A 243793-nucleotide genomic window follows, 5' to 3' on the forward strand; every position below is an offset into this window, starting at 1 on the left:
GTAGTGTGTACACACTTTCGAAGTGAAAACGCAAGCCAAACGGCCATATTCATAACTTCGTTTTAGTTATGGATCGTGTTTAAATACTAGCTTCATTTCATTGTGCCAAGCTCCATTCTTTGTAAAATAGGCTTAACTTGACCTTTCCTTAAAAATGAATATTAGAGGAGAATTAGTGGATGGTGCTAAATACGAGCGTTTATGTAAGGCAGCTGCGCTTTATTTATTTATTTGTTTATTTTTCATATTGCGTATTTATCTAGTTATTAAGCATTTCTATATTCCCTCTGCCTTTTTTATTACTGAAGTAAAGACGGAATCATTCATCATGGCTTTTCTCTTTTTTTAACAACGTTTCTTCCGCTAAAATTTCTCTTTACTTCTATGCACTTACGAGAACAGAATTGTACATAAACTTAGAACTATTAATGACCGCATTATTCTGCAGTCCGACGAGTTCTCTTTCTCTAAGCGGCTTAAGGAGCGGCACCAAGACAAAAAGTAGTTAAGCTCTCCCAAGTGACGAATGATCTGATAAAGAAACGACAGTGCATGGAAGTGTCTACCTCAAGAGATCAGACAGAATTCGTGGAACTATTAAAGCTAATAAACAAGAATAAAGTAAGCGATATTCGATATTATAATATAGGAAAGATTGAAGAAGCAGTAAAAATGGGAGTAGCGTGAAAGCTGCGAGAAGGAAACATGGCAAAGGAAAGAGCAAGATTTTTGCGGTCGAAGATAAGCACGGTAATGCCATCCGCAATTATGGCGACATGGTAAAGGCATTAGGGGTATTCTATACTGGCCTGTACCGTATCCAGAGCAGCGACTCAGCCTTCGTTGGCAGTAGTCACGAACAGGATACATCAGCTCCACGTGTAACTAGTGATGACATGCCCAGAAATGGCGGGGATATTATACGTGAATAGCTGGTGACCCTATAAACCCAATACTTCACGGCTTTAAGAGTACCAGAGTTGAAAAAATGCCAACATTGTACTAATCCATAAAAGGGGAGACCTTAAGAAATTCAATAAATATAGGCCAAATAGCTTTCTTTCTTCATTGTATAAGATATTCACCAAGGTAATCTTCAGCAGACTCAGGGAAACGCTTGACTTCAATCAATCAAGAGAACAGGCTGGCTTTAGGAAGAGGGAATCTATGTATCAAGTCCATGTCATCAATTATGTAAGTGAGAAATCTGCGGAGTACATAAAACCAACCTCTCTATATGACTTTCGTATAGATTACGAAAAGGGCATTTGAATCAGTACGGATGCCAGCAGTCATTGAGATATTGCGTAACCAGGGACTACATGAAGCATAATTGAACATTTTAGCGAATGTCTATGAAAGCTCCTCACCTTCATAAATTCTCCACACACACAAAAAAAAAAGCTGAAAAACACCCAACAAGAGAGGGGTCGGGCAAGGAGGCACAATCTCTCCAATCGTATTCACTGCATGCTTAGAAGAAGTGTATTCGAGCTATTTGAGTGAGAAGGCTTACGAATGAAGATCGACGATTACCTCAGCCACCTGCGGTTTGCAGAAGATATGGTACTATTAAGCAATGTTGGGAACGTATTGCATTAAATGAGTGAGAAAGTGCAAGAGTAGGGTTGAAAGGGCAGAGTAGGAAGAAGACAAAATGCAGAATAGAAAAGTAATGTTCGATACCTTGGAAAGTGAACAAGAATTTATGATTGGCAGTCACACTCTAGAATGTATGCAAGAGTAGGCTTACATAGGTCAATTACTCACAGGAGTCTTTGATCATGACAATAAAATTTACAGAAGAATAAATATGGGTTGAAGCGCACGCGACAAACATTGCCAAATCATGACCAGCAGCTTATTGCTATCCTTGTGACAAAAAATTTATAATCATTGGATTCTACTGGTACTAACATGTGCGCTAGAAACTGGAGGCTAACGAAGAAACTCGAGAGCAAGTTAAGTACCACGCATAGAGCGATGGCACGAAAAATGTTAGGCGTAACGCTAAGAGCAAGGAAGAGAGCGGTGTGGATCAGAGAGAAAACTGGGATAGCCGATACTCTAATTGACATTAGGAGATAAAAATGGAGCTGGGCAATTAAGGTAATGCGTAGCGCGGATAACTGGTGGACCCTTAGAGTTACAGAATGCATGAAAGGAAAGCGCAGTTGAACACGGTAGAACATTAGGCGACATGATGAAATTAGGAAATTTGCAGTCGGAAGTTGGCATCAGCTAGCGCAAGACAGGGTAATTAGAGATCGCTGGTCGATGCCTTCGTCCGGCAGGGGATGCAAAAATAAGTCGATGCTGATAAATTAGTGGTGAATGGCCACAAAGACCAAAATTATGACTTTCACAAAACGCTAAGTATTTTCATTTTCTTATTTTATGGATGGGTGTTTCCTTGTGTAAGGTGGTCGAGATCAGTGCCGTAGCCTTTTGCACAACCATAAGTTTTTCAGCTCGCACTGAACATCTTACAATGCGGAGCTGCGCTCTCTTGGTTCTGTTTACAGACTAGCAAGACAATTTGATTCTCCATCGCCTTACCTCAATTTGTGCCGAGTGATCTGTGTTCCTGTACTTGAAAACGTGTCGGCTTTCTGGAACGCCATCTGACTGTATTGACGATAATCACGCAAATGTCGAGGTCCGTCGCTGCTATGAAACCTGGTCAGTACAAACTCTCTTATTTACGGTCCTCTGTACTTAATCATCTTAGACCGCCGTCGGCTGAAACACGCGGTATTTACCAGTTGAATGTTATTTTTTTAGTATCTTGTGCCTTTATATCAGCAGTAATATCGCGAAGCAGTATAGATAAGAAAAGTTCGAAATATTTCTTAATCTCTTTCGTAAGTGTATTTCTGTTATGAAACACACCCTAGAAACACACCTCCTAGTGTTAAATTAAATGCATACAGAACCCTCATTACACCCGCTTTAGAGTATGCTGACGCTATTTGGGCCCCGCACCAGAAGTATTTAATCGACAAACTAGAACGCATACAGAAATTAGCATTGAGATTAATATATTCGCGATATTTGCGTTATACGAGCATTACGAACCTGCGCGTCAAGGCTAACGTTCAGCCACCAGCTCAACGTAGAATGATTTCCAGATTAAAATTTTCATACTTAATTTATCACGGCTCCTATCGAATACCACAAGCAACATACGTTCAAGCGCCATTCAGACTTTCTGCCCGAACGAATCATAATAAATCAATACGGCACTATCCCAGCCATAGTAACACTTACAAGTACTCCTTATTCCCACAGGCCATTTCCCATTGGAGCATGCTACCTACCCACTGGTGCTGTAAACTGCTCATCTGTCAATGCATTTATTGACAGGATTCAGAATCTGGAATTCTAGTGGTATAATGAAGTGACTGATGTTATCTGTATTTCATATGCAGCCTCTTGTCGCTGCATACTTATCGTAAACGTCGCTTTTCCTGCTTGTACTAACCGGTCATTTAAGCAGAGTGTATGTATTTATTGAATATGTTATTTTCTGTGTACTAATCTTCTTTGTTTGGATACAGTGGTTTAACTTATTTTCTTTTCTTCTTTTTGTACTCTATTCTATGTTGTAACCACTCCTTCATGGGCCTGAGGAGGGCCTGCAGTATTGTAAAATACATAACAAATATAAAGAAGCGTTGCGGTTTAATAGCGCTTACCCCTCCATGCAACTGCTGTCTTTTCTGTTACGAAAGTTTCATATTTACTATGCATCTTGCCTATGTCAACGAAATGCTGCATTTGACATTGGGAATCTTGGGAATAGAAAATTATTCGTTCGGCGACTACCTGTTAGAGAAATTGCCCGCTTATACACTCCGCTGCTTCCTCTTTCGATACTTCTGTCTCTAGCAAATATTAAACCACTGCATACAGCCTGTCTTCTGCAGCCTCCGATTTATTAAAGTAAAATAAATTTCAGCCTGCCGTCTGCAGCATCGAACTTATCCGACTGCAAAGTGTGATTGCGAGACAATGAAATGGAACGACACAATTTTCTTTATGAAGCGATTCTGACTGGCCGAAAATCTTCCAGCGTCCACGGGTGCCGGAAAGCATTATTAAAGTTACCGAGTCTTATAATATATGGTTTGCGTAAATAATGTGGAGCTGCATTTGACGCGTTCCAGCGCAGAAGAGCTCTGTTTTAAAGAAAAAATAGAAGAAAGTGCACGTCAGATCGACTACTGATAAAAAAAAAGACATCATTCTCTTTCTTTCTTTTTTTTTTGCCTCTTCATCTTGCGCAATCTAAGCAGTTGCTGGAAGCCATATGCTTCTTTCCAGCAGAGTTTTAACAGGAGACTACCGATGTACTGCGGCTTGCGTCTGATGATATCAGCTTCAGGGAATCGAGACACAGGGCACATTTTGAGCTTGCACTTGGAATGTTAACAATATAAACACACGCAATATGGCAAATATTTAAAATCGCAGCCCTATTTTAATGCGATTAGCATTCTTTTGGAACTGCACGCAGTTTAAGGGGACTATGTTTCTGCCTGTTTCGATCTGGAGGGGTCTCTAACCGGTTTCCCACAAACTTGGGACGCTGGGTAGTTTTTTATTATTATTTTTTTGATATGATATAAGGAGATGTTGACGCACAATTTAAGGCGCCGGCTACTCCTTATCTCTTGAATGGTTCCATCATACAACATACACGGTTCAAGACTACATATGAAATAATCTTTTCACAGAAGCACCAGGACTTATCACGCAACGTTTTCACAGAAAGACTATGACGTAAGAAACACATGGTGCATACAATATACAAGGTAAATGTCTCCACAGTTATGTAGATAAAAGTCTCAAAAACACAAACGATACTGTCGCCTAATGACGCAGTCTGTAGTCAGCGGGTGGTACATTCATTTTGTAAATGCATTATCACGTATAGTCCCAACAAAACAGTCAACATAACATAATTCACAAATACATGCATATATACAGCGACAATGAAATGAAAGGGGGGGAGAGGGAGAGAAGGGAAGACGGAAAGGCAGGGAGATTAACCAGACTGAGTCCAGTTTGTTACCCTACACGTGGGGAGGGGAATGGGGAGTGAAAGAGAGAAATGAAAGGAACAATAAAAGCGTTTATAACGTCCAACAATGCCGCTGTCTTCAAGAAAAGTCTTTAGTGCTCTTAAGGCGTTCTTCTGCAAAGATGTTGTTGGCCAAGGACCCGAAAGTTTCTTTAAACTGACAGGTCCGAGGTCTAATTTAATTAGGGTTGACTTAAGTCGGCATCTTAGTGTGTCGTGACGTGCACAATCTAGAAGGAGGTGATATATAATCTTCGTCTACAAATCCACGATCACATTCGGGGGTTTCCGCACGGCCAATTCTGTGTAAGTCAATGGTAGAACGAGCACAGCATGCGGACGACGCGTAAAGACGCTTTAGGGCCAGTGGCCACATATCGCATCCTCAAGTATAACAGTTTTTTTTTTCTGACTTTAGATGTGTACCTAACGAACGTAACTCGTTATCATCAGCTATTGACACGTGTAGCGGAAACCTAATCGCGTTGACAAAAACTTCGCTGCCCGCGCATATCCGTGGCCGTAAAATTTCGGGTAGTGCGAATCGCCTTAGCATGTACCATTGTGGTCGGAAAACGCATAGAGGAGGCGGAGTTCTTGCCATTTCCAGAAATATCCCTTCTTCATGCGTTCATAATGACACCGAATTCGAATTGGTCGTAGCCACAGTAGCCGTCGGCTTACAGAAGATTGTATTAAGTTTAGGTTGTCGCTGCCCCTCTCCATCTTCAACATTTGTCAGTGAAGTGCACGACAAGGTTATTATAATTGGTAGGTGATTTACTTTCCTCATATTGTTTGTAGTCGAATATTTTAATTTTTCTACTATAATGTTGAATGCAAATCTACCTTGTTTGTAACCATTTTCGTCACAGTATGTAATAATTTTCTTAGCTTACTTGTGTTCAGTCTGCTCGCCGAGTCAATTATCAAAGCAACCGATCAGGATATCCTTTAACAGTGCTAGCATTCTCTACCTAGTACTAACCACTCGACCGGACTTCGTTTCCGCTATCACCTATTCACCATGAATTTTTAGACTCCCTTTTCTTCAATGCACCAGATCCTAATCCAACTATAAGAAAGAAAACAATACGAGGATACAGGAAAGCTAGCTTTGGCATGTTTAATAGTAAACTAGCTGAATATTTTACACATTTTCTTGCGTAAGTTGGGTGACCATTCCGTGCAGTCCAACTGGGCCATGTTGGCAGGTGAAGTCGAACCACTCACGAATAAATATATGCTTAGCCGCTCCACCACATCAAACTCGCGTGCGGTCTGGCACAATGCCCATATCAAATGGCTAGAGTATAACAGAAAAAAAAAACAGTGTCTATGTCGCTATTGCCCAGCCAGACATTTGCGCACAAACCTCCTTTGGTCCAGAGGAGGCGTACAAACCTCCTCTGGACCATCTACATATCCACATTAAAAAAACGCTCAAAAATAATTTTCTTTCTAGTGTTCTGACGTCTATGTTAAAAACCAACGAAACAAAATTTTGGTGAGTCATTAACCCATCGCTTGACATTCACGTTCCTTTGATTGACTCTTCCGGTGACCAAATGAGTGAAACCTACTGTGCTACGTACTACTTTGAATGACACTTTTGTAAAAACAAAACAAAATAATTTCTTTAGATATTCATTGTCAATGACATATTACGCTTTCGTACAATTATTTACCCGTGTCACCTGTGATTGATGAAACGCCTGACGTTGTACGACTAATCGTAACACTTAAGAATTATTCTACGCCTGGTTACGATGGTCTTACTACCTTATTTTTATTACCAGTGCCTACAATTTCAATAAATTAGCTAGAATGTTTAAGCAACCACCGGGCGCTTCTGCGTTTTCTAGTCAATGCAAAATTGGTAAAATTGTTCCACCGTGTAAAACAAGCAATGAGAACTGCCCAGCCAATTACCTCCCTATTTTTTTAACGGGTATTTGTTGCAGACTGCTTCAGCGTATATTATTTGCTAACTTTAGTAGACAACATTTTTCAGTCGAATTCATTTGCCAAGTAGGCTCAGCATAGTTTCCGGAAAACACCTCATGTGAAATTCAGTTAATACATTTTACTAACAATTGCCATCATATTCTTGATCAATCATCTCTTGCTGGCTGCACCTTTTTGACCTTTCAAAAGCATTTGATAAGGTTCGCTACATAATATTATTTTACAAACTACACCAACTAAATCTCCACCGTAACATCTTAAAATGAAAGGAGACTTTTCTTGCTAATAAGTCGTTGCTGTAGACTGCCATAATTCTCCTTTTTGCCAAGTTCACTTCTGCATTTCACAAGGCTCCGTCTTAGGCCATCTATTGTTCCTTATTACTATTAATGTGCTCACATCAGTAATCTCTTCTAACATTAATCTCTTTAACGATGACTGTTTTATTTTTCGAGAACTAATTAATGATAACGACATCAACGTATTGTAAATCGGACCAAGCTATATTTAACTGGTGCAAGACGTGGGTAATTAACCTAAACATTAAAATCTGCGAAGTTACTCGTGTGACGAGGGGGAAGAGGGGGGGGGGTATTCTGTAAGTGTCCACCTAGTGGGCTGTCCATTTCGGCCGCAACTGGTTGGATGCAGCTGTACGAGCGAGAAGGAGACGAGCGGCCCCGGCCAATCAGCAGCGACCCAAACGGACAGTCCAGTAGGTGGATTACTACAGGGTATGCAACCACAGAACGACTGACAGCCCAGCTCCGTACTATCTTAATAAGATTATATTGGAATGTGTAATTGGAATTCGACATCTCGCCAGCTCTGATTGGTCCAGAGAGCTACTACAGCCTCTCCGATTGGCTCAAACTGCCGCCATTACAGAATTTGACAATATGGAGGAATTCGTCGATGCCTAGAATGGCAGCCAAGTCTTGCGAATGGGCGGCTTTGATGTCAAGTAACAATTCAGGCTATACGTATTGATATACAACAATGGCGGCGACTGTGCAGCCTGCCTGGAAGCTCGGCGGCAGGTTTGTCTGCGCGCAACAAAACATAGTCAAGCTTTCTTTTGCACTCAAAGTCAGCCACGTTGTATATTTCCAGGATTCGCGTGCACAGCGCTTAACTATGGTTGTTATTATTTGTTTTATCAGCGCTTTTGCGGACCTTAGTAGGCGCTGTCATGTCACTTCGACGCGTTCAATATGCCTTCGATATCTAAACTGCCTTAGCGGTCAAAGGACGTAGACAGGCTCCTCTATGCCGACCAGAAAAAGAACACACTATATCCTTAGGCGATGTCTTCGTCATTTCCTGTTGCGTCCTTTGTTTTCGTTTATTTAGGCCCGGTGGATTCATTTCAGTTTTTTCACCGCTTCAGTACGTTCTTTCCCAACTCAAGCTTCTGTTCATTCCTACTTCAGCGCTTCGTGTCCCACGTTCCAACGCTCCAGACGAATCACTGCCCTGTGTCCCGGCTGATTTCAGTCATTTCTTCATTCTCTCCCCACCGTGACCCCGCTCGCCCTTCCCTAATCCTCTGCACTCATTACCAACAAGCACCAGATGTTGAACGTGCACGAAAAGAACACAGGAGAGACAAACGACACGATGGTAGACTCGGCCGAAGAACTCATAACTCGGAGTTAAAGCGCCTGCGAACCCTCGCTCGTTGTTCGTTTCGATTTTCGGGAGCTATTAATAATGGTTTCCCTGAGAAACGAAGCACGCAACTCGAGCTCTGAAGCGCTTGTTTCGCACTCGCTTTGCCGTCCCCCTCATTTGAGCAGTGTTTTGTGTCTTCCTTCCACTGATTTCGTCTCCGTATGTTGCTAATTCTTTGTCTTGAGGGGATGGGGGGAGGGGGGCTTTCTTTTTCTTTTCCTTCGGCCTTTTTCTGTGCGACATTATGTTACCGTTCTATCTAGACAAGCGCTGAGAGCGTTCGTGTTGACTTGGTTGCAAGGAAGAACGGGAATGGACACGTGGCGCTAACGACATTTCTCTCGGCATCGAATATGTGTAAAAATCGCGTATGTGACTCCGAGGAACAAAGAGAAAACAAAGAGGGGAGCACTTTCGCCCAAAATTTAGGAGCATGAATGACAGTAGGCAAAGCGAATCGAGGGTGTACCGGTTCAATGCCTTCGGCTCTTATTTTATGTGTGATAGGCAGACCTACGTGTTTCGCAATGCCGATGTTTCTCTTTCTCTCCTTTATTTGACTTTACATCCCTTAACCCCTTTACCCCTGCGTAGGGTAGTCAACCTGTCGCCCGCCTGGTTGGCTTCCCTGGCTTTACTTTCTCTGTTCCCTCCTCCTCGATCAGCGCTTTCTTTTTCTCTGCCCTTCATTTCGTGTCCTGAGAGGCATTTGTTCCTCTTCTTGTTCATCGTAATCGTCCCGAATATTCGTGGAGCATGTTGAAATGGCGCGTCCTGCCGGCGATTTGCTCTCGGTCTTCCGTTAAATTTATCGCACCGCTTCAATTTTCCGATCCCGCTCGGTTGATCGGAACTTATTCACCACGCGACAGGATGAATGTACGATCGGGAGCGTTTCTTTATCGACACGCGTCAGCTGTAGCAAGTCTGGTATCTCTCACTGTCGCTGCATTCCTGCCCAAAATCAACTCGCAGTGGAGCAAAAGCTAGGTACGGGGTGCGTGAGCCTGCGTGAGTCACTCAGAAGAGCCAATGTGCAGATTATGCAAGTCAGCGACGTATCACTCCGCGCCTGTGCCGTTTTCTTGGAGGAGAGCGAAGCAGACGACGCCATGTAGATGACGCAGCAAGCAAGCGGTGCGCCTGACAGTCCGCGCTATCGCGTATCATGACGGCCGCGCACGCATAATTATCTCATAAGGCGGCGGCGTTCACCGACGCTACGGGTATATAATGCCGGCGGAGGGGGTTTCTGGTAATCAATTATGCAGGTCACATTTACTGTGAGAATTGATGAAAGCGCTCGCTTTCGCGTCCACTGCCAGAGTGGGACTATACACTGAATCAGTAAACCACCCTGCGTACAATGCTACCCTACATCGTAACCAATGCAGCATTGAACCCGTCAGTCGCCGCAAAAAAAAAAAAGAAAACAGCTTTAACAACACGTTCATGGTACATTTGCAAAGCACATCGCTGCAACAGAAGCGACAGTACCACGGAGGTAGTAGCGCTGACTGGGCTCATCTGAAAGGAACCCGTAAAGAAGGTCGGCGCCTCACAGTGCGTTAACACCCCATACTCCCTTGCCAACGTTCGGACATGGAATAAGAGCATGACTGTTCCGCCTTTTTGTGCAGTTTCATTTTTTTTCGTCAAGTTTCGTTGGCATTGCAACTCGAATTAAAAAATTAAATAAACAATAATAAGCTTTTTTTTTCTTCAGGTTGAATTTTCTGTTTGGCTGCTGCTTGATCCGGACGCCATGGGACCCCTATATGCAGCCGACGATAGGATTACGAGCTCCGCCCCACCGGCTCCACGCCAGTTCTCCTTTTTTTTCCCTTTCTCTTCTCTTTCTTTCTTTTCTCTTTCTTTCTTTTCTTTATTTTTATTTGTAGACGATCGGCTTTGGAGCGGAAAGGTCGTGATAACCACAGCGCTACATCCCGTCCTAGCAAATTTAGTGAACTGACTCATTTCTACACTGACCACGGGTTATTAATCAACCGGACCCTTTCCCTTGAATAATATTACTGCTCATTCGAAAAAAATTAATGCGCATATTATAAACGTAGTCGGCAATCAGCTGTAGGTTCGTGAAAGACTATGTTGATGTCGGCTGCCACGCCTAGGTACCTCCATGTCATTTTTCTAGAAAGGAAGCAGGATTGTAAGCACCTACTTAGGAGGCTAGAAACTATACAGACATTTCGTAATACTTGACAATACAAAACCTATGTATCTGTAATATGACCGATGCGGAAGCACGGAAATATATTCTAATGCGTACTAAGTAGCGCACGCGAGCAGATGGCGCTGCCATTGTGCCCCTCGAATGTTTAGCTGCACTGCAACTTCGTTTTAAGCAGAAATATAGTTTCGCTATGGGACAAAGATCACGTATTTGTGCTGTGAGTTCACTCCGTCTAGTGATTGTTGTTGTTGTTGCTTTTCTTCTTCTTCTTCTTCTTCTTCTTCTTCTTCTCCTTGCACAGTTAGAGTATATAACGTGGCCTCCTGCATTACATCCGGTCAGCTTCACACATCAGACAGACAGCGTCGCTCAACAGCTATACATGTCAAAGAACAAAAAAAAAGAAGCGTTATCCGCGAGCGCCTATAACCACGTGTCAGGACCTTTGTAACAAGAATGCCACAGCGAATATCAGCAACCATGCCGCAACCAGAAAGCAAGAGAGGGTAACACTACGATGTGTGCCTCTGTTAAGTTGTACTTCCCAATGGAAAGTCAAAAGTTATCCTACCTCGCTCATTAAAAGCATGCAGTTTATTTACAAGGGTGTCAGAGTGGGCCAGTTAGTATTATGTTATGTTACGAGGGCTTATTGCGCGAAATAGGTACAACCGGATGACATGGACGAGCGCTAATTTCCAACTAAGGCTTCTTGTGAAAAAACTGTGTCTTATATAGATTACCAGCAAGCAGTAGAGCAAAAAGGTAAAAAAAAACTGAAACAGAAAAGTGCACGAGATCGTAGACAAAGCAAGAAAAGAAAGAAAAGGAAGAAAAATTATACAGGCAACCCACAAGAACAATATATCCAAAATCATCTCGATCTCTGTTGCTATCGCATGTACACTTGTAACGTGATATAATTTACGGTGTATTCGTTTCCCATTGCGAAGACGCTTACGTGCTTGCGTACACAGACCGGCCAAGGCATGGTGAGTTCAGCAACGTGTGCTCAGAGTGGCTTGAACATCCGCCCGCGATATTTTCTGAGCCGTCCTCGGCCTGTTCCTTTTCATCAAAATGGACGTCCGAATTTTACCATAAAGATGGCACAGCGGGACAGTTTTTCCTTTACTGTCTGTAGCTAATTACGGCGAGGTCATTCCTGGAAAACTTATCGACTGTCTCTCACATCAGTGGTCACGTGCTCATGTGCAGTCTAGGGAATTTCCTACGAAAACGACAGTTGACTAATGACGTGCCTAAATAGACGAAGAGAGAGAGAGAGGAGGTGGAATAAACTTTATTTTAGGACAGCAGATTTGAGACCTAGGCCTTTCTACCTAGATGACGGCCTCGAGCCGTTGGGCCCGGGTGACATCTTCGGCCTGCTGGATTGCCTTAAGTTGGTCTTCCGGTGCGCAGCTGAGCAACGTGGTCTCCCACTGCTCCCTGGTCTTGCGTATTTTATTATGTGTGGGTTGTTACGGTTGGCATCTGGCACCACGTGCAGAAAGGAATTTCACCCGACCTTCTTTCACCTTGCCTCGTCGAAATGAAGCGTGACTTCCTAATTCGCCATGACCATTTCGAGTGTCTGCCGGTCTGGCGGAAGCGCGCAGTGTTTACAGGCCTCTTTTGTGTGTGTGTGTGTGTGTGTGTGTGTGTGTGTGTGTGTGTGTGTGTGTGTGTGTGTGCGTGTGCGTGTGCGTGCGTGTGCGTGTGCGTGTGTGTGTGCGTGCGCGCGTGTGTGTGTGTTTGCGTGTGTGTGTGCGCGCGTGCGCGTGCGACTTTAGAGGGACCCTTTCCTCGAACGGCCAAAGTCTACAGGAGAACTTCCACGAACCAGCAACACGCAAAAGAGGTGGACAAGCGTCTACAATTCCATGAGGCGGGACAGCCTCCTCCTTGCAGCAGGCATTCTTTGCCGGTCACTTGATGTCGACGGAAGCAATATTCTTCCCAAGATTGCAGAGAGCCTATTTAAGGGGCTCCGAAATGGACTTTTGATCAGTTCATGCTCTTCTCATCTTCTTTCACCAACCTTTGAGTAAACCGTGCAAGTTTCGCACTAGAAATCGTCTCGCCCTTGCTTGGTCGCCATGGTCTACCGGATGCCTGCAGCCCGCCGACAACGCCACGCTAACCAATAGTAACGTCGATCGAGCTTCGATAGGCAGGCGCCGCTACAACTCGGCAGCAGTACGATACGCTACCCTGGAGTACACAACAAACTGTGTCCGAGGAAAAGCCCAAACCATATGTTGCAGGTCCGCCCTTTCTTGACAGAATCTACATCTATCCGTGTAAACGTCCAGGTACTAGTGGTGGTAAGCCACTGGGTTCGGATATGTAACTGTTTGTAAGAGGCGCCATGCCGTCCCTTGCCGTGTACTTAGCGGGGAGTGTGCCGTTGATTACATTAACAACCAACCCGCTAATCGGTGGGCAATATTCTGCGATTCGAAGGCGGCCTTACAATGTCTTCTGTCATCTCTTCGTTGCGGGTCGTGTGAACAACTAGTGTCGGAGATACGACAAATGCACCATCGTATGATAGCGAAAGGACACGACGTCATGTTTCAGTGGCTGCCTGGCCCATTGCGGTATCTCCGGCAACGACCTCGCTGACGAAGCTGCTAGGAAAGCACACGAAGGAGCAACCCTTGTTTCTGTACCTTTATCGCGGACCGACGCAGCCCAACACCTAAGCAAGGTAGCACACCGTATGACATTAGAGAGAGAGAGAGAGAGAAGAGCGTTCAGGAAAGGCAGGGATGTTAACCAGTCAATAGTCTGGTTGGCTACCCTACACTGGGGGATGGGAGAAGGGGAAGAGAAAGAAGGGAGAGAGAAGGTGTAGGTACGTGTATGGACAGCACTTCAGTTAGAGTCGCTCGAGCAAACCAGAAGTTCTGAGAAAACACAAAAGTGCCTTCACTGCCTTCTGAGCCGATGATCGGTCGGGACGGTGCTCTAATATGGTCTGTTCACTCAGAGGACGATTATCGAGTGTCCTCAATGTGTTGGACAAAGACTGTCTTTGTGCTTGAAATTGAGGACAATGGCACAATAAGTGGTCAATGTTCTCCTCGCATCCGCAAACATCACATGCAGGAGTATTAGTCATTCCAATTAGTGCTGAGTAGGCATTCGTGAAGGCAACTCCAAGCCATAACCGGCACAGAAGAGACGCTTCACGTCGGTGTAGACCCGCTGGAGGTTTGAGTTGAAGTGACGGGTTTAGTCTTTGCAGTCTTGTGCGCCTTGTATGTGCGGTGTTCCACTCTGCCAAGGAGATCGTGCGTGCTAGAATGCCTAGTTGCCTCGCGGCGTCGGTCCTTGAGAGAGGAATGGGGACGCAGCGGTCTTCTTGGTTTGACGTCCGAGCTGCCTTATCGGCGTCATCATTTCCAATGATACCGCAATGACCTGGTATCCACTGAAAAGAGATATCATGGCCTTTTTCTATTAAGTGATGAACAAGTTCCACGATTTCGCACGTGAGCTGATCGTGAGTTCCATGTCGGAGAAACGACTGCACACATTGCAAGGCCGGCCTTGAATCGCAGAAGACCGCCCATTTTCTAGGACTTTCAGCATTTATTACTTGAAGCGCGTCGCGGAGAGCCGCGAGCTCTGCAGCTGTAGACGTAGTGACATGGGAAGTCTTGAACCGCTTGGGTATTCTCATTGCTGGTATAACTAGAGCGCCGCCGGAACTGGTTGATGTAGTTGATCCATCAGTGTAGACGTGTGTGCAGTCGCTGTATTTCTCGTACAAGAGAAGTAAAGTTAGTTGCTTGAGCGCTGATGATGGCAAGTCCGACTTTTTTTGAAGGCCTGGGATTGTAAGGTTCACTTGAGTACGGCGCATACACCATGGAGGACTGGAAGGCCTTGCCGCAGGTGTGTAACCTGACCTAAAAGAGGCACGGTGCGCGAAGACAGTCGCACTGAATGTCGTGTGAGGCCTATCTACTGGGAGACTTGCTAGGTGGTGGGTAGGGGTCCGGGCAACGTGTCGTATGTGCACACGCATTGTTTCAATGATAATGTGCGTTTTAATAGTGAAATCTTGAGCGACTGCAATAACCTCAGTCGTTGACGCACTCCGCGGTAGACCGAGACAGATCTTGAGGGCTTGGGCTTGGATGCTTTGAATTATATTCAGGTAAGTTCTGCAGGTGTTGGACATGACCGGTAGGCTGTACCGTAGGAATCCAATAAAGAGGACCCTGTACAGTTGCAGCATAGAGTGTATTGGTACTCCCCAGGTCTTTCCTGCAAGGAACTTAAACATATGACAAATTCCTGTCAGGCGCTTTTTCACATAATTCACATGAGGGGTCCAGGAGAGATTTTTATCAAGGACCACTCCCAAAAATCTGTGACTCGTGCTGTACGAGATCATGTGTCTGTCGACGGATATCACGTATGGAGACATTGATTTCCTGGTAAATGCCACCGCTGCGCACTTTTCGTATGATATACGAAGTCCTTGTTCTCTAAGGTAGGAGGACGTTAAAGTGGCTGACTTTTGAAGCCGCGCGCGAAGCTGCAGTCGCGTCACAGCCGACGTCCAAATGCAAATGTCGTCGGCGTAGATGGATAGCCTAACGGTGCCTGGCAGGATGTCGGTGAGTCCAATGAGTGTTAGACTGAAGAGCGTTGGGCTGAGTACTCCGCCCTGAGGCACCCCACGGTTACTGTAATGCTGCGAGGTCGGGCCATCCTCGGTAAGTACGAAAAAGGATCTCTTATGTAGATAGCTACTTATCCAGAGATAGACTTTGCCGCCAAGTCCTACTGCCTCTAACGCGCTGAAAATCGCTTCGTGCGTTACGTTATCGTACGCTCCTTTAACATCCAGAAACAGGGCAGCAGATAATCTTTTGCAGGACTTCTGGTGCTCGACGTACGTCACTAAGTCGATAACGTTGTCTATGGAAGAACGGCCACGCCTGAAGCCGGCCACTGCATCTGGATATACCTGGTAATGTTCGAGGTACCATTCTAGCCGTGCTAGAACCATCCTCTCCATTAGTTTTCCGATGCAACTGGCAAGCGCAATTGGTCGGTATGATGCAATGTCTACAGGCGACTTGCCAGGCTTGAGTAGTGTAATTAGGCGACTGGTCTTCCATTCCTGGGGAACCGTACCTGTCTGCCAGGAGCTGTTGAACAAGAGCAGGAGCACTTTTCGAGCCTCTTCGCCAAGATTACATAGGGCACGGTAGGTTATACCGTCGGGTCCTGGTGAAGATGAACGCTTGCACAAGGCCAGTGCAGCTTCGAGCTCGTCCATGGAGAAAGGACTATCCATGCGGGGGTCGCGTGAAACCGGTGAGTGGTGGAGCGGCGATGTTCCAGCGGAACTAGTTTCGCCAGCAATCCTCCTGCAGAAAGCTTCCGCTACGTCAATCTCGCTGCATTGTTGGTGAAGGGCCAAAGACTTAATAGGGTGGCGCTGCTGTGGGGTTCCACGGAGACCACGAACAGTTCTCCATATGTGAGACAAAGGTTTTCGTGGATCCAAAGATTCGCAGAATGATTTCCATCTTTGCGATGCGAGTTTGTCCATGCGACGCTGAATCTTCTTTTGAGTTCTTCTGGCCAACCTCAAGTCATGTACAGACTTCGTGCGCCTGTATCTTCGCTCTGCACGACGACGAATTGCACGAAGCTTCTCTAGCTCGATGTCGTATTCGGTGCGTGTATACGTTCTCAGAAGCGAATTTTTCGCAACCTCTAGGGCACCTTTTATGATGTCCTCTAGGCTAGAGGATAAGTCATCACGACAGCCGTCTTCGACAATTGACTTGAACATTGGCCAGTCGATACATTGTGTGACGCCGGCTAACCTGGAGTCCGTCAACCCTTCAACCCTAAGATAAGTGGGTAGGTGGTCACTTCCCCGCGTTTCAATATCCGGAAACCACCTGACCTTTCTAGTGAAAGAGCGTGAAACAAAGGTCAGGTCCAGGCAGCTACAGTAGGCAGTTCCACGCAGGAAGGTGGGGCTTCCATCATTTAACAAGCACAGTTCTTGTTCGGAGGCAAATGACACTAATTTTCTGCCTCTCGAGTTTATCTTAGAACTTCCCCAGATATGGTGGTGGGCATTAAAATCTCCAGTAATCACCAAAGGCTGCGGAGTCGCCGTCGTGATTCGCCGTAATCTCTCGCAGTCCAGCCGACTTGAGGGCGATATGTAGGCTCCAATTAATGTGAAAGTGAGCTTGCCTTTCTTTACTGTCAGACATACGTATTGGTTTTCTTGGTCAGGCGACACTGGGTGATGGACATACGTAAGATCACGTCGCATAAATACGATGATCTTGCTGCATTCTCCGTGGGTGGCGGACATGAAACACTCATACCCGGACAGTCTGATGTTATCTGATAAGGGCTCGCAGATGACGATGATTGGGAACTTATTCGTGAACACAAACTGTCGAAAGTCCGACATGCGTGACTTCAGTCCTCTAGCGTTCCACTGAAATATCGACGCGTTTCGGACTTCGTCACGAAACTACGGGTTCTGGAGAGCCATGATGTTAACCAAGAGCTGCGAGTACTGGACTCAAAGTGTCCAGCACCTGTAGTGCGCTTTGCGCAGACGTAGACTTCATGTTGGTAAGTATAACGCGAATGGCATTCATGAGCGACCGCAGAATGTTGATGACCTGGAGATCATCAGTCAGCGTCGCTTCAACAGGTGCAGAAGCCGTCGAAGTCGGTGCGTTTTGAGGTAACTTAGCAGGGAGTTGTGCGCTCGGTAGCTCAGGCCATTCTTCAGGACGGGCGAGCCTCCCCGCTTTGTTTGCTTTCCTTGTATCTGTCTTGGTGGCGCAGTGCGGTGATGCGGCAGTCCGTCTGACGGTAGCTGGCGTGTACCTATCTGCAGTTTCGGAATTTCGCGAACGTTTTCGGTGGCGATGCCGACGTCGCCGAACAGCGGTAGCAGCCTCTCGATGCGTCGAATTGTCCCGCACCATTCGTTTTAGAATGGTGAATTCCGTCCGCATCCGCGGGCAATCCTTTGATGAGGCCTTGTGAGGACCACTGCAGTTAGGGCATTTTAGAACATGTGCGTTGCAGGCGTCTTCTGAATGAGACTCAGAGCACCGCGGGCACACGACGTTGTTCACACAGACACCCTTCACGTGGCCAATCTTGTAACACTTGAAACACTGGAGGGGCTTCGGTACGAATGGTCGTACTGGATGGCGGACATGTCCTACTTTGACGTGGGAAGGAAGGCTGTCTCCTTGAAACAAAATCTTCACACAGCGTGTGTTTCCCAATCTGGAAATCCTTGTAATGAAATTGCCTTCTGTCGTTGGCTTTATCAGCGTTGGCAAGTCGTCATTAGAAATGGCAACGTCGACGTCATAAATGACGCCCGCAGTACCATCGCCGCCTGTGGGGATCATTGATCGCACCTTTACATTGTCGATATCAGTTATATTACGTAGGTATTGTAGGGCGCTGCGATGTAAAACATCAACTGCCAGGACATTCTTCCGCGAGTTTATTCGCACGTCTTTAATCTCATTTGGTGCGATTCTCTCAAGTAAGCAAGAGAGGACCTGCCTGTTGAGGAGCCGCAAATTGGTTGCCGGGTCCACGGGCATGAAGAGCACAGTGTGCGGCCAGCGCAGCGGTGCACTCTTCACGGTAGAAGCACTGGGCGATGAAGATGCCTGCAGTAGTCTTCTTTTCGCTGATCTACTCATCACGACCTGGAAGTCATCGTCCGATGAGTCGTAGCTGTCCGAACATATCTCAGTGGCCTCGCTGTCTGTGTCGCCTGACGCACTTCCACGTTTCCTGGACGCTACCCGACCTGACGGCTGCACATCAGGAAAGTCCTCGGAGATTTCTTCATCCATTGCCGCAAGGAGGGAGCGGCAGCTCCCAGAAATGCAGGAAAACAAAGCGAAAAAGCGGAGACAAACGTAGAAGCGTTCTATCAAAGAATCACTTCCATGACATTAGAGAAGTGGCACACACCTGAATTCACCCAAGAACGATTGCATTCCCTCGACCCCTCTATGCACCTGCCGCTGTTACCAGGGCTTCTGCGAAATGAGGAAACAATGCTGTGCCGCTGACGCTTGGGCGTCGCATTCACCAATGCATATACGTTTTTGATTGGAATGACTGATAACGCCGACTGTAATGCCTGCGGTGCCGAGGAAACTATAGAACATCTACTGTGCTACTGCCCATCTTTTCAAAACGAAAGACATGACCTCTGCACAGCTCTCAATCAGCTAGATAGAACACCGTTCACCTTGAAGAATATCTTGGGACCATGGCCTCGCATATCGCAGCTACAAAAGGCCACAAAAGCTCTGCTGCGATATTCGAAGGCTACTGGGTTTAATCAGCGTCTGTGATCTGGTCTGAGTGACCGAACGATATAACCAGTAGACTTTCTTTTCTTCTTTTAATCTTTCCGTCCCCTTTTTCCTTTCCCCAGTGTAGGGTAGCCAACCGGGCTCAGTTCTGGTTAACCTCCCTATCTTTCCTTTATCATTTGCTCTCTCTCTCTCTCTCCCAATTTATAGTGTTTGGGGATCTCGTTAAAGCAGGTCATCCGGTCTCTCTCCGTTCCTAGTATTTGCATCTCACCTGCTCGGCCCGTCAGTTCTCGAGCCAGGTTGTGCGCTATTTCGTTCTCAGAAAGGGAGGAGCGTGCGGGTGCCCATATAATGTGAACTACTCGATCTTCACGACAGTTGGTTAAAATTCTCAGCGCTTCCGCCGAGATTCTTCCTTTGGCATAGTTCTTGGCGACTGTCTTGAAGTCGCTGACTACGACGTTAGCCTCCGTGGAGGCTATTGCCAGTGCTAAGGCAGCCTCCCCCGCCACCTGCGCCTTTCCTGTTTTTACGGTGCCACTAACTCTGGAGTCACCTTATAGAGTCGTACCAACAATGGACAAACGTTGTCGATTTGCGTACTCCGCTGTATCCACATACCACGTCCCTGGCACTACAGAATCTTTTATGGAGAGATCCCGTTCTTGCGATTCTTCTATCTTGGTGAAACTCCGGGTGCATGTTTCTGGGGGTCGGGGGTATTGAGATATGTTCCCTTATTTTCTTTGGCATGTCTCTCCGTTGTCCATGCTGTGCTTCGTAGATTATTCTGGCGTCGATTAAAATGTGTCTCCCCATCAAACTCTGTGTATTTCATACTGCGCTACTCTCTGGGCCTCAATAAGTTCGTCTAGTGTGTTGTTCACGCCGAGCGCCAGGAATTGCTCGTTTGACGTATTTGTCGGAAGTCCCAAGGCCTGCTTATACGCCGTTCTAATAATGCATTCTATCTTGGCTTTCTCCGCACCATAGAGCTTGAGGTAAGGGACCAGATATACAGTACGACTGATTGCGAACGTTTCTATCAATCGGATGAGATTGGGCTCTTTCATGCCATAGCGCCTGTCGGATATCCGCTTTATTAGTCTGATTGTTTGTTGAACACTATTGTCCAGTAGTCGAATGGCTTCTCCATTATGGCCGTTTTCGGATATGTGGAGTCCCAATATTCTCAGGCTCCCCACTATCGGTATCCTGGTGCCTTCTACTGTGACCACAATGCCCGGCCTTTCCTTAATGTTTTTCTAGCTACCACTGCATGTGGGTCTACAGAGCAGAAGTTCTGATTTTTGCGAGGAACATCTCAGTCTCTTGTCTTTGATGCAGTCTTCGACCGTGTTTACTGCTGTTTGAAGGATCTTTTCCACGTGCCCAGCGCTTCCAGCCGCCACCCAGAGGGTGGTGTCGTCCACGCATAGGCTGTGTCCGAGTCCTTCTATCTTTTCGACTCTCGCAGGAAGACCGTTCATTGCCACGTTGAATAGAAGAGGAGATAGGACTGAACCCTCCGGGATTCTAGTTTATCTAGTTTGAGCGCCTTCGATTTGGATTCTCCAATTGAAATCTTTGCCGTACGATCCGTCAAAAAGTATTTGATGTACGCGTATGTTTCACGTCCTACCTCCAGCTCTTGGAGATTATGTAGTATTGCCTGGTGTAAAAGGCCTTAGTTAGATCGAGACCTAGTATCGCCTTGGTGTCTAGAGTTTTCTCACCCGCATCTATGAGAGAGAGAGTGAGATAATTTTTAATGCCAGAAACGTGTAGAAGTCGGCCTGAGTGAAGTGCCTCTAGCCATGCTGAGGAAAGGGCTTGAGGGAATAACAGAGAAAGGACGTGAAAAGGAAGTAGGGTGGTGTTACGATGAACATGATGATGATGATGAGGGCTCCACAGCATACGGTTTCTATGCAACGCGTATATGCACACTTCGCTGCAGAGCACAGCACAACCATCTTCGTGGGCAAAGGTAGAAGTTACTGCAGTGTAGTTAGGAGACTATCTATAGCTTTCATAATTTTTGCCACTGTTAGCGCCACTGGCGTTTTTAAACCAGACAGTAGCAGCCGCAGGGCATCGATTATTTGCCGCAGCATAGTTTTGACGACAGGTTTTGATGGTGACTTTTTCGGTGCACTGTCCTTGCTCGCGTTGACAGTCTAATACCCGTGTGCTCGCCGGCTAGCGTGGTCGTACATTCGATTCCGGGCTTGCACGGCTCGCTTGAAGCAACGGTTTTGAGAGATCTATCGATGCCGATTCAACTACCATCTGCGGGACCTGCGGAATTGGAGCTAGGGAGCTCTCGTTTGGACCTATGTCTGAACACTGGCTACATGATTGCAGTACGACGCTTGATGAATGTTCGTGCGATTTCGTGCATGCCCTTTCTGTTCTTGACTTCTGCGTGTGCGCCATCTTTCCTTCTCCCTGCAATAACTCACCGAAACTGTAAATACGGACGCAGCCGTGGATGGATATGACAATTCTAACACACAATTGACGAACACAAGCCCTCTTCTCAAAACATCGCATAGCAATTGAACAGCCGCTCACCCAATGTTGATTGGTTAGTCTCTGTCGCGCCGTAACCCCTGCGTCATGTTTTATTAGAGATGCAAGTGTCACACCTCTCTGGCATCATCTCTATCTGAAGTACGGAAACTGACCGCAATTTAGTGGAGCGCTACATACAGGTATATTGAAATTCACCATTGGTATAACGTGCGTGGGAAATGTTGTATCGCATGTAGGAAATACCGCGTGCCCGAGGTGAACTAAACGTCAAAACAAAGACGATACTTTTCTGTATTCCTTTGTAGCAGCGTAATTGAAAAGGTCACCGCGAAAAGAAAATATAGGAGTGCAAAAATAGAAGCAGCAGCGTGATCACCACACCGCTTACCACCGCGCGCTTCTGCCTTCCTTTGTAGATCACTTTGTAGCTCTTCTCCCACTCCGCGAGTGGCGCAGTGCTCAAGGCAGAGCACCAAATCAAAGGCAAATCACGACGATCAAATGCGCGACACGCGCACGCAAAAGGCGCATCCCACGCGCACCCCGCGGTAAGGAGCGCTCAACGAATGACCATCTCACGCACTCACCGTGGCGCAGTTCGATCGGCGGCCGCCAACCACGCCGGCGGCGCAAGCGTCGCGGCGAGCAGCGCGCGGCCCGCACTCTCCGCCGAGGTGTCCCGACACCGCGCACGACCCGAGGCGCACCTCCGGCTAGACGGCACGTGATGCCCTCCGCCAGGCAGCGGCGGCGGAGTCGCCGGCGGCGCCGAAGACGACAGCTCGTGCTCTCCGCCACGGCGATGACGCCCTCGGTACCGCTGCCGCCGTAGAAGAGTGCCTCGTCACCGCCGACTCTCGCGAGGAGGGAAATTCAAAAGGCGCCCGGCTCTAGTGGCGACGAACGCGGAGGACCCGGCGTGCCGCAACCGCCGATCATCGGGCCCACGATGCGCAACATCGGCAGCTGTTGCTGCGGCGGCGGCAACAACAGCTACTACTCGAATCACGACAAGTGCGGCAGCGGTGCCGCGACGCCGACGAGTCGTCGTCAGCAGCTGACGGCCGCGTGAGATGCCGTCATCTGTTCCCGTGTTGGTCGCCTGCATGGTGTGCGGCGCGCTACTGAGTCGCGCGGCAGCCACCGCTTTCAGGCAGCAGCAGATCGTCGTGCTTCCTCACGAAGACAGGTGCCGTGCGTTCAATGCCAGCACGCTGCGATACGCCACGGAGACCCTGATCTCCAACCACACGCAGCTGGCCGCGTACCTCGCCGAGTCCAACATGACGCTGACGGTGCGCAACGCGACCGACGTCTGCAGCACCGGCGGCCTGCTGCCCCTCATCGAAGCGATGGAGGACCCACGCGTCGCAGGAGTCGTCGGTGGCCTGGACGAAGAAGTGTGCGCGGCCGGCGAACTGCTGGCGCAGGTGCACCGGAAGCCCCTGGTCGTGTGGAACTGTCACGGCTACGCCGCGGGCGCTCTGCCGGCCGACAAGGCGTCGTCCGTGTATTTCGGCCGCGTGTCGTCCAATGTGGCTCTGGCTGCCTTCGCCGTGGCCTCGTGTCTCAACGACCTCCGTGTCAAGTACGCGGTGTTGGTGGTGTGCGAAGAGCAGCCGTGGCTCGCTCTGGCCAACGAGCTGGAGGCCAAGCTGCGGCCGTCTGGTCTTGTCGTGCGCCGCGTCATCGCGCTTTCGCCCAATGCCAAACTGGAAGAAGTGGACGCCGCTCTACGGGTGATCAAGGCGCCCGTCAAAGGTGACCGAGTTCGTCTTTTACGGGACATGATTCGGAAGCGCTGGTTGTTTATGGGAGTTTGAACAGACCAATGGTTCAAATGGCTCGCTCGTGACCAGATCAACAACAGACATTCTGACAATCACATCGCTTAGCATGGCAGCTAAGTCTTGTGCTATAGAGAGCGCGAATATCTCCTCGCTATCGTAATTAGAATGCTCGTCAAAAAAAATCGTGGTCACAGAAAGGGTCTCTGAAGTTGAAATTTATCACGTTTTTTGACGGTAAATAGCGCATAAACCGAAGACAAACTGAAGGAACACATATCACCAACCAGCCTGCGTCGCACACTTCTCCAACGTGTCACATCTGCGCATTGCACTGGTATTTTAATTTGCACCTCAACAAAGGCGTTTGCATTGAATTGCTCATAACTTTTTTATTTATTTCGCGGTGACGCTGCACATAGCATGGCGGGGATGGCCGCTGGATAAGGGATGTTTACATCTATTAGCGTTGCCATTTGTCAGTGGCCTGACTTCCGCTCCAACGTTAATACTTCTAGCGTTGCCCAAAGTTTGCACACTGCCATGAAAATGACAATGTATATATGTTTTGCCCAATACTTCAGTGAAATAACCGTGATAAATCCTTTCCGGTGCTTCCACCATGACCTAAATTTAATATTTATTCTTGGCAAACTGGCAAATCATGCAGCTTAGCAGAAGGCTGTATACAATGCTATTAGTGACGGCGTTAAGATGCGTAAGCTACAGGGGACGTCAATAAAGCTCAGTTCGTTTTGATTTCCTCGTGTGTGGAAAGGAAAGTGAAGAGACGGGGGGGCATGGCTATTGTGCCTATTGGGAGTCTGTTGGTGAAAGCAGAAAACTGCGTATGAGTTAACACTTGAAATCTAACTACGTACACGTCGCGAAAACCCACATTTAATCTAACCTGACTAAATCACCACTGAACGATGACCAAGAAGAGAACAATGTAAAAGCGGGAACCAACGTTCCGACAGGTGGACTTGTATTTTTCAAGGCATTCAAACTACTAAGTAATCACTACTAAGTAATCACAAGTTTACAAGCTGTTCAAAGTGTAAATAATGTGAAAGATAGTGGATATTTTGTAGCGAAATTAGAAATTTACCATTCTATGAAAAGCGCTCGACTTCTCTGCCCATGGAAGAGTGGTGCGATTGATGTGGTGTAAAGTAACGTCAACGCGGGCTAGTCCGTATGTGGCTTACGTAGAACAGCCCGTCAGCTATACAAAGAAAAGCTAGGCTTACAACAAGCATGTTGGTCGACAAAAGTAAACCTATATAGCTCTACGCAGACAGAGAGCTTTATATAATTCTGGCAGATTGTATACTTATTAATCAGCACGAAAAAAAACGAGACACGGAGCTAAAGAACACAGGACGAGCGCTGCCTAACAAGAGAAATTCATTGAACAAAATTTCATGAATTCAAAGATTATCGAGAACTCTACACCTCAAGATTCTCTACAGTCCGCCTTTAAAAAGTCTTGCCTACATAAATGTTACAATAGTTTTCAGCAGCAGGTTGTTCGTTCAACAAAGGCAGGGCATCCTGCGCACGGGTTTGTATCGACGTCTGAGAAACTCATCAGCAAGTGCAAATCTCTTCCTCTTAAAACTGACGGCATGGGCATTATAAGAGGAGCAGTAAATTTGCTATGATGCCATATGTTCATAGACTGTCCCATCGTTTTACGAAGATAGTGAAAGGTTTTGACGTGGATGTTTTTTGGCCAACCGTTCAGTACGTAAGGCTTCTGCTGCAATTGTGAGGAAGGCAAATGGATCAACTGCTGTTGGTTGCTCTGTGAGTCATCGCAGACCCTTCCTTTTCTGAGCCGTAGGCGTAGTTTATGGAATTCATCTCCCTTGCGGGAAAGCCTACATTGGGCAGACGGGCAACTGCATCAGTGAGCGCCTGCGTCTGTATAAAATACTTTGAAAGGAACGCCGACCTCTCATCTTTCAGCACATTGGAGATCTTGTGAGCGCAAACCCATCTTTAAAAAAAAAAAAAAGAAGGCTGACTTCACCACCAGGCACCAAGACAAAAAGGGTCGTGAACTTGCTGCAGCCTTCCGTAAAGAAAGGTTGCGCGATGATTGTGTACCCGAGCGGCCTATAGTTTTTGTTAGATTGCGAAACGCACTTCCTCGGTAACTATTTCCAGGTGGCTTAGATTTCCTGCGCACGCAGGTGTTGGTTTATTCGTGTTTTCTATTTAGTGCGTCTTGTTCAATAAATTTCAATTGTTAGACAGCGCTCGTCCTGTGTTCTGCCAACTCTGTGTCTTCCGTTATTTTGGTGCTGATTAATAAGTATGCATCCTTTCCAACTCGCCCAAATTTTTACCTTACTGCCAGTTTGTTTACGTAATTTTGCAGATTCACTATTTGGACATTACTCGCGCTGGTTAGCATTTTATTTCTATGAACACGGAAGCGCTCAAATATCGCGTCAACTTCGAAACGCTGGGGCTCAACAGAAAGGGTCATCAGAAAGGGTCAACCTGTCCGATACAGGGAAGAATGACATCGCTTCTGTCCTAATCGGAAAAAGACACAAAGCGCGAAATTTGTGGAACGAAGTCCAGACAAGTCCGCATATTATTGTTCTTTATCTTTCTCCCTTTTCTTTTTTTCTTGGCGGCAAAGCGATGCGCTGTCTTGAGTGCTAAATATTTCTGGATTGTTGTTTCTTTTCTTTTTTTCAATGTGCACAATATAGTTCCAAAAGAGAGGGTCGCCCGGACAGAGAGAGAGAGAAATAGTGATAAGAAAGAAGGCAGGAATGTTGACCAATCAAGAGTTTGTAGGGAAGGACCAAAAGGGAAAGGGAAGTGCGCTCTGCTACAAAATATTCGGACAGAGACATGACGGTCAATGGCGATTTTGCGAAACATTTCCCCCAAAGTGGTAAACGTCGGTCTTTCGCTTTTCATTTGTTTTGGCCGCGATGCCGGAAAGCCTCCAACTCTAGCCGCTCGCCCCGTTTGCAGCGAAGCTGTCTATGGTTAAGATCCGGAATTTTACGGCGTCCCCGCGGAAAAACTCTCCCCTGAAAAGCGAGAGCGAAAGAGCCAACAACAGAAGCAAACGCACATCGCCGCTCGTGTTGGAGCCCGGTTTAACGGCCACCTGTGTTTAAAGCGGCGCTTCGCCGCAGTTTTGTTTCTGTGAATGTATGATCGACGTAGTGCGTGACGCAGTGTACAGTACGCCTGACAATGCGACCAAGAGGAAGATTTGGTGCCATTTCGCTCCACCATTGCTATGGGATCGCCACGCGTGACCCGTATACGCCAGAAGAGCAGCGTATCTCCGAGGAGCGACAGCTAGAGCAGCGGCGGGAGAGAGAACGTCGACGTCGTGCCAACCTATGCGGCCCGAAAAGAAGAGCGTGCCCGCGATGTGCTACGTAAGCGACGACCAAGAGCCGACGACGCATATCGCGACGCCAAGAATGCCGCGAAGAGACGTCGACGCCATAAGAGCACGGGGCCGGGATTCGACGGCGCCTACGCAAGGTTCCTAGGAGACTTTCTCGATAATTACATATCTCAATCGCAAATCACGTAATTACTAAACAGGGAGTAAGAGCTTTACCAACCACCTTGGCGGCTTCGCTGGTTAACCACTTTCACAGAGTGGAATGGCCGAGGAAATCTCTAGTGAAAAGCGCGCTACTCTGACGCCGCATCATTTTGGTCCTTTGTAACGCAGTATTAGCGCTTGCTGATGTGGAGCGACGCCGTGACTTTTGTATTCGGGGGGATCATGTTTAAGTTTAATGGAATTTTTTAAATATCGCCTGTTGCAGATAGCGTAGTTCTAGTCCTTGAGCTGGATCATTCAGAGAAGGGGACATTATTTTCATGAGAAACCGAAACGCATATTAAGCTAATTAATAAAAATTCACTAATTAATTTCTTCATTGATTGCAGCACATATTGCAATTTACTAATTGTAGCCGGTGAGTTGGCAAGGCGTATCCATTTGCAATTAATTTCCACAGTGACACCAGTTTGAAGATATGCGGCATCAAACCCGCCGTAAAAATGCACTCTTGCCCCACTTACTTTTTTAACAAAACGCTCGTTTATGTTTTGAAGCTCAAAAGCAACTGGAACGCCCTTGTATTTCGTGCGACACTTTGAGAAATAATACTGAAACGTGTACTTGTTTATCTTTTCCTGGCGACCGCTTGTCACCCCCTAATAAATGTTATTGCACAGCGCAGGACGCGCCTGCATGTATCGGAAGTTTCTGGAATGTTATCGATGGTTCCATCCGCTGTCTGGTCACCGAACCTTGTGTAATCTGATTGCATATATGCGCGACGCGAATAGTGCCGAACTTTGTGATAGACACGCGGGTCCCAGCAATTACTCTGGAACATTCGACAACTGATCTGTAAAAGCCGACGCTCTTGACCCGCTGATCAGGTTTCCGACGATCGCCGACTGTGTTCGCCGCTATCGTTGCTTGCTATTGTTGCTATCGTTGCGTGTAACTTGCTTTTGAGGGCACAAGTTCGCCCGATACAGATTTAGTTTCGTCATTTACAGTTTGGAACTGTGATCGTCACAGTCACTACCACGTGACAATATCTCGAGAGTGGTGTTATCCTGGAAATTTATTTCAAGTGTGTACGTTTGCAAGCTCATCGGCTACATTTCATAAAGTTCAATTTGTGTCATAAAGTAATCAATTAGGAAGGCAAATACTGAATGATTGTTCATTTGTTGAATATGTGTTTCTATTTCTCGTGATAGTAATGTCCGCCTCTTCGAATAATCCAGCTCATGGACAGGAATTATATGGTATCTGCCACCGGCGACTTTTAAGAATTCCGTAAAATTGAAAAATAATCACTCCGTATATAAGACACTTTTTTTCAAATTGACGCGTTGAAATTCCTCGACAGAGAAGATCTCTTCTTGTAGGAGGTTGAAGTATGTGGCGTCTTAGGCGGTGTGTGTGTGTGTGTGTGTGTGTGTGTGTGTGTGTGTGTGTGTGTGTGCGTGTGCGCGTGTGTGCGCGTGTGTGCGCGTGTGTGTGTGCGTGTGCGTGTGCGTGTGCGTGTGTGTGTGTGTGTGTGTGTGTGTGTGTGTGTGTGTGTGTGTGTGTGTGTGTGTGTGTGTGTGTGTGTGTGTGTGTGTGTGTGTGTGTGTGTGTGTGTGTGTGTGTGTGTGTGGAGGGCTTCAACGAGCTTTTCAGGCCACCCAGTCCTTACATATATATACACATATATAAACCTGTTGTGTGTTTGTCAGTCATGATATTCTTCCATTTCAAACGAACTTGATTTCGGTGGCTTATATTTCGCCCGGTACGGCGGGCTGAATTACACGCTGTGATTGAACCACTCATTTTCAACTTCGCCTTCACATCACCCATAACCTTAACCCTATATCTACGAAATATAAACAAGGTGATTCGTTTAGTGCATCGAGAACACGCACAGGTGTTTCACATAAGGCATGTTAACAGGAACAGAACGACGGTACCGTAATTGTTTGCAACGTTCCTCAGTAATCCATAAACGTTAACGTTTCGCCACGCATTGCACATGCCCCCAATTTTCACCAAGTATGAACATGGTGTAGCGTAGAGTCGTCCCTGGACAAACGTAAACTTAGCGAATACCAGTCGGATAAGCCAATCGAGCACTTGATCAATCACTTCATCGGTTGTATATATAACGGCTGTAATTTATGACGCACATTTAACTACGCATGGACGTTGGCTGTGCTGTCCCCTTTCCCCATTTTAACAAATTTCGTCTTGACGTGCCAGTTATAGGACGGCGTTACTCTCGTAATGTTCCGGAGCACTTGCACACGTAATTTACTCGAAAGGCCGTAATTTATCCACATACTATGAAATTTGTCTGCACGTTACCCACCTTTTTTTTTATACCAACTACCAAAGAACTCCCTTGTTTATATTGCCGGGGTCATCAGGTAAACATATCCTTTATAAAATGATACGTTTACCTGATAAAACCTGTTATATTTATATCAGGTTTTTATCCTGTATATATAGTGTCACGTAAGTGTAGTACCAAGCCACAGGGGGCGCACTAATGTTTCGAATTTTTTGTTTGCTCTCAGATTTGACAGAATTTACAGGTTTCTACACGGGTCGATAAAGTATAACTCCGAGTTCTTAGGTTCCTGATCAAACCAGGTAGCTTTGCTGAAACGACAGGTTATTTTTCTCAGGAGCAGACGGATTTCATTGCGCAAAACAGTAATAATTATTGTCTCTGCGTTATTGTGCGCTCGATTTTCAGCTGCGTCCGCTGCAGTGTTACCAGGAATAATGCAGTGTTCGGGTATTCATTGAAATGCAATTACGTGATTAATTGGTTGCTTGCTTTTGTGTGTTCCTTGAGCGTCTCATATACAATAGCAAAGTGCTCGAATAATTTTCCTTGCTGGTTTATAGTAAAGCGAGAGCGGCTTGGACTCGCTAAAACTGACCCGTTTTTGCGCATCTTTTACTGATGTTATGAAATACAAAGCACACAGAATTGCAAACAGTTCTGCCACGGTGGAAGAGGTCTCTCGGGATAAGTTAAACGTTTTCTCTAACGCCAAATGTGGAATGACGAATGCTGAAGCCGAGGAATTTTTATGACATGAACCGTCTGTATACACGTGAACGTACTGGAGATATAAGGAGTAAATTTGTAATAGTGCAAGTTGCTTGCGGCTACCATAAACATCTCTCTCTTAGATCCAATACCCTCGACCGATAATTCTATTTTGGGACTTGTTAACACCCAAGGAAGGTAGCTAACATCCAGTTTTTGCATAATTCACATCTTGATAATAATGCTTTATGTTCTTGAACAACACATCGTGAATTTTTCTTTCGTTTCGTTCCCTAAGCGCGGTGTTTAATGGGTGGTTCTCGTATTGGGTTAAGATGCGATAAATATGTCGGTATGTTTCAACCCTTCGTATGACTGTAAATGATGGGTGACAAGCGACCCGCCGTGGTTGCTCAGTGGCTATGGTGTTGGGCTGCTGAGCACGAGGTCGCGGGATCGAATCCCGGCCACGGCGGCCACATTTCGATGGGGGCGAAATGCGAAAACACCCGTGTGCTTAGATTTAGGTGCACGTTAAAGAACCCCAGGTGGTCAAAATTTCCGGAGTCCTCCACTACGGCGTGCCTCATAATCAGAAAGTGGTTTTGGCACGTAAAACCCAAATATTATATTATATATATATATATGGGTGACAAGCTTCAGCAATTACTAGAGAACTCGAAGTAGCCTGCGGGACCCCAAGACATACTCACATCCCCCTTGCCAGTAAACGTCTGAGGAAAGTCTTCACGTTAAAAGGTGCTTTCATAAACTCACAATGTTTAAAAGAAAGTGTAATTTGCTTGTTTATCTTTTCCTCCTCACATTTATTTTGTTACCTTGGAATCTTCCTTTGTCCTCTGACAATTTTAAATTGTCATTCCTTTAGCAGTTCTTTCTTCTTCTTAATGACACCCCGTAATAGTATAGGTTGTCACCTTTTGGTGGCACCCCCTAGTCCTTATCACATGGCCAACAGAATTAAATCACGAAATGTGCAGCAAGGCACTAAATACAGACAGAGCGAACGAACGCAGGCGATGTTCTGCACATCAGCCCAGTTAGCCACGTAAGAAGAAACTTGTACGGTTGTACAAATAAATACTATTCTCGGAATTGACTAAGAACACATACAGGAGTGTACAGTCATGCAGGACGAAATGCAAGCACACACAGATAGTACACTGTATACCTACTTGGCAACATTATACCAAGCTTATACTTGCATGATGCATATACGATCTGTAACGTTGAAATTTCGTGTTAGAAGACACTAAAATGTAGCACGGTGGCTTAGTGGCTATGGTGTTGCGCTACTAAGCACGAGGTCGCGAGATCAAATCCCGGACGCGGCAGCCACATTTCAATGGGGCTGAAATGCAAAAACACCCGTGTTTTTGCTGTGTCCTTTACTGTGTCGATTTCATTGGAGACACAGTGAAGGTCACCCGGTTGCCGAAAATAATCCTTCAAAATGTAGTATAAAGGTAAGATATAGGCATTTACTGAAAAGAAAGACAATACATATAAAGTAACAAGCTCTTTTCTCGGCAACCCCGCTGTTGGCTACGCGTGAAGTATTTTCTTTTTTTAGGATAAATTGCTCATGTAGCAGAAGCAGCTCACAACACTGCTTTGAGTCCGTACAACAGTTTTTCGCATACGTGTTCCTCACTTCTGTGATAAGAATTTATCTACACATATCTTTCTTCAGATTTATGTAGCTTTGCTTAATGACCGCGTGAGAGGCACGTTTTGAAAGGGTGCGCCAGGTGCTTATCGAGACTGCGCTGGTGAGTATTAGCAATGAACTGATATTTTCTACGCTGCCAGAAAAACACATTTCTTTATTTAATTTTCTGCCAGCTAAACAAAAAAAGAACGAAGGTTGGACATGTCCTGAAATTATTCTGGCAGATTCAGAACGTCTCTCCTATAGGACGACTCGCGATCCCGGAGAAGTGCATGCGCATTGTTCGAGGCAACGGCCACTCGGCACGTTCATTTCGTCTAAATAAAGAAAATAATTAAATTCTGCGAGTTTAGATGCCAAAATCGCGATATAGTTATGAGACACGTCGTATAGTAAGGGGGGAAGCTGTTACTTCGGACCAACTCCGTTGTCAAAGTTTTACTGCCTAAACTAAGTACAGTACGCATTATACAACGGTTATTAGAGTACGGTATGTGTAGTAAATGCCTATGGTGTCATCATATTACAATGGATACACGTTCTTCTGTTCTAACAAGGCATGGCATGTGCACAGAACCAAAGTGCAGACTTCCGCCCGCCTTTTCTGCACAGTGCACATGGGTTATGGAAACCTCCTTGGCAAATTAATTCTTCACGCGAACGACGTTCCACGATCGGTAGCGTAGTAACGGTCTGCGCTAGCAAAGCTATCGGACTGGTTTTTTAATCGGCTTTGCTTCGGGAAGCTTGGCCAGTGAGAGAAGATTTCGAACCTAAGCCGTCGCACTCAATAAACGGCCTTGCCGTCCTGAGGCAGCAAGCATTAATAATGAACACATCCGTAATGGTTTCTAACGGTATTGCCAGGTGGCGTTTCTGAAATATTTTCGCGGAGTGATAGGGCTGCGCGAAGACGGCCACGCACGGCACTGCACCGAAGGAAGAGCGGCAGAGAGAGCCTCTGAGTATTTTATCTCCGAGAACCGTTGCCACGAACTACACGTACGTGTTTTTCTTGAATCGAGCGCTTCTGCTGGTGTACTTGCGGTGCTTCTTTTGAAGCGTTCACTTTTGCACCCCCCTGTGCAACAGAAAGTGTGCGGCGGCCCTTGCAAGTGCGACATCCCTTTTCTAGGCAATTGTGTGTTTCGCTTTTGTCCATCCCCAGTTTCATGCACCGGGCGTCTTATTTTAACGTTAACAGACATTTTAACAGACAGGCATTACTTCCTCTAGAAATCAATTTACGCTAACCGACTGATTAGAAGACACTAGTGAACTTTTCAACAAACTGATATAGCGCACATATTGCGATACACGAGTTGAAGCCAGTGATTTCACGAGACACATTCACTTGAAATGAATTTTGAAACTATCAATAGTTTTCAGATAAGTGCAGTCGAAATTGCCGTAAACGTGCACTGTTGTTCCACTTATTTTTTAATAAAACGCCTTTTTATATATCGAAGCTCGAAAGTTACTGAAACACCAATACATTTCGTCGCAAAAATTGAAAACGGATATCTCGAAACAGTAGTCATCCACAGAATTTGCCCCAAATGGGCGTACCTCTAAGTGTCACAGGCTATAATTCATTAATTGCAATATGTGGTGGGAAAAGTTTGGGAAAGGATTTCTTTAAAAGTTGATCAGAAAGATACGTAAATTACGTCAACATTCACTTTAATTTCTTGTTCCAATAATGTCAGCCTCTGAGAGTAATCCAGCTCAACAAGTAGAATTTTCCTACACGTCGCGGGTGATTTTTAAAGATTATTTTAATGATAAAATAAGACACCCCGGGATAAATTGCGCCATTGTTACTTCCTAGGTGTATTCTTTCTTCCTTAATATATTATCAGCACTATAATAAAAGAAGAAATAAACAAAAAGCGAGTTGTACCAGCTAATAAAGTTCGCGCTTAAGTAGTATTCAAGTTTTCTTATCCACGGCAAGTATACTTTATTCAGTGTGCGACATAGCCATTGCATAGATTTCTGAATTCTTTATTATTCTCAAGAATAAATGGCTTACTGCCTTCTTAAAATACCGTCGGCAGTAGTTCTTGATAGCAGCGTTCACAGTTCATCCACTAGCAGAACTGATGGAGCACAATCCCCAGTTAGCACATCTGGTAAGGTGAACATAAATTACAGGATCTATTTTCTATGACTACTGATGCGCGGGAAAAAGGCGCGGAGGCTTACGCCACCATTCTTGGCTTCTGGCTAGTGATGGCTTGTAAAAGTGAGTGAGTGAGTGAGTGAGTGAGTGAGTGAGTGAGTGAGTGAGTGAGTGAGTGAGTGAGTGAGTGAGTGAGTGAGTGAGTGAGTGAGTGAGTGAGTGAGTGAGTGAGTGAGTGAGTGAGTGAGTGAGTGAGTGAGTGAGTGAGTGAGTGAGTGAGTGAGTGAGTGAGTGAGTGAGTGAGTGAGTGAGTGAGTGAGTGAGTGAGTGACGCGAGCGAGCAGATGTCCCGATCTTATTGCATCGTCTATGATACTTTTCTACAGCGATTCCTGTAGCGAGTGCGAATGAATTTGCATTTTACTAACTCTAAAGCATGCAATGCGGAGGAACATACACATGCAGATCCCACGCACGGTGGTAATCGATTTTAGGCGAAGAATTTTGCCTGAAGCTGGGTCTCGAGCATAATTTGGTGTTCTACAAATCGTTATCAGATGGACCAGGTTAAAAGGGGGCATTTGCGTGTGTTAAAAGAGTGTGTGTGTGACGACACCAGAAAGGCTGCCACGATATATTATGAAGGGACGGCTACGCCCTGACCCATGCCATTTACTTCACTTCGGTGAAGAAATGTTACAACCTGTTCCGTTACGATTTGAGCCGATTTCAAACTGGCACAATGTGGGGAAAACTCACGCGTTCTTGGTTTTGTAAGCAATTTGCTGCTAAGCCGCATGGCACACGCGCACGATAGTGGTAAAGTTGAGAAAGGTTTATCTGTATTTCGGTGCAACGTCAAAGGGCCCCAGGAGGTGGAAATTAATCCAGGAATGCCATAGCCCCTGAGCCACCATGATGCTAAAGTCTCACCTGATAAAGCAAAATATTTTGCTGTCCATGAATGAAATTCTTCAATCATAATCGATGCTATTGTCTGACAGTACATTATTTTTCCCTTCTTTTCTTCAGGTCAGAAGGAATGAGGGGAAAGAAAAGGGATGGGATAGAGATATCCTGACAATAGCGAACGTCAAAAAGAAAAAGAAGGATAACACCTCATCTGAAAACAGGCAAAGGTATAAGCAAACGAGATACATCTCATCAGGAAGAAAATAACATAAAAAAGACCTGGCAATAAGCATATTTGGCATACTTTTCTTACTTGTCGTCCTTTTTATACAGCATGTGTTATTCAAAAACTCACTTTTTCGATGACACGCCTACAAATTCATCTGTAACGTGATAAAGCGAATTGGGAACAGATGTGCGCGTGTGCATATTTCCGCTATATCTGCTCTCTTTATAACTACTTTCTCAAAAAGATTAATCGCCGTGATATTTTGGTCGACAGCTGCTAGAACACCATGATGATCTTAACTTCGTTCTTTCCGTGGACAAGCTCATCACTTTCTCTTCGTTATGAACCCCTCAATTTAGCAAACGCAAAATTTCCCATCGTAGGTACCATAAATTGCGGAAAGGGAACGAAATCATCTAGCGTGCGGTTGGCAGGGAGGAAGAAAGTTTGTACGGAGGGCGACATCAACGAAGAAAACGAAAGCCGGAGGCAAGAGAGATACCAGTGTGCCGACGATGTCTTGTCGTCGCTTTTTCAAGTCGAAGACGACAATATTTTTTTTACTAGTGATATTAACCGCCGCATAAATGCGTCGTAGTAGTTACAGGCTTTTAGCAGCAAAATATTACGAGCGAACATTCCAACCGTCCTCCTTATATCGAGAAAACAGGCGTACACAGTCATCCTCACAGCTTTAAGGACCCCGGAATCTCGGAAAATGTTTGATTTCCGAGTGGTTTTTGATCGCAGCCAGTAGAATAGTGCAATTCTACGTTGTTCGCCACTTGCTATAGAACAGGCTAGAAATTGAACAGTGATCAAGCTGAAGACTATGAAAGATGGATTATGGACAACACATTTTGTAAGACACTCTTACAGTGTCTCTATGAAACGCGCCTGCATGCTTGTATTTAATTTCATACTGACGTTATGCCTCGTGGCAACACAAGCGGAAAAAAAAAACTGAGTACCTTTCTGTGTGGTTGCGTGTCGAAGCTGCGGAAACATTAAGCGTTTTCTAAAGTTCCGTGGTCCGTAAGCTCTATAATCTTATTATGCTAATAAAACACGCCACTTGCTCACCTGATGTACTTAAGAGTGTGATAGCTTGAATGAGATGTTTCTCGGCAATATACTGCGTCGTTAGCATTGTTTCAATGCTAATCGCTTTAAGAGGAAGCCTTAGCTCGGGGCCTACTCCGGTGCGGCCTATTCAAATACATGTAAACAGCAGACATGCTTTTATGAGAAAACCACCCCACCAATTTGATTAAGCTAGACAGGCCAGGTCTCATCCTATATGAAATTTCCTTCACACTAACATTGCGCTCGCAGGTTTGCCGAAAATGTGTCGGTCCGTTCAATAAAAAAAATGACATAGAGGCGAACGTGGAACATACAGTTTGTTCTCAGTGTTCACTGCCAGGATCACTGCACTTGAACGCGATTTGTGAAAGTCTTTATAACCCCGCAGAATAAATAAAGAAGGTCAATCAACACCTGCGACGCGTACAGCAAGCTTTAATTGTGTTGCATAATTTTTTTCTTCATTATTTCAAACAGGTCTCTTGAAATTTCCATGTGGCAGTTAGCGTATCTTGGTATGTGAGTATGGATTAGTTTAAGCACCGCAAATTACTTGCCCAGAAAATGGCCAACTACTCCACGCAAATTGAAGAAATATATTGAGAAAGTTACTTTTCTAACTTTTCGCACTTTCCAATGGCAGATTAGAAGCCGAGTACTTTCAAAGCGAAATTAATTAGAAGGAATATTTAGATCAGCATCAGCATTGATATATTCATCCCCTTTTACCCGCCGTGGTTACTCAGTGGCTATGGTCTTAGGCTGCTGAGCACGAGGTCGCGGGATTGAATCCCAGTCACGGCGGCTGCATTTCAATGGGGGCGAAATGCGAAAACACCCGTGTACTTAGATTTAGGTGCACGTTAAAGAACCCCAGGTGGTCGAAATTTCCGGAGTCATCCACTACGGCGTGCCTCATAATCAGAAAGTGGTTTTGGCACGTAAAACCCCATAATTTAATTTGATTCATCCCCTTTTATGTTTTTTTTTCGTGTGCGTGAGCGTGTGTCGGGAGAGGGGGAGGTTGAGAGTGCGTGCGTTCGTGCGCCTGTGTTCTGCTAATTTACAGATGAATCTAGTCCACTACATAACATGACACCGTGAATTATTTCATGGCCTTGAACACAAAATAAGCGTATTTCAGAATAACACTATTGTTTATTATAGGCGTATACAGGGGCCATACGAATCACGAGAGGCGGAACCCACCGACTGCGGCCGCAGTATCGTGAACATTTCGCCCCAGCGCGGTCAAGCCTGACTTTTCCCTTCGTGATCCAGTGGCTTCGCGGGCGTTTGCTGTCGCGGCACGTTAACAGGATGCTGTTTGATATCACGGCGTGTCTCCCTTCCGGCGCGGGCGCCAGCGGCACTGCCTCGCTAGGCACACTCCTGCCAACCCAGATGCGATGGTGTACGCGTATGCTTAGAAACCCGGCGAGCGCTCAAGCATCGGAGAGGAGTGCAGTATTTTAAACCAGAATGCTACAGAACATGCTTTGCACTGAAATGTCATGGAGGAAGCGGGACCTTCAGACCCCCCAAAGCGATTCGGCGAGTTCGATATATCGGAAGCGAAAATGGCTAGCTTGCACCACAGCTGAAGCCTAGACATCCGCGTTACACTCTCGCAAACGCGTGTGCTTTTCTTTTTTTTGTAATTTCGTGTTTGTCTTCAGAGTTCAGACAGATGTCTATTATAAGACTTATAGCTGACAGTATGGTTTGTGATATAGTTGTCGCGGCAAATAAATGTGAGTGTGCAGTTACACGAAGTATACTTTTAGAGGATGAGAGCTTTGTCGAGCCGCTATTACAGCGTTTTTCTTTTTTTTAGTCTCCTCAGACATGTGATGTGCATGATTGAAGTTTTTTTTTCAAGTTTTTATACGTCACATGAAGATAGGCACATTGGGGTATGGTATAAAGGTGTTGCCCTATATCTCTCATAGGAAGTGTGAAGGGGCCCCCTGTGTTATATGTCGTTATATAAACCCTAAAGTGCGTGAAATAAAAGAACGATGTGTGAAAGAGTACAGATATGGTGCATACTCAGTGACTAAGTGACGCGAGCATAAACGAGCGAAGGTTAGTTTTGTAGCTGATAGATGACTGTTGCGCCGTTACATCTGCTGGTAATTTATTCCAGAGCTGTGATGCGGCATGCGAGAATGTAAATGATCCATAATTAGTGCAACATTTTGGAACGGCTCGCGTTTTCGAGGTGACTGGTTTGCAAAGGGTATGTGGTATTGTCGTAATTAATTTTTAAAGAAGCACAGAATAAGTTTGTGAATGATTTCGTAAAGTAAAACAAGAACGTGGTAACAATGTAATGTTTCGCGGGTAGTGTATTAAGTAATCGGTAAACTAATGTGCTTGAGTCCGATCTTTTTACGTATAGAATCGCTCGAAGCGCTGTATTTTGTGCTGCAACAATTAGCAATGAAGTGGTGGGGTACGTGAGTCCGTGTATGGTAATAGCATACGTAATATGCGAATGTATAAAATTGACATAAAGAGTGCGGAGTCTGTTCAAAGGAAAATGTAACGTAGTTTATACAGTACTAGGATTTTCTTATACGTGGTTAGTGTAGTTTCATGGATATGTTTATGGCACTTGATCGTCGAGGTAGATGCCTAACAGTTTCGTCTCGTTAACCCTTTGCGAATGAAAGTTGTTGAAGTTTAATGAATTAGTGTTCATTAGTTGGGTGTTTTTTGTAGCGAAAACTATATAGTTAGTGTTCTTTGTGTTTGTGAGAAAACAGTTACATTGAAGCCAGTTATGTAGTTTTATCAGGACATCACTGCTTTTTTTGTAAAGGTCTGTTTCCGTACCACCTGTCAGGAAAATATTGGTATCGTCCGCGTATAAAACGCAGTCTTCTGAGAGATAACCGGGTAAATCGTTGATGTATACTACAATAAAAGAAAGGCCTGATGTGGATCCCTGAGGAATTGCGCTGTTAGTTGTCCCTTGGGATGACGACATATTGTTAGCCACTACGTACTGCTACCGGTTTCTCAAATATGTGCTAATTAAGCTTAATGGTGCTCCACAAATAACATACTTTCCAAGTTTTTTTTTAATATGCCGTACTTCACAAGATCAAAAGCCTTGGTTAGATTGATGAAACTACACATGGCTAATAATTTTCTTTCTATGTTTATTTTAGATTTTTCCACAATGTTAATTACCCTGTATCAGCCGACTTTCTTTTTATATATTCGCATTGCTCTTTACCGTAAGCGTTGTGCGCTGTGACAGATCAAAATAAACAAATAAAAACTAATATACTGGAAAACGTGTTACGGAATGCACAGGGGTACCACTTACTTTTGCTCCCACAATGCGCCGGGGATGACTTTTTCGGGAGAATATTACTCGGATTGCCAATGTAGTGCGTCTAGCACAATTTGGGCACGAACATCGTGGAGTCGGTTTTGATCTCCAAAGCTCTGCTGCGTTGACACAATTTCATTACGGGCCTGCTTCAAAATCGTAGTTACAACGCGAACCCCGACTGTTAGCGATTAAAGAGACAATTTGTGGGACTTCCGTGATTAGCTAATTACATGTTGCGACCTCAAGATTCCTAGTTGGTAATAGTGAAATGGCCAGATTATGACACATTTATTTCTTGTCTGGATTGAGAAAAAGAATAAAGAAGACGCGACGTCTATTTCCGTTAGAAACACATTTGAATTCAATATGTCATTACTTGGTTTTGTCCTTATTCTAGTTCTCGGTTCACTACAAGTTGGCGCACTGTGAAGCACTGCGCAAGCCGTTAACGATCGCGGGCTTACTGCGATGTCACATAAAAGTACAGAGGCTGCCTTGGCGATAGAATTGCTGCAGCCGATTCTCAAGAATATCGTTACACGATGAAAACATCCTGTTTCGAAATACAGTGATTGCATGGACATTTTTCAGTTACTTCCGTAAAAAAAAAATGCTAAAAAAGAAGAAAAAGGAAGCACGTAGGGAAAAATGAAGCACATAAGTCATCGACATGGTTCCATAAATGACGGCAATAAATTTACCGCTGCTTCACGAAGATCTGACATTACTCGTCGAGAGCTGACGTTTTGATTAAAGTGGGCCGTCGTTCAGCTTGGGTGATTTGGAAGAGAAGACAGGGAAGAGAGAATTTTGGAATGTTTGCAATTTTAGCGGTCTTGTCAGTAGAGAAATACGCATAGACTGGGGACGGAACCCAATTTCTTACTTGTCAGGCGATGTTTCAAACCGGTCTTTTCTCCAACGTGTTGGGCCAGTTTTGTCGTAACCAGAAAAAAAATCATTTAATAAGTGTGCAATCTGTAATAAAGCCCCATCACCCTCCTATGTATTTACTATCTTGTAATTTTAGTCTTTGTATTTCTTTTACATTAGTCGCTGCGTCTCGCCAGCTGCTCTTTTTATTCTTGACGCCTAGCAACAAAAGCTGCGAGCAATTTACGACCACATTCACCAAGTCTTCGAAACGTGTTTTTGCTGTTCTACTGCACGAAAGCTTATGCTTTACAGGGTGCAGACATCGACCAGTTCGGGTGGGTTGTCGCGATATCGGTGCATACCGGTTCTAAGCTTCCAAATGAAGACGGGCATCTATGTAAGGAAAAACAGTATTCTGGCATGATATGTATTTCTTCTCTCACACGAACGTGTACGAATGCCAACAACTAACACTTGTGAAGCGAATCTCTTCCTTAACTAGCTTTCCCGTTAACCTCCCTAACTGTCCTTCTGTGACTCTTTCTTTCTCTCTATGGAGACAGTATTTCTAACAAGGCTGAATATTTAAAAAAACTTACACAGCTGTATTTTTTTTAAGTGCGAAAATTTCAAGCTCCACTATATACTGAACTATCGACTGCGTTACCAGATGCCGTAACACGCGAGATAGTTAACTCGACAATCAAAAGACACAGTGCTGTAAAAGAAAGAAATGAGCCTAGCCGCCCTGGTGGCCTAGTGGCGTTCCGCGGCTAAGCCCGAGGTCGTGGGGTCGAATTCTGACCCTGGCGATCGCATATCGATGGCGTCGAAATGTAAAAACGTCTGTGTACCGTGTATTAAGCGTAAGTTTAACGACCCCAGGTGGTCAAAATGTATCCGGAGTGCCCCACTATGGCGTCCCTCATAATGATGTGGTTTTCGCAAGTAAATACCCCCAGACTTCTTCTTTTTTTCTAATGAATCTAGCGAAGCGTTCGTTTTTCCCGCTTTAACTCACGTGGGTCTTGCACGCAATTCACTTTCTCGTATAATAAAGCCATCAATATTTCCTAGCGTTACGAAAGGCATGAAAGTAAGCGCCAACTGTAATAACAAACACACAAAAACAAAGCCCGGCTAAATTATTTTTCGCCGCTTAATGAAAGAAAAGACAGAGCGAACACGCAAGGGAAGCACGGCGCACAGCAACTGCGCTGAGAAACCACGAATCTGAAGCCAATCAGCTGTCTCTACATTACTATTTAATAAGATTCTTATTTATTTAATGACATAAATCTCAATGGCACTTCGTTAGCTTAGTTGGGACGTCTGAAAGTTTATTTATCGCATTCTGCATTGGGAAAGCTTGGTCTGTGTTTTCCTGCAATTTTTATCTTTGCAACTATCTCTACACTCCATGCAATGTACTCGAAAAAAAACAAAAAATACGTGCACAAGTCAATAAAGCTGCAGAAATCCCTAACGCAGGTGCAGTATATTTTTTTCATCGCTGAAATCAAATTTGAACTACGGCGGATAGCGAAGTAATCGTAATATAACGCTCGCATGCCAATGTAGCGTACGCTATAGGGCGAAGTACTTTCCCGAACGCCTCCACAATTAACACTGGAAATGCCTACCCAAAGCTCAGCTCAACTTGGCAGAACTAGTTTGGCCGTTAGCGATAGCCGAGACCTCACTTCGGGGCTACTCTTGGATCATTCATAATCCCACAACACAGTTCATAACAGCTGTGCAATCGCGATGGGAACGTTGGGACATCGTGAAAAATGCACGAACCTGTTGGCCCACCCTGTAATGACGATGTCGGTTGTTCCGGGTGTGTGCTTTCCAACGCAAGCGACGTTACACACACACACACACACACACACACACACACACACACACACACACACACACACACACACACACACACACACATACACACACACACACACACACACACGCACACGCACACGCACACACACACACACACAAAAGGTCTTGTGAGCTTGATCTCTGTAGAACTGGCCTGCTCTGCGTTTTCGTAATTATTAATCGTATGATATCGGGTGACATAGAACTGCAATGCTTAACTCAGCGATGATAGATTCATCTTGCAGGGCGTAGGGAGTAAACATGTTGTCCAAACCTCCAATATATGTCGTCTATAAGGCAGACAGCCCAAAGAATAAAACAGCCTGAAAAAGAAAAAACGGACAAAGAGACAAACGTGTGGACAAACACGTGCGCTGTGTGTGTCCATGCACTTGCCCCCCTCTGATCATGTTTATAGCGCTACTTTAACGCTCCTAACGTCAATCTAGTTCAAGCTTCTGTCCAAGCATGAAAACTTTGAAAGCATGAAAGCATGAAATCACCGCACTGCCTTAGGTGAAGAATGTGGGACGTACCATGCATTGCGGAACATTGATAGTAGTGAAGGCCGCCCTGGCTACCCGCCTCAATCGCGCCACATGGGCCCTTGTGCTCCTGCGCCTTGCCCCTTGTGCTCCTGGATTTACGGGCCGACCCCCAGGCAAACCTGCAGCGCTCAGCAGCAGAGCTGGTGTATGGTAGTTGTCTGCGTCTTGCTGGAGACTTCTTTACATTAACGCAGCTACCAGCCCAGTCATATGTATTCTTACGACGCCTCCTGGACTGCGTTAAAGACCTCCGGCCCTGTCCTTTACGCCACAATGCAATCTTCGTGCACCCCGACCTGGCCACTTCAACACACGTTTTCGTGCGCCGCGACGCTGTCCGAAAACCGCTAACCCCGGCCTACGACGGACCATATTCCGCATCGCCCACTTGTAGGCTCATGCCTCAGGAGCGAAGGAGAAAGACAGCTGACTCGAATCGGCGCCGGCAGAGAACCGCGAGCCGTTGTTTCGCATTCCACGACCAGGCGCCGTCTGTATTTTATTCTCATGCGGTCGCGCGCTATCCGGGTTCTTGGCGCCGCCCAAGGGAGAGGCACTACAAGAGTTTTCATGAGCGATATACAATGGACGAAAATAATGAAGCATGGAGAACATGTGTAATCCCGGCTGAATGGAAATCGTCCATGGCAACACAGATGTTAAAGCCCGGGCGCCCTGCAAGACACCTCAAGTCCTAGCGGCCAATACCCCCAACTTCAAATGTCATCAGGTTAATGGAGCGAATGTTCCTGTTTCGCCTAGATGTCAGGGTAGAGAAGCTGAATTTCTTGCTTGATATTACGAGTGGCGAGTGGCTTACTTCGCCGATGTTAAGCTCTGGACAGCATCTCAGACCTTGTATCAGTGCTTGAATCTGCTGGAGGAAACAAGCACTGTGCCTACATGCTTTTTCTAGAGCTTTGGACTCGGTTCTGCCTAAGACCATTATTTTCGCTCTTCCAACCGCGAGAATTTCGGGTCGTCTGCTCTGTTTTTTGCACACTTTTCTATCCCCGGATGACAGTACGTGTCGGAAAACAAATAATAAGTGAATCCCGTACTGTGAAGTGCAGTGTCCCACAAGGCAGCAGTTTGTCGCCGCTTATGTTTACACCGTACTCGCCACGCTTCCAAGACTCTTGCCTCGTAACAGTAGCTTCCCCGTAGACAGAGCTATCTATGCAGATGATATTGCTCTGCGGATAAGCGGCCCCCTTCGCACCTTGGTCCGCGGCTTCGTGCGAGCTTGCAGACAGTTCTGAACGTGACTTCGAAGTAATTGGGAAAAGTTGGCCTACATACATCACTCGCTAAGTCGGCTGCAATAGCATATCATCCTAAACAACGCGCTCGTCGAACAATGAGTCGACTGTACCTCCATGAGACGCCGATAACTTGGGGGCGACAACACCTTTATTTGGGCTTAATTTGTGGATCATCGCATTTTTGGTGCCCTGTCGTTAAATTTGTACGATGCAAATCTGAATCCTTCCTTAAGTACATGGCTGCCTTGACTGATAGAGGTGCCCGCTGCGACCAAACGACGGCTCTGCAGGTGTACCAGCCATTTGTATTCTCAGGCATGATGTATACGTTACCAGTTCTGAACGTGCCACCTAGTTTCATGGCCTAGCTGGAACGAGATCATCGCGTTCCCCTCCGACTGCTGCTTAGATTACCTCATGATTCGCAATCTGTTACATTACTCACTGAAGCGCATCAGCTCACCCCTGAGGTTGCAAGAAGACCAGAGTGATATATTTCATATAGAGCGTCTGCACCGCGCATGGAATGGTCAATCACTCCTTGATCGTCTAAGTTACAGCCCATTTTCTCACGTGGGGAAAATGGCGGCACTGTTTATGAACATTGCTGGTATTTCTAAACGTGCTGCGTCAGTTACACCTCCGCCCAAGAAAGATATCAGCAAATACGGGTTCCTTACTTACCTCAAGATCTCTGACATACACAAGATGTCTGATATGCCTGTTTTGGAAATATTCCAAGTGGTTCAGTAACACTAGTTCCAAATATTTCCAGGTTATCTTCAATTGCAAGTATTCACAGATGCATCTGTACATAGCGACGGTCAAGACGCCTCTGCAGGTTTTTCCTGCCCTTGGACTCAAGTACGAGGCATATTTCACATACCTCACCCAGCCTGGCCAACAACTGCAGAACTAGAAGCGATTAATAATATTCCACTGAAATATGTCGAAGAGGCGATAACCGAATCAAATATTGCCATATTTACGGACTCCCGCGCTGCTCTTAGCAGATTACAGCCAGTCATATTGGTTGTCCAGCCACGCGCAGAATTACTGACTTTGCCAGCACACTTGCATCACGTAGGTTATCTGTCGTGGCCCAGTGCATACATTTAACGTTGGGATCGCCGTAAATGAAGAAGCTGATTGTCTGGCATAAAATTGCGCTCATAACGGTTGTCCGTGCCCAATATGTTGCGCAAATTTGACGGCGCTCGTCTGCTGATTCGTCACCACCTACTCAAGCAGTATTCAGACCAGCACACCGCAAACGGAACGTTCCCGCCGCGTGTTCGTGGTCGAGGCTTGTCTCGTCACGCTAGAGTACAACTACTCAAGCTAAGAGTTGGCTGTGTGAACGTGTGTGAAGGTTTATACCGACAAGGTCTCGTGGCCAATCCATCATGTACGTCTTGTGGTTGCTGCGAGCACTACAGCACTTGATATTGAAGTGTCCGGCTTTCAGTGCGCAGCTCGCTCGCTAGTGAGTGACTATCATCTCCTTGGCCTGCGCTGTACGACACTCGACGAATGTTTGTACCCCAGTGTTTGTGCATCCCGGCACGATCAGGCTTATCGCGCTCTCCTTACTTTTCTAGAAATACTATCTAACTTAGATTCACGTTTATAGCTTATTTCTGTTTTCAGATGACCAAGTCCTGAGACAATATTTCTTCTATTTTAACATTATTTAGTAGCGTGACGTTCAGAGATCGGCCCTACTGTGCGTGACCTGTACTTTGTGTGTACTGCTTTATTCTTTGAAATTTGCCATCTTGCTATTTTTTTTATTTTTCTTACCATTATTTCTATCTTCCATTTCTATGTTTCTGTCTGCTCCAGTCTTAAGAGTAGGCAGGCGTTGTGCCCCTTCCGGTGGCAGTTGCCTGCCTACTCCTCGCTTACCCTTTTCTCTCAAGTGTATGTATATTTCTAAAAGAAACAACAACAACGACGATGACGACGACGACGACAACAATAACAATAGTAACAATAACAACAATAATAACAATAACAACAATAACAATAATTCCTAAGGTATCTCACTGTTAACTAGCATGCAAGGGGAAAGCTTGAAAGCCCCGTGGTTCTCGCTGCTTCATTGGACCTATGAGAAGAATGTAAATGTGCGTTATAAATATTAAATCAAAACAATATCAACAAAAAGTGCGCGCGAGACAAACTACACCAATCAGCTATTAAAACCCGATACTCGGAGCGCGTGGTTGCTGGCTCTTTTTGCACCACCGGTGGTCGCTGGGGACACCGTGTTGATGCATTCTTGTAACACATGAAAACATGAGTCTTTGTGATGCACTGCGACTGCATTCGGCCCCTCAGTGACCACTCAGCACTCGCCGCTGGCGCAAAAATCCGAGCATCGCGTTTCATTCGCTGAGTACTGTACACGTGCACGTTACTAGCACTTTTAACGCATGTCCACAATTTAATACTGAAGTCTGTCACAGCGTCGAAGACTGTGATTAAAACGCCTGTAACAGCCAATGGCGAAAGTATTAGCCCAAATGATTGGCAACTGTCCGTGCAGCAGCCTCAGTTTGCATTATTGCAGCCGCAGCTATCACTGGGCGTATATAGGTGATAGCTCAGCAACACGTGAACGTCGCGGGTCTTCGTCCATGTTAGTACACGCCCACGGATGCGGAATTGCACTAGGAAGATAATAAATAAAAATAATCTTGTTCTTCAATTTAACACCCCGGCGAAAGCATTGAAATGCTTCTACAGTTCCTCTGAACTTTATACAGACAAATAATTGCAATCCAGTCTCTAGGGTAGAGAGGGTAAATCTTATGGCCATTGAATCTAACTGTAGGAACACAATGTTCACGGTGAATAACATTTAATCGGCTAGCGGATAGCTATGAGAACTCTGTCCTTCTTCATCGGTGGTCTGACTAGCACAATGCACGCTACGGTATCATACCGTGTCGGCGTTCAGTATCTCAAATAATACCGCGCATGATACGTAAGAGTCCGTGTCTGATTGGATTCCCCAAACATGCACACGTTATACAGGACTGCAACGACCTCGTTTGGGAGGAATACAAATTACAAATTGTTTGCGTTTGCTCTATTCACAAATCTAATTTCGGTAGATTGGGGCCGCCATACTGAAAGCGAAGTGATCATACTGTAACTTTCCTCTCAATTTATTTTTCGTTTTCATACTTCTGCTACAGTTTTCCGATAACAAGGCCGCATAGCTCGAAGCACTTTGACGTCAGCATAATGCCACTTATTGAATGGGGTACAAAACAGCCGTACAAAGAATGTTAAGAAAAACAGGATGTGCTATCTCTTACTTCTTTTTTTCTATCAATCACTATTTATCCTTCACTGCCTTCGCATCAGAGAACAAATGGTGATGCCGATATTCTACTTGACATTAGGAGAAAAATATGGCGCTGGGCAGGCCATGTAATGCGTAGGGCAGATATCCGATGGACCGTCATAGTTACAGAATGGGTGCCAAAGGAAGGGAAGCGCTGTCGAGGACGGCAGAAAGTTAGGCGGAGTGATAAAGTTGGGAAATTTGCAGACGCAAGTTGTAATCAGCTAGCGCAAGACAGGGACGATTGGAGACATCCTGGAGAGGCCTTCGTCCTGCAATGGGCATAAAAATAGGATGTTGTTGATGATGATGATTATCTTAACCATCTAAACAGCAGCAACCCCTATATGGTTCTGCACAACTCCAGCTTTTCGTACATGTACCATAACAGAAAACGCAACGCGATGTCAAATGTACACCAATAAATAGTTATTTCGAACTGAAATCTAATTGGTGGCAGCATACTGACATCTCTTGATTAACAAATCGTCTGTAGGGCATCGCTGTTATCGCTGCCAACCTCAAATAACTGCTAACCGTACTAATTATCCGCGTAATAGCGCAACCTGCAGCAATATTCGCCCCCAAGGTAATTAGGTTTCGCTTCCATGCGCTTCGTTAGCGGTACCGGAGCTTGCGGGTTGTGCCTTTCCCTGCGGATTACGCGGCCATTGATTGCGTTTCGTCGGCCATCTCTCCCATGATCTCCTCATCGTCCCAGTGGAAGAATATCGAGAGGTCGCCGCCATCACAGCAGCCACTCGACTTCCACGCGACTTCAACTCATTCAGCGAACGGGTCGGCCTCAACAGGGCTCATCCGTGGTCGCTCGCTGCGTCGGAGCAAGCAGGAGCGACTACGGGGACGACGGGAGAGAGGGTGTTGCCCGCTGCTCACATACCTGCCGGGGCAATCAGCAGAAAGAGAAAGAGAGTGACGTTAGAGAGTGACGTTAGAGAGAGAGAGAGAGAGAGAGAGAGAGAGAGAGAGAGAGCTCGTCGTGCCGCTGACACAGCGCGGCCAATTACCGCGCCCCCAGATGTCACCAGGGCCCGCGGCCCGGCCAGGCTTCGGCCCTTTGCCTGCGGACGCCCTCTTTGTGTTGTGCCGGGTGCGCAGTGCTGTTTCGTGAGCGCGTATACAAAGAGAAATACGCGAAACAACAATAAAGAAACAAAAAGGATACAGGGAGGCTCTCGTAACGCAGCCTACCGGAGGCGGGTTCGCTGTAGCAGTAGCGTCAGCTCTCTAGGTCGGTATCTTTCGGATGCTGTTCTTCTTTTGGTTACTCTCGTTCGGGGTGCGACAAAAGCAGCCCCGTGGAGTCAAGGCTATTGATCACGCTCGTCCCCAGCACAGGTTTCTGTCTTGATACTCTTGTTCTTCGTCGTCTGTGGTGCTTCTTAATTCCTTTACTTTCTCCGATGTTTTGGTTCTTGTTCTATTCTTTTCAGTTGTTTTTTATTTCTTTTCGTGTTCTCCTTGTTCATTGACCATTCTTGTTTCTTTGTTTGTTTACTTCCCTCTTCGGCGATCATTTCTGCTTTCGCGATCGTAAAACCACTTGGGGGCAAGAATACGTGCTCCTTCTTTTCGAACTCCGCACAAGGAAATCTCTCTCTCTATCTCTCTGTTTGTTCGGGAATACTTACGCAGCAGCCGTAGCGTGGTTTTATTGCATCAATGTCAAGCGCTCGCGTTCCTGTGTTTTACTATGGTTTTGTTAAACAAGCACTAACGATAATGGAATACGCTAGGTAACGCATCGCAAGAGCCATAAGAAAAGCTGTATTACAAATTAAGATAAATCATTATACCTAAAAAACTATTAAGTCAGTGACTGCATCGCGAACGGTTGTTTTCGTGACTTCCGTGCAGTCGATCGCCACTCCAACCTTGTTCAATTTTTCTCCGGTTAAGGTTTTTTTTCTTCTTATTTTTTCTGTGGAGAGCGAGAAACGAAATCCGTGCCAAGCGGAAGTCACTTGTTTGTCCCGACCCCATTGCGGCTGGTCTTTTCCCGAGTGCACCGCCAGCACATTTTCTCATAAATATTTTGTATCAGTTTCCTAACTTTTATTTACAGGCTTCCCGATATCTTTCGTGTTTCAGTTATTGTTCGCTTTTAGTGCTAATAAAACTCGCTGTTTGCCTTTAACTAGGGAAAAAGGTCGCCGTCACCAGCTCACTACATTGAGGGATTATATACTTTCCTTCGATACCGCGTTTTTTTCTTAAATTCAGACACTGCCTCATCAACGTGTTCTGTGTTGTTCGGTGCACTTTAACCCCACGAAGTCCAAAGTAGCATTTTTGATACGCTGAATCCGGCGCCGAGAGAGAGGGAGAGAGAGGGAGAGAGAGAAAAGAATGGCAGAACGCATCTCACGATGACTGTCGACGGTAACGACTGAGCATTGAAGCGATATATCGACACAACGTATTGCCACCGTCGAAACGCCTTACGTGTCAGGCGTGTACAGCCTCGGGACTCCCCTCTCGCACTTCCCTATAGCGTGGCCACCGACAACGCATGGCGCGCCGGTGCGGGCGAACGCTGAGAAACGCATCATGCGGCATCCGGGATCCTCTCTCGCGATTTTTGTTCTGGACAGGCTGCCCCATCTAGTGGCGCGGCCGAGAAGCCCGCGCGAGGTCTCCGAGACGAGATGCGTGACGCGCCGGGGCGTGCGAAAGCTCTACAACAGTTCCTTCGTTGGCCACGCATTCACTGTGTAACATACACGGTGACCCAAGTTGGCGAGATGTTCAGGTGGCGAGATGTTCAGCAGGCGGTGATAGCCTGGCATACATAGCCGGCAATTGTTCCGCCCGAACCTCTTGTGAGTGTCACTGTGTGCGTCACCAGGTGTCGAAGAGCACCGCGTCTCGCATGAAGGCAAGCAGCACTCGTTGTGCACTCTTCCTGATTGCCGCAAGCCCTCCGGGGAAAACTACGTCTTCGAAGGTCCTGTGTGAAAGGCCATTCTTTTGCAGGCTGTCGACCATTGCTTTCCTTTCTGTGTCGGACTGCGGGCATATCCAAATGAAGTTTTCGATGTTGGCGATCTCACCACAGAAGGCACAGAACGGGGAAGCGCATCGTCCAGTCTTGAATAACCAAGCCGGAGTGCAGGCGGAGTAGGTTCGGATGCGCTACAACAGCGTTGCTTCTTCCCGAGTAAGTCCATGGGTCTCATAGGCTGGGTGGGGAGTCTAGTGGATCGCCCTAAAGTGAATACGGATTGCATTCTTAGAGTTCTGAAAAAAATCTTTGGCGCTCTTACTTTTGGGACAAATGTCAGTGGCCGGGTGATAGTCCCATAGCGCGATCGCATTGCAGTTCATTGAAGCATATGAGGGCCTGTGAGTTTTCGTCCCCCCCCCCTGTTTTCTTTCTCACTCAGCCGCCGTCCGAAATCAGCATCAAATTTTTGCACTGGCTATAACATTGTCTATAAATGATTTCCGGTAAGGTTATTTATTACTTATAGACAAGCTGTGGATTTATTACCTTGGACATTTGATTGTCCAACATTGCTGTCCAAGACCAAAGACCCAGTTCAGAGGTTTTACGGCCACCAGAGACCGAACTATATAAAATTTCTGACCTTTTTCTCATGTGTATAATATATGCTTTCAATATCGAAATAAACAATTCTGCAAAGAGGCCTCAATGCAAACAGGCCCAATGAACTTCGTCTATAAGGCATGTCAATCATTTTTATAAAGTAAATGCTCGAATCCCCCCTAAAATCACGGTTTTTCTTGCTTCATAAAGAAAGGGTACACTACCCGGCAATGAAATAGTGATATGACGGATTTAATCTTTTTACGCTGCTTCCTACATCCTTGTAGAACTTTCAATTCGTACACAGACAAAAGAATAATAAAATCGCCGATAGCGAAGTGCACCTTTATTACAAGCGTTCCTTCGCCAAATTCGTTTCGACCGTGTCTATACTTCGCTACAAATGCTTCCTTTCATTGGCCGTGATGTCTTTATTTCCCCTCCCATTCGTCAATTAATAGGAGAGGCATCATGTTACTGTGTAAAATATATATTAACTAAGGTTGATTTCAAAGCAAACGAAAAGAAATTGCGACTGAAACGACATTTAGGAAAAACTGCATGAATAAGTTCACTATAGCTGAATGAATGAATTCATTCAATTGCTTTCACCCGTCGCTACCCACAGCTCATCGGCCAATCGAACAGCCCTGATTGTGTACACTGCCAGATGCCCGAAACACTGCAACACGTACTGTGCGACTGCCCAGCATATATGCTGGACCGAAGGACGTTAGACAGTTTTCTAGCCAGCGTTGGCAGACAACTACGGTCGCAGGAAGCTATCCCCGGCCCATGGCCTGACACTGCAATTTCACCCCGCAGGGGCGTCTGCGTCAGTAGGCGTTTGGTGTGTTGCGACACCACGTACCCGAGCACACGAGGGTTGGACCCTCCCGCGTGTAGCCGTGCGCGGCTTAGCCGTGTCTGGGGAAAAGGGGATCCTGGGGGTTGAGCCGAAGCTGGGTGTTTGGACCTTTAAGGCCCCCCGGCGGAGGCAACACACCTCTTCGGCCTCGGCTTCACATAGACGGCACCCCCGGACTGACCCACCCGGGGGAAATCGGCAGTCGCCTTTTCCTGTCCTCCTCTCCAATCTTCGTCTTTCTCTCTCGCCTTTTTCATCTTTCCTGTCTTCTCATCACTTCTCCTCACTTCCTAGTTTCCCGGCGGCAAGGGTTAACCTTGTGTAGCTAGCCAGCCTTGGTTATGCTGTATTTGGTTATAGCAGCGATGTACGGCTGGCGTTGGCAGGGTTTCTCTAGCAGAAAGTCCTGTCACGTCCCCCTGTTGGGCTCCATGGTGGGTGGTCGGCATCGCGGCCGAAAACTCAACTATACTCATGGAAAACGCTTTTCCTAAACTCCCTGATCGCCCTCAGAAACGAGGGCGGACCGAAGAGATCTTCCAGTTTTTCGGACGCCAAGTCCAGAATTTTCCTCGTTTTCATGTAATACACGCAGAAAAACCAGCTAAACAAGTGCGAACAATCTCCCCGTTCCTTGTATCTAAGTCTCTTACCGAACTTTTTGGTCCAGGATATAAGGTGTCGAGGATGGCTAGCGGTGACCTCCTCCTGGAGCTCCGCGATCAAAAGCAATTTGAGAAACTGCCTCAGCTAGTATCATTTGGGGACACCCAAGCAACAGTAACCCCGCACCGTACCATGAACACCACCCGCGGCGTTGTCTCGGATGATGACATGCTAGAGCTCACTGAAGCTGAACTCTTGGAGGGCTTCAGTGAACAGAATGTCATAAATGTTAAGCGAATTAAGATCAGGCGAGACGGTAAAGAGATCAATACGAAACACCTGATACTCACTTTCGGTTCAAGTGTCCTCCCCGAGTCCATCGAGGCCGGTTACATCAAACTTCGTGTTAGGCCATACGTGCCCAATCCTCTCAGATGCTTTAAGTGCCAAAGGTTCGGCCACAGTTCACAGAACTGTCGAGGCCGGCTGACATGTGCCAAGTGCAGTAACAAAGAACATTCCTCCGAAACGTGCCAGAACACTCCACATTGTGTCAACTGTGAGGGCGAGCATGCCGCATACTCGCGGTCCTGCCCGTCCTGGAAAAGAGAAAAAGAGATTGTCACAATCAAAGTCAAAGAAAATATATCTTTCAAGGAGGCACGTAGGCGGGTGTCATACCTGTCTAAGAGCAGCTTTGCCGATGTGGCGCGTAAGGGGGCAGCGTCACAACGGCCTCCGGCGGCTGTCCGACCCACAGGCAGTGAGTCGGCAGTTACGCCATCTGCCCCCGCGGCGGTTGCAGCTAGCGCTGCTCCGTCAACCGAGGAGAAGGGACCATCCACCCCGAAGGTGGGTGCAGCCGAGGCTGCCCCAACCTCCGAGGCCCCTCCCAGCGCTGGCAACGGCCAGCGCAGCCAAATCCCTCAGGGAGCCCCATCGACCTCCGGGCTGGTGGGCGCAGGGGTCTTGCCCTCCAAGGCGGGACTCCCTCTGAAAACCTCTCGCTCGCAAGAGCGCTTGTCCGGCGCCTCACACGAGGCAATGGACACTACACCTGTGCCCAAGGCGCACCAAACGCCTAAGGAGCGTCGAGAATCGCTCGAACGCTTCAGAAAGAACAAAACACCTATTACAGGGCCTCGAAAGGGCTCTGTAATATAAGGCATCCACTCCGTTTCCGTAAACACAGCACCAATTTACCTTAAACATGGATACACAAATAATTCAATGGAACATCAGAGGTCTCCTTAGAAACCTTGATGATTTGCAAGAACTCATCCACAAACATAATCCAAAAGTGCTGTGTTTACAGGAAACACACTTAAAATCTAAACACACAAACTTTCTCCGTACTTATGTTACGTTTCGCAAAGATCGCGATGATGCCGTCGCATCATCGGGTGGTGTTGCGATTCTTACTCATAGAAGTATTGCGTGTCAACCTTTACAGCTACAAACGCCCCTTGAAGCAGTGGCGGTTCGAGTTGTCCTACTAAATAAACTCATCACCATTTGCTCCCTTTACATACCCCCGCATTACCAACTGAACAAACATGAATATCACTCCTTGATCGATCAATTGCCAGAACCTTATGCTCTTCTTGGCGATTTCAATGCGCACAGCTCCCTGTGGGGCGACTCTCGTATAGATGCGCGAGGTCGCCTTGTTGAACAGTTCCTTTTTTCTTCTGGAGCGTGCCTTCTCAATAAGAAAGAACCCACATATTACTCTCTTGCAAACCGATCGTTTTCGTCAATAGATCTTAGTATAGTCTCCCCGTCTGTACTGCCTGAACTTGAATGGGAAGTTACGACCAATCCTTACGGGAGCGACCACTTCCCTATACTGCTAAGATCATATAAGGAAAACGAATATCCACCATACGCTCCTAGGTGGAAGATTGAGACAGCTGACTGGGAGAAATTTCGATCTCTAACTAGTATCTCATGGGCTGACTTGTCTTCGTTAGGAATTGACGCTGCAGTCGAGTTTTTTACAGCATTCATAATAGATGTCGCATTTAAATGCATATCAGAAGTAAAAGGCTTGGCCTGCAAACGGCGTGTCCCATGGTGGAACGACAATTGCAGGATCGCTCGTAAAAAACAGAACAGGGCGTGGGGGTTGCTACGCGCTTCTCCCACCGCGGAGAATCTTAGCAACTTTAAAAAAGCAAAATCCGAAGGCAGGCGAACCCGCCGACAGGCCAGACGAGAAAGTTGGCAGAAGTTTCTATCGAGTATTAACTCGTTCAGAGATGAGGCCAAAGCCTGGAACAGGGTGAATAGGATAAGAGGGCGACAAGCATATGCACTCCCTTTGGTAAACACAGAAGGCGATACCCTACAAGCTCAGGCGGACTCACTTGGGGAGCACTTTGAGAGCGTGTCAAGTGCCAACCATTACTCGCAATCCTTTATGAAATATAAACAAATAGAAGAATGTAAGCCACTTATGAGAAAATGTCAACAGAATGAACCATACAACTGTCCTTTTAGCATTGCCGAGTTGAGAGCTGCCTTGAGCGCATGCAAGAGCTCTGCACCGGGATCGGATCGAATCATGTATGAAATGCTCAAAAATTTACACACGGATACGCAAGTTACACTACTCACACTTTTCAACACCATCTGGGATGCAGGGTACCTTCCAATCGCGTGGAAGGAAGCCATTGTGGTCCCTGTTTTGAAACAAGGAAAAGACCCTTCCTCAGTGGCAAGTTACCGCCCAATAGCCCTCACAAGTTGCATTTGTAAGGTGTTTGAAAAAATGATAAATCGGCGACTCATCTTTTTCCTTGAACAGAGCAAAATGCTTGATCCTTATCAGTGCGGCTTCCGAGAAGGGCGCTCAACAACTGACCATCTTGTACGTGTAGAAGCAAATATCCGGGACGCATTTGTACACAAGCAGTTTTTCTTATCCATATTCCTCGACATGGAGAAGGCCTATGACACAACGTGGCGCTACGGCATCTTAAGAGACTTGTCAGAAATGGGCATTCATGGCAATATGCTAAACATAATAACAAACTACTTGTCTAATCGTACATTCCGGGTTAAAGTCGGCAATGTACTGTCACGTCCTTTCATACAAGAAACTGGTGTACCCCAGGGAGGCGTGCTTAGCTGCACGCTCTTTATCGTGAAGATGAACACGCTTCGTGCTTCACTACCACCCGCCATCTTTTACTCTGTTTACGTGGACGACATTCAAATAGGTTTCAAATCTTGTAACCTCGCAGTCTGCGAGAGACAGGTACAGCATGGCCTGAACAAAGTGTCAATGTGGGCAGACAGGAATGGATTTAAGATCAATCCTAACAAAAGCTCCTGTGTTCTTTTTACAAGAAAGAGAGGACTTATCCCAGATCCTTGCATAGAACTGCATGGACAACAGATACCTGTTAACAAAGAACACAAATTTCTAGGTGTCATACTTGACTATAGACTCACTTTCGTCCCCCACATTAAACATCTTAAAGAAAAATGTCTGAAAACAATGAACCTAACCAAACTTCTATCCCATACTTCGTGGGGTAGTGACAGGCAGTGCTTAATTAATCTCTATAAGAGCCTGATTCGTTCACGATTAGATTATGGTGCCGTGATCTATCATTCTGCCGCTCCAAGTGCGCTAAAGATGCTAGACCCTGTTCACCATCTAGGTATCCGTTTAGCCACAGGAGCTTTCAGAACGAGTCCCATACAAAGTTTATATGCAGAATCGAATGAGTGGTCACTTCATATCCAGAGAACATACATCAGCCAAACATATTTTCTGAAAGTCCACTCTAATCCTCAACATCCGTGTTTTAATACCATTAACGATATGACATGTGCTACACTCTTTCATAATCGTCCCTCCGTAAGACAGCCTTTCTCGATGCGTGTGAGGGAGCTTAGTGATCAAATGCACGTCCCACTCCGCGAGCTCCGCCTAATGCATCCAGCCAAGCTGCTACCTCCTTGGGAGTGGCAGCTCATACAATGCGATATATCTTTTGTGCAAGTCACAAAGCATGCTCCAGATATCGAAATCCAAATGCATTTCCGGGAACTCCAGTACAAGTATGCCTGCACCGAGTTCTACACAGACGCATCGAAATCGCGCGAGGGGGTGTCCTATGCAGCCGTCGGTCCATCCTTCTCGGAATCCGACATACTGCACCCGGAAACTAGTATCTTTACGGCTGAGGCTTATGCACTGCTGTCGGCCGTAAAGCATATAAATAAATCACAACTCCAGAAATCAGTTATATATACGGACTCCCTCAGTGTTGTGAAGGCCTTGATGTCTTTCTGTAACCACAAAAATCCAGTATTTATTGAACTCTACTCCGTACTGTGTAAAGCATATATATCTAACCAACATGTGATTATATGCTGGGTGCCTGGACATAGGGGCATTGAGGGAAACGTACTTGCGGACCAGATGGCCACATCCATTTCATTGCATGCAGTTTGTCCTACTGCTTCGGTCCCTGTCACAGACCTGAAGCCTTTCTTAAGAAGAAAACTGCGAAACCACTGGCAACATATGTGGGACGCAGAAGTAAATAATAAACTACATGTAATAAAGCCACAGTTAGGTTCTTGGCCCTCCGTAACAAAATCACGGCGAACAGATGTCCTATTCTGTCGCCTCAGAATAGGACATACGTTTGGCACGCATAACTTTCTACTCACTGGAAATGATCCTCCAACCTGTGGTAGATGCGGGGAGAGGCTGACCGTCCTCCACGTTCTCCTGGAGTGTCGGGAAGCCGAATCTGAAAGAAAGAAACATTTTCTCTTAGCGTACCGGCAACACATCCCCCTTCATCCTGTTATGTTACTTGGTCCAGAACCACTCTTTGACACCAACGCCGTCCTAGGTTTTTTGAAAGATGTTGTATTGCACGTTATTAGCCCCACACGTTCGTAGCGCTTCCTCTCTTCAGAGGATGCTGCTGCGAGAATTATTTTAAATAGCACATGCCTCTAGGTCCTTGTGGTTCAAGGGCTCTGGCGAGGCAGTAGTGCTGTAAGCAATTCAACATCTCGCATATTTTAAACAATGCATCATTCTTCTACGATGGATTTTAATGTTCATAGTATTCGTCATTAGACATCGCCATAATTTTATATCTCGTAGATTTTATGCACTCCACAGCAACTATTTTTAGGCCACTTTACAGCCAAGTCACATCTCCATAATACATCGTCAACATCACCACTTGTCATGGCGCTCTTTGGCCACACCTGGCCCTTGCGCCATTAAACACCACATATCATCATCACTGCAATTTCAATGCGTGCAACAAAAGTATTGTCGAAGTTCCTGCAGGACACCAAGCTCGACGAGCGGCTCTAGCGAGGCAACTGTCTCATGTACATAAGCACTCACCACTTCTCTCTTATCATCATCATTCATCCCAATACTTTCACTCCCCTTCCCTCTTCCCCAGTGCAGAGTAGCAGACTAGAGCGCACTAGCTCAGGTCTCTCCTCTCTGTCTTTCCTATCAATAAATTCTATTCATTCATTCATTCATTCATTCAAATAGACTGCACTGCGAACTGCGGCGTTGAGTGACAAACACGACGCAAATACCTCGAATTCTATCCGGGTAAAACCAAGGGAAATGAAAGTCGAGCGGACGCCCGGCCCGATTCACTGCTAAGCCCATCCAGCGGGGAACTCTCGAATGAACTCCTCACCAGCACCCAGATCACATAAAAGAACCGCAGCTGTGGCTCGGCAGCGCCGTGTAAAACCGCACGCTGATGCGGAGTGCTTGAGCGGCGTGTGGCGAAGCGAACCCCGCTACCGGTGCGATTGTCTCGGCCCCTTTTTTCCCGGCCGAGTAGCGGGCGACTCGTTTACGCGATTGCGACGCAAACCAGCTGGAAGATGCGCTTCGCGCTCTCCCGACTTCGCGCGTTCGTACGTTGCGCCGTGGCTCTGGCGCGCCCTCGGTGAAAGCCGTAGCAATCGGTTCGTTTCGCTCGGCGGATTCGCAAGAAGGCACTCGTGCGCTATGCTCGCTCAGCTCGGCGTCGAAGGGTCGTTTCTGGGCCGTTCATCGGCACTGCAGAGCCAATTAGCGCGACGGAAATCTAAGCTGCCTAACCTCGTCTGTTAATTATTATTCGAGATTTTGGGGGGCTTCTGTCCCTTCTGTTGTTTGCTTAGTATTATCGTTTTTAAAGCGTGCGTTGGGCACGTCTGAGGCTCCATTTTAATCCGTCGCGAATGCAATAGCGTGACATCACACACTCGGAGCGCGAAACAAAAATGTGAATATCCAATGTACAAATGTAGGAATCAATTTGAAACGAAGTTGCATTGAAGCAGGTAATGAGATGCTGCACAAGTAAGTTCGATGCGTACCAACGTGTTTATGTTTATACTACGCAACGTGTAATGTAATGCGATATTTCCGTTTTTAAGCCTCACAGGTCGCAACTTTCACATCATGCAAAACGTTACCGTCACATCTTGCCAGCCACGCTGGCTCTGTGGCTGTCGCGTTTTGGTATTCAGCACGAGGTCGTGCGTTCGGTTCCCAGCCGCGGTGACATATCGATGAGTACGAAATGCAAAAAAAAAAATAAAATAAAAGAAGAAACGCTCTCCTCTACTTAGATTAATTAGGTCACGCTAATGAACCCAAGGTGGCCGAAATTACTCGCAAGCCCTCCACGGACGGACTGACGGAAGACAAATTAGGTACATCTTTCCATGGGCGCTGGCAATGTTTTCCTTGGCTGATTAGTTTTTGCGACGTCTATGTGTACCACGTACCATGACAACGTCGCCACGTTCGGTTCGTTCTACACCGCGTCACGCAACGTGATCTCTCGAGCAACTTCAGCACGCGTTAGCGGTCTTCACTGGTAACAAAAAAAAAAATAATAAGGACGTAATCTTTTCGAAAACAATATTGCGAGTTTCTCCGTATGTCAGAAAACATCAGAGAATGCTGGGACGAACAGAAAATTACGAGATAATATCGGCAAAGTCCCCAAAGGGCAGCGACGGCAGAGGTCTCGCCTGCATTTTCTCCGCACCGACAGGAGAAGCTCGAAACAATCGTTCTCCTTGTTTCTCTTTATCGGTCGTTACAACTTGCACAGGAGGCTTGCCCAGCTGTCTCCGTACAAGGCGCTTACACAGAATATTTCACAATTATTTTGTCTTGTTTTACCCCTCTCCTACAGGGAGCCCATGGTCAGTCAAATGCTTGGTTAACTAGTCACTGCACATGAAATGTTGAAATAAAGAAAATCACAAACATTCGCGTTAAATCGAACGCCGGTGCACAGCACTGAACGGTCTCTCCTCTTATTATCATTTTTTACGCCTGTCTGAGGAACACGGGTATTGTTCTCTTCTGATCTCGTCAAAGTAAGACCGTTAGACGCATCCCATCAGATTTCGTCTGGGTCTCACGAGATCGCGTTACATTACTGCGTGCTAATTAAAGAGACGCTCCGTATGGAGCCCTGCCATCAGGCTTCCCTGCAAGATTTGCACGGGAGGTGCCCAAGGCCCTTCCTTGCATTAATGCTTCCACGACACTGCTCTTAACACCTCCGCGAGCCCATGTGCTGCGCAATTAAGGCGTAAGCCTTTGCTTTCAGACACGTTCCTTCTTTTCGGGCACAGCGAGAAGCAATATTAATTAATTACGGCTTCTTTCTGCGCCTCCCCAGCAAGCAGCGTTTTAATTATTTACGAACGCACTGTCCTGCCAGGAAGCCAGTGCTTAACCAAAGCTGTGTAACTCGCATGCAGCCAAAGAATTACCGTATTTACTCGATTCTTAGGGCGAGAAATGAGAAACGCAATGTGCTCGATCGTAACAGGTGCTCACGTTTTCATACTTCAAGAAGTCTTAAATGCGGTGCCCTCGGTGTTTCACTGCCCAGTTTTTCATAAAGAGAGAGAGAGAGAGAGCAATGGCAATTTATTCTATTGTATCCGAGCTACAGTATACCGGGCACCGTTTGCAGTTGAAGGCCTCCTATCACTATCAACAACACGGAGCATCTCATGGAACTTCCGGCCTTTCACATACCACACTAATTAAACTCCTTGCCATAAAACTTTTAAGCTACTACAGCTGCAGTGGCCTGTGCATTGGATTGGATTACAGAGAGAGAGAGAGAGAGTGACAGAGAGCTCATTATTTGAAAGCCTAGAGGTTTGCCGGCGTATAGAATATTCTCCCGCACGCTGCTCTACAAGGGAGGAGTAGACGTAGGTCCCAGAAGAAGGACGGCAGGAGAAAGGGAGATTAAAAGTAATGCAACTTGATATACTTATTTCAATTATGAGTACAACTTCTTCGGACGTATTAGTCGTCTTTACTTCCCTGCTTGCTTTCTTACGTGATATACATTAGAATCCGAATAACAGCGAGAGTATTGAGACACAGCTAATTGATTTGAAGTAACAAAGCAAGAAATCCAGCGCTTCACACTGCATCACAGAAATTCTTAATGCCGATGGTGACAGCTTGTAACTATTGAAGTTATTGTTTCGTATTCAAATGTAACGCGCGTTTCTTTCTGTAGTAAATAGTTGCGGAAAAAAAATTTTCCCCTTGTCAGTGAGTAAATATGGCACCTCGCAAAAGGCTTGCGTGGGCCTCGAAGAAAATGAGATTCCTCGGACGCCGAACATCCGTGGCTCCGCTGCGGAATCGAGTTTCCCGAAATTAGGGTTGCGTGTTTGTGAAGTGGGGGCGCGTGTATTGAAACGCTTAATGCAAGTACTTTCCTCGGCATGAGGAGTTCATTTTTTGCGCAGCGTAGCGGACATATTCAAACTTTGGGTTGAAGGACCCGCATTAATTTCTCGGAATGCGCATGGTTCTCAGTGATGGCACTTGCCAGTGTCAAACGTCTATAAGATTTCTTAACGCCTGTGATGAAGCCTGCGTGCCGATGCGATTTTCTTACTGTGCCTTTGATCTTAAAAGCACAGGAATAAATGAACAACATTTCTGTCACTTATGCAGAACTAGAGCTGACTGATTTCGTTTAAGGGAAGTGTAATCTTAACAGCGCAGTTAACTTGAAAGGTCAGCGAAGGTCACTTCGTGCGTGTATGTGCACACATGTGTGTGTGTGTGTGTGTGTGTGTGTGTGTGTGTGTGTGTGTGTGTGTGTGTGTGTGTGTGTGTGTGTGTGTGTGTGTGTGTGTGTGTGTGTGTGTGTGTGTGTGTGCGTGTGCGCGTGCGTGTGCTAGCGTGTGCGTGTGCGCGTGGCTCTATGTGTCTGTGTGTGCGTGTCTGTGTGTGCGTGTCTGTGTGCGTGCGCTGCGCGTATGTGCGCGCGTGTGTGTGTTTGTGAGTGCCTGTGTGTGCATGTATGTGTATGTGCCTGTTTATGTGCATGTCTCTGAGCATGCGTGTGCGCGTGAGCGTGTGTATGTGCGTGCGTGCTTGTGTGCGTGTGTGTGTGTATGTCAACGATTACACTCCCTTGCAAAAGCAAGGTGACAGTTTGCACCAAGGCGAAGCACTCACAGTCATAACGAAGCCATCCGGGTGTACTGCAGTGACTATAAAGTAATTGTCAGTGTCGTGCAATAAGTAAAAATGCGGTGAAGTGACGCAATTGCGATAAAATAATTGCATCGAGAGTGACGAAAACCGGTAACAGTTAGACAGTATCAAGAGTTGGTAGGGAGAACATTGTATGTTTTCTTTTAGAAAAAAATTAATATAACTCTTTCTTACATTGTTTGCTAAGTTAATTAAGAGCCCATTTTTCCGCCTTGTCAATTGAGCTTAGTACAGATTGCCTTGGATCTATGCAGAGCACCCGTGGTTGCTCGATGGTCCAACCTTGGCTCATCGGTGAACGGGCCCAGGCCTAACCTGGGCCCGGCAGCTTCAAGCGCGACCTCGGCGTATGTCCTGTAGGTCATCAGAAACCACTTTACCCGGTGCGGCCCGGGGGCCAGGGCTCGTTCAGTGGTCTAGCGCACAGTATAGAGAGCACTTTTACTTTGCCTTGTGAGATCAGAACAAGGCTAAGCTAGGGTATCTGCTTCTCACAAGCGTACAAAGGAACCATACGCGTGCCTTAGAGGGGTGCATGTCATGCTCGAAACGTAAGAGTTCAATAACTCTGTACCAGTTCTAGTTAAGCCTTCGCATTAACGAGGTAGCTTAAACGTTCCAAAGCATTTGGTAGATTTAAGCTAGCTTGATTCCAATATTGAAGCAACGAAACAAATATCCCAATGAAGCGCGTGCCTTAACAATACAAAAAAGGCTGAATAGGAGATACGTTGCTGCTTTAAGCCGACAGGCTCAGTACAGTTTTCAAAGCAAAGTAATGAGCCAATGCTGTCATAAAGTGAGCAGTTCGACTGCTTATAGGCGTTACATCAACTCTCTTTCGACATATTTGCTCGCAAGGACACCCTGTAATAAAGAGTGCGCCGTTCAGACCCGGAATCTGGCTGTCGTCAAAAAATTACGCAACCACTCTTGAGAAGCAAAACTTTGTAGGCGAAAGCTCCACACTCTGTGCAAGAAGCGTTCGCGTGCATCTACCCTATATTAAATTGAGCCAGTACACTGCAGAACGCTCATTATTCCATGCATTGTATAGCGTCTCTTTCCTTTCCCGGGCGGCCTTCTGCTGCACAGCGCGGATATGCGCAATAACAAATCCATTCTACGGCCAGCAACTAATGTTGTCTTTGAGTATCTCCGGACTTTCAGTGCACAGTAGGCTCGATGCTAGGATTTATTTGCTACCGAGTCTTCTAGCTGCTTCTTAAGGGACGCACACGCAATGGTGAGAGTCAGTGTCTTAGTTACATGAAAACTTTTCTAAAAAAACTCGCCTAATAAGTTGCTCGAAAACAGAGCCGCCGCGATTTTATATCACCAGAGGAACTCGAACAAACGCCTTGCGATTGACAAAAAATAAAAGTGATCATGTTCAAGGCCGCAGCAGGATGGCGTATAAATTGCATGGAAGCGCAATTTGCACGGAAGCGCAATATGACAAAACAGGATGAGCTGCTGTAAGCTACTGAATGCAACAAAGCGAAATAAATAGATATAGAAATCATCAAGAACTAACAAAAAAGCTTCGTTCCGAATTCAACCGCTTCCTCAAAAAAGAACTTAAGAACCCGCTGTGAAGTCTCCAGAAATCATTTTGACAGTGGCGAATACACTGCAATTGTGTATCAGAAAAACAGCAAGGTGGGACTTCCTGTTGCCTTGTTTTCCTTTTTGTTGCGACAGTACAAGCATGCGGCATTAACGAGCGTTGCCATCAAAGCCCATCTTGCGCATATGACCTGAGATGCTGCTCGTTAAGTGGAAACGACGAATACTCATATTTGAGCTGTTCGCAAGACTTGCGTTACTCGCAACTATACTTTCACGAAGTCAGCGAACATTTCAAACATGCTGCTATTGTGATCATGCTTAGTGCGTTTTGTGCATCCGTATTCGTTTTCTCATGTGCGTGACACAGTTGCACGACATCGTCAAAATTAAAGTATCTTCCGCGGATGTATTACTGCCCGCATTGGGCGCCACTCATCTGCGGACGGTACTGCAGCCATGCACGTAAAGCTGCTTCTACCTGTCTTTATCCCGTAACAAATGTTCCTTTTTTTTTCTGTTCACTGGACTGGTTTAAAAACGCTGCAGTTCTTTTTCCAACTTTTTAGTGTTGCAATTGCTCGTTGCATACGTTAAAAAATGAGGGAGCGTGCACCTGCTTGAAGTTATTTTCGGGCTCATGTCATCGCGAGAAAAGAGGATGGGGAGGAGGAGGAGGACGAAATAAAGAAAGAAGGCAGGGTTGTTAAACTGAAATGCGTCTGGTTGGCTACCCTACTCTGGGAGACGGGAAAGAGGTAATAGAAAGATAAGACACAGAGAGGGAGGGGAGGGGGAGGGGGAGGAGGACGAAATAAAGAAATAAGGCAGGGTTGTTAAGCATAAATGCGTCTGGTTGGCTACCCTACTCTGGGAGACGGGAAAGAGGTAATAGAAAGATAAGACACAGAGAGGGAGGGGAGGGGGAGGAGGACGAAATAAAGAAAGAAGGCAGGGTTGTTAAGCAGAAATGCGTCTGGTTGGCTACCCTACTCTGGGAGACGGGAAAGAGGTAATAGAAAGATAATACACAGAGAGGGAGGGGAGGGGGAGGGGGAGGAGGACGAAATAAAGAAATAAGGCAGGGTTGTTAAGCATAAATGCGTCTGGTTGGCTACCCTACTCTGGGAGACGGGAAAGAGGTAACAGAAAGATAAGACACAGAGAGGGAGGGGAGGGGGAGGGGGAGGAGGACGAAATAAAGAAAGAAGGCAGGGTTGTTAAGCAGAAATGCGTCTGCTTGGCTACCCTACTCTGGGAGACGGGAAAGAGGTAATAGAAAGATAAGACACAGAGAGGGAGGGGAGGGGGAGGGGGAGGAGGACGAAATAAAGAAAGAAGGCAGGGTTGTTAAGCAGAAATGCGTCTGGTTGGCTACCCTACTCTGGGAGACGGGAAAGAGGTAATAGAAAGATAAGACACAGAGAGGGAGGGGAGGGGGAGGAAAGCCGCGGTTAGCTCGCGCACTCACGCTGAGGGCCTGAGCGAGTCAAAGTCGTTTACATAGGCCGGTCGCCCTCAATAAAGACAAAAGTGCCTTAACGTAGATGCCGAATGAGCTCAGATTCGACAAAATGTGGCACTTAAATTTGCTTTCTGCTCCTCTAATACGGCAGAAAGTTCACTCTAAACCCATCCCCAACTTGCGTATCCAGCAAGCTAGCGAGCAGACGAAGCTGCGATCAACGATGCGGAAACAGGCCTCTCACCATGTTTCTCGTACAACACGCGCACACTTGCAGCTACACACGCCAATATATGTATATTCGGTTAAGAAAGTATATGTTTGAACGAGGCTGTTGCTCATCGTGCTTCGATCAGGTCAATGCCTAGCCGGGGGACACCTGCAACCATTGAATGAGCAACAGCTATTCGCGTTGCCGGCACGTCGCTTCACACTGCGTCCGTGGAGTGTGATCACCGCATTCCCCTCCTCCTATCCCTTCCTCCACTTCTTCGTGTAGAACGTTTCGGGGTGAATAAACGCACAGAAGCCTCCTTGCTGTCGTCACGGCGCAACGCGAGGACCCGCGCCCTGTATAGGTTTACGGAGCTACGTTACTGCGCATGTCTTCGCTCTCTCGTCCCTCTCTGGTTTTCGTCTCTTGGTTCTCTCCCTTTGCCCGTTCGCGCTGCGTGCACTGTGACAACCTAGGCGACCGAAAGAAATGGTCTCGGAGAGCAAGCGTAGCATTGGAGTTCCTTCCAAACACTCACGCTAACCTTTCCCGACACGTCCGCTTCTTTTGCGAACAGTACGAACAGCGCTCACTGGATTAGGCGTAGCTAATGTGGTGCTCCGGCATAGCTCTGAAGTGAAGTCATTTCGTGTGTAAGATCAAGTGTAGAAATAGAACTAATGTCCTAATCTTCTTGTCAATCTACACATGCTGCACATTGCACCGTCGGCGGTAATGCTATTACTATCGTTGTGTTCTGACTGGAACTGTCTAGAAAGTTTCTGCGGCCCAGCGCTAGCATAAACACAAATAATACAATATAGCTAACCAGTCCTCTGCGGTACTATCGTTATTGGTAGGCAGACAGCGAGGTCGGGTTATGTCATTAAAGCAAGGGTTTAATGAGTTTATTTCGAATCAGAACGATTCGCAAACTTTTTTATTTCGAATGAGAACGATTCGCGTCCGGCGAGTTAGTGGGCTGGGGCACCCGCCGAAGTTACGGCCAAGAGTTCTTGCCTCTCGGCAGCTTCCTCGGCCCGCTGGACTGCCCGCAGAGTTCTTCCAGGTTCGAGCTGAGCAGCGCGGCCTGCCATCGCGCGCGGAGGCTGTCGATGGAGGCTTCGCTCGCATTGTCCTGTATTAGTTCCTGGCATTCCCATAGCATGTTTTCTAGCGGGGCTCTGGTGCCACACACTTTGCATCTACCTATTGTGTATATGTCTGGATAAATAGCGTCACTGCAAACAATTCACACCTTTCAGTCACTCTCATTACTTCACACTAGAAGCGAAAAGATTGAAACTGCCACGCACCAAGTTTTGCATGCGTCCGTGTCAGAAAGCAAACCCAGCTACCAATCGTCGTAAACCTCGAGCAGGATTTGATGCAAGTAAGCACGTGCGTGTAATTAAAGAAGCCCCAGTTTCGCCCGAAACGCGAAGCATCTATTATAATAGGAAATTAGCAGACAGCTATACCAAGCAACGATAGTAGCTTTATCGGCCGTATAAGCTTGCAAACATTCTATTACTAACTGAATTACCAAGCAGTGACAGCGTGCACAGACAAACATGAACACATCACGCTCGATGACCGCGGACACTCGCTGTCTGAACGCTGGCGGGAGCAAGCGCGGCGGCAGCAGCGAGCGAGGTGACCTTCGTGCTTTCTATCGCTTCAACGGAAACAGCGGCGAGAACACAGCACGAACAAAGGTATGCGCCATGTGCAGATCGCTTTCAAGATACGGCACGCGACCACGCACCGCCGCGCTCTAGGTACGCAGTTGCTGGCGGGCTCTACTGGTGGGGTAGAAGCACCTCTCCCCTGCCTTCCGCGCTAAAACCCCTTAAACTTCTTAAAGTAGTGACACTCTCCTCCTCCGTCTTCGATCCTCCTCGCTTCTCCTATCTTTCACGCTCCCTCCTCGACCGTGGCGCCGCCTACACCGCTCGAGCGTAGCAAACACGGAGTGGTAGCAAACGACCTTTCGCAGAGTAAATGCACGCATAATAAGGCGCGGTGCGCTTTAAGCGTTCCCATTGGCTTTCTGTCTCAGAGTAACTTGGTGTACAGCATAGAATTTCTATACTGAGGGTTATACAAATTCAGTGACGGCAGCTTTTCTTTTTCCTGTTTCGACAGCTATTTTTTTAAATAAGTATCTGAACGAGCGCAAACGCTGTACCATGACGACTACGAATGTATCGCGTGCGCTACAATTAGGTATGCAACATTTGTCAAGTGCGTGTCGCAAGACGTTGTTGGGAAGGGTTGTAACTGACACATTACCCCCAGCAAGCTTTGAGTAGCCTAAATATTCCGCGCCGTCCTTACCATGTGAATTCGCGGCGCGTATTAGCTATGACGTACAAATGCCGGAAGAGGGCACGAACGATGGCTGCTCTGAAGGTTTGAAAGAGCATTGCAAGCTACAGTGCTGCCAACATGCGTGCCGATCTTCTAAGCGCGTGCAAAGGCTCAGAGTTGGGCACTGGTGTTATTATGTTTCTCGCGCCTCAAAGTCGACAGAAATACGCGCGGCCGATCATCGAGTCGGGATCCTGCGTATATAGAAAATGAAATCAGTTTTTTACTATTCGTTCGTGAAGCGGGAATGTGGTAACAGCGCTTCATTGGGAGTCAAACAAGTGCATTATTTTTTTAGGTTAGTGACCCATCACGAATAACATTTCATCGTGCGTTAGCTCGTCTATTACCTCGTCCGTTCAGAAACTGACGTACTGTTCGCGATCCGAGTTGCACTAAGGTGTATGCATTGCGGACGATCGCGCTCGCTCCGAAATGACATTTGCGAGATATGACTTCAGTGAAGTGATGACCGCGCAAAGAAATGCCGCGCTATGACGCGGCCAAAAATGCGGTTAGTGAAATGATGCAGTCGTTCCCATGGCGGCACCATTTGTTGTCTCATTACGTGTGTCAAAGAGGCATACTGGTACAAGGAGCTAATAGGTGAACAAACGAGTAAGCGGACGACTAAACGAACGAGCGAACGACGACTAAACCATCCACTGAACAATAGGACTATCGCACTTTTTTTTGTGAGTGCTCCACCACCGCATCTTAACCTACCTACACTTTAAAGCTGACACGAATGAACATGTATGTCTCAAAGACTTATGATGCTGTCGTTCGGCGACGAATTCGGTTTTGGGAGAGCACGCACACTTTTCCTTTGTAAAGCAAATCCACTGGGCGACCGCCAATGACGAACACGAACAAAAGAATGAAACAAAGTTATTCGCTCTAAACAAGGCTACTTAGTAACCAGAAAATGCAGAGTTTCTTTCCTGAGATAAGTTTTCACGCTCGAGCGTCCAATTTTGTCGAAAGGAATGTGCTGAATCCTAAAGATTTCGCAATCACGTTTTGCATGCCCGCGAATTCAAGCCTCTTGGCGTACAGTACCATTAAGCGCCCCAAATACGACCACATACTGCTTATATAAGCAAAGTACACGTCGCGTAGGTGCATACTATGAGAGACTCGCAACTAGCTCGTACACTCGTGTGGAGAATGTTGGTCTGAAGTTCTCCTTCCTAATTCGATGAATTCATTTCTTTCTTAACCCGTAGCGCTTACCGGACGGTATAGAGAAAAGCTTCTTGTCTTTTCTGAAACTATTTTGGCCCACGAAGGCGCAGCAGGTTGTGGCGATCGAAAATGCCGTGAAGCGACGTCGCACTTGCCAAAAAACTTATTTCAACGCGTTCGTAAACCGAACAACTCAGAATAGCAACAGCGCCAACATGCGCTCCTCGCCACTCAGTAGACGCATCTCAAGCGAAAATGGCGCCGTAGCGCGACTGTAAACTATGCCGGCGCAAGGGCCCACGTGATGCCATTAGGCCAATAGCGACGCGGCGTCGGTCCCCTCCAGAGCGCGCGAGGAGGAGGCGGCATTCTCCAAAGCATGGCGCTACCTTACGAAGTTTAATGGGTTTTATTCCGCGCTGCCTCCCCACTTTCCTCCCTTTCGCGCACGAAATTGAGCCGCCATCGTCCATTCCCAATGCGCCTGGTCGCGAAATACGCAGTTGCTGCTATTTGGTTGCTGCCAGAGCCTAACGCCTCCCTCTTTACCTCCCTTCCATCGCCTCTCCCCCCGGACGTTCGCGCGACGGAAGACGTCGCGTTTGCGCTCCACCTTCGTCCCTCGCGTGCGCCCGATTAAGCCGCGATCGCTGGCTCCCCTCGCATGCTTTCATACGCAGATACTGCATACGGCACGCCGCTACGGTGTTGTCACCTCGAACGTCATGCGGAACATCACGGCGTGGGCGATGGAGGCAGCGAAAATGCGCCTGGAGGGTCCACATAATTGCTATCGCAAAAAGAATATGCAGATCCCACGCACTGTGCGAATCGATGTAAGCGAAGCTCTCCGTCCCATTTGCTTTGATTGGCGATATATAGCGGTGATGGTGACTGCGAATGCTTAATTTCTTCAGCGTTTAGTCCAACACGACAACGGTAAGCTAGCGTTAAACGTTACCTGACATGCACCCCTGCTGTTTGTCAGCGTAGTACACAGAGCGCACAGGGAGACGTGTTTGCTTGAGGCGTCGTTGCGCGCCATTGTTCGTTATCTCAGGGAGAGTCAAGCATTATCGTTGCATCGGATGACATATCGCATCGTGGCAGAAGTGTTAAGCTTCACTTGACTTACTCGTCGACTTACTTCAGTTGACTTACACTCGACCACAAAATATTGCGGTGCGCACGAGCGCGGGGCGAAACGGCCCTCCGCGCTTTCTAGCAGCGCGCCCCTGTTGTCGAGACCGACGCTTCCGTGCATGCGCATCCCTCCATGACTGCGTGTATGTTTCCGCGCTTTCTCATTGCGCGCCCGCGATAACCAAGTGCAGCCGCCAGGTGCCCCTCTTGCGATTTGCGCTGTGGCGGCTTAGTTCGCATAGCATAGTTCGCAATGGGGGATCGGAAGATTTGGTTGTGGATGTTCATCGTGTTTTTTTTTCTTTTTTATTGTTTACCCTAGGTAGGACATTAGGCAGTATAATATCAAGAGCTCGGTCGCGCAACCCACCGCCCCATTCCAAAGGGGACGCTCATAACATTCATCCATCCACCCATGTGGTGCAAAGGTCCAAACGAGTTTCTCGCGTCGTCTTTCCTCTTTGCCTCACTCCTGTCATGTATACACATGCTCAGAACCACTCCCCGACATTGTGTGCCAGGCAGCAACAGCAGCAGCAGCAGCAGCAGCAGTGGTAAAGTCGAAGGAAGTAGAGTGCTTCGAGTGGAAGCGAGCGAGCGCGTCTGTGCACCCTAGAAGAAAGAGACAAAGGAAGCTTCGCTTTAAAAATGAAGTAACAGCTTATACCCAGCATCAGCGAAGCTTGGGTTGACACCCCGGCCGTTCGCCTGACCTTCTCCAGTGGACACGTGATCCTGTGTACCGGCCGCTCCTGTATATCCTGTATATCCTGTATCCTGTATATCATCCAGAAAACCGGCCATATTACATTTTCATTTGAATTCTGGCGCAGGGCGTACCTGTGCGACGTATATGAAGGAGTAGAGCTGGGAGCCCCGTTATAGAGAGCATCCAGTCTTTTCCCCGGCTCCATGCTCTTTTAAACACGTTTCCCAGGAAGAGCTAAGAAAAAAAAATGAAAATATAAAAGAAAAAAATGAAAAAGTAAACCAAACTAAAATATAAAGTATATCATTTTACCGATGATAGGGGAAATAAGCAATATCTGCCTGTTGTAGGCGCTGGGCTGCTTACGCGTGTACGCGAACGGAGAAGCTGATAAACGAGGCTGTTTGCGTGTTTCAGGCACGCGTTGTAGACGCAAAAATGAAAACTGAAGCCGAGTGAATGTTCGTGCCAAGAGTGCGGCAGCGAGGAATTGAAGATCGAGTGAGCCAGGGGAACGAGACGAATCCGTTCGCATTTGGAGGTTCAGAAAAACAAAATCATAAGGTATTCGATTCGATGAGAAAGCATGCGCCGACAATGGTAAAAGTTGAGCTTCAGCTCGAGTATATACGCCGGGTCCCCGGGCTTTCCTATGTACTTAGTCTTCCATCTCGGCAACTATGCGCATGCTTTTTCCTTGTAGTAATACCGTAGCGACAAATACGACCTGCGTAGCGTAATCCAGGCGTTTAATGGAAGGTGCATTCTCGTGAATCCTTAATAGTTAACCTGTCAAACAAAAAACAAAGCTAAGAAAACTAAAAAAATGCATAGGATTTTTATGTGAGGATACGTGATAGGTACCGTTGTATTGAACAAATAGCTGAAGCTTGAAATTTTGATATTACGAGGTATAATTGAAACCGCATTTGGAAAACGCATCAATTGCTGATGGATATAACTCTGCGGGGAATAGCCCGCTTGCCGGGTGGTTTTTTGCGGAAGGTACTGCGTAGCTCAATAATTCCATTCTTCTTATGACGTTACATTTAGTTATTCTATGACCTGCTCTCTGGTTTGCATAAAACATGCAGTGTCAACAATTTAGGTGTTCATAATAGAGTTCATTAAATTTGGGTCCATTGTGGAACAACAGCAGACGAAGACACGAAAAGCGCTGGAGAAAGCGAGGGCACAATTTACGTACCCTGGCCCCGAATTAAAAGATATATTCGCTGCCTCCCAAAATACACCGCCTGAAATGAACGCAACCTTAGGACGAATGACAATCATTTTCCTTTGATAGGTTTCTCGCGACACGAGACTGCGATTACATGGGACACGAAAACTTGTAATGGATTAACTCATTTGTTACGCCAACCCGCCGTGGTTGCTCAGTGGCTATGGTGTTGGGCTGCTGAGCACGAGGTCGCGGGATCGAATCCCGGCCACGGCGGCCGCATTTCGATGGGGGCGAAATGCGAAAACACCCGTGTGCTTAGATTTAGGTGCACGTTAAAGAACCCCAGGTGGTCAAAATTTCCGGAGTCCTCCACTACGGCGTGCCTCATAATCAGAAAGTGGTTTTGGCACGTAAAACCCCAAATATTGAATCATTTGTTACGCTTATTATAATAAAGGTTAACTCCGGCATGGCTCTTGCACACCCAGAACCTTGCTGCTGGCAATCTAATTGCAACCTTTGCATTCGTGCTTAGCCTTGCGAGCCAACCTTTATTATTTGCTCAGCATATTACCAAATTTCTCTCGGCCGAGGCCTCATTCTAGGCTCGCTGAGCTTGGGTCCGCAACTAGCAGACAAAACATGCTCAAGTACGAACTCGATTCAATGCAGCGTACATACAAATAACTGCTGCATCGTGTCATTGGCGTTCGCGTTTCACCCTTTCAGCCGACCAGTTCGCGTAGTGCAGCACACTGCCCCACTGTGCAAGGCCACAACCTTCATCTGAGCGCTGCAAATTTGATCCCTTAGCAAGCAAATAAAGCGAGCCGAAGCGCGAACTCCACTTTCATATCAACAAATCTAAGTTCACGCAAATTAGCATAGAAAATTACTCCGTCCTACCGTAGTGGCATGCCTCTTGCTGATTGTAGCACATAGACTGCGTCGCTTGCCAAGCTTTATTTTCCATAATTGTTTTTTCAGCAGACACACTTTCACTTTCTGAGACGTGATGTGCGACTTCGCAGCTTTCTGTAATCCTTGACAAAATTCTGCTCTTGTTGGCAGGGTATGGTCAGTTTGCTGGGCGGTATACATATACTCGCACGATACTCCTAGGTTCATATTGCTCCTTGAACTGGGCGACTCAATAGGTTTTGTGTTTGCTACGGACTCATATTTGTTCTCCAGCAAAAATGTATCGGTAAATAGCAACTGGCTTCAATTAGAAAGCCGCTTTCATCTTTGCGCGTGTGTTTTTTACGCACCTTCACGATGGCCGATCCTCTTCGCGCTGGTTTTCTGGGCATCCTTCATAACAAAGCGCCTTGAACTAGCAACATTCAATGCTTCGTCGAGCGTCTCCTTCCATGTGCTTGCTTTGACACCACTTTGTTCCCCAAAGTAAGATTGGAAGCCAATATAGCTAGACAAAATCCTAGGTACCACAAGGTCATCAGAATACTAGTAACACCATGCATCACGAGCATTAGTATAGTTTCTTGAAGAATAGGGAACAACTAAGGTTAATTAAATTTTGTTGTTATAACTTGGATCACGACGCCAGATTTTGTCGATGTGATTGATTTCTTTGCAACATTGTCACATATCTATACGTGTTTCCCGCTCATATTATCATGTTACTGTTTTTCTTCGGTGTGTGTTTGGTTGCGATGTGTCTACCACCATCGAGGGCTGCCGCGTGTACGTCAACACGAACACTCGCACTCTTGTGAAATGCTCAGAAGCAAATGTTTTTGTTGTGTGTATGTAAACTTTAGGGCCGGGTTACTATTGTCTACCGTCTTCTCTCTCATTTTTTTTGTTTGATGTTTTTTTTATCTCGTCTATCAATTAACAGAAAAGAAGTAGCCGGCACCGTCTAATAGGCGCCAACATGTCCTCGGATACAATTAATAATAACCGTCGAGGCTAACTAGGAGACTAGCAGATCTCAGGGTCACGTCGAATTAATCGACTACGTAAAGCACAGTGGCACTTTAAGTGAAACATGGTCGATAACAACTTTTCACTTTCGTGAACCTTCCTACACCTTGCGGGCTTCCGAAGAAGTTATTTTTTCGCCTATCTGCTGTCTTGGACATTGTGACCGCGATATGCCGAGCCGGTGCCAATAGACCGCCTGAACGGAAGCCGCTGATCGAGCGTATCCAAAATGCACGCGGAAGAGGGTGCGGCGTCCAGCTGCCAAACGACCCGGCGCGTTTCTCATCGAGACTTGTCATCGCCTTTATTATTTAGCTGCATTGGGCCGGGCTGGCTCCACGATTGGGCGCATACAATAGCACCGATAACAGCGACTGCCGCATTTCGTTGTGCAGGCTTCCTTGTACTATAATTATTAGTCCTGTTCGTGGAGGTGTGGGTGCTCGTGGGTACCCACCGGCTGCTCCTCTTCATCTTGAATTAGGAAGAAACAGCGCCAACTAAGACAATCACGAGAGGGAGAACGACACTGGACAAGCGCCATCCTGTGTGTATCGTTCTCCCTCTCGTGATCGTCTGTTCCTTCCTAGTTCAAGTATGCACCACGTGCCCTAAATGAATGTTGTCCTGATCCTCTTTATCTGACGCGATAAATGTGCTCGAAACGATCAAGAATGAACATTAGAAAATATATCAGCTTCTAAGATGTGTGACATCGGACAGTGACGTAACTTGTGGGCAGCTCAAGCGGAAAATCAATATGCTAAAGACAGCTGCACACAAATTAAGTTCGTCGTGCGTCCCGAATATTACAAACACCAGATTCGCGAACAGGGACGCAAGTGTGACGCGTAAACACTAGAACACGGTGAAACGTGGAAAGCATGCAGTTATCCAAACAAGCCATATAGACGCATAAGAACTAGCAGACTTGTTCAACAACGGCCGAACAAGCAATGTTGCAGGAGCCTACGTTTCGAACAGTAAACTCGCCACCGTCTAGACAGCAACGGAGACAAGTTTCTTTGCCGGAACGTTGACTCCAGAGACAACCCTTGTTTGTCCACTGTGTAATCAAGATATGTGTGATTCCGGAAGGAAAAGATTACATCCACAAATCCTGTGTGTATCGTGAAGACGTGAAGGATACTGCAATCAGATTCAGTAACCTTTTTCGATATTCCCGTTTCTACCAGCGGGCTTTATTTCATCCGTCGCTCCGCTTCGTGCGCAGCATTTCTACCAGAACAACTCCTCAGACATAAACAGTTGGAGAAATTTCAACTGCCACGGTTCTTTACATGTTTTTCACTGCTTTTTTCTTGTCTTTTCCTTCCTCCGTTGTAGCTGCGTTTCACAGCAACGTCTCTAAAATTTTTGATTCCGCCACTCATTTGTCCCGCCACATTTTTACCTCGTTAAGTGTCGCGTATCACCTCGGCTCCTGTTTGCACCGGACCGCTTTAAGTCTCGAAACCAATCTCAAAGGCTTAAAACCGTGCGCGTTCACTACCAGTGAAGAACAGAGACCTCCCCCGAGTCATTATTTCCGGCTATACCGCTCGCCAAGAACTGTCTCTCCCGCAGCTTCCCTTCTTTGTTTATGCTTCGCCGAATAAAAAGCGCTGTGATTACGCGGCCCCGCGACAACTGCGACGACCGCTCATAAAGCGAATGGCTGCGCGATCTCATTCGCGCGCCGTTTGGGATGACGACGACGCCAACGGAGCAGCTTCGTCGCGTCAATGAAGAGACGGCGCTTGCCGCCTGAGTGGCCTGCAGCTGTCATCTGGCCGTTCTCTGTTGACTGCCTCGTAACCCCCCCTCCCCGTGCACACAGAAATCGTTTTGCAGCAGCACAGTGAGTGTCTCCGAAGGCGGGCTGACGACAGTCGACGTATCCGTGGTCCAAGCTTCGCCCGTTTGCTCTGCACACAATCCGGTGGCGGCGGCGCCCGTCATACGCCGCTGTGAATATGTAGCTCGCTCGGTGTTTGTTCGCCTCGGCGGGACGGTACACAGTGACTACAGTCTCTCTTGTTCGCCGGCGTGATTGAAATTTATTGATGGCCACTGCCGGGCGTGGTAATTTCGTGGCGCCGCTCTCTTTCGTGGCCTTGCGTAGCAGAAGGTCACGAACCGGAGAAGTGGCGTGCGCGGCTCCGGACGGAAACAAAAACAGTTCATTACCTTTAATCAAGTAATCAAGACACCAAGTAAGCAATTAAAGAGAACGGTCTCTTAGGGTACCCTAATTTTGTTCTTCTTCTGCAAAAGAAGGCGAAATACTCGTTAAGCGAAATGTTTTTACAGGAAGGCACACTGTTTTCTCCGGAATGTGCTCATGGTCTTTGCGTACTGAATGTCCCTTTCCAAGCTTACGTTTATGTGCACAATAAAGGCTATGGTTTTTAACAGCCCCGACGTGCTACAACAATAGCAATTCTAATATGGCCTAGGAGAAGTAACGAACGAGACAGCGCGCTGTCTTGTTTATCAGTGGGAGTGACCAGAAGATGGCCTCCATTTTCGGCAGTTGAAATACATTTTTTTTTTCTGTACAGTTTTAAAGTAGGGATGTTCTATAACACAAAGCCCTGCCGTTGGCTGCAGGTCGAACTAGTCTTACGAGAATCGCTTAGTCCGATATGAACTTGTGGTCAATAAATACGCAGTGTACGCTAGGAGTTTGTAGCCAGTTGAAGAGAATAGAAGGCAACGCGTTGACGCTGCGGCGAAGGAAAGCCCTATTGACAAAGCAGCTACGGTGAAGTCGTCACGCAGCACACTTCCTTAGCAGCAGCGCATTTTGCATCTGCAAAACAGAATGTTTCTTTTTTTTTTTTCATCTACAAAGCTTTCGCACAGTTTCTAGCTGTATACTTTGGTGGGGATGGTAAGTTTTCCTGTCCTGGAGTTTCTTCGTCCTTGTGGATTTCCGTATAACTAGTTGACTAACAAACGGCTTCAAGTTCATCGCATGCAGGTAACATTGTCATGAACATAGTACAAGGTGAAGATTATTAACATGTTTTATGAGTATTTGTTTATTTATTTGTGCATACTGGAATCTTAGGAATCGTTATCGCAGGAATGGGTAAAAACAAACCTAGCGAAATACACATTTAACATAAAGACGACTTCAGCAGCTGTCGAAAGCAGCTATAGATTCCTTCGATGACAAACACACAACGTCACTGCGCAACGTGTCCAAACATTCGATATCCCGAGGGAAGAGGCTATGTTTAAATCTATCGGATCTGGCATAAATCGGCACTACATTCCCAAGGTGAAAATTGCTAGTCGGATAATTAGGTTTGGAAAGCTTTATGTAATTGGGAAGAGGGTGGGCAGAGGGTAAAGATGAGCAGCATTTAGTATTACTGAAAGTTAAAAATAAAATTAAGGCATTCAACCTGACGACGTGAAATGAAAAATAGTGAGATTCAAAGAAAACAGTTTGGAAGGGGGGGGGGGGGGGGGAGAAGTCACGATCGTAAAGCACGCATATAAAGCGAATGGCTGTCTTTCGACAGTTGACAGTTGCAACTTCGAGACGTTCTATTTCAAGTACGAATTCAAAAAATTCCGCGCCATATTCTTGGATAGGGCGCGCTAGGGTTTTATAAGTAAGCAGCTTGGTAACTTCAGGAGTTAAACGGAGCGTACGTTGTCAATAACCGAGACGAGAAAGCCGTTTAGTGCAGGGTAAACCAATATGCAAAGACCTTGAGAAATCGTGCGTAAATAGAACACCCGGATACTTATATTTAGACACTTTTTGCAGGGGAGGACCATTATACAGAGTGTCCCAGCTAATTTTAGCCATACAATAAAAATATGCAAATGCCACGTAGCTGGACACAACATAGGAGATGTCGTTTTGCCGTCGCTTGGAGATGCTCAGATTATTTTTTTCATCCCACCTAATTAGATAATCCCCCAATTATTTATTAATCAGCTTCTCAAACATTACAATTAGATGAAAAGTGTCAATGAGGAAATTGTAGAGCGACATGAAAAACTCCCGATACAGCTTTCTGTTCGAGCTTCTGTTCCTGTTGAGCGTGAAAAAAGCCCGCGATTACACGCAAAGTGCCTCAAGTGGCGAGTCGCGCGCCAATCTTTGCGGGCATTTGCGGGATTCTTTCACGCTCGGAAAATCACTTTTATGCAGCACGTATTGAGGAACAGAAAGCTGTGTCGGGAGTTTTCGATGTCGCTCTACAATTTTGTCATTGACACTTTTCTTCAAATTATAACATTTGAGAAGTTAATTAATTAATTAAGCCTAATGATCTAATATGGAGGAATTAACAAAGTAATTTGAGTATTTCCTAGCGACGGCAAACAACATTACCTTTGTTCTATCCAGCTACATGCCATTTGCATATTTTTAAAGGTTGGCTAAAGTTAGTTGGCACAGCCTGTATAAGCGAAAGATGACTGTAAGGCACGTGCTGAAAAGGACATGCCGATTTTTTTCTTCAAATTAATGTTCATTTTCCAAGCATCGCTCCAAATACAAATAATTTCACAGGAGCTATTAAGAATAAGGGGATCGTCATTGCAGGTAATGACATTAAAAATGACGCATTTGTTATGTAAAGCCGAACTTTGGCTAAAACATGGTCGGGTAAATTATTGATATACAGCAGGAAAAGAAGTGCATCCAATGCCAAAATCTGCGAAACCACCCGATTTATGGCCGATGCGCTAGAGTAGGTTGCGTCATTTCACTAAGGAATAACAACAAAAGCAACAACCGCAAGGTAACAAAAGCGATAGGCGGTTTGGCTGAGCTGAAAAAAAAAAAGTATATTGTGACCTATGATATAGAACGCATGATATTCTATTCGCAATGGTCGGGTTATTTATTATACTATTCAGTTTAAGTAAAAATCTGGAGCGAACAACCGTATTGAAAGCCTCAGAAAAGTATGTAAATATGGCATAAACTTGAAAACCGGAACCGAGATGCTGGCAAATATAACGCGCCAATTCTGATAATCGAATTATAGCACTACGTCCACTCCGAAAACCACGTTCACAGGAAGATAAAATGCTGTTAGCTTCAAGGAACTCAATAATATGTTTATAGATTACATGTTCTAGAAGTGTCAAGTCGAATGTGCCAAGTTGGGACGTCGGAGTAAATCCGAATCGAGGAATGTAAAAGCGGTGTGTGATAAAAAGAGTTTAGTAACGGAAACGTAGGGATGTCAGAGTGAGTCAGAGCAATAAATCTTCCTGCCATGCACCTAGTAGAAAAATAAACGGGACGAAAAGGGGTGGTGATGGATGATTACAACCCCTGAGGAATGGATGCGTATACGTACTGCAGCCAGTGCTGTAAAGAAACCCCAACGTGATCATCGAAGCCGTTCTTGCTGCTTGCGAGGGAGAGACACATCTGTAGGAAACCGCCTTTGGTCTCGATAAGAGATAAACGCGTTCCGCTTGATAAACAATGCGTACGCAGATATCCCTTGCACTAGCAAGTAGAGCACCCTGCTGTCGACGTAGGGTTTAGTGGGTTATTCTGTAAGGCCAACACGTATGCACAGAGGATTTTTGTACACTAAACACGAACATTAGTACCACTGAAACAATGTTACGGCCGTCGTACGGAATACGATTGCCATAACAATGCTTGCTAAGCGTCACCTCTCTTGGCATGTGTTCTTGAGGGCTTCTGTGTGCACCATTCCTCTAGACTTCCCGGAGGTTGGCCAGATGCTCGTGTGCTATTGGCTGACAAGAGAAGCAAGAGAAAGAGAAGAAAACGAAAGCAAATAGAACGAAACGCTGAAGAGAACGGAAGAAGGGGAAAAAAACGAACAAAGCGTCAATGAACGTCGCACCCCCCCCCCCCCTCCTCTATTTTTTCACGACGATGCTCGTGACTCCATAACAGTGGCACAGAGACAGACGATCTTTCTCACGCAAAGCCGCCGACCAAGGAGCGAGCGAGGGCAGCTGAACAGAAGAACAATCAAGGCGCGTGAATGCCTGACTGGGTTTACCGGTGCACTGGTGCCCCGATAATGAAAGCAGAAAGGAAAAACAGAGAAAAGCTTCTACGCAAACGGCGCTGCCTTCTACCGATCCGGCCTCGGCCGTCCTTGTTTGTTCCTCTTTTTTGCTTCTTCATCGAGAAACGCCGGCCCTGCTTTCCATTTACCTCCACGCACACTTTGATGGTGAACCAACCCCGCCGCTTTGGTTTGGATTTGGCTTCGCAGTCGGAGAACAAAAGCCCGTGCCGTTGATGTGAGCTGTCTTTCGTGTGTGTGTGTGTGTGTGTGTGTCTGTGTGTGTGTGTGTGTGTGTGTGTGTGTGTGTGTGTGTGTGTGTGTGTGTGTGTGTGTGTGTGTGTGTGTGTGTGTGTGTGTGTGTGTGTGTGTGTGTGTGTGTGTGTGTGTGTGTGTGTGTGTGTGTGTGTGTGTGTGTGTGTGTGTGTGTGTGTGTGTGTGTGTGTGTTTATTGCCTCCAAATTGCTTTCGTATAGTGACTGCTCTCCTGTTCGGCTACCCAATAGTAGAACGCGTTTATCGTAGTCGGAAAAACGTGCTTGCAGGACCGTTATCCGTGGGCAGAGGGGGATTCCTCGCACTGTGCTGCCTGTGTGGCAGCAGTAAGTGATCGCACGGCTTTCCGGTTTCCGCGCGCATTTCTTCTCCCATTCTGCTGGAGGAAGGATAAAACTGGCTCTCCACTTGAGAATTGTTCAAACGCCTGTTTGTAGATGGGGCTTCCCCTCCTCCTCCACCCATTTCTCTCACTCGTATTCCGTGCTTTTTCTTCGTTAATTCGGCTGTCTGCATCAAGCGTTGCTTCCTGGTTCTTAAACTCGCAGTACATCTGCTTCAACGAATGTTTAGCAAGAATGATTTAATGCTACCGGGCTTAATTACCTCGCATGTGATTTGCCTATGGCGCACCCTGTGTTGAACCCTGAGGACCGTTATTTGCCCTGTGTGCTCATTGAGGATTATTTTTAATAATTATAGTTTAAGCTCTTGTTAATTTTACGCCTTATGAGAAAAACAACAAATTTCATCTGTCCAACATCAATATTTCTTTTCGTATTGAGTAACAGTTCAGTGCTGTTCATCCTTGTCTGCAGTGATGGATGCAGCAGAAGTAATTGTTTGCAATTTGAGCTTTTGGTCATGAAACGCCTTATGACCTCATGGGGAGCAGCTCTGGAGGGGGAATACTCAGTCCAACAGATGTCACATGGAATCAAATGTAAAATCACTCAAATTCAAGAAACGTCAATGGGCATCCGATAAAACTTTAATTCGTCAAATGGATAAAGTAACAAGCATCGCAAATTAACAACAATTTCGAGCTCAGGTCACGGTACCGCTGTTAAAGTTCTGCCTCAGGCCAAACGTAAGTCCAATGCGCTGATCACTCAAAAGAGAAACATGTGTTGGGAAAGGGGGGGGAAGGGGGGGAGCGAGTAAACGAAAAGGAAGATTCTGGTTTGCTAGTGGGGGAAGCGTAACTTCCACAAAAGTACATATGGGGCGCATTATTGCGCGGTGTAAGTTGGAGTCCATGTTGCAACAGCGTCGTAACGTACGTGGCTCTCGGAGGCTACATCGAACAGCTTTAGTAAGAACAAACGCCACGGGAATTCACTGTTCGCACGCCGTGAAATGAAGCATCGAAGAAGAAAATATAGTTTAAAAAGTTAGAAGGCGTTTAAACTTCTATACAGTTGACGTTGGTCAAAGCGAAAGCCTCTGTACGAACCGTGTAAGTCATTGTGAGAGCCACACTGGAGCTGCAACGTTTGATCGACGAGAACTAGAGGTTGAATTGCCGTCCAACTTTTTCAGTGCATGCATGTGTGTCTCTTTCAGTCAGCGATTTCTTCATCTGCCACCGCTAATTTCTAACCAATTAGAGCAAATAAAGTTTTTCCTCCTCCTCCTCGTGCGCAGCATGGCAATGCGCGAAGGCCAGTGGCGATTGCCGGTTTCATTCCAGGCCGCTCGCACGCTGTCATAAAATTTCCCCGGCGCTAGCGCGGTGTAAGTATCCGCCACGTGCTGAAGGCGGAGTCACTATGCACAGCCCTCTGCGCGCCACCCCTGGCGTGAGTGAAGCATGAGGAGCGTCACTCATTAGACTACTTGTGGATAGGTTCACATTTTTAAACTACATTATATGCGGATTCGGCGCACGAAAGAAGCTAGGCACACACGTACCCGATACGAAAAAAATTGGAGGACGCTTAAGCTTCGCCTTCAAGAGTGGAACGCGACAGCGTTCCCGTCGACCCGACAAGGGGTGTAAGACATTGCGCTACGGCGCAGCGATCACTTATGAGGCGCCCTGCATCGGACTTTGCACCCACCAATCACGCGGTAAGCGCCGAGCAACGCAGCGTTCGGCGCGGCAACGAAACGTGCTCCTGAGCAAGCGGAACGAACCAAAGAACTCGGTGTCTCGGAGGGAGAAATTATCTACACGAGCCAAACGTCGTGATCAGCACGGAAAGCCGGGCTGACGCCTCGATGGGATCGTCCTCTATCTCGCTTGGGAGCACTGCGCAGACGCATGACTCCTCGAAGCAGCTCGGCACACATCGCAGGGGACGCTTTCCCACTAGACGCGCTACGGCGCAGCGATCAGGTCAGAGGCGACCCGCATCGGACGATGCACCTAGGAATCGCGCTTTGAGCGGAAAGAGGAGCCACGTCGCCAAAACGCGAGGGTACGAGTGACGAGTGAAGTTGGAACGGGAGAGAGCGAGAAAACTTTAATATTAAACGCAAGGGTAGAGGGCATCCTCGCACCGGTCCCCGCACGGCCCGAAGGGGAGAAGCGGGCGAGTGGCGCGCCACGTGTCGGGGCAGCGCCGCACATTGCGAGGAAGGGGGGGTCTTCTGTGTTTTCCGTAAGATGGCTCTGCGTGTGCGCAAAGCGCAGAACAAATGTAGCGGAAACGTACTTCGCTACTCGTGTAACTGCGTCTTCTGTAAGTTACCTGCTCACAATTACCGATATACACCGCAGTATAACTTTCTACGGCACGTTTTTAAGGCAACACCGCATTCACTAGAGGCGCTTTTGTACTGCTTTGAAGCATCGAACTCGTGGCTGAGAGTTCGATGCTTCAAAGCAGTACAAAGTGACCTTCAAAGCACCAAGTGACCTACTTTGTACGCGTTTGAGTGGTGTTGAAATTGAGGTAATAAAGAAAAAAGAACTCGTGCCTGAGAGGTAGCGTCTCCGTCTCATACTCCGGAGACCCTGGTTCGATTCCCACCCAGCCCATCTTGCAAGTTCTTTTTTATTCTTGAAGTGCCTCCCGGGATTTATCGCTCACGGACAACGCCGCTGACACCGACGCCGACGACACCGGCTTTTCTGCGACACGAGCTCCTTAACGCTGTCGCGTTAAAAGTTGGTGTTCAGCCCAGTGAGTATGACACTCGGCTTCTGAACGTAGGGTGGTAGGTGCGCAACTCACCACCGCCAACATTTTCCTTTCTAATTTGTTGTGCTATTATATATTAATTTATTTATATCAATTCGTCTTACGTGACGGACGGACAGATTTCTTCGTTGGGTAGGCATCGAAATGCTTACGTATTTAAGAAGTCTGTAAACTAATCTGCATCTTACTTGAAGACTCTTGCTTGTGTACCTCCCAAGTCTAAGGCAGCTCTGATGCTCTCGCGCTTCAAGCATTGCCATGGCTTTTTTTACGATATTATTTAGAGGGGAATCTGGCGCCGCAGTCTATACAAGTTTCCTAAAGGGCGCTGTAGCACTGTGGGAATGCCGGGAAGTGGGTGTGCGACGCTTTGTCTCGAACGTGGCTTGGCTTTAAGACACAGTCAGTGCCTCAAATGGTCAATGCTTTCCGATAAATAAATAATCTCATAGAGTCTCTGTGCTCCTGAAATACATATTTCCCTATTGTTTACTCACATTTATAACAAGTAAGTCAAATAAAGAACTGACGACCTGAGGATAGAAAACTGACGCAGTCAGAGTCTTGTTAAACTTGATCGGCTACATATATATATATATATATATATATATATATATATATATATATATATATATATATATATATATATATATATATATATTAAAGAATTAACCATCGTGGCAGACGGGACGGTGCCAGCCAGACGCGTATGCATTGCTGGTTTCGTGGCTTTAGCTCCGAGGAAGATGCCGATCCACATCCCGGCATTCCCAGGCGTACAACAGAAAGGTAGCGCCAGTTTTCTCTCCCTAAACTCTATAAAGGTGGCCGATGCAAGGTGGGGGGAACTTACAAAAAAAAGGAAAAAGAAACTCTTCGCTTTAGTCCCTTTGTGCAATTGGCTGTGACGTTGATTACTGGCGCAGAAGAAAATATTGCTCAAGATGTCAGCTCTTATTCAGAGACCTGCACTAAAGAGGAGGAAATTGAGTTAAGCTGGTAATAGTAAATTACGCTTCTGAAATAGCAAAACATTCCCTCTTGTTCCGGGACAGGAGGTTGGTGCGCCGGGAAAAAAACGCAAAAGCGAAAGGGGCGTGCATGGCTACGCCGCCCTTGTAGGTTCGGCACCGCCTCGCCCCAACGTCGTTAACATTTAAAGCGTTTACACCGGTTTAGTTAGTTTAGCCTTTCGCCAAAACATGACTTCATTGCTTGTCAAACAAACTAGAGCCTCGAACTGATAAGTTTCGTGAACCTGCGCGCTGCACTAAAATGGACGAAATGCGAAAAAAGCAAACTTCGAAATTCTCAACGTCGCACTGACGTATACCAACGATGGGTGTCCGGCGCGAAACATGAAGAAAAAAAATGAGGAAAGGAAAAAGAAGATTAGAAGATTAGATTACAAGAAGAAGAAATTATTCGCGCGAAAACTCCTCTGGGAGTTGTCTAAGTATGCGTGAGCATTCTGCCACTTGCTGATCTCCACGCAGCCAGGTGTCATTAACAATGTTACGAAACTTGATCCGATCAGCATAAATGACAGCGTTGTGGCGACGCGAATTGCTGCAGACAGCGGTGCAAGGTGAATTGATGACGAAAGTAGACTACTGCAGCTGGCGGCGCCAGGTTCACTGATGACGTTCTGATCATTATAAGCCGTTTTCGGTCTTTTGCGCCTTATCCGTCCGCGTCGAACCATTACCAACCGTTCTCCGGCGGTGGCTGCCAATGACGCGGCCGTATGTGCCCTATCTTGAAAGCTATCCGCGATGGGGGCAGAGTGGGCTGAGTTCTGATAGCTTCGTGTGTGCTGTGTTCTCGCAGCTTAGTTCGCTTTGAATCGAGAGGCAGCACGAAGGTCAATTCGATGGCTGTTGCGGGCCCTATGTCGAAAGCGATCGTCTTACGGGACGGGCGGATGGACAGACGGACGGACAGACGGGCCTGCTTCCTCGTTAGCTAGGCATACAAATGATTGTGCACTTAAAATGTAAGTTCGGTAACCTTTTTTTCTGTGAATAAAGAATTTTCTCGCCGCCAGATAAAAATTGTGCTTTTTAAGAAAACCTGTATAAATTAATTCAGTGTTGCCTTTCATTGTGTCTTTAACGAACGCGCAATCTCCGAATGAAATTGGCAAAGCATAAGCAAGCGCGGAACTGCCCACATAGTCAAACAGCGCATTCTCTTTGCGTGTCTTACCTTCATCGACGTCTCGCGGTAAATCGAGTGGCGTTTACGTACGCATCTAGAAAGGTTTGCTAGCTTCGTACGCGGTTGGGCGAAATTTGGAATTAGCCAGCTTAGCATTTCCAGTCCAAGGGACGATAAAAATAACGGCAAAAAAAGGGATAACCATCCTCGTTCCGTTGGGAACCCATGCGGTGCGAGAGAGAGAGAGAGAGAGAGAGAGAGAGAGAGAGAGAGAGAGAGAGAGAGAGAGAGAGAGAGAGGTTGTCTGTAATCAGTGTGAATGCAGCACCAGGACAGCGCGTGTCCCGCAACCAGCCTAATCCTCTCTCGGGGTCCGCGGCCAAAACACCGAGCGCGCGCTGACAAAGCCCCGTACGCACGCCGCTCATCGCGTCGTATGAAAAAGCCGTTGGCAATCAGAGCCGCGCGTTTCGTGAGACCGCCCCTTAATTAACCGCCGGGTTCGGGCGCACCGAACGCGAGCGCGGGCTTGCTTCAAACGAGCGGACAAGCGAGGCGCAGCGGCGCGCCCGCACCGACTCCCGAGTTCCCCGAGTTCCGCTGCGCACTGGGACGAGCGTATGCAGTTATTCACCCGAACCTCGGGACATCTGTAAGGTCTCCCTGGCTCACTCGCACAGACGGCGATCATTTCGCTGCGCTTGCGGAGCCAGGATGATACGTAAGTTGCAGTCCGGATCTTTTAATGTTAAAGCAAAGAGGGGACCGTGCATTTCTTCTCTGAACCCCCGTGCTCCCCCCTATCTCCCACGCTCCGCTGTTCTCCCTTTTTCATACTACCGAGCAATGATCGTGTTTGTTGCCTACGAGTGATGCCCTCTAGCATGCAGCAGCAATAGCGGCTTCTATGCAGACCGTTCCCGATTTCAGCCGTGGCTGGTCGTTTGTCGGCTGCGCATAGGATGCCGTCGCATTTGCATTCGAATGAATAAGCGCACCTAAGCGCTGCTTCGACGTTTTTTGTTAGAACGAATGCGCAGTTGCCGTCGTTTGCTGCTGTTCCTTCTTCCAGCCTTGTGTGCGGCGTGATATCGACTGACAAAGATGAAAAAATAGAACAAGCCAACAAAGTGTTGCAGCGCGTATAAAGTGCAGTCCATCTTGTCCACGGTGATTTTCTCCATTTTTTTATTATTATTTGAGAAACTGACGAAGCTCAGCATCATGTGCATCGTGCCTATAGCTGTAAGAAATAAGAATTGTGTTTTTTTGTTTGTTTCCTGTTCATAACCGAAAATAAAACGACCATCTCTTCTGACGGCGAAGACCACAACCATTTCCTTAACCTGAGCTGCATTATTTTTGTGGTTTGAAGCGCTTTCGGGCTGGCTTCCTCTCGTCATCTGCTCGGGCCTAGAGGAGCGCAAGCACTGTCATTCCTTTTTCCTTCACCGAGTTGCTATTGGTTCAACAAGATTCTCCGGCTTCGCTTCTGAGCGCCGTGGCTCTGTCTACGGCGCCCAGACCTCTTTACTCGCTACATTTCTCTTTTTTTTTTTTCATTGTTTTGAGCCTTACGAATGCACGGATAATATTTCTTACCTTTAAGTAAATATATGGGTTGCAAACTCTGCGTTCTTGCAAGTTGCGCGATGTAGGCCACCACTCATGCCTGCTATACGTGCCGCCTCGCACGAACCTCATATCTCACCGTGCATTCTCGTACTCGACATTACTGTGTTTCTGCGATTCGCAGATTTTGGGTAAAATGGAATTTGTCGTCCTTTCTTTTCAGAAAGGGAGTGGGGTTACTGGCATTTATTATGTGCAGACATTACTCAAACTAAAAGTATTATATTCTTACGTCATTGTACTCAGCGCGTTTCGTGTCTATGTCTGATGCATAACATTCGTCTGTTGGTCCTGGTGCACTGATCAGAATTCGAAGATTAAGTGAGTGCGTAAGTTGAAGGGAGGTCGTAAATACGCACTGAGTTCATGTCGGCCTAGTGGCGTGTAGAACTATCCATACTTCGCTGCATGGGGAAAAAAACAAAGTGCGAAAGTCGGCCAGAAATAATCTGATGGCGGCAAGTCAACGAAGCTTGCAAGCCTCCACGGCTGAGCGACGCCTGCAACGCCGAGTCAGTCAGTCAGTCAGTCAGTTCGTTCGTTCGTTCGTTCGTTCGTTCGTTCGTTCGTTCGTTCGTTCGTTCGTTCGTTCGTTCGTTCTCGTTCGTTCGTTCGTTCGTTCGTTCGTTCGTTCGTTCGCTCGCTCGTTCGCTCACTCGTTCGTTCGTTCGTTCGTTCGTCCGTTCAAGTTCGTTCGTTCGTTCGTTCGTTCGTTCTCGTTCGTTCTCGTTCGTTCTCGTTCGTTCGTTCGTTCGTTCGTTCGTTCGTTCGCTCGCTCGTTCGCTCACTCGTTCGTTCGTTCGTTCGTTCGTTCGTTCGTTCGTTCGTTCGTTCGTTCTCGTTCGTTCTCGTTCGTTCTCGTTCGTTCGTTCGTTCGTTCGTTCGTTCGTTCGTTCGTTCGTTCGTTCGTTCGTTCGTTCGTTCAAGTTCGTTCGTTCGTTCGTTCGTTCTCGTTCGTTCTCGTTCGTTCTCGTTCGTTCGTTCGTTCGTTCGTTCGTTCGTTCGTTCGTTCGTTCGTTCGTTTGTTCGCTCGCTCGTTCGCTCACTCGTTCGTTCGTTCGTTCGTTCGTTCGTTCGTTCGTTCGTTCGTTCGTTCGTTCGTTCGTTCGCTCGCTCGTTCGCTCACTCGTTCGTTCGTTCGTTCGTTCGTCCGTTCAAGTTCGTTCGTTCGTTCGTTCGTTCGTTCTCGTTCGTTCTCGTTCGTTCGTTCGTTCGTTCGTTCGTTCGCTCGCTCGTTCGCTCACTCGTTCGTTCGTTCGTTCGTTCGTTCGTTCGTTCGTTCGTTCGTTCGTTCGTTCGTTCGTTCGTTCGTTCTCGTTCGTTCGTTCGTTCGTTCGTTCGTTCGTTCGCTCGCTCGTTCGCTCACTCGTTCGTTCGTTCGTTCGTTCGTTCGTTCGTTCGTTCGTTCGTTCGTTCGTTCGCTCGTTCGTTCGTTCGTTCGTTCGTTCGTTCGTTCGTTCGTTCGTTCGTTCGTTCGTTCGTTCGTTCGTTCGTTCGTTCGTTCGTTCGTTCTCGTTCGTTCGTTCTCGTTCGTTAGCGCGTTCACTCGCTCGCTCGGTCGCTTATCGACGGCACCGAATAATCGGGGAACTCCTCTCCACGAGTGAAGCCGTCGTTCCGCTTCAGAGGAGTTTTGAAGATTTATGCGGTGAGGGGTCGCTTGGAAAACGACCTGAAAGCACTGCGTAAAATTGCCTTCAAGAAGGCATAGTCCGTGTGCTCACTACTAAAGAACAGCTCGTTAGCTACCGAGGAAAAATGTTGAAGAGCAGTCAATGTACCTCAGCCAAGTGCTGGAGCTGTCCGCGTGGGCGTGAAGGAAATAGCCTGGAGCGAAGACGAGTTTGAGAATACCGGCCGGCTTGTTCGTCAGCGCTATACAATATGTCGCCACAGTTCTCGAATCAGAATGCACCAGCCAAATTTTTTACTCGACTCCGCTCGCGTCCGCTACTTCCGAAGGAAAATATTTGGCGGAAGGGCTCGAGCAGCAAAAAGAGAAAGAAAAGTTAGACAACATGAAAAAGAAGAAAATGAAGCCAGGATAAGAATGAAAAAAAAATGGAATAACGGAGGAAAGAAAATAATAAGAAAAGAAAAAGAAACTCGTGGGTGTGGCCAACCGTTTCGGCGACGAGGCGAGACGAGTGAGATGGGGAGAGGAGGAGGGCCGCTTTTCCGGCTACTGGGCGGAATTGCGATGTTAAGTGGACATAGGGCCGCTGAACCCAGGTCGGGGCAGACAGCGACACGAAAGTGGAAGTGATGAGGGGATGCAAGTAGGACACGCCTCCTAAGCGGCTCGGTAGTTCCGACACCTTTCGCGGCGCCCCGGACTCTCGCACGGGTTCGTCGATCTCTGACGCGATTGAGCTGCACTGGTAGCGCAACCGCGCGTTCAGCCAAAGCAATAGGTGGCGAGGATACTGGAGACTGATCTCTTCAAAAGTTATTTGTGTTTCACTTTCTCTTCACATCACCTTCCTCCTGCGCAGGTTCCATAACTACATCTGGTTAACCTCCCTGCCTTTACCCGCCGCGGTTGCTCAGTGGCTAAGGTGTTGGGCTGCTGAGCACGAGGTCGCGGGATCGAATCCCGGCCACGGCGGCCGCATTTCGATGGGGGCGAAATGCGGAAACACCCGTGTGCTTAGATTTATGTGCACGTTAAAGAACCCCAGGTGGTCAAAATTTCCGGAGTCCTCCACTATGGCGTGCCTCATAATCAGAAAGTGGTTTTGGCACGTAAAACCCCAAATATTATTATTATTAACCTCCCTGCCTTTCTATATACACCCTTTCCAACTCTTTCGGAGGTCTTTTCCGCGAGTCACAATGTCCGTCGCCAGCCGTGAACAACCGACATCCTACACAATGCAAGGAGAAAAAAAAAGGAAAGAAAACCAAATAGTCAATTGCGCCGAACAAGGACAAAGGCGGTCTCTCGCGCAATGGTTTTGAAATTTCTGATGAGAGCCATACATGCAACTCGCCGAGCAATAACTGTAGAATTCTGTTGAAGGTCACCATTATGTGGCCACAGTATAAAAAGTGCTGTTGTTTAGCGGTGGTTGTAACTCTGTTTTTTTTTTTTATCCACACTTTGGACCCGGTTCCACGCTAACTTGAAATATACGCTTAACTCACTATGAAGCGTCGAATGTAAAGCTTCCATAGCTGGCCTCACTTAGCCCGGTCAACCTACGCCTTGCCCATTTCGCCGAATACGCTTCGTGCCATTATTTATGCATTATTCTGCGATCCGAAAAAAACGCGCTCGCTTTCGTTCTGCGGACGAGTTCGTTCGCGAACTCCTAAATGCGCAGAAATTTTTATCTGCTTACAGAACATTACGCAGGCTCCGACGCGGGCAGCGCTTTTGCACGCTATATAGTTCGCCATTTTTCGGCTGACGTCAGCTCGAAAGCCCGCAGCCAGTGCGTGGCTTCTGCGCGACAGAATCCGTGGCGCCTTTCTCACCCCTCGTTTCCTCTTCCCGGCGGAGCTTAACTCGGTCGGCGCCCGCACGCGTAGGCGTCCCCTTGCACAGTATGCGACATGCGCGCCATTTGCATCGCTTCTTTTCCTTCCGTTCTGTTTTACTCTTCGCTCGGCTGGCCCTACATTTTCTCCGGAAGACCGTTTCAATTGTCACAGACGTTGTCGCTGTCGTCCTGTCTTTCTTCAAGCGCCTCGCTTTTGCCTCTTTATCTTTTTCTACCCATCGCTGTTTGCACTGGTCAGCCTTGTTGTGCAGCTGCTGCCGAGGTTGTTGTTCGGGGCCTCCTTGCGAGCCCATCCACTGTCCCTTCCGGGTGAGATCCATTTCCTGTCGTTCTTTCTTTCTTTCACGGACGTCCACCGCGCCCACTTTGTCTCCTTTGCCTGTCGGTCGCCCTCTCATTTCCTCCGCTCCATTAGCTGGCGAGTCACTGAAATCAGAAGAGGAAGAAGACTCGCGCAAGAACTCGCGCTTTCTTAATTCGATTTGTTGAGGCGCGGCTACTGAAAGGCACCGCTGCTTGTAGAGAGGACCCTTCCCTTGCCGCCTTCTAGCTTCTGCCACCTATACGGCGTCCTCTGGTGAAGTTCTTCAAATGGCTCGAGTGATTTGCTTTACAAAGTGCTCCCTTAGAGAACGAAGAAAGCCCTCGTTTCACACCTTGGATTATTGAATTTGTAGTTTGCCAGCAATGGGTGAAAGTATAGGTTTTGATATGTCTGTCTGAATTAGATTGTGAGTCTAAGTTAAGGCCTCGCTGCATACGTTTGTCCAAATAAAGGCAAATGATGTTTAAGCGAATGTCGTAGGTTCATGTAAATGAGCGCACCCAAAGTGATTCACTTCTCTGGCGTGTCGAGCCGTTTGAAAGCACACGATACTCGACAGCTTACGCTTTTGAACACTGTCATACTCGGAGATTGGAATGGTAAAGCTTTACAGAATGTAGTTCATGTACGCGTTTCACGCACGCTAAAGCAGACAGCAAAGCAAGTAAAGTCTTTGAGACAGCAGTTTCGTCTTGTTTGTTCGTTTATGTGCGCACTATGTTTTTTTTTCTTCTGTGGCAGTCGGGCAAGGTAGCATAACGTCACGGATCGAAGTGCACGCGTCTTGGTATGTTACAATTGTTGCACATGTAATACATGCATCCAATAGCACCCCTGAAGGTCAGCATTGCGTAGCGCACAGTTTAACATTATTTTGCCACTACACGTAGTTTTACGTTAAGGAGATCACCACGCTTCTTACGATCGCATTTTTTGTATCCCCTCTTTGCATCGTATATTTTTAGCAGAGTCAGTTTTGCACAAGCCGTTTCAGTCTGTCGAAGACAGCGCAATGTATGCGCTCGTTGCGTTTCATCGCGGGACGTACCAGCAAACGCAGAGTCAAATACACTCATGCTGAAGCGCCGAAGATATTCTTCAGCTATTTCTGGAGCGATCTCAATCATCCTACGAGAGACCAAACAAGGTCGCGCGTGCCCAAGACCATTAAAGAAGCCTACGCTCGAATGACAAACGACGCACATGGCTGAGTTTTCGAGGGTTCAATTCTAAATGCAGTCGAACCAAAACTGTGTTCGTTCGAGCTACCCCTCGGAGCAAAAACGCTGTGGGTCAAGGCTTGCAAGTTATGATATGTCGAAGAAACCTTATTCACCCCGGAGTTGGAACGGTAACAACCCTTTCACCTGATTGTGTTTACGCCGTCTGCGGTTGTCTGTCTGGATAACAAAGGGCGAACTCGAAGCACACAAACGACCTTGTTTCACTGATCGAACGTTTAAAGGGCCGACGGGGACGCTCGAAACAGCGTCCTCGAACAACGACGAGAACGATCGAACGTGCTCTAGAGGTGCTCTCTTATGCTATACGGGGTCACTGTGTCCTTCCGGCATTCTAGCGTCATCTCTTAATTAATGTATGAATTGTCTACCTAGTCTTGATTGTATCATCTCCTTTAGCACTTTATTGATTGTACTATTTCGTCAAAGGCAGAGAAAGCAGTACGTGCAGAAAAAATAAATAAATAGAAAGCAATGACAACTCTTTTGCTTTTGATCGCTGCGTCTAGACAGTGACTGTTACAATGCATTCACTCGGTTCTTTGGATCATTTAGTAAATGCTTAGTCATCAGTATAATCTAAACAGTAACTATGAAAGGAAGAACGCAAAACGTCCGCAATAAGGCTTAGCCTTTAACTTTTTATTGACGACACATATAAATACCCGGATAATTTTTTTTTCATTTTCTATCTAAAATAGAGCCCGCGAACTTCGGCATGTCGCCCTCAGATGGGTGGCTTCCTTAGTCCAGGATGCCACGGACCTCTGCTGTCCGCCTCGCTTGGTCCACCAGTCATCTCTGGTCCTCCGGGTCAGCGAAAGAAAAAATAGTTTGCCAAAACTTTTTCCATCGATGGGGAGAAACACCAGGCACAATGTAGGCTACACTTCACTCCCCTGTGGCTTCGTTTGGAATTTGTACAGACACCTCTCATCATATGGTAACCATAAGCATACATTTCATTTACTTTATATCAAGTGTGGAAACACCACTGCACCCGGAGATCTTGCGTCAGTCTGTCTCCTCTGACCGTGCTTTCAAAAGAAAGCGAATCGCGTGCCAAACTTCTTCCTCGTCCTGTGCTCCTGCTATAGACCAACAAATGACAGCTGTTGCCCGTTATACAGTGTTATTGGTCAAGGACATTTAGCAAGAAACTTCGTGCTCAATACTTAAACTCGGCAAGAGCAAAAATATTTTGGGGTATGTTGCCTGTAGGCAACACTTGTCAATAAAACGCAACAAAGCGGCAAAAAAGTGAATTTTCGTTACACGCTGGAATTCGTTACGTGCCCTCAAGGGAGTGTTCTACCGCAAGAATTTCTGAAATTGTTTTATTAATAGCCGAGATGGAAATATTTCAGTGCCGCGAACCCATGATTTTAGGAGGCGAGCGTCACCGCCAACACCAAAATCTAGGTGGCTTTGTGCAATACACAGCATACAAGAATTTCGAACCAAATTCTGAACCGCGCATACCCAACCGCTATTCTACTACCAAAGTTGCTCAAACCTTGTCTTTCATTCTTTACAAAGTTATTCCTCATAATTTTGAGAACGGCAACCCACAAATGGATGTAATGAAAGAAAAGCAGCGACGGCGCGTATCTTTTATGTTAGCTCTTGTTAGACTGAAATATTAACAGTGCGAAACAATAACAGGAGATCGACCAACGCAAGAGGCCACGTTTCTACCAGAAAGCTTGCCTTCGTGCATAGCGTTTGCCACCAGCGTTTCCCGGTAAACATTACATTTACAAAAGCTGCAGTTGCCGGGAAGAGATAATTTAATTGAAGAAGGCTCGGCCTGAGCTAAGGCGCTCTAGCCTGCTACTCTACTCAGGGGGAGGGGGAACGGGGACGTAAAGGTGTGATGAGGGATGATGATGACATAACAAGAGGGATGCGCAAAGGTGAAAGCAAGTTCAACACTCTGATGATAAACATTCACAAATGTCATCAATGAAGTCACTATCAGGTTTAGTATCAAGTCTGTAGTCACCAATTCAAGTGGAGAAGAGAATAGAAAGCAAGGACAGGAAAGGCAGGGAGGTCAACAAGAAGAGCACCCGGTTTGCTACCCTACACTGGGGGTGGGAGAAATGGGAATAGAAAGAGGAAAATAGGGAGAGAGTAAGCACTGAATTCGTGTGGGAAGAATACTATACAGAGGGACACTATAAACTGTCTTTTAAGCAGGTGCACTTCAAGTATTGCACTAGTGCACGAATCGCTTTTCGTGCCAGTGACGGGTGTGGCCACGGTCCGAGTATCTTTGACTCAGTGAACGGTCTTGAGTCCAGTCGGTGCAAAGTCGCCCTCGGAGAGAGGCGTTGTACATCTTAGCGAGGGCAGCTACACAATAGGTGCTCGATGGTTTCTTTGCACCCACAGAATTCGTACATCGGCCTCTCGGCTATTCAAACGATGGGAGTATGTGTTCGTGAAAGCCACTCCCAGCCACAAATGGCACGGCAAGGTTGTTTCGCCGCGGGAAAGGCTAGATGGCAGTTGTAGCCGCAGCTTGGGGTCCAGTTTACGTAATCGGCAATTGAAGGCACTTGAAATCCAGAGATCTTGTGACTTTTTGCGTGCAAGTAGGCGAAGTTACCTGGCAGCGTCCGACCTCGCCAAAGGTGTTGGACACGTCTGGATATCTTCGTGGGCAGATCGGGCAGCCTTGTCAGCTAGGTTGTTGCCGACGATGCCACAGTGAGCAGGAATCCACTGAAATATGATGATGTGCCCTCTTTCCAGATCATGATGGCGCACTTCCCTGATGTCAAATATCATGGGCTCGTAAGTTCTGCGGTGTAATGCAGACTTGATACTGTGAAGAGCTGCCTTAGAATGACAAAATACAGCCCATTTCTCTGTTGGCTCTTCGGTGACATACGTCATAGTGGCATTGAGAGCTGCAAGTTCTGCCGATGTAGATGTAGTCGTGTGTGACAGTTTGAATCTAACTGTAACCTGCTTAGCTGGAACGACGTATGCGGCAGTTGAGCTGGTAGGTGAGGTCGAACCGTCGGTATATATATGTATGCGGTCATGATACGTCTGGTGCAACCAATTCAAGTGAGCTTAAAGATAAAGGCGCTAGAACTAAGCTGCTGTGTGGGCCTCCCCTGCGTGAACAGCACAAGCGCCAAACAAAAGCTTTATAACATATAAAGAGCTGCGATAAGCGACTCCAGCACGGCGAGGACTTGTAGGGTACATTTAGCGGCGGGATTCTCGAGACCACCGAGAATCACGCGCATTGACTCTACCAGGTGCTTCAGCAATTTTTGTACACTCTCCTTCTCATTGTGTTCATCTCCATGCTGGCCCGTAGTGTCACCGGTTTCATTGGCCCTATAGTTCTTGGCTTCATGGCGCAGAGGACCACTAGGGCCCGCTGGCATGGCCGTGGGCCTAGAGGGCAGCAAAGGCCAATCCGTGTCTGTATCAGCCGGAGGAGGTGAAAGTTTGCCGCGTGCTCTCGTTGACCTTGAATTATCAGTAGACGCCGTTACCGTCCTCGATGCACGCATAGGCAGAGGTGATCGTGGTACCTGTGCTACGCTAGATAATTCTCCTGAAATGGTTTTGTGATGCTTCTGTCGCGAGCATTGGCCACTTTGGCAAAAAGATTGAGCAGCCTCTTTACGTGAAGATTGGTCTCTTGCCATTTTTCGAAGAATACGAACCTCTTGTTTCATCTTCGGGCAGTCCTTCGAAATCGCTTCGTGAGAGCCAGTACAGTTGGGACATTTAAATGAGGACGCCTCACAGTCGGTGGTATGATGTTCTCCGCCGCAACATGAGCAGGTGGCTTTGCTTCTACAAACAGTGCCCACGTGTCCTATCTTGTGACATTTCCGGCACTGAATCGGCCTCGGAACGAATGGTCGTACTCGGTGTATCCTGTAGCCCACTTTGACAGACGCTGGTAATGTTGAAGAAGCAAATATTAACTAGATACATCGGGAGTGCCCCAAGCAGTGAATATCAAGAATGCGCACCGATGACCTCAAAAGACTCTTGAGGTACGCATGCTTGATTTCAAGCTCCACGTCGGAAGTCACTCCAGTTGTTGTCTCCTTCCCGTAAGTAATAAAGGAGCGGACGGGGATTGCGCTTAACTGTGGAATGGTCTTTGACTTCTCAAGTATTACGGAATTCTTCACCTCTATTGTCAGGATGTTCTTGCGAGCGTTGATCCTGATCTCGTTGATTTGCCCAGGGGCCACACTTTCAAAATATTTGGTTAGAAATTGCCTGCTGAGGGAGTTCATGCTGTGTGAAGACGAGAGCGGCACGTAAGAAACCATGAAGGATTCCTGCTCACTCTGATTCGATGAAGTCGCCTCAGTCGACATAAGGCGCATCTACTTCATACGGTGGCCCATGACTACGGTGTACTCGCTGTCAGAGTCCATGGCTTCTGGCGTTGAGCTCTTCCAGGAATCGAGCTGGTCCGAGCTTCCAAGGGCACGTCGTCCGAAAATGAACGATGAAGTAGAAGACAGACCTTGTTCAGGTGGTCGTGGGAACATCTTGCTCATCCTTGCTGAAATGACTCTCACGAAGATGGCAAGAACGTAAAAAAATGCATAACAGCGAGAGTATGGTATGGTATGGTATTCCTTATGCGATGGCGCACAAACAGCGAGAGGTCCAGAGCACCGGTGAGCTCTGGGCACTTCTTTCTCTTCCTCCCGTTGCCGGGAAGCATGAAAAGCAGCCAGGGGTCTTTGAATGCTATCGCGTTCCACCCTTAAAAGCGAAGCTTAACCCCCTATACAGAAATTCACCTCAACTTGAAGCTCGCAGCTTGACTAGATTTAAATGACGCCTGTCGTGAACGCACTCACGGAAACGCAATGAGCTGGGCACGTTCACACGAAAGTCAAGCATTGGCTTCAAATTAAGAGGCATTTCTGAATACGGGGGTAAGTGTCCTCCAATTTTTTTCTTAGGCGCCGTGAAACCAGACGCGAACAACAGGTCTTAAAGAGGTCCTGCACAGGCTGCTGTTACCCGGCAATGTAGTGTTGTGGTTATACTGAAAGGCCCCCTCACTATAGTCAGTTCCTTCTTCGTCACTTCATTGCATATCAGCAGCTGCTACGAACGGTTTCTGATTTATAAATGACTCCTCTTTGTAAATTTTGTTTTAACTCACTTACTGATGTCATCCTACTACTCATAATTGTTGAGTAAAAGAAGAACTGTCTATGTGTTAAGGAATTTGCACTTCAGGCATTCTAAAACATCGTCCCACACCGCTATAATGAAGTTGGCTCAAGCCTATAGAGCAAAAGAAGAAGTGCGGTGCTGCATGTGCAGCGTGCGCCCGTGACACGTGTCGATCTGACGACCACTTTGATTCCTTGCCGAAACCGTTGGCCGGCGCGGACGAGCCCGTGTCGCTATTCCGCTCCTTTCAGCCCCGCTCCTTCCCAGCAACTGTTCCAGAATGAGCGGAGAGTCGTCGCTAGCTTTTCTTCACAGTATTCAACCCCGGCGGGGCATCTTCGCCAAAGGCTTGATCAAGGGCACGGCCGCCACCAGTCTCGCGGTGGTGTCTCTCCTAGGAGTGTGCGGCATTGCCACGGTGCTGACGCTCATCGTGCTTGACTCGCACGATGTCGTGGTCAACGAGACCGTGACTACAGAGGTCAACCGAGTCACACTGCCCGTGGCCCCACTACGAAGAAGTTCCGCTCCATCGCAGCCAGCACCAGGCCACCGGTACATACAGTCCAAGCACATGGCTTCGCTGCCGTCTGACAAGGTACGCGTTGGCATACCGAAGCATGTGCGGAAAACTAACGCGGCAAGGGAAGCAAGTAGTGACCCGTCCACGTACTCGGACAGGAAAGCAGATGCCTTGAAAGAAGCCCGCAGTATGCACGACGCAAACAGTGCTGACAGTGGCGATACTCTGGAACACAACAGCACCACTGTAGTGTTCAGAAAAGCGCCGGCTTTCGCCAGTGGCGAGGACTACTACAGAGAAGTGTCGAACATCTTCAATATGTCGGCAGAGAATGGTGGCAACGGAGCAGTGGTAGGTTCGAAGGAAAACTTGCACCATAGTTCCTTGCTAGGAGAGGTTTCGAGTTCATCGAATTGGTCGCGACCTCAAAAATCGCCGGTGCACCAGGCTACGTGGCCCAGCACAGTGCGCATAACCACTGCGACTTCCACAGAAGTGTCTTCCGCATCTTTTACGACAACTGCAACACCAAGGAAGACGACAATGGCAGCTACCATGACCAGCAGCAGAAAACACCTCGTGGTCAAGGACGCCACGCTGAGCCCTACTGCGAATAGCGTGTCGCGGGTCGATGACTCGGAGAAACGCACATATAGCTCATCATCGTGGTTGCTGTTCTGTTTCTACGATGACCGGAGCAGCGTCCGCTCTCCGGGTTTCTCGGTGTACGACTTCCCCGTGCAGCTGTGCACGGAAGTCGCCTTCTGTTGCGTGGACGTGAATGCCAAGGGCCAGGTGGCGATCAGCAAGAATCTGAAGCTGTTCCTGGAAGTGGTGGCCCACGAATTTCTGCCACCTAGTCACCTCTTCATAACACTGGGCGGCCACCGCCTGCTTTCCCACCACTTGGACGCGGCTCTGGAAAACACCGCGCGCTTCGCCACGGAGCTCTCGGAAGAGGCGCAGCGATTGGGCGCAGGTGGGCTGGCCATCTACCTAGAGGACGTGGAGGTACTGAAGCACGCTTTTCGCGTTCACGACCTTATAATGGCCGTGCGAGGCGTGTCCGTGGCAGTCGTGTTGCCGCGCGACCTGCGACAGCAGGTGCGTTATTACCGCACCGAGATCTACGCTGACACCAAGGACATGCTGGTCATCTCGCCGCCGTCGCAGGGCTACGGCGGCAGGCAGCTACGTCCGGCGTTCGCCACTTGCCCACACCCCCGCCGAAGCATCCGGGAGGGCTCGTCTCTCGAGTTCATCTACCAGCTCTCGAGGACCCTGCTATCATCAATGGTCGACGGCCCCGTCAACTACGCCTCCAGCAACGTGGCCGCTGCAGTCGAGCATCCGACGGCGCCGCGCTATCTCATCGGCGTCTCTTTCGGCGGCTTGAAGTTCCAGCTGAAGAACCGTAGCCTCCACGACGTCGGGTCGCCGGCCACCTTCATTCGCACCGTGCCATTCCGCGAGATCTGCAGCCAGCCCTGGCACCACTGGCACGACAACGTGAGCGAGTGCTTCGTGGCCTGGGACGGCGACCGGGGCTGGATGTCGTCGCTGGGGCCACGGAGCGTCGGCTTCGCCACAGAGCTGGCCGATGGACTGGCCGTGTTCGACCTGGACTTCGACGACCACCGCGGCCAGTGTGGCAACAAGTTTCCCGTACTTCGGGCGCTTCGTGCCGCTTTGATTGCTCGGCACGCCAAGAAGCTGACGTGAGTCAGCGTGGCAACGAAGCCTCCACTGGGGCCGCGTTTCTTCCGTCAGAAGCAGTCGCCGACCAGCCCGTCGGCAGGTTACGAACGTGATTATAACGTTAACGAATTCATTCGTAAATAAATGGCACGTTTCTTGTCGGTTGCGTGAGAGCGATCTTACACCATGTCAGTGTGACAGCAGGTGGCTCCTTAGCGCTAAATAATTTCTAAAACCAGCGGAAAAACGCAATTTTTATTATTCGCAGATAACGTTTTAATGCCCTGCCACATGTGACGATTTAGACCCGGTCAGAAACTTGTGCGCCAACACCAGTTATACTATATCACTGGTTCACATACCACGCATTTTCTAAAGATATCAGCAGGCTGCACAGCGTTACTTGTGCTAAGCTTCTCAACTTAACGAAATGTTTTGGCTATTCTCCATTTTTTTTTAATTATTCCACCACTGGCACGTATCTGGACTAGCGTGAAAAACGCGACACAAATGATTTCATCAATTTTCCTATAAAATTGAGTTGATACACTGCACAACTTTGTTGCCTTGCAATGGTTTACACGGTTTCCATAGTTCCAAGATATATTCAAGTGACTAAAACTTAGTTGCCTTGCCATGATTTACATGGTTTACATAATTCCAAGATCCACTCAAGCTACTAAGTTAGTTCCATGGTCATTCTTCCGGCGGTGAAAATTGGGTCTCCGGTTTTTATCCGCAAGCTGGCGGAAGGCCGAAACATAGCCGCTTCCGTGTTAAAATTTGCCCACAGAAAGCTGTTTCCCAGCGGCTCATTTGAAGTAATGGCAGTAGTGGTAGTCTTTGTGAGAGCGGCACAACCTCATATCCTTTTATGTTCGTGAATCGCGGACCGCCCAGACATTCTTATCTTTAGTTTTTTCCCGTAGCACATACACAGGTGCTATGAAGGATCGGCCAATTGCATGGTGTTGAAGACGATCCTGCGTGCCTTTTCATTTACTCCACCTCATGCGCCGAGGCCTTCGTAGTACACACCGTTTCTTTTTTGCCTGCTGGAAATAACGGAGAATATCAATTGTAAACTGGTGCGTTTTCACTTTGCTTTATCTGCCCTATTCTTGTAATATCCCCTATAGTGCGTATGAGTCATGTAATGAAAAGAAGACGACGGCGACGACGACAACAATCTGAAGACAGAATAAACTTTATTTTCCAACGGATAAGGTGGTCTACCCACCCCCCGTCGGGCAGGTCAGAGGGTGAGTGCCGCCGCCTCAGATGCAGGCTGGGAGGTCCCTGGTCCTAGCAGCCTCTTCATCCAGTTGGACGAGCCGGAGCTGGAGCTCAGAGTCCGAGCTGCGCAGCAGGGTCTCCCAGGTGTCTCTACTACCTGAATTAATTTTTACCCGGTTACGCTGTCGAACACCGTTATTAAACTTTTATCGTCACAGGGCTGGTCTGGCACCCTCCCCCCTGTGCCCATTCTGTGCAGTAGATGAAACCATCGATCTTTTTCTTTTTATTCTGCCGCCGTTTTTCTGCTTTAAGGAAAAACATCTTGGAACCAACGTTCACGCAACTTGGCTTAAATTTCTCTCTTTTAAATATCCTTTCTCTAGGAGCCTCCTCTCTTGGCAACTACCACAGGGATGTCTGCTCAGCCGTGGAGGAATCCATAGTTTCAAGACGTTTTCCTTAAGTTCTTCAAGCATTATTTTTATCCTTTTCCACGTGACATTTTAACCAGTTTTTGTACCACCAAAATCTTCTTAATACCATCCAAATCTCGGCCAATCCCCCGCAGTGGGTACGCGCCATCGAAGAAGGAAATCCAATCCAATCCAATCCTTTGCGTCGGCGAATGACATTCGCTCATTGAATAGAGTGCTACAATCATGTATACTCGAAGATTGGCTTGAGTTTCGTTATATGTCATTAAATGTTAGCAACAGTGTCTTGATTGTTTTCCCTTAAATATACCTGTTAATGCATCTCTCCCAAACCGTCAAGAAATAATCCCTCAGCGCGACTTTATTAAATATCTGGGCGTTGTATGCGACCCAAATCTTAGCTGGCGCCACCACATCGAACATGATACGTCTAAGGCAGCGCGCGCGGTTGTCATGATTCGCAAACTCTGTCACCACCGCTCTGGGCTACGAAGGGACGCCCTCATTGTGATTTACCGAACGCATGTTTGTCCGAAATTGGAATTTGGGCACGTTTAATCCTCTGGCGGGTCCGCATACAAGAGTAACCCGTCGTTGTTCTAAACCGAGATGCTCTGCATATTGGTCTTGGTTTCGCAAAAGTTGTTACTCATGATGTAATTTATCAAGAAGCCCTATTGCCCATAATTGTTTGCAGATTCCGAATTCCCACAATAAAACACTACTTAAACATTTACGAATCTTCATTGAGACAATCGCAGTTTGCATTTATTGGTGGGAGGGGGGGGGGATGTTCGTTCTATGACCAAACATCGCCCAGTCTATACAATACACAGGTTCCTTTTGTGCAACCACAACTAGAAACGCTGAAAGTTCGGATACGCAAGATCATTCGCAAATAAATCCCGCAAATACTAGTAAGACGAAATTTAATTATATATTTCCTTCCAATGCTAAACTGCTGTCCACTAAATATTTTACCGGCCGATTACAAGATCATCTGACGCAAATGAAAATCAATAATGTAATAGTGACGGATGCATCAGTGTGTCAAGAGAAAGCCGGTGCAGGCATTTTTTTTTCCCGAGGTGTCATCCTAATCTTATTCATTGCAACTTCCTGATTTTACATCCATATTTGAGGCAGAGTTATTAACAATTAGTTTAACTCTTCGAAAACTTCCTGTAAATTGTTTGACAGCTTAAATAGTGACCGATTCATGCTCAGTGTTCAAGCACTCACCTCATCTTCAGACAATACAGTTCTTAATGTACTACAATCATTCATCCATTTTACCGTACGTCTGGTGCGCTTGATGTGGTTTCCATGTCAGCGTGGTTCGTTTTTAAATGAAATGGCCGACACACTTGCGTATACATCTCGAGACGCACCAGTCGTGTCTGTTCTGCCGACTTCTGCTTATATCACCGCGGCCAGATTTAGAAAATGTTCTCTCTAATGTACTCTGCAAAACAGACATACCAAAGAACAGACTTTAACCATTCGCTGTTCCTTTGGGACAATCAATGGTGTCCGACACGTACATTGGGAATCGTCCTCGCTAAGTTACGATACCGTATTCCACACATAAATGTTTATATATACAGGTCTGGTCCGGCGCAGTCTCCTCTATGCCATATCTGCAAAGAACCTGAAACCGTTGATCGGTTTTTATTAACCTGCCATCGATTTACAACCCAGAAAAAGAAAAGAGGTACTTCGAAATTCCATTCCTAAAATGAGGCATTCCTGTAACCACTGAAAACATTCTCGCCTTTGGGTCATCTACTCCGGCGTTTAGCCGCAGGAACTTATTCATAGCCATCTGCGAGTTCCTTTGTGACGCAGGGATAACATCTGATTAACTTAGTGACTTATTATTTGATATTTCGCAGAAATTTTAATTTAGAACTTGAATAAAATTTTCTGCCTTCAAATTTGCTATCCTTTCACAAAGCACACGTCTCAGAGCGCAGCTCTTGGGGCGCGCGTTCCTGGGTTGAGCGTCGGCGCCGGCGTAGGCATTGACGCAGGCGCAACAGTGCGCATGCGCACGTGCCACTGTTCGCGCGTTCGTCGTCGTCGTCGTCGTCATCCGCGGTTGGCTCCGATGCCGCTCATCGTGCCAGCGTTCCCACAGTGCCCCTCACTCTGCGAGGCGCTTACGGCACTGGCCGAGAGTCAGTCGGTGCGGTGATTTCGGTCTCGTATTCTTTGCCTCAGTGCATCGCAAAATGAAAACACGTATGAAGCTGCGCTCAGATTTCGCAATAGAGAGTATATCGTAATATTCGGACATTTCTCTCGAAGGAGAAAAGGACCTCTCGAAAATTAATTTGTCCCCTTTAATTCCTTGTACAATCGGAACTTTACCTTAATGTACTCCTTCTATCAAGATTTATTTCCCCCCACACGTTTAACCGCCGGTTTCTTGGCCAATCCCCCTGTTGTGTGTACGTGCCATAATATACGAATTAAGTAAGCAAGCAAGCAAGCAACGTAAAAAGTTAAAGATTAACATCAACTTTACCAAATCGGGTTATCTGCTAAACCATCCCTTCCCGAGGCCACTGAGACAACGGTGAAGGCAATGTTCTTTGATTATGCAGACCGCAAGGGTCCAATTTGAGGCTCAAATGATGGAGGTTTCCTATTTAACATACCATTATCACAAGGGAGCGGGGGCCACTGGGGTTGTCGACAACCGTGTATACAGTATATACTCAAGTTATCCGCTTTTCCCATCAACGTCCTATCACACGTCGTATTCTCATTTTGCGAGAACCTCAAAAAGCATTTGTACAAGTGGTTTGGATCTCCGAACTTCTTCCAGGAAATTTGGGTCTAAATACGTTTAGAAACGCGGGTCTAACATAGCTGTATGCTGCTATTCCCACCGGTGGTTGGGGACGCCAATGCTAAGCATCTGAAACTCATCGTTGCCGCTTCTGCATTTGACAATATATGAGTCATCTGCCTGTTCTTTACACGTTATGAGTGCTACTACGGAGTAATTCAAGAAATAATCGATGTCGATGCTCTTTTCGTCAAGGGTCAGCAGCATATATCACTGCACGATCACTCTTTGGGCCTCGCATTCCCGTCTGTCGTTGCAGGCACCGCCGACCCAAAGTCGGGGCGGTTCGGGAAACTGAACGTTTACGTGACAGGTCACCACTCTGTTTTCGCTGTGTAAAAGCTCGAGCGTTTCGAAGAGCTGTGCATTCCAAGCGCCACGCACTTGTTGCACTCGCTGAGCTTGCCCCACCTCTCCGCTCTGCGCAGCCGTGTTGCTGTCCATGGACCCGTGGGGCGTCCTGCTGAGCCGCGCCCTGAAGGCGCTGCACGCGCAGGGGGGAGTGGGCCGCGGTGCGGGCTCCCCGCTCGCGCTGTTCCTGGTGAGCGCGCCGAGGGTCCTGCACCCGCGCGCGCTGCTCTCTCCCGCCCTGCTCGCGCTGGATGCTGCGGCGCCGGAGCTGCTGCGCGCCCTGTTCGTGGTGACGTTCGTGTCGACCGACACGTCTTACGCCAAGCTGTGGAAGGACCGCCGCACGCAGCAACTCTACCGACAACTGGCGGCGCGCACTTCGGCCGTAAGTGTATACAGTATGCGTGTTTGGATTTGACGGCCTTTCATTGGTTTTCCTCGTGGCTTTGCAAAACTGCGCGAAAACTAGGTGTTTTCTTACTTTACCTTGTTTAAAGGCGCTATTTATGAAGTTTCTGTGTCCAGTGCTTTTGAACATTAGAAAGCTGTTTTCTACAGTCTGTATATATACAGACTGTAGAAAACAGCCATCTATAACTCAGACTATGATTAATGTGATCTGGCTTGCTGGTTCTTTGTGTGGCTGATACCAAATACCGTATTTGCCCGAATATAGATAGCGCTTTCTTGTTTTCTTTTTTTTTTTTTTTTGCTTTCTCTAGCGCTTCAAACTGCAGTGAGCAAGGCCACTGTGCATTTCGTGTCCTCTTTCTTCTTCTGATTTAGAACACCGTTAGTGCCGCATCAGTGTGTTTACGGAGTAATAATCTCAACCTTGGGTAAGACTATCGGTGCCGTTGTGCAGGCGCTTGAAACAAGCGCTTTTCGGAGTCGCGCGGTTGATCAGAGCTTCATCATCATCATCATCATCATCAGCCTGGTTACGCCCACTGCAGGGCAAAGGCCTCTCCCATACTTCGCCAACAACCCCGGTCATGTACTAATTGTGGCCATGCCGTCCCTGCAAACTTCTTAATCTCATCCGCCCACCTGACTTTCTGCCGCCCCCTGCTACGCTTCCCTTCTCTTGGGATCCAGTCCGTAACCCTTAATGACCATCGGTTATCTTCCCTCCTCATTACATGTCCTGCCCATGCCCATTTCTTTTTCTTGATTTCAACTAAGATGTCATTAACTCGCGTTTGTTCCCTCACCCAATTTGCTCTTTTCTTATCCCTTAACGTTGATCAGAGCACAGTCCTCTAAAGACTCCGCTGTTTCAATTGTGCCGCGGGCATTTCTGAAGTGCTTCCTCTCCAATCAACCCTGGTGAGTTTCACGAAGGACGCGGTCGTTCTCGGCGACAGTGACAAAGACGTCAGCACTCGTTGTCTCAAATAATTTTGCTACCGCAGTTCGCAGTAACGATGAATAAAGTCCTGCGGGCACCCGCTCTTATACGTAGTTTCCTACTTTGTTTGCAACACCGCTTCGCGTTATAATCGTGCCATATATTCTTTCTTCTTTTTTCATAGTTGGAAAGGCACTGGCTGTAGCCGTCTCCGCGCTATACGCATGCACATTCGACTTTTTTTCTTTTTCTTTCGTTCTTTTCCTTTTTGTTCTTCTTTTTTTTTTCTTGTGACTGCCGCGCAATCGGCTGCGAACTACGAAATAGCTGAAATGTATGACTTCACCTATCATCGTGCTTCGTTCATTTAACGTTGTGCAGAAGCCGATGACATTTGTAACTTGTTGCCAACAGTTCGTGTTCCATAACAAATAAATAAATAAATAAATCTCGAAATGGAAATTTCATTTCTCTTCATGCGTATACTTCTGTTTTTCTGGCAAATCTGTCTAGCCGTGGCGAATGCTTGTGGCTGGACTTTTAGGAGCAAGTGCAAGTATATCTGAAACAGGTTGAGGCGCTAAGCGCTCACAGCTCCTCAGTGGAATGGTGCAACTCACTCAGCCAGGAATCGTGCGAAAAAGAATGTAGAATGTGTAGTGACTGTCTTTCAATAGGCCACTGTAATGCGGCGATACACCATGCATTCAAAAACGAATACAAACCTATTTATATAAAAACAAACAACTTCCACGACTTTGGAAAACCAAAAGAAAGCGCCAGACAAGTAAAAGAACACGAAATAAAACCCACTAGATATGCAGCGACCACTATGGTCGGCGACAATCTAAGAATAAAAGGTCATATGTGTGCTACCTAACCCAAACATAATTTGCATCGATGCGCCAGCTAATTAGGTTCGCTTATTTCCGCGATATAAAGCGGCTTTCGGTGCTTATAATGCAAAATCAAGGACAGCTCAGTGAGTTGGTGCGGTCACACAAAAAAGAAGCGCTGCCACAACAAGCACAATGAAATAAAAACAAGAATACGGCGCGCTTCGCCTTGTTTTCCTTTGCTTGCGCTCGTCATGATTAAAACGGCTGTTTTCCTCCGTTCAGATTGGTCATTGTGTCACTGGTTTTAGGATTAAACCTGAACGTTCTGGCGAATTTTGCGACTGATCCTCATACCAGTGCTCTGCCAAACTTTTAATATTTTAGCTTGCAACAGTCAGCTTTTCTTTTTTCTTTAATTAGCCTAACATTTACATTGGCAAAGCAATGTCATTAAGCTTTTAGTGGACTCAGCTTGCTGAGGTCTCTTTCAGAGGTGAAGGGCGAGTGCACTGCTTTTTGCGGGTGGAGCAAGGAGGTGTTTAAAAAAATATCCGGAGTGGCAGCTCTCACAGCTTCTTAGCAGCATCGGTGGGATGGAACTTGTTTTACAGCGAAGCTTTTGGCTTCTAGTTGGTCGTGATTTTTCGTGGGCTAGTTCTTTGCTCACCCAAGAACAGTACCGCCACCTATCGGCCGCGGCCACTCAGACAGACTTCAAACGGCAGTTGGAAAACGGCTTTGTCTTTAAGTCCCCGCGTAAAATAATTGTGTTTTCCCGTATATTTGAATTACAATCCGAAGCTATCATGTCTGCAGCTTGTTTTTAAGCCGTGCTTTACGAACCTTCTGGCGCAATTTACATTGAGGAATCGTATTAGTTCAGTAACGCACTTGCGCTAGGCAGACGGCCCAGGAGAATGAAAATGTATGCTGCACTTTCGCACGCGTGTATGCGCATGACGGACGGGTGCACACAATGCATCTGTCCTTGATGCGTGGGCACTCTGCCCGTTGTATCTATCGCACAGCGTGTGCTGCGACCATAACAGACATTATGGCAAACACTGTTCAAAAACAGTACCGCCACTTAGCGGCCGCAGCCATTCAGACATGCCTCAAACGGCAGCTGGAAAAGAGCTTTGTTTAAGAGTTTCCGCGTAACAGAAATACGTTTTCTCGTATATTCGAAAAACATCGCGAAGCTATCATGTCTGCAGCTTGTGTGTAAGCCTTACGTTACGAATTCTCTGATGCGATATACTTTGACAAATTCAATTAATTCACTAAGGCACTTGCGATTGGCGGAGGGCCTAGAACAATCAGAATATATTCTGCAGCATTTCGTCACACCTTCGCGCGCGCGCGATGTACGTCACTTGTGGTGGTGGTGGTGCTTGTGGTGTGGTGCTTGTCTAACTGTGGCTACAGCTTCGCTGTACATGCACTTTCGCAAAGTGGAATATAGGCGCATTTTCTTTTTCTTGTGTTGTCACGGACTGGTAATTTGCGTTTAAGTGGTTTATCCTACAGTCATATCACGTGGCATTCGCAGCGTGTCATTTGTAGGGATGAGAAAAGGGCAATGAGCATTTATTCGTATTGCCCAAATGTCTGAATTTCGCAGTATGGAGCTGCACTATCTATGCGGCACGTGCTGTAAATTTTTCCTGTGCTTTTTACTGTCATGTCCTGTTTTTTAGCAATCTTTGCCTACTTCAGGTGCTTTGAATCTATCTATCTATCTATCTATCTATCTATCTATCTATCTATCTATCTATCTATCTATCTATTTATTTATTTATTTATTTATTTATTTATTTATTTATTTATTTATTTATTTAGGCTTTTACGCCCACCAAGTTGTCCAAGTTGTCTGCCAACTTGGGCCACTAGGTATTTGCTCATGGTCGTGATGCCATAGTCGTCATCCTTTCAGCTGCTTCGTCTGACTCTTGTCATGCCGTTGTCGTCGCGACTTCAACGCCGAACCAGTGGCCCTAGTTCTGAAATAACATGGTGCCGCTAGGTATGTTTGCGAGGTCGTGAGGCCGTCGTGACCGCGTTGAATCAACCGTCATTCCAACTTTGCCATGCGGATGTCGTCATGCCATCGTCTTCAGGCCATTGTCGTTACGCAGTTGTCAGGCATTCATTGCCATACTATCGTCGTGATGTTGCGGTGGTCGTTCTATTGCCATCACACCAGCTACGTCATCCGACTCTCTTTTTTGTCGTTGTCGTCATATGGACGTCGTTATATAATAGGCCTCACGTCATCTTCGTCATATACTCGCTGTCATACCACTGTCCTCAGACCGTTGTCATGTCATCGTCGTGATTCCTTTGTGACCATACAATCGTCATTATATATTAGGTCGACGGCTCTACTACGCCATGTCTTGCAAGGTTTTCCACATCCATCGTCCCACATACATCGCGTCGCAATCACCTTGAGTCGCCGGAGCGCAAGTGTGGCAAGTGTGACGTCATGCCACATGATCCGCTGCGGCAAGGCGTCGCAGCTGCACTCGCTGGGAGCCTCACCGCTGCGGTACCACGTGACTAGGTGAGTGTTTAACTGGTTTAACGGCTGCTTCGCAGGCACTAAGTCTCGCCATTGATGGCGAGCCGGCTTGGCCGTCTATGCGTGGGCTTCAGCGGAAGCGACAGGCGGAATCCAATCATCCAGTAGATATAGCTGGACGGCAAGCTGCGAAATATCAAGCAAAGGTAAAGTTGCCTGCTGATCGAAACACAGGAGCAAAGGGAGGCCAGATTAGAGTGTTATAAAGGAGCTTATAAAGCGCGGAAGCGTGCCAAGATCGAAGCTACTGCGACTGCTGCCGTCGTTCAGTAACACGAACAACAACAAGCAGAAGCATCCGAAGCCGTGGATTCAAGCAACGGCGCCCACAACGATCGTTTGACGAACCACACCCTTCGGCTGGCGGCAAGCTGGACGGCGGCGGCCAGGTTTCACCGCGACTTTACGGACAACCCGTTGGGCAGCGTGAGTAACGTGTGTGAAAGACTGTGGCGTAACTTTAATGAAACATTCTGCATATTTTTTGCAAAACCAAGAACAAAGAGACATTTCGCTCGTGATAACTAGGTTTACAAGACTTAAACCTCAGCCAATTTTTCGTCATATATTCGTTGTCATACCGTCGTTGTGATACCATGGTGGTCGTTTCATTGTCGTCATTCTAACTTGGTCATCTGACTCTCGTTGTCGCATTGTCGTTACACTATGATGTTCATGCCATCTTCGTCACACTTTCATTTACCACCGTCATCACCTAAGAAACATTATTCCATTGTCGTCATGCGTTCGTCGTCAAATGGTCTTCGTCCTTCCACTGATGTTATTTCTTTTCCTCATTCTACTGTAATCACGCTGTCATCATTAAATCGGGATTATGCCGCCATTGTCATGCCGTCGCCGATATTGCGTTGTCGTCAGACAGTCGCCGTCATAGATTCGTTGTGATGTCATCGTCATGCCGTCGTGGTCGCGCCATTATCGTCATTCCAGCTTCGTCACCTGGTTCTCGTCCCACACTCGTCTCCACTCGCTTTCCCGATGCCGTGGTTGTCACGCAGTCACCGTTATACCAGCGTCATTATTTCAGAATTGTCATCTCAATGTCGTAATGCCGCCTTCGTCATACCACTTTTGTCGTTCTTTTTTCGTCATTCCATCTTTGTCACTTCGTCGTCGTCGTCATACAGCGGCTTTGATTTTTTCATGCTCATGGGCGACCTCGGCAAGCGAATACCATAGAAAGGTGGTCCAGTAGCGAATACAGTTTGTGTCGCATATAGCCGTAGAAACGGAAATCTCAGAATGGCTCCTACAAAATTTTAAGTACTAAACGTGGCTACATCAATACAGCGTGTTGTTATTTTGTTTGAATTCTAATCGCATTACCGTCGACAGTCATAGTCAGATGGGTACTGGCCGTAATTGTTTTCTCGTTCTTTTGTGTCGGACAGTGGCCTAAACCATGCATCCTGACTATGGGTGCACATATTTCCCTATATTGTGCGATATTGATGCGCCTTACGTTTGTGCGATAGACGCCCACCTACTTTCTCAGCGAGTGAGGAGAGACGCCCAGATTAATTAAGATACTTTGCTTACAATGGGACAAGCCCACTACTCCAGTAAAAGATGAAGCTCTGCACAAATACCTAATACAAAGAAGATAATAAGCAAAACGAAAAATTAAAGTTATATTTTAAGTTAACTGATAGATCGCGGTGTGTGTGTTTCTTCGACTTTCATGCTACGTCACAAGGATAATGTCCATCTTCTCACACTTGCGCCTCATTCTTACTTTTGGTAGATAGTACTGAAGAGAATAATGTACGGCTCGCGTATATTCTGCGTTCAAGTGTAAAAAGACACGCCTGTCCTGTTGTTATTGCTTCAGCTTACCATTCACTTAATCACGCCAAACTTGACCAGCCAAGCTTGCTACCATTTTTGCTACCAGTAATGGTGTATCATAAATGTGGCGAAGCACGACTCTGTGGCGCTCTCTTCGCTTAATTCGGGATGTCAGATTGTACACCGTTATTCGCAGCTCTTCAGCGCAGAAACGACATCCCCAATTTAAAACCCTTTGGAAAAGCTGAACACTATATACCTATATTTTCCGGGTGGATCTAAACGACAGCAAACAGAGGTTGTAGTCATTTGCGCTGATTTTACTCCGTGTTTTCATCAAAGCAACGCGTTCACACACTTGCCTTCCCTGGTTATCTTCGCTTACAGAGTGAAGTCTACGCGGCCTTTCGTTACTTCAACGCCGTGTCGCTCCTCATCACTGCCCTCTGGCGGTCGTCGAAGTCGAAACCGTCGAATGGAGCTGCTGCTCTGCCCGCTGAGTCCTTCTTCATCAACGGCACTTACCCCAGTCTGCCGACATCGCCCAGTCGGGCTGACGCTCGGGGACAGGTGAGTCATGCTATAAGTTTAGATCATGCAAATCAATGATAACGAAGAAAAGAAATGAGACAGGTTTACGTCTTACGTACACTCCAGTACAAAAGCTTACGAAACAGAGTTGCCACCAGATCACAGCTGAAGTTATTTATGCTGTATAGGCGCGCATGCGGGAAGTGATCGGTTTTGCTGTGGTGTCTGCGAAAGTAAGTTCTGAATCCATGTTGTAATGCCAAGGTACGTGATTAGGAAGCGAGCTTTCCTTTTTTTTTTCTGGCATGTACCTGGCGGATTACTTCATTTGTAAAATTTCTCAAGTAAACAACTGTTATCTTCTCAATTTCCTACCTTAAGTTGTTATTTATAGTAAACGTTATAGAAGAAAGACCTGCTAACGCAGCCACTAAAGTGGTGCCATAATACCTTTATTACCTCCTCACAACAATAAGTATACAATTCCTAAAACATGGCGTTAGTTTACGAGACACTAAAGGTATTCACAAAAGCAAGTGAAGAGAATCGCACAATAATGTTCCAATGATTACTTGGCCACTACAATATTCCTGGGAATGTTGCAGCGGACGAGGCCCCTGGATATGCGCATGTTAACAACGTCACATCTGGGGTAGCTTGCACGAATATGTGATAATTAAAATAATACCGAATTTAAGAATGCATTCTAGTGCGGAATAAGAGTTGTCTAGGAAACTCTTAAGAATGCGTTATTATTTAGTTAATTCCTCATTATTTTATTTTACGTTAGTGCAAGCCACCTGCTGACTCCCTCGAAGACAAGGCGAATTGCAGCTCATGCTAAGACATATCTCAGCCCATGGTTGCAGAGCAACATGGTTTGATCGGAACTACAAATCTTCAGATTTATTTTACGTGGACTCTTCGCTTCAACTTCCTATCATGTCTGTACTGAATACAACTAGACTCTTTGAAACGCTGATTCATCGCCTGCGGCTCGGTACCACGTAGGCAATTATTTTATTAAATATTAGAGAGCTGAGAGTCAAATGGATTTGTGGCCACGGGGAGGAGGATATAGGACATCTCTGTTAAGGTGTCCGCGACACGACACACAGGTACGTTTAGCCCGTAATTTTATGGCATTGAGCCGCAAACCCATCAGCCTCAGGAAGACGTTAGGTCCATGTCCAACATATCATTTCAAAGAAGAGCGTTAATAGCCTTCCAAAATTTCTAGAAGTGAGCAATAATCTCGGAAACCATTGAGTGGAGTGTTTATCTGTGATAAACTCACTTTATGCATTTAATTTGACTCCACTTTGGCCCATTCAATGCCTGGATTCATGCACCATCGTGAGAATCTAATCGTTGTTTTCTTATGTGCCATGATTTTAGTGTAGCTATGTGACCGGACTTTGTATTTACTTTAGTCTACTTATGTGACTGGACTTCGAGGTTTAGAATTGACTTTGAGTTTTAGGGCGCTTAAGTGATTTCTTTTTGTTATTTCTATGTGAAAAGCTGTAGCCGGCGCCAATCGAAGGCGACAAAGTGTCATAAGCAACAAATTATTATTATTATTATTATTATTATTATTATTATTATTATTATTATTATTATTATTATTATTATTATTATTATTATTATTATTATTATTATTATTATTATTATTATTATTATTATTATTATTATTAAGAGGTATACGCCACAATGAGAGGAATAAATTTCGGCACGCTTGTGGCTGGTGTTGCTTCTATTTGTGCCCAGTGACAGTACCAGCCGCACGCTCAATGGCATGCTTTTCTAATCTTTAGAAAAAAAATGGATGGAGTTGTGCGTAAAGACATTAAACCTGGCGACCCTTGCATAGAGTGTGTGCGTGCGTGCACACCGAATCCGTGTGTGTGCGCGTGGGTGCCCGCAGGTCCAGAGCAAAGCCGTGCTGCTGGACTACAGCCCCGGGGCTCGGGGCTTCGTGTCCGTGCGCGAGACGGAGTTCCGCGACGCGGCCCAGCCGCTGCGCAGTGGAGCCTACCAGGTCTCGGATCGCGGCTCTTCGCGGTCCTGGATCGGGCGCGTCGACTGGCCGGCAGGCCGCAGGCTGGAGCCAGACCCCGAGTGCGTCCTCAAAGAGGTCAACTGCGGGGGAGCCTGGTCCAGTGAGTGAGCCATCCGCTACTATTATCTGTCTACAAACGTTGGGTGGGGGATACCGTCGACGATGATTTGTCAGTGTAAGCGACAAGGAGAACGCTCCTAGAGAGATAGGGCGTAAACTTTATTTTCAAATCAATAAGATTTGAGTCCCGCGTCTTTTTAGTGGGTCTGGGTACCCGCCGCGAAGCCGGTTCCGAGACCTTGTCTCGAACCGGCTTCCTCGGCTCGCTGGACGGCCCAGAGTTGTGCTGTCAGGTTCGAGCTGAGCAGTGCGGTCTTCCTGCGCGACCGGAGGCTGGCGGTGGAAGAGATGGAGGGGTCGGCACTGCCCGACTTGTTTGTTAAGTCCCGACACTCCCATAACATGTGATTTAGTGTGGCAACCTCGCCACACGATGTGCATCTGTTTGTAGTGTACATGTCTGGATATATGGCGTGCATGTGTCTGTCGTTTCTGTAAGAATCTGTTTGTAATTGTCTGAAGTGTACTGTTTGCATCCTGTCTAACCTAGCGTGAGGGAATGGGTATACGCGTCTTTGTAACTGGTAGTGGTCAAACGATCCTCCCACGCTCAGACGTTTGCAGTACCCCGCGGGGGCGCTTCCTCCGTGAGTGACGCCTCGAGCAACGCGGTTAGCCGCTTCGTTGAGGGTGCTCAATCCAGTGTGTGCCGCGATCCATAGCAAGTGCCTTCGGGTATCGAAGTCGGCTTCTCCCTGGTGTATGGGATGTCGATGGAGTATCTGATACGCCTCTTGCGAGATGCGCCCATTTGCAAAATTGCGAATTGCCGTTTGCGAATCGCAGACCATGTATGTTGCTTTGGTTTGTGTGAGGGCCAGTGCTATGGCCGCTTCCTCTGCCGCTTCGGCATGTGCCGTGTTCACGGTGACGCTCGTGAGGTGCTTGCCTCGGTGGCTAGTAACTGCCGCCACGAAACTCTTCCTGTCTCGATAGCGGGCTGCGTGAAGACCGCCTCCTTGTTGTTGGAGTAACTTTGGTTCATGTGTTGCGCTCTGGCTTTACGTCTCCCCGTTTAGTGTTGGGAGTGCATGTTGCGAGGCAATTGGGGTACGTATAATTGCTCGCGTATGGTTCTTGGAATTTCTATTTTGATGCGTGTGGTACGTGATGCCGAGCTTTTCGAGCACGTGTCTGCCCGGGCGGGTCTTGAATAGGCGCTCGAGTTGGGACACTTGTTGCGCCTCCACGAGTTCCTCGAGCGTATTGTGTAGACCTAGTTCTAAGAGCTTGGTGGTGCTGACTCCGGGCGCAAGCCCCAACGAACATTTGTACGCCTTGCGTATGAGGGCGTTGAGCTACCGTTCCGCTACCGTCCAGTTGTGAAACGCTGCCGTGTACTTTATTTGAGAAATGACGAAGGCTTGTATGAGTCGTATGACGCTACCTTCGCGCATGCCCGCGTGTTTGTTGGTGATGCGTCGAATGAGCTGCATCGTGCTGGTGGCCTTTGCCGTTATCTTGCGAAATGCTTCGCCATTGCCGCCCTTGTGTTCGAGCCCCATTCCTAATACCCGGATCTTATCTACCATCGGAATGGGTAAGCCGTTCGATGCCATTAATTGGATATGTTCCTTTTCCGGGGGGTTGTAGCCTTTAGGTGGGCGCCCCTTTCTCACCGGTCTATATCGCAGCAGTTCTGATTTTTCGGCCGACAGGCAAGTCCCGTGCCCACGAGGTAGTTTTCCACGCATTGTGTGGCCTGCTGTAAACGTTGCTCGATCGCTCCGTCACTGCCCGTTGTCGTCCAGATCCTAATATCACCCGCGTAGAGCGCGTGATGCAGTCCTTCAATTTGAAGCAATCGGTCGGGTAACCCCAGCAGGACGAGATTGAAGAGCATCGGCGAGATCACCGAGCCCTGCCGGGTGCCCGAGCTCCCGATGTTGATTTTGTCTGACTCTAGTTGTCCCACTCGCATGCGAGTGGTTCTTCCCATGAGGAAGTATCGGACGTAGTTGTACGTTCGCAGTCCGAGATTTAGCTTGTCTCTTTGTCGCAATATGGCATCGTGGCGAACGTTATCGAAGACCTTCTTCAGGTCCAGCCCGAGGATGGCTGTCGTCGAGCGCCCCGGATTGTCTATAATTTGATGTTTTAGTTGCAGAAGGGCGTCTTGCGTGGAGAGATGTCTTCAGAACCCAATCATGGTGTGTGGAAACAATTCGTTGTCCTCGAGCTAATCCGTGAGTCTACTGAGAAACGCGTGTACCATCAACTTGCCCACGCAGGACGTGAGAGAGATGGGACGCAGGTTCTCCAGCTGTAGTTTCTTACCGGGTTTCGGTATCAGTATGATATTTGCTTCTTTCCAATGCTGGGGTAGCTTGCCGTGCGCCCAACACTCGTTAACGTATTTTGTGAGTTTCTCGATCGATTCGTAATCGAGGATGCGTAGTGCCTTATTGGATATTCGATCGGGGCCAGGGGCCGACTTGGTGTTGAGTTTCACGAGGGCCGCCTGGATTTCGGCAACGGAGAATTCCGCGTCTAGGGAGGCGGTGCTTTCTCCCAAGTAATCCGGATATATTTGCGGTGGCGTTTGGGATATGTAAAGGCGTTCCACATCCCGTAGGAATTGTTGCTCCGTTCCCCCGTAAGCGTGTATGATTTTGTATATGCCTTGCATATGTGTGGTCTTGGTGTTGGTGGGATCAATCAGGTGCCGCAGTATCGGCCACGTGCAATGCGTAGTTGTTGCAGGTTAAGCGCGTGCTTTTCTATTTCTTTGTTGAGTTGCGCTATCCGTTTACATAGTCTCTTATTGTGTCTCTGTTGTTTCCATCGGTGCTGCAGGTGGGTTTTGGCTTCCCACATGTGCAGCAACCGGGAGTCTATTGTCTCGAGCCCAGCTCTCGACCGGATCGTTTGCGTCACGCGCTCGATATCCCACCGCAGTTGGTCCGTCCATTTGTCTATGTCTTTGATGTCTTCCCCCTATTGCTTGTCACGATGTTTGCGTAGCTGATTCCAATTGGTGATCTTCATTTGACGACCGCGGCATTTTATTCCTGCCGGCCGTCTTCTGTTTCTATGGAAGTAATGTAGTGATCGCTTCCCAAGTCTTGCATGGTGTTTGTTCAAGTGTCTTTGCGTTTGTTGCACGTAAAAGTAAGGCCCGGCGTCATGTCAGTGCTGACGCTGTTGCCGTGCCTTGTTGGTGCCGCGGGCTCGGTGACCAGCTCGAGTCCGGCGTATTGCGCCGTTGCTCATATATGCGTGCTTTTGGGGTGATCGTGCTTGTAACCCCACGCCGTGTGCACCGCTTTGATGTTCCCTCCCCCCCCCCCCCCCCCAATGAATAGCTGTTGCCCTTGGGCGATGTTGATTGCCCGTTTGAAGAGGACATGGAAGCGGTGCTGGCGGCATCTGGGACTGCTGTAGACGTTGAGTACGAAGATGCTGTTGCGCGTCTTGCGTGGTGGGATTAGTTCTACGAGGACCTTTTCAATGTCTCTGATTTTGGTGTCGTGTTCGATAGCTGTGGGCGCTCGCTTGACCAGCGTAGTGACGTTTGGTTTCTCCGCCTTGCCTGTTATGGACTGATACCCCGTGAGTTTGGCTGGACCGTTTGTTTCTTGCTCCTAGAAAGCTGTACACATTACGAAAGTAATGCTGCGCTTGAATGGGTGTATTTGTGACGGGGAAGATATTTAGGTAGCGTTTGCTGCTCGTCTCGTAATTCTGTCGAGACCAGAGCCGTTAGCCAGCATAGCTTCAGCGGTTTACAGGTAGTTACGCATAAAAACTGACTCGCGATATGTGTGTGCTGTCTCCAGCGGTGCGAGCGCTAGTGCGAAAGGCGACTTCCATCCTACTGTCCCGATGCCGTCACAGGGGGAGGGAGTGGCTGGAGAAAAGGAACGCAGTCCTTTCCGAGTGCTCCACCCGCACTCGCACGTAAATCTTCAGACGCTTCAGAACTCTCATACGACAGCACGTGCATGGAGCGTTGCGTTTTTGTTTGGCCGTTGACACACGATTTGTACGTTGATTTTTGGCAGCTGGGCTCCAGTGCGCTATACGCGTGTGGGGGCAATACACATAAGTCCTATGCGTTCTTACGGTATATATGGAAACTATTTTGGAAGTGACGTAATTATACACCTTATCAGGAGCTTTGCCATTTTTCTACCGCTCCTTTGAAAAACATTGAACCCGAGAATGCCATCCAATATTTTGCAATCTATTTTGAAATACTAGCTGCGTCAACGCGCTCGTAGCAATACATTTGTTCGCAGTGGAAGGATGCAACAATATGTTATCTTGAACTATCATTATTCATACAGCAAAAGAAAAATAAGAAAAAGGAATACGATAAGCAGTTTAGTCAAGAGTTCGACGGAATGCCGTCAGGTCAGGCAAAAGATGAAACAGTTCACTGACCAAGGTCAAAACAAAAATAAACTTTGTTTTAGTTTTGATGTATGTCAGTGACGTGCTTCATTTTTAACAACGATAAACAGTTGAATGATAATGAGCGACTCGAAAAAAAAGCTAACATATATAGGCGATACTCAAACGGATGTCATGTGCTTATGAAGGCACCCAACGAATAGCCGCTAAAGCGAATGTTCTTAGTTCTTAAGTATTGCAGATTACAATCTATTTTCTCTTTTGTAACCCAAACAGTTGGGTAGGTCAAAACCGGGGCGAGTGGTCGCTCCCTTCTCCTCCTAAACCCACCCCTGCACTCGCGTGCGGCGAGGGACAATACGTGCCAAGTGAGCGTATGCGTGTCGCTCTCCGCCGACTGCGTTATGACAAATAATAGTTCGCAGCGTGACAGGTTTGTCGTGACTACCACGCGTGTCCGAAACCAAACAGCATAGGATAGCTATCTCTAGGATGCAGCGGGCCTTGCTTTCTTTTTCTTTCTTTATTCGCGCTTCTGAGCACGCGATAATCAGATCGATGGCTTCCCGAGGCGTCAGCCACGTCGCTCCGTGTTACTGTGGAAGGGCTCGGACAACGCCAGATCCGACCCCAGCGGACGTGCCGTGACGAACGAGCGAGCGCAACATTTCGCACCTACGTGTAATCGCGCTGTACGGCACTGTCTTTCCTCTTTCCACAGCAGCGATGAGAAAGATGGAAACGGAAAGAAGGAAAGTATAGCGTCCGGTTTCCTTCCCTATAATGGGCAATGGGGAAGATTGAGCAACTACACTCTCTCAAGTGTAGTTCACAGAGACAATCATTCATTCTTCTACCAGTAGGCACATTTAGAATACCGACGAATGAGTGAGATGATGACACATGAGCAATGATGACCTCGCAGCTCGCAAGCTCCAAAAACATTGGCGGCAGTGCTGTGGTATTTTCTTCCCTTTCTTTTTTTTTTCTTTTTGGCTATCGGGTGGGGGCTATGTGACCATCCCTAACAGTTCTGTATGGCGCCTTGGGAGCGCAAGTCTCAGTATTCTGAGCCTTTTATTGTGCTATCTGATTCCTCTCTTGCAGGAAAGAGGGTGCTTCTGGCGCACGTTTAGCGCACGGTTATATAGGTGTCACGCCAGCAGCTCTTACATCCGCTACATTGACAGTGCCTTAAGCACCCCATTCGTACGGAAATAAGCATACCATTGGACAGGAAGAAAAAAAGGAAAGAGGAAGAAGGTGGGAAAGGGTGGCTCGGCTTGTAAAGAAGAGACTATACACGATGTAAAAGTTAGGGTCGGGCATGTCGAAAGGGGTAGCTGGCCCATGCCGTCATCCGACTCATCCACGCTAAGGACGTTGTTGAAGGGAGGAATATGTTCTTATCGAGAACGAGAGGTACTGGGTTTATTTACAATATCTACATGAGGAGTGGAGAATGTAACGTCTCCTCAATGTAGCATGACTGAATTGAAGCACACTGAGGAGCCGAAAAGTCTGCTTAACCCCCTCTATCCTCCCTAGATCCCTAGGCCAGGGAAATCTGCCGCCCCACCTTCACTCCCGCACCTCTGTTCACTGAACACACAGAAAGGAGGGGAGCTTCGTAGACAGGGATTGTCACGCTTGACGAAAGCTGGCGTGTCTTGGTTCATGGGATGATCCAGCAGTTAGATGGAATGTCTGTCAAATAACCGTGACGTTTACCGGAGCCGGTGAGTAAACGCCGCAGAACACCCTTTTCCAGGAGTTTCTTGCTCCCATTGGTCCGTGACGGCGACAGTGAACCAATAAACAACACTCGATCCACCAAACATGTCTCGCCTTGCTGGCGCCGCATATCTGTCCGAGGGGGATGCATTGTTAGCTTCACGAAGCGATTCGTCGCAGTGGTGCGGGAGAGGCTAGAAGGTCAATAGCCCCGCTAGCTGGCGGATGGTAACAACGAATATCCAGGTTTATTCAGGACAATGGTGACAACAACAACGAGAAGTAGCCTGCATGGCTTAACATAAGCTGTTTTAAACCTCTTGCCGGACATACCCGCTGCAATATATATCTAACTAGCACGTCACGCCAAACAGGTGCCTTGCAAATGAAGCCTATTTGAATGTCTCAAGAACATTTTCGTTTCGCGCAGTGGCATCTTGAGCGTCACTCAACGTTCCGGAATCTTCCTCCCCAAAAAAGACCAATCGCCCAAAACAACCGCGTAAAGAATGCCAAGCACTTTCATACGGCTGCGTACAAATTAGTACTATTGAAGCGGCGTGCATTTTTGCACGCCAGGTGGGCATGTGCTGCTCATTCTAAGGTATTAGGCTTATTTTGCGGTTTGTTATGGAACCTCCGCACGTGCATGGCCTTTCAGCAGGTATAGGCGCCGGGGGAACAGCTGTAGGGGGTGACGAACTTAACCCTTCAGGCGATGTCTGCACTCTGCGGGCGAAGAACAGAGAACTCAAATTGAAGCATTCTTTGGGAAGTCTAGTCGAATACCTAGGTTGGAGAATGGTCCAGAGTGCGAAGGGGTGACTTCAAATGCGAAGCAAGATTTCTCATTTATTTGGCTCGCTTTCTGCACTAATCGGACTGAAGCACTCTCGTCCTGGATCCGACAGCGTAGCGCGCACCACCTACACCTCGCATTTTGATTTGACGGGCTCCAGGCACTCTTGCATTCATTAGTATGAAATCCCGAGCGCTTTGTAGCAGGTGACACGGTGATGCAGAGCTTGTTGATCTGTGCGGCAGGAATGCCAGTGCTTAGCGCTTTTTCGTTAAAACTGTTAATCTATATGATGGGAAGATTTGAATTCGTGTCTGCTGTCTGGATGGTGGTCGGTCACAGGTTTGCAAAAGAAATGTAGCGTGCAAAAGATCTTTCATTCGGGCGGTTTTCTCGTAAGTTGAATGTCCCGATTAGAAAGTAGTTTACGCCATCACCTTGCTACCATCGTCCTGCCGCCACATATATTAGCGTGATAAGAAAATACAAATACGCTTTTCCTGACATGCCATTGGGAAATGTGCTCAGTCAAGATCGGGCGCCAGGCATAACACTAGCGAAGCAGGATCAAATCAAAACTCATCCTTGTTAGGGCCACATCATTCTATGAACCGAGAATCCATACGTCACCGCTAGTCTCCAACGCAGAAAATCTCGGCTGCGAGGGGACGGTGCCCTTTCGAGCAAAAACACGTCATTATGCGCTGGAGGTGCGAGCACTCGTCGTGTGCCATAGAGGCTGTCGCCACCGCGCCAATCACAGCTCATAGGCGCCATAATATATTTTTGTCTTCGTTTCTTCCCCACAGAATTCTTTCTTTCTTTCCTTCTTTCTTTCTTTCTTTCTTTCTTTCTTTCTTTCTTTCTTTCCTTCTTTCCCTCTCTCTCTCTCTCCGCTTCAACAAGAGTCGAGAAAAGCCTGCGACCCCGCGTCCTTCTAGCGCAACCAGATCGCTCAAGCCGCATTGTTCGGGAGCGCGTCGAGCTCCACTTGTAGCGGCGGTGCCGACTTCTTCCTTGCGTACCCGCTCCGCAGCGGCGAGCCGTCGCTCTGGCTCTGCGCCCCGTCCTCTCCCCATCCCCGTATTCTTTTACGTTTACTCTGGCTCGTACGTCTTTCCTTGTTTAATTTCCTAAAGGCGCCGCACTGGCGCGCGCCCGCCGAGGCCATAAGGAACGTCCCCTCCGAAGCGTCGGAAAGTTGCGAGCGCTGCCCTTTTGTTGGGCGCACGCGGCACACGCCGCGCTGCTCCGACGCCCTCGGCAACGCCACAATCCCACCGAATATATATATATCCGCGGCCTCGCGCTGCTTTGCTTGGACCGACGTCGTCGTGTACGACGACACTATTTCCTGCCTGAGCTGGCAAGCGAGCTAGCAAGCACGCACGCACGCACGCACGCAGCTCGGACATACAGCTCGGCGGCCGTTGCGTCGCGCTGCCGAGGCCTTGGATAAGCCTTGGATGCTGCTGGGCGCCCCCGTTTCGCTTTCTTTTCTCGCCCCTCTACGGCGCAGCTTTCTTCGTTTATGCAGCGGCGAGTGTAGCCGCGGCTCCCGTCCGGCGACCACCAAAGCGGCTCGGAAGGCGTGAACGCGCAGCCGAGAAGCCACCCCGAGATGTTCGAGCTCGCGCCGCGGCACGCCTTCTCCCTCCGTCACTTCGCCACATTCTGAAACCGCTTCGCGGACTCCCATCTATCTCCCTCTGGATATTCGGGCGCGTTTTCTTTTCTCCGCGTCTTTCTCTTTCCGTTATTTTTTTGTTTCTTTTCTTCCCGGTCCTTATGCTTTTGTGCAAACTTCCTCGTGGGGAGAGTGTCCCTTCCTATAACGCTTCCTTCTGAGGGAATACTCTTTTGTGGTCGGCATGGGGCATAAAGCCAGTCGTGCAGGAGGAAAGAAAACGGAAGGAAGGAAGAAAGGAACAAGTGGGGAGGGGGGGGGGGGGGGGGTCGACTTGTCGATCGCCACATGCTTGTACTTATTTTTTCTCTTTTCCTCCCGCCATCTTCATTCGCGAACAACTCCCACCACCGCTGTCTTCTCCTCCGATGTTGCCACCGCCGCTCGTGGAGACATTATTTGTTCGAGTCCCATCTTGTTCGAATTGAGCGGCTTATAGAACGGATAGCAGACACGCTGCTGGAAGCGGGAGGAAAACGTTCCCCCCGCAATCGCACGCCCGATGGCATCTGTCGCGGCGAAGATAAGCACTGGATATTCTGGCCGAGTTCAACGCGCCGCCTTTCTGTTCAAACAACAGTCCTGGGAAAATAAAGTTGTTGCTACTGCTGTTGTACTAGATGCAGCGGCGAAGTCAAGGAACGCCACGTTTTGCGTCGGCCTTTCTTTTTCGCATTTATGATTGTAGAATTTTGAGCAGCAGTACCCGAACGTTATACGCGATGCTGCTGGGCCGCTATAGTTGAACTTTAAGCAACGGAGAGTAAACAGTTGTCCTTCTTCTCAGGATGAAAGCTCCGTTTATTTTGTATTTACGCCCTGAGGATGCGACAGCTTTCGCTTGGCGTTCAGTGTTAATCGGAAGACTCCATTCTTTTCTATATTTATTGCTTTATTTTTCTAGTTCATCGGCTTTCGCACGGAAAGTTTTCCTAGATAATGTATTATGCTTATCAGCTTCCTATACTTAAATCTTTCAGCTTCCTTGATGTTCCTTAACCAATGCTTGCTGTTTCTGATCATCGATGGATGCTCTTTTCATTGGGTTTGTTCTTCTTCTATACGACCTATTTCAAAACAGCGTTCTGTGTTGCGCTCATAGTGTACAGCTGGTCTCGCGATATTTTACTACTATGTGAAACGAGACGAAGAGCAAGAAACTTTGTGTATTTCTCAAACATTTGCCGAGGCGTTCGAACTTCCATAGAACAAACTTGAGGCTAGTAGCGTTTGTCGTTTGTATTTTGTTGACACGAAATCGGGAATGTATTCAGAAAGTTATTGCCTTCGTAAGTGTTGTTTGTCGTTGACCGGGACCCCTCTCAATAATTTCCTTTGCTGTCAGCTTCTAAATTTAATTCTGTTAGCTCCTGTGAACCTTTTGGAAAAACTCCGCTCAATTGGCGCGGATATCCTTGAGCAGACATTTTCCAACTCACGTAATTGCGATTGTAGCTCTGATGTAAAAGCGATCTGGCTAGTAAATGAGTGGCCCTCAACACATGGTTTGTTCGCCTTACGCAGATTCACTTTCTTCGATCAGCTCCATCTCAAGTAGCAAGCCTTGCGTGCAGCAAGGCTTGTTACCTTAGCTTTCATGAAATTAACGCTCTCTCTCCACCGCACCAGTGGCGTCAGCTAGGGAAGCTAGTACCCTAGCTCAAATGAGCCCCTCATTACATTACCAACTCGAGACGCTCTTGCAACAATTTGCGTGGCACTAAGACTTCAATGCACTTGCTTTCACCGTTGTGCCGCTTTGCTAACTTTCAAGGGCGCGAACTCCGCCGCCCTAACTGCACCGGCTTGGAGCCCGCTTCTGCTCGCATTAGCCGAACGCAGGTTGAAGTGGCACACTCTGATAAGCACCAAGGAGCTTAAACCCGGCGGGTCCCTATAGCGCACGACAGACAGATTTTCCACCCCGCTATTCATTCTCATTCGTAAACAAAGGTCTCGGTGATGAGCCCGCCAGAAGAGAAACTCGCCATGGTGAAGCAAGAAAGCAACTACAACGCAAATCTGGGCACCGCTCGCGCGGATGTGTACCCAAGGCGACGACTTTTTCCGAAGCAATCACGTAGTACTATAACCATGACTCGAAGTAGCGTATATACACAGAAGGAAAACTGCCGTTCGAACACCGGCACCATAAGACGAGGTTGCAATACGGGGGAGGTGGAGGATTACGCCCACGATCGAGACGACGAGAAGCCAAGGCGCGATGCACGTTTCTTTTCATGGTCGCTCTCTTATTTTTACATTTCTAATTTATTTTATTCAAAGCACGACCTCCCCTATTTCACGGCCGAACTGTCGCCTCCCGTCGTCGTTTTCCTCGAGAGCTGCCGCTTCCCTCCTTCCCGCTGCTGCGCTCGACGAAACGACCCTCGCGCTGCTGAACGTGCTCCGAGGCAAATCAATTTAATTCTCGGTCGCCGTTCGTTCGCCTCGCACCACTCCGACCATCTTCTATCCCGCCGTTCCTCTCCCTCCTCTTCCCTCCATGTTTCCTCAGCGCCTTTCCTCGTGTTTCCATTTCTTTCTTCTCTCACTTTCTCTCTCTCTCGCCCGCTCTCCATTCTCTTCCTCGCACTTCAGCATGTAATCCTTTAAAGAAAATTATTTTTCGGCCGTCGCTTTTCTGTCCATCGTGCTCAAGGGCTTCTCCGGCGATGGGGCGAGCGGTATTGGTACGCTGCAGTGAGCGCGGCTCCGACTTGTGCTAAGAGTCTTCGCGGGCCAAATCTGGTTCGGCGATGCGAAAGGAAACACATGGCTCGGAAGAGAAGAAGGCGGTGGCGTCTTCGATCCTCGCTCTCACTGCCCTCCCCCGCCCTCGGCCAATGCTGCTTGCACGCGAAATGCGGGCGAATGGCCGCAGGCGAACGGGCGTGTTCGGTGTTCTCAGCCAGCTCTGCCAGGGGGAATGCACGGCTGCGCGCCCCCCTTCCACCCGTCGACGAGATTCGTGCGCTACAGGAAGCTGAGGAGCGCGAGTGGTGGTACTCTGCGGAAGAAAATGGCTTTCCCCGACATCGGAGCACCACGCGTTTGGTACGTCCTCTCTCCGAGCGCAGCACGCCCCCGTAGAATGGGGGACACTCGGAAGACACATTGCGCGAGAGCCTTATTGTCGAGCAGCATGTTTACCGGTCATGCCGCACAACGTACAACACATGGAAGATGCTCTCTGAGTGAACCTTAGAGCAGTGTCTTTTCTGGGTGGAAAGGGCGGGCATGTTGGAGACGTTGCAACGTGCTCGTGGCTTCCGTGCGCTCGGTCGTATGCTAAATGTGGGATCGATGCTAAAGGAGCATGACCAAGGTCGTCCAACTATTCTCAGTTTAGCTTTGTAACCGAGAACAAAGTGGCCAATATGGTTACGCCCGCAAGAAAAAAAATAGAGGACTGGGCTCTCATTCAGCGCACATTCTAGCCCGAATTTTCAATTTCATATCGCTGTCTCTATAAGGCACCTCCAACCAACAGTAATTGCCATTTTTACATAGCATGTATGAAGTAAAAAAGAAAAGATAGAAAAAGAAGGCTAGTGCCCATGTGGCTGATCCGAGTGCTCGGAAATGTTCTGAAACCATATGCTCCCCATGTGGAGGTATACTACATACCCACAGTGCTCCGGCAAAAGTCTTCCCCTGTAAATGGGCAATAGCAGCAATAGCGGCTGGGTTCATCAGACTGCGCATAGAGCCAACGTCTCCTAGGCAGCACACTTGTGCACTCTGCTCTACGGTAGAATGCTACTTGGACCGAAATTTTAATTGCCAAGTCAGGCGTGACGAAAGCGGTGACGTCAAAATCGCAGCGGCTTACTGGGGAGCATCCCCATTGACTTCTATCGCAGTCGGGCAAGGAACATGATGTCATGGATCGAAGTGCACCGGCCGTATGTGCCGTTTAGGAGACGTTGATAATACCCGCAGTCATATCAGTTGCGCGATAAAAACGCCAGAAACCCGACACCGCCTGCCAAAACTATTTCGGGTTGACCATTGAAACGTGCGTATAAAAGCTAGCTCCCACAATTGTTTCTGGGGTTTCCTTTCTTTTTAATCACACATAAACATGGCCTTCGAAATTTACTTCCATTACAATGAAGAAGAGTGCGATTTTATTTGGTACTTGTTATTGTTTCCAAATTTATATGCAGTTTACCTGCGATAAAAGAAATTTATATGGCACCGCGAATGCGCTCAAATTTTACCGGCTTACTGTAGGCCGTGTACTGTTTAACATGCAGTGAATAATTCAAGCTCGAATATTTAGTATCGTGGCTCCCTTAAAGAAGGTATGAACTTAAGCGTGTCGGTGATCCATAGTAAACTTTAACTGCATGTTACGAAAAAAAAAAAGGACACAGGCAGAGAAACACGTGCAACAAACACTGCCCGCGTGTTTTGTTTTACGTGTTTCTTTGCTCGTGTGCCGTTTGTAACGCTTTTGAAAGTTTGTTACTCATTAAGTAAATTCGTGCCTCGAGCATCGAGGGTCGTGTGCCTTTTTTGCTTGGGTGGTTTTTTTTGTTTTTTTTTTAGAGGTACACGCTGATGAACTCCAGGCGGTGAAAATTAATCTTGAATCTCCCTCTACGGTGTGCCACGTAATTAGGTCGCGGTTCTGGCACGTAAAACTACAAATACTTCTTTTTCGGAGTCCCATCTCGCCAAAAGTAATGCGAAGTACTCCACTGTACAACGTCGTATTCGGCCTGCAGTCTGCACGTCTCTATGGCATGACTCCGTCAATCATTAATTATTAGTGCATAAGGCGCGCTCGCCGGGCACACAGTGCGGAAGGAGAGTCGATAGCTATGCGCCACATGGTCAGAAATCACCTTTGGCCTTCGTTTACAAGTACACCGTCTCCGGCTTAGAAAAAAAAATTGTCACTGTTACTAACGTCTGCAAACCACTCGTTGGTGGTGACTAACAGGAAGTGAACGAATGTCGAAGCATAATTCCTTTAGTCACGTTCTACGCGTTAAAGGGGCATTAAAGAGAAAAACTGTTTGGGCTGCACTAATTAATTTCTCTCTTATCACACCAAAAAAAATCTGGCTTCATCATGTTTCCAGGCAGAGGAAGACGGTATTCGCGGCTGAAGATGGACCTTGATCAACCTTGCCTTCGTCAATTGAAGCACAAGCGCTTTTTGGGCGTCATTATTGACTACCGTCTACAGTGACGACGAGCTGTGGACTCGATTGTGATATCACTATCTTCGCGTCTCAATGTGATCCGTAGAGTTGTGGTCAGCAATGGGGAAATCACCCTTCTTCAATGATCAGGCTGCACGATGCACTGGTGACGAGTCGAATAAGGTACCAGCTCCCTTTCATTTCCCCCTTGCTATCACAGGTGGAACGACTTGAGGTTTTGCACAGAAAGGGCCTAAGGAAGGCTCTTGGCGTTCCGCAGACTGCTCCTAACAATGCAATACTTTATGAGTCTCTATCGAGACCTCTTAGCCTAGTCGCTTCACAAAGGTTATTGATGCAAATTGGCCGCCTCAAATAGATGGTAGCCAGGCGAGCCCTTCTAAAGCGCCTTCGAAAGAGATCTGAGTCCCGAGCGTACTTGGCCCTTAATACTCTTGGTTACCTGGGTCTTGACGCTAGAGGTCGAACTAAGAGGTTGAAACCACTTTGGTCATTCGCGAGCCTCGATTGTTCGTTGACAATTCCTCACGTTCGCACTAAGCGGAGTTCTCCTTTGGCGGCAACGCGTTCGCTCGTACTGGAACATCTTTAGACTGAATATGCACGTCATCTTCAAATTTTTACTGATGGCTCTGTGGACACGGCCAGAGGATCTAGTGCAGCTGCTTTTCACATTCCCTCTTCGAAGTATGATTGGTCTGTTCGCTTCACTGCAGTCGTGTCCTCCACAACGGCCGAAAGCGTTGCCATTGAGGCAGCTCTAAAGAAGCTACGGTTTTGCACTACTCAATCCGTTGTCATTGTTACAGATTCAAAATCTGCCCTTCAAAGGTTAGAGCACGGCTTCCCTACTGATGCCTTATGTCTTAGCTCCCTACGCTCGGTGCACAATCTCCATATCAAAGGCTTCTCCATACGTTTCCAATGGGTACTCTCGCACATAGGTATCATAGGCAAAGAGACGGCGGACAGCCTCGCCCATAGAACGCTGTCTAGGAATCCATTGAGAAAAGTGCCTCAAGAGGACAACAGACTCTTTAGAGCAGACTCTTTGTTGTGCCACTTCGGTTCTTTGTAGAGCTCACCTCACAAGCCGTGTGTGACCAAGGGCCTCAAAAGAAACCAAGGCACTTTAGTGCTTCGCATTCGCACGGGCTCTGCTCGTACCCCAGCGTGGATGTAGAAGACCGGCCTGGCGTTGTCTCCATTATGTTCAACGCGTGGTGCGTGCGGTGTCATAGAACATTACCTTATGTGATATACTCTGTATAACGCGGAAGGAGTGTGTTATTCGGGTCCCTCAAGAAGACAGCAGTTCCTCACAGTTCTCTTCAGGACATTGTTTTCCCGCGCGAAAGCCAGTTGTGTAGGAAGGAGGTTTCTCGCCTTCCTTTAAATTACCTGCAGGACACGGATTTGGCCTCCACATGGTGACCTTAGGAGTGATTATTTGTAATTGTGAGGTCTGTGACTGATCTGTGTGATTTATTTATTTTAACTGTCGCTACGATGGAGCAATTGCCGGTAGCAACTGCAAGGCTAATCCCACCAGTAGCCTACAACCACTCAACTCAACTCAACTACCAAAAGAACAAGTCACTCTCAATGTAAGACAAGGCTTGGTTACGAGCTAGAAAAGAGACATAAATGAAAAACGGGTGGCGACGTCGCCTTGAAGTTTCCACACCAGTTCGCCGTGACGCCACGGACTTTGACGACGTCTACTCTGTGATAAAGTTATTTTTTTTATGTGCAGAGATTGTAGAGATAAACTTCTTTTCCGTTTAAAAAGAGCCAAAGACTCAACTTCGGAAGCTTTAGAAACCTTTAATGAGCCAGAATGTCCAAAATACGAAAAGACGCTTTGAAATTCGTTACGTCACATTGACGTACTGGCGGGAATGTTTCCGGTGCGAAATCTGAAAAAAAAAAAAAAGAAAAGGCAATTAAACGTTAGTCTTCATTTTCTATTCTAATAATCAGCCTATTACAGCGAAACTTACAGAAATAGAAAAATTGGAATGATATACCGGAATTGATGCGATGGTTCAATTTATTGTCCCTTTAAGACAACAGGCAATGACACAATTTTGTTAGTGGATCTATCATTAGTTAGTAGGGTAACCTTAATGTGATTATTCATCTGGAGTTCATACAATATGACGTCAAAAGCGTTCTATGTAAAGTGCATTGAACGTTGTCTGACGGTATGTTGTTCAATGAGCAAAGCAAGACGTCACTGCTGAATCGAGTAGACCTGACTCTGCGGTTTTCTGTAGACAAGGAAATGGACCATGCATCGGATACCTTTCTTCACCGATCGCGACTGGAGGTGGACTGCATACCTCGCTTTTTTCACCAGGGGAGAAAGAAGATGGTTTCAATATCCTATACTGTGACACTCCACACGCTTCTGTGGTCTCTCCACAATATGACCAACAGCGAGCCCATATGCGTGATAAGTTAAGCCGTTCGAACAGCTGTGATTTTTCTGTAAGAATAAATACTTGCTCCATTGTCATGCCCAATTATGCAGAGACGGGCTTCCACGGCCCTACCGGTTTTCCTTGCAGACGTCTAACTGACTTTATTTGATTTGTGGAACCTTGTGAACTCTACTTATATTTAGTGTTTGCTCAGGACTATACTTTGAAAACTAGAATTCGTGTCTGAACACGTAATAGCTTTTCTTTTTTATTCCACTGTGAATAATGCACCTTCTATTGAATAACGCAGGCGCATATGCGGCGCTTCTTCCGGTTAGCTTTATTTCTTGTCCTGCTGACATTTTCGTTGTTTGTAGGCAGCATGTCTGTTATATTGTTATATACGTTATATTGTTATATACGTTATACTGAGAAAAGGGCAGCCTCAGTTTCGTAAGCGTGTCTTGGGAGAGTCGGCTCCAATGTAACCTACGTTCCCGTTCGTCTGCATTTTTAAAACAACGAGTAACTTAACTATGCATAAGAACGAAGGACGCAAAAAAAATAACAAAAGGAAATACAAAACCGACATCGGCAGCTATTCAAGGAGCACTTCACTGCGATTAAACAAGGAAGCTTGGTTAGTGCGTGATTCAAAATATATAGCATGGTCGGAAGAAAGGTAGCACTTACACGAATCAAAAGTACACGACGAGCGCTGGCGTTCGTCGTCTTGCTTTTGTTTTTCTTCTTGTATCCACTCCCTCACAGCGTTGCTTAGCCCTGCTGAATACTTCATGCTGAATTCTCATTTGTTTTTCGCGCTGAGCTCAATGCCTAAACACTAAAACCCAATTTCAATATCCTCTGCCCCACCTCCGCACGTTCTCTGCGCCCTCTCTACGAACTCAAGAGCCGCCTTATAGAACAACAGGAACGAGTCTGTTTGATGTTCAGTACTTGAAAGACTTGAATCAATATATTTTGTTTTGTAAAAACTAAGAACATTATCCTAGAACAACACCCAATAGATCTTGTTTTTCTTTTCTTTCTTGCTTGTTTTCAAGACTCATTCGTGTTCGAGCTTCTTGAGAAACTGCAGTCTCAGGGTAAGCTGAAATACTCACATAATGAAATGCATAGAGAAAACGCAAAACAAACAACCCAGCCTTTCATTACCTACGGGTTTAAAATAGACTCTGCCATCAAAGAAATATCGGTGGACCGAGTCTCTGTTCGTCTTTGTGTTATCAAGAACCAAAGAGCAGCCTGCGCATCGATGCAGGCTTCCTAATAACGAAATGAGCGCCTCTCCGCTTTCGTAATGGAAGTTACTAATTGGCTTTCGTCCTGAATAGTGCCTATCGGGCCCGCTGGTGCTAACAAAGGCGGCGCATAAAATATACATTCGACATGTCGGCGGTCTTGGTGACAAAGGTCAACCAAGGCAAGGTGATCTTTAAGCATCCAGCGCAGAAGAAGAAAGCCCTTTGCTCGCATCGCGGATACAGAGCAAACACAGTTGGGCACCAACTAATTATCTCACTCAATGCGACCGCCTCCGCGAGTTCGTGCTTGAGAGGCGGCTCTATTTTACGGATGCATGAGTCTGAATCATATAAATCTTGAACACACACAAAAAAAATTTGGAAAAGCAAAAGCAAAAGCGATTGGTTCAAGTCGTTTCATTTTATTTTGTCCAGCAGAAGATGTCCATATTGCACAGTAATATTCTTCCTTAGAGGGCGAACCAACCAGCCGTAATAACTCATGCATATCTGAGAGACTGTGGCGCCTATCATAAGGTTTCTCGGTCGTGACAATGGTGGACTTGACTATAAAAAAAAAACGTAGCATAGTTTCCTCTTTAAGAAGCGTGCATTTGGTGTTCTATATACTCACTGTCGGTATATCCAGCAGAGCTTTCAGATCCACTCCAAACATGTGTATTCTTTAGCAGAAGATCGTTCCACGACGAGAGAAACTGCTTTTTTGCTCACCTACCAACCTTTACGAAACTAGTCTGATTTCACCGAAGCGCACACCACTGATTGCCTCACGCTTAAAGAGGGAAAGAACCGCGACTTCAGACGGGACGTAAGACGAGGGAGTGGGCAGGACGAGCGGTACCAACTAGCCCAAAGTTCCCCCCTCTTGAACCTGATTGCCTCACAAGAGATCGCGGTGCGCAAGAGCTTTTCTTGGGCTTTCGCTCCGTCCCACCTACACAACCAGTTTGTTTAGGTCTGCTCAGCAACCAACAATCGCGATGTTGTTTCTGGCTTTCGAAAGTAATGTGGCAACAAAAGCCAGCTGATCGGATGAGCATCCTAAGTCGTCTTACATTTCACTAAATTAACAAAAGGCATCGTTTAACGTATATATACACTTAACCTCCCTACGTCAGCCTCGAAAAATATACGCTGCAGAGGGAGGAGACGGTGAAGGTAGACTGATGTGGCCGTCTTTTGAAATGCTCTGGGCGTTTTGTTTTCTCTCGTTCCCGTACGCCTACACTACGAGCAGTTACGCGAGCCACTGAAACAACACGCAAACATGAGGCGAGAGAGAAAGTGCCGCACATTGCACTTCCCATGGCGCTTGCATGCGGTGCTCTTGAGGTCTATCATGAAGGCCTGTAGACCTCATGAAATTGAGTAGCGCGAATAAAGCCTTCTGCACGGAATTTATTTGGAAGCACTGGCCTAGAACATTTTGTTGTGATTGTGGATGATTGTCCAGTTGGTCCTACACCGTGCACATCACTTACCTCTAGTCACTATAGTGCGGGCAGATGCAGATAATATGTGCGGCTATCACGTGGCAGCTGTACGTGTCGCACGTGAGGCTGTTGTCCATCAGCAAAGCACAGGAGTCAGTAAATGCAACGCCGAGACACAAACGGTACAATATGGTCTGTTCGCGCTTTGGTATCTAAGAGCCGTAGATGTAGCTGTATATCCTGGGACAAAGAACGTAAAAGACACATGGTGAAAACGTTCAAATCCCACCGAGGCAATGTACATTCACGGGACACCGAGCGCAGCCTATAGCAGCAGCCTCAGTCCGTGCAAGCTGAATCAAAACATATCGAACGCTTTCATGTGCAGATCGGGCAGTTCCATCGGCGTAGTCATTCACGCTGATATTGCGGTGTCCCGGAAGTCATCGGAAAGTTATGTCATGTTCCTCGTCATAGCTGCGATGATAGGCCTGTCGCGAATTTCTGAGACCAGTTGTTCACTGTATCCGTGGCGCATTGCTTTTCTATGCTTTATAGAACGCTGCCTTGAAGTCGCCGAAATCTGTCCATTGTTGCGGTGGTTCCTGATTAATGAAATCAAGTGCAGCATGGAGTGCAGCAAGCTTTGCGCCCCACGTCGATGTGGTCATGCGTGATGTCTTCAACTTGATGCCTTCAGATTTTGTTGGTATGATGACTGCAGCCGAAGGGCTGTGTGGTTTCCCTGAACCACCTGGATAGGCATGTTGCCGCGTTCTGTGCACGTTGTAGAGTATTCCGAGGGTACTTGCTTTAAAGCTTGCAACGGCGCTCCAACTTTCTGTTTGACGACCGGAATTGCCCATCGCACATAAGGCCCGTGCATGCACCATAATGGTACTGACAGCTGAATCAGACAAAGCAGACGTGATGACAAATAGGCTATGGTTCACAGCACGTTCCTTGTTGGAGCCTCCTAGCCGCGTGAGTGTTCTGGTAACTGCGCAACTGTCCCGCAGCTTTTGTGGACTGTCCCTGCCGAAAGCACATTGAGCGCCGAGCCAAAGCTGTTGCGCCGGTGGTGGCGGCGGAACAACAAAAAAAGAAAATTAAGGCTCTCCATTTATTACTTCTAAGCTTGGAAATATACCTTCAGCAGCTGACACCAAACGTCATATACCTGTGCCAACTATTAAGAAAAAATGTTTAAGCGAGCCACTTCTTTTTTAGAGCAGTAATTTAATTCTTCGATTGACCGCTTGATCTCGTTCTTTAGGTGCTCGAACGGCACAGTGTAAATATGTTGCGGCGCATGAAATTTGCCTGCAACCTACGCTGTGATAGTTATGAAACAGTGCGCCGTTTAATCCCCCACAGCTCTCCAAAGCGTAACTATCGGGATGTTGTTAATTGCGCATAACGCTTATAATTACGCCATGCACAAAAACTGCAGCTTCCATCACAGCTCACTCTTGACATGTCCTAGATCCCCGACGAAGCTTATTGAGCTCGTTCTTCTGATTTGTTCAATGCATTTTGATCCACTTTTGGAGCTGGCCTTCTTGAGCGAACGTGTTGAAGTGGACATTTTTGTGTCCACCATCGCATCCAGCGCGCCATAACAGCTTCACTCCAAGTCGAGTATTTGGTCATGAGCGCAACGCGTGGCATGCGTATATAAGCCACTAAATGAAGGCTGTCTTTGAAATCACAGTATGCTCTAGACGTAGCACTATCCGTTTAGTGCTCAAAGGCGCCGCAACTAGACTACTTTTCTGTCGTCTCATTAGAGACCTTAGTTAATAAGTTTGTGTTGAAACATGCAAGGCTGTGTTCGGACGTCACCTTGATTTTTCTAGCCATTAAAGAAAACTTGAAGCTAACGTGGCGAACAACCTGTTCTTGCTCCCTTAAGAGCGCCCGCATCACGGCATATCAGCGTCGTACTCTGCTGTTCCATCCTTTTGTCCCGACTACTTTTTCTCCGCGAATGTCCGCTCGAAGTGGACTAATAGATTCAGCAGCCACCAGACGGTGGTGATGCCATTAGGGATGCTGTTCACTTTCTTTTTTGTACGGCTGTCTCGTCCGCATATCATCGCGCGTGACGGCCTAATTTAACCACGTTATGAGATGTCGCCGAGACATAAATGCATTTACTATTCGCGTGGCGAACGCAAAAGTACTCTTCCTAGAAAACGAATAGTAATCTCTGCTTGCTTCAAAGCTGCTCAATTCTCTCTCTCTCTCTCTCTCTCTCTCTCTCTCTCTCTCTCTCTCTCTCTCTCTCTCTCTCTCTATTTATTTCTTTACGGGGGAGAGGTAAAAGGCTTGTGGACAGAGCGAATAATGGAACCTTCTTTTCTTCGCCAGCAAAGTTCAAGCTTTAGTGCTGAAATATTACCGTAACCGGCAAGGCTAACGGTACCTGCAATGCACATATTTTTGAAGCTGCAACAAACGGGAGAAAAAGGGAATTTTTCATTTTCTTTATTTCTTTTTTCTTTCTTTTTTGCACTGACAGAGATTGCTCACTTCTTGCTAAAGACAGAACAACGCAAAGTTTTTCGAGATTGTTCTTGATATATCGTTCTCAACCGTGCAAGTGTATTGATCGTTGTCCGTTGTTGAAGATATACTAATTAAGATATCTAGATTAACCTGCCCGAATTTACTGCTGATGTGTTCAAAGGCGGTCACCAGTATGAGATACACTAAAAAAAACTTAAGGGTGCTTGCAAAGAATGTATTTCGAACAATACCGGTGGGAGCATCCCCGCACAGGACAGATTAAAGTTGAAAAAGGACATCAGACTTGTGGCAATCTATGTCTTCTTGCCTGTTATTCTTCAAAGCGAAGATTTGTTTGCCTACCGTCGCACGGTTCCGTCTGTGTCTGTGTCTTTTGAGTAACTGGTCGGGTTCTCGCCGAATAGAGTCAACCTCACTCTTAAAACAAGATGTGCGTCCGGCGCCGGGGTTCGAATTTCGGCCCGCTCTAAGTATTAGGCCACAAACGTTTTCTTCGTGCTCATTATTTGTTACAACGAATGAAATGGTGTATGTACAGGAACTATTTACGATATTATGAGCACCAGATGTTCATTACCAATGACAGGTCAACGACCAGTACATACAAAGAAAACGTCATGGAAAGCTACGCCTTCCTTCTCAACAAAAAAAAAAACTTACCGTGACCTTTCACTTCGTGTACGCGGTTACACGCAAGCGTAGGCGTGCTATTCTCATTTTTCTGCATTGCGCGTAGATCCGGCTAGCAGATTCGTCAGTGCGCCTGTCGCCTGTGCGCAGAAAGCTCCTCAGGCGCAACCCCATGTGCATGCGCAAAAAAAAAAAGAAAGAACGAAGCTAGAGAGGCGCCAGATTGCCTGAGCCAGTAGTGACGTCGCTGCTCTCCGTCCCAGCCACGAACCCCCCTCGCCACTTCGGCTTCCGCTTTATCCACTCTCTCACCCCTCCTTTCAATTCCCTTTTCCCCCTGTGCAGCACGGTTGAGTTGTCCCCTACCGAGAGACAGTCACTGCGCTGCACTTCATCCCATATTTTCCTCCCCTCCTATAATAATCTCATCTCATCAATCTCATCAGCCGAGCGCGCGCGCAGCCGTTTCTCTCCGGCTCCGAAATGGGCAGGCCACGCATTATATTTACTCCCAAGGAGCGGGCAGCTTTCGATCAGCAATGCCACGAGCAGAACCGGGAACGCGCTCGTCTGCGTCGTGCTGATGCTGCAGCCCGGGCACAAGAACAGGATCGTTCAGCCGAGCGCAAGCAGCACATGCGTACCGAGGATCTGGCAGCCTACCAAGCCGTCGTTTAATGAACCGTCGGGATTAACCCAGTAATAAACGCGAGGGCCGCACGTTTCAGCTTCACTGGTTAACCATCTGTACGAAGTGCTTGGGCGGTGATTTTATTTTAAAAAATACTTTGATTGTGCATAAGTGCGGCTGTTCTTTTTTTTTTAAGAGCTTATTCTTTTAGTATGTTTTATGTCCCTTTATTTTTCTCGATTTTTTTTATGAAGTGTAAATTGCAGGTAAGAAAGATGGTAAACCACTGTAAGGAAAGCACAGTCTTTATTATTTCAAGCAATTTAGTAATGGTACTCTCCACACTGATCATTTTTCCTTCTCCTTCTGCCTCTTGAGGAGTCTCCAGGGCATACCAAGCCCACGCCTTCTGGTGGACTTGTTCAGCTGGTGCCCTGCGCTTGGCGACGACTTCGGGGTCGGTCTACTTCCGCTTGGTCTGTCGCCGCTTGCGCCGCTGCTCCGTCCTTCTCGCTCGGCGCTCGGCCTCTCGATCACGAGACGAACCTGGTACGCCGATAGCGCACACCAACCCGTATCAACTGCCAGACGAGGTCAACCCAGCACGCCACAGCCTATCCTCCTCCTCCTTTCTCCTTTTCCCACTTCGCTCAACGCCACCTAGACTTTTCTCTAGGTGACGTTGCTTTTCCGCGCGCTCTATGGAGCATGTTTTATTAGAATGTAAAGACGTCTACCCAGCGGCCGGTTTAGGCACCACTGGCCTCCTTGAAGCCCTTGGCTTCAGCGAGAGCAGTGGAAAAGTAAACATGTCTGCAATAGGGATCAGTAAGAGGCGATTGGAGGATTGGTGGAATAAAAGTAGGCAAACGACAAAGAATGCAGACGTACAAAAACACAGTTCGCAATAGGGGATCAGAAAATTTGGTTGTGGGAGTTCATAGTGTTTTTTTTTATTGTTTAACCTAGGTGGGACATTAGGCAGTATAATAGCAAAAGCTTGGTGGCGCAACCCCCCCCCCCCCCGTTCTAAAGGGGACGCTCATAACATCCATCCATCCATTCATCCTCAGCGCACTCCTCCGTACTTTCCCCGGCGCGCGATTTTCTTCTCAACCTCCGGGCACCTTCCACCTCCGGCGCTCGCTTCCCTCGCGGCGACACGCATAATCTCGCCGATTTCACAGACGGGCCGTGTACGCTTACGCGTGACAAACGAGCGGACGCGTCATTTCGTTGACGATGAATAAGAAGTTGCGATACTCATTCGTCGCGGAAATTTGCTGCGCGTCTTTCGTCTTACCGTGCTTTACCTACAAGATCCAGCACGTCGTGTGCTCCGATTCAACACGTTTGTAGGCTGGATGTAAGTTCCATTTTATCTGCAAGGTCCAACACCATGGAGGCTGAGGGACGCGTTCGTCACCGGAATTTTCTGCGTGTCTCTCGTGAAGCAACATTTTGCCTTGCTGGCTCATGGAAACTTTGCGTACACGGATTCCCACAGTGCTTGGGAGCTGCTTAATTTTTAACATCTTTACACAGGGCCTGTGTAGTCATTATATATTAATACGTGTAATTATATATTAATAGAGCTGGGGGGGGGGGGGGGAAGGGGTGCCGTCTATGCGAGGGTCTGGTGACTGTCCCAAATATTAAAATGTGCCTTCTGTACTGGTGTCCTTGCTGACACTACTTACATGCTTGAGATTTTTGTCAATGTTCTGTCTTTCCTTCCCTTTTGTCTCTCGCTCTCTTTGTCAATGTTGTGTGTAGAATCCGTTGTTATTTCGATCTTCCTTTCTATTTCTCTTTGTTATTTTTTCTTTTCCTTGCAGCACAGCACATCTGAGGTTTTGGTATACTTGGCTTTAAACTTGTTCTTCTTACAATAAAAAATACACAACTTATAACTCTCTACCGTTAAAATATTGCGGAAGTTCATAAGGAGAACGTTCGAGATGGTTAACATGTTTTCTAGATCTACGAGGTACTAAAAACTACATATAATTATGTGCAGTTCAGCGCGGCGAGAAAGTGAATCAAAGCGAAAGATAAGGTTAACTGACTTCTTACGGCTGCAAGTGTTATCTTTTCTGGAGGACGACTCACTACTTTTGCGTTCATCGTGTGTGCCCTACGAGACAACCAAATGTCAAACGAAGAAGTTCATGTGTCGCCTATAGATACATGGTCCTCTCATTGATCCACAATTCCCTGATGAACGAAGCGTGTTGAGAGCGAGGCGCCCCTCGCAATTCTTTTCTGGTTAGAAGAAAGCGAGCAGCCAATAACAGGGGAAAGCCCGAAAATATCGTTGGCTCCTGATTGGAGAAGAGTCCAGAAAGCATCGCGAAGTCATATACAACCCTCGGCACTGCGACAATATTGCAGAGACGTCGCGAGGAGCCTATACTATACATTGACCCGGACGGGGTTTGTCGATCTTGAATGTTCCTTCTTTTTTTTTTTTTTTGGTTTCCTTCTTCAGCTCATGGTAGTGGCGCTTTCCAATCTATGTTGTGCTGGCTCAGCCAGCTGCTACGTCTGCATTATCTCCGCGGGGGATTATCCTTACGCTTCTTGAACACCAGCGCCCGGCCGTCTAATCCGACACTTAATTAAAGTTGCGAAATACAAGACCCGTTCAACGTGCTCGCATGCAGCGCTGGCAAATCCTTACAGGCGACTGACGATAAACAATGGCAGGCCGATGTGCCTGTTATCGGGCTGAGCCACGTCTTCAACGACAAAGTGATCGCTGGCGCGGGGCCTGCAATTAAAGTGGACGCCCATCCTGAAATGAGGATGTCGCCATTCGGGCAGCCGAAAAAAAAAAATTAGGTACGCTATAGCGTCGCGTGTTCTATCGATTGCAGCGCAAGCACCCGGGCCTCCCGTGATGTCGTTATAGGGTTTCGGCGTGTTTATCGATTGCCTCCCGCTCACTCCTCGCAAATCTTGATAGATGGTATCGCGTTGGATGACCCCTGCAGACGTTTGGTCTGTTTGCGCGTGGTCACTTGCATGACGGGTCGCGCCGCCGGCCACGACTTTGTTAGCGTCGAGAAGTCCATGGGAGCGGGCGCTTGGTACGCGCATATATTTGGACAGGAATACTTCGCCACCGCCCAGATATTTTGCGCTATCGCTGTTTTCTTTGCGCTTTTTTCCGTCGTTTGTAAACAAAGCTTTCAAGACTGTCCTTTTCTCGTCCGCTGGATTCAGCGGGTGCGGAATGAGATACCATTACGCCGCTGTTTCATTTTGGTCTTCCGCCTTTCTTCGCTTTCGTGGCGGTGCTAATCAGTTTTCTAGATAATTTACGTTAAGTACACGTTAGATAGCGATCTCGGCAAACTTGTGCAGTCTCGTGCGTGACTTGGCGTCCTGTTCTTGATTCGCGCCGAGATAATGCCGCGTGGAGCATCTGTATAGGTTCGCACATATATCATACTTTGGATGAAATTATTACCCCCTATTAATTTTTTCTGATAAACTTTAAAAGAAACGCTGGGTGTTTAGCTTCCACTCAGTTACATTCACCGCATTTCTATCAACACTGCGAACATAGTGCACGAGATGAGCCAGATGGAACACTGTAGATGTTTCTCTGTGTTTCTCCCTGTCTTTCCGTCTATTCCTGCTTCCTCCTCCGCCTCAACTTGTTCGTTTGCGCAAATTTGCCGCGGCGCGGTAGTTGAAATGCATGGCTCGAGAGGATAAGGTCTCTGCCCCAAGTAAGCCGCGCCGTGTCTGCGCCGACTTCCGACGAACTAGCATGATCGGCACGGTTGTAAGCTAATAACTGCTATTTTCAGCAAAATAAAGTCACCTCTCTAAACGTTGCACTACCTGCATGTTTACCAATGAATAGCTGTAGCCACGCGGCAAACATACACGCAGCAAACATGCAACCATGCATCACATCTGCTGCATGTTTCTTCAGATTACGGGGTAGCCTGTGCCAGCAAGTGATGCGGGGGTTCGAGAAGACGCTCCCTGATCGAATGCCGGGTAGTTGTCAGTATCAACTGGGGGTGCATGTAAACGTATCAAGGAGTCGGGAGCACGTAACTTGTCATTGCAGTAAATGTTTTTTTTTTTTGAAGGCCACCGTATATTCCCCCGGGGATCTTCTTATTCTTTTTTAATGAACTTTCGTATTTTGAATATTCTCAACGCTCAGGCGTTTTATCAGCTGGTCATTTCCATGTATACGCTTACACCGAGATTGGCAAAAATGCGCCGTGTATAGCTGCCGTTATCACGTGAGCCTTGTTGCGATATAACTGCATCATAAATAGTATTCGATAATGGTTTATAGATCAAGTTAGTGGGACAAGCTTTTGTCGCAATTCGCTTCGGTTTTTGCGAGTCTTCCCCGGAGGAGACCCTCTTTTTCGGCGCATGCCCTGTTTCGGGCGGCGCTTTATCGACGAATCTCCACGGCATTCGATTTTCCGTTCGATGCTCAAGTACGTACGACGCCAGTTCTCTTCTTTCTTGTTTTTTTCTCCCCTTTTCGTTCACTCTGCCCCTTGCTATTCAGACGGGGCTATTGTAACTTCCAGAAAGGGGTTTAGTTGAAGCGCCTGTCCTTCAACTTCGGCGCGCCGGTTTTACCACGAGCAACTGAACAACACAGGAACACCATGCGGAACCCTGTCACGGTCGATGCGGGGGCTAATTTGTCAATGTTGGCCACAATTTTTTTTTTTTTTGAAAACCAGTCCTGGGTACTCTGTTGCCAACGCAAGAGGTTTATCGACAGCGTCAGCTATATCATTTTATCCTTTTTATGCTAATAGTAAGCGCGTTCTGTACTCTCGTTCGTGCGTGCTGAACAGTGCAGAGACGCGATGTCCTTTATCGGTTTATACCCAACGTATAGTTTATGCTACACTGAGAGTGGTACCTCGAACCCACAGCCAATAGTAACGTTTCCGGTACGCTTGAGCGATGTTTCAGTTGTCAATAGTTTAGAAAACAAAATAATTAACAAGATTGCTACAAGTTCTTACTATTTTTTTTTTTTTTGCAAATGTACCCTCCATGGCCAGATACAAAAGGGAACAAGCTGTTTTACTTTTCCCTGAGAGAGAGAGAGAGAGAGAGAGAGAGCAAGGACAGGAAAGGCAGGGAGGTCAACCAGACGAGCGCCCAGTTTGCTACCCTATACTGGGGGGGGGGGGGGGGGAATAGAAAGCGGAATTATACACCTGTGGTTCGGACCTGCAATGCCCAAGCAAAGACCGTTAGCACTGTTGTGTTAAGCGTGATGCAGGGTCGCACTCATCAGTATGACTCACCCTTTGGCGCCGTCGTAGTCTGTTTGAGCTCTCTGCTGCTTTGATTTAAATATCCTGAAGTAAGAACTGCAGCGCGTTCTGCATGGATGATCAAAGATTACGAAAAACTGCTTGCGAAATCTGCAGAAGTGCATGGCGCCAAGTAACTTCTGCCTGAAACACGGATCATTCTCAGTGTATTGCAGTGTAGATCGTTATTTCCATCCACTAACAGGCCTAGATTTCGCTAGAGTACTAGTTGCGTAAGTATGTGCACTTCATAGCGTTATCCTATCGTACGCAAACGGGCAAGACGCTATTGCCATTTGTAGTTCATCAAGCGGTCAGTGTGTGTGCTATGGCATCGATACGAAGTAGAAGTCACAGTGATTCTTTAATATTTGTTGGAAGTGCTTTTTTTGTGATACTATTAGCAATTAGACGCCTCGTATAGTACGAACGGCTCGGCTTCAAATTACGCTTTTGTGACCGGGAGCATATATCGGCGAAACAAACGGCATTCACTGAGACTCACGCACAATGTTTTGGTAAAAGCTCACTCGACCTCAACAATCACCAAAATTCTACTCAGCCGGGCTTACTCCAACTCACAGGTCAGGCTGAGTCTGAGTGAGTCGAGTGATGAGTAAGTCTGCCGCCCTGTGATCATGCAGGAGCACTATGCAGTCTCTGTCAGTAAAGCCCGGGAGGATTCTGAAAGAAAAAAAAAATGATTACGGCAAAGCTCACCTCACGATGACTGTCGGTGGTAATGCAAATAGCATTCGAGCAATGTAGTTAAAGACCGTGTTCCTGAAATGACGTTCACTTAACACATGTAGTGGTAATTATGAGACTTACGTTGCTTCGGCTATATATGCCACATACTACGATATCGTCCCACTATGCTATAGAACTCACATCCCAAATTAACCCATTAGCATGTCGTCATGACGACGACTGTATGGCGCGGACGCAGTGACGGTAGAATAATGAAGGAATGATATCGATGGGACGGCAAAGGCAGTATAATGAGGGCGACACGAAGACAATGAGACGTCGATTTCTAAATTATGACAATTTTTAATTCAATTGTGGGGTTTTACATACCAACACCACTTTCTGATTATGAGGCACGCCGTAGTGGGGGGCTCCGGAAATTTGTACCACCTGAGGTTCTTTAACGTGCACCTAAATCTAAGTACAGGGGTGTTTTCGCATTTCGCCCCCATCAAAATGCGGCCGCCGTGGCCGGGATTCGATCCCGCGCCCTCGTGCTCAGCAGCCCAAAACAATAGCCACTAAGCAACCACGGCGGGTTATGACATTTTTAGTAACGACAACATTGTGACGATGACGACAAGAGGACATGAGATGACGATGACTGAATGATGACGATGGCGTGACGACGATGGTATGTCGACAACCGGATGAAGAGGCTGGAATGACCACGATGGCCCGACCACGAAAGCATGACGACGACTGTATGACAACGGGTGCATAATAGTATCTGTCTGACGACGACGCAATGGCGACGATGGCATGACAACGGCGGCATAATCACGATTGAATAATGACTACATGATGTCGGTAGACTGGGGAACAAGAAATGACGTCGATGCATCGACGAAGGTGATATGACGACTACAGGGTGACGACAAAGAGATGACTTTACTGAAGTGATGATGATTTTGAAACGGCAGCGTAACGACGGTGACAGGATCACGACGGTATAACGAACACTGGGGCGACGATGAATCACGACGATGGCACGGCAAGAGTCGGATGACAAAGTTACAATGAAAAGAATTTAATCACCGTGATGACATCACAACGATGCTATGACAGCGAATGCGTGACAACAATCGTTTGACGACGACGCAATAACGACGGCGGCGTGAAAACTTCATAAGGACAATAGGGTGATGACAACAGTGACAATAGCGCAACGATGATGCTGCAGAGCTGGCAAATGTCTAATTTTCTTACTATCAGCCTTTTAATAGCGCCTAAGCAGACGACGCGTGCACCTGGTAGTCAGCGGTTATACGACGTAAGAGCACGTCGCGCTGCGGTCAGCCGCAGGCCGCGCTTAATCTCGGAGGTCATGCCAAGGAGTCGCGCGATCTGAATCGTGCATCACTTCCGGCGCGAACAGTAATGGCAGCGTTTCTTCTTGCTTTTTTTTCTTCAGTTTTGGTTAAAAACGTCTACTTTTGCGTGCCTTTCTTCACGCGTCCACTTGTTCTTCAAGAGCAAAACCTTGCGCGGAGGCTGTTCTGTATCTACACTATCTAAGTCGAGGAGTTATATATATATATATATATATGCCCCAAGATATTTGTGACAGTTGTCTTTCAAGCAAAACAAAAAATTATGTAGTTTCGCCCGTAGGGAGAAGCACTAAAAGCAATAGCAAGGTTTGGCGTTGCGCTGAGAGCTCCTCAGACGGAGTTCTAAGTATACATGGGGTCCACATGTCGGAGCCATGGGTGGGTAAATTTAAACGGAACTCACTCAAGCTTTCCCACAATTTGTATATGTTGCTTATGGCTGTTACCCGGACACAGATTCACCAAAATTCTACTCACCGGATTCCGATGAGGGCGAAATACAAAAACGTTTGCGTACTTCGATTCAGGTGCATGGTAAGGAACCCGAAGTGGTCATACGTAATCTGATGTCCCCCACGACGTCTTGCCTTATAATCCGATCCTGATCTTGGCACGTAGAATCCGAAACTTTAACTGTTATTTCCCTAGCGGCAATTGAGTTTGCGGCGACTAGTGCCAATCGATTCATGTGTAGCACAGAATAACCCTTAAATAACTAGTTGTATGACTGCCTTTCACGTACGATGATCACAGGGTTATCGTTCGCACAGCTTTTAGGCAATCGAACGACAGGTATTTCAAGGCTCTGGCTTCGAGCTTCGGCGATGCACTAAGCCACGAAAGCGCCTGTTGCGTTTCTTAAGATTCATCCACTTATAGGACTGTTAGTGACTGACTGAACACTATGTTCCCTTTAGCGTGTGCGTGCGTGCATGATGTGAACTTTTCTTGTCTCCGTCTTCGTTTATTTTGCGCCCTCCTCCCCCGCTTGCTATCCTTGTGCAGGGTAGCGAATTGGGTTCAGCCTGGTTAACCTACACGCAGTAGCGCCCATAAGAGCACGATATCCGAGAACTCGGATGCGGGGCAGGATATCAGCGCCAACATGTGACCAACGCGCTACAAGAACATAACAAAAGCGAGCACTTAAATTCGCATTTAGGAGACCAAAATCAGGTCGACACTTTCACCGAATGTATAAGTGTTTTACGAGGCGAAAGGTGGGTCGTTAAAAGGTGGCTAGTACTTATATACATGCAAGGTTCGAAACCAGACGTCATGAGTAGGCTTTCATGGCAAACCGCATGACATGAACTGGCACCGATGAGTAATTACTGAGAGAGAGAAACAACTTTATATGCCACTGAGTAATTACTGAGAACAGTTCGGCTGATTCCTTCGTCTGTGTAGGCTTCCTTCTCGAACGATTTAATTGAACACTAGATGTGCAGCATTCACGCGCAACTTTCTCAATCGCCACACGTTTTACATAGAACAAACGCAGATTCGCATCAGCGCAATTTACTGTTTTCAGTTTTTGTTCTCCCTTAAGGCAACCGGAAGTAGACTAGTGAGAGCACACCGTACTAACCGCAATTTTCACCGGATCTCTCTTCCTTGAACCACGTTAGGGCCGTCTTTCAAATACACACGCACGCGTCTGCGCATACGTACACATATTCTACACGGCGCGCTCTTCTTTCGCTTTGCCGCAGCAGAATCCAACAATAAGGGCTCTGAACCACAGGGCGCACCTGCGCCTTGCTGCTTTCGCTTCACAGAGGCGTCGGCGAGAGAGTCCTTTCGGTGCATGTCATGCGAACTTTTGGCATCCGGCGGCCCTATAAATGCTAATTCAGTTCTGAGCTTAAACGTTATCAAACGCCCGCGTTTTCTCCGCACCGTGATAAGTGATCCCGGAAATGCGAGTAAAGGACAACTAAGTTCTTCTATCTCGGCCCTCCCGCTTTTTTTACTCGACTAGCGTCGGTTGATTTCTTTCTTTTTCGCATTTTATCAGGTAAGCCACTGGAACTGCTAACTCAATTATTCTACATCAAGGAATCGATCGTTCAAGCGAATAAACATAGAAGCGATAAGTTCCATCTCGCCTTTGTAAAACAAATGTTCGTCGTTTGAAGATATTCTTCGTTTAAAGTTATTCGCCGATCAAAAACAGTGAATAACTCTGAATATGTTCGCGTTCACTCACTGTACTCGGTGTTTTTCAGTGTTCATGATGCTTTCATTTTTTGTTTGCTTTGCGACAACGAGTAGCCCGTGCCTCCTAAATGCGCCAACCTCTCCTCTAGATTTATATATCATTATGAGAAACTTGGGAGGATAGTGGCCTGATTGATAGAGTGCATACAGCGCAGTGTAGTGAGCAAAAGAAGCAGTCCAGGAGGAACATGGGGCGCTCGGAGAAATGTTGCGTGTTCTGTCAAGGTTTGCGGGACGATGAAGAACAAATGCGCTCTGTTTGGTTTGACTTGGTTACTTGGCTGACTTAGTGCACTAGGTTCGGCGACCCCTGCGATAGGCAGCGGAGTGCGTAAATTGTTACTTGGTCGAGCACTACTTACATAAAGCACTTCCTCTTCGAGAACACTTCGTTGCTATTGAAGCCTTCGATCTTTATTCGATTTTCTGGTTAAAAAGTGTCGAGTATGATGCATTAGCCGCAAGAATTGGAAGACATATTAGTATTCTTAAAGCCTTCACATTATACTTTAGTTGTTATCCGCATTAGAGTTGTCTTTAAGGGTGAAAGGCGATGTCAGACAACAGCTTGGTAGGCGCACTCGGAGACATTTTGATATGAACTTCCTAAGGTTTTACTGTGTTCGTACGGTGTTCAATTGAGCACGCCACATAACTGCATTCATTTCATCTTCTCACATGAATTGTTCATTTCGCGTTTCGAGCGTCTGCAAATATAGTTTAAGGGACACGTTTGCACCACAGAGGCGAAATTCGATCATGAGGAGGCCCGCACTTCTTAATGGTTCGTAGAAAAGTAACGTATCATTTTCTTTCTGGAAAAGTGCGAACTACTGTCGAGTATAGAAGCATTCGGCCGTAATTTTTACTCCAAGATCTACACGGGCGCGGCATAAAATCAAAGGGCCGAATCAATTCCGATAATCGCACGACGACGATCAAACTCCTGATCCCACCTATTCCGGTTCTACCCATTCTCTGCCGTCTACTCCCTGCCCCCTCTCTATCATTCTGTCTACTTCACACAGGACTTGCACGTTAGCAGAAGGGTAAGCGCTCCAGCTTCTGCAAAGCGTTTGCCGGGGGTCACGAATAATTACAGCTGTCAAGACGCTAATGTGACGACGCCCAGTAAGCTCTAGAAGGCATTGTGCACATGCGAAGCCATGGAAAAGTACAAACGAGTTTCTCGTGTCGCCTTTCCTCTATGCCACGCTCCTTTCATGTATATACAGCTCTGAACCCTCCCCCTTCCCCCCCCCCCCCCCGATGCGGCGTGCAAGACAGCAGCAACAGAAGTGAAAAAGTCGTAGGAAGTGGCAAAGAAAGCTTCTCTTTAAAAATTGTAATTTGGCGTCATGCTAATTGTTTTGCGTGCTGCTGACGCGGGGGGGGGGGGGGGGGCTAATACCAGCAGCTAACGTATGCTTGTATTCTTAAATATTCAATTTCTTACTGGCCATGAAATTTACAGATTTTTTCTTCCTCTTGCAAAAACACCGCGGCTGACCGAAATCAGCGAGGTAGCGCGGGGTCTGCGATTGCCTCAGCGATCTTGGATAAAACCTCGTTGACGACACTAATAACACCGTGGAGGTCGAACCAATAGAGCGCTGGACAGAAACGTCGTGCAGTTTAGCAACGAACAACCATGTAAGGCACTATTTCCTCTCCTGTTCACAGGTGTACAGCACTCCTCAGAAGTGATATAAGCTACCGGCAGTCATATGAAAATACTACTTTAAGGTTTGTAATGCGTTTGCCTTTTGACTTAGCCCTCGTGTGCCGCCACTCTCTCGCTCCTTCGTGAGCGTGGTTTATTGTTAGAGCCTTAGCCACATTTTTTTTTCTTTTTTTGCTTATGGTCATCCTTTCGAATTCCGTTCCATCCAACAGAACAGTTTGAGGAAGATAGGTACTTCTTGCTAAAGAAAGAGAAATTGTTACACGAAGTCGCAAACAGTGAGAGAAAGAAAGCTTCCCTGTAAGTATTTAAACCCTCCCAATGGTTCCTCCAGCATCCCCCACAAAGCTGTTAACGCAGAGTCATCAACGACAGTTGTGACCACGATAGAAAGCTCCAGCAGTCGCGTACTGTACAGAGGGTACACGGCAACACGGCCAGTCCAAGCAACGCAGCGGGCACTCATTGATTTGCGAGCAAGCGTGGCGGATCGATGCACGCACACAGCCGAGCGGCCGCTGGCCTGGCGGCATGCCGTGGTGGCGGCGACTCTTGGTCCAGCGCTGCGCGCGCGCGTCGTTGGAGGCACCGAAGGTCAGCATCGTCGCTTCTTGGTGGGGGGCCCAGCGTGGACGCGTGATATGCGCCAGGCATCGCGGACGGCCATTCATTTCTGGCCACCGCCTGCCGGCCTTGGCCACGCTCTGCCTCCTCCTCCTCCTTGCCTCCGTGTTCCACGCGGCCCCACTTTTCGTCGCTTCGCGGGGGCGAGTGCGCTTTGTTCGCATTGTCTCGCAGTTTGTTCTTCACTCTGTGTCTCTCCTCGCTCCCTGGTTTCGTTGTTATCTCACTCCTCACAACCGTGTATCATTGCGGCCTTCCGCATTCACCTTTCCTCTGCTGGCTTTTGTGAGCTGAGCTTCAGTCATCTTGTTTCTCTTGAGACTATTGAGACACTTCTCTTTTTCGTTGGAGAACGGGGAAGGACGTTCAGGCGGAAACTGCCGCATAAAAGGGTGGCGCCGCACGAGCCCATCCTGTGAAATAAAAAGTTAAGCGACAACGACACAGTAATGCACGCATAAACAAGCAAGAGCAGAGCGCCACATTCAACCAGCATGTAATGCGGCAACGAGCGATATGCACGGGCCAGAAGCTCCACTTTTTCATGTCTCCCGGCCGTATATCATGGGACTCTACTTACACGATTTCCTGTGGGTATTTATGCGCTACGCAATATGACTAGATACTTACAGAGCTTTTGTTGCGTCTTGTTACTCTTTCTTGTCTTTCCTGTCCTTTAGTGCGCGTTCTTTTTTCTTATATTTGCGGGGGAGACTGCCTGGCTCTTTTACTGGCCGCTTTCATATCCGGGACTATAGGTCACTGTTAGTGGCAAAGTGAGCTTTCTTTGATTCTTGCTTATCTTTGTTTTATATTAGTTTTTCCATGAAAGACGGTGATAGAAATAAATGCGGTAATGCGAAAACAAAAGGCCAGGAAAAGTACGGCAAATATTCTTGCGCTAGCTGCAAATAAGAACAGGCGACAGTCTGTCTTCAAACACTGTGTACTGGAACCCGAAGAAGCCTCAGAACAGCATGGTATCCTAGCTTCGTGCGTCAACAATACACAAAGCTTCGGTTTCTAGAGACAACGGTGCCTTGTGCTGTCAGCAAATGCTCGGTGAACACCAACACTCCCTTGTGCGTGCGTGCTTGCGGTGGTCGTTCTGTCGTCTTTTTTGTTTTGGCTTCTTTTTTTTTTAAATAGTTATTGGTCCACTTCCCCCGCTCCTACCTAGGTTCTAAATCAGCCTGGTTAACATCCCTTCCTTCGTTGTCTATAGCCTCTCCCTTTCTCCATGCGCAAAATGATTGAATGAGCGATGAAGACGAAACTTCTTGTTTCTTGTTTGTTTTTTTCATGTTCACGTGTGTGCACAGACTTGTAAAAATACTTCAAATTGTATTTAAAATGAGCTACGGAGTATAGCGATGAAAAGGTATTTCGATGGAGTACAAATACCTAATTCAGAAAGATATTTGGGCAGAGCACTAAATATTCATACAAAGTATTTTCGTACTGTCAAGATACTTCCAAGATGCAATTGCTTGGGAAGTCGAAAGGAAATCCAACAACAGGGTGTACTGCCGGAGAGCGTCATTTACGCGCGAGATGCTTTTTGAAGTTTTCGCTTGAGAGCTTGCCTCTGTTCTTAAGAACATGACTCCCTATGCTACAAAAGCGCTTTACAAGTGCGCTTGTCGCAGGAAGAGTTCATGAAGTGCAGGCTACTTCAATACAACTGTGACTTCTTTTGACTCATTTGCACACAGGTACGTATACGCAGTCAAAAGACGAGCAGCTGAAACTCTATTATTGTCCTTAGCGGCTATGGCTTGGCGCTGCTACGCACGAGGTGGCGGGATCAAGTCCCGACCATGGCGGCCGCATTTCGATTGGGGCAAAACGCAAAAACGCCACTCTACCGTGCATTGGGTGGACGTTAAAGAACCCTATAGGTGGACAAAATTAATCCGGAGTCCCTCGCTACGGCATGCCTCATAACCAGATCGAGGATCTGGCACGTAAAACTCCAGAACTTATTTAAAATAATTGAAATTAATTTGTTATTGTCTCCTTCAGGAGGCTCGTGCCTCTTGTTAAAGCGTTTTGTTTGTCGATTTTGGACCGTCTCTTATGTTTGCACTGAACCCAGCAAAAGGTGGTAGACTGAGGTTCGAACATTAATCACTCGGCTTTGGCGGACTCGCATTTCGGCGACGCCCGTATTTACTGGAGACATCCAGACTACCGCTAGGTGTGCAGTCTCGCAGTTCTATCTGAGAATACTACTGCCCTGTACTGCCGGGTTTGGTGATTAAAAAGAAAGCTGGGGCCCCGCAACGTAAAACTATTACAATCTGTTTTTATTACGATCTCCTGACGTCAATTATACGTAATAGACGATGTAAGCAACAGGCGACGACCCAGAGCGTTCTTTGAACCACGCAATCAGACGCTCTCCTCGCTTATAGGACGTCCCATTTGCTTGATTTCAAAACGAATAGCATTGCCTACTTTGACAGGCTTTTATTTTCTAATTGGCTTACCAGCTAGATGCCGGAGGTGAGAGGCATGCAGAAGAGTAGAGGGTTTTTGTGATGCGAGCAAGCTCAGTGGAAGTAAATAACGGAATTCGGAAGGGGGTGGCGCCAGCGTCTGGGATTGGCCCGTTTCCCTTTGCTTAGCTTGCGATGGCTTGTCGAAAATCGCAGCGGCGTGCAACGGAAGGTTAAAAATGTCACTAAAAATAATTCTCAGCGAAGAAGAGTTGGCAGAGTGACGTCGTATACTCGCCAAAAGGGCTCGACAACGTTATACTGCGACGCAAAAATTTTTATTATACGCAAATAAATCCGTTCTCCCCGCAAGCTCGGAGTAGTCAATGCCGGAGCGATCGATAGGCAGACGTCTATTTCTTTATGAACGGGACCGGTCTCCGGCTATTCGGGGGAAAAAAAGCCCAGTATTGCTCGGCATATTAAGGCATCCTTAATGCGTACACGTCATTGTGACATGATGAGTTTTTTCAGTATTGTGATGTCGCATGACAGAAAATCGAAGTGGGCGCAGGCCGCAAACTTTTGACCAATAGCGGAGGGCTAATGCCAAAATAGGTGTAGAAACGGAAATAACCATTTTTCTTTTTATTCGCTCTAATCATGCATAATCACTGCGCACGCGTCATATCGGATGAAAATTTTCTCGGTTTTCATGACGTCGCGTAGGAAGCATGGGTAGCCCTAAATTTTTTTGACCAATCGTGGAGGGCTCATTGCGTAAATGGAATAAAAATAGTTTGGAATAGTTTTACATGATAGCCCTCTGTACAAAGGCGACTCTGTGGTTACAGCTTGATGGCCTTCTCACGATAGTTTCATCGCTAGGCGACAACCCATGAAGTTGTGCTTATTGTCAACTTCAGAATCAGTTGCTTGCACTGGCAACACTGTTCAAATAAACAAAAATTGCTACGACATCCAGGTTCACGGCGGCTCTTTCGCTTGGTACTGCGCTCACGCGTTTCTCGTTCATGCAGTCGAATCGAGATGTTTCGACGAAGCTGAAAGGGCCATTGCTGTCGATTACCTTATTTTGATCGGTCTCAAAGATTTCACCGACGACACCGCGGAAATCGTTGCGCTGTGCGTGCCAATGTCCGGCCTGCCCAGAGATGCGCATCGGGTATTTTTTTTTTTTACACGAAAGTGTTTTATGCCAGGGTCCACCATCAATTTCCTGTAACGGATGTGACGTCAGCGCGAACGCGTAAAATATGCTCTATCTTGACGTGGATGGCGCCACCATATAGGAGCGGGGAAGCGAAGTACCGCATCATGACACTAACGAGCGCTCACAATGAGCGAGCGCAGTGGAGGCTCCAACGAGGTGTATAGCCTGGTGTAGGTGGTGTAGGCCTTCTGCAGAGGTTACGACGCAGTTTCCGCACACGGCTTGTCTTTCGCGTAGGATTAGCCTGTGACGCCTCGTCACCTACGGACTGCAGCTTCAACGTGTATCAGCAGTGCTTACACGCAGTCTACTGCTTCGCTCGCGATGGCATAAACTAAGAAAAAATTCGCAGTTACGCCCGAAAGGCGAAGCACCGATTGCGATAGCAAATTCGTAGATAGCTGTGTGAAGTTAGGATAGTAGTTTCATCGGCCGCATAAACTTGTAAACATTCGCTTACTAACTAAATTAACAATGATAGAATATGTAAGCGTGACTCAACGATTACGTAGAAAGAAAAGACACAGGGAGAGAGCGCTGTCCTTGTGTGTCTGCTTTTTTGTACGGCCGTGTTCAGCCGCGCTTACACATTCTATCATGGATTCAAACCAACTAGTCCATCAATGTGCATTAACTAAATTAACCAGCACGGTGTCACGCACGCAAAGATAAAGATAAACACACATCACTCGATGACAGCGGAAACTGTCTGTGAAAACGCTGGGGTTAGGAATCGCGGCAGCAGCCGCGAGTCAATTGACCTCCGTGCATCTGTCGCTTCAACGCGTACGAAACGTCTAAAGCGCAGCGCATACGAAGCTACAGGTTCTACGCGCTCTCTGCAAACATCGTAGATCGCTTTCAAGAAGAGGTGCGCGCGGGCGCGCACTTTACACACTTCGCAGACCGCTTTCAAGACACACGAAGCGCCGGCAACGCGTCCCTACGGCGTCCGCCAAAGGCGTCTACTATGGCGTCCGCGATTCGCGTGGGCAACGCCGTAGTAGACGCCGCGGTTGTCTACTCTCCGTACGGAGCGGCGGGCAAGGAGGACATCGAGGCACCGTAGCAGCCGCCGTAGAAGAACAGAAGGTGTTGGGAGAACGCCCCTCCTCCCTCGCCTCACCCCCCTGCCTCGCGCACCAAAGGGGAGGGCACGCATCCGTACCGCGTTCCTCGCTTGTGTACGCGAGATTGAACCGCGTTCGCTGGCTCACCCTCACATGCTTTCACTCATACGGAACCTCACGGCGACGGCGATGGCAGAAATGCGCCTGTTCTGTCCATATAATTGATATCGCCGTGATGATGACAAGATGTATTTATTAAGGGATGGCTCGAAGACGCAATAAAAATTGGCAGTGGCTTAGCTCGCCTATGCCAGGATATACGTAGCGAAAGCTAAGGCATAACATGGTTAGCCTTGGTTAATCTTGACTGCAAGTCCAGGTTAGTCTGGTTGTCTAGCTATGTTACGGCGTTTAGCCAGTCGTTCGGCGCGCTGTTCATCCGTTTCCTGAGAGCTTTGTTTCCTCTTCGTCTCGTTCCGATGTGGATTCCAGGCCTCCTCCTGCTTACCAGAATGGTCGCCGTCCATACTGCCGCCTCAACTGCGGTTGCGACGCACGCGAGCTCTCCTTTTCAATCCTCCGAGATGCTATGAGGCATGCGACGCAGCTGGCGAAGCGAGCGGAGGTGATCGCAATGACGAGAAACGCGGTGTGACGAGGAACGCGGTGTAGGAACGCGGTATGACATCATGTGCCTCCTCAGACCACGGCCACGGCGAAAGCGCAAGTTCGCGGCCAGTAAAGCTATCGCTTTAAAACTGCTGCGCTAAGCGGCGCAGAAAGGCTACGACGTCGACGGGTGAATCTCGGTTTGCTCCGGCCAGAGGCACGCCAGCATGAAGCAGTACGCCTTCGCGCGTTCACCGCGCACGCTGCGAACTCTGCCACTCATATTCCTGAAGCTGAGCGCGCCGCAACTCAACTGGCTGCGCAAGACACTACGGACCCGTATACCAAAATGTTCGTACGTTAGCCAAAGTGACTCGGCAGCAGGACGCCGCTTGCCAACAAGACGCCGTGCGCCAAGCAAACCTGTCACGCGGTCGCCGACCCGAAAATCATGTTCCTTTCGCTGCAACGGACTGTGAGTTCCCGAAGCGATTTACTAACAACCCGTTCAGTTTCGCTTGTTCGGTATGCCGACGCTTGTAGTAATTTATTCCGGATTTGCGCAGCGCTCCGGCGCGTGCAACAAACAGCTTCTGTGCAGACACGATTCACTTTCGTGTTCTACCGATTCCTATGAAAGAGGGACCAACCGTAACTTTTTTAAAGAGCCTTTCAAGCGAGCCGGAAGTTAAGAAGAGGGAGCTGTTTGTGGGCAGCGGGCCTCCGAAAGCTGCAAGCACTTGTTCGCAGCGTTGCTCCACTGGTACGGCGGTACGATACTCGACTGTTTTCGACTTTCGTAGGCAACTCCGCACTGCGTCTCGTTTTGTAATATATCGCGTATAGCAACTCACAATACATAGGCAGTAACGTCAGTCTTGCTTTCAGAAGCTAACTACGGATATTGTGCGCTGAGGCTAAAAACTGTAACATTACCTGGTCAGTGTACGTGTCTCGGGATAAAAACGAATGAGAGTTCCGTTTGTGAGTCGAAGCCGCACTTTTATTTTTAGCTGATACGTACGATAAGGTCGTCTGCGTCCGACGACTGGTGCTTATTCATGCTTGCAGTACGCAGTGTTCGAGATAGGACCCGGACTTGTGAACACAGCAGACACCCGCCGCCCGTAGAAATTGGCAGTCCCTAGTGAAAAGGGAGAAGTGAATAACAACCAATCGAACCGAGTTTAGTTTCTTACAACAGGTTTCCAAAATTTAACTAAGATTTTCATTTGGGCAAAGTCGCTTGTATCAGTGTAAATACATGACTTGGAAACGAACTGAACCGGTTGTCATGTAATTTAGGTGTGTGCAGAGTGTCGGAAAGTAAATTAGTGGCGCTGTGAGCGGGTAGAACATTCTATAGCTGGAATGAGCGTTGTTTGCTATTGCTCCTAAATTTTTTGCGAGCAAGTAAACTGAGAACTCAACGCGTTGAATGAGAAAACAGCATCTTCTGCTTGCTCAGCTTAACTAAAGCATACTGTGAAAACAATGTGTCGGCTCGCTGTATAAAATGTGTCATGATAAACTTCAGACCTTCCGTGGCAGTTTTCATTGCTACTACCATGCCTGCAAACAAAAGTACATAAGCGAGTATATTCCTGCTGATTAAAATATTAGTAACACTAATGCTGGAGTAGAAAGCTATGAACGAACAAAACCAAATGAAGCCTAAATGCGCATCACCATACTTGGTTAAAGCACACGACTAAATAAAGCACACTGCGCGATTTGAAATGCCCGCAAGATATCGAAAGAAGTCTGTTCACCGAAAAGAAAGAAGTCCCGAGTCAAGTGTTTCAAACAAACCGGTATCAGTCATCACCTCTTCCCAATGCAATGTTTCTAATCTAAGTCGCCCTCCGATGCGCGTCGTCTGCTTCTCTCGCGAAAGGTGAAATAATACGTTGTTCTATTTCCACCGTGATGACACGTTCAGTGGCACACAAAAAGTCTTTCAACATCAGTAATTTTTTTTCATTTTCTGGCTTGTGCGTGGCGGCATCCCGACGATTTGAGAACTACGAGGCATTCAGCGCATGCCGTGATAGGAGGCCCTCTTTCGCTTCAAGCTTGAACCTAGATCGGCTCTTTCTCGGTGCGGCCGCTGAGGGGGTGAGCATATAGTTGGGGTCACCAATACCCTCCCCTCATATTAGCACAAGTTCAAAATAAAACTATTTTTCTTCTTCCCTCCTTATTGCGACATTCTCTCGGTTTCCCACATTCAGCAGCCGCAGCTAAGACACTGCACAATATTGCCACCATTATTCATGTGGCGGGCGCAAGTTTCTTTCAGAACCGGGCATTTCCCTGTGCAATACACAGTCGGTAAACATCCTTACCACGTGGTCCATTCTTCGGCGGCAAAGCTGGAGCGAGCTGCTAAGGCCTGTCTGTGAGCTGTACTCGCATAACGCTACCACGTCTCTGTTTAGCTCTGTCAGCGAAATTTCAGCCACAATTTTCTCCCCTCGAGCACTCCTGGTAGCTGAGAACTGCCCGGAAACCATGCTGGCTACGAGACATCGTGCCCACCACGAGGCAAGGACCTCTGTAGCAGCAGATTGTTACACCTGTGCTACCAAGGGGCAACATAAATATGCACACGTGCCGGGAAGCGACAAGGAGGAGAGATACACTGGGCGGCAGAAAAAAAAAAAAGAGGGGGGGGGGGGCGTCACAAAAAGCATTACAATCTTTTAGCATTCGCACAGCTGTCTCCGCTGTTGCGGTGGGTCGAAAGTCCCGAAGGGTCCAGGGCAGAAGACGTGAGACGACGAAAGGAGTAACGGAACGCTTGTATAAATCGCTACGTAAGGAGCGGTAAGCACGACAAGCTGCTCGGCGAAGAGCTACACGAACGCTCAAAGCTTGTGCTGAGGATAGGTGGCTCATTGGGAAAAGACGTTTGTCCAACGGTTGCCTGCCGCCGCTGACGTTAAGCGGATGAAGGCACAAACTTGCTCCTACGCACTCACGAACACCAACGGTTTCCAACCGTCGCGTGCGCTGAGGGGGGAGGAGGCACAAACTCGCGCACTGGTGTCAACGGTTTCTAACCGCCGCGCTTTATCCTGGCCTTATAAACGTCCGGGCTTTCGCCGTGGTTATGACGGCGTGTCACGAATTGTTTGTCACAGAGGCGAGTCGTGACAAGCCGTTACCTTAACGAGTTGTAGGGATCCGCGCAGGTTCCCTTGACTACTGGCTCATGGTGCAGCTTTGCAATCCGTAGTGTGTTTCTGTGCATTTGGAGACCATTTTGTTCACCACTCATGCACAGCACAGCTAGACGCAATTTCGCACTCCAAGCAGACAAGTACTACTAAAGATAACTAAAAAAAAACGGTGGTGTGCAGCGACAGCGCTTTGGGAACCAACGTTAACAACGTCGTTGGTGACGAGAGCGAAGAAAAGAGGAACGCAGCTGTGAAATGAACGATGCTTAAAACAAAAGGAAAATGTACTAAATTCATTTTTTTCTGAGTACTACACATAAACATATTCAAATTTATGTGCAGTTCCTGTATTTTCTTATATGTATGATGGTTATTGTTGTACTGTCGCTTTTATTTTTTTCTTAACAAGAAGTTCTGTGCATGAACATTTAATAATGGGGTATACTTAACCTTGCGTGCCCTTTGTTTTGTAATAGGCCTGCGGTATTCACAAAAAGAGTTCTTTTCGACAAATAGGCAAAGCCCACACAGGAAGGATGAGCATATATTAGCCGTTTGGTCTTTTCCCGGTGAATGGCAATGGAACGCTATATAATCCTTGCAGCAGTGGAGAACATGCGACTGCGTTGCCCTAGGTTAGGGATCAGGCGTTTTGCTAAACGCCCATAGTTATATGTGCTGTGTGCGTAGCACAGTAACAAATAAAATCGCCGACAGGTATTGCGGACGCAGCTTCCTCAGTAATTGCATTCAGGCGTGGCATTTACTAAAGAGACTCTCTTGAATCACTCATACCCTTACTTACGTTAAGTTCACTGAACAAAAATAAGAACAACTCGGATAATCGTTAGCAGATATGTACATGGTTAAAAGGCCGATCTATTTACATTCGACCGCAATAAATTTATTTGCGGTGTCAAGGCTCTCGGCGATTTTTGCTCACAAAGCATTTTTTGGTAACGTTCGTTAAATGGGGATTGCGTCTTAATTTATTAATGCGAAAGCATTATATGCCCCATTACGCTAAAATCTGTTGACGTCGGCGTGACCGAAAGATGGTACCAAAAATGGCCGATGGCGCAAGGTGTAAAAACAGGCTAAAAATGCTTGGATTGACGTCAAATTTCCCAGGAAGGTTCCTGTAAACAAAGTAACAAAATGGCTTTGAAAAAAATATTGTTACGGAAGGATGAAAGGAGAGAGAGGAAGAAGATCGCAGACGCTGGCTGCTGCGTGTCGTTGGTGGTCAGCAATCTTAACTATACTCTGACTCATCCTGTATATATATTTTAAATGTAGTCTCTCTATAGTCGCAACATCCTCGTAACAATATTTTGCTAAATTTCGTTCTTTATGAAAATAGAATCCGCACCTCCGAGGTGCGAGACGAGCACGCTGCCCCGACGTCACGGCGCCTTCACGGTTCTGATTGGCTAAAGGTAGGCCTAGTGTGTGCGTCATTGGCAACGCGACGGCGCAACCAATGGGGAGGAGGTGGCGCCACGTCATGAGTGTATAACGTGAGCGCGTTCATGGCGTCGCGTTCATGGCGTTCAGAGTCTAGAAACGGTATCCTTTCGCATTCCCACATGTAAGCTGTCCTAAGCGTCTTTGGCGATTTTTCTTTTTCGCTCTGTATAAGTTACCAAAATGTTGAAGGCTCTAGCATTTGCGAGGAAGCAAACCTATTTCATATGAAATGGTCATAAAACCATGTTTCACAAAAGCAGCATTCCACTTTGCGTTCTTAATGCTGTTTCTGCTGGGATATAGAGCACTCCCTCCTTCAGTTGGATACAAAAAAAATAAAAGACCTTCCAGCAATACTTTCAGCACTACAGGCCAGGCCTGTCATTGCGCCGCGTACACAAATTTAGTGTTTCGGCTGTAAAAATTTGGGCAATGGACTAGACAATTTTGCTATATTATACAGGCGTGGCACTATTTTTTACGCGTGGTGTTATAGACCGTAGCTATAATCCACTCGAGCACACCAAAAAAAAAACTTTTTTTCTCATCTTTGTTTTCAATAATTCCGCAAGATGCAGGTACTCTACGCGACTCATAAAACCTGGAGCTAGAACCATCGTGTCGCGAAGCGTATGCCGTTAGGCGGCCGTTATTCAAGCCGTCGACACGGGACCGCGCGTGGTCTCGCACGGCGCGTTTGATAATAAATGCGCACCTCCGTAATATTTGGGCGCTCGTTAAACCGCCTCTTTCCGCTGCGCGCTCGAAGAGCCTCAGAGAAAAATGCCGCGTGTTTTTTTGGTTCCACACTATGTCACCTTTCCGGCAGAGCGCCGCGAAAAGAAGACAGTGCTTGCCGGCGGGTCACTGGCAGTTTACGAGACAGGCTCGCGCGTCGGCAATTTACGGCTACGCTCGGGTCGCGGTCTGCCACGCGATAATACCGGGGGCACAGGCGGGGCACTCCTTTACACTGCAGGGGAGGGAACCGAGAGAAAAAAAAGAAAACGAAGAAACGTGGCGATGGAGGCCTCGCATGCTGAGGCGCAATTAACTGTCGGGATGCTCCACCGAAGAAAGCGCCCGCACGTTTAGCCCCGGCACCGCCGTCCTTGCAGCGTTGAGCACGAACAATCTGTAAGACATGACAAAACGCGCACCTGTATGAGCGGAAATTAAGATACGTGGGCGCGGAGCTCGCGCTACGACGGGAAAAGTAGCTTTAAGAGCGCACACACCGTGTGTCTTCCTCGCCACCAATAGGTTAGGTTTACCGCGTAATCTGGGCAGCCACTGTCATCCTCCTTCTTTCGCAGACCCTTCGTCCTTCTTCCCAGACATTGGCGTTGAATGTCTCTTCAGAGTGTATACGGCGATTCACGCTGACCTATGGGTTCTTCACGCGTAATCTACTTCTCCCAGCCTCTGTAATACATTCCATTAATATCACATCGTCTGCATTAGTCGGTCTTTCGATTTGTAAGCTTAACCAGGCTGAATACTGTGCTATATTGATTGTGTTCAGTAAAGTCCTGTAGCAATGTTTCTTCAAATCTAGTACCTACTTTTTCGTAATATCCAATAATTCACGTATTCACCATGAACTCGAGATGCGTTCATGTTGATACCACGCCTTCTCGTTTTCGGTCATACAGTGCTCGATTGTAATTGCTTCTTTCTTTTTCAGTGACGCCCATAAGGTTCCAGTGTAACACTAGGGCATCTTTTGCTATTTTATTTTCGAATGAGAGACGTTGACAATCAGTGGCATAAATTCATCCTGCTCGGCATTCCTATATCAATAAAGTTGAACAGATGCAAACAAGCGAAATCATTCGTTGGTGTATACAGACCTCATAGCGCGAGGAATTGAATTCAGTCCATTCTGACTGAGATGATAGAATTTTTTACTGCTACTGATACTGACACATGGAACTGATACCATGCTTTTTTTAGTTTTGTCGTTGAGCACTCAGTTGAAGCTGTTTGCTTGTTTTTCTTCAGTGGTGAGCAGAAGGTTCCTGCATAACATTAAGGCTTCTTCTCCTATTTTATTTTCAAATGAAATAGGGCGTGGTAGAGACGGTGTTGCAAATGAGAGACATTAAATGTTGTCTCCTTCTCGGAGCTCCCATTTGCCGAACTGAGCATGTGCTAGGAAGTGCGATTTCTTGTAGTCCTGCATACTTCAGTGAGACGCGGAATTAGATTTAGTCTTTGCTCGCGGATATGCGACAGGCGAAAGTTCGAAATGTAGTTGAACTCGACTGCTTCTATCTGTGTTCTCTGGTTTTCGACGAATTCTTCGGAATTTCCTGGTGCCTCGGCTCCCGGTTTTGTGGCCATGGACGCGGAGCCTTCCAGAGGCCTTCCTGGCCAGCGGTCATCAAGGCCGTCCCTCACGAGGAAGAGAGGAAGCGTGCTCAGTGACACCGAAGACACTGAGCTATACTCGATGTCGGATGAAGACTCATCGGATGATAGCTTCATCACTGTCCGCAGAAAGAGGGCCAAAAGGAGGACTGTCAACGCGAACCCATCAACGCAAGCGAGCACGGCGACGTTGAAGTCAAGGCCTGAACGCTGGCCTCACGCCATCGTGTTCGTACCCGAAGAGCCCTCAAACAACCTCCGACTGCTCAACAGGCAAGAACTATCTGTTTTCTTGGAAGGGGTCGTGCCGAATGACATTAAGGATATTCGGATCAATGCACGCAAAAATGTCCTCGCAATCGATGTTACCAACGGGAGTGCGCTCGAAAAACTGAAGCAAATCTCGGTGCTAGGGCGCATCAAAGTGCGTTCATATATCCCGATGGATGACGCATCCACAGCAGGTGTCATTTATGACATCGATGTCGCCATTCCCAACGCGGACTTGCCTATCCTCGTCAAACCAGCAAGTGAGGGTGTTGTCATCACGCGTGTGAGCCGCCTTGGAACATCGCGCTGCGTCAAACTGATCTTCAAAGGAGATTGCTTACCAACACACGTCAAAGTCGGTCACTTCCGACACCCTGTTCGGCCCTTCATACCAAAGCCTCTTCAATGCCATCAGTGCTTCAGGCTTGGACATGTCAAGGGTGTCTGCCCAAACTCGATACTATGTCCCCGTTGTGCTGAACCTCATGCGGAGGAGACGTGCCGGGCTACTGTCCTAAAGTGCGGCAACTGTAATGGTTCCCATGCTGCCTCGTCTAGGGACTGCCCTCGCATCAAGAAAGAGGTCGCTGTTCTCAAGCAAATGGTTCGGGACAATTCGACACACAAGGAGGCTGCTGCAACGATCCGGCGTCGGCGTCGGCGTCACCGAACCGCCTCAAAAAAGGCAGAGCCGCGAAAGGAGAGGGCCGCTTCCATTGTAGCACCCACTTTCTCCAATCAGGCCAAAAAGGGGCTGAACAGCACAAGGAAGTCGCCTGAAAGGAATTTGTCTCAAGAAGAATGGCCTGCGCTTTCAAGCCAGCAATCTCCCACAGAACTACAGATTGTCAAGCCCGCTCGGGAGCGTGCTCCTGCTGCTGATGCCACGCCTAAAGCAGATCATCAAGTCCTTTCAATGCTGCGTCCCCTCATAGATGCCATTCGAGTGATTCTGTCGAACCTTGGAACTACGTCTGCTCAAAATGCACTGAAAGTACTGGAAGCCTTAAACCCAGTGCTTGAGTGCCTCGAATAGAGACATGGCCAGCCATCGCCCGTCGTTTCGAGAGGAAGTCAAGGCAGCGTCAATCATACAATGGAACGCAAGAGGACTAAAATCACGCCTTTCGGATTTTCGTCAGTATATATATACTCATTTGTTCCCAGTCATTGTCATATGTGAGCCTAATGTGTCAAAACCAGTCAGATTATCGGGTTACGAAGCTGTTATATCCGCAACAACTAATGCATGCAGCAAAGTCATCGTTTTTCTTCGTCAAGAACTGACATATGTTCGCCAGCCGATTCCGCCTCATGATAAAAATCAATACGTTTGCCTAACAATTAAAAAGGGCAAACTCATGTTTACACTTGTTGGCGTTTATGTATCGCCTTCAAGTGTTTTTGATCCCAAACGATTAACGAACATCTTGTCTGTGTGCCCTGCCCCATATGTCATCATCGGAGATTTTAATGCGCACCATATAGCATGGGGAAGCGCAAGAACAAATGCAAGAGGGCAAAGACTTGCAAACTTCGCCTGTAACCACGGCCTTTCACTCCTGAATGACGGCAGCCCAACGTTTATACGAGGCGTGAATTATGGCAGCTGTCTTGACCTAGCTTTCGTCTCCAGCAGTTTCACAAGATATGTTAAATGGTTTTCGGATATCGAGACACACGGGAGTGATCATATTCCCACATACCTTGTCATCAAAGGAATGTCCAGTACCACCCCACGGAACACCATTCGATTAATTGACTGGACCACTTTTACTTCCACCATGGAGGATGCTTGTCGAGAGGGCTTGTCCTCTGGATTAGAGGAAGCAATCAAGTCTGCAATGCTACACGCCGCGCGCACGGTCACGGTTTCGTCGAAGCACACGGAATTGGATATAGAGTTGGAGCGACTTCGTGCACTCCGTCGTCGTGCGGAGCGGCGTTACCGGCGTACAAAATCCATCGAAGACCTTAGGACAGCCAGACGACTACAAAAGAAACTTCAACGTCGCATGGATAGATTGGCATCTCGACGTTGGGCAAGATTTTGCCAGTCACTAGACCCCCGAAAGCCACTTTCCCGCATCTGGAGAACCATACGTGGTCTACGTTCCTTCCCTGAACAACGCTTCCCATTCAAAGCGCTGGCGCTCTTCCAGGGGCGGCTAGAGGCTGATGTTGCAGAAGACTTTTGTGCAAGGATCGCTGGCCAAGCAACCGGTCCAGGCTTTCGAGCCCCCAGTCGCATCCCTGTTTCACGTGACGGCCGCATGGATTTTCCTTTCATAATGGAGGAACTAGAAGCGGCTCTTGCTCTATGCAGGCGTTCTTCATCCGCGGGACCAGATGGAATATCCTACCGCGCCTTGAACAACCTGAGTGATGGCGCACGGAGAGAACTGTTACATCTCTACAACTTATCTTGGCAGGATGGCATGGTTCCCGAAGAATGGAAGATAAGCCGCTTGGTCCCTCTCCTGAAGCAAGGCAAGTCCCCACTTGAACCCACCTCATACCGCCCAATAGCGCTGGCCAGCTGTGTGGGAAAGATAATGGAAAAGATGATCCTTGCCCGCTTGGAGTGGTACCTGGAGCACTACAACATGTTACCGAATTGCATGGCTGGTTTTCGTCGAGATCGCTCTTCAGTAGACAGTGTTGTTGATCTCGCTACGTACGTCCAGCTTCAAAAGTCACGCAAAAGATTATGTGCAGCTTTGTTCTTGGATGTCAAGGGGGCATACGATAACGTATCTCACGAGGCTATCCTCGATGCTCTTGAGATGGTTGGTCTAGGTGGTCGAGTTTTCCAATGGATCTCTCATTACCTTTTTATGAGATCTTTCTTTGTCTGTACCGGTGATGGTAAAACCGCACTACACTACACGTACCGAGGTGTTCCTCAAGGCGGTGTACTAAGCCCTACCCTATTCAACCTCACACTCATTGGTCTCGTTGATCATCTGCCAGCAGCGATCAAGATATCAATGTACGCCGACGACATATGTATATGGACCTCAGGTGTGACACGTCCTCAGATACGTGCAAGACTTCAAAAAGCTGCTACTCTAATAGCTATATACCTCCGCAACCAAGGTCTTGAAATCTCGTCAGACAAATGCGCACTGATGGCGTTCACTCGCAAACCAATGACACCCTACGCCATATCAATAAATGGCCAGTTAATTTCTTATGAGAAGACTCACAAATTTCTTGGCATAATCATTGATAGAGATCTCTCATGGAGCCCCCACGTGACCTACTTGAAGAAGCGTCTGACAGCAATCTCCCAACTTTTCAAGTTTCTGGGAGGAAAGACTTGGGGAATGTCAGTGCATGCAATGTTGGAATTGTACAGGGCTCTTTTTCTGGGCTTCTTGAGATACAGTTTGCCCGTACTGACCAACACCTGCCAGACAAATCTCCGTGCTCTACAGGCTATTCAAGCTCGGGCTCTCAGGGTTTGTCTTGGTTTGCCAAGATGCACGTCGATAGCAGCGACTATTGCGATTGCTCGGGACCAACCTATACAAACACACATTGCGGTAGAAGTGTTGAGAGTGCACATTAGGCACGTTGCCCGTGCCTGTTCCCACCATCTGGCAACACTACCGTCAGAAAGGCCGCAGGCAGCATTTTGTACTACGATTTCGGAGTATTCCACCTGCCTCCCGTCAGGCTTCACCCCCGCAACTAAGCCATCGATTCCTCCATGGTGTTTGGCTCGACCCGCAGTGCGCCTCACCGTACCAGGAATCAGGAAAAAATCTGAGCTGTCATCACCTGCTCTTAAACAACTAACTCTGCTCCTTTTGCACGAGAAGTACGCCGAACACGTACATATTTATACTGATGGATCGACAACTCTCCAGTGTTCCTCTGGAGCCGTGGTCTTCCCAGCGAAAGCCACCACCATCCGTTTCAAGACATGTCACCCAACGACACCGATGGCCGCGGAACTTGCAGCCCTTCGCGCTGCACTTCGTCTCGTCAGCCAAGAGCAACCTCGAAGGTGGTCAATATTCAGTGACTCGAAGGCTGCACTGCAATCTTTGCTATCGGCCCTGCGGCGCGGACCACACGAACAACTGGTATTTGAGATTAGAGAACTCATTCATACCTTAACTGAGAAAGGACACCACGTGACATTTCAGTGGCTTCCAAGTCACTGCGGAGTCATAGGGAATGAACACGCTGACAACGCTGCTCGGTCGGCTCTTCAAGGGGACGAAGAGGAGCCGATACCGTTATCAAGGACAGATGCCGCTCGAAAACTTCGAATGATCAGCCGTGACATCACGTTCTCCTTGTGGAACGCTGGAAGTTTTCACGACTACCGACTCCACAATCTTGACTACTCTCTACGCCTTTGTGTTCCAGCTGGACTCTGCCGTCGCGAAGCTACCCTGCTTTGTCGACTATGGCTAGGGGTGGCTTTCACCAAGTCTTTCGCTTACCGAATTGGATGGGCCGACGACGCCACGTGTGAGGACTGTGGTAACGAGGAGACTTTTCAGCACCTTCTTTGTGACTGTCCTCGATATAATTTACAGAGACAATCACTCGCAACCGCGATAGCGCGCTTTGACCAAAGACCTCTCACAGAGGAACTTATTTTACAATACCGCCATCACAAGCCATCGCAGCAGAGGGCGACGAGGGCACTGTTGCGGTTTTTGAGGGCGACAGGATTGGACAGGCGGCTGTAGCCTGAACAAATGTTTATAGTGTGGCAAGTGTGACTGTGCTGTGCGATGACAGTGTTCGGTGCCAGTGACCGATGGTGACTGTGTGTCTAGGCTCCTTCCTTTCCTTATCTCTACTTTGTTACCACTTTACCTCTCCCTCCCCTCTCTCCCCAGTGTAGGGTAGCCAACCGGATCTTTCTCTCTGGTTAACCTCCCTGCCTTTCCCCTTTCCTCTCTCTCTCTCTCTCTCCTGTTGAAAGCTACGTGATATAAACTGTTGTTAACGATACTGTTTCATTTTAAGTTATTTGCTTGCTTTTTGTCTCCTCTCATCAGGTTTTCCCCTCACTAGCGGAGAAACTGTGGGCGTCACAGCGTCTCTGATCGTGTGCCTGTCGGCTGCCTTGGGAGTCGCCGCTTTGGTCAGGTGAGCGGCATCACTCACATATTCAAATTGAGATTACAAAATACATCATTTCTAGCATGTCTTCCCCTTGATGTGCTCTCTAGTTATCCGTTCTTTTTTTAATAATACATCTTCGTTGGGCTTATCAGTTAATTTAGCTTTACGTTATCTTTAATCCCTTGCGTGTCGCCCTATTACCTCAACTGTCACCAAAAATGGCCAAATTGTTTTTAAAGACCCCAATTGCCAACATTTTTTACCTCCTCAGATAGAGTAAATTCGGTTCTGCTTGCGCTGTCTCATGAATTGTATCCTGCCATCGACCAAAAAAGCGCCTCTAAACACTGAGGCAAAACTGGGCTCGTCCCGGGCAATGCTAGAAAATGCAAACTACAAATGATGAGGCGAGCTCGTCCTTGGCTGTTTTTACCAGAAACGCGTGAATGTTCCCAGCTCGTTCCAAGGCACGAAAGGGGCTAAGTTAGAGTCAACTGCTTAGCATTGCTTTTCTTCCTTTCTTTTTTTTTTGAGAGAGAGAGAGAGAGAGAGACGAATCATTTGCGAGTCGCAAATTAGACCGCAACCAGTTATTAATGGAATTTTCTTTGAAATAATTTTACTATATACAATCTGACATTTATGAACGACTACCGTCATGCACAAATAACGCAGATTTTTCAGTGAGATTTTGGAACAGGAAGGACTTATTGCACTCAGTACGAAACAATGTATATTGCTTAGAACTGTTCTCGTGCCGCACGCTTTTCTACTGAATTTAAAAACAAAGGTTCGTGGTATCAAGTGCATTTTATAAATCTCGGCAATTATTCAATCGATTCGGCACAGGCACCTCGGTAGAGTAACAGGGGCCCGACCTCAGGCTGTGCTAGATTAACACGTTCACCAGCCACGCTATACTCAAATATGTCTGCCACGACATCAGCAGAAAAGCCAACTGGTGAACCAGAATACGCGAATATCGAAGAAAACCTTGCGACTCACTAAGTTCGGTAGTGATCGGTGGGGGCTTTCATATTATCGATTTATATATTTTATATATATTGCAAGACGCACTACAGATTTGCCGGATGACTGACGCTGTTTAGATCTCTTCCGGCTGCCGTGAGTCGTGCCATAAGCCTAGGTTTAAGGCGCGTCTCGTGGCACGACTAAAGTGCCGTCCCTTAATCATCGCCAGAATTCCTTTCGTTGCGTGGCAGTGCGGGCTTTAAGGAGAAATACACTTACGTTAAAACGACTAAGCACCGCTACTCCAGCTTTGCCACATTGACTTTCATTATGTGGCGGTGCACCCTTTAAAGGATAACGCTTAGGGAGTGTCGGGTGGTGATATCGTCGGCAATCGATCAGCATTACGCTTGCAAATTTAGCAATTTAGACTTTATGTGCCAGAAGTGGCAGCAAGATGGAAAATGATCGTTTAAAACGCACTAACCTTTTATATTCATCATGAAGTAACCAACGAAAGCCTAAGCGATAATTAGAACAGAGTTTTGCGCAGAGGTATAGTGCTCTGTGATATTTTGTAGTTTTCTAATTGAACTTCTCGTCTTAATGAGTGAGCCATAATTCATTGGTACCGTTTGCAATGAAACTGATAGGCAAGATTTCTGTGACGTACTTTCGTGTACTTTTGCGTTTTAGGGCGACAGAATTCTGTCCTCTACATTCCGTGTAAGGTACTGGATAAGTGATGAGCTCGCCAGAGAGATAATTCGATTGCGAACGCGTGACCTGAACGTGTGACTTATTTTACATTTCATTCCTTTTCACCAGCGCTTATTCAACTGTTACATTAAAACGATACAAAGCAGTATGCTAATGATGCTTGCTAACTCTTCAAGCAGTAACAATCACTTCCTGGGAGAGCTTTCAGAATAAACGATGTTCTGCCGCTCTTCTTGTCCTTTAACTCCATTGAAAGAGCCTTTCCAGCCTTTTTTGTAAAGAAAACATATTGATACAAAAACGTCAGACACACAGAAACTCCTAAATGCGCTATGCCAGGGCTCCAATAGCGGCAGTTATTGCTCAAACTTCCTTCTTTGAATATTTAACTTGTCCGTGGATGGCGACCACTCTCCAGTTGCACCAATACGCGGTAGCTCTCAAAAGTAAAAGGGGCGAAACAGGAAGGAACTACAGAGCAAAAAGGTAAAAAAAAAATAGAGAAACAAGCACAAGCACTCCATTGATAAACGTTGTGGCATATTCACTGTCAAAACGTAATAGTAATTGACTAGAACAGAAAAAGAAAACAGGAAAATGACAGAGAATGAAGACGCGCAATACTTGGCAATCAAGGAATACGACAAAGACAGAGCTGACACACTTTTAAATTCTGTCGCGCAGTGTTAGATTGGTGAGAAGAATTATAGCTATGATTGCACTAAAAGAATGAAAACCGATCACTCAAGTAACATGTCAGTCGAATTGCCTCGGTATCCGTACTTCACGGTTAGACAAGGAGGCATAGTTTCGCAAGAGTACTTAAACCACTGGTTTCTTCGTGCACTACACAAATGTCCCGGGACTTGCTTTTCTTGTCTTCTTTTCCCCTAGAATTCCTAAAACGAAGCTCCACACTACTCATAGAACAGCGAGATAATCTCGCTGTTCAACTCCCTAACTGATCACGCTCGTCCTACAATGCGGACAACTAAGCCTGCCGCGGAAGTGTTGTCTTTTGTTAGCCACGGGCATATTTTTAATTGAAAACGATCTCACTTCGAACTCAGGTAACTCGATTCTACTTATTACTTTTTAGGAGAACGGAGAGTCACGGTTTGTAAATGTTCAGACTATATACATGTGTATATACCTGTGCGTGGTTTCATGTAAACCTGCTGATCATGTAACATTATTTGCACCGCAGGCGCAAGCTGGCTGTTAAACAAATGCGCCGACGAATCCTGCTCTCGCAACAAGATATCAGTCTCTCGCCTCCGGTAAAGAAGGTAAGTCATTCTAATTCGCCTGTATTTTGTTTGCGTACCTCAGCAGCTGACTTCTTTACGTGGCGACACACTTAATGCTATTTTTTTCTTGCACAATCTTGAATTTTCCCCAACAAGCAATACATAATTTATGAACTGCGGCGTTTTTTGTATTGCGTGCGAATTTTGTGCGTGTGAGACGAAACCATCAGAAAAATTTGGCTTTCTCGAAAAGCTTTAAACAAGGTTCACTTCATTATATAGAAAGGCCTAAATTTTTTTGTCATCTGACCAGTAAGTATCATTATCAGATTTACTCGCTCACTTCATATCTATTTTTATTATCATTTCTTCTACTCCTCTCAGGAATATTTTGATCCCCTTCAGCCTCCCTATGTAGAGTAGCATGTCAGTGATCGTATGTACACCGACGAAAATATCTGCCTTCTAATAAAGCGCTTCTCTCTCTCATTCTCTCTCTCTTGTTCTCTTTACCTCAGGTATTTGCACAGCTGAAATATATGTTCGAAGATTTTTTTTTCTTTTTAATTTTGTTGAGAAATGCATCACCAATTCATAAGATGTCTACAAACCGATGTTGCACGCATGTATTTGCAACATCAATTGGGCAGGTACGTTTTCAGTGCTTTGGTAAATGAAGCTTTCGCTCATGTCTCAATTTCGCAAAATCCAGGCACGTGTTATTATTACGAACCAGAGAGCTCTCCTCACTTGCACGAATAGAATATTGAAGCTTTACAGCTGTGCAACTTATAAAGGTTTTTCATATTTATTTACAGAAAATAAAACCAGCAAAATACTTGAGACATATCGTTGTCGACGTTCACCGAGCGCACATATTTGAGTTTTCGAAGCGCTAAATATACTAAAAAGAATAGATAATCTGGTGCCATGAGCAGTGAAATGCTGCGTGATAGTTACATCGCGAAAAACACAGCACTCTCAGTTTCTTACACAGCATGCTGAGCTTGGCATAAGCTACTGAAGAAAATTCGCGCGTCTTTCTTCAGTGAAATGTGGTGAACTGTTGTAGTACAAATCAGCATCCACTCAGAATTTATGGTTGTTTCCAAAACACGCGTAGTTCCTCTTTGGGATAGCGATTCCTTTAAGAAAAAAAAGCTTTTCTTGGTGTGTTTCTTACCTCGCCTCGACATCACCCTTACGTAATTTCCTTACGAAGTGGCCACATCACTCCTCTGCCGTTCCAAATGTGGTGCTCCCACATCTGTCTCGCGGAGGCCTACGGGGAACGGGTATCAGTGCCCTTTCATATTTACGTTCGTCGCAAAGCGCCTTCCCCTTTCCCCCAAGGTCAGCATTCTCTTCAATCACCACCCCGGAGGCGCCTTCCAGTCCGCCACATAACGACCCTCAAGAAGATAGCCGCGCAAAAATAGACGCTCCCAAACATCGATCCCGTGCAAATGCGCGCTGCGCCCGCACGCTCCCACATGAACGACCAGTAGACTCCACATGGTGCGTCGCGCGGCACTTCGATACTGTCTCTCTCCTTATCCCGAATATATATATATATATATATATATATATATATATATATATATATATATATATATATATATATATATATATATATATATATATATATATATATATATATATATATATATATATTCGCCAGGGCTCACGCGTCGTTGGCCCTCGTCGTTATTAAGTTTGGCATAATGCGAGTCGGATCAGGCGCCACCGCCGAGACATCATCAAACGAGTGTGCTTCGATGGCTGTGAGACCCTAAGAAAGCCTCTTCGTCGCTCTGTCTTGTTTGATCTCGTAACCGGCTCAAAAAGTAATGGTGTCATGGTCGCCCTCCTCATCCTCGTTCCTGCTCCTTCCTCGACCCCTCCCCTTTTCTCTACGATCCCTGTTCGGTCCCGAACCCCTCCTTTCCCGACACTCCGTCCCCAGCAAATGTGCGGAGCCAGCCGGGATGAGATGCTATTCGGCTAATTCCATCGGGCCGAGCACGCACCAGCGCGAATGGCCCGAATAAGGGATCTTTCGCGCTCCTCCATCGATGGGCTCGCGGGGAATTTCAGACGGCGTGGACACTTTGCGAGTCTGTAGTGCAGGCTATAACATTATCGGGGGGCGGGGAGGCGGGGCGTCTGAAACGCGTTAGTTCCGCGGAAGGGTTTGTCTTTATTATCATTTCCTCGCCCTTAATGAGCCGAGCGCTAAAGGGGCTACCTTAATGCAAAGTAATTTCTGGGAGCTTGTTTATGCGTGCTATGAGGCACGGCGCAAGGTCTTAGCCTCGCTGCGATGCCGGAAGCTACAGGAAGAAGAAGACGTAGCTTGTTCGGACACGTTCGTCGGTGCAAGCAAAGTACATCAATAATGACACCGTGCCGGCTCATTTGCATGTTGTTTATGTCTCACGTTGTGAGAACCTCTAGTGCTGTTGTTATTTCTGGTAATGCGATGAAGAGCAGCCGGCAGCACTTACGGCAGGCGTCACGAACGTTATCCATGGAGCAGAATGTGCACTAATAAATGACGTTAAATATTTATTCTGTTCATTTAACATTCAAGGTCGCAATGAGTACAGTGCGTGCCGATGATCTTCTGTTTATTTTTGTCCAATCTGAAGCTGTTTTCAATTTCCCCCCACAGTTCCCGCCGGTGATCGAAATTGTCGCTTGCACCGATCGCTGAAACGAGTGTCTTTGCTCTCTGTTTGATTTTCAAATATCTGCCAACAATTAGTGAACCAGGCAGGTTGGTTAAAACCATGTCGCTAAATCCAAACGCCTGTCTTTCTGTCTGCTCTTTCCTTTCATTGGATTTTGCTTTTTCTAATTTTCGCGCTACAAATATTATTTCTTGCAGTAAGCAGCAACTCGCCCAAGAAAAAGTTACCCCCTTGGTCATTTTATGCAACTTTCTTTTCCCTCATCTTTCTAAGGTTGGTCTTTCAGAGCTCTATATGTTTATTGAAAGTATTTGTGGGAAAACTTGTCATCATGGATTATAAATGCTATAGCTCTTTTTTTTTAGATATACAAGAAGTAGTCTTGTGTTGTCATTGAGATGAAAAAAAAAACTTTAAGAAGAATGCCTTAAAATGAATTCTCCCCACGGTCCTCAAAATTTTCAAACGCGCACAGCGCAGAGCACAACTGGTACTATAGCTACAACAGTAGTTACAACGCGATCTCATATACGTCACACGTGAAAAGCAAACTGTCCCGCAGAGAATCATAGCTGTTCCGTTTCTCTCCTGTAACGTTTTCCCACGTGTTTCCTGCTTTTATTATTTACTCGCTTTTACGCGCACGAGTTTTGCGCGTAGATGCGTAGTTCAAGTAATCCCACCGTACAGTAAGGTCTACAACGGGGCCTATATACCACGAACAATTCTTAAGCGCCACATGAATGGCGCTTCCATTTGAAATAAATCACCGTGCTTTCATTTACAAGAGCACTTTAGGAAAATATTTTACCTTGTGATAGACCGAAACCCCAACAACATGTGCGACAGTGTAATTTCTTGTGTGTCCTTTTCGACACAGGATCAACGCGGGATGCGGAAGCGAAAGCAAGGTGAACGAACAGCTAGCGATCTTATCACTGTTATACTTAATTTCGCTTTCTGGACCAGGTCTCTTTGTTTCTCTAAAGAAAGAAAAAAAACGCTCCTCCCCGTGTGACTTAGGGCGACGTTCTCGAAAGTGATCGTTGCAGTGCGAATAGCAATGATAACTGTGGCTCGCACCAAAAGCACACAAAATCACCTTTGTCCTGCCTACTTGAGCTGTCGTACCCAATTTTCACGGGCATTGCTGTGATGCCTCCGCCTCGACAGATAAGTAGCAAAATTTCTTAATTTACGCTATGTCCTGCCCAGCTTCGTATGAGCGAGACACTTTCGCACAACACGTTCGCGTGCTAGTTGGTTTGAATCCACGAAGGATGTGTAAGCGCGACTGAACGAGGACGTAGAAAGAGGACGTCTCTGTGTGTCTGGTTCTTTCAACGTCCTTGTTCAGTGGCAATTACACTTTCTTCATGGGCTTTCACATACTTGCCCGCACATCCCAATCTTAGCATTCACCAGGCGCCAGCGTGACAGTCTTTCAAGCAAGCGTGGAAAAGAGCAACTGCTTGTTTCTTTTTTTTCAGTCCGTGCGCGGTCTTCATTTTCCTGGTCACAGGTTTGACAAGTTCTGGTGAAAATTCGAATGTTTCAATTGTTCTTCTCTGCCGACCCTCTACGGAGGAATAACGTTTGATTTGCACGTTTTCCTCGAACGTTACGAGAAAACTTCGTTCCCAACAGCAGCGCCGTGATTATTATTTACCGCTTTCTGTATCGTGAGGCAAAACTGTACACTGCATACGCGGAGTGCGCGAACGTGCGTGGTGCCCTCGGTTTCTCCGACGTGCCTCGAATCACAATGTCGAAGCGCAAGTATAGGAACCACCATGTGTGCAGCCGGAAAGCATAGCGACCAAGAACTCAGAAAATTTCCTTACCAAATTGTTGTTGTTTCCTTTTGTTTTTCCTGTTCTCTCTTGCGGCACAAACCCTCCGCACACGCATCACTGTCAGTTATGTGGCATGCACTGTATCCACTTTACGACCGGGTGGTGGAAACGTTCCCCGCCGACGTGCGAGTCTTGTGTGCACCGTGTTGGTTCTGCTTCGCTTCGCGCCAATAAGCTTGGGTCCAGCGTGGGATGCGCCTTTTTTTTTTTTTTTATGGCGCAAGCTTACCGTTTTTTTTTTTCTTCTTTCCGTTCTTCCTTTCTTTATTTCTTTCCTTTCTCTTTCTTTTTGTTGCTTTCTTTTTGCAACTGTTTCTGCAGTTTTCAGGTTTATCGGCCTTTCTGAGAGAGCAATCTCGAGGGAATACACGCACATGTCGCTGCAAACTTTTTGTTCGAGGATAAGCGGCTTAGGAAGTCTTGGCCACATCTTACTCTGGTTACTCAGAATATTCTGCCTTTTTGTACAGTCACTAAACTGTCCTTACTTTATTCATAAACTTTTTCTTTTTTACATTTACTGACGTCATTAGGTCTGTCCGTGTATATTTGTTTCAACACCATACATCACAATATCAGGTTGAAAGTAACAAAGAAAGCCGCGTGTTTCTCAAAGCAGATAAGTTTGCAATTTACCTAATAAAGAACGCTTTTCTTTCTTTAATATCAAAGAATTTATTGGTTTATTAAAATGGTTATGTAATATTTATTTTTCCGAATCCTTTCATTTCAAATAAGCACATTATTCTTAAACCAAAGCCACTGCCCCCCCCCCTCCCCCGCCATTTTTCCCACTCTACAACCCCCTATCCGCTGGCTTCGTGTCCATTCCCTCGCACTGGCTGAACGCTATTATTTGAGAAAACAGAGACAAATAAGAACAAGATATTGTTACTCATTGCGGCAAACAGCCGAAAGAATCGCTGAGGTCTGCTTTATTTTGTTTTCATTATTGTTGCTGTTTCTTATTGATTTATTTGTTTTTATTTCCAATACAGCTGATCTCAACGGAGAGCGTAGCAGGATGGCAATACAAAAAGTCAAGCCAGAAAGATAGGAAAGTGCTACAAATGGGCAAATATGCCATTAGCGCAAGTGTAACGAATGTACAAAAAAGGGGTTACAGTAACAACAACACAAAAGAGTGGTTACATAAGTATATGCGATGCATTTTGCAATATTGTAAAACGTAAGAAATACGAGAAAGAACTGTACAAATAAACTAAATAGAAGAAAAAAGAAATAGTAAATGTAAATGTAAGCAATAACAACAGTTTCACGAAGAGGCAGCCAACAATGATTCTAGGGGAGGGATTGCATAGTATGTGGTTAGGACAATTCTAGGCCTTTAGTACCTTCAATTGTACTAGTGAATTCAGAAAGTGTTTTTGTATTTGTGGTGGATGGGTGCGGTTGATTCCATTCACGTATAGCTAATATAGCTGTATAGCTGGATAGTAGTAGTAACCTTTCTGAATACATGGCACAGCCTTTACTAACATGCTTTTGGAACGTAACTTCAATGACAATTACCTTCTTTTGCCTTCTCTTGGCGTGACCACGACACTGTGTTGTGAAGTGCTAGATAGTTACTATACAACCTTAAACAGTCATCAAATGTTTTTCAAAGCAAAAATTAATTAACGATGGTTGTGCATTCATAAGCGGTGCTATTTATTTGATCGATCAGTAATTTAATTACAATTTTTTTTTCTTGCCAGAGGTTCCTCTCGGTCGACAACTCAATGAGTCGGTTTTTAGACTCTCTTTATTGAAGCGTAAGAAACTTCAAGCGCGTGTCTACGTCAGTGTAAACGATAGTGACTACATGAATGCATAATTCAGCTAACTTGTCAGCCTGCTTTTTATATGGGCTCATTGTAGGTGTAGACGTCGCAGATACACCTCGGCAAGTCGCGTGACTAATCTTTCTCACAAAAACCTTATGTTACTCTTTTTGCGAGGCCTCATTAAAACAGGGTGTATAAGAATCATCCGTCTATATGGAAGTTGTGTTGTAGCTCGCGCAGATTCAAGTCTCTTTATGTCAAGATTGTCGAGCTGCTTCCTGCAGCAATATATTTAAATTAGCACTTCAAACGCTGCAACGAGATCGTTGCCAACCTCTCAACTAATTAGGGACCATAGAATAGGACTGCTACAAGCAATTGGTTCGCTTATATTTATTTTATTTTATTTTTATTTTTATTTTTATTGGAAAGAAAGCTCTTTATGGAGAATGAATAAAGTTGACTTAGAAGCTCGGCTCTTGCTAGCGAGGAGTCAAAAGAGGAGCGACTTAATTTCCGTTTCGACATGAAACTTCCAAGAGCGAAAATAAAAAATAAAAGGCTTTCAAAGATGAGAACCTCTACCAAATGCGAGCCTATTACGTTGGTATAAGAGATATTGACTCCGCCGCGCTTTAGCGATCAATTGTGGCTCTAAAGTTTCTCGCCGTCCTACCTAGTTCATTACAGTCACCATTGCTGCCAGCCTCTCCTTTTGAACGTCCTCTAAGGGCTATGAAGTCTTTTAGACGTATCAAGTTTTATATTTGTTAAAGGCACGTCAGTCATCTTTTGTCGTCATGTCCATCACTTCTTCGTCGATTTTGAGAGTCGCACGCACACGTGTCTGTGTGTGTGTGTGTGTGTGTGTGTGTGTGTGTGTGTGTGTGTGTGTGTGTGTGTGTGTGTGTGTGTGTGTGTGTGTGTGTGTGTGTGTGTGTGTGTGTGTGTGTGTGTGTGTGCGTGTGCGTGCGTGCGCGCGTGTGCGCGTGTGCGCGTGTGTGTGTGTGTGTGTGTGTGTGTGTGTGTGTGTGTGTGTGTGTGTGTGTGCGTGCGCGTGTGCGTGCGTGCGCGTGCGTGCATGGGTGCGTGCGTGCGTGTTCTTCAGTCTGAAAGTCTTCGGCGTATCATAACATTCACAAAACAACAATCGGTAGAGCCCGCGCTAGCAGACAAAACAAAAAGTGCTGCGCCTACTTGTTTAGTGTACGACCTTCAAAGATCCTTACTTCACCTTAATTTGCTTCAATATAATGCACTTGCGCGCGAACGTGCCTCTGCTTTAGAGAGCTTATTTCGATGAAAGAATAATACCTTAAAATAAATCCAAAAGGACATACGAATTTCTAGTTACCTTATAAACAGTCTTTTTCAATTAGGTGTGATATCTTATTTTACATTTTTCTTACACATCTAGTCAAAGCAAGAACCCAAGGAAACAGCACTGTAATATTGAACGCCCGCCTGCAAACAAGCGTTTATTAAGGCTTGCAGAAGTAAATGACAACACGTAAAATAAGAAATAGGAGGGCCGGTATTGGAGGAACTATGTGATCTAAGATAAGACGTCAGTTTTCGTTCAGGCCATAAAGGCTGGCGCCTACAGGCTGTGACGAAGGTTATTCCACGATACACAATAGCGCAGTCAATACCCAGTGGATATTGTTCAACGTAACAAAAAAAAGAGCTCCAAGAAGAAACGACGTTCCCATATTAACGCCAAATGGCGAGACAGAAAGGTCGCTTTAGTATGTTTCCGGCTATTTTGTTTCCTGTATACGCTTCTTGCTTGGCTTCCCACCGTCAGGTTGGCGATTACCCGATTGTGTCCGGCGCTATGTCATAGTGATGACTACAGGAAGACACAACAGTTGCCGTGTAATTCTGTTCGTTTTTTTTTCTTGCTCAAACAACTTCGCTCATCTTTGTAGTGTCTTCACTATCCTTGCCGTGCTTGCTTTCTGCTCCTGTTGCAACCGTGCTATACAGTAGACTGCGCTTAAACGGAACTCGAAGAAACAGAAAAATGTGTTCCTTTCATCCGAAGTTTAGGTTGAGCCAAGGACACTGTAATCATCTAGAATTGTTTTATTCGGGAAGCCTACGTCCGAGTGTTTTTGATATGACTTGGTACAAAGAGAGATTACGTACGCCCGGCTTCTTATATTATAGCTTCTTCAGCGCAAGGTGGTGTTCATGCGTGAAAAAGAAAATCCCAATAATTCTGCACAGTCCTCGTGTTCACCATAGAGTTATAGACTTTCAAATTGATTAGTTTGCCGTCTGATCCGAAACGGTATCACGCACTGGAGCAGTAATATCTATGTGTTCGTCGATACACATAATTACAGTCTTTACCCGCAACGGTTGCATAGTGGCTTTGGCGTTGCGCTACTAAGCACGAGGTCGCGGGATCGAATCCGGTCGACGGCGGCCGCATTTCGACGGGGATAAAATGCAAAAACTCCCCTATACAGTGCATTGGGCCCACGGGAAAGAACCCCCCAGATTGTAAAATTAATCCAGAGTCGCCCACTACGGCGGGCCTCATGCGGATATCCTAGTTTTCGCCCGTAAGACCCCAGAAAAAAAATATGGTCTTTGCCACGAGCCTCACCGATAATACTTTGAACTGTCTCATCAGAGCAGGTAACAACTTCTCACCTAAAGCCTACTATTCCTGGCTGTGTGAACAAATCCGTAGTGGTAACCTCCGAGCGAAGTCTTCGTGATGTACACACCATTTCAACTTCGGCGTCTTTAATTTGCGTTAACTTTGCCACAACTGCCTGTATCGATTGAATTTTCTTCAATATTAACGCGACAGAATTAAGGAGCTCGTGTCGCAGAAAGGCCGGTGTCGTCAGCGTTGACCGTGAGCGAAAAATGCCGGAAGGCAATTCATAAACGAAAACAATTTGCAAGATGGGCTAGGTGGGAATCGAACCAGGGTTTCGGGAGTGTGAGATGGAGACGCTACCACTCAGCCATGAGTTCGACGGTTCAAAGAGGTACAAAAGCGCCGCTAGTTAATGAGGTGTTGCCTTAGGAGCGTGCCGTATAAAGTTACACTGCGGTGTATATCGGTAATTGTGAGCATGTAAATTACAGAAGTCGCAGTTAAACGAGTAGCGAAGTACGTTGCCGCTACATTTCTCCTTAGCTTGGCGCACACGCAGAGCCATCTTGCGGCAAACGCAGAAGACCCCCTTCCTCGTAATGTACGGCGCTGCCCCTACAGGTGGCGCGCCACTCGCCCGTTTCTCCCCTTCGTCTCGTCAAGAGCATGCCGAGCTAATGAGTAGGTGGTGCGAACGGGGTGCGATAACGCTATCGCGTTCCACTCTTGAAGGCGAAGCTTAAGCGTCCTCCAATTTTTTTGTAGCATTACCATTTGTTATGTTTGTGGCACTTGTCATGTTCCGTACAGCAATGAGATAAGTGGTAGTTTCACTAAAGCTCCATTTAACAGTAGTTCGCAAGAAACATGGGTCACGTTTAAGCAAATTTTGCTAACAATATACCCATGGGCGGCCACCGTAGTTCACAAAAAACATGGGTCACGTTTAAGCAAATTTTGCTAACAACATGCCTATGGGCAGCCAGCCGAAGTTGATACCATTGTCTCGTTTATCCGGCATTTGCGTTTAAGCGAGTTTCGTTAATCCAGAGTCTGCTGTCTTTATGTATTTCGGCAGTCTTCTCCAAATAAAGTGGCGGCATTTTCTTTCCACAGCATGTCCAAACCTTTTATTCGCCAACCACATCACGACCTGCGTGGTTTCAATATCTCGGCGGAGGAACAGTTCGTATCAGCGAGCACGTTGTGGGCCCGCTAACGGCCTTGGCGTTTGGTTCAATTCCAGTTTTAACTCCTGTCCCGCATCATTTCATGGCAGGGTCACGAAACCGAAGAAAATTAGAAGAAACCGCATTTGTATTTCGTAAAACTGTTTCGTCAAAATGCTCCATAAGGAATTTTTTTTAAATGCTGCGAGGTAATAATCAACGGTTTATATTGTTTTGGCCAAGTTTTCTTATTGGGTATTGCGGGACATACACTAGGGAGGTTTTTTTCTTATGAACTCTTGCAACAGGCATCTGCAAATTTCTATTTTTATCTAATACCCGAGCCGCACAAATGTCGATGGTAGCAATTTTCTTCCCCTTCTTTTTTCTAAATCTTTCTTTTTTTCTTTCAAGATTGCCCGCTTTCCCCAACAGGAAGTGTTTTCAGAGTTGCTCGATCTTCATGACGTGAAGCTGCACAAATATGGTAGTAGAAAGATGAAGAGCTGTACTTGTCACAGACGAGTGAGACATATAAGGCGTGTGACCCAACGGCTCATTCAAAATTTCTGCTATTCCGAAACTCGCCCACTCGTTATAATGATAAACATCCACGGTTGAACTTTTGTCACAGTAAATGCTAACTCGCAAGCGATATGGCATTATTGGCCTGGTCTAGACCTTGCGATATAACAGTACGTTTCATCATAGGCGTACTTACCGGGAGGAGAGGGGGGGGGGGGGTGGCCAGAGGGAGGGCACATTTCGTGGGATATTCTGGAAGGGGCAGGCTTAGGTGACGATTGTCTACAGCTTATGAGCGAGATTTACCTAGAAAATACAGTTTGCGTTGAATGGGAAGGTATGAGGAGCCAGGAGAAAGTTGATGTCAACAAGGGACTGAGGCAGGGGTGCCCTTTATTCCCACTGCTGTTTATGATGTACATGGTGAGGATGGAGAGGGCGCTCGAAGGAAGTAATATCATGTTTAATCTCTCGTACACACAGGCGGGACCAGTAGTAGAGCAGCAGCTTCCCCGTTTATTTTATGCGAACGACATTGTGTTGCTAGCTAGCAAGCGCAGTGATTTGCAACGCCTTGCTAATATCTGTGGACAGGAAGGCGAGAATTCAGGTTTGAAATTTGGTGTTAGAAAATCAGTTATGGTATTCAATGAAAACAGTGAACCGACAGTTGTAAAACAGGACCAGGAAATACCTCGGGTAGAAGAATATAAATACCTTGGTATATGAATAAACGAAGGCAATAGATATATGAAACACAGGAAAAAACAATAACAATAAAGGGGAAGAGAAATGCAGCCATAATGGCAGCACAGAGTGCTATGGGGATGCAATAGGTAAGAGGTGCTCCGGGGTATGTGGAAAGGTGTAGTGGTTCCAGGACTTACTTTTGTAAATGCGGTTGTGTGCTTGAAATCAGGGCTACAATCAGGACTCGACGGGAACCAAAGGTCAGTGGGTCGCCTCGCATCGGACGCTCACGGAAAGACTACAAATGAAGCTGTGTAAGACGATATGGCTGGACTAGTTTTGAAGTGAGAGAAACTCGCAGTAAAATTGATTATGAAGAACGACTGAGGAATATGGAAGAAAGTAAATGGGCTGGGAGAGTGTTGAGGTATCTGCACAGGAAAAACATTGATTCACAGTGGAGGAAAAGAACTAGGAAGCTTACCAGCAAGTATGCGCGCTGTAGGGTGAGCAACACAGCAACAAAGAGCGCCTAGCGGAAAGTCAGAGAGGCTGAAATAATCTCATGGGTGGAGGCAATGGAAAGAAACCTGCCATGAGTAACTACTTAAGAGGAAAAAACGAAATCAGGAAAGAAACAATATATGATAACTCAAAGGGAAGCTCATTACTTTTCGAAGCGAGATCGGGATGCCTTAGAACACGCACGTATAAAGCGAGATATAATAAGGAAGAAGACACATGTGCTTGCTGCGGTATTTGTTTTATTAGAATGTGAAGACATCTGCTAGCGGTCGATTTAGGCACCACTGGCCTGCTTGAAGCCCTTGGGTTCAGTAAGAGCAGGGGATAAGTAAACATGTCCACAATATAGATTAGTAAGAGGCGATTGGAAGATTGGTGCAAGAAAAGTAGGGAACCGACAAAAAACGGAGAGGTACAAAACTAAAGTTAACAACAGGGGGTCAGGAAAATTGGTTATGGGAGTTCATCGTGTTTTTTTTTTTCACCTAGGTGGGACATTAAGCAGTATAATAGCAAGAGTTTGGTGGCGCTACCTACCGCCCCATTCCAAAGGGGACACTCATAACATCCATCCATCCATCCATTGCTTCCCTCCAACACCACCACCACCACACACACACACACACATACTTTTGAAAGCGGAAGCTCTTGGCTGAACGCTGGGAAATCCGACAAAACAACAGCTCATGCCAAATTTTCTTTGTGAATACATTAGCAACGTAAGTATTGCTTTTTTTATTACGTATCCTCTGTTTGGTCAGTCAGGATTGTCTTTACCCGCCGTGGTTGCTCAGTGGCTATGGTGTTGGGCTGCTGAGCACGAGGTCGCGGGATCGAATCCCGGCCACGGCGGCCGCATTTCGATGGGGGCGAAATGCGAAAACACCCGTGTGCTTAGATTTAGGTGCACGTTAAAGAACCCCAGGTGGTCGAAATTTCCGGAGTCCTCCACTACGGCGTGCCTCATAATCAGAAAGTGGTTTTGGCACGTAAAACCCCAAATATTATTATTATTATTAGGATTGTCTTTCTTGCCTTGCCGCGAAGAGCTGTAGCCGACGACAAATGGGGTGCGCCATACACGCGGGCGCTGGGCAGTTCCCGCCATAACAAATATCGCGTTGCGTTTCCATCTTGCCCAGTTTTGTGGGACCGCCTAATGATACTTGAAAACGCAAACATTATGCCTATAACACAGGCATAACACAAATTAAACTCGACCTCTCACTACCGCCCTTGCATGATCGTCGCAATATAGACCTGCTATCATTATTTCTTAAATATGTCCATAATACAGCACCATCAATCCTGCCTCTTGAAACTCCTCATTACAGGTCACACCGGCTGTACAATCAGTTCAATTTCATGCGTATCTACGGGAAGACTAAGTCATTTAACTACTCCGCTCTTCCAAGTGCCATTCGCCTTTGGAACAATCTTCCTAACGCCATCGCTTAGAGAGTGACCAGGAATAATTCCGGCATCTTCTAACAACGCAATTTTCAAACTCTACCTAACCGAACGTGTTATTCTTTTCTTGAGTTTCCTGGTATTATTGTGCTACTACCCCTTAAATACTGTTTTGTTTTAGCCAAATATTGTCCCGCTCGCTCTGTATTTCTATTGGTCATATTTTACTTTGTGAAAATGCCTTGTTCACTGACTTCTCGCGTTTAAAAGTATTCGGTTTGTCTTTTGTAAAATTTTTAACACCACATTACTGCCTATTAGAGCTTTTCTTACACTGAATTTTTTGTATATGTATTCACATATGTATTCTCATTATTGTATAATATTTGAGTGTACTCTTCCCCCTTACACAATGCCTCTAGGGGCTTATAAGGTATGTTTAAATAAATAAATAAATAAATAAATAAAGTTAACTTGCCATATTTAACCTGAGGCTTATAAAGTGTTATAATCAGTGGTGATTCCACAATGAAATTCCACAGCCTCTGGACACAGAGACACACACACCAATTGAGCTACCGCGGCGTGCTTTCCTATCAGCTTTCTTGGGTATTTAAGTCTTTACTACTAAAACTAACACTCTCAGGCTTAGTTCTAGTAGTAAAAATACAAACACCTAAGAAAGCGGATGGGAAAACACGCCGCGGTAGCTCAATTGGTAAGAGCATCGCACGCGTAATTAGAAGACCAGAATTCGGATCCCACCGGGGGCCAGTTGTTTCTTCATCCGCTTTCATTTCCATGAATTTATCATTTCTTTAATTAATTTAGCAAGCACAAGTACTTTCCCCTATGTTGACCTTGGTGCCTTTGTTGTCTTATGACATGGTTAATTCTAATCGGGCCCCTCGGTTCCCTTTCTCCTCGCTTATATATATATATATATATATATATATATATATGTGTGTGTGTAAGTGTGTGTGCGTGCGTGTGTGTGTGTGTGTGTGTGTGTGTGTGTGTGTGTGTGTGTGTGCGCGTGTGTGTGTGTGTCCAGAGGCTGTCGAATTAAGATAGATAGGTTGCTCGTTTATTCATGTCAGTTTGAATACAATAATAATCAGGCCTACCAAAGCCCAAAGCCTCAAATTTCATTTTTTAATGACCAGTTGTCCTAGATATGTTGGTGAAAACGATCTTCAGGAATGTGGACAGTTTGGCGATTTGGTGTACAAAAATGTTGGCAGCAGTTGTCCTGTGCAGTATTTCTCCTTTTTTATGTTGTTTCTCTTTTGTACTTCATGCGTTAAGAAGAAAACTGCACTGCCCTACGTGGGGAGCCATTACAATGCTATTACTACACTGCCTTGAATTTTTTTATGGCATGTGTCACTATTGACATAAGAGTTACACTAGCACACGTTCTCTGGCAGAAGCAAAAAAGCTAGATATCTCATGTTTTGAATAAATGTGGGTCACTTTTTGTGTGATATATAGCCAAATTTCTAACTGTGTAAGTTACTTGTGTGCTTTGAAAGTATGTACTAAATACCTGCTTTCTGCCACCTTTTATGGATTATACAGTTCATTTAGTTGCCTGCCTCCCTTTCCCCAGTAATAAGTGACGGCGCTTATATTCCATTGAAGTAGCAATAGTGTTCTGTGTGACGAGCGATAAATGTTTAATCTATGCGGGTTCATTGCAGCCATTGTGGAAAATCACTTATTCAAGCACTCCAAGGTGTTACACTGTCGTTACTACAAACGTTTTTCAGACCCCTAAAACGGCATGATTTATAAACTCCGAATTCTGTGAAAATAAAGATAATGTTAAGTGCATTGCGCTGCGAAATTCTAACGTATTTTTTATGTAATGTTGTAAATAATTACTGAACCCTCGTTCTTTCCCCTTCTTTTGTTCGTCATACCAGGCGCGCAGTTCGTTTCTCCGGGGAGCTAAACAAGGCACCTTGTTCATATTTGGGGAAAGTTAGAGGCACGGTAGGTGTAATGTGTAAGAAACGTCCCGTATAGGTGGGTTAAATGCACCTTTTTGCAATAGATTAAGTATGCAAGTCATCCGGAGCGTTATTAGTGTGTTTAACGAGCGGCGTAAAACTGCTGTCCGAGCATAATTACAGTTACAACCGAGGTCAACTTTCGCTAACATATGGGTAACGCTACGTGAAGTTTGTCTACAATGTTAAATACGTGTTGATCAAGTGCAGCTTTTGCAAAAAAATGTAAAATGTAAAAAAAACCTTAAGCAAGCATTCGAAAGTGTGAAGCTGCTGTTATCAGCTACGTTTCCCAAGTTCCGAAGAGCACTATGTGCTATGTGTTTCCCAATATGTATACCTTGAAGGACTGGGTGCAGCTGAAGGGGAATTTGTCACGAAGTTTTAACGTTTCTGGCTTACTTAGGAGCGTTACGAATAATTACTAAACCCTCGTGTTTTCTTTTTTTTAGTTATTTCATTTTTTTGGGGGGGGAGGGGGGTGCATGAACGTATATTGGTTTCGCCTGGTGTTCTTAGTGAACTGAGTGAGTGAGCTTCTTTATGTTTAGTGACAGTAAGGACGAGGCAATGGTTGTTGTGGAGGCAAAGTTCAATGTAGGTGGGTAATTGAGGCTGTAGTAATAAATTACGTATGTAAGTGTTGTAGAACGTTATGCGTATGTGTACCTAACGGGGAGGAATTTAATCCATCGCCCTGGCAAAACAACAAATGCCTCTGAGTCTAAAATTCGCGAAAATGAGGGGCACCCTAAGAATATCTCTGTGCGTGTTAAACTAGTTGGACCAAACACATCAAGCAAGTTTTAAAACATGTAATATGGCCGCTATTAGCTACGCCTCCTATTGGCCCGACATAGCTGTAGTTTACAACATGTTTAATTTCTTTTCTTTTTTTTTTGCTATATTTGTGCGTTATAAGACGTTCGTAGTTAGTTTCTGCGAGGTCCTCGGTAAACTAATCAAGATATCTTGGTTATATTTGGTGAAAATAAGGGGCGCGTTATGGGCAACGTGTAGGCTAAGGCCAAAGTGAGGGGGCAATTTGCAGTAAATTACGCATGCAAGTGATCCGGAGCTTTATCAATACGTTTTACCAACAAAGCAGAATTTATCTGGCTGCTCTGGGACATTTGGAAACGAAACCCAGATAAAATCTATATCTATAGCAAAAATGGGGGGGGGGGGGGTATGAAATGTCATCAGACATGGTTAAAGTTGTGGTGAAGTAAAACGTGTGTTGATGAACCACTGGCTTTCAAACATTCCTAATAAGTACTCGAATGTGTCACATGTGGGCAAGGTTTCAGACGAAACCAAGCAACGTGTTAAGGTGTATACAGAGAACTAAAACTTTTATTTCAATAGCTCGAAAGAAACACCTTCGCGGGAAATTAGTTTGTAATTCTGCAAGGTCACAAACATCTGTTGATGTTACATTTTTCTAGGGAACATTGTAAGTCGTTTATGTTGACTTTTTGTAAGTCTTTTATTGTTGGTACGCCTCCGCGTTTCATGGAATTTCGCTGCACTCAGTAAATGTGCGGGCGGGTGAGGGCGAGCGAGTTGACCACTTTCACCGTAATTTTAGGGTCCCTGTTTGACACCGATGTTTGGGCTTTCGTTCGCCGGAAGAAAGCGGCGCTCATCGACACAAAGGCGAAACCGTCACCGCTTTCCATTGCGTCCTAAAATCCGGCCGCGTTCAACGCCATCGAAGCTGCTAATAAATTGCGCGAGCGTGGGCGTGGTCGTCGGCAATCGCTATCGCCAGCGCCCGTTTCGACGAGATCAAGAATCGAGTGACACATGGGGCAATCGGCAGGGCGCTGACAGCAATCAGCGTATCGCAAACAAGACAAACTCAGAAGCGCTTAATTATCCTCACCGTCGCGCGGCAAGCCTTCCGCCGAACGCTGGTCACATTTACGTCGACTGCCAAATGAACGCGCATCCTCTGGGGCCTAGATCTATCGAGGCTGCTTGCGCGTGCGCGCGTGCCAGTCGCCCAAAGCACATTAAAGTCTGGCTCCCTCCTCCACTTCCTTCTGCTCCTTCTCCTCGTACATCTCTCTGTCTCTCTCTGCAAAAACACTCCGGCGGGGACGACGGATAATGAAGCTCCCTTAATGAGCCGTCTGAAACTCGGCCGGTGTCGGTGAGAGAGCGAAACGAGGCCTCCGAGTGGGACCTGGTTCCGCTTCACGGTCGCGTGAGAGGTGCCGTAAATTACGGCGTAACCGAACGTAACGACAACGCAAGGCACGAGCGAGCTTCACGGCCATGCCTCTGGGCCCCCAACTGCACCCTTGTGCCGTATAAATATTCCAACGCGCCAGATAGAAAGTGGCGGAGTGGCCCGATGATATATTGGAGCCATTCGTCTTGTTACGCTCTCTTCAGGGCGTCCTTCCTCCGCACACCTTTTCTTCGTCTCGTTCTTTCCCTCCTTCTTTGTTTTCTTCTCGCATTGAGTGGACGGAACTGTGCTCTCTACGATTCCTAGATTAATTCTCACTCTATCTATTTTTTTTTCTACGCTGTGAGGCTTTCCTTAGTCACATTGAAGAATAGCTGGTCATGTTGGTTGGAATGTTGATGGTCGTTAATTAGAGGTGATAAAATGGCAATTTCGCGTACCAAAGGACCTGCTAACATAAACGACTGCTCATAGCTATAAACAAGGAAAAAAACAAGAAGTAGAAAGAGGGGAAGTTGTCGATACATCTCACAGTGCCTATAACAATGGAACGCGCTAGCAAAAGAACTATAACTATAGAGTAGAATTGAGATTGCATCAATGTACCAGTGGGGACTGCGAGTTAATGTCTGCTTACAGTTGTAGGTAACAATCTTGTTCCAAGTGCTAAAAACTGCTATTTCAAAAACTGAGGCTTACGATTTCGCTTCATGAAGTTACTGACGTATTTCGCATTATATTACTGCATGTTTTATTATTTTTCCCTCAAGTTAGACGCTAAAGGTTAATCCTTTTTGAAACGGTTCTAAAATATACCGCACTTTAGTTTTTACGCAAGTCGTAAAGAGAAATCACGCGCAAAAGTAAGTATGTTTAGTGGGCAGTGGGCTACCCTGTATGTGAATTCCTTGCCTAATTTAGCTACGTAGCTACTCCCAAAACTGACAGAGCTTTCTCCTTTCTTTTTTTTTTTACTGCCCCAGCATTAAAGTGCTCGAAACTGGGTGCTTCTCTTGTCCGTCCGGTCCATCTGTCCATCCTTCCGCTCCGTTACGCTGACGACGACCACTCTCGCCAGGCCACCTCGTCATCGCGAGTTTCACCGTCTCTCTAGGGCCAACAAAAAAGACGAAAGCTCATCTATTACCGACACCACTGAGATTCGAAGCCATGTTACTGAAGCAGGGCGCTATTGGAAGTCGAGCGCGCTAACCACACAAACCCGGTGAGTGGCGGCGCTTGTGCATGTGTTTCGGAGACCGAACAAGCAGTGCTGTAGCGGACGAGGATGACGTAATGTGTAGGTCCTAGAAATTGTTCTCGGCAGGATGGCCGTGGATTGACGTGAAATTGTTCACTGTCATCCTCGTGAAAACAACGCCGGCGGCGCAAAGAAGGCACACGTGCTGCTACTGATGATGATCATCCTCACTCAGTAAAGCAATGAAGGGGGCTAGTTGGTGAACGTTCGTGGTTATATTGCGCTCAGTTTTACAAACACGATATTAAGGAAGGACAGGACGTGGACGGACGAAGCGCAATTTCGTCCGTTCACGTCCTGTCCTTCCTTAATATCGTGTTTGTAAAACTGAGCGCAATATAACCATGATCATCCTCACTCATGGCACATATCCGCCACAGGGTCAGGCGGTTGATGGGAAACAACGAACGAACAAACCCTCGACAATGTCAATGCCAACAGCGATGTCGCACTGAAAGACCCGCAGTGTTTACGCAGTAGCTCACGAGATTCGCATCCGCCAAGCGGCGAGCGCGACAAATGTACAGGGGGAAAAAGTTGCTCAAATCTCGTAGATGGCACTGCGTCACTTTGCGCGGAACATCAGCTGCAGCACAAGTCCTGGTCTCAATATTTAATAGCACCACGAAAGGGGAAGGGGGAAGAGGGAGTAGCGTAACGTTCTTGAGACGCGGGATTTGGTGCCTAAAAACTACGATTTAAGCGCTGGAAACCGGTGTAGCATCAACATGATTTTGGTATGCCGGAGAAAGTTTTAGGTTGTGGATTACTCAGCAAATCAATTACTAAACGTAATTATCGTAGTAATAATTGTTTGTTCAATAATTATTTCACCGTTTTCTTTGTACCAATATACTCTCCATGGCCAGAACTAAATATGAACAAGTTGTTTTAATTTTCTTTCATGTGGAATGGTATTCAAGCTTTCTTCAGTTAATCCCCAGGCCCCGGGGCCTTGCAAATCTCTCTTGGAGCCTGAAAAGCAAGAAGCATTTAACATGCCAACTTTATCATCCCCGCAGGGGATGAGAAATTGTTAACATGAACAATTTAAGAAATGGTGTAAGGAAAACTTGAATATAAGGTCATCTCAAATGCTGCGCTGCCGAAATGTCGGCCAGGCAGGTGTTTGGGCGTTGTCCTACTACGTTATGGAAACAGAAATAATAACTTTTACGCAAGTTCTCGAAATGTATTACACTGGCCAAAACGAAACTTCATTATTAAATAGCACGCAAAAGAAACGAAAATAAGCATCATGCAGCAAGATTATCAGAATCAAACATATTGAAATAGTAAATTGTTGAACCGCCTTTCAAGAAAGCTATCAGTGTTTGTCCAAGCAGCAGTGAACGAGAGGTTCTGTAATGGTATAAATTTCAACTAATTAAATCTAGCCTATTTAGACACGGGGAGTCTGAGAGTGTTAAAGTATACGTGTGCATGTATACATACTTTGAGTTCCACAGCATGCACTCCTATGACATAGAGAGGAAGGTGCGTATCCGCCAAAGAAGGTACAGTCACAACTTGCTTATCTAATCCACACTTTTTTCTGTAATATCATGTATTTGTAGTTAACGTTTAAATATTAAATATAACGTTTTTTTTCTAATTCTTACTTTTATTTAAATCATCTTTATACGACAGCACCCCCGCCAACAACCAACCACTCTATACCACCGCTGTCTTGTACGGTTCGAAATTCTGGGTTAACGCCATTATTTAAGAAAAAAAAAAAGCACGCAAACAAATATCAGGTAGTGGTCTTAACCGCGGGAGAATTCATCTGTCGCAATAAATGTGCTCTGAGCCGAAGTAATCGCTGAAGTCTACTACCTTTATTTTCTTATCTTTTTTTTTTTCTTTTGACGTTTCTGGAGGAAAAAGCGGCTCTCCCTACCTCTTCAGCCATCTTGCAACCCTCTATACTTGGAAATTGGCAAGGAGTGGCACACATATTCACTCCCTGCAACACACTTTCGTTTTACTGAAATTGTTGTGAACATTCATAAGCTCATTATGCTTAGTCACGCTGTGCAGGCTATAGGAAAAGAAATTTTTGTTATTGTAACACAACTCTAAACTTCAGATCAACAAACCGATTGTACCTTTAACAGTTAGCAGATGAAGGGGCGCTTAGTTATGGTATATCAGAGTTTTACAACGTCTGAAGTATCTGTCGAAGAGTTTACTACAAATTCTAGTACTTCATATTATAGCGAAAAAGCACTTAAACACAACGAACGTAACATGAACACTTTAGGAACCAAAAATACCCGATGAAAGCCAAAGAATACTCTTTCAAAAGAATTTGTTCTGGGCATGTTGCATCTGGAAAGAAGGTAATTTTTGTATCCACACTGCCTCTATCGAGCACGTAAAAAAAAGAGAGCCAAATGACTCCTCATTTGCATGCACGATGGCTGTCAACATGTAACAATGTTATCGTATGCTCCCCCGCACTGCAACTTCGGGTAATATGCCATTGTGCAGTAAGGACCAGTTGACGTTCGGCGTTCGTCTTGTCTACTGCCTTATGTTCTGTCTAAATTTGTTCCAAAATATGATGTTCCGGGACTCTTGCTTGCGTGCCTTCTATATTTAATTGCAAAGCGCAACGACGTCCTTCTAAGCGAGTTCAATTGCAATTCCTCATAGCGATCTAATTCATCCCTTTGTAGCCATTCATACAACATAAGCGCTTCAAAACTATCGAAGAAAAAATTCACCGACGCATACAATACTCTCTGTAGTGCAACATTTGAGCGCAACTCTTTAGATGTGTTGAGCGCCACCGGTTGCGTTGCTCATTGTTCAGAAACTAAGCGTTAACACGGGCACGCGTGGCTCGCATGGAACACGTTCTCTAGCGGCGGCGGCGCATGCGAAGTAGCGCATGCGCAGTTGGTCCGAAGCCCACGCCAGCGCTCTGTTTCCATATATGGTATCGGTAAGCGCGCTCGCCGAATGCCCTAGTAATGACGTCATCGGCGACCGCATGACAGCACACGCTACTATGGTGCCATCTAGTAGTGGGTCACCGCCATGGAGCACGTCTCGTGCGGCATTCCGTTTTCCTCCTCACTCTTTAACCGCACTGTCCTCCCCCGCTTTCTTCCTCATGCCTCCGCTGTACCCTCCTCCTTCGCTTTCCTCCTCGCACTCTTCTGATTATCGCCGTCTTTCATCTTCCGCTGCGCTCCGATCGTACGCTCGACCGGTTACGTCGACGCCGAGGCAGACGTTCAACGCAAGAACGGGCGCCTAAGAGCTGCGCTTTAAAGAAGAAAAACTTTATCATCGCGTCGTTCTTAACCAAACTGCCACGGAGCAGAGGCATTTTTTCTGGTATTGTAGATATATAGGGTGTCCTACGTAACCTGAGCCAAAGTTGGAAAACATGCAAATGCCACGTAGCTGTTGGTAATATAGCTTACTTCGCTTGGAGATAATAAGAATATTTGTTCACTAAGCCTAATTATTATTTAGTCTTAATTAATTCACCAACTTCCCAAATATTAAATTTTTATGGAAAGTGTCAATGAGAAAATTGTAGGGCAACATGAAAAACTCCCCATACACTTTCTGTTGCTCAGTACGTGCTACAAAAAATGTTTTTCCAACCATGAAAGAATCCCGTGAATGCACGCAAACTGCCTCGAGTAGCCCCTCAAGCAGCCTTGATCTAGTTGCAGAGCGCCCACCTCGGCTGCGCGAAGTTGTGGGCTCGATTACCACCGCCGCACCCAGTGGGTGCTTTAACCCCAGTGGGTGCTCGATTGGGTGCCCGCACCCAATAGAGCACCCACTTGGGTTAAAGCACCCATCGAGCCCGCACCCAGTGGGTGCCTGCACCCACTGGGTGCTCGAGTAGGTAATCGGTAATCGTAGGTAACAGGTAATCGAGCAGTGGGGGCTCGATTACCACCGCCGCACCCAGTGGGTCCTTTAACCCAGTGGGTGCCCACCCACTGGGTTTAATGGGCGCAACTGTACTCCGTCCTGGCGTTCGGTTTCCTTCATGTGTGCTTCAGGGCCTTAAGTTCCCGTCGAAACCCTCGTGAGCACAACATGAAGGAGATTTGGGCCGCTTCCATGGCGAGCACTTTCCACGTGGCGCCCCGAATGCACCTGTTGAAGTGGGGACGCTTTCGGTTTGGGCACACACACGCACACAAGGGAAATCAGACAAGACGAGCGTCACTGGTGTATTTTGCTTGGTTTTGTATGTGTGCCAATATGCGCCCCTCTTCTAGATGCTATGGTTCCAGCCAACTAGTCCAACTAGAAATGCCCCTACTACTCAAATCATTCATTAGGCCCGCAGGCCCTATGCCAAAAATCGAAGCCGCTTCGATTCAACGCTTCCTTTCGCTCGATTCTATTTATTTCTCGTCATCCACTGCTCGAGACAGGACAATCCTGTTGAGAACGTTAAGGGAGTGCCTCTCGGGCCATTGACCCAGCAAGAAAAGGAAAATACTTGGAATATAACAGGCTATCACTGCCCGGTCTGCCTCATGCGACCTTGAGCGACTACCAATTTCTCTTTTCTGTGGAGCCAGTACAATAAGTGCTATAGTTCTTATCGTTTCATTTAGATCTCTTGGCTATTATCTGCCGAACCAACTGGTCGATCTTCGTGATAATATAGGCTGAGCTTGTCTCGAGTCGATGACCAAAGGGTGGGGCGGGGGGGGGGGGGAGCGCGGGGAGACGGGGGGGGGAGGAGTTGGCGATGAACGACATTGGACTATAACTGATATATTTGTTCATTCAGTGCATAGAATGAATACAGGTCAAGCACATTATTTGGGGATAGTTATTACAGCAACTATCCAGCAGTGTTTCAGATGTCCCCAACACTGTAGCCGTAGTAGTGCCTCTGTATTGATAATCACTCCAGTCATCATGCCAAAGATAAATAACTAAATAAGGTATCCACGAGACAATGAGAAAGCAGCGCCACTCTACCGCTTTCTTAGCTCAGAATTGACGACGCCGTCAAGTGTACCACCAGGACATGGCCTCAGAGTTAAAGTTGAGAGGAACGCCAAGGCCACTGTCCATTACCGCGTAAGGAGCGTACCAGCAACTTTATTTATTGGTTCACACTACTAGAATGACTTTGAGGTCACGTTGGTTCGATATGTACGCTGCAACCTCTCAGGGAAACACCTTCCAAATTGTGTGGTCTACCACCACATCAAGACTTATAATAGCAACAAATAAAGTGTAATGTGTGCGAAAATCCTTCAAATATTAATTTACGTTAAGAAACAAAAAGAAAGTAAAACGCCCGTTCGCGCAAGAGCACCAATAAAACACCATGAACGGATCAGCTCCATTTTCCTACAATGAATGCAGTTTCGTGTAGGAATTGATGTATAAACGTACAAATCATGCCTTCTTCTGTGTTATATTTTTCTAGAGCTTACTGATACGTTAAGCAATAGGAAGGAAGTAAGACAAAATCTTATGTGAGCTTCGCAACCCGGAGCGTTCGAACAATAGCATTGGGGGATCGCTTGATGGCGCCAGTGTTACAGGAGATTTCCATTAACTCCGGCGGCGGAGGCCACTATACTTCCCGATGCCGTCTGCGCTGCTTCCTGAAGAGGTCTCTTCGGCGTTGAGCTAGTTTCCCTTGTTATCTTTCTTTGCTCTCCTTTCGAAAAGATTAGGTAAATAATAAGGAAGGGTTTCAGTAAGCGGCCATTATTGGCCTGAAATATTAATTAATGTCACTCATGGACTCAGTGACAGTTAATTGCATTGTTGCCTTGTTTACGTTGTTTTGAAAACAGAAGCACGACCGCATAACATAACTTGGAATATATATGCATATTACTAGTGGGCTCTTACCTCGACGTAGACTTCACGTATGCAAAGTTATGCATGGCCGACAGGCTGTGGGGCTCAGTGTTACGCGAAGCATTAGCAATACGGACACGATGCCGGTCTACCTACCTGCGGCCACACCTGCAAGCCAGTCTCGCCACCTACTGAACCACCTTTCCGAGTCTCTTGGACACTGGGATATAACACATGTGTGGCAGCTATTGCTACATAACATCACATCTAACTATCGCTATATAACGCCATTACTGTCACGATGTTATAAACAACTCCATGCAGCGCAGTGTGTCGGAGAGCATTTCGACGTCACGCGCCGAGCCGCGATTGGGGAGGATCGCGCAACCACGCGCAGCTGCGTCCGCCGACTATAGAAGCCGCTTCATGTTCCTGAAACGTATCCTCAACGTATTGCTTCCCTAGTAATTCATTCCGATACATGCGTCTATGCTACTCTTTGTGTAACTGTCTTCTGAAGGAGTTCGGAAATACGAGAGCATCTTCCGCCCTTTCTGCGCAGGCTTTCGACGGCTACTACTTCGAGCGTCCCGACATACTCAGAGGCTCTCACGATTCCCTCCGGCAGGCGCATACCAACAGCAGCGTTCAGAGTCTGCATGCCAGCCTCGATGACAGACCTAACTGTGCGAGGCTAAAGGCAAAGGTTTGTACTGTCTTTTCTTTTGCCTGCTCTGCTCTGCTTTGCTCGGCGTTACCTTGCCCAGCCTGCCTGCCTGCCTGTCTGTCTGCCTGTCTGTCTGTCTGTCTGTCTGTCTGTCTGTCTGTGCGCACGTACGTACGTCTGTATGTATGTATGTATGTATGTATGTATGTATGTATGTATGTATGTATGTATGTATGTATGTATGTATGTATGTATGTGTGTGTATGTATGTGTGTGTATGTATGTATGTATGTATGTATGTATGTATGTATGTATGTATGTATGTTCGTGTTTGTTTGATTGATTGATTGTTTGTTTGTTTGCTTGTTTGTTTGTTTGTTTGTTTGTTTGTTTGTTTGTTTGTCATTGTGCATAAAGTCGTCACTATAATCTTTCGAGCACACGTCCGTACTAATGAAGTATTTCACTGCAATAACAAGCTGTGCTTCCAAGATCCCCAAATGGTCATGTTTGTTTGACTGTTCTTTTTCCTCTTCTGATCGCGGTAGCTAGTTATTCTGATTCAAGCCGTAAAGGGCAAATCAACTAAAACAGCCAATTGCACACAATGAGCCCTACAACAGACAGTGCTGCTCAGAGCACAGTGAGCAAACAAAACACAAAAACGCATAGGGTAACGCTTGGCAGATTGAGCACTACACCGAGGAAGGTTCCACATACATTTTTATTGTACACGTCATTCTATAATAGTTTCAGTCATCGTGAAACACAGTTCAGCACATCGAGACGGGTCTACACTATGATGTTTGCTACAGTAAACTCGCGCCGCGAATGTATTTTTAAAAAGTTTATTATGCTCTCGGTTGTCTGCTATTTTGTCTAGCTATATAAATGGCCGTTTGACATTTTCGCTGTCACAACTTATTGTGTTCAATGGAGTTTATTGCGTCCTTTCAGAAATCTTGCCTTTGTCCTTCTTCAGTATACTTGTACCAATTTTCTTTAATTTGTTTCTTGTATTCGTACTTAAGGCAAATTTCTCGATATTCTAATTCATGCTCTTTATTGCAGGGGGACACAGTTTATCTTAAGTATCTTATAGTCCACAGCGCCTTCGAGATAAAGACGAAAGCAATGAAACAACTTCAGACCGTAAGTATTTGACTGCTACCCTTCATCATTTTTCTGTGGTGCGTCTGCTTCTCAGTGAAGGACGAATATCCTATTTCCTTCATTTGAGTCCTTATATGGCAAAACCTCACTGTGACTCACTTATTTTTTTTTTTCGCAGATGTCCCAACAAATACAGCACCCCATGTTGTCGTGCCTTGTTGGTGTTTTTCTAGTCATATCCACAGCCACAGTAACTTACTATTTTACTGGTAGAAGAATCTGAGCTGGTGTTTGGCGATATTATCATACACTATTAGCAGATCCCAAGGCCTTCCGTTCAGTGCCGAAGATGTAATGCCCCACACCGTGCAATTATCATGTCAACACAATGCCCAAAAGACAATGTTATAAACAAGGTGCGTTCAATGTTTTCTAAAGATAATATTGTTTTCAAAATTAAAATTAGATTATTGAATTTTACGTGCCAAAACCACAATTTGATTATGAGGCACGCCGTAGTGAGAGGCCACGGTATAACTTGGACCACTCTGGGTGAACCTAAATCTAAATAGAAGAGTGCATTCGCATTTCGCCCCCACCTAAATGCGGCCACCGTTATCGGGATTTGATCGCACGACCTCGTGCTCAGCAGCCCAACACAATGTTGTTGTTCTTTTAAAAAACCTGGTGCTATTAAGTCGCAACGTATGTCCACGTGGGCAATAAATGCATATACGAACTTCACAATTAACACATTCCCTGTATGAAAAAAAAAATCGTTCTCACATGTTGGCTATTTTATCTAGCTTTTTTATGTAGATTTAAAGAAAACCAATGTCGAGCACTAAAAATATTGGAAACTTTTTTTAATGACTAAAACTATGTCGACTTCTATATCGTTTCATAATTTGCGCATTGCACCACCTGATAGAAGGAAAGCCTGTGCCGCCACTTGTTGATGATGAAATCAAGTAATAGAGCAGAACACAAGGGGTTATTTGTTTGCCATAATGACGACTGTCTTTCGGTTTACTAGTTTTCGTATCGTATGCGTCTCGTATTTTCATCATCAAACTTTGTCCTTAATTTATTTCATCGAGGACCTAGGCGCTCCGCATAACCCCGTCAGGCGAATGTTGGTGTGTGACAGCCTGCAGTCTCTCAAAGTAACTTGTTCTTGGGCTAGTTGGTTGACACTTGGTGAAACCCGCCGTGATTGCTCCGTGGCTATGGTGTTGGGCTGCTAAGCACGAGGTCGCGGGATCGAATCCCGCCCACGGTGGCCGCATTGCGATGGGGCCGGAATGCGAAAACAACTGTGTACTTAGATTTACGTGCACGTTAAAGAACCCCAGGTGGTCTAAATTTGCGGAGTCCACCACTACGGCACGCCCCATAATCAGAAAGTGGTTTTGGCACGTAAAACCCCATAATTTAATTTTAAACAATTGGTGAAGCCATAGTAGCGCACTGGGGGTGTCCGGTCTTGTCTTTCTTGTGTATGCTGTAATTGTGCTACATTGGCTTCACCAAGCCTACAGTACAAACGGAAGCTGATATCTGCCTACGAGAAAGAATTGATGCGTCATTCATTGTGCCTGTGACAGCGCAATAATCTTGAATGAAGTCGAACTTTCACACGAAGTAGTCAGCAACGCGTAGTAGTGAACATTTTACAGTAATACCTGCTTTTGCAAGAAGAAAAGTTGTGAATGTGCTCGCGTGTGCGCAGGCGAGTGTCTAATGGGCGACAAACTGCTGTGAGAAGTTTCACCCAAAGGACGTGAAACGATTATGTATATAAATAGCTGAACCCTGGAAAGCCGCCGGTTGCGATTTTTCTACATTCTCACCCCTGCTTCTTATCACGCCTCGAGAGAAGTGGTTTATTGTGTTCAAACCCTGTTCTTGGGCAAGTGTGGAGCCTGCGTGCACGCACCTTCCCTTCTATTTCTACTTGTTTAATTGCGCTAGAATGACTTCACCAAAGTTTAATGTGGACGGTGCCAGCACTTCGTCTGTTTCTGTCAACTTTGGTTTACCTCGCTGTAGTTACCTTCTTCACATTATCGTAAACGCCACACCCTCATACAGCTACCACTACAGAGAAGGAGTAGCAGGAGTGTTGCTTGCTTCACGCGGACCTGGCCTTGCAATAGCTTCCGCCGATTGATGCGCCCGATCGTCACTTAAGAAGTGCGTCAGGGTGCAATGCCCGTCACATTCCATCTGGTAACACAGCAGCCCCAGGCAACACAATGAACTTGACTCGGACAGCAACAGACCGCGCGTCATCAATTACGCGTCATCCCACACGGCTCCCTACTCACACTCTTACTCTGTATGTCGGATCAACTTTAGTATGAGCGGAATCGCCTCTACCCTACTAAATATCCGGTCTCCTCGCGTGAACAAAATGTCACTTGCGTGTGAGTGTGGGACCATCTTGCGCTTCACCCCATTTATTAATGCTTTACCTTCTGCGTCAAACTCGGGACACTAACAAATAATGGTCGATGTCACCAAGACCTTAACAATGCATGCACAACGACGATGTGCTATGTTCTGTCTTGTACCGTCACGCTGATGTTTGCGCTGGCCCTGTGCGGGTGCGATTAAGAAGAGCCTGTTCAGTTCTGTCAAGTCCCTTAGTCACACAAGGTTGGCGTGGTGGATACCAATATAAACGAGAATGGTTTGATATGCCCTGCTTTTTTTTTATGTATATGTAGCTATAACGCACGGAGCAGCATGATCTATCACTACAGACAGCACGCCGTGACCACATCGGCGCAGTCGGGCGAGAAACGAGACGAGGCATTCTAGACGGGTGGAAAATGATTCTTCTTTTTTTTTTGTGGCAAACATTTATATAAGTAACAGTAGTCGTCGGTCGTGACTGGATTAGTGGCGTCATCAATGCATGGTGCATTGGAGCCAAAAGACGATAGCATCTACATATATTGACACGTGTAATGCCTCGCACGTATCAAGGTAATCTTCCCATGGCAACATTAAAACGCCTGGGCGGCGATACATTTTCCTGTCAGCCACCTCGTGAAATCGCTCTCGCGGTACTCAGCGACCTCCTTAATTTCTCCTGCATCTGCCGATCACTTATTCACGTGTTTATGAAACGTAAAAGAGGATCTGTGACTCCCATGTCAACTAGGCGGCCAATTATTGAGCCCTGTTGAACGCTGTCATAGGCCTTTGATACGTCACAGAAGATTGCAGCTGTAGAAACGCCATAATCAATTATGTTATCCATCGCATTCAAACGTTGCCGGAAGCTAGTCATATACACTTGAAATAAGCTTATAGAGTTCAAGCCACCACGTCAGTCTGCCACATGCAAAGCTTTTCCGTCAATTTCCCCACGCAGGAAGTGAGGGTTGATGTGAGGTTAAGGCTGATCTTTACTTTCTGGACTTAAGTATCGGTACGGCCCAGGTCAACTCTCAAGATAACGGCACATCTCCATTTATCCAGATATGGTTGAAAAACAACAGAAAATTTTTCTACCATTTTTCAGGCTGCTTGGGAATTATCTGATTGGCGATTCCATTTGTTCTCGGAGCACAGTGGCGACGCAAGGAGTCTATGGCAGTGTGCAGTTCTCTAGATGTGAACAGGGTATCCATCACAGATCAAAGACATCACATCGCAGGCTGGAGGCAAAAAAGGTGTCACTGTGTATTTTCGAAGCTCTTACGTGTCTGCAAACTTATCATCCAGTGAAAGAAAAGGTTTCTTTTTCAGCAGGGAAAGTGTGACAAAAGGCTTCGGGGGCCTTGATGGACTGCCTAGAGTACTTACCACACACCATATTTCAGACGTCGACGTGAACACACTTTACTTCGCACAGAAAGCAGACCATTGACTGTTTCAGTGCTTCTTGATGTGTCGACGAATAGCATCTTTAAGTCCTCTTAACACCGTCTTCAGAGGGCCTCTCCTTTTTCACACAAGTTGCCTATCTGCTCTTCTAAGTGCAGCGGATATGTTACAGAGCTTTAAGTGCGGAGCTGGAAAGTGCTCTGGCAGCTTTAGAGTGGTAGTTGCTGCCTGCTGCCTTGCTTCTTAGTTGAATCAGATCACATTGCTGATTCTTAGCCTCAATAAAATCACTATGCGTGCTTTGGTAACTTTTTCAAGACTACGTTCCCTTCTGTGAAAACCAATAGCGCTTACAAATATCGGGAAATGATCGCTGCCCATCCGATATGGTGCTGTGACTGACTTGATTTGAACATCGTTCGAATGGAAAGTAAAGTCAATTGTACTCGGGGATGCAGGTAGTAAGTAAAACGTCACATTGTCAGCATTTCGTGAGACATAAGTCTAACTGACAATTCATTTTCGCAGCCGGCTTCCCACGAGTATGTGTTTTTGTCGCCCTACATAGCATGCTGCACATTGAAATCTCTTCATATGTTGCGTGGCGCTGGGAAGTGTAAGAAATGTTTCAACTAGAATTTTCTTCTCCTGGAACATGTACAGTCGACCAAAAAAGTTTACAGACCACGGGATCTCAGTAAATTCAATATCTACGAGCAGCCTTTAAAAGCAGCCAGTAAAACTGTGCATCACAATGTTGTTCGCATATGCCACAAAAGGCTAAAAATGGGAATACCAGGCTGTGTTTTGAGACTGAGGAGATATTCAGCTTTGTGTCAGATCTCTTGGTCCGTAAACTTTTTTGGTTGACTGTACACTGATACAAAACTGACTTGCATCCTGATGGACGCAACTTCTAGCACATTAGAACACAATTATCTGACATCCAGTGTGACATCAGGAATTTCCCGGAGAACATACAAGTTATCACTTCCAGCTTAAAAATATCTGATGTCATTGTTAGTATGGGCGACGCATCCAAATTAATACCATTATAAGACTATGACTTGTAAAGACTTTATTAAAGGTTTACGTTTCACCACTTGTAAAGCATGCTTTTTTGCACAACGGTTCTTTGTGTAACGAAGCCCTCTTTATGGACCTATAGAAACGGATTAAGGTTTGTAGTGGTCTTCGCTACTATGTGTAGCATGTGTTCGAAGAGAAAAGAAGAAACAAGACGAAATATATTCGAACATATGTAGAAGATAGCGAGAACCAAACCATAAATGCCGCAACATGAAGCTTTCAGGATACAACTTTGTACCGAAGTCGATTGTTTTCAACCTCTCTATGCAAACAAACAGAAGCTATAAAACTCTACGCCTGTGACTGGCTCAGTGATGAACTCTTGTGTGTGTAACACTGCAAACTGTGAACTTCTTCCTTCCTTCTCCTCTTTCAATCCCCTTTCCCCTTCCCCAGTGCACGGTAGTTTACCAGGCTCAGCTAACCTCCCTGCCTTTTCCTTCTGACCTCTCTCTCTCTCTCTCTCTCTCTCTCTCTCTCTCTCTCTCTCTCTCTCTCTCTCTCTCTCTCTCTCTCTCTCTCTCTCTCTCTCTCTCTCTCTCTCTTTCTTTCTTTCTTTCTCCATCTCTCTCTCTCTCTCTCTCTCTCTCTCTCTCTGCATATACATGTACGCGAAACTGAAGTTATGTACGTGAAACTGAATATGAAGTTACTGCGAATATTAACAGCGCAATAAGTCTGCTATGGCTATATGCGTCGCCTAATTGCGTGGAAACACTACTAATATTAACCCTGCGATAAGCACCCGCTGTGAAGTAGTCAGCCAAGTTTTATGCTCTTTCATACCTTATCACTGAAAAATAAAGCACCTATTCAAACCACGTCCCTCAAGATTGATAAAAAATGGAGCCCTGGCACTGTTCGTCTGTGTTAGTTTTTACATTTGCTCCTTTCGTTGTTCATTAACACGTATCACATAGTACTATGATTGCGGAAACGCAAGCCAGGTGCCTATCAACACATTTTATCCTTCTTAAAATAAAATCATTCGCACGCTCAATTTGTTTTTTGAATATAACAAATATAACATAATGTATAAAGTAAACTATTTTTGTCCTGTTATGCTTTGTTTCGTTGCGAATGAAGAAGCAATGTCATAAGTGGAATGAGAACAATAAGTGTTTCGGTTTGGCCGATTTGGTACATCTTGACTTCGTACACGAGGAAAAAAAGATTGGAGGACGCATAAGCATAACCTTTAAGAGTGGGACGCGATGGCATTCAAAGACCCCTGACTGCTTCTTATGCTCCCCGGCAACTGCAGTTTATGTAAGCGTAACATTTACAGGGAAACGCTGGCGGTGAACGCTATGCACGAAGGCAAACTTTCTGGTAGAAACGCGTCCTCTTGCGTGGGTCGATCTCATGTTATTGTTTCGCACTTTTAATATTTCAGTCTGAGAAGATCTAACATTAAAGATACGTGCTGTCTGTTTTTTTTTTTTCATACATTTGTTTGTGGGCTGCCGTTCTCAAGATTCCGAGGAATAACTCTGTAAAGAATGAAGGACAGGCAACTTTGGTCATAGAAGAGTGGTTGGGTACGCGTGGTTCTAAATTTGGTATGGAATGACTTTTACCGGAAAGACGGCCGACGCCGGACGCGGGGTGCCGACACCGAATTTTCTGCGACACGGGGCACTTAACGCCATCGAGTTGAAAATGAGAGACGGGGATAAAATAGCAATGACTTTCAATTGATCGTTTTATTGACGCGATCGACGCACACAACAATGTAGCAACATTGCAAAATGTATGAATCAAAAGCTTCTTGACCATCACAGATTTTGTGGCTGCAGAAGGATTGTTGGGAAGAATCACAGCCAGATAATCAGAAATTATTGAAGCAGAACTGATAGCTAGGCTTCATGAACATTGTGTATCGAAAACATCAATCGTGCATTGAGCAAACGAACTTTATCTTTATGCGAGCGTATTATATGTCTAATGAGGCAGAAAATCCGGCGTGATCAAGCGATTGCAATAAAATCATCATCATCATCATCATCATCATCATCATCAGTGGCATCATCAGCGTCATGTAGGACGTCAGTAGTAATACAGAAGATAGTAAATGGTATAAAAACGACAGTTAGTTGTAATTATGGGCAATTAATGTGAATTAAAGTGAATTATAAGGAAGTAAAGTGAATTAAAGTTAAAACAAGTTAGAGTAAGGTGACCTAAGGTGTAGTAAACTGAATTAATGGGAAGTAAAGTGAATGATCGTGAATTAAAATGGGAAAAAGTACTAACGTGAAGTACGGTGAATTAAAGTGGATTGAGGTAGATTGACGTTGGTAAATTTAGAGCAAGGTTAATTAAGGTGGATTCATGTGGGTTAATGCGCTGGTACAAGTTAGAACAAGGTGGATTAACATGGATTAAAGTGCGAAAATGGGGATACATTTGAATTAAGCTGGATTAACATTTATATATATCAGAGTAAGGTGGATTAAGGTGGATTAATGTTGAGTTGCGAAGGAGACGTGACAATGTATGACGTCACGTATCATGGACGTAACAAATTAGAGTAGTCATAATGCTTTCGCATTCAAACCACGTAAGGATACTTATGTGACTGTTACTTACTTTAATGAAGTGCGAAAGCGGCATGCATGCGCGGCTGAATATATATATAGGGCCAAGGTTTACGTCAATAAAACGATAAGTTGAAATTCAGCGTTACATGCGTTTCCGCATCTCATTTTTTCCTCCTTTCCTTTAACTCTTCTACGTATACTCAGTTAAGAACAGTAGCACCAGCATTGGTTACTCAAGAAAGAGAGAGAGACAAAAGTTTAATTATACAAAATGCAGAGAGGTCCACCTCTCGCTGGGGGAAGGGGAAGAGAGAAAGGAAGAGGCGCATGATGGGTTACGATGAGGAGAGGTGGAGGATGTAAAGCATGTAACAAGCGGTTAGGTCTACTCAAAGCCTACAGTCCAGTGCCGTACATATTAAAGAATCAAGTAAGGCCTGCGTGACCTGAAAACTCGATTTAACATCTGGCCGTATGGGCCTAAAATCACGTTCCGCCGACAATGGTAGGCAGTCGAGGGACGTAAGGTCATTGCTCAGCTTATGTCGCTCTTCCACGTACTGAGGGCAGTCACACAGCACATGACCTATAGTCTCATTCACATTGCGCAGCTCATAGTCTGGATACTCGGTGCATCACATGAGGCGTACGTACCCGCGCGTAAGCACCACCCCCAGCCTAAGTGTGATTAGGTTTATCGGGCTTACAGTCATCAAGATCCCTAAAGCTAAAGTTGGCGAATGAAGTGGCCTGTCAGTGAGGTGATCGCTAAAGTGAGGAACCTTTCGACGCCACCTGTCCGTCCAGATGTACGAGATACGCCACGAGAACGTCAATCCTTTCCTGGGTTGCCTGGCGGACCCGTCGCAGCCGGCGCTCGTGTGGGAGATGTGCACCCGAGGTTCGCTCACCGACGTGCTGGCCAGCGAAGACATCCGCCTCGACTGGACCTTCCGCCTATCGCTCCTCAACGACCTTGTCAAGGTACGCAAGCACCCTGTCAGCGAAACTAGCCATCGTAGCGATGCCACCTGTGACAGACAATGAATGTCGCAGTAGGTTGACGCTTTGTCATGGCGCCTCACGACATAACGATGCCTTGGCATGCAGGATTGCAAGATCTGCGTAAACGTTTAATTTCGATAAGTGTGTGAACATAGCCAGAAGAACCGCACAGCGTCATGTTACTCACATACGCTATTACCGGCCGGAAATCTTAGTACCGCACCGTGTACACAGTCTGCGGAAACATTCAGCTTCCTGGATTCCGCGGGCGTCCGTGTCTGAGACTGACAGCGCGTCCGCGAGCAATGTAAAACATTTTCAGCGGATAAAACCCTCCTTCCGTTGTCCCCTGCGCACGAATCGCATTGTCGCTTTGTAACGCTGCTGATGTCGGTGTCTTTTGACGAGAGCAGACACCTAATATTGAGCCATTCTATATATCCACTGAATGTGCTTCGTTGCTATTACTCCTGTTGAGTAACATCTTCGTAGTCTATAGAAATTCATACAGGAGAAAGAGAGAGAGAGAGAGAGAAAGCTTCAAAAGATACACTTCGCTTCGGAGATCCTTCGTGTTCCTTGTCTCCCTATTAGCCTACCGTCACATCCACGTGACAATGTTGTCGGTTCAAAAGCTCTTTCTTTTTTACCCCACAGGCTCAAGCCATCGATCTGGTTTCGTTCTGCCTGAACTTTCTTAATGCTACACTAATTCTTAGTGGCCGTTATGGCTCGGGACACGGGCTGTGTCGAGATTGGCTGGTATCGCGTTGCACTGAACCTGGGAAGTGCATCATGCGGTTTCCTTTACAGTGATACTGGCGGATCAGTTCTATTTGGACAATGCCGTCTTCGTCAGCCGTTGAGCCAGTCCACTTACACTTATTAGTTCGTCCAGCTGCTCGATTCTATAGTCTTCACACGCGTGCCTCACCGTTTCAACAACAGTGTCTGTACTCTGTTTTCCTTCGCCCGTTTCTCGAACGCCTTTCTTTTTGATAGTTTCCGCATTGCCTCGGAGTTACCATAAGGAATGCACGACGAATGCAATGGCCATTATTATGTATTATATACTAGTTCAGGCATATGTACGAACGTCCTCAGTGATACATCATTACGGGCCCATCAATGGGTAATGAACAAAAGCCGTGCTACTTGTAGCGAAGAACCTCGTCACGTCAATTTGGCTTTGGTTTTTTTACCTTTCCCTTTCGTTTGGCAGCAGTGAGCATAAAAACTTTGTTTAGAATTATATGTATTTGTCGTGTGGGCATATCGTCCGCGTTTTGAAAAAATATATATCGCTCTTGCATTTTCAGCGTTTTTCTGCTGCACGTCTACGCAATATCAAGCTATCATTTCCCTAATGTCAAAAACGCGTGTCCTCGCGTTTCCGGTATCATCTTTCTCACTCGGGCCAGTGTAAATACGGCGGCATCAATCTTTTGCCAATCCTCCCGTCCCGCAATTCGAGCTTTTCAACTCCTCGGCATTACTCGGAGCCCGGAGCCAAATGAAAAAATTTCGCTGAACTCGCCAATATCGGCTAGCTCTCTCTCGTCCTTTCTACTTATTCGCCTTCCATCTCGAATCTGTCCGCGAGCAACCTGAATAAACGAAGACATCCGTAAGTCGGCGCACCCCAAACCCTGCCTTTCGGTTGGTGTTGTTTCCGCAACATCAGTTTGTGTGTGCGACGCCCGCTCAAAACAAGAATCGCTCACCGTAAATCCCGATGCGATCACTCTCCACTCACCAGTGACGACGATCAAAAACGCGCGGCCGTCAAGTGGGCCGATCGCATCGTTGCTGCAACGCTGTCGTATACGGATTCACTAGAGGCAGCGATCAGTACAGCCCTCGCCAGCCCAGTGAGCCCAGCGAGCTTTCTTTTTGCAATTTTCTTTGTTTCCCTTATACGGCCGGAACTCTTAGCTAACGCGCGGCCTTCTTTCGCCTCGCCTCTTCCTAGCGGTGTGTACCGATGATCCTCGAGCGGACGTTACTACTCCGGAGAGATCATAAAAAGCCAAGTGCCGGTATTTCTCGCCGCCTGTTTTTATTGGGACAGTGCCGGACAGCATTCTGTTTCTCTTTTTTGAGAACCTCTTTGCTTCATTTCATTCTTTATTATATATTTATTTTATTTTTCGTTTCTTCCCCGTTCCGTTGGGCCTTGGCTTTGGAACCAATAAGCCAAACTGCTGTCGCGACGTTACTCTCTCTGTTTCAGGGGGCGGCTTCGAGCTTTTAAGCGTCTGTCGTCGGCCGCCGAGCGAGCGACCGTCTTTAACCTTGCAGTGTCGACATCGATTCAGTTGCCAATGCCACTGAACGGGCACCACGGCTGTTGTCATTTCTCAGCTCTCTCTCTCTCTCTCTCTCTCTCTCTCTCTCTCTCTCTCTCTCTCTCTCTCTCTATCGCTCAACGACTACGAGAACCAGAGCTCACGCGGCATTACGCACGGCGACAGCAACGGCGCCCTTTCGACAGGCGGCGTCGCGATGCCTTCGGCGTCGAGACGTACCAGCACTCCATTTCTTACTCGCCCCAACGTTCGCTACAGGCATTCCTCTCTCTTCTGCTCTTTCGCCTTTATTCTTATCTTCCCTTTGCTTCATTGCATTCTTTTCTTCGCGTTTTGTTTTCGTTTATCTCCCTTCCCGTCGCTTACCGACGGTTTCTCGACTTGCATTCGCTCTTTATACACAGCGGCGGCGGCGCCGGCGGCGGAAGGTTCCCTTCTTGCTCTTCCCTCCCTCCTCAATGTATTCGGCCATCATTTCTCTCGATTTCAGCGCGCGCTCCCCGAAGACCCTTATCATACTTTTAGAAGCTCGGGGAAGGCTTTCGCGTATCGTTCACATACGCCGTCTTACCGCTGACTTTAACGTGCGCGCGAATCCACTGCTCCTCGCGTCATTCACTTTCTTTTATCTCCTCTCTCTCTCTATTCCTATGCTTTGTTTCCTGGCTGTCCTCATTCACTTTTTTTCCTTTCTTTTTTTTTTTTGTCCAAATCCACTCGTAGACTCTTTCTCTTGAGCTTCTTTCAGTGCGAGAGAGAAATAAAAGTTCTACGAGAACACATTACGCGCTTTCGCCTGCCTAGCCCTTGTCATATATATATATATATATATATATATATATATATATATATATATATATATATATATATATATATATATATATATATATATCCTCTTTGTTTCTCGACACCGATCTTTCTCCCGGCTTTCCCTGCGAGTCAAATAGTCCCCCGAGGCTCTGGAATGCCCGTCATTCAAGTTCCGCGAGATCGTGTACACTCGTCTATTTACCGTGCCGATGGAATGTGCCCTAAGGCAGGTTGATTTGAACAAAAAAAAAACGAAACAAACCAAGAACAAAAGAGGTGAATTGAACACAGCTTTCGGCACTCGACCCGCTTGGTGCCCCCTAAGATACATTCCAACGGCGAAGCCAGGAGCGATGTTATTCGATGCAATGTTCTTCCCTTTTTCCCCCTGTTTGTCGGGACTCAAAACGTGAGAAAATGGAACGCGCGAATGCGTCGTTGAAAGGATTGGGAGGGTCAGGTTTGCTGAGCGATATAGGTTCCTCTGTGCGGCATCGCTGTTTTGCTGTCTGAAGCTCTTCGGCTTCCTCGGCAAACATTTTCGTAGTGAACGTCACGCACGTGATCAAAGACTCGGCTCATTGAAATCTTAAAGTGACTGATTGCTGTCAGATCGACCATCTCGTTTTTTTTTTAATATTTAATTCTGGTTGTGCGTATTGATCTCTAAGTGCGGCGTTTAATGTCAGGATATTGCCTGGGATGTCTAAAGTGATGACCGGGGACACTGAGAAAGATGGACAGGAGCACCGAATCGACAATTTGGTAATGCATTCGGTGCGTTCAACCAATCTCTCTGCGACGCGCCGAACCTACCACAGTGCCTTCATCCTCCACCGACAGTCCGGTCTTTTCCTCACGTCTCTGTAACGTGATCTTGTCCATTTCTTTTTTCGCTAGCGGTGGATGATAATGATTATGGTGACGATTTTTAATGCTATACCTTTAGAACCAGTGTGGCATCAAACAGGCAGCTAGCGTTCTTGAGCTCATCAAGATTTACATTATCTAGTGCAGTCGAGCATGTCACATATCTCTTCAAGCTGTATTTTAAGGTTACCTTTCCTGTGATGACACCGGCACCAGCACTTCTCGACTTCTTTTCTTTCGTTCTTTCTTTATCTTCCTTCCTTTTCTTTCCTTCTTTCTTGTTTTTTCACTTGTACTCTAAGCGTTTCTTGCTTGGCTCGATCACTGACCAGTTAACACTCCCATCAATTTTAATTGAACCCTGCCGTTTCTAGAAGGTAGACGTTTTCTGCGGGTCTGGCTCGGTTAATACCTTGGCTCTCCATCAGAATGTTCTGAGCCGTCTTCGAACCTTTTCTGCAGGAGACGCGTGTCTCGCCCTGTTGCGAATGTTTCTCTCAAGCAGCCAGCTCTGTCCTCAAATATCAAGGCACTGCCATTTGCCGCACTGCCTTCGGTAGAATCACACTCACTGCAACATATGATAAGAAGTAAGCAGAACCGAAGGAAAGCAATCTTTACGATATAAGGTACACCCATTATCATTTACTCGTCGGCCTGTACACTTCGAGTCAGTGCTCACTGGTAATGGTTTCGCACGAGCCACGCATAGCGAGAATTCTCTGTTCGCCAAGTCCCCCCCCCCACCCCTACACACACACACACACACACCATCTAAACGCGTCTGTACGTATGTCGCAGGGTATGAGGTACCTGCACAACTCGCCAATAAGACAACATGGTCACCTGACGTCACGTAACTGTGTCATCGACTCTCGCTGGGTGCTCAAGGTCACCGACTACGGGATGCCCGCCTTTCAGGATCTCCAGGCCATCGCAACGCTAGTGAGATCTGCCAAAGGTAAGCACATTAGTCGGTTTTACGATACTCTCCATCCGTAAAACCAGTTTACACTGATTTGTGCCTACGCCTGAATTGTATTTTCATCCTTCGCTGCTTCCGTTCAGCAAATATCAGTGGATGTTCCTTGTTCATTCGTTTTCCAAAAACTGGCATAGTTTGCGACCTCGTGAAAATATCAAAATGTGTGTTTATGAGTAAAATGTAACGCGAAAATGGGCCAGACCGTTGCTTTTTCTTTAATTTTGCAGTCTGCGATGAGTTGATAACATAAAGAAGCATGCTTGCAGGAATTCATCATTTGTAGTGTATTTCAGCCAGCTTCGATGTATGCGGGAGCGCTCTACTTTAACTCGAAGCCTTCGTTATTGATGTCATAAATCTCCCTCTCGCGATCGCTCTAGCACACCTATAGCACAGAAAGAATTAAAAGAAAAGGGGGGGGGGGGAGGGTTGAAGGGGCGTCGATTTTCGATTCTGGCCGCCGCCACCGCCGCAGCCGCTGTGATAGACGAACTTGGCGATCGTCGTCCATATTTGACAGCGACTGCCGCTTCGTCTTGTGCTGTGGCGAGAAGTCATCTTAGATGGCTGGATGGATGTCGCCACCGAGGTACTTACGATATGACCTAGCGGAAAATTTGGCGCCACCGTCTATTGGAGTTTCCTGGCTGACTCTGTCCCACCGTGTGAACGCCGGAATTTGGATGTGCGAGGCGTGCCTCAAACGCGGCCTTAGTTTGAAGCAATCATTTCCGCTATCGTTAACTTTCCTAAATTTACCTGGTATAAGCCTCCCGCAGTATGCAGTTTACTACGTAGCTGCACTCATTTCGTGCTTTTTCCCGAGTAAATCGACGCGCAATGTTGCGGGCTTTCTTACTTTGATTGATTGCAGAAAGGGGGTGCCAAAGGACACTGGCGCAAGGAAGGTTACAGCACCTGCCCTAGTATTTAAATACGTATTTTATTAAAGACGCTAGAATAACATAACATGTCGCATCCTATGTTAAACTATCTTCAGGAAAGCCCCGTGCATCAGTTACGCACGTCGTGACGACGGTTGCGTTTTCAGCGAGCAATCTTCTCTCCACCAATTTCCTTTTCCCAACTCATAGGTCTGTCTTCTTAATTCTTTAGGTTACTTTCTCTTTCCCTCCACACAGGGTAGCCAACCGACTTTATTTTGGTAAACCTCATTAAACACTACCACTCTCTCCTCTGATCTACTGTCTTTTGTCCAACGCATCCTGTTCTGCCGATTTTTATTTTATTTTGTGTCATGTGCGATGTGTGCACATATAATGCACGGCCTGCGCGCGCGATGTGCTTTCATGGTTAAAAAAGCAATGCCAAGTCCGAGCTTTAAGAAATTAAATATAAAGGGGTTGGCTTCTTATCTCGTCCAGCAGTTAATTTTGTTCTTCTTTGGTTGAGTGTCGAGGAGCAGTTATCGATAACAGTCCCTCGTTCGCAAGTCACAGCCCTTAAATTTTATTGGTGTTAAAGTGTAAAGAATAGAGCGAACTTTGCCACGTTGAAGGTGGCGGTGTTTGAGCTGCGGGAAGCAAGACTTCGTAATCTTGAAAGAGTAGAGTAGACCACAGGGACCACAGGGGCTCAAAGTGCTTTCATTTGATGCCGTCGCATCAACGTTGGAACGGCACCCCCCCCCCTTTTTTTTTGTGTGTGTGTGTGTGAAACCGCTTTCAGCCGCAGCCTGCCGTTATCGAGCCCGAAGAGGCTCACGTACAAGAGGCTTTATCTTAAACGGCAAATAGGGAGCACCATCACACACACAAACAAACGACGCAGCGAAAGGATGAAAGAAAAGCCGAAAAAAAAAACCAAGTCACTAGGGAATGGCTCTATAGTACAGCTACAAAAAAAATAAAGAAAAAAATCATGCCGATGAACTAGAAGTGGGTTTCGAATCGCACGTTTCACGTGTCATTTACTGCTCTTCTCCAATATTTACGTCTGCATTTTTGCTTTCTTTTTCATGCGCATTGTAACGCAAAGAGAAAGAAGAAGCGAGCAAATGCGAAAGTGTCACCTCGCGAAATAATAGAGGGATAAGCAAAACACCAAGTACGAAACAAGAAACACCATAGAGTAGCACAAAAGAACAAGATATTGTCGCTGAGGTGGAAGGTCGCGAGGTGGTGGGAGTCCGACCGAGACGAGTCTCGACGAGTCCCACGGGTTTTTACCTCCGGCGGTTGCAGACCTCCTGTGGACGGCGCCCGAGTTGCTGCGCGGAGACTGCTCGCTCCTGCGTCGCGGCACCCAGGCCGGCGACGTGTACAGCTTCGCCATCGTGATGCAGGAGGTGTTGCTCAGGGGAGACCCCTACTGCATGCTGCCCCTAACGGCCGAAGGTGAGTGCGCGCTGCATGCGCCAGTGAGCGTGCGTGCGTGCGTGCGTGCGTGCGTGAGTGAGTGAGTGAGTGAGTGAGTGAGTGAGTGAGTGAGTGAGTGAGTGAGTGAGTGAGTGAGTGAGTGAGTGAGTGCGTGATTGACTTAGTGAGTGAGTGAGTGAGTGAGTGAGTGAGTGAGTGAGTGAGTGAGTGAGTGAGTGAGTGAGTGAGTGGAGTGAGTGAGTGAGTGAGTGAGTGAGTGAGTGAGTGAGTGAGTGAGTGAGTGAGTGAGTGAGTGAGTGAGTGAGTGAGTGAGTGAGTGAGTGAGTGAGTGAGTGGGCGAACCGCTCTGCCCGTGTTTTGCTGCCGGATGCGCGCGCGAACCGCTTCCATGTGAGAACCTGCCCCGGACTCACCGCGACTTTTACAATCGATCAATAAAAGTTTTCACACGTCCATCCCGGCCCAGCATCCGAACTCGGTTAGCAAATTAAGCGGAGCCTTCGCGAGCGAGTCCCAGGGGAGCGCTTAGGTACACAAACGAGAAGTTGGAGCGTGTCGCCATAAATCCCGTCGAATAGTACCAACTTCGTGGGTAGATCTGCAATCAGCCCTTGTACGAGTCCCAGTACGTTTCTCTTGTTTTTTTCTCCCCCGCTCTTCCGTGAACACTTACCTTTTTTATGCCAAATAGGAAAGCAGACGCATAAAGGCCCCCCAGTATTAGTTTTGTGCAAATCTAACGAATGATTACAACACTACATCCTCAACAATTCTTTTTTCTGGAGATGAAATTTACGTGCCAATAGGTGCTGTACGCTCAAAATAGAAAATTGGGCGAGTCGTCTCAATGGCGCTGTCGCTCTACGCTCGTTGCTCAGAAACAAGCGGCAAGCTGAGCTGGGAAAGAAAACATTTTCAAACAAAATGGAAGCTACAGCTACCTACCAGAAAACTAACGCAAAACGCACACTTACTTTTTGTCACTCCAACAGTACCCGCTTCGTTACAAAGTTGTAAAGCGAGTAGCCTTCACCACCTTTTTCTCGCCATTTTTGTGGTCGGTGGTGGGACTTTCGGCTCCGATATGATTACGATCAACATTTATTTACTAGAGATGCCTCATTGGCCTAAATGGCAGAGGATATGGCGATGCAAAGGGCGCGCTGTCTTTTGGAGAGGTGCGGCTCAAGCGTTACGAGGAATCTTCACTACACTCTTACGCTCACCGCGACAGACATTAGGGCGCGTAGCCAATAAACGAGGAGCCGTGACAACCTGCTCATTAGTAAACAAAAATCAGTCAATAATATTTGCTTTTCTGCTTCCTGTTTTCGAGGCCATTCTTGCAGTGACAGTCTTGCAGGAGGTCTCCGCTAAATGCTGAAGGAATTTACTCAGTTTTATGAGAGCAAGTCGCTTTACTGAGATATATGTCCACAATTTTCCACCCTTCTGCGGCAGGAAACCCAGAGTGTGCGCGCAGGAAGTTCTGGAAGCGCTGCCCACGTAATGTTCCACGCATCGTTTACTTTATTTAGACAAGTGGGTTTCCCGCCCATGCGAGGCGTTATCCGGCGAGGCGCTTCTGTCGACGACAGGTCTCTGACGGGCCACCACTTGCTGTACAAGTGCGCGACGACAGATTGGATGGCTCAGTACTTTCGGCCATCGAAGCGAGGCGCTTTACGTCACGGCAGCGTCAAGCAAGACGTCGGCAGCGCGCTCAGCAGCTCGGCGTTCTTTGGCCGCCCAGTTCCGGAATCAAAGCGTGGCAAAGCGAAAAAAGAAATCGGGCAAGCTCGCACTCGGTTACGCCAGGCTTGAACCAGCGAAGCTGGTCGATTAGAGGCTATTCCCGCTACTGCTAGGTTGTAACTAGTACACTCTAGTTGTAACTTGGCTGCGGCTATATTGAAACTTGGCTTCAAGTAGTATGATCGACCAGCTCGCGCGACCGAATGCGAGCATGCCCGTTTATTGAGCGACGTAGACTCATCAACGTGAATGCCAGAGGCCTTTTATTCAGCCAAACCCGAAGTGTCTAGTAGAAGTCGTCATCACACCCCGTTTGCCGCGGAAGACCCGTTTCTCGACAGGTCCTATACAGCCGCATCTCGTCGTGGTCGTTGGCCTCCGGTAAGATGTCTGGGAGCACACACATGCCCCGTGCACGTTTCTCGACACACTGAACCGTGTTGAGCGTCGATAGGTTCGAGTCAAACCACAGTCGATCGCACAGGAATGTCCAAACTCCAACGAGAGGAATTAACTCACGTTGGTACCGAGCGTTGGCACCCCCGGTTGAAGCGCGAGCTCGGCGTCGCTCGTACTCGGCCTCCCGCACTGTATGCAGGGTCTCGGCGTAATCGTCGATGCTTCGCAGCGATCCTGGCTCTCTCTCGACTGGCGTATCCTGGGTCGTCGCGTGGTCGCCACCTCTTCGCTTCGGCTTCCCTGGCCAAGTAGGTCAGATCGGCCCATCGTTGCCGTTGCTCCTCCCGCATCGCAGCAATTCTAGCTTCGCGACGCGCTGCCTCTTCTTCGGCAGTACGAACTTTCCTAGGCCGCCCCATGGCGTTAACTGACCGAGCGCCGCCGAGCAAACGCTTTCAGATCCTTTTCAAGGTCAAGCGCTCGTCTGACCGTAATCGCGGCGCATGTGCAGATCTCGGCGGAGTTTTGTGATACGCGGTCCATTTTAAGCCGAGCAAGAACAGCTTCGCCGTTAAACATATCGACAAATATCTGAACAGCGGCTTGCTCCTGTTACAATCGCGTAAACTTTTCTGGCCTTCCTCGTCAACCATCTGCAATACTATCATTCCCACGCGTGCCTTAAAGCCAGTAATCAAGCGTTAATGTACGAACGGTAGTTATTTACTTCAAAAATTAAATTTTGGTGTTGTACGTGCCAAAACCACGATCTCATTGAGAGGCATGCCGCGTGCGTGCTCGGGATTAATTTTGGCCATCGGAGTTCCTTCACGTGCACCCAATGCACGGTACACAAGCGTATTTCTTTCACTCTTATTTCCGCCCTTATCGATCGTAACTGCCGGGATCGAGAGAGAGAGAGAGAGAGAGAGAAACTTTATTTGGTTCCTTCAAGGATTTACCCGCGACCTCGAGCTCTGCAGTGCAACGCCGTATCCACAGGGCCACTGAGACGGGTTTATTTGATCGTATTAAGCTCAATGCAGCGGCTGTGCACTCATCTAATGTCCCCCTGACGCAGGGGACTACTGGAAGAGGGAATTTTCATAGCACTTTTTTTTTCTAATTTGTTTTCATTAAAGAAAGAAACCAGTAGATTATTTGTACATGTTCACTGCTGACCCAGATTGCTGACTTCAAATCACTGCTTTGGTCGCCGCGCTGCCTTCCTTGCAGAAATCATAGAGAAGTTGAAGCACCCGCCGCCTCTCATCAGGCCATCTGTGTCTAAGCAAACAGCCCCACCCGAAGCTCTGCACATCATGCGTCAATGCTGGGCCGAGTCTCCTGACATGCGGCCTGACTTTGACGTCATCGCGGACCGCTTCAAGTCTCTGTATCACGGAAGGTGCGTTAACTCAGCGTGCAGCTTTCAACGGCGCACAAGTGCTGCCTCAAACAAAATGTAGCTGTCAGAAACACAAGTGTCAGTTAAAGATATGTGACACGCCATAAACCAGCGCTCAAACAACCCACTGAAATGACGTGTCGACTGTTATAGCTAACAAGCAGCGAAGTATTATAGAAGCGTCATTTCATTCTTACGTTTAAGAACACGTGCGTTATGAGCTGAGCAAGATTGCCAAGGGAGAAACTACTTACCCTTTAAAAAGCTTCTGCGAGACAGGAGCTGGAAAATTGCTGGTATTTTTATTTGCAGATGCAAAACGTTAATGTTGAGGTAATACTAGGCACGCGCCTTTGAAACCAAGCTCAATTTACCGCGCATTATGGATACCCTTTTCATAACTAGAAGTATCAACGTTCTCATTTTTTCATTCTTCATTTTTTCGTTCTCATTTTATATTTGGCCCTCATATCACATATGACTATTAAAGTACATAAAGTTAAGGTGAATACAATTGAATATATCTGAACTGTTGCATTGAACGAGAACTATCATATAGATATGCACTGACTTAGATATGCACTGAGTTAACTAGGTACGACAGAAGCTTCAACAGATTCAAAATCTTCAACCACTGTGACTTCAACCTGCACACGGCTGCAATATGGTGACATACTGTTCATGTCATGTTCCTCAAAGCCTGACTGAAGGTGTGAAAACTGACTCGTCAGTGTTCTACGCTGCGTTAAATTAGGAGTCGGGTTTACAAAAATTGATTACGCTAAAACCCTTCTTGAGAGAAAATTCCAGCCAACCGCAATGTTATACCTATTGTTACAAGCGTGGCGAGTCGCAATAGACCCTCTCCTCAGAAAGTAGCCCTTAATAATATTGTTACGGGGATGTTGGGGGTATAGATAGACCTCCACCAATATGTGACGGGGATTTTGGGGGTATAGACAGACTGTATTTACGATGTATATGCAAGCAGAGTCAATGGGGTTAAGATGGCTGACTAGTAACAACACGCAGCAGCCAGCGTCTCGCGATCTTCTTCTTCCTCTCTCTCCTTTTATCATTCCGTAACAATGTTATCAGCGAAGGCGACTACCTAATGGCAAGTCGCGCTTATGAACAAAAATCTTTGTGAATTCGGCCCGTGATTTTTTCTTCCTTTTTCGCTGAATTGTTCTCGAGTGCATAGGCGTCTAGATGTAGGTGACATTCCGTTCTAAGGCACTCAAAGCGCTCAAGCCACTCCGCCCTAATGACACTTACAATTGCGTTTGCAGGAAAGCTAACATCGTCGAAACCATGTTTCAAATGCTGGAAAAGTACTCCAACAACCTCGAGGACCTCATCAGAGAGCGGACAGTGCAGCTGGATGAAGAGAAGAAAAAGACCGAGCAACTTCTCAACAGAATGCTGCCGAGGTATCCCACGGTTCCTCATCTGAGCTCATTAGCTCCTTTCGCTACGTTCTGTAAAGAAACATTGGTTTCTGGGATCCGTTTGCTTTTACAGTAAGTGAGGCCACCAGTGTAATATGCACGACACATACGCATCTTCTGAAAATGGTGGACGAAGTGTAGGAATGCGGGCGGCTTTGATTTACCATGCATGCTTTCAAGTCTGCCGCCCTTTAACAAGAGTTTCATTGAGAAGGGAAATGAAAGAATAAAAATGCTCACAGATGTCTACAACGTAGCAAATTCCTTATTGTGATACTTTCATCTGAGCACCAACGTACCTTCACATCGCAAGCCTCTCGCGAAAGTGCTTTTGAAAACAATTCGATGATTACATCATTCACGCCATCACTGTTTTCCATGTGGGGCGAGTGTTCTGTCTGGATTTGTGATTAAGCGCCTATCTTAATGGCGAACAGTGTGATATTCACTACCTCTTGACTCTGCTAACAATGTCCATTCCTTCAAACTTCATGTAGGGAGGCTGCTTAGGTAAAGAAACGTGGAAGTCGCCTTACAGTGAGGCAGTAAATCTAAACGGCTGCTTGGTCTCATCTGCGCCAGGAAACATTGTAGAGTGAAATGCTGTGTGCACGCCTACTCGTAAACGCAAATCTGGTCCGCATCGATAGGTAGTAATGAGACAGCAGCGAAACGGTACGGTGTCGTTTTTGGGTGCAAAAGCTACCTTGAGTTACACTTTGCGCAGGACGAGCTCGGTTCCGCGTGTAATGTGTGCTATAGGAGTTGCTTCCTGTCGGATGTGTATGCGGTGTTGGAACACCGCGAGTTTTCGCTGGACGAGACGCTTCCGGGTGAAAAATGTGTCTAACTTGGTCGCAAAACGTTGCTGAACAAGAACAGCCATTCCACTCAAACACTAATAAAAGCATCGCTCACGTCGATTCCTACAGCGCGTCGTATTCCCATAACTCTATATTTTTTTGTTTCCTTGAGTTAGCACAAACTCGTTAGCCGCATTGAACCACTGCACGGTGACAACTGCGCTCCAGTGGCCTCTTTTAAATGATAAATACTATGAGCGTAATTTCTCAAGACTAACATGTTTTCCCTTGTTTGCGAAATGCGCGTAGTGTCACGTCTCCTGCTGGAACTACACCTCTGTCATTAGTTCAAATGCGGCGCGAGGTACACGCCGTGAATGCAGGGTTAAGCAGGAGACATATGGTATACGATGGAGATATGCTTGCTTCCATTGATGTAACATCAATGGAGGCAAGTCCACGTTGAAATTGTTAGAAATTTGCTAAGTGTGGTTGTTGCTATGATTATCCCTGCGTCCTATCACGCTCGGAATTGTAACATGCATATACTGCTTTCTGCTGCACAGCCCGAAGGCAGAGCTTTTGATTCCAGTCCAAGACGGTCGCGTTTTCGTGGTGACTCAGTGCAAAGACGACCGCGCAGTGACAATGAGCCAGTCTAGAAGGACTCTAACTGGTCTAAGTTAATGAAGACTTGTAATCACGTTATACATCAGTGTGAAGCATGTTCAACGTTAAAGCTGTTCATTGCTGCCACAGAAGGGGGCATGCAAGCGGCTCAGTACGGTAACTCTCATGCGGCTGCTCCTAGGAAAAGGATCGAGGAAAAGTGAACTTGAACTGAATAGAATTGAATGACTGGGGTGTCGACTTAGGCGTGTCTCATACGTGTGCGGTTGGTGTAGCCTTGGTGCATTCGGAGGAATCAAGTAATTGGCTTAATAGCGATACTCTTAACTATCCAATTATCTTATTAAAAGTAAATGAGAAATTATTTCATTGCACTCCGGCTTTTCAGCTCCGTAGCAGAGACTCTCAAGGCCGGCCTGCCCGTGGTGCCAGAGAAGTTCGAGGAAGTGACCGTTTACTTCAGCGATATCGTCGGCTTCACGACCATATCAGCATACAGCGAACCAATGGAGATCGTAGACTTTCTGAACGACCTCTACACGGCTTTCGATTCGACTATCAATCACTACAACGTCTACAAGGTATGGCGCCGTCTATACTGTTCACAGAGCCTCAAATAGTGTGCATGTATCAGAACCTTACAATACGTTGACCAGGTTTTTTATTTTATTTTAGTTTTAGCTTAAGCGACATTTTCCTGTTGACTGTAAATGCATACTCGCTTACGTGTACAATGAAAAAAAAATCCCAATACTGATTAAGCTTTGTCGCTATGGCATGTAGCTTCAAAGTGACCATTCGTCTTCTGTCGCTCAAAAAAAAAAAAAAGACGCAGTGCAGCTGCCAGTTTCTGTCTACGTACCCCAACTCCTCGTAAACTGCAGTCACCCATGCCTTCTGGGTTTTGCAAATTTTTGCTGTCTGCGGAGTTCTTGTGAACGCATCCGCTTTCGACGTCGCTTGTCTTCAGTGATTCCGAGGACCATACTTTCGAGCCTAAAAGAAGGAAGAATTTCACCGTGGAAACACGTTGGAGTTGCATTGCTTGCGCTTTTGACGTGTTCCAGCTTCTATCGCCGACAGAAGTATTGCCGATAAACGTTTAGAATGGCAGATAAATGGTGCATCGTCACCTCGCCATTATTCTTCTGAATCCCTGGACGCTTCCAATTCAGCCACAGTAGTAAACTTGTTCGTGCCAAGCACTTAAATGCTATTTTTAAGAGTGAAATAAAGCATAATCATGCGTAATTAATACTGACTGCTCCTATTCCGCACCCTATCCAAAGCAACCTTGAGTAAATTATAAATTTCACACCGGGAAGGAGGCGCAGGCGCAGTCCGTGCTATCTGTGGATGTGCCGCGGAATTTATAGACACCCAGGCGAGCACAAAGTGTACCACAGTTCAGTCAAGCTGAAAGAAGTCTCTTGCTCTGAGTTGAACAGTAACGACAAACTGTCTCTGTCTCTCTTTTGTTGCGTTAGCATTACAAATGTCAAAGTGAAAAAAAGTTTTTGTGTGAAGTCGGTCCCGTGGTAGACTTAGAGAGGCGGCTTAAATCATAGATCTGGCGCCTCAACGAGTTGGGACGCAATGTTAACGCATTTCTCTCGCATTTACCACTAAATCGTCATTGTATGCCCCGAAACTCGCGCCCCCTATTTCCGTTATGAATACTATAGCAGTCTAAAAAAGTCTAGCCCTGAAAAAAAAATATTGCGGGTTTCCCGACGACATTTTTTATGCTGCTGCCGGGGAGTCAATATAGGAATGAACACCGGAAAACGTGACAATGTGACAGTGACACACGGTATCCGCCCTCTGCGCACGCGATGTTCACACGCACACGCTATCCTGTTCCTGCGGTTGCCTGTGCCGTTGCAGGTGGAGACCATCGGTGACGCGTACATGGTGGTGGGCGGCCTCCCCGAGCGCACCCGGGACCACGCCGAACAGGTGGCCACCATGGCGCTGGACCTACTGCACCACTGCGGCCGCTTTCGCATCCGACACATGCCCAACGTGCCTCTCATGCTGCGCATCGGACTGCACACAGGTGCGCGGCAGCACGGACTCGCTCGTCCACTTTTCATTTCATTGGCTACGCGTGGACGAAAACGACAGCTCGCTACAGCCCCTGTACAACATCTTCTCCGGAGAGCACTGAACCATCTCGGCTCAAGACCATTTTCAGATGCAAAGATCCTTGGTCCGTGACCAATACGCGCAGAAAGCAACGAGAGTATTAGTGCAGTACCTCCAGTCTACAGGCCTCTGCGCGACCACTTGTAGATATGTTGCGCATCTGCACGTGTTCGTGTAAATATGCTGCTTTCCCTGCCCTTCTTTCTCTCTTGTTCATCCCCCGTACTTACTCCAGTGAAGGATAGCTAACTGGAGGTGCGTCAGGTTGACTTCGTCGCCTTTCTTCTTCTTGTGCGAATAAGACAGGATATCCTTCTTCGATCGCACGTACCCACTGCGGGAGATTGGCCGGCCAAGATTTGGATGGTATTAGGAAGATGTTGGTATTACAAAAACTGGTAAAAGTGTTAGGTGGAAACGGATTAAAATAATGTATGAAGAGCTTAAAAGAATCGTCTTGAAACAACTATGAATTCCTCCACGGCTGAGCAGACATCCCTTTGGTAGTTTCCAAGGGAGGAGGCTCCTAGAGAAAAGATATTTAAAATGGAAAATTTTTAAACCATGTTGTGTGAACGTTGGTTCTAAAATGTCTTTTTTTCTTAGGGAAGGAACAACGGCGGCAGAATAAAAGAAAATGATCTATGGTCTCGTTTACTGCACAGAATGGGCACAGAGCAGAGGGTGCCAGACCAGCCTTGTGACGATAAATATTTAATACTAGTGTTCGACAGCGTAACCGCGTAACAATTACTTCAGTTCAGTTATTCTGGTTTGAAAGGAATTTTTGTGCCAAGGGAATAGGAGGTGTCGATATTTTGAAAAATTTGCTATCGCCGCGTTCAAAACGTCTTGCGCAGTTGCATATCTCCTGAATCTAGTAGTAGGTTATTATTATTATTATTATTATTATTATTATTATTATTATTATTATTATTATTATTATTATTATTATTATTATTATTATTATTATTATTATTATTATTATTATTATTATTATTATTCCTCTTCTTCTTCTCTCTCTCTGCTGCTCTCCCTCGCGCCATGGTATCATACATTGATGTCACCGCATCAATCTTGGAATATGTGTGCTGCTCACCATCTTGTGGACACGATGTTCTACTTCAGCGAGTACCCGGCTACATTGAATTATCGTGGAACAACCAGGCAAATGAAAGAGCAAAACTGGCTCATGTACACAGCGACAGTTGCATTATTTATCTGTTCAGCCATAACATCAGGCACATGTTGCAGCATTCTTTAACGAAAATATCGGTGGCAATATTGTTCCACGATGCAGCAAAAAATATAGATTCTGCATACAGTGGACCTTGAACGAAACTTCAGACTTACTGTTAGATTACAAGGAGGCGTGGAAATCATTTCAACGACTTTCTCTCTCTTTTCTTTCTGTCTGTCGTCTAGTTCTTTTTTAATGTTCGTTTAGTTACCGCTTTGGGTAAGGCTCTTCAATATTCAAAACTTCCCATACTGTTAAGAAACAACTACAACCGGCTAGCTGTGGATTTCAACAACCACTTCCCGTGTAAAATTGGGCCGGTTAAATCTTTATCATGCGTTTGCCGTGGACCAGATAAAGTCACCTGGCATGTCCCTTTTAGCTTGTTCACTTTATCACAAAAGGTGACAACGTGCGTCCAGCTTAGAGGATTGGGGCAACGTAAATTATATTTTGGCGCTCTTTTGAGACCGTTACCTTCTCCAGACATTACTAGGAGGATATTATTTTCCGTGCGGGTTCTCTTTTTTTTTTTTCTTTGTGTGTGCGTGTGCGCGCGCGTTTGGAGGGGGGTCATTTTTTTTTATGTTCCAGGCAAGTTAGACCGTTTCAATCCTCGCCATGGAAGGCAATCTAGACGGCTAAACGGACAGCGGCCATCTTAAATCCCGTTCCTGTTCTGACGAAGACGCCAAAGAAGACAGCTTCGCGAACACAACATCGAAGTCAAAATCGCAAACGATGCATTCCACGTTGCGGTCCAGGTGACTGAGCAGGAATATTGGAAAAAACTCGATGGGAAGGTCGTCTGCGAGCAAGAAAACGTAGTCACGATTTCCTGTGCGCTTAACGTAAGTTGTGTTTTTCATAGATTTCGCACGCAGAAAGAGTTAAAGTACAGTAATAATATGCGCTTTTATTACCTTTTTCTTCTCGCTGCGAGGTGGCTTCACGTCGCAGAGGCGCGTTTCCATCGTCTTTCAGACAGTTCGAAACGGGTCCTATTGGGCTCGATGCTGTCTTGACTGTTTCCTTAGCTGTCTGCAGTCTACGTACACTGTATCCGATTCTGGCCCTAATTGGAGCGCACCCTTAGTCTGGAAGTACTAACCGTGAATTCCTAATCTCCTTCCACATAAGATCCGCTGAGTATGCGAAACATTTTGGCAGATATATCTCACTTAGTTGGCGGAACTTATGTGGAACGAGATAAAGCTGATCCACTTACTCGGGCAAAAATATTCTGGTGCTGTGATCCGGTTTTGGGGCTCGCAGTTCGGATTAGGGCGTTATTATGAGGGTCGCTTGCCTGCATTGCCTGGGCGCCTAAAAACATGGTCTCTGACTTTGGTTGTATCGGGGCGTCGTACTAAGCTGGCTAAGCGGACCCTTGACGTCGTCCGTATCTATCACCGAGAGCTGCTTGTTGGTGAGGAGACGAGATCGAGAGGTTGAAGGAAACGAGAAACTGGTCTATTTTAAATAATTACGCAACTGGCTCCAGATATGGGACCGCACTCTATGTAGGAATTATTTATTATTATTATTTATCATAATTATTCATTATTTATTATTATTTATATTATTTATTTATTTTTATTTATTTAGATATTACTTCATACTACCCTTTCCAACATAGAAAGCTCGCTGCTTGTGATAATGGTAGCGCTTGACTATTTCAAAGTTATCTCTTTCTTTTTTCTTTAAGTCTAACTGCTCTTCCATGCGTAATTCCGCCCTGACGAAAAGAGCACGGAAAACAAGGATGACGAAGGGCAAAGTTAATTTATGACCACGCTTTATCTGAGTAAGATGAAACCTTTATTATGGAACACAGTTTGAGTGCTCAGACAACGCAAATATATCCTGTCACCGCCTGTAATATCATGCCCTTCTCTCTCTCTCTCTCTCTCTCTCTCTAAAGATTACACAAACTTTTTCTCTGTCAGTATATGTACGCGAAAATTGTTCCTATTTTTGCTACCGTACTCGCAGTTGCGGCAAAGCAAAGAGAAGCAAACCGCTGCGTCGGTCGGCTTTTCGCGGTGCGCTTAACTGAGGCCCCGATGCGCGCCGACGCCAGTGACAGAAATATCTCTCGGCGCACACACGCTAGTTTCGCCACTTCTGTAGCCGCGATCCCGCGTCGTAGCTCGTGAGCACGCTTGCGTAACGCGACGTCAGCACGGGCATTGCGCGTAGCGTACGGACGCCGCTAAGCGCGCCAGACGCTCGCCGTGGCGGCTACGCCCGACGTCGCGTGTCCTCCCACGCAGGCCACGAGCTCCGTCGTTTCTCGCCCTCGAGCGTAATTTGCCCGGCGTTAAGCCTTCGTCGCGTCGCTGCAGTCCTAAGCGATTGGGACAACGCAGAGACACGTGCACGTGTTTACGCGTGAAGAGTGGGAGGGAGTTGCGTCAGAGGCTGCTTAGTCCCGATTTGCCCTTCACGGTGAAACAGTGTGCGGTGCGCGCGCGCACGCACGCACGCACACACACACACACACACACATTTGCCTTCTCCCTTTCCCCTACCCAGACTACCAGGCCAGAGACAAAGCTCCTCCGTCCGACTTCTCTTGCTTTTCTCGCATAAAAAAAAATTCTCAAGCGTGGTTCATCTCGAGCGCCCGATACTCCTACGCGCACGCACGTGCGTGCGTGCGCGGGCGTGCGGGCGTGCGGATGACGACGACCCTGCACAGTGAACTTTGTAGACGTGCTATGTACATACATGTGCGTACACACACGTCACCCACGCCACGATGCGCAGTCGTCTATCGCGTACGGCGGCCGCATTTCGATGGGGGCGAAATGCGAAAACGCCCGTGTACTTAGATTTAGGCGCACGTTAAAGAACCCCAGGTGATCCAAATTTCCGGAGTCCCCCACTACGGCGTGCCTCATAATCAGAAAGTGGTTTTGGCACGTAAAACCCCATAATTTAATTTTAATTTAATTTTTTATCGCGTTGTCTTCTATCGGACACTCAGAAATGAGAACGTCAAGAAGCGGCAGCTCTTCGAGACAAGTATAAATGCGTTGCGCAAGATAAACGGTTCGCGGGCGTGTTTGTACAGCTACGACGAATGTAAATGAGTACTGTAAACCTGATGTTAATTATTGGTGAAACCTCGTGCGGAAAGTGTCCTTTTCTTTTTGGCGTCATGTTTTATGCTTAAAAGTAACAGCCGCGCATATGTAAACTGCGACGTCTTATTTCTGAGCATAAAATGAATTAATTAATTAATTAAAGAATTGCTTTAAAGGTGCCACTATGTGAAGAAGTTCCCCAGTCAAAGGTTCCGCTCGCGAACATTCTGAATTTTGGAGAGAATGACCCGGTCAAGTTCGGTGGGGTGTGGTCAATGCAGTGCTAAAAATAGCAGGGAAAAGAGTTCCTGCCGTTGCATGACACCTCATTTCATCGCTCATGCCGATCTTGTAAAAACTAATAACCTGCATAAGAGCGATTTCTTGCGGGGTAGGGGCAGTGTAGCTATGCGAAGTTATTTGGGGGCACTTTTACGTACACTCGGTAACTTTCAAAAGGGGGCACATATTCAATTTACGGGTAACGAGTGCTAGCTACCCATGACATGTAGCACAATTCTACTAAACGAGCAAGATTACTCTCCAAGGCAAACCTTATTTGCACAAAAAATGAAAGCGAATATCTGACTAATTAAAAAATTGCTAATCAAGTTTTAGATTAATTAAATTGATCGAATTTTCCAGCTTACGAATTGTAACCAGTGACCTTTCAACTCATATCCAATTGGAACGAATTCTGAGGATGACACCAGTTTCGAGATATGCGTTCCCAATGTTTACGACAGAATGCATTGATGTTCCAATAACTTTTGAGCTTCAATGCATAAAAAGGCGTTTTGTCGGAAAAGTAAGTGGAACAAGAGCGCATTTTTATGGCAAGTTTCCAAGTGGAAGTGACCTGTGAAATCACTGGCTTTAATTCGTGTATTGCAATATGTGAGCTAAAGTAGTTAGTAGACAGGTTAATTAGCAAAATTTAATTATTTTATCAATTAATGCGCACTGTTTGCCAGTTTAAAGAGTGCACACTTTTTCGAGTGTTCTTTCTCAATAAATAGATTTGCGCTAAATGCCAGAGGCGACTTTTAAAAAATTCTGTTAACGTTAAAATAAGACACTCGGTACGTATCACCTGGCGCTAGGCCCAGAAGCTGTGCATACGTTTATGGTGCCCCTATAATTTTTACAAACATTTTTCTTTACTAACAAACACGCTAAAAATAACCAGAACAACTAATCCAACGCGGCTACTGAAGGTAAACTGAGCTGGTTGCCTCTACGTTTTGAGACTATGCGCCTTAATAAGTACTACCGCATTAAGAGTGCAAGGCTTGGACAGTACCACATCGTTGCTATTAATTACAGTAGCTTTTGTACATTATCTCTCCAAAGAAGGGGGAGAAAAGGATCAACTTGATAACTAGAGAGGTTAGCCGAGCGACGTGTTTGGCCAACACCGGGTGAAATAGATGATTAATTAAGGTTAAAATAAATACATTAAGAGAAGATAAACGCACACGCCCAAACGCACACGCACGCAAACTATGCTAGCGGCACAAGCAAGAGAGATAAGTAACTTGTTAGAAAGTCAGAGAGGTCCGACCCGGGCTGTATGCTCTCTCCTGCTACCCAGCACAAGGGAAAAAGGAAGAGGGACAAAAAAAAGTTAGTTATTTACATAGTCTCATTGGATTGCACTCAACGGTGTTGTCTGCTAAAACACTTTTCTCTTCTTTCATCAAAATCAGTGAAACCACTTGTAGGTGTATGACGACGATGAAGCATGTGACTTGCATCTATACAATGAAAATCCAGCCTCACCGCCGACGCTGGCATTTCGTTCTTCTCCCTCGTTCAGGGGCTGTTGTCGCTGGAGTGGTGGGTCTTACGATGCCGCGGTACTGCCTGTTCGGAGACACCGTCAACACGGCGTCCAGGATGGAGTCGACAGGACGAGGTACGCTGTCGTGCGACGTCAGTGCAAGTCAGCCATTAATCATTTAGGCTGCGTGGCACTGACAAGCTGCATATCTGAAAACACAGTGGGTATGTCGTGACGTAAATTACGAGCTACAAGAGTGGACTGACGCATTAAATGAACGCTGAAGAGAAACGGTAAAATGATCTAGCATGGCAGATTACTCGTTCAATACCTCCTCCAGATTTATTCGGTGTTGCGTATTAGCAAGCACAACAAAGCCGATCGTTCTTTTCTTTTTTTAATTTTTCGCCAGAACAGCGCCAAAATAGCGCCATTTATGCCGTCATAATGTTATCTGAAAATTCGAGGTATTTTCACTTATTTCCGTCCGTTTCTTTTTCTCCAGAGAACGCCCGCGGATGTTGCCGGATGGGGCTTTTGTTCACTGTCGAGTGAAATGCAATGCGTTCTCATTAAAGGCATTGCCTAGCCCGCTGTCAAGTGCTGTCAAAACGTATGACGTCATATGGGACTATTGACGCAACATGGGGCGTTGCCACCCGCCTTTAATTTATGCGCAGTTCACGGTAACACTGATCTGTTTCCGATCGTAAAAGCGTTATTGGACAATCTGACTGACTGACTCAACCTAGCGCTTCCGTGTAATATCCATGGAATACTGTGCGTTTCGTTTCATGGTGTTTGCTACATTGAACAGCTCATCTTGTGAACAGCAGTGATTGTGTGCATGTGCTGTTTCTCTGTCTCTGTCTCTCTCTCTCTCTCTCTCTCTCTCTCTCTATATATATATATATATATATATATATATATCCCAGTGTAGCGTATAGCAAACCGGATTGTTGCTCTGGTTAATCTCCCTTCCTTTATATTGTTTTAATCTCTCTCTCTTGAACAATAGTTTTCTCCAAGTAACTTTAGACAACTTGCCCTAAAGGATTAACCTAATTCTTCGAAAAAATAAATTAAAAAAGAACTCATAGCACTAGAGTTGAAAGATATTGCGAGGCTGGTGGCAGTAGCTAAACCGTATTTTTGCGACGCTTCTCTATACGTCCATGGATTTAACCACATCTCGCTATCTCGCTCCGCAGCATACCGGATTCACATCAGCAAGACAACGGAGAGGAAGCTGCGACAAGCCGGGAGTTACTCTGTCAGGTACAGAGGAGAGATTGTGCTCAAGGTGAGTACCACCTTGGGTCGTCATCCACGTCGCATGAAAGTTGTTACATCATACCAGTGTTCAAACTCCGCTTCAAATTACGGGAATGTTGGAGAATCTTTGTTTAGAAAGAGGCAAGGGGAGGTAATTGACTGACGCGTCACCAGTGAACGACGACATAAATCGCGTCGTCACTCATCGCCTGCTAAATGCGCTTAAAATAGCTAATGTTATTGAAAAAATGGTACTCGCTGAAAATACTAACTATTGGTATTTATTTACAATCCGGGTCAAGCTCGTAACTTGTTTTTGAACTCATTGATTGATTGACTGAAGCCTTTATTTGAAATGATGGCCTGTGGCGTGAGGGTGTGGTAGGGGATAAGGTGACGGGAAGGATACCTGCCTCCTTAGAGAAGGCAAGCAAGGCTTAATTTTTCTGCTGGAGTTTCCTTATGGTGCGATCCAGTCGTGGTAAGACAACTGGAACGTGAGTGGTCGGGTGTGCTTGTCTCTGAGGTTGGCTGTGGCAGGACAGGAACAGGTCAGATGCTTGAGGTTGACGCTGGTGATCGCAAGGCAGTTGGGGCATCTCACGTGTGCTCCTTTACAGCTGCTCAAAACATGCAGTGTGATGGCTGCCTTGGCTCTTGCTTTGCGGACAAGAACCTGAGCTGCGCTCAGCTGGCGGCGTTCTATAGTTTGTTTTGTCGTTCGAAGATGATGCGGGTGTTCTCAGGACATGGGACTTATGGAGACTTTCTTAAGTGGTAGGATTAAAGAGCTCCAGTCACATGAGGCATTTCCATCATTTCTGTCTTCCGTATTACTTCTTCCGGCAAATTAAAACAATGTAAATGTGAATTTTATGTTCATTTGGCACGTAAAGCACTCCTTCAAGGTGATAACTTCGTTTCTGTAGGCCAATTTCTTATTGTATTGGAGAAAAAGAATGTCATGTATCGCGTCTTGGCCATCACGCTGTTGATGTCAGTGCGCGGTCACGGACTATAAGGTAATTTCACATATTCGTGCTTTTTCTCGCGCAAGAAAAGTTGCAAATTTTCACACCTTGAGTCTTGCTTGCTTTTGAACGCAATGAAAGTGTTGTTTACTGATGAGGATCTACAAGGTGCCGTGCAGACGCTGTCAGAATCAGTGACGTAACAGTAAGATTGTGCGGAGACCTAAAGAAAGCGTCGAACCCCGTCTTAAGTTCTTACATCCTCCATGGCTTGCAAATCCTCCACTCCCAATAAGACTAACATAAGTGGCCTCGTTCATGCTTCTTTAACAAGAACATTTGCCTCTCTAAAGTCACACATAAAACACCGGGGGCTTATTTCACAAAGATTTTCGTTTGTAAGTGTTGTTTACCCCATTGGGAAACCGACTTCACTAAAGATATGTCCAAAATCACAATTTACTTGTCTGTGTCTGCTCTTATGGACAGCTCTAACGTAAGCATCCACTGAACCAATTTTGATGAAGTTTGTTTCATTTAAAATGAAAGTTAAAATGAAATATTGCTGAAGACTCTGAATGTCTTCAGCAATATTTTTTGCACCAAAACAAAAATATTTTATTTGAATATTTAAATACATTTATATAACTCGCAGCAATTGCCATAAATATTTTTTTTCATTGAAGCATCACGTGTACAGTTATGTAAGTAAGCGAATAAAAGCATGCCACTCACTTTTGGCAGTCGCTTATGGCACTGACTTGTGCGTAGAACATTCGCAAAGCTCACATAAAGAATGTAACCATTTCATCTAAGCTATAACCTAACACATCATATTTGTCCACATTGGACGATATAACCAGATACAGCTTGCAGAATTATATATCTTTTTGGTGCACAGTTACAAGCGAAATTGTAGGATTTTTATATTCAATGACATTATTTGCCCATTTCTGGCTATTTCTGTACATATTCGATGTTCTGAATCGAAATTCTAATTACAGCAGTCGGTAGGACTTAGCTTCCATTCCTAAATTTACTAAATGTATTCCTACATGTAAAAGTGGTTGTATAATAAGATCATTTCTGCGTTTTGCATGCATTTGAACATGAAAACTTGAGTTTGGCCCAAGCTAAGTCTTTCTAGTAATTACACCACAACCGACACTTCTGTTCATTTCTGTGCTGAATTTTCTGCACAGCACATTTCCCAAAATAGGGTGAATCACTCTTCGCAAAAATGCCGATTAATTCGTGGCTAAGGCGCGTTATTTTTCGTGCTTTTGTGCATCCTTTTCCGTCATACTTGCTGCACGAAACCAATAACTGCTGAACATGGCGGGGAAATCAGCTTGGTACTTTCCTAAAATGTCTACTGGCACTACAACACGTCCATTTCGTCGATCTTGCCTTCAACAGCTACGCAATAAAAGAAGTGTGTCGGTCGCTGTTCAGTAATGCTAACACTGTTATTTCTCTCTCTTGCGAACATTTCCCAAAATGCAGGGCCGCGGACGACAGCCGACGTATTGGCTGATAGGAAAGCAAGGCTTCAACAAGGCTCTGCCCGAGCCGCCTCAGGATGACGAGTAAGCGCGATTCTCTGTCCTTTCATTTTTGTCGTCCCGGCGGCGCCATGTGTACGTACACGTACTGCGAGGAAGGCGGCTACACCCTGTTTTCTAATAACGTGGTGCCGGAGCGGAATGTGCAGCTGGCGTCAGCCAATCAGGAGCGCGGTCAAGGGAATTCCCGTGTCATTGCGCCGCACATCCCTCCACTTCGCAAAACTATCGTCTTCTCTGGACTCTCCCCAGCGCCGTCTGGAGAGCCAGATCGCGCCTCATGTCACTCACACTTCAGCGCCAGACTGCTCATTTGGATTGCTGTTTTTAAAATGCCCGCATAAACACGTCTGACGCCAGAAGGCTAGTCATGCCAGAAGCAACTTACCCGATCATGATGGTGTTTCCGCGTCGCGCATAACGGCGAATGAACGCAAGGCCGCCTTCTAATTCGGTTCTTTCTTTCTTGTATCTTTTCCTTTACTTTCTTTTATTCTTCTGCATACGCTTTTACGTGCTGATAAGGGTGGCACCGTGGCGGACGTTGTGCGGATATCGGCGCGTCCGCTGCGATGTCGTCGTTATAAGCGAACGGAATCGAGCGAATATATAGCAGACAAGTGTGCTTGTCGTGAAGAGCTGTTTCCCCCTGTCAGCCCTCTCGAAGTCTGGCGCTTGCGATAAAAACGAATCATGTGTGAGCACATCTTGTTCCTTTTTTGCAGTGTCTTCTCAGTGCGTCCGGGAATCGCTAAAGCTGAATCTGAGACGTTGCTTTTCTTCCTCTCTCGCTATTTCTTCTATGTTTTATTACCTTTACTGGCGTGCCAACACCCTCCATTGCAGCTCAGCACAAGGGCAGCTCTCTACGTCTATTATGAGCAGAGAAACTGAAACCCGAACAATGATAAATAAAGCTCATGTTTTACGCAATTTTACCGGAGAATTCGAGGAATCGTAACACGGCGTCACCATCAAATCGGTCGCGAAACATGAATATACCACCACAAGCGTTCCTGTCGAGAATGAGTCGCGCTGATATGATTTGCAAGCATTCTGGTAATAGTTAAAAAGTTCAGTAACATCCTGGAGAATTGTTGACCCGCTTTTATATCGATTGTCTGCTTGCACATCGATTACGTTAGTGTAATCCGACTTGTAAGTTACCAACGATGGCTTGCTGCTAAGCCAAACAAACGCAGGAATTCAGTAGGTTATGCAACAGTGTTTCCTCGTCCTTTGTCTCCTGCAGAAACAGAATGAAGATACTAACGTATCTTTTCTTGCTCATATGCTGCCAGTTGGAACAACCACGGGTGAGTTTATATAGTTTCTCACGTCTTCTTCAAGTGTTCATGGTGTACAATTATCATTCCTGACTCATCACATTTAGTCGACGTTAACTTTAACTTGGCGAGCAAGACCGATCTTTTGTGGCATCAACTTGTCGATACATAAATGTTGAGCTACTGTTTCTTGGCCCAACAGTTTTCTGCAGAACATAACCCTGTCAGTAAGGTTTGTGTTAATATACCAGGTACGACATGAATCCATCGCACTACAATAACAAGGATGATGTAGCCACGATTGCCATATTTGCGTGCTCTGCTGCACCTCTCTACTTGCCTTTCATGCACGTAGCAAGATGAGCATTCGTGACTGAACTCTCTGCTTCAGTGCCACCGTTGGGTGTACGTGCCAGGATGTTGTTCTAATGTTCGTTGTTTTAATGTGGTAGCCTTTAAAATACTGCCCATTAGACACAATACACTGGGTGGCAAGTGAATTATGTGGCTTGGTAGACTCCTGCTGGATTCCGGCAGTCGGATGCATGACAATTTTCTCTTTCGATACATTGGTTCTACCTCTTATTCCATTGTTGCAAGCCGCCTTGGAAGTCCTCTTCTGTTAAGCGCTTCAGACACGATGTCGGTTCCTTTTGAATTGTCGTCACATCCCCGAAATTACGCTGCCTTTTGCATTTGGGGAACAAACAAAAGTCGCAGAGGGCTCAATCGAGCGAGTAGAAGGGGTGTTCCAGCACACTGATGGAATCGCGTGCCAAATGCTCACGCACTATCAAAGCAGCGTGCGCAAAGGCTCTGGTGTTGGTGCGGAATCAATCATCCCTATTTCGACAAATTTAGTCGCAGGAAGCGCACACGATCTTCCAGACGCTTCAGCACCTCCACGTAGAAAGCTGCATTGGCAGATTTAACTTAAGGCACTGACTTGCAGTGCAGTATTCCATGGCACTCAAAAAAACGCGATCAACATGAGTGATTTTCGCATTTTCCTTCCACCCTTCTTATGGCCTGGGCCCGTATGTCTTTTTCCCCTCCTTGCTTTGCGGTTTCTGCTCGATGTCGTAAAGTATTATCGCGGGTGACGATTCTTTGCAAGGATTCATCGCTGTCGTTTGAATTTTTCGAATCGATGCAACATTGTTTTCGTCGCACTATTTCTAAACCACTTTTCTAAACCAAATGCTTCTTATATCATTGTAACAGTCATTCGATGGTCCTTGAGCACAAGAGAATGCACACGATCGATGTTTTCATCTTCGCACGAGTTGGAAGGGCGCCCTGATCTCGCATCGTCCTTAGGGTCATGACGGCCTTTCCGAAAACGGTGGACCCCCTTGAACACTCTTCTTTCTTCTAGAGCATCCTTTCCATGGGCCTTTTAATTAATTTCTGCACCATTCTTTCCTAATTTCACAAGAACTTTAAAGTGTTCCTTTGTTACGTCTGTTCGCCAATCTCCATTTCGACGTCTAAAAAATTGGTTGCTTTAAAAGTGAATGCATAAATTTATGCCTTGTCATACAGCAGTCCGGCTCGTACTATAGAGGCCAACTCAGTCCTTTCAAGTGGGGAGAGCGAGAGATCGGCGTTGCTACACCCTCTCCCAATTTGTGATGACCCGCTACCTGAATTGCAGTTGAAACAGACTTCGTACAGTAACATATAGAATACTTAAGGTGTTGTGGATGTAGTACGAGAATTAGCTGAAGTAGAGTTCAGGTTATTGGATTTCTTGGAATATAAGAGTTCGACATGAAGTCAAAATTAAAAGATAGAACAACTGGCACACTATAAAAAAATTTTAGGTTCCTTGCTGCTACCCCGAAGAGTGATATGGCAGGGAATGGATTGCAATGTTTCTTTCCTTTATTATCACATAAAAAAAACATCGATGTCAAATAGGTGGGAAATCTAAATCATCACGAGACCTATGTTCGATGTAAGATGGAGGCTTGAAGTGATCAACAGTGGTTGAAAAAGGACTGTCGCTGGAGCGACACTCCTGGATTAGCCACCGTTGATCAAATCTAGATCAAGAAACTCAAGAGACGAAGATAACAGAAGGATAATGGCGAGAGAAGAAAAAGATGGCACCACATTTAGGTCACTTGAGTGACTCCATTGGGCTCGAGCGCTGGTCAAGGAAAAGGGGCTCTGTAGAGGAAAAGTCGTCGATTTCAAAACAAGGAACGTGGAGAATCAATATGGTAAAGAGAGAAACGGGACGAGAAAAGATGATGCCACATTCCCAGGCCTCTTGCATAACGTTATTCTAAAACGTTCGCCCATAAAAGGAAAGCGTAGCACGGCGGGATAAAAGCAGTTGTTCCCCTGATACTTTAGCAGTTTGATGACTGTACGTTTGCGCATGTGAACAAAACTGCTCTTTCTCTTTCTGGGTCTGTCCTTTAGGTGTCTTTTTTTTTTGTTCTTGCATAAATTGTTTATACCGAAAGTAAAGAAGGAACAGTTATGAGACTTCAGAGCTTGTTGGTACTGCAGTGCTAGTGTTTCTCTTTTTTTTTTTTTCTTCTGCGCCTGTGTACTAGCTGAGCTACACCGGAAAACCTCCCTATTAAAAAACGAAGCGTTTCTTTATTGCTTGTTTATGGTAAAGAGCCATAAAAAAAATTATGGGCTTTTACGTGCCAAAACCACTTTCTGATTATGAGGCACGCCGTAGTGGAGGACTTCGGGAATTTTGACCACCTGGGGTTCTTTAACGTGCACCTAAATCTAAGTACACGGGTGTTTTCGCATTTCGCCTCCATAGAAATGCGGCCGCCGCGGCCGGGATTCGATCCCGCGATCTCGTGCTCAGGAGCCCAACACCATAGCCACTGAGCAACCACGGCGGGTGGTAAAGAGCCATCGACGAAAAGATACATTTATGCAATCAGATAATTATTCTCGCGCTTCGCATCCACGTGCTCAATTTCAAGGACATCTTTCTTTATTTCCTTCTTTCTTTCTTATTGTATTTATTTATTTATTTATTTATTTGTTTGTTTGTTTGTTTGTTTGTTTGTTATTTTTCTTGCAGGAATATTTTGTTGCGGACTAGTTGGTTCACGCTGAACAAGCAATCTGCTGCGCGCAGTTCAACAAGAAGGACAAAAAAGAGTTAGGTATAGGACAACTCCGTGGGTACAACAGAGCACAGCACAAAGCGCAGAGAAAATACCACCCTCGGTCCTATCTATCTTTCCGTCCTCCGCGTCGAATTTCTCACAGCACATTACTTCTTTTTCTTCTTCCCGCGCAACTTCATGCGAAAAAAAGAAAAGAAAAAGCGTTTCCTTCTGTCGCTGGTTTTCTCACGCTTAACGCCCTTGTGCCGCGAACAGATTCAAGGACGAGGAGATATTCAAGGCACTGGGCCGCAAGAAAGCCGACGACATCCTGGACGCGCCGCCGTCGCCGCTGTCCCCCTGCGGCCACAATACGGTTGACGGCAACGGCGGCAACGGCTCCGCAGGGCCCGGCGTCTCGGCGCCGTCAGCCGACAGGGATGACGCCGCTCGCACGGGGCGGCCGTCGCTCGCGTCGGCGCAGGACTTCGGTCTGCCGGACAGCCTGAGCCCGTGCCTAAGTCCCGTCAGTCCTAGTTTATCGTGGCAGGCGGCGCCGGACTCCTGGAACTGCAAGACGAGAAAGCCCGCGTTGGACTCTTCCGGAGCAGCTGTCACGCTCGCCGCAGCAGCCGGAGCCGGCATCGTGGGAGCGGGGCTCAAGAAAAGCCACAAGGTGGCCGCTATGGAATCCGAGCCGGCGGTCCAGCCGTCCTGGCCCGAGAACGACGTCGCCGCCATCGATGACCCTGGCGGCGGTGTCTGTGGTGGTGTCGGTGGCAAAGACTCGTCCGACGAGCGGTCCTCGTGGCCTGCCACCAGAAACTCGTCGCCCTCGCAGTCGTCGTGGCTGAGGCACAGCTGCAGCTCGTTGAGGCAGCTGTCGTCTCCGAGTGACACGGAACACGTCTAACGGTCTCCGGCGTGTTTCTCCACGGCCAGTGGGTTCTGCGTGTGCGCGTTAACCTCGTATGACTCGAAGTGGTGACGCCGTTGATATATATATATATATATGACATGTGAGCACTGCCGCTGGCATTATACAGTGTTCTGGACCATCGCCGCTCCCTCAGTTCTCCTAAGTGTGTGCGAGACACCGGGAAAATCTCCAGTCAGCGAACGGACGTTAAAAGAGACCTACTCTTTTCTTTTTTCCTGTTTTCCACAGTACATTGTGTAGGACATCTCTGGTGTCCTACAAAGTGGTTGGCTTGCTACTCGCTTCACTGGTTCAGTGCGTTCTGAGAGCTTAAAGGTGGCTCGGAAGCATAAGAACCGCTTTAACGAACAAAATTTTCTTAAAGCGCTGCTGTAAAATAGAGCTCTGTGTGACTCTCCTGCCCTTCCCGTGGAAGCACAGTGCGGGTGCGTGGACCTTTTGCTCGCGCAAGCATTTATCGTGAAAAAAGAAAACGTCTATTTCTCCACTCAACCTCTATAACGAACAACTCGTGTTAATGCAAACCATTTCGTTGAAGTGAATCTCGAGAGGGAGGAATCGCTTCGCATTCCAGCGGTAATGTTATCGTTTCTGTCAGCTGTGGGAGAGCGCATTTCAGTTCTAGCCGTCTTGGCGCCAAGTTTTCGTGTTTGCACCTATGCTCTTGGTCACCCGTCTCATTCCATTTTTAGTACATAGAATGAGTGTAGTGGGAGAAGACATTACGGGGATTCCGAGATTAAGCGATCTCCATATAGTGAGCGATGTGCTCACGTGAAAAACAGTGAAAAACAAGAGTGAGGAATTGAAAAAAAAGCCTAAAATGGATAGAAAAGAAGGAGCTGTCAGATATTTCGAAAAAAAAATCACGACCTTTGTAGATAATTTATACATAAATCCACAATTATATTTCTTTAGCTCCTTTTTTTAGGGGATTGTTTCAGCGAGGAGTATATCGATAAATGGTTTCATAAGGTTGTGCATTAACGAGTACAATGAACAAGTAAGACAAGTTAATGTTTCAGAATATAAATTAAAAATGACAGCAGAACTCAGTCAACGAGCAAACATCCTTAATGTCTTCAAAAAACACCTCGCGCACCATGTCGATGGATTGAAATGTAGCTGTTTTACGTTAGGTTTTAGAAGCAACTACAACTTTTATGAATGGTGGAACAAAATCAACAAATGGCTCTAATCTTGGCCTTGTATGCGCAAAGATTAACCATATATTCTCGAACATACAGCAAAATTTGTGGCGTCACACAGCGTTGTCATTAGTACTACGGTTTATTAGCGAAATTTCAAAATGCCATTTTCACCTTTCTTTTTTTGCCCGGAGAAAGATCGTTGAGATATTTCCAATTGCGTAACCCGCCTGCCCAGTCTTGTTTGGGGTTGGCCCATTCAACCTCACTATAATGATATTTGATACTTCAACGTGGTGGGCAAGCCACTCCCACCCGACCTTAGCCAGCATGAAGCGGCCACAGTGCATAATTGTGCTCTCAGACAGCAAGTGTAATTAGAAAAGAGAAAACTACTTTTACTAGTCCAACTCAGTCGCTTAGACGTCCTCTTGTGGTCTAACTTCCTATTGTAAGAAAACTGCATTGAGGAAGCCAATAAGGGTACCAAAATGGCGAATCCGTGTCCAGGAATTTTGAACATCGCTCCTTCGGCCATCTGTTAAACTTCACCGCGATGCACCAACATAACTCGGAGGAAATTTTTTTTTTTTTTTACGTCAGCCGAATTTAAACGATTATCAGTTTGCAACGTCGCGAGGGTGCTTCCTTCTAATAAAAGACGCGTTTCGTAACTTCCCTGCTGTGTTACAGCAGCGTTTCGTTCTGGATTAGAACACTGCTATAACGCAGCAGGGAAATTAATGCTGTACAATTGGTTTCGATAGTACATTGCGGTGAAGTTCGGCAGATGAATGAAGGGGCAATTTCCGTAATTCCTGGGTATGCTTAGCGGGGCAGTGCATCCAGATGCGTATCGCTCGGTGCGCGAGTAGCCGTGAATCATAAATGTTTTGCATTCTCTCCTCCAGATTGCGCCTATTGACACAACTTCCCGTGACTAAATCAAAGGAACGCAGACATTTAATGATACAATTATCTTTAGTGGTAGCTTTGGTGATACAGGCTTATTCAAACAAAGCGAAGCAAAAGGTAAAAAAGAGGACGCTGAAGATGGAGGCTTGGACGTATTGACAGTGGTTAAACGAAGGCTGTCTCTGAAGCCAAACTTTTTTTACGTGGAAACTTGTCTTCGTCAAAGCAACGACTGCTTTCGTCACTCTGACAACTACACGAACAGTGCCAGCGTAGACAGGTCACGTGAACGTAAGTTTAAATGCACAGCAACTAGTGGACTACAGACTTTTGGGCTAGTTATTCTGACACAGTTACAGCCGCTTTAGTGATCGTAACAACTCGTTGTTACGTTGTTACTGTGCGCCACAATGAGACGAGCCCCCATCCACTGACTAGAAAAACTATGCGCGCACAACATGCGATGGAATAAAAAAGAGCACCTCAATATAGCAGTGAGTGGGCCTGTCAAATTAGTGTATATACTATTACGACGGGCCTCCTCACGGTAGTGAGTGCCACTCCAGAGACAACCTTCGTTTAGCTATATGCTGTTGATAAAACTTATTTATAGTAATTCGGGGGTGGGGGTTTCCTTATAAGAGCGCTTGATATGTGCCACAGAGGTCGCGCTTATAATGTTCGCACCATAGTTCCTGCCGTATCGAATAGCGAGGGCCACAAGAGCGTCGCCGTTTTATTCCAAGCCGGTTCCTTTAGCCATTCGTCAAAAGCACGAATGCCGTCCCGACGTCGTTAAGAATTGACCGGCCGGTGTGATCAACAAAGTAAAGTGACGCAACCAAATAAAAATATTATACTGTTATACTGCAGTCCTCACGACCATGCTCATCTCTTTATTTCCTTAAGTTTGATCACGTCGCTAGTGTTGACATGTATCCGACAGCACTAATGTATGAATTGTCTAGCCGTGGCAATACTGAATTCTCATGAACATACATTCCATTTGCAGTCACCGTGTCGAGGTCCGTGGTTGTGGTTATTACTGTCGTATATTTTTTATAAGTTTTATTTCTGCGCATTTCAAAAAAAAAAGGTTAGCTTTAATATTTAAAAAAGGACAAGCTCACGTCTTTGGTCTGCATTGCAGGCGCTATCATGACTGCTAACCAGTTGGTATGACAACTTCACATATCTTTTTTTTTTATTTCCCATTTTACGTTAGTTTAAAGCAGTTCATTCGGTTAAATTATGCTTACGTGAGTTCAAACCTCTGTCATTAGTGCAGTGCGAAATAACCCGCTCCATTTTGTGATTCTGTCATGCAGGATGGTTACGAGGGGTCTTGGCTTTCGAAGGGGGACTTTCTTGTATTTTATATTTCTTTTTTTTTAGTCACGATACACTGAAGTCAGAGTTAGCACTACCGACACCTTTCTGAACCTCGGGACCTAAAACATGCACCTTCCCAAAATAGCCGATAACAAACCTTCTACATTGAGAAAACGCTCAGAGCTCTTGAGCTCTAATACTCGCCTCCTGCAAGTTGTGTATGCGTCAGAATGACAAATTCTAAAATAGAATCGCACTGCGCACAGGCAAGCTTTATGCGCACCATTTCTCGCAGTTGCTCTTTGTCATAGCCTGTAGAAACAGTTGGCGTGGTGATGCGATTACTGCTGTGTATAAACATCAATCAAAGAAGTCAACTGCGCCGCGTTGGAACCACAGCCGACAACCGCTGCCGCTCATGATGGAACACCCTCGCTGATATGAGTCAGTGCCTAAACACGTCTTAACTAGGATGTACCCCTACATTTTTACAATCTGTTGTCTGTTTATTTATTTCTGGACAGTAGTGCGATTCAGCTACTCGTGAGGTTGTAGCAATTATTGCTACGTCGGAAGCATACTTTGACGTAGCGGGGAGCTTGTGGTGCCAATTATTTCGTTACACAGCCTGCCTGCCATCACAGTGTCTGTTTCGCACGAGGCTGCAGCAGTCTACTCACGAACTTTGTTTGCTTAGAGTCTTCTAGCCATCTTCATAGATGTCATGAGCTTTTGCAATGCGTCAGCAACGCAGCCAGGTCAATCCACATAGCCGTTTCACTGTCGGCCCATGTCGAGGCTGGCCGTCTAGAGCGTTTCAAAGTTCAAAGCGCGAAAGTGTGTCCTCATTCTTGTGACCTCGTAGTTGTTTTCTTGAATCTACGCATTCTCCATCGTGCGCGTGTTCCGGCTTGCGTAATCGTCCAGCGTTGACGTGCGCCTGCGTTCGCCAATCTCTGGTTTCCCTTCAACTGTGACGAACGTTCTGATGCAATCGACGCTAGACTTGATGTTGTCCTGAGTAATCGGTGTGACATTTATGGTTTTTCTCTCTTTAACTATGCTTGGGGTGTCTTGTAATTATGTGTTTTTAATCACTTCCCCTTTTATCTCGTCAAAAGTGCCGGTGGTATTGCAGCTTCTGTTTTTTCTCAAATGCGGAGAGACGCTGTACATTTGTGCTGAACACACCTGTTCAAAGAAGTTTGGCAAATTGTGCGTAAGTAAAGTTTATTTCAAACGTAGCGACTGCATCGTTTCAGTGTGAAGCCATGTGCCTATTTATATCTCCGCCCTGTTCTGGAATTTTGTAGCGTTGTCCCTAAGACGTGAAAGAGCTTTGTTTTGTGGCATCATCCTCATCCCTGTAAATGTCTTATGCAATGCAAACTGCCCTTGTTCCCCTGTCGATGAACCATCACTTGTTTAACACGCTAGTTGAAGCTTGTCTTTGAAATAAAGATAAAGTCGCACTAAAGTCGTGTGACAAGTTCTCCACTACAGCTCGTTTTCTGTCAATCCAGGATGTCAAGCATTTGTTGCTTGTGGACCAGAAAGAATGGGCTAGATAAATTTGCAAATAGCTTGGCAGGTAATTTTTCAGGGCTTCGTTGCGGCATTTTATATGACGCGCTTTGAGAAGTAACTTGCCGACTGTCTTACGTTTTACTGTCTCTCAGAGTACGATGCTGAAACATTTTAACAGCGAGTTAGCCTAATGGGACAATGTTGAACATTACTTCAACGGCTTCAGCCGCTTCAGGTGAAGCTTGCACCTCTGACCTGTTTTATTTTAAATAAAGCAAATCAAAATTCACACCCCTTGTTGCCTGTGTCTATTGCGAACTATGCTCACCGCCTCACTTTTACTTGCCATTTTCTCGCCGCAAAATTTTCTTTGGGCACTTCGTAAGAAGTTTTGAGATAACTGGCGCAGCTTGCGCAAGTGAAGCAGAATAATTTTTAAAGTCTGACTTGACCAGCACTGGTAAGCTCAGTATTTTTCTGGCCCTATACTGTACAGCCGACATGCCCAACGTTTATGCTTGGGCAGCACACAGTTCCAGCCGTACCTCAGGCATTAACACACTGTCGTTGAACGTGACATTGAAATGTGTCAAGTTTAACGACACATTTGTCACAACGTAGTACAGTGAACTCTCAGTTGTACGAACGTCAGTTTAACGAATATTTCAGAATAACAGAGTTTTAGAAAATCCTCGGCGGTTTTCCTGTGCCTTCCGTGCAAAAAACCTGAATTTCTAAATAGCGAATATTTCAGTTGAACGAACTTGATCAGTGGACCCTGGCAACACTTCGAAGCAACACTTTGTTAGAAGAGTATGTTCAATGTGACAGTGAGCTCGTTACCGGTGCTGAACTATCAGATCTGGAAATTGTTTGCAGTGTTCGTCCCGAAGAAGAAGAGTGCGACGAGGAAGACGCAATGGCAGAGGCAGATTCAAATCATTTAACTCTGGCCGAGGCTGTAAGATGCCTTGGGAAGTTGCTAGACTTCGTGTCAGCAACAAGTTGTGCCAAAGGAAGTGCACAAAAACGTAGACTCTCCGGAGAAACTTGTTACTTCTTGCGCTTTAAGAGCACCAGTGCAAATCAAAATTACATTATTTTTTTTAATAAGATAGACAGCAACGTAACTGTTATGCACTTCGTATTTATTGATGTACATAGCTCTATGAATTGCATTTCACGCTTTAGACTCGATATCCTCTGTGCCCTATGATGTTCCATATTCTAGTGACTATCCAGTTCAGTGAATTTTCAGTTAAGAACTATTTTCTTGGGTCTTTTGAAGTTCACTCAAGTGAGAGTTCACTGTGTGAACTTGAATGTAAGTACATTCATCTCGTCGTCATCATCACTCCTCTATCCTTTTCCTCCCCGTCGCTCTCTGCCTTTCTGTAAATCTCTCTCTCTCTCTCTCTCTCTCTCTCTCTCTCTCTCTTTCTCTCTCTCTCTCTCTCTCTCTATCAATGACTCGTTGAAGGTTTATTTATTGACTCATTCCGTCGCAACGTAACTTTTTCCCTGACCTTTCAGCATCAATTTATTAGCATACTATTAGCATACTATTTTAAATTCGCATGAGCGAAAAAAAAGAGCGTCTTTAAAACCAACGAGTAAAATAGAGCGACATCAAGACACTACCTTTGCGTACGCTTATCTCTCGCTCAAGGGTAGCATGACATTCCCCGAATTCGTTCTTCGTATATTTTGTTACGAACAGGCCATAACAAGCTGAACATGAGGACACGACCTGCCAGCAGTGACAGCATGAAGGTGAGGGCAAAACAAACGGGCGCGGGGAACCCAGTTTCGAGCTCTTAACTGCACGCTGTCGCTGTGAAATCGCCGGTCGGTCTTGCAAGCCTTTGAAGCCGTTCCCGACGGGTTTCCTTCCTTGCAAAAAACCTGAATTTCTAAATAGCGAATATTTCAGTTGAACGAACTTTATCAGTGGACCCTGGCAACACTTCGAAGCAACACTTTGTTAGAAGACTATGTTCAGTGTGACAGTGAGCTCGGTAACGGTGCTGAACTATCAGATCTGGAAATTGTTTGCAGTGTTTGTCCCGTAGAAGAAGAGTGCGACGAGGAAGACGCAATGGCAGAGGCAGATTGAAATCATTTAACCACAGCCGGGAGAATGCGCTTAGCGCGCTAACGAACCGGTTGACTACAATAGTGGTCCCACCCATTGCAGGCATCGCTAAACTGAGCTTCAGAGAAGCGTATCTTTTCAAATCACGCCGGGCTGCCGCACGTCTGGCGCATGCGACGGCTCAGTTTGTGACGCTTGTTCGACCCTACGCCATCTGCAAAGGAGCACCGAAAATGTTAGCAGTCGCTCATTAATTTTTTTTAAGCCGGACAATGTAGTCTGGCCGCACGTTACTCTCAACACGATAGCCGCATCGCTTGAATGCGCATCCGTTGGGTGTCGGTCCATCGAAGAGTGGACGGTGTATTATCTTTTGTTTTTTATTGAAATGAAAAATAAAAGAAAGAGACGTAGTCGCCTTATAATGGTGACGGCTACTCCTTTTATCGTAGCGAAAAGAACAATATAACAAAAATATGCAAGAAAATGAAGAGAGACCACGTCATAGGGTTAGAATTCCACGGCACACAGTCCTATACACCCATGAACATGGTAATATAGAAGTCAAATGCAAGTTGCACCACAATGAGTCTGTAAACAGTCACAAACACACACGAACGGCCTTGAGGTACACTGCTATGAGCATAGAAATCGATGAGGAATTACACAGAGTTAAAATAATGCACGCACATCATATAAAAAAACTTGTTACACGTAATATACGAGCACTAATAATTACACATAATAGAAGCAAGTTATAGTAACATGGTGTGATTATTCAGTGCAATATCTAGTACTCTTTAAGGATGCCTGTCTCCTCGCAAAAAAGTTCAGGTGCGTTGAATGCTTTTCGTTGCGCTATTTTCGATGGCCATGGGCCCAACGATTTTGAGAGTGAGAAAGGCCTGTGAGGATAAATCGAGTGTAGCTCTTGATCTAGCTGCCCTCTTTGCATCGCGCATATGGGGCATTCGAGGAGTAGATGGCGAAGATCCTCATCGTCGTGGCCACAGGAGCAAACCGGGGAAGGACCCCGTCCTATGCAATATAGGAAATGTTTGGTGTATGCTGTCCCAAGGCGCAGTAGATTAACTAGTGTCTCGGTGCTTTTCGAAAATTCTACGTCTAGCTGGTATTTGAGTTGAGGGTCCACTTCGTGAAGAATTGATTCCTTAGTCTTTTCATTAAACCAGGTTGACATACACAAGTCCTTCTTTAGTACTCTCAATATGCGTTTTGTGTCCATTGGTGATAAAGGAATGAGTTGAATTCCTGCACTAATCATTGTACGATTATCATTGTACAAGATGAAGAACAGGAACTGCTTCTCCTATTTATATTCTGCATTTGCACCCAACCCCTGGTCTTCCACTAAACTATGGGTTAAGTGTGTCTAGCTAGCTCTACTGAAAGAATAGCACTCGATAATGAGCCGTAAAATTACACGGCGAGATTCTCACGACATTTAGACAGGCGCAATGATAGGCGAGTTGGTGTTCAATTAAGGTGATGAAGCCCAGCACGAAACACAAGGGGCAAAAAACAGAAAATATTACACAGGCGCTGATGCAGCACCGTGCCTGTGCCGTCGCCTTTTGCCTATAGACATGCGCAGTT

The 243793-nt window shown here is 46.5% G+C and overlaps 1 protein-coding gene across 1 annotated transcript; it reads left to right on the plus strand.

Moving 5' to 3' along the window:
• Positions 1 to 22560: 22560 nt before the first annotated feature.
• Positions 22561 to 240364, plus strand: LOC142572249 (retinal guanylyl cyclase 1). The gene is made up of 20 exons (XM_075681222.1): positions 22561 to 23596; positions 104641 to 104948; positions 111534 to 111716; positions 113605 to 113839; positions 166172 to 166262; positions 169138 to 169219; positions 194314 to 194457; positions 195490 to 195570; positions 203811 to 203987; positions 208799 to 208958; positions 211187 to 211339; positions 214712 to 214883; positions 216176 to 216316; positions 218156 to 218348; positions 219655 to 219826; positions 226067 to 226165; positions 227242 to 227333; positions 229783 to 229865; positions 231143 to 231157; positions 234496 to 240364. The coding sequence occupies exons 1-20, from the start codon at positions 22909 to 22911 to the stop codon at positions 235130 to 235132; spliced, it is 3906 nt and encodes a 1301-aa protein (XP_075537337.1). The 5' UTR covers positions 22561 to 22908; the 3' UTR covers positions 235133 to 240364.
• Positions 240365 to 243793: the final 3429 nt, after the last annotated feature.

Source organism: Dermacentor variabilis, chromosome 2 (genome assembly GCF_050947875.1).
Source record: "Dermacentor variabilis isolate Ectoservices chromosome 2, ASM5094787v1, whole genome shotgun sequence".
Taxonomy (NCBI): Eukaryota; Metazoa; Arthropoda; class Arachnida; order Ixodida; family Ixodidae; genus Dermacentor; species Dermacentor variabilis.

Coding starts and splice junctions, on each gene's coding strand:
- LOC142572249 (XM_075681222.1), top strand. CDS start 22,909: ATGCCGTCATCTGTTCCCGTGTTGGTCGCCTGCATGGTGTGCGGCGCG. Junction 23,597..104,640: donor GATCAAGGCGCCCGTCAAAG/GTGACCGAGTTC, acceptor CGCTCTGCGCAG/CCGTGTTGCTGTCCATGGAC. Junction 169,220..194,313: donor TCTCGCCTCCGGTAAAGAAG/GTAAGTCATTCT, acceptor CTTTCTGCGCAG/GCTTTCGACGGCTACTACTT.